Source organism: Nesoenas mayeri, assembly GCF_963082525.1.
Source record: "Nesoenas mayeri genome assembly, chromosome: 2".
NCBI lineage: Eukaryota > Metazoa > Chordata > Aves > Columbiformes > Columbidae > Nesoenas > Nesoenas mayeri.
In genome coordinates, this window is record NC_137543.1 from 55,071,660 (window position 1) to 55,360,017 (window position 288,358).

General features: G+C 40.6%; 5 protein-coding genes across 7 annotated transcripts in view; 3 read left to right on the plus strand and 2 right to left on the minus strand.

Moving 5' to 3' along the window:
- Positions 1-6,111, plus strand: part of RALBP1 (ralA binding protein 1) — a 33,724-nt gene extending 27,613 nt beyond the window's left edge. For both annotated transcript variants that reach the window (XM_080339634.1, XM_080339635.1), the window contains exons 4-10: position 1; positions 1,414-1,575; positions 2,053-2,184; positions 2,469-2,576; positions 3,343-3,464; positions 3,875-3,998; positions 4,279-6,111. The exon at position 1 is cut by the window's left edge and continues 349 nt beyond it. In XM_080339634.1, coding sequence (XP_080195760.1) covers position 1; positions 1,414-1,575; positions 2,053-2,184; positions 2,469-2,576; positions 3,343-3,464; positions 3,875-3,998; positions 4,279-4,542 — 913 coding nt within the window. In that variant the 3' untranslated portion in view covers positions 4,543-6,111. The remainder of the gene's footprint in view (positions 2-1,413; positions 1,576-2,052; positions 2,185-2,468; positions 2,577-3,342; positions 3,465-3,874; positions 3,999-4,278) is intronic.
- Positions 6,112-12,207: 6,096 nt separating this feature from the next.
- PPP4R1 (protein phosphatase 4 regulatory subunit 1) lies at positions 12,208-80,350 on the minus strand. Its single transcript, XM_080339338.1, has 20 exons — positions 80,226-80,350; positions 79,893-79,937; positions 64,336-64,471; positions 55,620-55,726; positions 44,302-44,444; positions 42,695-42,841; positions 41,193-41,300; positions 40,433-40,498; positions 38,014-38,172; positions 36,985-37,115; positions 34,968-35,485; positions 27,236-27,411; positions 22,951-23,046; positions 21,546-21,731; positions 19,502-19,663; positions 18,793-18,893; positions 16,348-16,468; positions 16,120-16,254; positions 14,969-15,110; positions 12,208-13,217 (listed from the first exon to the last, which is right to left on the minus strand). Exons 1-20 carry the CDS (start codon positions 80,230-80,232, stop codon positions 13,054-13,056), a joined length of 2,850 nt encoding a protein of 949 aa, XP_080195464.1. The 5' UTR covers positions 80,233-80,350; the 3' UTR covers positions 12,208-13,053.
- Positions 80,351-99,020: 18,670 nt separating this feature from the next.
- On the plus strand, positions 99,021-163,983 carry RAB31 (RAB31, member RAS oncogene family; the record flags this gene model as incomplete). 2 transcript variants are annotated; one of them, XM_080340243.1, is made up of 7 exons in its annotated part: positions 99,021-99,059; positions 127,702-127,781; positions 130,379-130,460; positions 142,904-142,975; positions 147,006-147,112; positions 151,801-151,910; positions 163,886-163,983. In XM_080340243.1, the coding sequence occupies 7 exons, from the start codon at positions 99,021-99,023 to the stop codon at positions 163,981-163,983; spliced, it is 588 nt and encodes a 195-aa protein (XP_080196369.1). The 2 variants fall into 2 exon arrangements, with proteins under 2 accessions (XP_080196369.1, XP_080196370.1); XM_080340244.1 differs by lacking the exon at positions 163,886-163,983 and adding an exon at positions 152,395-152,426.
- Positions 163,984-183,262: 19,279 nt separating this feature from the next.
- Positions 183,263-215,900, plus strand: VAPA (VAMP associated protein A). The gene is made up of 6 exons (XM_080340689.1): positions 183,263-183,637; positions 200,675-200,827; positions 206,419-206,522; positions 208,509-208,589; positions 211,364-211,540; positions 212,466-215,900. Exons 1-6 carry the CDS (start codon positions 183,562-183,564, stop codon positions 212,622-212,624), a joined length of 750 nt encoding a protein of 249 aa, XP_080196815.1. The 5' UTR covers positions 183,263-183,561; the 3' UTR covers positions 212,625-215,900.
- An 11,628-nt stretch (positions 215,901-227,528) lies between these two features.
- APCDD1 (APC down-regulated 1) lies at positions 227,529-256,989 on the minus strand (the record flags this gene model as incomplete). The annotated part of the gene is made up of 5 exons (XM_080340245.1): positions 227,529-228,112; positions 230,191-230,512; positions 245,782-246,313; positions 247,641-247,824; positions 256,932-256,989. The coding sequence occupies 5 exons, from the start codon at positions 256,987-256,989 to the stop codon at positions 227,661-227,663; spliced, it is 1,548 nt and encodes a 515-aa protein (XP_080196371.1). The 3' UTR covers positions 227,529-227,660.
- Positions 256,990-288,358: the final 31,369 nt, after the last annotated feature.

Genomic DNA, 288,358 nt, shown 5'->3' on the forward strand with positions numbered 1-288,358 from the left:
GGTACGTGTACCACACAGCAAGTGTTAGAGCAGAACTTCAGCCCAAGGCAGGCTTTGTAGGAATTCTTTTGCAGGTGGGAATCAGGTATTGTCTGATACAGTAAAGCTAAATTACAGCTTCTCTTTATACCTCAGGAACCTAAAATGCTGGGAAAGGGGGAACAAAAGACATTCTGAATGTGAGCTTGCATACTGCGGGTCTGATACTTGGGTTCTTATGAGAGTGATACAAAGATGGTCTCAGGATTTTATTTCTGTTGTGAACAGAAGTAATTTAATGTTGAATTTGCCCAATAATTCATGCAGATACACAATTTCTGTGAGCTTTATATTCAGTGACAATTTAGTGAAGAGTGTATTGTTGCTTGATTTTAACATCAAGCTGATGAACCCCATCCTGCAAATAGATCTTCCTGGTGCAGCAGTGGCTTCAGTACAGTGGCTTTGGTGGCTGCAGTCAAATGGCTGGGGAAAAACAACTGACTTAGTTTTCCAGTAAGATTTTGTGGTTTCTGGATTAATTCCTTAATAAACATCATGGAAGTATTTAAATACAGCTCAGAATTAGTCCTGTGCATAATGGGAACATGGTGTTACTTGGTGTGGGTCTTCTAGAAGGAAACGCACACTTTAGAAAAGCTTCGCTTTATAATTAAGAGTCTAGGTGGAGACTCAGTAGCAAAAGGGCTGCGTATTCCTGGCTCTTTTGCTGTGCCAGGCGCTTTCTAGCTAACAAAAGAAGCAACAACTACTGTAAAAGAATGCAAGCCCCATCATGTTTTGTCGTGAAGTAGATTTTAGCAATTAAAACGCAGGTAGTGACAAAACACTCATCTTTCAGAGTAAATTTTTGAATTTTAATGGAAGATATAATATCAAAATAAATACTTGTTCTGTTTTGTATTAAAACAAGGAGTACAGTAGCAGCTTCTTTCCAGCTACTTTTTCTACTATATTAAATCAGCTGAGAGTTACAGAAAATAGTTACAGGTTGGGGGAGGACAGAGAACGTACCAGCAAGCAGCCATAGGACTTAGGTAGGTGTTCCCTCTTACCTGTTGCTGTCACTAACAACCTTTACATGCATAAAGATGTAATACATTTCTGTATCTACCAGTGATTAAAACAATTGCAGTAGGTTAAGATGTGTAAAAATTCTGAGTTTAGCATAAAAATGCCTCAGAAACACAGGTAAGAGAGAGAGCGAAGTCATTCCATGAGGTCAGCACTAGGTCATCTAAAGTATCATTTTAAATTCAGATTTTAATCTGTTGGGGCAAACTAACAGGACTATGACTCACCAAAAGCCGTACTAAAAGCTGCGTGTTTCTGGAGAAAGATACTGTGCATTGCAGATAAAGGTGATGTGAATAAATCAGCTTAACCAATATTTTGTGTGGCCTTTTTTTGCAGATCAGCAACCGTGTCCTGTATGTGTTTTTCACACATGTTCAGGAGTTCTTTGGGAATGTGACCCTGAAGCAGGTGACAAAACCCCTTCGCTGGTCAAATATGGCAACAATGCCAGCGCTTCCAGAAACACAAGAAAGCATCAAAGAAGAAATCAGGCGGCAGGTTGGCATTTACTTTACTGTTTTCATGTTTATCTTTGCCCTGACTTCTGTACATTCAGTAGTAAATTCTCATAAGCTTGTAACATACTCTGTAATTCCATCACAATCGTCCTGTCAGTGGACACCACTGGACAGAGACTGGTGATATTCCTGCCCATTTCATGTGTGGAAAGTGTTTATGGTCTTGTGATGATTATAACTGTGCCTTCCATGGATTGCTTTGCTATGATCTTTGATATTTTTATCGTGGGAGAAAGGTTAGGAGAACGTGTTTAAAAGTGTGGATTATTTAGTATTGCTCTTCAGCTAGTTCTAGATCATGTGCTGAATGTAAGTTAACAAACACTTGATGTTGGTCGACACGTCAGGCATTGAAAACCAAAACAAGCCAGTTGCCACAAAACCAAAAAGATATTTCTTTTCAGTCTGCCCTGCTGTGATATGTTAAAGACACTAATTTCTTTGGCAATATTTCTAGGAGTTCCTGCTGAACTGTTTACACAGGGACTTGCAGGCAGGGATAAAAGACTTATCCAAAGAAGAGAGACTCTGGGAGGTGCAAAGAATTTTAACAGCTCTTAAGAGGAAACTAAGAGAAGCTAAGAGACAGGTGGGTAACTTTGCTATTTATTGGCCAAACACCTAAATCACAGATTCCTGATTTCTGGCAGTACAGAGGCACACAGATCAAACCATGTTTTGTTCTTTTTACTGCAGATTTTTTTTGTCTTAACTTTACACGTCTGACAAGCAATTGCATTTTCTAGTTAGCTGGCTCTCCCTAGGGACAGCAAGATCTTTGCACTCCTTCATAGTTGTTTACAAAAGAAAAAGTATGATTAAAAGCTTAAGTGTTTGATAGAATATGTCAAAGTTGTTCTCCTTCTCTGGCAGGAGTGTGAAACGAAGATTGCACAAGAAATTGCCAGCCTTTCCAAGGAGGATGTCTCCAAAGAAGAAATGAATGAGAATGAAGAAGTTATAAATATTCTGCTTGCACAGGTAGGTGGCAGGCTCTTACCTGGTTGTCTGCTGCTATTTTCTTGTTCCTTATCTTTCAGAAATATTGAACACACTTTTGTTCTTTCTAATGCAGTGGGAGGTTGAAGGCTTAAAGGGGTCTCTCAGTCCATTAAAATAAAGGACTTTGTTTTAATTTTAAATAAAGTAGGGAAGCAACACTGACTGCAGGCATGAACCCAAGGCTGAGTTAGACCCTTGCTAACAGCAGAAAGGAGACACCATTTAACAATAAAGGCTACTTCTTTTTTTTTAAATATACTCAGAAAGCATTTCCAAATCTAACCAGTTCTAATGCCATTAACTACTCTCCTGCCAATCAAAGGAAGTAAGGCAACTATTTTGGCTTTTTTGCCCTCCTTTGCTTTCCTCAGTAACTTTGATCTTCTCTCCACTGTACTTTGCTCCTTGAACATTCATCTTCAAAGACATATTTTATAATTCAGTTTTTCTAGTTATTTTACTGGTCAGCCAGAGCTTTTCCCTGCGATTTAAGGAAACAGGCAGCCAAATGTGCCAGAATTTGGTGCATCATCTGCATAACTATTCAGTACAGCAGTTGTCTTGAGGATTCAAGAACAGACATTGGTTTTGAACTTAGATTTGCTTTGAGGTCTTGATGAATCAAGGCAGGCTTGTTAACCACTTCTTCTGAAAGTATTTCAGAGAACAGTATCATCTGATACTGCTCATGTGTTCCTATAGAACGTAAAGTCAAGGCTTTCAGTGAACTCATTGATCATTGCAGGAGAACGAGATTTTAACAGAACAAGAAGAACTACTGGCCATGGAGCAGTTTCTGCGGAGACAGATTGCCTCAGAAAAGGAAGAAATAGATCGCCTCCGAGCAGAAATAGCTGAAATACAAAGGTAAAAGCGACACTGCTCACACCAGAGCCCCTGCCAGGCGAGCATTCTTTGCTTAGAAGTACATATATGCTCTTCTGAAACAATACTCTAAATTCACTTAAAAGCTCACCCTATGAACAGCACATTTGAAATCTGCCTTTTTTAATCGAAATCTTAGCAACTTTGGACCTCTTGGGATAAATTCTGAGTATAACAATGGAATTATCTAAAGGAAACAAGACCCTGTGCACTAAAAAAAACCCCCCTGGGAAATCACTGGTTTACTAAATTAAGCTTTGAAAATAAATTTTGGTTTTGTTTTTAAAACCACTGCAGATGATTCGGTGGCTGTAAGTTGACTCTTTTATACCGCTCTAGTTCTGGCAGACGTGAGGAAGCGTTTAAATCAGAGTTTGTCATTGGTCTTTCAGTCGCCAGCAGCACGGCCGAAGTGAAACCGAGGAATATTCTTCCGAGAGTGAAAGTGAGAGTGAAGATGAGGAGGAACTGCAGGTCATCCTGGAAGATTTGCAGAGGCAGAACGAGGAACTGGAGGTAAGATTTGCATCTTTGTATTAACTGGTGCTCTTCTCCTCAGTGCTTACTTGATTTAGTCTGTGCAGAGACTTTTGCACACGTGCAAACTGGTACTTTTGCATCCATTTCACGTAGGCGTAAAACCCACGTGCTCTGGTTTAAAATCACTGTAGTGTGCACGTCCACATTGCTGCCTGGGTTAACAGCAAAGCTTCACTGTGCAGGGCTAAGCGGCCGCCCTCACTACAGCAGTTCTTTGTCAGAAGCAGCCCTGACATTTGTTTTCCTTGCTTAAAAGATAAAGAACAACCACCTGAACCAAGCAATTCATGAGGAGCGAGAGGCCATCATCGAACTGCGGGTGCAGCTTCGGCTGCTGCAGCGAGCGAAATCGGAGCAGCAGGTGCAGGAAGAAGAGGAGCCAGAAAAACGCGGGGGTGTTCCTCAGCAGCAAAGAGACACTGTCCTGGAGACAAAAGCAGCCAAAGAGCAGCCAAAAGCAAGCAAGGAGCAGCAAGTCAAGCCATCGCCAAGTAAAGACAGGAAAGAAACTCCAATTTGATCAGGCTCCTTGGATATGCATAAAATCAACTGAACGGTGCGAATTACTGTAATTTGAGTCAAACTGCACAAATTATTGCTGGCTGTGTACATTCTGTAAAGAAACTTCTAAGCCCTGGAGACTTTTGTCTCTAACACTTGTGGCTTCTACTCATCAGACTCAGGTTTGTTTGCAGAGGCCAGAAGAGTTTTCCAGTTAGTATCAGATTATTTCAAGACTGGTTTTCTTCAGGTGATTTAAAATAATTCAGTAACAGTTTTATTTTAAACCAAAATCATTATTTACATTCATTGGAGCAGAATTGGAAGATCTCATTTTCAGTAAATAAACAAAAACTCACTCACATTTACTAATTATTTGCCTTGTGAATTCTCTTCATCCTCATTCACCATTATTTCTGCTTATTAACCTAGTCACTTCTTGCTTGTGCCTTTGATACCTTTCTGATGCAGAATATATACAAGGGAGCTTTAAATTTATTCTGGGTTGGCTGAAAAGTTGGGAGACTGCGGGGTATCGCGTTTACCTAACATGCCCTTAAGCTTCATTTTTGTTCTGAGATGTACTGAATAAATGTAAAAACTTGAGAGATGTTATTTATGTCCCTGTATGGTGGAAATGTTCATCAAGAGCTGTTCATGTCTTTTAGCAACACAGGTAACCCATTTGCTTGTTTATAAACCACCATCATCATACCTGTTTATGACAGGCTGTGTTCACACTGCTGCCGGATAAGCCACCAGCTTTTTCTTCAGCCATTTCAAATGTTTGGGTCCCTCAGAGAAAGCCACTGACAGCTGCTTTAGGCAGGGATGGGGATGGGTTAAGTCACTTAATATCAAGCTGCCTGACCAAGCAATACAGCATTTCCCTCTGCAGAAATGCAAGTCACTTGTGCTTTCCAAATAAGCCTGAAGAACAACGTCAATGGGAGGCACCTAATCTAACAAACAGCAATAGCCTCTTTTGTGGTGTTGTTCAAAAAGAAACAACCACCACCTGGGACTTGCATTTGGTTTGGCTGGTTTCCTGCTTCTACCCATCAAAAGCCTCCAGCCATGTGGCATTTAAGGGCCATTTAATGTTTCAGATGCTCACCCATGGGTTCAGACATAGGCAGCAAACTCCACAGTGTGCAGATAGGCTATCTTATTTTTTAATCTGGATATTTATTTTCAGCACCTGTTGGATGTGGTTATATTCTTTAATCTATTGCACTGTTGTGAATCATTGGCCATGATTTGATTTTTGTACAAATAATGCTTTGATATGTTATAGAAAAACAGCATAGTATTTTTTTAAAATTTGGGAAAAAAGTTTATAAACACAGAAAAATGTGGTCAGATGACAAATGTAAACTAAAGCATTCTCCCTTGCCTTCGTTACATACATTTTATATTTGCTGGCGGTATTTAAACTTTTTTGTTGTTGTTGTTTGATTCACACTAATTCCTATTGAATTGTCGTGGATTTTTCTAATGTTCTTCAGACAAATCTCTTAATATTGGTTAACTTTTATTTTGTTAGGATCGTATTTATCAAGCAAATAAATTCAACAGCCATTTGAAAGCAGTTTCTAATTTATCTACTTCATAATGTATACTATCTGTTTCTAATGCAAACAACAGTTATTCTTCTTGGGCAGCTACTCGCAGTTTGAGAAGTTTATATGAAAAACTAAGGCTTTCTAAATAGCTCTCCTCTGAAAGAACACTCTGTGCAATTGAGTGTCATAGAAACCCTCCATAACTCAGCTGAATCAAGTTTAGCTTGATCAAATTAAAGATTTTGAGACTTTTCTTTGTTACTACTAGAGATTTCAGCTGCAAAGGTATAAAAATCTTATTCACATCATTACTTCCAACACATGATCACTGTTCTTTCTCCTGCAACCTTAGAATGCAGTTGAAGTGTGGCACCACTGATGTCTGAAATGGAATTGTGATTGCTGCTCCTGCACTAGTCCAGTAACTGTAACCAGAAATTCAGTTTCAAAACACCTGAAAGATGTTCCGTTGAAATTTTCTTTTACATTCTTTCAAATGATACGTCCAATGGTAAACACAGTTATTGATAAGACTCCTGCAGTTTAAATTGTATCAGTCAACACTGGTCAAATTAGACCCACGCCAACTACGGCCCCTTGTCAGAGCACTGGGGGAGGTCAAGCCTCAGCCCCCTGCCCTGCCCTGCCCAGGGCACAGCTGCTGCTCCTCTTGCCCCCCTAACCTCTGCCAAGGGGTTTGGCTGTCCCCAAATCCCCTAGCAGCAGCACTACCCCAACGCTTGGGGTGCTCATGGTGACAAAGCCTCGCTAGCAAAGGCTGCGTGCAGCAGTTGCAAATAATTAGCTGAAAAAGCCAGAGCTAATCTCAAATAAAGTCACGAGTAATTACAAGACAATAATCTGAGCATGTTGTTCAGATCACTTCATAAGCTGCCTTATGCAACCCAAGTGCCCTACAGTGAAATCTGTGAGATGCAGCACTCACGTCATTGCCCACAATGGCACCAACAAGGCCTGCACAGCAGGCTGCCTTCCTGGAGTCCATACACATCCTGAATATCCAATTTATCTAAATTAAAGTGTCATTTAAATGGACTTACTTTTTCCAACAACCTGCAGCTTTTGTGCGCAGAGGGCAGCACCAGACCCTCCGACAGACTTTTGGACAAGACACCAGATTGACTTACCTTTACTGAAATGAAGAAACAGGCCTGCAATGTTCATTCTAGTGTGCTGGACTTTGTCACAAACGTTTTGTTGCTGTGGCTCATCTGGTTTCCTCTTGTAAATGTAAGTGTTTCCACTGCAGAGCATTACTCCAGAGAAAGGAGGGGGAATGGTGAGACAGGGGACAACTACATTCCTCACATGATCTTACAGTCCTTTTCAACACGAGCCTGGAACAGATTTTGTCACATCAGTCAGAAACCTAAAGGAGCAAGAAGCACCATATAAACAAGTCACCGGACTCCAGTGCCAACCTGAATCAGGACACAAAAGTGGTTTTCACCAGCAAGAGGCTACTTTCATCTAACTGGAAACATGACAGCTTGAGCATAACTTGCTCAAATACAACGGGACAATGAGCCAACTTCAGCCATCTGGCATACCAAGCAGGTTGGGTTTTTTTTTCTTCCCAATAAAGTCTTTTTACTCTGAAAAAAAGCAGCCTGAAGCAAACTGTTACTGCCTGAACAGGGTGCAGGTCTTTTATTTATTGCAAGATAAGGAAAGAAAAAATACAAAACAAAACAATGACCAGTACTCCTCTCAGATCACATCCCTGCTACAAGCCTGAAAACATCAGCTTGTGTCCCAACACCTTCGAAGATCCCAGGCAGCCTTCCAGGGCTCTGCGTTGCCCACACCAGGTTTCCAAGGCTGACGCAGCTTCATTCTTATGGAAGCAGAAGGTGTCTGTTCTGATTCTGACATGTTTCCTCCCCAGAGCAGTGAGGTACTTTGAAAGCTCTGTCATGGAGCACAATCCTACAGGGAACCACCAGGAGTTCCAGAAATTCATCATCCTTTATGATGAGGATAAAAGACCCCTGCACAGGAAGCTTCCACCTCCATTCACCGATTCCAATACTAGCACTGGAGGGATTAATTTTTACCTCTGTGTCCCGTCAGATTAATGAGCTAAATCTAATTTTTAAAGTATATGCACTGAGCCAATAATTTTCCAACTGACCATGTAAGGCTATTCTCTTTCAATTAAAAAAAAAAAAAAATAAAGCCCATCAACTTCAATCTCCACCAAAAAGAGGCTTGACCAGGCTTAATCTGTCAAGGTTTTAATTTTTCAGCATGCACCTCTGACTCATAGTGCTTCATCTGCAGAGGGGAAAATGCTTCATCCACACCAAATATGGCTTATGTTAAAACAGCACAACTTCTCTGATAGGAGAAGCCAGCAGCACCACGCACGGTACCAGAGAATGGGTGTCAGTCCTTCTGGCCCCAGGGAAACAAGGCACAGCCTCACTCTCAGAGCCATGGGCCAAGCCCCTGGCTGCTCCTCCATCCCGTCACAGATGTGGATACCCAAAGTGTCACCTGTCAGAACCGACCTGGGGTGCTCCATGCCCCCAGCCCAGTGCTGGCACTCGCACTTGGGCTGATACGGGTTTACAACTGGAGTTTCTTGTGCTGCTGACTATCTTAACAATGCAACAAGGAGGTCTGCCAGCATTCAAAGGATTATGTTGCAAAGCATATGATTTTAACCGGATAACCCCAACTCCCACGCACTGGAAAAATTCCCCCATCTGAACTGCAAAACACAAGAGTTCTCAGTACAGTGACGGCTCAGGGCAGTGAGAGCAGCCCTTGTTGCCCTTGGCCCTTGGCCGTACCTTCTGACTGCTGAGCCATAACAGTAGCTGACAGCCCTTCTGCAGCTTCTACTAGCAGTATCCAAAAGGGGGGCCTGTGGGGAGTAGAGGAGGGCAGGTATCAGGAAAAAGGCCTATCAGTATGTCCTAACTTTGCATATAAAGAAAAGTTTACCCACTTTAAGATTATCACTAAATCACTAAAAGATTAACCAGTTTCCCTGTTGTGTGAATGCCCACCTTTCCTCTGACAGGGCAGGCAAAAGGGGGAAAGCACCAACAAGCCTGGAACAACGAACTCAGGGGGCACAATCCATTGATAGAACATGAAAACCACCACAGCCAGACCTACACCTGCATGGGGTGGTCGTCTCTCCGCTTGCTGAGGTTGCCAAGCCCAGGCAAACATTTCTTTCAGTTGGGCTGAAGTGCGCCTGTTCTTCTGCAGTCCTAATGAATGCAGGATCCTGTCCACAGCGCCAAGAAGTTGTGCAACAGCCATCTGGGATGCTCAAAAAACCCAATTTCCAAGTGTCAGTTGTGTCTTGGTTAAAAACAAACCGCCCTCTAGAGGGTTCCACACATTTGCCAGTTTTACTGGCGTGAAATTGGCAACATAGCGTGGTGAGGAAATGGCCCTGCCAAATCCAGACACTCTCTGGGGAGGAACAACTGAAGACAGAGAACCTGCTGTGAAAAACATCAAGCAGGAGAAAGGCACACACTGCTATAACCAGGATGTGGGGAAAAAAGGGATGTTCCGGTGAAGAAACTCCAAGATGAGCGAGCCTAGAGATTAAATGGACAACAAGGAAAAGTGTTTGTGAAGGAATGATTTGGTATTCTACCAAGATGGTGGGGTAGAGCTATGATAGTGCTTTTTGGAAACCATGGACCAACGGATGACAATTCAGAGGGCACCTCACCTCCTCCTCAAGAAACCCTGACCAACAGAGAAATTAATTGAGATATTATACAAAGCTCAAATCTTTCTTCAGGGGAGACGCACATAGGGGAATTCACCAAGATCTTTGGAAGCACTCCCAGACACTGTCCCACAGAAAAAAACAGCTCATTTTTTCACCACTCAGAACCGAGATGCACATTTTGCCAAACCCCATGTCCTTAGGGACAAGCTGAAGCTTGAATTACTGACATTGCTAATGCTGCCAGCACCACAAAATTCCCTATCAGAGCTCAGCAACAGAAACCACATCCCTCAGGCTGCAGATCAAATGCTTTTGGGCAATGCTGAGAATAAAGCAAGTCTTTCCTTCCCTCCCTTTCATTTCTTGGGAATCACCAAATGAAGCAAAGAAGAGGCAGACAGATCCATGACATGTTGGGTGAGGAAAAAAAGAGAAAGACAGCTATTTGCCCTCTTCCCTGAGAATGACTTTTAGTTTGTTACGTATCAGGGGAATTCAGACACTCTGCAACAAAAACCCCTCAGCCTTCCTTAGGAAAAGTCCCAAATTATCTCTCAAATTCACAGGCCTGCACCAGTACTGAAGAAATACAGAACAGAGAGAAATAAAGCATCTGGAAAATGTGTCTCATTTTTCAACTTAAAGGTGTCTTACCCTTAAATAACTAGAAAATACTCAAAGGGATCAGATAAAATGCTTCATTTTACTGGACTAGTAGAACACCATCCCAGGGAGGTTGTGGAATCTCCTTCTCTGGAGACATTCAAGACCCTCCTGGACACATTTCTGTGCGATCTGCTCTGGGTGAACCTGCTTTGGCAGGTGGGTTGGACTAGATGATCTCCAGAGGTCCCTTCCAACCCCAACCATTCTGTGATTCTGTGAATACTACATTAGTACAATAACAGAATTAGGTTGGGATATGTTCATTTTGTACTCCAAACACTACAATTTCTTTTAAGTTCCAATACTCCTCCAGTGAATCTTCTAACTTAATTCACAGTTAGAATTTGACCTGAGACACACTCTGGTCTGAACAAAGAGCTGATCCCGTTCACCTTAAAAAAAAAATCACACACACGACCTAACACCAATTCAACTGTCATTACACTGAGGCAAAATAAAAAGACAGCGGGATTTATGTAGAAATCAACCAGACCTCAATGCGTATTTCTAGACTGGGAGAGGACAAGTTACTTTTAGTTTTCTCCGTATGGCAGTAGGGAGAGCTCAGAAATCCTCTTATCTCTGAACAGCTCGCTGTTTTCTGACAATCTGCTGTCATCTAGATGCACTGCTGTCACACTGCCTAGGCCTCTAGGGATTTTCCTGTGACTTCTGAACAATTAGAAGAGAACATGAGGAACAGAAAACTGATAAGAATATTGCCTATACTACAGGAACTTCTGACCTGGGCATATAGTTGCCTTTTCAAATTTTAAGCCAGTTCTGAAAAGAGATAAGCAAAGAAAAAAAACTAAGAAAAACCCCAACAAAAACCAAACAAAGAAAAATTCAAATAAATAAAAACCCACCCACACAACCAACCAAAACAATAAGAACAAAAACGAACAAAAAACCCACAAAAAACCAAAACAACACACACAAAAACAACAACACACAAAACAAACAAACCAACCAACCCAACAACAACACAGAAACCCAAGAAGCTTCAAGGCAGACAGATGACTGTATCTTAACCACCTCCATGGCCATGCTCAGGAACAGAAACTCAAGACTCTGGGGAATAAATAGCAACCTTTTCTTTTCTGGAGAAGAAACTACAAAAGAATCTGTTTTCCCAAGAAAACAGAGGGGGGAAAAAAAAAAAGAGACACCTGCCTGAGGCTGAACTGCCATGGTATCAGGCACCTGACTGATAAATGAAAATGTTGTGCTAAAACACATCAAAGATAAGATCCCATAGCCATTTCTACCTCCTCAGGAAAATAAGCTTCACACACATCAGGTTCAGCAGGCTGGAAGAAAGGTGATTTAAACAAGCTGCCCCTGGAAGACACAGAAGGAGATATGGTATCAGTCATCTTAAATGAGAGGAAACTAAAGCAGTCAACGAATTGAAGGTAGATTAAGGACAGTCTGAGCTCACAGTTTCTTGTACATCAGGACTGAGCTGGATATTCAGACTCTCTTCAAAGATGCCACTTCATGCTGGAGTGACAGGTTCCCAAGCACAAGAGGGATGCTTGAAAGAGAATCTAGCAAAACCTCAATTACATGGCCAAGTACACCTGTGCTCCCCCTGCAACAACCATCAAAGTGTAAAGAAGCAGAAAAACAAAGGCCACTTAAATTTCAAACTTATTCTTTTAATGTCTTAAAAAGGTCACAAGATTGCTTTCAATCTTATTAATAAATTTTATTTGGACAAGTAGAGAACAACTTGTATCACAACAGCTTTAAACAACATGATTAAAGACTGCAGCACTCCAAGGAGGCTCACAGATATGTACAGTATTATGAAGAAAAAAGTTGCACCTCAGAGCCGATCATGATCAAGTTAAAAATACCTGACTTAAAGTACATGTGCTAATAAATTTCCTTTAGGTCATGACCAGCATGAAAATAATTAGGACACAGGTACTCAGCAAAATTTTCTGCTAATGGGTACAGCAATATGCTGCATTTAAGGATTAAAATCAAATTCTAGTTTAGTGTTAGCACTGAGCCCTTAAGAGAAATCCAAATTTCTACTTTTCCCCATTTACAAACATCAAAGTTATTCCCACTTAAGGGTGTGCCCAGCTGCACACAAATCAAGTCCTTGAATGATAAAAACTTTTAGCGCTAATACTGGAGGTCTTATATCCCGGTATGAATTTGCCTTTCTGGCCATTTTATCTATCAGTTGCTACAGAAAATACTTGCTAAGTTAACTCCTCAGGAGAAACAATGCAGGTCTCTGGAAATCACATCCTTTCTACAATGAAAATGATCTGCCAATTCAAGTTTCATTTGTTCAGGAAGACAGAAGATTTAAGGCTTCGGTGGCAAAAATAATCCTCTGAGCAGTGTTTTTCTAAAGTCAAGCTGACACAAGTATGTTCACTTTTTCTTGACTTAAAATTCCTGGCATCAGTTTTAGATAACATCCACCTGTTAAGTCTGGCAAGAAATCTCTCCTTCCGAAGAGGTTGTCTTAGATCAACCATTTTAGAAGCATTTGAGGATAGTTCATTTATTTTTTTTTTTTAATTATAGCAACATTCGGAACTTTTTAATAAGTTGATGAAGCTGTACTCATGGCATCATCTGCAATTTTGGTACTGGCAGGGTGTATGCTTGCAAAATATTTGACATCACTGTCATCATCCATTTGAAGCGCCATAATTGTTTGCTCCACAGCTTCTTGATGAGAGTTGGCAGAATTTAGAAAATATTCTGTAAGAGAAAATGCACAAGACTTATAGGAGGAAAAGACAGTAGATACTTCAATGTAAACCCCAGCACACCATGATGAGGTTCAAAATCTCAGGAGACAGTGCACATGTATAGTCAAATTGGAATATCTGAGCAGGCACACAATAGACTTCTAAATAAAACTATACGTTCCTCTTCAAACAAACAAAACAAAAAATCCCAAGTCAAACCAAACCACAAAACCAGAAAAAACACAAAACCAAACAAACACCCACACCACAACACTCCATGTTTCAGAGGACTGTTGCTCTAACAGTGCTGTTAGAGTACAGGATTTCTATGGTCCTTCAGTATAAATGTAAGTGTGACAGAATCCATGACCAAAGAGGAAGAAAAAACCTGCAAGAGACTCAAGAGGAGTGTGCTTGTATTTGTGATGGAGGGAGGGTATCACAAATCCATGGCTATGTCACTCAATTTCACTGGCAGGCTTGCCAAAGAATTACCAAACAATAAAACTAAGATAATAGGAGTGCAAGAAGTACCAACATCTTGACAGTTTTCACAAACTACACAACACAAGTTGCATAAAAGCAGTGTTAACTACAAACAGCTCACAGGAAGGACAATTTAGATCTGAGGTTTAGAAACTTCTGAACTTTTTCAGATCTGCCTTTCACAATCTATCCACCACCCCTAATCATGCACATGTCTTTGAGACAGGGGCTACCTGTATTATAAGCTCATACAGTGGCAATGCAAAATGGAGATGTACCATCCAGGTGGGGAACACAAAAATAACAAAGATGACAACAAAAATACCAATACTATATGATAACAGGAAGAACAGTGACAGCCTTGGCACAGTTAACAGTAAATCACTGCACATCAGCTGATCCATCTTCGCTGTCTCCATATGCTCACTCAGAGTCTCCAGCATGCACAAGACAGCCAGCAATAGCCTGGTTCTCCCCATGTTGGCACCTTTTGCATTGTCCAGCATTTTGAACATCTTGCATTTTTCTTCATACTGTCTACACTAGAAACAGCGGTCCTCAAGCCAGTGTATAGTTTTGAAAAAGAAAGCAACCAGAACTCGATGAAGTATTGCAAGTGTGGACACTGCTGTTTTACAAAATGGCATAATATTTCTAATGCTGTTTTCCTTTACAGTGCTTTGGACTCTGAGCACTGCTGACTCTTCTGGCATCCGCCATGTATTGGGGATGCTTTCCTAAGCAAAGTCTCCAATTCAAAAGTCGCATGTCTAATTTACCTAAAGAGACTCCAGAGAAACTTTCTTCCCACTGTTACCATAAAATATAAAAAAAGAAACAGCAGCCACCTCTTCTCCTCCAGTGAGAAAACAGATGGTGGATTTGTACGGATGGATGTTTTGTTTTATCCTCATTATACAGAACATCAACAGATTTTTTTTAACCAAGAGGCACTGCTCAACAGCTTCACAGTTGCTAGTTATTCGTTCATGCTTTCTGTGCCCTGGTGACACCTCTACAAACTGGTTCATTCAAGGAAAATGGTATAGAATGAAGAGGCTGGCAGATGAGCAAGAACTCTAATTTCCCCAGCTTTATACAACAGTGGCTCTCATACCACAACGAGGTTCATGGATTTATCTCAGCCAAGGTAACATTCCACATCAAGGAGACTCTAAAAGCAAGATCTGATGTTGTTTCTTCTTTCCCAGCTAATCATAGGAAAGTAGAGGGACAAAGATACACAGCCCATTGCAACTCCTTCTGACCACTAACCTTTCTCTAAAAGAGTTTGCTTTAACGTTTTTGCAAGCAGGACTCGAACATTTGGAACCCTGTCAGATGCCAAGTGTAACAAGTGTGGCAACAGATGCACAGCAAACTGGTCCATGGGCAGGCAGTCATCTTCACTGATAGTCTGGCAAGAAGACAGAAGCAATTTCATTAGATTTCAGCACAGTGAGGATAAAATCCCAAAACATTATCAGAGCTGACATGTTTTATTACCTTAATAGTATGAATACACTAAGTAGTATCCACAAAATTTTAAAATGTGGTACAATACTTTCTAGCACAAAGCTGTACAAAATAAAGCAAGTTAGGGCTGAGGAAATTCAGGCTCAGCCAGAAGCCCACTTTATTTTGTATGAAGTCTGGCAACTTCCTTCATCTTTTTATTTAGTTGTTAATTTTTAAAATCACTCTATAATTTGAAAACAGGGAAGAAAAGTAAAATACCTTCCCAATCCTTTTTAAGACTGATTTAGTCTTTGTTTTAACTAGGCACTATATTAAGACAAGAATGGTCCATCTAAATAAACATCTGTTGTACTCAAACATGTTTCTCTAAATAAGCTCAAGTTCACACTTCTCCAAATGCTTTTAAACTGTCCCACTTGGGCAGGAATCATGTGGGCTCCCAATCTGCACCTCTGCTACAGCCTCCAAACTTGACCATTTCTTTGGGACCCCAGCCAGTTGCAACTCTTCTACTTATTTTGCTGAGAATACATTGGTTTTGACCAAGCTGCACTAGCTGGGTAAGGAGGTATAGGCAACTCCTAGCACTTGATTTCTAAAGGATAACCCAAAAAAGTGGTAGGCTGCTGCAGCATATTATAAAAATCTCACTTCATGCTGAGTAGCTAAGCAGCTTCCCAATTCACACATTATTTTGCTATGTTTCATATTTAACATCAGATTTGACAACCTGATGTTAATATACTAAGCTAAAGATGCATCCAAGCTCATCTATGGAGCAACATGAAAGAAAGCAGCTATGAAACCTATTTCCTTGGAAACAAGGTTCTCATATATTCATTAAAATAGTGTCAATAGATAACTGAAGAGTTCCAGCTGCTTATCCCTACCTTCATTCTTACCACCACCCCAACAAAACCAAAAAGATGAACAAAAAGGCATTTTACCTGGCAAATAAAGACAAAAGTTTGCCGACCAGACCATTTGCGGCATTTACAGAACTTTTCAACAAGTTCATTCATGAGGTTTACCACGAAGGTTGATGTTGAAGCCATGTACAGCTTTTTAACCATTTCACTAACCTTGAAGAAATAAGAAAAAAAATAATACAAAAATTACTTCTGATCACCAACCCTCAGAAATTGGAAATCTGCAATTTACTTAGATTGCTTTACCAGCTTGTAAGAAATCCAACGGACAGAAGACACTTTGTCTGCACAGAGGCTGAAAGCAATAGGTCGCAAGTAGTCATAAATGTCTCTGGCACTGTACAGATCTAGAAGCAAGATCAGTTGCCTACAAGACAGAAGAAGAACCAAATAGAGCACATCATAATAAGAAGAAAGGTAGCTTTAACTGTGAATACGATCATTTCTATGACACCACCTGCCAAATAAGCAAAATAGCCATAAAGTTCCTGAAAAGTGAAATCTTCTATTTTTCAATGACATCAGTTTGAGTACAAGTCACTTGCAAATTTTAAATTGCCACTTATGCACAATAACAGCAAAGTGCTGCATGAGCTGCATGAATGTAAAGCTAGGGGAGAGGCAAGGGAACCAAGGTTGCATTTACAAGGCATGAATCCTGATACCGGCTACGATGTACATACAGCACAGTGATCCAGATGTGGATGACACAGGAGTATGCACACGTATTTGAATACCAGCTGATTGAACATCTCCATACCAGGAGTAATAGGTAAGTGATTTGTAGTTACTCAATCAAAACAATACTTAAATGTAGCAAAAACATTATATCATGATCAGTTGTTAAACCAGATCTCTTAAAATGTAATTCAAAAGATGCACTGTAGTTAGTCATTACAACATGCTCATTTTATCATTCCAGCTAAAGAAGCCCTGGTCCCACAGTCTCTCCTCACAGGGCAGATGCTGCAGCCTTGATCATCCTGTGGCTCTCTGCTGAATTTGTTCAGGTTTATCAGCATCTTTCCTGTATTGGTACAGATGCATTACTCCAGATGAGATCTAATCAGTGCTGATTAGAGGGAGGTAATTGATTCCCTCGACACACTGACTTTGTTGACAGAGCCCAGGGTTCTGCTGCCAGGACACACTGCTGGCTCATGTTCAGCTTGCTGTATTCCATAATACCCTGGGCCTCTTCAGAAGAGCTGTTCTCACGGCAGGCAGTCCTCAGTCTGTCTCACCATCAGACACTTTTCCTTTTCAGGCACAGGACTTGGCATCTGTCTCCTGTTGATTTTCCTAAGGCTCCTGTTAGCCCCTTCCTCCAGCCTGTCTAGGCCCATCTGCATGGCAGCCCTTCCTTCAAGCACATCAACTGGTCTTCCCATTCTGGTGTCACCAGCAACCCTGATGAGAGTACCCTTTGTCACCCCCTCCAGATCACTGACAAAGACATTAAAGAGGAAAGGTCCCAGAACACACTCCTGCAGCAACTATAGCTACGCTCCAGATAGAGTATAACTTATTTCCCACAACCTCCTAAATCCAACCAACCCTTTAACTTCTACTCATTCAGCCTCCACCCATTCAGATCATTATGTCCTAACCTGGCTACAAGAATATTGTGAGACTTGGCATTAAGAGCCTTGCTAAGCAGAGGTAAATTACATGTACCACCCTCTCCTCATCCACAGATTCAGTTATTTAATCACAGAAGGCAGGTTCTTCAGACATGCTTTACTCTTGGAAATTCATGCTGGCTGTTTTCATGAAGGATTCCTCCTTCACATGCCCAGAAATGGTTTCCAAGAGGACCTGCTCCATGATTCCCAGAGGCTGATAAAATTTTAACTCCCCTGATACTATCTTCTATAAAGCCAAAAGTGCATTATCTGCCTTTCTCTAGTACCTGGTGACCTACATTCATCTTCACAGCCTTTCAAAGGTGATGACTAATGGCCTCTCTGTGACATGGGCCAGCTCTGTTAGCACCCTCAGTTGCAGCCTGTCTGATGGATATACAGGGGCTGAGTTCTCAAGTAATCCCCTAGTTAATCTTCAACCACCACTGAAACCTACTCTAAGCATGAAGGCCTAGGAAATCTTGTCAGTGAGTATCTCGTCAGTACCTCAGCTTTTCTTCACCAAATCATCCACCCTATTTAGCAATGGTCTCATATTATTATTCAGGTGTTCATGAATAAACAGGAAAAGTTATGGGACCATTGCTGCTTCCCATAGGAGCCCAATTACGAGTCTGCTCACATGAAGTACAAGGTCACTACTCTGCTATTTGCTTTCTTTACTCCCCTCAAGATCTTGATCTCCTCCCTATAATGGTTCCAAATTCAACCAACTCAGCAGACACAGCAACTTCAAGACAAATTGCTAGAACACTTCTATTGGCTTCGATAGCAAGCAGATGTATCTTCTCTTTTGGCAGCTTCTTTTCCATGGAAGGGTAATGTTTTCAACATATAGTGATGAAAAAGTCATTCGAGTTCCAACTTGAACACTTAAAAATGATGAAGAACTACTGGGAATTTTCAAGTAAGGGGAACAAGTGGAAAAGGATAAGGACTATTCACTAATTAAAAATTAAATTAAGAATGTCACTGTAAGACATTTATGATGTAACATTTTTAAATATCCACAACAATAAAAACAAGCACCCAGAAAACTACGTACTCAGCCAGCTCTGCACGGAAACGCCAGTTTCTGCTGTTATCAGTCACTAGGAATTCCTGGAGCTGATAAAGATACTCTCGTCTTTTGTCAAGATGAAGAAGCTGTAACAGTAAAATATACATAAAGAAATAGAGGCTACCATCAGCAGGTAGAATAAGAACTTTAAAATACAACCAGTGAAAGACTTTCATTAAAAATAACAATCTTTAGCAGTACTGTTGCTTTTGTAGGCTAAACCCTATCATGCTTAAGTCTACAGAATCACATGGGGCACTACTGAAAGCAAAATCTGACCTAGTCTCTGCTTTTACCGTAGGAAACAAGATAGGCAAACAGGAAAGACCGTATTGATACACAAGCTTTTACAATTTGTGTCTTTCAGCTCCAAAAATGAGGCAGTTACAGAAAAACTCGTAAAGAAATTTGAGAAGTTGTGTAAAGAGGTTAGAGACATCAAAATCATAATACCATCCACTGGTACTTGTTTATTGAATGAACATGCACAAACCAGGCTCTTCAGAGAAAATAAAGTATCAGCAACAGAGATGTCCTGTGAAATACACTGCAGTATTCAGACAGACATCTGGGTTCTGTCCACATTCATATGGATTACCACAAAGAGTGGGATTTGCCATCAGTGTTATGTTAAAAACAAAGAAACGAAGCAAAACACATGATGTCACTTGACCAAAGTTGAACACAGACATACCTTCAGAAAATCATGCAAGTGTTTAAGCACACCTATCCTGACTTCATCTAGATCTTTTAAAAAGCCATTGAAGACAGGAACTAAGTCTCCAGCTGTAAGCTGGTCTCCAAGGATGACAGCAAGTTCATGTATAGAAAACGCTAGTGTCCGCCGAACCTTCCACTGTAAAATAAATGGATTTTATTGATGTATCATCTGAAGTATTCTATTTTAACTTGAGGGTCAGTATCCAAGCTGGACTCTCAGCAAGCTACAGTGCTTACAAAAACATTCAACATTGTCTCATGTAACAATTGAGGATGAAATTGGAAATTTAAAAGAAAGAAAAGAAAAAGGGAAAAGGAAAGAGGGCAAATTATGAGGTTTCATTTATTTCACCTGAACACGAAGGAACTAGGCAAATATAAATAATGAAAATATTTTCATTTTCCAGGTGTTGGGAAGGAATATAGTATTCCTGACGTGAGTACTCTTCCACACATTACTCTTTGCTTTAAATTCTTTTGGGTAAATTAATTCCATACTACTACTGTCTCACCCATTTAATTTATAAACCAGAACAAGATACATATCCTACAATATTTGAGCTGGAATATTTTAGCTTCCATTATTACTAGGTCCTATTAACTTCCATTGTTAGGTCTCGTCCTCTTGACATCTCAAGGGTGGGTGTCAAGAGGATGGGATCAGACTCCTTTCAGTGGTGCCCAATGATAGGATGAGGGGCAATGGGCACAGACTGAAGCACAGGAGGTTCCATCTGAATATGAGGAGAAACTTCTTTACTTTGAGGGTGCCAGAGCACTGGAACAGGCTGCCCACAGAGGCTGTGGAGTCTCCTTCTCTGGAGACATTCAAAACCTGCCTGGACACATTCCTGTGTGATCTGCTCTGGGTGAACCTGCTTCAGCAGGTGGGTTGGACTAGATGATCTCCAGGGGTCCCTTCAAACTTCAACCATTCTGTGCATCTGTGATTGCAAGTAAATTTTCACCCAAACTGAGTGTCCAGCAGTCCAATGACCAGTAGAGCTTTTACTCACCCTAAAGCAAGGGGGCATTGTTTCATTGGAGTAATTATTTCAAGTGAGTATTTTCAAAACATATATTCTTTAACCAGCACTTTGCAACCAACAGGAGTACTGTTCTTTTGCTCTGATCTGGCAATTCAGTCTTTATTCATATTAGAGTGGTGATAAACTCCGGACAGTTTTTGAACACAGGGGTAATTTGTTTTTACTTGCGTTTTAAATTTATTAGCGGATTGTTTTTAATGGCTGCAAAAGAGTTTGGAAAATATGAGCAATAGCCATGTATAAAATTACTCACTATATATCACTGAGAACTGCTGCTATGACATAGCAAGCAGCAAGTTCAAGAGAGGTGAAGTAGTCTTAGAATGTTTAAAAAAACAAAAAGAGCATCTCCAAAAAAGGAAAAAAGGGAGGACTGAGAAACAACTGTAAAACAGCAGTAAATGCACAAAGCCACCTCCTTATCACCTGACAACAAGGAAAATGCTGCTATTTCCAGTATTTGTTTTTAAAACAGCAATGCTGCGTGGTAATAATGGATGTTATTCCCTTATGACTAACTGGATGCAGCATCTAAAGGCCATCAAAAAGCCTGGGCATGAGGCTGACTCACTGAGCTCCAGACATGCCTGCAGGGGCATGTGTCTGCTCATGCACAGCAGCACAGCCCGAATTCTCATACCCATGAGAATCCTGAGCACTGCCATAAGATCTCAAGTGAGCAGAGGAAATCGGAGACCTCTCCTCACATTCCCACCAGGGATCCACCTCCCACTCAACCTGCCCATTTCCTTACTACCTGAGCACCACACATACCCACCCCTCCTCCAAGACAACACTTACACTTTAATTCCTCATATAAATAATCAGTATCCGCAACAGAAAGCTCCGCATAAAAAGCGGAGCAACCCAACACCCAGCGAACAAGAGAAATCATCACACAAGTTCAGATTACTCATTGTCATGTCATAAAAGTTCAGATAGTTCACTGTCAGAGCTTCTTGAACTTACCTGCATGTCAGATGCCAGCGTCTCATAGGTGTCTTTCAAACAGTGCCAATTCTGTCTGCCCAACGTAAGCGCCACACCTGGCAGGCTGTAGGCACAGTGTTTGGCAATCTCGGTATCAACCGTTTGTGCGCGAGATGGATCAGTCATTGATAAATACTGATCCAACAAGGCTTGAGGTACAACATCCTATAGTAAGAAAAGGGTAGAATGTTTACACCATTTTCAATACTAAAATTCAAGGGCACGTTGTCAGAAGAACATTTTACCCCCACAACTATAGATTATTATTTAATTATGATCTCTTAAAAAGAATGCAAACGTTTTGTATTTCGTAAGTACCAAAGAAATTATAACATACTGGGGGCTATTTGAAAATGTACAGACCAACCTAACAGATGAGTAGGTGGACCATTGTCTACTTAGACCAGGAAATTAAGAGACTACATTCTACCTTTCTACAAACATTCAGGCTCACAGCCTGTGCAAATTGGCCATTTTAACTCAGCCATAAAAACAGGTAGAACAGCAAATGACAAGACTTGCTCAAAAGTCATTTTCCTCTTCCTCAAAATCTTGGTGAGGTGGGGCTAAGAAAATGAAGTTAAAATGCTTTGGGGACAGAGCATACTCAATATTGCTACCAAACTCCCTAAATAGTCAGCAGGGAGGAAAAGGCTTCTCCAGAGATAGAGAGATCCTTCTCTCCATTGAGATATTAAGGCATCTGAAGTTAAACTTTGCAAAAACGTCTTTGTGTTGACTTGAACACTGCCTTTGCTTCAGCTGTTGTCAGTTTACCCCAGGCACTGACTCAACCCAAGTGGGTGCACAAGAGGATTTCCCCAACACATCTGCCAAATAGCTTAGCTCACATAAACAACAAGAGGGTTTGAGGTTCCCACTCAAGGAACCACACTGGTGCAGGGTGGCACGCTTAATACTGAACTATGTAACAAACATTTAATTCCTTTCGGGAAAAAATAATAGAGAGACAGTTCAAGCTAAATGAAACACTTTCACAACTTTTCTGCAAAAAGACTGGAGTGGTTCCACTCACAACATTTAACAAAAAGTCTTGTTTCCTCAGTAATTTAAATTCCATTACAGGATAGTTTCCATAGAAAATAAAACCAAACAAAACCAGAGCCTGGAAGTCTATGACAACTATCACCTCATGTCAAAAAAATACTGTCATCTCTTATACATAACTAAAACAGAAGCAACTGCTGAATTAAGCCATTATCTCTGGAAATAAGGAATATTTAAAAATTACTTATTTAAAAGGTTTGCCATATTTAATAGAAACTACATTATTGAATGAAATGCATAAAAGAAAACCCCATATACATAAAAGAACTTCACTTATCTCATACATGTAGAAAAAACAGAAGTCACTGTATTTTACCTGTACTTTGGATTTTCTTTCTTCTTCGGGGCTGAAACTACTGTTGGTGCTTAAATCTGAATCATTATGAATATAGTGAAGTGTAGAATCCATATTCTGTGAAAAAAAGGGGAAAAAAAAATCACACAAAATACACTCAAGGATTAAATACAAGACAAATGTCAACACCAAGAAGTGCTGTCCTCAGCTCAGCGTCTTTTTCTTAGATTAAAGGAATACAAATTTTAATATCAAATGCAATTTTGCTACAGCTCGAAGGTCTGTAAGATAAATCTTTCTGCTTTCAATTTCAAACACAGGCTCCTCATATTCTGCTCCATTTTGATTCTTAGGGAGTGAAAAATCACAGGAGATGAGTACCTTTGAGACTGCATTACGGAAAACCTAACTAACATATGGGTCACATTGCTTCTCCCCTGAAGGCAAAATGAGAAAACACCTGTAGTGGATATTGTTGGATTTGCTGCTCTGGATTTGTTCTAGAAAAAGGTCAAAATAAAGCCACCCTCCCACTTAAGAGTAGAAACTGTAAGACTTATGCTGTTGCTCCTTTCCTATAGGTGATTATTCTGTAATCTTCTCTACAGATGAGCTTCACCTTATAATACAGAGTCCTAGTAGACCACAGCTGCTGACATTAGTCATCACTCCTCTCAGCAGTTCTATTAAAATAATTTCTAGCAGTGATTGAAGCATCCTGGCTACATATCTGGGCCTTGAAGATAAGGACTGAGACTATGTTTCAGAATTCTAGGGAGCAGCAGAGGTTTGATATGCTATGATAAACTCTGCTGCTGAGGGGTGTACTGTCACTTCCTATACCAGTGCAGTTCCCTAAATACAATGCAATGCACTTTGCATAATCAGACATGAATTCCAAGATGTATAATACATGAGGAATATTTGAAAAGCAGATCGGGCTGCTGTCTGGTAGAACAGGACAAAGACATTTTTGCTAGATATGAGCCAAGGTATCTATTCACAGATGCCACAGGGTGCGCTCTCAGGGTCAACACAAGCACTGAGAACATGCATACTCTACCAGTTGTTCAGATCAGTTTGACAATAAGAATTTCCAAGCAAGCTATAAACTTCTTCAAAAAAAGCCTCGAGGATACCACCTGTCTTCCTTGGTTTGACTTTAGACAGTTCCTTTTTTCCTCTTCCATGATTCGCTTTCATCTAAGCATTGGGTTGTGATTTTAGTCATTGACGTATAATTACAGGTGATAAAGAACAGGCAGAGCTGTGAGGCAATTGTGTATCACTTGCACAGCAGCTCAAGTCACCTCTTAGGCTTATCAAGCAGCAGCAAGAAGGTGTCAAAGAGCCAGGGAAAGAAGAGATTTACAAGTGATTCCGTAACTGTGTCCAGCAGCATACAACTCCAACTATAAAACCTCCAGAGGCTCTGAAAACCATCTATGCAGGGTTTTAGTTTGCCAGTCAATCTTCACTTTTTTTTTTTCTCCCCCCAGAAAAAAAGATCATTTTCAGCATTGCCAGAAAGTCACTGGCTTTGGCCTCTTTCAAATCAAGAAATTATGAGGCAGCCAGTACAACCTAGCCACAGTGTTTCCCATGAGTTGTCTGGGTGCACAGGACCATAGGCTAGTCATCCATTCTGCGACAATAAAAATGAAAGACCCCATCTCACAGTCTGTTACCCCACCTCTAAAAAGCTAAGTTAAATATATATATATATGTGTATATATATATATATATATATATATGCACACACATACACTGAAGGGTGTCACAGATGGGAAAATTTTTACCCAGCCACTTTTAACATTGAATATCGAATATACATTCCAGAAAGGAAAAGCTTCAGTACAGAAGAACTGCAGTATCAGTTGGTATTTAAGTCAACACAGTATCTCTATTCTTGCAGAGGAAGTTCCATCTGTACTTTTCCCATGTAACATGCACACACTGAATTGAGCATTGCAGAGAGCCAGAACATAAAAATTCAGCAAGGTTTAGCCTGAAAGCTTCTTGCATACCAAGGGGTGAACCACCACTTCCTAGATGCAAAATCTTTGCCATGGCCTTACAAACCTCTTACATGAGGTTTCCTTCAGCTGCAGAATAACAAGAGCTCCATGGTGGTTCTCCACAGACCCCGTGGCTTGCACACAAAGCCCATAGCACCAGGACAAGTGGTGCTCACGTTCCCTGACAGGGCAGCTGGCCCAAACACAGAGAGAAGAGGCAAGTCTCAGGGTTCCCCTCTTTTCCTGCCATCCTTGCTCTTCTTAAAAACAGTTACTTGTGCCAGAAAGGCATGGACTGGTATTAGTCCAGTTTCCTTTCTTTTCCTTCCCTTCTTCCTCTACCTCCAACCAAAAAAAGAAAAAAAGAAGACTCCCACACCCATCCGCTGGAAGTACAACTTGGGAGGCTCACATTTATTTATCGAACCTTATAAAGAACATACAACTTAGAGAAAATAAAATTGTTGGCTCTTGAGGAAAAATGAACAGCTACCCTCATCCTCAACAAACAAGATTCATTGATGTCCAAAAATCTTATCTGTTCATTCTGTTACAACATCCATTTTCATTTCAATAGTCTCTCTTCAACATGTAGCATTAACTCCTACAGAACCCAATACAACTGTAGAAGGACAAGCAAAGCGTGACTTTGCTTCGTGATATGTGTGCAGAACTGTGAAGGCTGTTTTCAAATATAAAATGCTGTAGCTTGATTTTTCTGAAGTGCCCAGTACCCTCTGTTGACACATTGCTATGCTGAGACTTAAAAAAAAAAAACCAAACCAAAACAAAAACAACACTGCAAGAAAAACACCTGTGAAAATCAGAGCTCTCTTCACTGCTAGGGGCAAGAGTCCACTTGCTCAACAGATCACAGCATGATTCCCAAAGTCTAGGTGACCTGTATAATATCCTTTCACTTGTAAAATGAGGGCTTGATTCAGTGCCAGTAACGAACAAGCAACTGACAGATTAAGAATGTCCTGTTAAAGAGTAAAACTGAAACATGCAAACCCAATAAATATCAGCAATGTGACAAGTTCTTAAGGTACTGTCAGTAGCATACACTGTAAAGAAATCAAATGCAGGACAAGTCCTTTTGAACAAACACCACCTTCATCATCCCCAAAAACTGGAAGGACGGAGGATATATTTACACTGACATTTTACAGGTTAGCATTAGAAATACATTACTATAACAGATCCTGTGATAAAAAAAACATATCAAGCCTGACATCAGGAACAGGAGGCAGGTTGTTTTTTTGAAATAAACAAACCAAGCAACCCCATTTGTAGTGTTAAATTATGATTGTGTATAAACAGCAGTATCCAACTAATTGTCACATTCCTCCACTCTCCAAATGTTTTCAGGCTACATGGTAGTCCAACAGCTTAGGTGAAAAGTTAAATTAAACATCATCTAAAAGCACCGCCCTAATTAAATAAGGTTGAAAGTGTTTGCACTGGACTGATGTCTACTCCTAGACTTTCCAAAGACATTTATCAAAATTTCATCTGAAAATCCCATTTAGGCTATATGATTCAACAAATCGCTTGCTGTGGTTTTATGGAGCATATTTTGGAACCATTGCTTTCTACATAGCTACAGCTTTTCACACCAGCAGAACTCGTGGCACTATATGCAGTGAACACAATGGGTTTGGTCTAATACACAATACAGAATAGAAAATAGTATGAAATGCCACAGACTTCAGTTAGGCAGGAGGCAGCAGTGGGATGCTGAAGAAGTGCAAAAAACTTTAAAATGTTACTGATTGCTAGAACCCACTTTCTCTTTCAGCAGTCCACACAATAACCTAGGTTGCAGGTCCTGAACTAGTCTTATGCAGGCCAGTAAACTACTATAAAACACTCTGATAGGGAGGACAAGGGAACAAAGTACCTCCTTCAGATTGGAGGGCAGGTACTGGAGAAGGGGATTCATGTATTATCAGTAGGGCTCTGTTTTAAGGAAGGCAATTTCACAGTAATAAACTGGAGTAGCATTAAACCATCCTAAAATGTTATAGTTAACACAGAGATTTTAATGGAAACAATTTCAATAATTCACTTGGACAAACATAGAACTGGCAAAACCAGGCAACCAACACAATTCATTTTATTTTAGTAGCTAGTGCTTCAACACCAGCCAACAAAACTGAATGCCACACCAGCCAAAAGTAGGAAGCATTTGGCTGCAATTACAGCACAAATACAAAATACAGCTCTATTACTGGAGTCCTGGAAACTCTAATAGGAAAAAATAGAGTACAAAACTTGCTTCTTACCTCAACAGTGTCACCAATTAAAGGCACAATATCACCCAGTATAGGTTTAAAATTTTGTTGGTCACTGATGGTTAGTTCAGTCTGTGAGTCTGTTCCCTTGCCGACACTGGCCATTGTCTCTTCTTGAGGATCCAAACTGGATGCTCTGAGTGCAGCAGACAACACTTCCACTTGTGCTGCAGCATGTAAAAGAGAAATACATGAGAGAGCGAACTGCAATAAACTTTTAGCAAGTCCACAAATCAACTCATTGACTGAAGGGATGACAGTAGAACTACAGGAGAGGTACAAATTTGAGATTATTGACTTTTAGTAAACCCCAAACTGGAGACAATTAGTGTAAAATCCGAAACAGATTAACACTCCACTCTTTTCCTAGGGTGCTCAGTCACACTGAAGTTCAGTGACATCTGTCTTCAGAGGAAGAAAAAAAAAAAAAACAAACAACAAAAACAAACAACAAAAAAACAAACAACCAAACACCCACAACACACAAACAAAAAACCTCACAAACAACTAAAAAACCCAAACAAAACACCACCAGAGTAAGATACTCCTATTAGGGCAGGATCAGTTCTTTAAGGATCTTGGTATATATTAATGGTGCAAATAGTCTTTGAGTCTTTGGGGCAGAACAGCACATGAATACTAACTTATTGACTGGATCTTTTGTGGGAGATGGGAATAAGAGAAAGAAGGGAAAGGTAACTCACATGAAAGTTAAGAACAGGTTTATTCCTACAGAAGAGATTCCAGTTTTGAGAGGCTGTGTCTCTCTTTACATATGGTCATTAAATTATTATATTTTAAAGAAACTCTAACGCAAGAACTATATACGAAGATGCTAGAGCCCAGTAACCCTTTTCTGGACAGGATACTTTAGTCTCCTTGCATCCTCCAAACAAATAATGAAAGTTGCACTGTTTGATGTCCTATTACTCATCAAAAGAAAGCATTAGGACTTCACACTCTGCCATCCACTCTTTTGAAAAATATCCCGCAGTTGTGAGACTGCTCTGCTTACCGCTAATTTAAAAAAGCTTTGTTGAGCAATGTTCCTTGGATACGGCCTGACATAAGCAGATCAGGTATCAGACGCAATCTTAACTAAAACTGACACAGAATTCAGTGCAGACTGATTTACCCTCCTCTTCTCTCCTCTGCTTCTTTCCAAGGTAGGAAGGAATAATCTCCCAGCTCATTAAATTTACCCAGACATCCACAAGCTCTGTTCCTCATAGACTCTGGCTTTTCCCAAGGTTTCTTAAATGCTCATTGTGAAATTAAATGACAAACCACATGCTTGCTTTTAATCTCATGTTGCCCTACTAAGTTACAGAATATAAATTTCTCCCTCTAGCTTTTTTGATAGGGTTATTAACAAGAATTAAACAAAGAAAGTTGGGCTCATTTGTGGACAGAAGAAACATATCAAATACATCTCTTACAAGAAGGAAAACTACAATTCAGCACAATCTTAGCTACCAGGAATTGGAAAACACTCTACAGGTTCACTGGTTTCTAGGTGTAGTCCAATGAGCAAGAGAAAAAAATAATTTTTTAGAATATGCAACATTAGCTCCATGACTCTGTCAAATTTCTGATAGAATAACCAAAATATATTCTTACTGTATTACTGCAGTTCACCTCAACAGGAAAATCTGCAACAAGGTAGAAACTTAAAAACTAAAAACAAAACATCACGCTAATACTATAAAATACATTATATTAGAAAATATACTTTCAATATATATCTATAAAACATACTATAACATATAATTTATATCTAAATATATAAAAAATAGGAATTTTACTATTTGTAAGATTAAAAAAACTTGCTATGACTTCACTCTTCAAGTGTTAGTTCACTGACAATAAATAAAGCTCTATTTTAAAGGCCCATGAGAATAAACAAGATTAAGGTTTGTAAATTCCCCCAAAACTTAAAACTTATAGAAATCACCCCAGACTTATGCAAAATAGGCACTCATTCAGAGCACCTGCTAGGGAAAGAAATGCCTGTCTTATTACCAGTTTATTCTCATTTAGATAAATCAGACAAGAAAATGAAAAATAATTATATTCTGCTGCATATCAAGGACACATTTTTTCATAAAGACTTTTTTCATGAAGGACAACTTCATGAGAAATTTAAACTCCTCTCATTTTCACTTAGAAGTCGAGAAAGCATACCCTGACTAGGTAACACATACTGCTTAAACACTGAAAATGTATTTAATGAAAAATCCACAGAGCGTTCCACAGATTACTTCTAGTAACAAGAGTGAAGGTATTTACACCAGTAATTGGGAATTTTCCCAGGCATATTCCCCGCCCATGCCCCACTGTCAGTCTGCATGCCTGGACCACCCTTGCTTAGGGGCTTAAGAGGATAGAGACCACACATATCCCGATTTCCTTTGCCTGCCCTAGAGGAGATATGACACAAACATGCATCTCCTCAGCTTCTTGTCAATTCTATAATCCCAAGACATGAGGCTGAAGGACAGGAGAGGCCAAACTCCCAAGGATTTTATTGACTGGCATGTGCCTTCCTCCTTCTTTGAGTGCTTCTCCAGAGGTCCTGTCACCAAGAGTGACTCCAGTGCTGTCATTCACTGAAGGGTGAATGACCTGAAATCCATAAACACCTTAAGGTCCTAGCCAAAAAAATAAAGACCCAAGCACAGTCACTATGGAAGGTTCCAGAACGGTGGGTCACTTAGTAAAGGAGGAAGAAGAAAAAAAGAGTGCATGTGTGAGTATGCATGTATATATGCAGAGCTCTAGGTGGCTGCCTTAAGATAATGAAACTTAAGACAATATCCTACTGAGTTGTCTTCACCATCCTGGGTTCAGGTAGGGTATATACCCTCATAGTCCTGTCACACACAGTCCAAGATTGGTGCTGACACCCTCCTGACTGAGGTAGCTGCTGCTCTTCTGCAACTCCCACAAAAATCTTTCCTACAGCCATAACACATGCAATGTTTTCCAGAAAACCATCAAAAGCACAAGCAAAGGATAAGATCCCCACCCCCCCATGCATGACAGAAAAATGTCTCAGAGCTCTAGGGAAGAAAGGCTCTGGGAGAAAGACTAGAAGGGAATGTGCTGGCTAACTAGCTTTCACAACTACTTTTAGTAAAAATTGTAGTGCAAAGGTCAGTTTTGTGCATAACACAGAACTCATGTATTGCACTGGTATGATAAAGTCGGTGTTCACTGGATCTTAAACCATCTGCTAATTAACTCTTTCTTCCTTTGACTTTTGCTTCAGGTGAGAAGTATTTTTCAGCAGGGAATTATTTATTCCTGGCTATTGTACTCCAAAAAAACCTGGTACCACCTTTGAATTCAAACCCACATTTTACCTGGCCTTATTAAATTTCCTTGTCCTCAGGAATTTCTGTCCTTTCAATATGCTTTATTGTTGTTTTCTGTTTCTCCTAATGTTTCACTAGAAGACATTGATATTTTAAAGTTACACGCTCCCTTCTTTTTTCTGAAGGATCTGCCTTCCTGACCCTCATTTCTTACTCTGAGGGAAAAGCTATGGGCCATTAATGGGTATAGAGATGGAAGTAGGTAAAACATAAAAACAAGTAGTTTCTTCTCCACTTCCTCCTCACCTATTGTTACATTAACAACATATATTTTAAACTTCGACTGCCCGCAGCACTAGCAGCCTAACTTATAAACACAATTTTTACCTGGAAATGGCATCAACTGACCCCACAGCTGGGCTGGTTTATCCATATTATATTTCCATTTGGTATAGCAGCCTGTAACCAGCATAAGCCAGAGTTAGCCCCAATAACCAGCAAGTCAGGCTTTTTCTCTTCCTCCAAGTAATATCAAGAAAAGCTGACATTACATGATTTAGCATTTTCTATGCAGAACATAAGGAGATAAATAAAGCTGAAGAAAGTGTCCCTAGAAAGAAAAATAAAGTAGTAAAAACATCTGGGAAAATAAAAGCCACCTCTGAAGTAAGTGAAGACAGCAGCAGCCTCAGGGAGCTGGAAAAAGGTGACCTGAATAAAGGCCCTGTGATAATTTTCAAGGAACTGGTATACTTCAGAGAAATGTGCAGGTTTCCATCTCACAGTTTGAGACCCTCAGGATGTCTGGCCAGGGGATTAGAAAGGTCTTATTAACAGGGATTACACACCATTGCTTAACTCTGCGTGGCTTGCGTAGCTCTGCTAGGCAGTAGAGTTTTTCTGTGAGCAGACAGTCTTTATTTTGGTTGCTGACTGCTCAACTACCTACTACTCAAATTAATCACTTTGGTAACAAGCTAATTCTTGAAAGAAAGCCTCAAGGTAAAGATTTTTGGGAGACTCAGTTAAAGAAGTTCACCCCCTTCTGAAAATGAGATTACAAGAAAAAAAATGTTCTATGATGGTTGCTGGTCAATGTTAAAAAATTGTATTTGCTAGAGACCTCATCAGTCTCCACGCCTTGGAGCAAGGATTTGAAGTTTGCAATGCAAACTGCTCTGATGATAGGGAGGTGCACTACTGAAACACAGAAAACATAGTCAAGTTACAAACCTAAAACCCCTACAAACAAACACAGCCACCCAAAAACCCCACACAACCACAAACAGCTTGTGCTGTGTATGTAAACAGTTACCCACCAGTGCTTGGCAGCTAAGACATCTGGAAGATTGGGATATACACTAAACACACTGCACTCTGGGCTGCTCAAGCTGGATGTGTATACAGTGGAAAGGAAAAAAAAAAAAAAAAAAAAGCTATACTCCTCTGGCTCAGAAAGAATCATTGCTGGTTGAACTTCAGTACCAAATCTCCACACCTGCTTCAGCTGCCAGGGACTGGCTTATTGTACCATGAAGGACATCACCTTATTACCATCACCAGTTGTTATGCAGAGTCAAATAATAAAAATGCCGTTGGATCTTAAGAACTTTCAAAAACCGAGTGCCAGTGATCCTGGCCAATACGGTTCCATACAATAGGTATTAATTTTCTTCTTTTTTTTAAGTTTATAAAATATTCTCCAAAATAAAACATGTTAAGAACAGGATGCTGAAGTTGCACAGTAATGCTCTGAGATGCTAGGTACAGCCAGAGCTAAGGTCATCCAAACAAATTAACCTTACTGACACATGTGCAACATCATACACTACAGTCTCATTCCCAAATTACGCTTTTGCTAACTCATCCGCACTTCATCTCATGACATCTCTAGGATGCTTGTTCTATTTGCTACAGAAACCAGAAGACATGTACCAAGGGGAGCTCTCCAGTATGGCAGGCCTGTGCTTACCCACCACAGAGAACACAGTATCTTCCGCTTCCATCCCTTGGCTGGGAATGCAGTGAAAAAGACAGGAGCACAGCATGGAAGCAGCAATCCAGGGCTTGGGTGACAGCAAACCAGTGAAGAAAATAAATGCAAGAAAAAGGTCACAGGGATTTAAAAAGAAAAAAAGAGAGGAAAAAAAGTAATTCTAGCTTGCTCAGTCTTTGCTGTCAAGAACCAGCTCGTTCACAGTACAAGACTCATAAAAATGTAATGGCTAATTTTGTGGGGATGGTGGGGCAGGGAAAGACCCTGAGGACCACTTGGGACCAGGGCTGTTTGGTAAACACTTGTAAGCCATGTATAACTAGAGACGAAATTATCTGTGAAATTAAGGAGTTACATAAAATTTCTATTAAAATAACCAGACAACCTTTGGACTGAATACTTATACCATCAGTTTGTAACAACAGTTTTAGATGATAAAGATGGACAGATTATTCCTGGTATTGCCATGAGCAAAGAGGAAATCGGGGCTCTGATCTTCTGGATTACTCCCAAAGGGAGCCTACCTCCCTCTTGTCACAATTTATGGAGTGTAAGGTCCAAAGCATAGGCATTAAATCAGCTACTCAGAGACTAAAGTCCTACAACTTTTATGTGTGCTTTAGTGTTTGAGACAAGCATGCAAAATGTATACTGTTCTATCAATTTTTGTCTCAATTTCCTTATGCTGCAATGCACTTAGTGTAAAGTTAAAATAACAACATTATCAAATCAAAACAGGCATGTTGTTAAATTCCAGTATCTGAAGTATTTAGACCAAATAATGAGAGTACAGGCAAGAGGAAAAAAATAGTACGAGGTTTAGAAGGTGTTTCACAGGGCTTAACTACACAGTCTTCATCAAGTCCGAGGTACTGAACAAAATACAAAGGTGACTGAGTAATTAAAACCACCCACCCCAAATTAGAATAAATGGTATTGGTAACCCTAATTCAAAATTTTCCTGACTTGTGGGCACTGGGAACCTATGTTGTGGACAACCTACTGAGAGTTTTCTCTTACTGAAATGCACAAGTGCTAGTCAACAGCTGCACAGAAAACCTCTTGACATCCAATCAAATGAGTTTGAAAAAAATCCTGCTCTGAAACAAGACATGAACAAGATACGTAACAGAAACAACCCTGTATCCCAGGACAATTCTGATGTACAAATACATGCCTACACAAATCTTCATTAAAAGTGCTAAAGATATGTTCTGTAACTTGACAGAACAAGGTTTTATAAAACAAAACTAAACAGCTGGACGAGTTTTAACAGTGTGCTTCAGAGATGGGTTATGCAAAGACTGAGACCATTAGCAAGGATGAAATTTTTTTCTTATCTCTCCTTAGAGAGAGAGTGCCCAAAGCACTCTTAAAGCAACAAGTCTCAGCTGCTGACTTTACAACAGATTAAATAGAAGCAGCTCAAAACGGATTTAAGAAAAGTTATTAGTATGTCATCCTACTAACAACAAAAAGAAGCTGAAAGCAGTATCAGTTTATTCTAAAGTGGTTTTTCCACTCCCAACTTGACACTCTTTCCCCCTCCTACTTTTTCTGGTATAAAGGCATGATTTCCCCTAGGGATTCTCCAGCTCCAGAATAACATGGCTTCTTACTTAGTGGTACCTCTAGACTTTCTGACTGAAACGCTCAAGCTTGATGTGCCTTGGAATTTATTCAGTACACAAATACCAAAAGAAACATATCTCCAATAGGTGTGAAATGGCCAAGTCATTTTAGCCCAGAAGGTATTTCTGAGGTGCTGTTCCATCAGCTGGTCACACTCAGGAAACCCTTCTCCACCCTTCAAGAGCCTTTAAAACGGAAGATGTGCATTCACATCAAGAATTCAGTTTGGATCGATTCTCAGTTTGACCTAACAAACTTGGCACACTTCCGTCACCAAAGCGAGACAGCAATAATAAAGACCTTGCACAAAAATGGAGAAGACTAAGTCATTAAAAATCAAATGGATAATGCATAAAATAAAAAACTATTATCACACTTTGACATATAAAAACAAAATAAAAAAAAATCTTAATCTGCCTTCTTGTTTTGCATGTATGCTAATTACAAATTAATTTCCTGATCAACAGCTTATGCTATTGAACTATCTATTTGGTTGTACTGTCAAAACAGGCAGTTGGAAGTTTATAGTGCTAACTGTATGCATATTCAGTTTATGGAAGGAATCATATTACCTTTAAATATCTTCACACAAATGCAAGTTCCCTTCTAGTTCATAATCAATTTTCACAATTAAATCAGAATAGTTACAATCTCTTTGAGGACCAAGATAAAGTAGTATTTCCAACTTTTAAAACAACAGAAAGGTTAAAGCCCAAATTGCTAAAGCAACATATGCATATCCCTAAACACTTAAAATGCTTCAGTATCTTTACTATACCTTTAACATCTGGATCGTCTATATGGGGTTCCAAATTTTCTATCATTTCTTCCAATTCTTTCCTTCTTGCCATAGGAATGTTTGGGGATACTGGCATAGTGAGTTCCTGAACTTCTCTATCAAGTATTATCTCAGAAGTCTGCTGAAGTTCGAAGTCAATATCTATTTCAGGAAGTGGAGTCCTCCAGAAATTGAAAGAGTTGTACAATTCCTGCTCTGGAAGAGAGGTTTCCTGGGAATTCAGCCCAGGCTCCTGCAGACCTGCTGTACAGCAATGAGAACTTTGCTCATTCTCATCAGCCATTTCTCCACAAGATTCTGAAGACAAAGTGCAATGGAAGGATGACTCAGTCTGGAAATCACTTTCCCTCTGGGAGTTATTTGACACTGTATTTTGATCTTCCATGGCATTTTCAAGTTTTGTTGCAAAATCATCATTATCAACATGTGAAGACAGATCCTCTGTCCTGTTGTGCTCATCCTCTGTTGTGACATCTTCTGCAGTCCTGACTTTTTGACTGTTGAGTGCCAAAGCAAACAAACATTTAAAAAACAAAACATACTTTTGCAAACAGATCCTCTTGAAAATTCACACACATCCTATCATCTTGCTATTTATCAAATAAGATTTACTTACAGCATAGCAAAATAAATCATATAATCATAGAATGGTTGAGGTTGGAATGGGACCTCTGGAGGTTGTCTCCTCCAACCTCCCTGCTCCAGTAAGGATCCCCAGGACTGTGTCCAGACAGCTCTTGAATATTCCAGAGGATGGATAATCCAGTCTCCCTGAACAACCTGTGCCAGTGCTTGGTCATCCTCACAGTAAAAAAAAGGATTTCCTGATGTTCAGAGGGAATCTCCTCTGTTTCAGGTCATGCCCATTGCCTCTGGCCCTGTCACTGGGCACCACTGAAAAGAGCCTGGCTCTGTCCTCCTTGCACGCTCCCCTTGGGTATTTGTATACATTGATAAATTCCCCCCTGAGCACTCTCTTCTCCAGGATTAACAGTCGCAGGTCCCCCAGCCTCTTCATCATATTTGTGGCCCTTCATTGGACTCTCTCCAGTATGTCAATGCCTTTCATATAATGGAAAGCCCAGAACTGGACCCAACACTCCAGCTGTGGCCTCACCAGTGCTGAGCAGAGGGGAAGGATCACCTCCCTCAACCTGCTGCGAAAGCTCCTCCTAATGCAGCCCAGGATAGCACTGGCCTTCTTTGCTGCAAGGGCAGCTGGTTCATGCGCAACCTGGTGTTCATCATGACCCTTTGAGCCTTTTCTGCAAAGCTGTCCTCCATCCAGCCAGACTCCAGCCTGTACTGGTGCCCGGGGTTGTACTTCCTCAGGTGCAGGAATCTGCACTTCTCCTCACTGAACTTCAAGAAGTTCCTGCCAGCCCATTTCTCCAGCTTAATGATGTCCCTCTGGATTGCAGTATGACTCTCTGGCACATCAGCCACTCTTCCCACTTTTGTGTCATTAGCAAACTTGCTGTGGTTACACCCTGCTCCACCATCCAGATCTTTAATGAAGAGATTAAACAGGATTGGACCCAATATTGACCCCTGAGATACATGATAAGCTACTAGCCTCCAACTATGTGTTACTGATAAGGACCCCTCTGGTCCTGGTCATTCAGCCACCTGTCAATCTACCTCACTGTCTCCTTGTTCAGCCCATACCTCACCAGCTTCTCTATGAGGATCTTATGGGAGACCATGTCAAAGGCCTTACTGAAATCTAGGAAGACTATATCTACTGCTCTCCCTTGTCTATCAACTCAATCATTTCATCACAGAAGACATATTCCAAAGTATCCTAAGTTAATCAATAGTCATGTATTTTTAGTAAATAACTGAAAATTCTGGTAGTCTAAGTAAAATGAGAAGTTCCAGATCTTTCAATTTATGAAGATTAATATTCAATTTATACATGAAAGCTAATTTTCTTAACGTGCAGTTCATACAGAATTAAGGAAAAAATAATTTGTAGATTTAGCAAATTCTTTACCTGTTTTCCTGTGCAGAACCACAATCTTCTGGGTTTTTACCATCTTCTTCTTTAAAGTACTGGCCACTGCTGGATGGATTAGCAAAAGTTGATATAAAAGGCCCCAGTGACTGAAAAGCAGCTTGGCGGACCTAGTAGAAAGGGTCCAAGGTGAAAAAAAATTATCTATAAAGTTTGCCGTCCTACAAAATACAGCTGGTACTAGGAACTGGAAGGGTCATAAGCCTACTGAGGAAAGAAACAGCATAGGCTCTTGTTTAGAAAGAATCATCCAGCTGTATCCATAAAGCACTAAGTAAAAAAGTTAAGAAAAAGCTGGGTAAAAACAGTTAAACTTGCATGACATTCCAGAATCCAAGAGCTCATGTTCCTATGCAAAAGATCTACTTTTGGCTCTTGGAAGTAGTCTGCTCGATAACAAACTTCACAAGGTTTGGAAAGTAGATCTTCAAGACCAAAAAAAACCAAACCACCAAACCAACCAAACAAAACCAACACACCCCCCTACAAAAAACAAAACAAAACAAACACAAGCCAAACACACACAAAAAAAAAAGGACCAAAAAACCCAACCCCAAACCAACCAAACAAAAAAACCCCACACCAAACCAACCAAACAAAAAAACCCCACACCACAGCAAACAAAAACCAAACCACAAACACCACCACTCCATTCCACTGGCCCACTCCCCCCAATAAAAGCAGGTGGTGGTAGGGAATATGAAGAAATACAAATAAAACACATCTAATTTTCTAGCTTTGTTACTGATTTTCAGCAATGTTAAGTCATAGGCAGTTCTGTAGCTAAGAAAAGTTATCCCAATGACACAGCTGTTCTTACATGCTGCTGCGAAAATACAAGGGACCCTTTACACCCATTGACAAACTAAGCAGTCTAAGAAGAATTTTGCTTGAGGTACATCAAACAAGTTCTATTATCCACACCTATGGAGAGAGGTTCTATATGGAGTATTGCAATAAAATCCTTGAAATATTACAGCTATTCAAGAAATAAAAAGCAATTCTTACCCATCGTGAAGGATCACTAATCAAATTAATAAAAAGAGTTGATAATTTTGTCCTCCGAACTTCCTGTGATGTTGCACAAGAAACTGCCATGAAGCATTCAGCACAAGCTTTCCTAACTCCCCACACATTATCAGAGCAGAGCTGGAAAAACCTCGGCAGCTGTTAGGAACATAGTGAGTAAGTTTGCAAGTCTTAACAGATAGTATTTGTTCCAAATAAAGTTCTTTCCTCACATACATTTCCCCCATTTGGTTCTCTGCCCTCATACTCAGATGCATTAGTTTAACATTTGCAAGACAAATGCTACTTATGGATACAGATAAGGAAAAATCACCTAGCTGAAGAACAGCAAGAAAGTACTAACTCTCTCAACTGATTTATATCAAAACAAGAGCTCCAAAAAACCCATCTCCAAAAATATCCTCAAGCCCAGAAAAACTATCATAAGACAAAACCCTCATCACTACACCATTTTTGCCAAGCAGATAATATTGAAAGGAACAAAAATATAAAGAATACTGGTGCATTATGATTTTAACTATCAGAGATCACTTCAGATTTTTGTAACATTCTCACTGATATGCAAAGAAAAGAGCATCTTCAGAAAGAAAGAAAACCTTTCTTTTCCATCTAAACTTCTCATTGTGAGACTAACTAGCCTCTGTCACCACCTGCCCTATGAAGCAGGACCTGAACTGCACACAGGAACAGGGAAACAAGAGAAACACTGCATTTGGTGCAAGAGAAAACAGGTTTGAACAGAGCAGTGGTTTTATTAATAAAACCAAAGCACTTGGAAGTTGCTCAAGTGATTAGGGTTTTTGGAAAGAGTAATAGTAAGGATGAAATGGTAGACAGAGTGTAGGAGAGGCAGTAAGACATGCAAGTCATCACATGGCTGCCTTCACTTGCAACAGACAGACCAGTAAGATGTAAGCAAAACAATGGCTGTTGCTACAGCTCTGATCTCAGTTATTGATGTTGAGCTATTCCTACGGTCTGCAGCAAAGTCTTCTGGACTTAGCTCCTTATTTTTAAAAGTATTTATGTTACAAAATGAAGTTTTATCTAAAGTCATACAGTTTTTTGCCTGTTTGGGGGTTTTTGTTTGCTTGTTTGTTTTAATAATCAAAAAAGCACAAAAAATGGAAAATGGTATTTTTTTGTTATGGAAACAAGATCCCAAATCGCCCACCCACATGTTACTGCTTTAACATAAAATAAATAACACTTCTTTGTTTCATAGTCTAATTGCTCCTTCTACAAAGTTTTAATCCAAATTCATTACATGTATCACTAAGAGGGAACTTGTGTGAGAGAAATAATTTTACATCACAAATCAAGAAACATATGGGATATAAATCTGCACAGTGACACTTCATTATCAAATGGCTTGAACCACACAATACCTAGGGAAAAAGGCAGCAAATGCTTTAGGAATGTAAGAAATGCCCTGAGGGTCACACTGGGTATACCTGTCCCAGTACCGTATCTGCAAAAGGCTGTGGAGCCTCTTATTGAAATCACGCCTGCATTTACACTCTTCTCCTTTTTAAGCTCTTTGCTAATTCATGGCACTGATTCATCAACCTCCTCTGGCCCTCAACAAGCTCACTCTCCACATTGCCAAAAGGCGAAAGCTTGAAGAAGGATCCCTAGCCCTGTTGTGTCTCCAAGACCAACAACATCCACCAGCCCTTTGGTCCTGCCAAGGGGAATGGAGGGCACTGTTAAGGATACTCTGCTCAATTCTCCATCCACTTCCCTGCTTTTCCATTTTGAATTTGCATCTCTTCCCTTTATTACATTTGTTATTGCCCAGATTCATTTATTTTCTCTGCCTTTCCTGCTCTTTCACTCCTTCCTAGGAAGGCTGTGGGGCTTTGTTCGAGTAAGGAAAACGGACTTTAAAAGATCAAATCATTGAATGGCAGCTTAAGTGGTGCTGTTTAAAGAGATAACACAAACCTTGCCACTTCTAGCAGTCTATACTGTCCATGTTCTTCCTGTATCTGCAGTCTCTCATTGCATTTATGGACATTGATTCTATGATGCACTCCTGCCCACCTCTTGCCTAATGTATTTTGGCTATACTCTCTGCCTCCATGGTCTGAGGCATTTTCTTCTGTTTGGTTGAACCCTTCTCCCAGATTTAGAATTGAGTATCCCTTAGATCCAGATCGTGTGACTTGGTAAGTAAGAGTTCTGTATTCACAGTAACTGTCTTCAAGATTTTGTAAACATCAATCATAACCTCACACCAGCAAAACTGAAGAGTCACAGCTTTTTCAGTCTCTCCTTCCCAAGGGAAAGTAATCATACACAGTTGCCTAATCATTTTAACTACCTTTCTCTGCACCTTGTATAACTCCACTACTGACTTGTATTAAAAAGAAAAATCCTTTAAGAAGTGGATTACCAGCATTTCTTCAGTGGCTTGCTGTCCAACCACACTGCAGATGTCTCCAAAATTGGCTGCACATACCTACCAGACACAAAGCAAGAAATAACCACTAAGATCATTGCTTTAATACAGCAAATAAAATCAAAGGAAAAATGTAAACAGCTTTTTAAACCATAAAAACAGCTTTCAGTGCAAACTCAATATCAGCCACTTCCACATTCCATCAGTTCCCATGGTTTAAAAAAAAAAGTTTTCTTTATTTCAAACTTAATCAGCATTTTTTAATCACAAAGGAACCACTCCAGAACTTAAGTGAAAGGGAAGGAGGATAAAATGCATTCAAAGTGCTGTCAAATGAAAGAATACAAGAAAGGTGAAACCAAAACACAGCCACAGCACCTAAATACCATGATGGAGTACTGGTTTATTTCATCTTAAGGTGCATCTCTAATTCCATCTACACACAGTGATATGAGCTCAGGTGGCTGATGTTGTATCAGTTACAGTTGGTTCACATTTTTGTGGCTACCTGCACAATCATAAGGACAAGCAGATTCTTTCTTTGTTTCTGATAATAAAGGTAGGAACTCTGGAAGAAAACTCGGTGTCAAATATAAACTCTGCGGAAATGCGAGCTACAAAAGAAACTCCACAGCTTTCACTTACACACATCCCAAACGAAATCTAGCAGGAAACAATAATTTAGATAAGTCAAGTTCCAAGTTGATGACATTCCTCTCACAGATAATCCAGATCAGACGTTGATAATTCGTACCTTACGAACATGAAACATTCTGCAGTCACAGCACATCTCACAAAACCTGGGAAGAACAAGTCTTTCCGTGATGTCTTTTCCCACCATGGAGGCCATTTTGCACATTATCTAACGGCAAGACAGACACTAATCAGGGACGCTTGCACAACACACAATTCCCTGTCAGTTACACACAGACACTTTACACTTTTCATTCTGATGCACGATTTTATTGAAAACTGTGAAATTAATTGAAAAAAGCATTTTTTTTTCTTTTTTACCTTCCTCCAATCATGATGTTACACAGCTGTAGAGAACATTGGTCTTTCACCAAACTAAATAAAATTCCTAACTAACAGAGATAATTGAACTCTAAGGAAATCACTCTCGTATCTTACCAAAAAAGACTTATGAAAATTTTTTTAAAAAGAGATTCTTTCACTATTCCAATACTTAATGAATATATTTACAGTTAACAGAAAATTGACAATTAATATGCTTAAGTGACCTCTACAACTTCTGTATGATTTAAAATTTAATCACAACACTCTCTATTGCACATATGCAACTCCATGACATAAAATTACTAGAAGAGCTTATCATACCAAAGAAAGCAACAGTTTTCTCTCTAACTGCTCCTTCATTCAAATTTTTACAACTCTTAAAGAAAAAAAGTAATCTAAAGTAATTTTTTGTTTAACTTCCCTTATCATGTCGGTAGAGTTACTTAAATTCATTTTCTTATAATAACAATTATTATTTTTCTAACCCCTAGGGGCTCAGTGACCTACAGTAACCTTTCTCATATTTAAAATCTTCAAAACAATGAAGATGGACAGAACAATTCTGCTTTAAATTTTATTTTCTACAGTATTTGTAAGCTTCTTCAAGTACATCCTAGAAATTTTGTATCAAACACAATAATGTCCAGCCTGCTTACTGTTAAGGAGTCCAGCCACATTATGAAAGTAAAATATTAATGAGGTCTCTATCAACCAAAAAGAAGAAAAAAAAATCTGCCTGTGTCTAATTAAAAAAAAAAATCCCACACTTACCAACCATGAGTTAATCAACTGAAATGCTTACGATTTCATCCAATAAAACAAACCAAAAATGAATAAAGAGAATAGCAAAGACCACCAGAATTCAAGAGTTAGAGATTTTCCACTGATGGAAATTTTACACATATGCAATTTAAACTTCCATAAAACAAACCAACCTGAAAATATTAAAAAGCCAACAGTAGCAGATGCTTTAGGAGTCAATAAAATTAATCACACATGCTGTCTTGGGACAGCTTGTCCACTTGGGTTTTTCTTTACAGCATATATAAGCTACCGAATCTAAATCTAACCTTGATTCGAGTGTAACACAGAATAGAAAAAGTTACAGATTAGCTATGGATAGCAATACAGATTTTTCTCTTTAATACCACATGGATGTGTATCTTGGAAACACACTACCATTGCATCAAGCATTCAAGCAAGCTTTGCACTGTATGATTTGGTATTGCTGTTACTTACAGCCACTGCTTCCGTCTTCACATCATCATTGCTGTCTGGAGCTGTCAGATCTATCAGAACAGGGCATACTTTGGTCTCCACATCGTATCTCTCTATAAGTTCTTGCTCCAACAGAACTAACAATGCTGCCTGGCTTGTTTTTCTTACCTATTAGAAAAAGACAAAAAATTGAACTAAGAAACTTGAAGACAGTTTTATCTTTGTTTGTTTACATACATGTTCTGTGTTTTGGAAGCTGTACCTCTATACTGCCACACACCTATACCAATTGCACTAGGCAAGAGGACGTGTACTCCAAAACCACTTTTGCAAATGCTTCATGTTTGAACCAAACTATGTTTGAACCAAACTATGTTTGAACTCAAGAACCTGCATATTGCAAACTAAGGCAATGCTATTACAAAAGTGTCCTTCTACATACTTCCCAAAACACAGTACAGCAATGTCAAAAAAGTAGTCACGGCAAAGCCCATGCAAGAAAAGCAGAACGACTAATTGGGAGCAAAGTTCTAAATAAAAAGAATTTTATTAAACAAATTCTCTTTTTCTGAGATGAACAATTTTGGCTAACAATGAATAACAGCATTTGTTTTGAATGTATTTTAAATTCTGAAAGACTGTACAAAAACAAAATAACCATTAATAACTGACTTCACACATGGCTAAGCCCTGCTTCTCAAAAATTAAGTTCTTCAGAAAATATTACACAAAACAAGAGACTATATATTGCAATGTAGTAATTTTGAAAACATCACTGAGATCGTTGTTTCAGAGCAAACCAGCCACATGAGTTATCAAGTATCAACAGGGCTTAAGATAATGAACAGAATCACTGATCTGCTAGCAAGAAAATACCAAGCAGAAGCATGGTTGTTGTATTAGAAATGAATTTGCAAACCAACTCAAGAAAAACAGGTTTGGGTACCTATTTTTAATTATGGAAAATCTGGAAAGTGCAAGGCAAAAAAAAGTTACAAACTCAGAGATCTAAAATACTTAAAATACTGTATCACCTAGGATTAGTCTAGTCTGAAAGGACATGGAGAAGCCTAGAGAAAGCTTTAGACAAGCTAACTCATACATGTAGAGAAACAAATCATACAAATCCAACCAAAATTTTAATTGGATCAATATATAAATAAATGGTTATGAAGGTTAACAATGATGTTAAAAAAAAAAAAATATCACACCATACTACTGTTCCTTTATGTCAGAATTTAAGTTATGTAAGCTTATCGAAGCTTTGATTTTGCCCGTAAGAATACAATAACAGATAAAAGGCCCCAAATCAGAACAGATCATGTTAGATTAGGGGTGCCAAACTCATTTTCACCAGGGGCCACATCAGCCTTGCGGCTGCCTTCAAAGGGTCAAATATAATTTTAGGATTGTATAAATGTAGGAGTAGTTACATTTACATTAGATGAAAAAAATGAAAGTTGGAAATTTTCTTGAATTAAAGTTCAGAGTGCCATGCATTTCATGTCATTCAAAACTTTTCTACCCCAAAATAATACACACTTGTATGATGCTAAATTATTTAAATTGAAAAACCTCACACCAAGTATATTCAAAAAGCTAATAAACTATTTGTAAAAGACACTTACCTGGTTATTCTGGTCTGCGAGGTATCGTACCACAATAGGCAGTAAGTATTTGGAAAAAGCATACGGGATTGAAGGTCTGTTTTCTTGACAGAACATAGCAATATGAGGCACCTGTTCCATCAGTTCTGCCCGCACTGTTGGCTCTGTTAGGGTCAAAATAAAACCAAACAAGGCACAATAAATGTTTAAAAGCATACTGCCAGAATAAGCTTTTTACAGTCCTGTACATAGAAACTGTGTTCCCAAATGTTCAGGGCAGCATGTTTACATGAAGCTTCATTTTGATAAGCATCATCTTTTTGCAAAACCATGTCCAAGTACACTCTGTACTGCTTATCTTTTAAAATGACAGATTTCACATTCTTGGTAAAAAAAAAAAACAGGTACAGGTATAAGGAGAGCGAGCCATCAAACATTATGAGTATCAGAATCTGTCTGAGCTCCCTACAAGCATCACCTACTTTCAAGAAACCTAAGCAGAAGTCAACCCAACACTTGTACCAGTTTGAGAAGAACCAAACTGAGGGGTGCTTCCAGCCACAGCCTCTCATGCAGGAAAGATCCTGCTGAGCAGGACAAGCAGCCACAACCACCAACGATTTTTTTCATTCTTTGCTTTTTAAGGTTACTGATATTTTTGTCAGATGGAAAAAGATCCTGCATCTTTCCAGTTGCTTATGTTAAGCCTTTCAGGTATGTTTTTCATCAAAGTTGGTGACTATTTAAAAAAAAAAAATTAATTAACCTTTTAAAATTCAGAAAACAGAGCATGTTTTGAGATGGAGAAAGCCATCATCACTGCAAACAGACTGTAAACAGCCCCTCTCTCAAGAGTAACTCTTTTCAAAAGGCTTCAGTTGGGAAACAGAGCAGACTGATGGATGAACCATCAGGCTAGGCAAGGAGGGATAGAGGGCTGAGAGGTGAGTGATAAGGAGATAAGACTAGCAACTAAAGGGAAGGGAGTCTGGAACTTGCTGGACAAGAAACTGGAACCAGGGCCTAATGCCAGGGCTAGAGGGACTCACTCCCACCTTTCCCACAAGGCTGCTATTTCAAGACATGCCCAAGACATGATCTAAGGGTACAAGAGGCTTGTGTCACAACACTTATCACCAGGATCTCATTCTCACTTCTCTAGGACTCCTGCCTCATTTCTTGCAGCAGACAGAAGATGACTTGGGAGGAGGGACATGCAGAGGAGAGGGGGAGTGAGGAAGATAAATTTGTCTGAGGCTGCATGTTCAGCATTAGCGTATCCCAAATTGTTTCCAAATTTGCTTCAGGCAGTTCCCACCCTCCCAAACCCAAAACTTGTGGATTCCATCATGCCGATACAACTGTTCGTGCAGCCAGACAACAAACTATATCAAAGAAATAATCTGGCTGATGCAGCTTTTGGCCCACCACAGCAGCATGATTAAACAGCAAGAACTGGCACTTGGATTGGTTTCTCTGTGCAATCACACATTTCCCTCAAGGAGCAGAACCATCTGATGATGGAAGTGAGCAAGTGATTGTAAGAGAGCATACTGGGACTGCTTACTGTGATATTACCATCAAAACAGAGTGAAAGAAACAAAATGCTGAGAAACTCAATTCATCCCTTTCCCTAGCATGAAGCTGTGCAAAATCCTCAAGCCAGAACCTTCAGTGTAACTGTATGCTACTCATCTGATTGCAGTCCAAACTCTTGTCTTCACTGCTGAAGAAATACCACTGCTACAATCAAAGACAACAAGAGCTCTGCATTAAGCATTTTAAGAGCTATGTATAAAGCTTTGGACACTAGGCCCTCAAAATGTGCAGACTGTTTTGGCTTTGACACCTCTACAGTTTGCCCACCCACTTGTGAACTAACAGCAACAGTCCCTTTCCCCAAATTGTCTAGGTTTGCTGTGAAACTGAATTCACAGATTTCTTCACAAAGTACTCCAGCAAGAGAGCAATGACTACCAAAACATAAGATCCTTTTTTCTTCAGAACAGGGTTCATCTATTATGCAGCACTTAAGAGAGTGACCACACCGCCTCAAACTATTGAAGAGCTGCTCACATAAAGCAAACCCCATTCTTCCTGAGCTACTGTTCTGGCAAGTTCTGGCTTTGTGGGGAACACAGATGAGATGATGCAATTAAAGATCTGAAAAATTCATGTCTAGGAATGAATTAGACCTGTAAAGTCACCTTAGTTCTCACATTCCCTAACTTTTAAGTACGTGGCTCTGCAATCTTATTAAGGTCAATTAAAACCAACAAACAATCCAGCACTGTCTACGTAACTGTCTGTGTAAGGCAACACCATAATTCACTAGCAAAAAAGGCATTTGTGCTGCTCTGGGGAATTACTGTCGCTATGCAAGAATCTGAACCTTAACCTTACCAATTTAGATAAGAGCTCAGTTCTTCCACATGCTGAAGCATATGTTCCAGTGTGTACTGAATAGAGCCTAATCTTACAGTTTGATGGGGTTACAGTAGAGGGGTTTTTTTTCTGTATTACGTTTCCTAAAGACCCAAGCAACACTAAAAATTTCCACTAGAAATACTGCATTTTCTCATTCCTTTCATCCATTCCTCAGCTTTGTCTTGAGCTTAGATGGGTGGCAGCTCCAAATACAGATTCCAACAGATTTCAATACACGACACTGTCTGCCATTTCAATTTAAACTTTTCTATGGTTTAGTCATCACCACAGTGAATGGAGCATGGCAGTATCAGTTAAAATTATTATACAAGGCTTCTGAAAGTGTAAGCTCATCCAGCTGGGGAATACATCTGCATTATATATTTTTTGCACTGTACAATACAGTCAGGACCAGGCTCTCACACAGCATAAACAAAATCTAGGTGGAGAATTTTACTTCACATCAAGACTGAAAGTTTCTATTTTAGGCACTCTGGAAAAATCACTGTGTACAATTAGGTTCTCAATAACATTTGCTTGGAACGGTACTTTTCCATTTGAAGAGGAATTATTTTTAAATGCTGCTCTTTTCAAATGATCTCCTGAAGGTAGAAGTCTGTGCCTTAAAGTAGCAAACTACTAGAAAAACAAAAACAAAAACCAAAAAACCTGCAACTTGTCAAAACAAAAAAAATTAAAAGAAATATTAATATAAAAAATTAGATCTTGGAAGCAAACTCATTTTTTCTCATTCATTAGCACTCTATTCTATCAGGTCTTGTATATTCTCTATATACAGAATTAAACTTAACAGAGTTTTAGAAATCAAGCAAAACTAAAAGAATTATAGAAGAAAGTAAAAATACACTTCCATTTCTTCTGTTTGTAAATAACTTTGAAAAGAAGTTGCCAGAATAAAATGACAGTTGTATTTCTCTTGATTTCCAGACCACATGAAACCAGCAATATATTACACAGAATCGCAGAATAGTTGGGGTTGGAAGTGATCTCTGGAGATCATCTAATCCAACCCACCTGCTGAAGCAGGTTCACCCAGAGCAGATCACACAGGAATGTGTCCAGGCAGGTTTTGAATGTCTCCAGAGATGGAGACTCCACAGCCTCTGTGGGCAGCCTGTTCCAGTGCTCTGGCACCCTCAAAGTAAAGAAGTTTCTCCTCATATTCAGATGGAACCTCCTGTGCTTCAGTCTGTTCCTGTTGCCCCTCATCCTATCGTTGGGCACCACTGAAAGGAGTCTGGTCTCATCCTCTTGACATCCACCCTTGAGATATTTATAAACATTGATGAGATCCCCTCTCAGCCTTCTCTTCTCCAGGCTGAACAGACCCAGCTCTCTCAGTCTCTCTTCATAAGAAAGATGCTTTATGCCCCTAATCATTTCATAGCCCACCGCTGGACTCTTCCAGTAATTCCTTGTCCTTCTTAAACTGGGGAGCCCAGAACTGGACACAATATTCCAGATGTGGCCTCACTAGGGCAGAGTAGAGGAGGAGGAGAACCTCCCTCAACCTGCTGGTCACACTCTTCTTAATGCACCCCAGCATACCGTTGGCCTTCTTGGCCACAAGGGCACATTGTTGACTCATGGTCAACCTGTTGTCAACCAGAACTTCCAAGTTCTTCTCTGCAGTGCTGCTTCCAGCAGGTCTGCCCCTAACCTGTACTGGTACCTGGGGTTATTCCTCTCCAGGTTCAGGACTCTACACTTGCCCTTGTTGAACTTCATTAGGTTCTTCTCTGCCCACTCCTCCAGCCCATCCAGGTCTCGCTGAACGGCAGCACAGCCTTCAGCTGTGTCGGCCCTTACTCCCAGTTTGGTATCATCAGCAAACTTGCTGAGGGTGCACTCAGTCTCTTCATCCAGGTCACTGATGAACAGGTTGAACAGGACTGGACCTAACACTGACTCCTGGGGAATCCCACTAACTACAGCCCTCCAGCCAGACTCTGCACCATTGACCACAGCCCTCTGACCTCTGCCCTCCAGCCAGTTCATGACCCATCTCACCACGCATTCATCCAGCCCGCACTTCTTGAGCTTGCTTATGAGGAAGTTGTGAGAGACGGTGTCAAAAGCCTTGCTGAAGTCAAGGCAGACAACGTCCACTGCTCTTCCCCCACCTACCCAGCCAGTCATACCATCATAGAAGGCTATCAGGTCGGTCAAACATGATTTTCCTTCGGTGAACCTATGCTGACTACTCCTGATAACCTTATTTTCCTCCACATGCTTGGAGATGACATCCAGAATAAGTTGTTCCATCACCTTTCCAGGGATGGAGGTACGGTTGACTGGCCTGTAGTTTCCTGGGTTGTCCTTCTTGCCCTTTTTGAAGACTGGGGTGACATTGGCTTTCTTCTAGTCCTCAGGCACCTCTCCTGTTCTCCAAGACCTTTTAAAGATGATTGAGAGCAATTTAGCAATAACATCTGCCAACTCTCTCAGCACTTGTGGGTGCATCACATCAGGGCCCAGGGATTTGTGGATGTCCAGTTTGTCTAAAAAAGCTCTAACATGGTTCTCCTCAAACAAGGGAAAGTCTACCTTTCACCAGACTTTCCCTCCTGTCTCTAGGGTCTGGAATACTCAGGGGCCGGTCTTAGCAGTAAAGAGGGAAGCAAAGAAGGCATTCATTAACTCTGCCTCCTCTGTATCATCCGTCACCAGGGGACCCTCCTCACTCAGCAGCAGACCTACATTTTCCCTAACGTTCCTTTTGCTCGTGATGTACTTGAGGAAGTCCCTTCTTGTTGTCCTTGACATCCCTGGCCGGATTTGCTTCCAAGTGAGGCTTGACTGTCTTCACCGCATCCCTGCATACTCTAACGGTCTCTTTGTATTCCTTCCAGATGGTCTTTCTCTTTTTCCACATTACATAAACATCCTTCTTCCACCTGAGTTTTGACTGGAGTTCCTTACTCATGCATGCTGGTCTCCTACTCCCTTTACTTGATTTCTTCCTCATAGAGATGCAACCTTATTCCAATCAACATCTCCACAACCTGGGCAGACTTTGATCTGCACACAACAACCTACACCATAGAAGTAGTTAATTGTTCCTTCCTCATCCACGGAAAACAAACAAACAAACCAACCATTTAAATTTCCCCTAGAATTTGACACCACCTCTCATGTAAGCGAAGTACCAATATGCTCAGCTTGCTACTCCTAGCATATACACTTAGCTTTCCTAGATAAATGTGTACTGTTTATTTTATCCCTGCTGAGGCCTCAGTTCACTCTGTATTCCACCTCAGCTATGAGGAGGTAAAGCACCACAGTTAGTTGTATACTGGAAATTAAAAGGAGATTGTTGCAGAGCTGCACAGTATAATATCAACTAATTGCTCGAGAACAGTTATTTTTAAATGAAATAACTATTCCAGCGCCAGCTCACAACTAGATTTATATCAAATAGCTTATTCTGCAAAAACGCACAATATTTAGAAGAAATGCTGCAAAGCATTCATTATCCCAAAATGACCATTCTGAAACAGAAGCAGCAGTCAATTGCCCCTACATTTGTGAGGAGCTGTAAGGCTTTTGTGTTATAGAAGTGTCTATGAAGAACTACAGGTAATGCTAACACTGCTTTGACTGACAATTTTGATGAATGTTTTAAGTGCACCTGAATATTAATAATATTAATATTTGTTCTTATTAAAGGTTGTAAGAAGTAAAGGTGTAAGTGCATAGCTTTCCATTTACACTTTCATTCTTTATTTAAAAAAAAAAAAAAAAAAAGTGAAAGCAACTTTGTGCCCTTTCCCCTGTACAGATCTCCATTTCTGTACTCAGCCTGAAATAAGGTCCACAGCATACTAAGATACCAATCTGCATGGCAATAGTACTGGATTTGTGCACATGTCAATTCTCAAACTGAGCATCATTTGAATGATCAAAGACTAAGTTTAAATAAACTTTGAGTCAAACTGAAAACTTTATCTATCCTCTTCTCTCCCAAATACAACTTTCTCGTTTTTCCTTCTAGTGTCATCCATATTTTCACTTTGGTTTCTCTCATTTTGTATTTTACCCATCTCTTCAACTTTCCTACCTTTTCTTCTAAGACAAAAGAAAATCTAGATAAGTGAAAATACACTGTAACCAGAGACCACCCCCTTAGGCTTAGGAGTCCATCAGAAAGCCTGATGTATCTGATGTGTGTATGGCTTCAGTAGTCAGGTTCTTTTCTCTTACTAACCAGAAATGGAGTCAATTACTGACTGGCAGAGCAAGGACTGAAATACAGACTAATGAGAGAGGGCAGTCCCTATTTGTCTCTCCATGCATCTGCTTGGATGACTGAAGAGGATCACATCAAGCAAAGGAAAACATTCTTAGTGTAGCAGGAGGTGGGAGAAGACGTATGAAATATCCTGAAACAGAAGATGCGGGAGGGAAGAAAACATCGGTGGAGCTATTGACAGCTGGGAAAGGCAAATATTAGCATTCCCATTAATATTGCTTACATATGAAGAGTTTGTTAAATTAAATGCTATCATATGTGCTATTCAACAGGTATTGTTGGCACCTCCTACTATACCAACAGCCGTAATTGAAATGGTCTTACTAACATAAGTTAAGCACACTATTAAGTAATTAAGGTTGTGAGGCTGTCCACATTAAGCCTGATTATACAGCTTCAAAACTTAATGACCTATTAGTCTAATGACTGTTTTTTAAAATCTGTTTGTTTTGCAAAGTGTGTTCACCACTGATTCTATGCAGTAAAGAGACTGCTTTTCATTGAGGAGAAAAAAAAATTCTAGTTGGTTATATTCAAGCAAATAAGCACCAGTCATCCAGGAAGTCAATTCCTTTTTCCTCCATCTTCTCTTTAGAAAGATACCTGTATGTATTTATTTCATAGTACACTAAAATACCACAGACAATTTAGAAATGAAGATATAGACTCTGTCTCTAAAAGAATCCTCAGAAAATAAGATTTTAAATTTCTGGTACCGCTTGCAAGCACACTGAGCAAAATGCCAATAATGCAATAATTCTGGCTAAGGCTAACTTTCAAAGCCAGTTCGTTATACTTGTGCACACAGTGATGTATCATATAAGCCATTCACAAGCTGGTACCAAAGAAACTTTGACTGATACCAATTTACTCAAGTGAAGAAGACAGACATAAGGCTCTTGTTAAAGCTCACATAAGTCTGTGGCTAGTCTACATTTGAGAATGAAGAAGGCCCAGCTGTTTTAATACAAAGATAAGCATTTTATCTCTAACAAGGGTTTATGGGGGATAAAATAACATTTGCCAAGCACTGGGCTTCTGTGCCAAGCTGCTTCTTGGATTCTACAGGTTCAAAGACACCATAAAAACATCTAAGTGGGAATCCATATCTAACATTCCTAAAGAAACAGAGAAATTACAAAGTGATTAAACAGCAGATTCAAAAGCAATACAAGGTAGCCACTTCCTACCATATCTGTAACTATTCTAGGGAACTCACTACCAAAGACAGTAGGGAAGTCCAGAGTTTAGAAGGACTAAAAAAACACCCAAACTACATAGCAAAAATCACAGACTTAGCAGTAACACCCCAATATAGCAATGAAGACAAACACTGAAGAAAATAAGCCTTCCAAACAACTGAGATTTGGAGAAAAAGTTACTTCGGCACGTAAGGGGGTTGGAAGCAGCAGATTATTCCCCAACAGCCACTGATGGATTTACTCCACTGGAACAGCTATTCTGTGCTGCCTTTTACATACAGGGCATGATACCAAACACAGAAATGGTGCTGTCATCATAGCCCCAGTTTAAGAAAAACAAATAAACAAATAAACAAAAAAAACCTACAAAAAACAAACAAACAAACCCCAAAAACCCACAAACAAACAACAACAACACCACAACACACAACAAACAAAACTCACCACCACACCACAATACACAAACACACCAAACAACACCTAGGCATGTTTCTTTTTCAAGCAAAGACCATGACTGAAAAACATCAGCCCAACTACAGGACTTCTGAAGTTGCAAGGTATTAACAGGACAGAGGACTGCTTCGGCAGCTTTATGGCATTGGGTTCTTCCAGCTCATTGCTGTACCTATATTTTAGATAACAGCAGCAGTAGCACAAAGCAAGCGTGGATATTGTGTACCCCGAGGTAAACTCTTCAATTCAAACCAAATTATACCAACTACTGCCAAAAAAGTAAACTACCTCGCTTTCTGTAACTTGATTTGACAAGAAAAGACAAATACCTCCAAATGTTAAAAAACAGTCATAAGACTAATAAGTATCACCATCTAGAAATGAGAAGTCCTGTACATAGTTTAATTTGACTTCCCAACAGTGTGGTTTTGGTCTTATTTATTTATGCATTTAAACACAAAGGCTTGACTCCAGGATGGCTCTAACCATACAGATGTCTGGCTCTAACCAAGCAAGGCAAAACACACAGACACTTTTACTATGTTTTCTTATTTCAAATTGAGTTCATTTTTTTTTGTTTTACAGAATCAGTTGAAAAAAATGTAAACAGAAAAAAGCATCAAATAAGACAAAAATGAAAAAAACTCTAGTAATAGTAACCTAAAAAAAAAAAAAGGCACCACAACATTGTGCTGCAGATTGAATAATGGTCAAGCATATATATTAAGAAAACACAAAGCAGATCTAGATCCATAATTATTTTTCAGATGGTTTAAGACACAAGGATATTCTAATTATCTGTCTTATAGAGACAGGCCAATTCCAGTACTGCAACTGCTCAAGGCATGAAACTCACAGCTAAGTTTGCAGCACTTTAATTTGTGGGGCAGCTGCAGAATCCAGTGCTACTAGTTTGGCAGATCTGAGACAACTTCTACAACACAGGAAAAGCCTGAAATGCTGCTTTTACTGACGCTGAGAAAATATCAACCTTGACTAAAATCATACTCCACCGTTGTCAAAGGAAACAAATTGATTTGAGCTCAACTGTCAGCTTTCATTTCTAACTAAACAAACTTCAATTTGACACGCTTAGTTGGTCACCAATGAAAAGCCTGAGGCTACAAAGTTGCTGCACAAGGCCATTTTTCCCTGGACACATTTGTCCTATTTTCCAAACTTGAAGCTTCAGAAAGTTTCTGATGCTCAAAACGGTTAAAATGATCACACAAATAAGCACTGTATATACAGACTTCAGAAGAGCTTTGCTAAGAAAGCACTCTAGAAACAGTCATACACCACTGTTCTCAACTAAAAAAACATTTAATCTTAGATTTTCCTATCTTAAAACCTTTCCTCTTAACAAATCCTTGAAAAGGTGCTCGATACAATTATGTAATGCTTACAACAGGCTACTTTTCCTGACTAAACAAGGACATTCCCTCAGAAAAATAAAACTGTACATTTTAAATGAAGACAATAATGACAGAACAACAGAAATAAGCAGAATTATCTTTTTATCATTAGAAAGCATTATGTTCTGGAAGAAGGGAGAAAAACTATCAGACACATAACAGAAGAAACATTTTCTTCTCATATAAGATTTAATACAAGTTTCTCTACATAGCACTCCTACAATGACAAACAAATGAACTTCAGATTTTCTCTGATGTTTTGCCACTAAAGTCTTCCTTCTTTCTTCTAGTGCTTCAACTAGAAAAATTTAATGAAATATAACAAGAGAAATAGTAGAGTCTTACATCTGGGCAGGAACAATCCCCGGTTCCAGTGTAAGCTGGGGAATGACCTATTAGAGAGCAGCATAGGGAAAAGGGACCTGGGGGTCCTGGTGGACAACAGAATGACCATGAGCCAGAACTGTGCCCTTGTGGCCAGGAAGGGCTGTATTCGAAGGGAGGTGGCTAGTAGGTCCAGAAAGGTTCTCCTCTCCCTCTACTCTGCACTGGCGAGACCACATCTGGAATATTGTGTCCAGTTCTGGGCCCCTCAGTTCCAGAAGGACAGGGAACTGCTGGAGAGGGTCCAGCGCAGGGCAACAAAGATGATTAAGGGAGTGGAGCATATCCCTTATGAGGAAAGGCTGAGAGAGCTGGGTCTCTTTAGCTTGGAGGAAACTGACGGGTGACCTTATTAATGTTTACAAATGTATAAAGGGTGAGTGTCACAAGGACGGAGCCAGGCTCTTCTCGGTGACAACCAACGGTAGGAAAAGGGGTAATGGGTTCAAACCAGAACACAAGAGTTTCCACTTAAATTTGAGAAGAAACTTCTTCTCAGTAAGGGTAACAGAACACTGGAACAGGCTGCCCAGGGAGGTTGTGGAGTCTCCTTCTCTGGAGACATTAAATCCCACCTGGACACCACCTTTCTGTGTAGCCTCATCTAGGTGTTCCTGCTCCAGCAGGGAGAATGGACTACATGATCTTTTGAGGTCCCTTGCATATCTGTAGAGGTCCCTCTATATCTAAAGAGCCTTCCTACTCATTACTTATATGAGCATCTTGCTTGCCAATTCCTGCTGCCTCTCTTCACAACTGGTTGCCCAGAAGGGCCCAAGGGAACAATTTCAGTATTTAAATTCTATAAGAACTAATGGGAGTTTTGCACAGATGTCTTGAGAGATTCTTCTCAAGAAATTAATCTTTTCCTACAAATGTAAAATAATCATGTAGATCCGCTGAGTAGCCAAAGTACCTAATAAAAGTTATTAAAAAATGTACTGATGGAAAGTGGTAATCCCACATTTTGAAGGGGCTTAATTCTGTTGAGGAAAACAGTAAGGAAAAGAGTTATCATTAGGGAGATGATTTAGTGAAATGAAATTTTACAGTATTTTACTGCATTTGCAGAAACCTAGTTTGAATATTGAACACAGGAAAGAACACACTGGTCCTGTGCTGAATACAGGTTCAGCAATTCTGACTTTCCCTCATTATCCCAGTAAAATGTTTAATGCTACCTACCTGAATCATCAGCTAATCTGCTGATTCTCTCCAACACAGCAATACAATCTCTCTCATCATCACTGACTTCCTTCAAAGTGTCCAGCAAACTTCGAGCCACCATTTGCCTAGTTTATGAGAAAGATTAAAAATTAGCATTACTTACATCCAGAAATACAGCCAAATCAAGAAGTTGTGCAATCATACAAGTTCCTTACAACAAACAGTACAATTTTACATAGATTCACTTTTAACTTGGTAAATTCAGTCAGCCCTGCTTTGGGAATTCTGAATCATAAAGAACTGTTAACTTTAAATGTAACATTAAAAGTATCCCTTTGGTTTACAAGGATAAGAGAAGCCAGCAACAAAGATAAAAACATAGTAATCATCTGCCAACTGGGCAAACAGGAGCTGAATGTTAGGAAGTCAATGTCAGCCTTTCATCTTTACCTCTGAATTTCCTGACTTGTTCCATACAAAGCAAGACAACATCACTATTATCAGAACAGTTTTAAACAGAATTATGAGCTTATTTCAAAAATGAAAGCAAGCTGAAGATTTCCCATCTGATGGTGATGTCTAGAAGCTAAACCTCATTCAAATGCTATATGGAATAACGGGTATATATTGTGAAAACAGCATGTACTAGCCAATGTGTGCCTGGGACATCAATCAGAAATATGAAACAAGTCAGAATCAACTTGGTTACTACTTCTAATGCACAAGAAATTCTTCTAATGTTTAACTTGCCAGTGACAGGATATAGTCAAATTTAGGTTTTTGTCCTCCAGGGTTCTGTTGCAGCCCACATTACGAGGTCATGCCCATCAGTTACCTAGAAAGACCAGTATAGCTGACAATGTGTGGCAATCAACCTTTCTCCTCATCAATAGCCTGAAATGGCATAAGTCTTTTTTTTTTTTTTTTTTTTTTTTTAACCCTTTTGGACAATGTGAACATCAGTTCAGAGAGCTAGCAGGATTATCCCAACAGCAGAATGGGCAAAGGAACAGTGTCCAACATGCTGCTAGCTCTTGTACTGCCCCAGAGCAATTAATCTAAATGCTGAAGCAGCAAGGGTTAAGTGCCAGGTATTTCCAGACTGATAGAAACACCGTGAGGATGTAGCCTGGATACAAGTACTGCTGGCAACCAGCAGTGCTGTAGACAAGAACAGAAGCACAATTAAGCTTGATCATGTTCACCATAAAGGGTGAATGTGAGCCACGGCCATAAACTAGTAAGAAACAGATGGTTACATTCCTAGTGTACAAGGGAAGCCTGAGAACAGTTCCATGCAACCGAAGAAATGCAGTAGCTTTTCATAAATTCCCAAAGCTAAGCAGACATTTAAATTACTGATTTTCAGTTTGAGGAAATGGAAGTGTTTCACAGTGGTCATTTACAAAACTATCATAAACTGAACTGTTTTGACATACATACAAACAAATTCCTCTAAAAAACAAACTGCAAAATAACTGTTTGCCTTTAACAAATTTCCTCCTCCTCACTCTTTTCAACTTGGTAAAAGTGCAACTTGTTTCAGCAGAGATCTCAATATGCAGTTGGAAGTTCAGCTATCAAAACCCTAACGGAGATAAACAGACTATGTGACACACTAACCCAGAAGCAAAGTTGACTTGGTCCTTTAAAATGCTGGATACCTCTGAATATCTTATAAAGCAGCCTGCTCGGATGCATCTCCTACCTATTAAGTGTAATCTTGGAAAGCGAGAGGCAAGTCACCTGACCCACAGAGATGGTCTCAGCAAGTAAGGAACCACAATAAACAGCACTACATCCCATCTGGCTCCTTGCGACTACAGAACCACCCTACCTGCCGTGCTGGGAGTTTTGAGAAGACTTTCATCTCCTCATTGAGCTTTGTTAGCAGTATTCTGAACAGCAGTGGCTGGATCCCACAGTAAGTCTTTGATAGTTCCTGTGAGTTGGACAGATGGCTATGCAGAAGCAGCCACCCTGTCAGTTGAAGGCCACAAACCTTCTGCTCAAGAGGAAGACAGAAAACCACAAATCCTAATCTGAAGCAGATACGACTTATTTATCAAATCCACTCAAAGCTAAGAAAGGACATTCACTTGGGCTAAAGGTAGAAGATGACCCCCACCTGCATCCAGGTGTTATTTCCCTCTTTGGTTTGTAACGGAATCAATGGATCTACACCTACATTTAGCAGACTCTGGTAAAAAGCACTACAACAAAGGCAATAGGGCAAGCTAAGCTCAGTGCAGAAAACCTAACCAGGTAGGCAGCCAGAATGAAAGGGTGATCTCTTAACTTCATCCATCTGGTGTTCTGGGAGATTATGTCCAGTCATGTCCCCTAAACATTAAGGGCTCTGATCTGGTTCTGCCACTATCCCTCCAAGAATCTGCTGAAATTCTTCTCGTGCCTCCAAGGCACAAACATAGGACAAAGAGCTAAACCTACCTCGCATTTGCCACAGGCAGCGAGCTGGCATGTAGGCAACAAACATGGAATTACTTGAACCCTGCAAGCTCACACTTTACCATGCTCTGCTTACTGCCCTGTCTAGCAGTGTGATCTTCCTTCTCATACAAACATTGGCAGTGGAGCTACAGAAAGCCTATAACAGAAGACTGCAATGAACTTTACCAATGCATAGTAGCATAAGGCAAGCAGTAGCTTGCCCAGCAACTTGCCAGGTAAGTGCCAGGTGAGCATTTGTGAAACAGTAACAGAGCTCTGAAAGATGACCTGTCTGGTCTAGACACAAACAAAACAACAAAAATAGGCAGACAGGCTTCATGCTTAAGAGGCAAGGAGATAACTCTTGTGACAGGGAAAAAGAAGAGGAACAGGTTTTCTCTAAGGATGACGTCCACATAAACCACATTCTAACAGGGAATCAGACTCCTTTGAGTACATGTGATAGAAATTACTCCACCAACATTAATGATGACAATATATTTAAATGGCATACATTCTGTTACTATACATTACTCCTGGTTATCAGGGCATGATGTGTGATTAGGATTAATGGTTTCTTGCCATTTCCCTCCTGCCACTGGCTTGGGTTTGTGCAGTGCTTGCCTCTAACGAGATACCAAGCTCCACTAACATCTACCTTTACATATTCTCAGTGCCAGCAGAGTTGTCTGCATTGCAACAACTACCAGATCACATCTTCTTGCCCATTCAGTCAGATCTCATACCTGATTCCACCAGGTCCAAAGTGACTTTTGCTAGCTTCTCTGGCAAGTGAAGCTTCAAATCAGTAACGCTACAGTTGTGAACTTTTAAAGAAAATTATTTATTCAGCATACATTTCTTTGGTATAGGACTGCCACCTACGGAGCAATGTACCCGTTTATCCATTAAACAGCTTAGAGGCCCAAGAAAGCACAGAAGTCAACGGCTGGAATGTAGCATGCAGTACAAATGGTTCAGCTATTACGTGCAGAAGTGGAGGATAATTATCGAAGTTCAAGTTTTCGTGACCATGCACGGGGAGAGTTCATCCAATAGTAGAAAAACTGATACAATATCTTGTAGGTACACTTCACTGCAATTAGCAGAGGGATAAAATGGGGATAGATTACAAACAGCCTGCTTTCTGTCCACATGCATGCGGGACAAATATTTTGAAGACTCTGCATGCAAAAACATAATTAGAATTTATGACTATATACTCCAAGAAGAGCTATAAATATCCTAGTTTGGCTCATTCAAACTCCTTTTATACACTCCTTTGACCTTATTTAGAATCAATACTAGGAGTTCTAAGTGGTGTAATTACTGTGTACCAACCACCACCATTAGCCCTTTAATAAAATTCTACTATATAATTTCAATGAGTTCATCTGCACAAAGAGTGCATTTGGCTAGTAAGCATATATTAAAAGAAAAAGAGAAAGAAAATGAAAGAAGATAATTTTTTCTTTACCCATTTTTGTAGAACTTTTAAATCAAGATTTGACAACATCCTGTGTAACCTCATCTAAGTGTTTCTGCCCTGGCAGGGGGCTTGGACTAGATGATCTTTTGAGGTCCCTTCCAATCCCTAACATTCTGCGATTCTGTGATATTTCATGTTTAAGTGAATATTGGTAGTAGTATCTTAGCTTGGCACTGTTTTCCCCAAACAATCTTAGAAGATATTCAGAATAAACTCCCACATTTGAAATCAACATCTTTGTAGCCTTCTTAATAAGAAAGGCTAAATATGCAGAGATACATTCAGTTATTGTTAATTAAGACTTCTCTTAGTTCTTTGGGAAAATTCTGTCCTTTGATAGTTCAACTTACATCATTTTAATATACACTTAGAAGATAAACTTTCTCAATCTATACTGCTAAATATATTTGTTATACACGTGTCTGCAAATTTGTGCACAAAAAATTGTTCTCAGGTTTGTTTCATTTTTACTAAGTTTTAGTCTTTGACATACAGTGGGCTTAAAAAGACTGAAACATGAAAACAGAAGGAAAGAGAGAGAGATTAGGAAAAGCAACCTGGTTTATCCTAAAATGATAAGAACTGTCCTAGTCAAAATGCATGCCACTTTAGTTTCACCCGCATAACTTTAGTGTGAGTTTGGCATTTCCTTATTGTCAGTACACAACAAATACCCCCAAAAGAGAAAGTTTACACCGGGCTACATTGCACAGATAGAAGGAAAGTGAGTGGGGAGATAAAAACTGCAGGTGTGGATAACAAAATTCTCAATTAACTTGTTGGTTATAATCTGATCATACCTAAATGAAAATAAGGCAAGGTAATGTCTTCTACTTCTGGAAGGTCTTGATAAAGATTCCCAACATCCCACCAAACATGCAGTCTGGGAGAGGTTTTCGATACACGTTACAGCACGGAGGGCTGAAAACAGCACTCCACTGTTTTAGTGGGGGGTACTTTCTGAATACAGGTCCTAGTCTTTACATACACAGTAAAATGAGTCTTGACTCCACAAAAGGGAGTGGAAAACTGGAAAGGCCTATGGTATAGCCCTGATACATCTAAAAATGTATTGTTACCCTTAATTCGTTGGAAAGGAATTGATTTCCTATTTCCTGAACCAGAGTATGTATTCTAAAAACTTCTAGACAATTTTCCAGAATCACAGACACGTAAAACCAATGTTTATATTGCAACTGTTGGAGTCAGGAATCAGATAACCATATTAAAATCATTAATTGCCACACACGGTACAACCTCCTTTCTGATGCTTATCTCTTTTTCATCAGGAGTCTAGAAAGCAAGACTGCCTGCTACCAACCACATCAGAAACCACGTCTATGCCATGAAGTTAGGGGAGCATATGATTTTGCCAAAAAAAACAAGTTACCCAGAATGTTTTAGGCCAAATCTTCACCTATACTGTATATAACAAAAGTGCTACTGATAAACTGTAGGTGAGTACACACACCTCTGCTTAATCCTTCTTTGAGATCTAATAAATTCTCAGTTACTGTTGAGTGCTGCTCTAAGAGTATTCTGAAGTTAAACTATTTCAGAGAAAACTATTCTAAAGAAAGGACATCAGGTATTCCCCTAAATGAAATGCAAAAAAGTACTTCAGAACACAAAGCAGTGTAGCAAGAATACAGCTTAAAAATATGTACAGCTATATGTAGATATAGTCTTGATAGCCAAGACTGATCATACTGATGCCAATATTTACTTTTCTTTGAAAAGAAAGGGCAACGGCAATTCCTCAAAAAGTAGGCTGATCAGAAGAAAGTGTCTGCTGTTCAGGAGCGACCTCACTATTTGAACAGATCTATTGGTAAGTGTTGTATACTTCTAAACCTTCTTAATGAGGAATGGAAGCAAGTTAATGAAGTTTAGGAAAATCCACAAAGGATTTTTAAAATGAGACAAAAGCTATGCTCCAATCTGCACCAACAACTGTTTTTTAAAGCAAATAGTAAAAGGGAATCCTCATCCATGCAAGAATTCACACACACCAGTGCTACCAGACACACGGTCTCTGTGTGTTTCAAGGTGACGGTCTTGCCTTTCTGCTTGGCACCTACTCTTGTTGCAATATGACATCGGATTACGAAGGCATATGCTAGAGATGCTTCTCAAATCTTGCCTGGAGGCTGCCTCTTCATTAAAAAAAACAACACATAATCAGAGTCCCACTTGCCCTGGTTTCAGATACAAGAAGGGTCATTTATTGTAATATCTGTCAGGTTCCCCTCCATTCTCATAGACTAAAACAACATCCGTGGTGCTGATCAGCAACAGTGAGGACGTAGACCGTAACATGCCAAATATTGTGACACAGCAACCCCTTCCACCATTTGGGAAGCTGTTACGGGATTCCCTGCCTCACAGGTTTTTTTTACAGCTCATCCTGTCAAAAATCATACGTATTTAAATGAAGAAGCAATTCCTACATGCAAGTTCCAAATCCTACCTGCTAAAATTCCTTAGGATGCAGACATAGATGCATTTGCATGTCAGAGCAAGTGGCTTTGAGCTTCAGATACCAGCTGAGAAATCATGAGTGCTCAAGGAATCCACTCAAAGGAGACTATGCTTTTGTAGTAATTGTTAAAAATTACTTCACTTTAATCATTCAGTATAACCACACACTGCAAATATGACACATATGTAGATGACTAACCAGACAGAAAATTATAATAAAAATAAATGCAAAGAGAAATAATATTTAAAATGAAATTTAAAGATTTTTTTCCTAAAAACCATACTAAAAGCAAATTCATCCACTCAGAGAAAAAAAAAATCTTACCCTACTTTACCCAGGCTCAGTGATTATGTTACAAGGATTTGGGCACCTATAATTTGAAGCTTCCACACAAATGCAGGTTCAAGGTCACATAAATAACTGAAATACTCCACTGTAATATAGTATTAAACTACACTTAAGTAACTGTATGAGATTATACCACTCTAAGATACATGAATTAAATTAAGTAGCTTGCTCTTATCTTTTCCCAATGAAATGCTCAGGTTCATCTGTCTAGAAAAAACCTTTCCAATTATTCTTGAGACTGAGTAATGCTGAATCATCATAAACTGCCTGCAATAGTTACTCACTATCAGCGTGATATAACTGCTACTCACAGTTATACCACTAATGAGTAGCATATGCTATTCCCTATATTTTCTTTAGGTAGCATAACACAGTAGGCCTACAAAAAGAGCAAGGATTAAATGTGTTTATACCAGAAGGAAAAAAAAAAGACATATCCCCATGACCAACACTCTCACACAAGCAAACACAACAAACCCAAGGGAAAACTATCGTTACTCCATCTATCTTGCCCTGCAGAAAAGTACAGAATGCATAAAGCTGGAAAGTGTCATCGAAAAGATTTCAAGTTTATGCATGCCCTACACCTCATGCAATATATACTGAGAGACTCAGAGAGAGGTTTTTTCTTGAATAGGCAAATAAAATATTAGAACTACTATTCTTGTTTAAAATACAAATCATACAACTTGAGTTTCTGAGTTTGTTCTCCTCCCTACTGGCTTTTATTACATAATTGTCAACTACAGCCCTGAAGACTCTTTTCCCTGCCATGAAAAGTCAGACACACAAAAACTGTTTCACAGTTGGAAAATTGCTGATTTCATCTCCAATTTTAAAATACCACAAACTCTGGCCTTCAAGAAAACAGAATGAAAACCTTACAAATGGGGGATGATGTTCATACATGTTGTATGGAATTTTAAGTATACTTCACATGACTAAAGTTAAGCACAGGGCTAAATCCTTACAGAACTCAGGCCACAAAAAACAAAATAGAGGCTAACTTATAGCGTGGTTGATCGCAGACTTCTGCATACTGCTAAATTAAGAATTCAACATAAAAGCAAACATGCTTTATTAAAGACTTACTTGGAGCCCTAACTAAACTATGTTAAAATAAAATGCCAGAAAGCCTCAACCTTCACATATTTTACACATTTCTGTGACCTTGTACCTCTTTACAGTTACAATTAAAATAAATGCTCTTTTTTAATCTCTCCATTCCATTGCACAGTGGCTGTTTGAAGCAAATGGCGGGGGGGGGAGACTAGGAGGACGGGGGCAGCGTTTCTGCTTGATGTATACTACAGTACCTGTGCTTTTAAATGGAACAACTAGCTCAATGGCACAATGGCATTACAGAAATAAAAAGGGGAAATTGCAGATCATGGTATTAACTAGGCAAGATAAAACTTTTTTTTTAGCACTTTTTCATTTTCAATAACCAGAATCAGCTATACCCAAACTGCAAACGAAGTATGAGGATGATCCGGCAACTCTTCTGGGGTTTCTCTGCCAATCTACAGTGTTGTTCATTATACTCTCCTGACCCTTCATGAAGTATTTTTTTCAAGTCACTTTCCACACAGAGTTATGGATACAGTTTGCTATTATCTTCTAGTCCTGTGTCAACAGGAAAGTTAGCATTCACCAAAACAAACAAACAAAAAAAAAACCAAAAGGATGTGGTCCAATTAATGAAAAAGTCCTGAACTATGGTTGCTTAAATGGTAAGGAAATGGGTTTTTGCTATCATTAATATTTTGCTATCATTAATATTTTGCTCTCTATATGTAGAAAGAATACCAGCAAACAGGAGGAGGAGTGGAAAGCAAATAATTTTCTAAAGTCGTTAAAATGTTTTAAATTATTTGTATTTCATGCAAATTAACTTCAGTCAGATTTTAATCAGATGAATAGTTTACATACCATAAGCCAGACAGGACATTTAAAAAACATACCTGTTAAATATGTTTTCACTTGCAGCGTACTTGTCCAGTCTTCCCAAAGGCGTCAACATTTCATCTTGTGAGACAAAGTCCAGGGCTGAAGGTATAATAATCACATCAGACTCTGAGCTGTAGTCATCCACACCAACTATCAGAGACATCAGAAATATTCCTTATAATCACAGTACTTTAACACTAAAATGATGTCTGCTGTTGGTCTGAAATGCAAAAGGCTAGGCAAGGTCGCATTGACAATATATTTACTAACTGCACTACATCATTCCTCCTTACTTTCCCCAACCCCCACAAATCCTTTTCTATACAAGAGTGATTATGTATAAATTGTATTAAAGGGATTTTGAGTAATTTTCTCTAAATTCCCAAACATGATGTTTCAGTGAACACTCAAGGTTCATGATATTTTTAGCTAACAAACAGTATTTTTTTTACCTTGTATTTTCATTAAGCAAATTACTTTTAGCTAATTCTAAAATCAGCTTTTTGAAGATGCACTGGCTAAAAACATAGCAGTAGTTAGCCCAGAGATAAAAAGTTAATACAACATAATCTAACAGAACAAAAACAACGCTTTTTTTTTTTTTTTTTTAAAAATCTTCATTAAGCATGTTTAAAAATTCAGATGTGTGCTGCTGTATCCAACTACCAACTAAAATAGGCATAATTCACATATTGCAGTTACTAACCGGCACATCAACAGGGAATTTCATATAAACAGACACCTTTATCAATACGGAAACACAATGAAATGGAAAAGGGGTCATCCCTGCTCTGCAGAGCTACTTGACAAATTAGAATTTGTGCTACCATCTTCTCTGGTTTCTACATGCCCTCTAAAGTGCTCAAAAACTCAGTCCCATAAACACCTTAGCAACCATTTCTTTGCTATTAACTCAAATGCATTCACTTATTTGCAAGACCTATCACAGGTCACCCGCTTTATGCCTGAGAACACAACACTACAGTACACTACAACTATTCTTCAGTCTAGCCAAGATTTTCTGAAAAGCCTTTTTGAAAACTGGCAAATAGAGATGGACAGAAAACAAAGACAGACAGATCTTGAAGTTCAACGATTATTTTTTTATATAATACATGAACTCTATAGAGGAAAGAAAAAAATGGTGGTCCTGTTATCTTCCATACAGTTATACTATGTTACGTAAATTGATTATCATTATATCATTATCTTCAATATTCAGAATACACAAGCAGCTACCATTTTCTGAATGTCTTAACATATTTCAAATGTCAAAAGATTTAACACCAAACTCTCTTTAATAATAATATTTTTAGACCTAAACTGAGTTAATAACATCCATTTACCAACAAACTAATTCTCCCATTTTCTAGGTAGAGAATTAATGGGCATTGTTTAACTGACCATAACTAAATCCCATCCCTGGAGGAAGGTCCAATTTCTGCAGTTGCTGATAGGACACGAAAACCTTGCCAGAAATCAAATGAAGTAGTGATGGGAAAATAGCAATGACATAATAAGGATGTCAGAGATAGGAGAAAGGAAGAAAGTGTGCTAGGAACTGTGAGGCAAAGTAAATGGAAGATCAGTTTGGGGAGAGGAACTAGTATTCTCGGACACACCTAAGGTGGAAGAAACAAACTGCAAGGGGGGGAACGGAAAGCTCAAAAAAAGGTCAGCTGCAGAAACCTATTGCAGCATAAAGGGAAAGCACTCAGCAATACCAGGTTTACAAAACTGTTTGAACCTGTTTGGTTTGGGTTTGTGGGTTTGGTGTTGTTTGTTTGGGGTTTTTTGCACCCCTTCCTTCCCCCGCAATGAATCAGCTTTATTTTCACAGGAAACGTAGGGAAAAGTCAAAATGCACTCTTAATGCCAGTTAGGATTTCACACCAGGTTAAGTTAACAAAAAACAGGTTACATGATTGACAGGTTCATAGGTCTTTAATTCAACCCATTGATCCAACTAAAGCAGAGGCTTCCCTATGTTTATAGTTATGCCATGCATCTTTCTCACACAGACTAGTCTTTCCAGAATAGAATAATTCAGTTGAAGGGACCTACAGTGATCATTTAGTCCAACTGCCTGACCAATTCAGGGCTGACAAAGTTAAAGCATGTTATTAAGGGCATTGTTCAAATGCCTCTTAAGCACTGACAGGGTTGGGGCATTGACCACCTCTCTAGGAAGCCTGTTCAGTGTTTGACCACCCTCTCAGTAAAAAAAAATGCTGCCTAATGTCCAGTGTAAACCTTCCCTGGTGCAGATTTGAACCATTCCCACATGTCTTATCACTGGATACCAAGGAGAAGAACTCAGCAACTCCCTCACCGTGTCCCCTCCTCAGGAAGCTGTAGACAGCAATGAGGTCACCCCCAGCCTCCTTTTCTGCAAACTAGACAAGCCTAAAGTCCTCAGCTGCTCCTCACAGAACATTTTATTGTATGTGAGCTCCTATTTTCAGAGGGCTGACTCAAGATATACTTAGAAGCAACATTCTGTAGCATCCACACATGAAATAAGTTACACAGATACTTCTCATTCCAGTAAATGAATTCCATTGTTTTTTAAAATGTCATAATAATTGTCTCCTTCACTAGGGAGCTAAACCACTGCATTCAGGTGGATTTCTAAACTACAGAACTGAAATCAATACAGTTATGCTGCGACATAACCAACCGGGGAGAAAAAAAAACACCCCTCTAATATTCAGTGAAACTAATTCTATGACAGGGTCCTATCTTCCTATTTTAAAAATCTGTTGATCACACTATAAATTTGAAAGCATAAATTGGAGAAACTATGTCAAAATACAAACATAATTATTGTCACCAATGTAATTATTTTTATTTAGCTATCAAAAGCATAAATAAAAACAAATAATAAATGCTAACCACTCGTTTTACTTACTTAGTTTCTCTCCTCTCAACCTCATGTTCCATGTTTTCCTCTTTGCCCTCTACACTAATTCTCCCTTAATTCTCCTACAGTGAGTGGTCCAATGTAGATGCCATCTTAGATAGTGCAAAACATGGCAACAGCTCACTGTATATGTCCTAACACATAGACATGCACCTACGTTGACTAGATCTCTGATGCATTTGATTTATTGAACTGAATGTTCTCATAATCAGTGAAGTGAAATCAGTTAAGTCAACCAACCTGCTAAAACCACTCTACATCAGATGTAAATAGCAATGATAAAAATATGAGCACCTGCTTACAATTTATGTTTGATGTCTCCTTCTAGCTTAAACAAAAGTGAGGTGCATGGATTTGACTCTGCTGTGTTTGTGCATTATAAAATTAAGTTTAGCAGTACCTTGGGCTTGATGTGACTCTGCTAGTGATGCTGAGCAATATTTATTATTTAAATAATTCCAGTATCCCAGCTTGTAGTCACAGAAATCATTCAAATGGCAGCACCCTGATGAACACAAGACTAATACCAACAGGGAAGACAGTGATGATAAAAATAAATAAATCAGTACCTGAACAATTAATGGTTCTTTTAAACTACCATTACAGTTATCTAACATATTAATTTTCACTTTCAACATCAAGACACCAATTCAAGTGAAAAGAGTCATCAGCCCAGTAGAATTCCCGTTTGAACAAAGCCCCTCAAGTGGATGTTTCCCCCAAATGATTCACCAACAATCAAACCATTCCTCATCTAAAATTCATAAAGAGTATACTTTGCATTATTCAATAGACCAAGTCATTTTGATATTACCTACACTTGGAAAGTTATTTCAAAGAAAGCTATCAAAAAGACTTAACTGAATATTGTCTCATCAGCCCTTATCTGCTTTCCATCCAACTTCGAGCACTTGCCCAAATATCACAGGACCGTTGGTAAATTTTACAAATAAAATCTTTAAAAAACAAAAACAAACAAACAAAACCCAAACAAACAAACACACACATCACAAAAAAACCCTACCTTGAATACAAGTGTGCTGGGTTTGGTTGGGATAGAGTTAGAATTCTTCGTAGTAACTTAGAGCTATTTTGTACACCTCCAGCCTACTGGCGGGCAGGGCAGCACGAGGAGTAGAAAAGGCTTTGAGGATGTGTGAGTGCTGTTCAGCAGTAACTAAAACATCCCTATGTTATCAACACTAGTTCAGCACAAATCCAAACCATAGCACCATACAAGCTACTGTGAAGGAATTTAACTCTATCCCAGCCAAAGCCAGTATAACAAGGCTAGTTCAAATGCAGAACATCCAGATTCATTTCCACTTGAGAGAATGTAAACCAGGCAACAGGGACACATGTGACTTTCTTCTCCAGCTGCAGAAAAACTACAGGTCACTTGTCTTGTTTTCTCCAGTTTTTCAAACCAGTACAAGTACATCTGGACCAAATGCTCAGAAAGCATCTAAGCTACAAGACATCACTGTTCAGAGCCTAAGTACCTTTTAATCTGATCTTAAGCATTCACACCAACATGCAAAAGCAGCCAAGCTACAAAATTAGGAATTTCTATGAAAACGCCCTATCACAGCAGTTTAAAGTCACTAGTGGTGATGGAGGGAGGAACAATAATTGGACGACAGTGAGACAGCAATCACAGTGTTTCGATTTTCTGCCCACATAAGCACCAAAGCAGAACAAAAGGAATAAATGCATTAATTTGTCCAGACTAAGTAGTTTGCAAACTTCTCTTCAAAACTCTACACTACTACCACTAAACACAAGGCAGCATCACATAACAAGATAAGCACTGGATTTTGTTTCAATATCTGTCACTAACCTGTTGTTCGACACAAGCCAAGTAACTCCTCCTCTCTGTACCTTCCTTTTCCTGTCCAATTATTTGTTTGACTGATTTTTGTAGAAGTTGTTCAGGCTTGTCATCTACCTTGCATCTGGTCCCTACTGTATCAAGAATATATTAACACCCTCCAGTTTAAGTTCTCCTGTTTCCCTTACATTTTCCTGTGTTTTATGGCAAGGATACAACAATTACTTGCCATAATTATTAACTCACATGGACCATACAGCAAGCTTGCTGAGACAGACTATGTCTAGAGGAGTTTAGTTAACCGTTGACAACCTTGGTTGACCATAAAACAAAACAGAAGTCCATTTACAATTCAGTCCCCTATAAAATCATAGTCTATAGGACAATTTTCAAGTAAGCTGATTTTTCTACTACATCTCTCATCTTCATAGTAACTGTTACAAATGTCTTGATCATATTGTGTCTTTTTACAGACCGGTACACAAGATTCATGTTTGAAAAAATAATCACCATTTTTCTTGTATTTAATAATGCATTAACTCTTTGCTATAGACTGTTCAGTAGCAAGGTCTACCTGTACTCTTTTTGTTCCATATCTGTTCTGAGCTCCATGGAATAAATATATCCCCCCTCATTTTGGCAAAGAAATTCAGCAACAAGAGGACGGTATTCCAAAATTGAGCGATTTTCATTTCTATAAGTGTTTGTTGCTCAGCTTTGAAAGATTCAAGATTTCCAACTAATTACAGTTCCCTCATTTTATCTTCTGCATTCCCAAAGAGTTCTCAAGATCTATTGAGAAGTCTCTATGGCAGTTGCTACAGATGTATCTAGTAAAATAGCCTGTATTACAGTTGAATAAAAATTAGTCTATTTGCTGTGGTCTAAATCAATTGTTACCATAAGCATGTTCAGGTTGATACAGTACTTTATGCAGAAAGGATTTAGTTCTGTTGTGCTGTTCGAGCAAGTAATTTTTCTGTTTAATTGTAAAGCAAAAATAGTAGTCCCACAAGCCCAAACATTTGATAACATAATCACAAAACAATAGTGGCAAGTTTTGTTCTAAGTCACCATCCTTTATGCTATGAAAGAATAAATTCATCTTACATTCGGATTTCTGCAGAACACAGGTAGTGTTCTCAGCCCTTCAATACTGCAAATACATTCCTTTCCATCTCATTTTCTCTAAGTATCATTTTGCATCTTGATGTTCTGCAAAGAGAAATCCACCTCAGCATAAGCATGGAAGCAACACATCTATATCTTACCCTTCCGTAGTGGACTATATTCCAGCTCCAGTTCTGCAGTGACATCACAGACCAAAGCATCAGTCATGCTATTTCAGCTTCACTTGCTACCACAAATTTACTGCACTGCTGCAGTAACATTAACCAAGAGCTATTGCAATGACAGTTGCACAAATATTACAAAATACATTTGTAATGCTGAGTTTCACCACCTTGCCTGTCAGATTCAAGTAGCACTCACTGGTGATGACAGATCCCACTATCAGAAAGTAGGAGCTGATTTTTTCAAGAAACACTTAACATATATTATCTCTGCTCTCCTGCTGTAGCCTCAGACTAAAAATGTAAATGAGATGCCACAAGTTTGCCCTGATATTGCAAATGTTTTCAGAGAAAAATACAAGTTAGTGTGATTTTACTCAAAGTTACAAAACAGGTGAAAAGTATAAAAGCAATCAGTAAGTGATTATCTTAGGTTGCAGTCCACCCACCATATCAGCAGAAATAAGAACCACACTTCCCCTTCTCTGTCTCTCCCCAAAATTTACCCTTCAAACATGGAGCACTATCCACCTTGAGCCTCTTATGAACATGGTACAGTCACCACACCTGCATGCATAGACTTTGTTGTCTGTACTCCAAGTCTGGTGGGATTGGGAGTCGGGGAGAAGGAGGAGAGAGGCAGGAACAAGGAAGAAGATAAGTAGGGGGAAATGCAGAGCAGTTCTGATGCAAAGATGCTGTGTTAAAAGCAAGGCTTACCACATTAGCCCCTATGTAGCACTTTCACAGCAGAGCTTGCTAGCAGCTTGAAGCACAGACAGAGCAAACCATTTAAAATAAAGCTTCAGTACAGGCTTGGTGGGGGGGGACATTTAGCAGCTGAAAGAAAGATGCAGGAATCAAAATCAGCAGCTGTTTACACACAGAACTTACAGAAGTATGGTACAGCAAATTTAAAAGACTCACTAGACCAAACATAACAGACTAAGAGAATATTTTCATTTAGCAAAGGCCTTCAAAAGGACACAATTCATCAAGCATCACAGAGGAAACAAGAGGTGATACAAAATTCTTTAACCAACAAATACACACGCGGCTACAGACAAGTTTGTCCCTTCAAGGCGTACAAAAGCAGCACTGAAAATCCTGATTTGCTCTGAAATGAAGGAACAGCTATATCTCATGTTGCTCACTAGTCATTTATTTGCACAACAGCAGAATGTAACATCTACCACTTAGCAGTTTGTCCTTCAACAAAAGCTGGTCCAGAGGAAACTGAAACAAAGAGAAGGACATTCAAGCTACCAGTTAAAACAATTGACAGCTTATATTTTGTCTGCCCATTTCCTGTTGAGAGCATAATGCACCCATCACGATGATACTCAAGTCCCCTGCTACTTAAGTCCCTATCATTTACCCATTCAAACAACCCTATACAATTAAGAATCATGGAATGAGGCTGGAGTGAAGCAAAGGTCTGACAATGTGACCAGGAAGTTCCTCTAAGGTTCTTTTTTTTCTCCTCTACAAGCTTCTTACAGTCAAAGAAAGGCATCCCTGCTCTCTGCAGAGCATTGCTGCTTGTGAGGTTTTTGATTGCCTCCATGACTAACTGAGAACTTTGAAGTACTCTGAAGGGAATTCCACTTCCATCTTCAATCAGGATGTTCTTCTTGGTCCTATCATGACAAGGACATAAGCATTCACTGTGCCTGGGGCCACGATCGAGTTCTGCCTCTAACTGGGTATATGATAAACACAAAAACATTGAGTTTAAACTACATACACATTAGCCGTGAACTAACTGGAAGGAAGAGCATTATTAAGCAAGCAGTTGAGGCCCAAATGCTCCAAGGGATTGTGCTAGCTTTGTGATGCTGATGTGACACCTGGAGTTACAACATATCGGCTACTAACCCAACTGCTCCACTTCAATCAAGTCTTGCTCCACTGGCTCAGTCACAGTAACTGAAATACACTTACTTAGGCTAAAAGCCACAAAAAATATAAATTCTGTAACTAGTATATCTATAATCTAAAAAACATGTCTTTTCAACATAACACATGGAACTTCCTAACTGTATTACTTATCTTCTCTCCACTTAAACCGCAGACAACGCTCCTGAGACATCGTTTGGCAGCATTTGAAACTCATAGTGGGATATGCCTTTGTATTTCCTAAGCATTCAGAGGTGGAAGTTCTTTTTACACACTCTTCTTCCTTCTGCAGCTCTCCACACTTTTCCTGTCTACGCTCAGTACAAAGTATAAAACTGGTCTATGGGAGAAGATTGAGCAGTACAGAATGTAGTGGATTCACTCTTAGAAAAAGTGAGAACAGCCATGGACGTTAATTTCAATGTTGTTTAAAACTGAGTTTCCTCTAATAAAACATACATACAAGCAAATTTGCACAAGCAAATATCCCTACAGACTAATCAAGTTATTCCTCCTGCAAGCTAGAGAGGAAGGAAAAGGTGGCCTCTCTTCCATTCAAGTATTTTGGAACTGTTCAGACACTATGGCAACAAGACAAAAAAATATCTAAGCAAACGTTTAATCAGAGAAAAACACTTCAACAGTCTACATTAAGCGCTCATCTAGAATGTCACTTTTATACAGTCATATTTAGCTTTTACAGAAACTGTATCTCAGAATAATGCATATTCATCGTACTATTTGCCTTTTATTTTTCTTTACCTTAAAAACAGTAAAAACAAAACAAAAAAAATCAGTACTCTCAATTCTCAGTGCAATTGTTCTGCTGTTGTGAATTAACAACCTCCACAGACGTATTTTGACACTTTGTTCAACCTACACTGGACAGGAATTTAACACCTTGTTGCCAGAAAGAACTGCAGCATCTCACCCAAACCAAGAAAAAGCCACATTAATTTTTCTTATGCTATACCTTCTAAAGCAGATAGAGAAGCCCTCATGTTTGGGTTCCTTCAGGGGCAGCTATCCCTGCCTCTCTCTTCCAAAATCAGAATTGTTACTCCAGCTCTCAAAGCAGAAGCTATCCTTTCATCCACTTCTGCTACTGTTACAAGTCACCTCCCGCAGCTACTATTCTTAAAATGAAAACTTCCTGCCCGCACAGAGGGAAAGTCTTAGTAGCAAAAGACACATACAGGAAAGAGGTATTTTATCTTCACCTGGGGTCTGCCACCTCCACAATAGGTCAGCAGTCAGAAACAACTGCCGAACATCAAAGTTTCACTCTATCTTAAGATTTTAAAAATTTCCTTGTCTTTCATGACTCACTCACTCCTTCCTGGTTTTCGTTTTCTTTTTCACTCCAAGTGGGAAAGGTATAAGGATTATACCTGAAAGCACTAGGAGATAAATCAGGAGACAAAGACAAAATTCAATAAAAATAAAATTTAAAAAAAAAAAAAAAAGAAAAAAAGAAAAAAAAAGAAACAGGAGCTGGCAAACTTAACTGAGGATTCCTGCCAGAGACAGGTACATAAAAAGTGGCTGTCGAAAATCGCATTTCCACATCAGAGGTGATGCTACTGGCCTTGGAAAGCTGAAAGCCTAGAAAATTACCTCTTCTTCAATCCTCTGCTAGATGCAATGGAGAAAATATGTGCAGCTGCATGAGAAACGTTCATTAGCCTATATCAAATCAAGTACAACCCTTTCCTCACATCATCATCACCTCTCTAGGATCCTAAGTTGCTGAGGAAAAAGAGACTAACCATTACCCACCTGAGACCACTAACACCAGAATTCTATAGGGACACAGCCATCCAACCTAAATCTCCAAGTTTCTATGAAGGTAAATCACCACATTAAAAGACAAACAAATTAACTGAAGAGCCAGGAGAATTAAAACCTGATCTCCAGGGGAAACAGACTTGACAAGTATGCTTCATTAGCATTAAAAATTGGTTATTAGATTCCCAACAGAACAGAACCTCAGCCACACCAGAGATATTAAATAGAAAGTCTGCCATTAATTTCTGTTATTTTTTGCAACACCAACATTAAACACTGCAGACTACTGAAATGTCAACTCAGTAACTCAAACTATCTCAGCACTCTTTCACCAGAGCTAAGTCTCTGACGGGACCAAAAGGTCAGTACTGCAACACAGTATTTGAACATTATGTTGGAAATTTAGCTATAGTTAAAGCTGAAATTAAGTCTAAGAAGTGACTTGACTTGCAGTCCATACATAAAAACTAACAGCAAAATAAAATTTGCCAATTCTTTTTCTCTGGTAAAGGAATAGAAGAACCACAGTACAAAAGCTTCTGATATTACTATGTAAAGCTGTGGGAAAGCTAAGATGAATTTCAATATACTGAATGCATGTTAACCCAGCATAATTAACTGCAAAAGAATAAGAACTACAACACAGCATCAAGCTATGATTGTGATTTGACACCACAGGAAAATACAGACAGATGTTATTAAGAGAAAACAAACAAACAAACAAAACACACACACAAAAAAAAAGGACCCAAAACCAAACCAAACAAACCAACCAACCCACAACTTTAGGTTTTAAGTATTATGAAAAAAAGTAAAAAGAAAAATTAAATTACAATTAGCTTCTACTTGAGAAGAGATTTTTGTGCTACCCGAAGTATAACAGAATAATTGAATTCAAAGTATTCAACCAACACAAGCTCATTGGTAATGTCAGATGATTTACTCATCACCTGAAACAAGAACATAAAGATAAACCAGTTTTTGACACCTGCAGATGCAGAGAGTATTTCTTCAGCTTAGGTGAATAACTGGTTCACTCACAGTGAAGAAGCCTGCTGGGAGAGAGGCTAGAAAGACCTGTCCTCCCCTTCTGATCAATGAAAAATAACTCAATACTAAAGCCAGAGGTAAATTAGATTACAGCTACTGCATATTTTTTTTTACCTTTAAAAATGTTTAATCCAGTAGTAAAATCAACTAGTAACACTAGATTTGCTAACTGTAAAAACCATTTATTGTTAAATTTTAAATGTATCTTACCATTAAACTCTTATGCTACAGAAAACAAGTTTACACACAAGTGTATATTTGTATGTATCTATCAAAAAATCATTTAACAGTTCTAAACTACGCTTAGTTATTAAAATAGCATTTTCAGGATTTCTAGTTCAAACATCAGAACACTAAGTGTACAGAAAAAGGTAATCATTCACCATTTTTCAACATGATAGAAGATAAAGCTTTAGAATCTGAATGTTAAGCTACATAACCACTGAAGCATGTATGTAGCACTTGCAACTATCAGAAGTCCAAAAGTTATAAGTAAATGCAGCTACCAGCTATCAATAATAAACATTAAAACAAATGCCAAACAGTATTAAAAGCAATTATTAGATCAAAATTTCTCTCCTGATTTAGATCACAATTAAAATCCTGAGTTAAATAAAGATATCCTCTTTCACAGTCTGAATTCTAACTACACATGGCTCTATTTTTCAGAATACACATCCTGCACACATCAATGGACAGAATGAAAGAAGTCTCCATCACGGTACATTTGATTGCATCTATCTGCACTGATCAGTTCAATCTTCAGATTTCAGATTTCCCAGGGGGGAAAAGGGGATGGAACACAAAACACCTAGCAAGAGTTGTAAAAATATTTTATTTATCATCAGAAATATACAATTCTACAACCTCCCATATTCGCTTTTCAACCATTTTTAAAAATTATTTTCTTTTCTATTCTATACTTAGCTTATACAGTTACATTATTTTATTTTGGGTTTTGAATGCACAAAACAAAGATTTGAACAAAAGCCAAATTTTCAATTACTTTTTTCATATACTGTGCAAGATTTAAACACAAGAACAAGGAATCAAACAGTCCAGGTAGTGTTATGGGTAACTGTCCAGCTACCTTAATTTTGCCACCTTATAGTAGGCAGATAGGATGGGGAGTCTTCTGCAGGCTTTCGCTTTGAATTTTCACCCTATTGACTTGACAGTGGCGTGGGGGTATTTTTTGCCTTAATGGATCTCATGCAAGGATTCTTGTTAGGGTCACCTTCACAGAAATTAAATGCAATGATATATTACTCAGTTTGTGGGTTAGAGTCAATGACAAAGTTGCCCTTCACAGTAAGAACTTACATTTAGGAATTTCTTTTATAACCTTCTGTATGTTCAGCCAGTTTCCACTTCAAACTACCAAACAAGGAAAAGCCACTGGCTGAATATGGGAAAACGAGAAATTCTGTAGTTATTATCACTGCCTTTGACATCAGGAGCTACCTCTACAGAGGCAAAATATTACCTAAAATTAAAGTACAGAAATACCAATGTCGAGCTATGTAACTACTTAAAGCAATCGTCTGTGTAATGTACCATCAGATGAAAAGTATACATTCACCTGGGAGGGGAAAAAAAAAAAAATCAGAGCTTTTCAGTGGTAACCAAGCAACCAAGAGCAGGAAATAATATGATGCTTTCAAAATAGAAATGCAAACCAAAGCTGAAATTAATTATTTAAAAGTCAATCCAGCTGGTTTATCAACCACTCTCTAAAAGCCTTTCTTATAAAAGCTCCTGTTTAATCTCTGACCTCTTAAACAAATAAACAAAAGGCAATTTTAAAATAGATGCCTTCTGGAACATATATTCGGAAGGTCTCCCAGTACTCCAAAAGCAGATATACTACTCTCTTTTGAAACCTAGGAGCATTTCATTTAACCTAAATATTTGTCAAGTTCTCTTTGAGAAAAGGTAAACTTTCTTTTACAGGCAACTATTAAAACAGTATTCCAAAGACTTAATTATTTGCTGCTTTATATTTCAGTTTAATTACCATCCAATGAGTTGGCACAACAAATGAGGAGAGGAACAAATCATACAGTTGTACCAATTTGTTGATTAAACTCCAGCTTTCCAGTAAAATATTTAATTCCAGAGACCTTAAAAACAACAATCATAAAACAGCTAGTTTTAACTCTGCACACCTAAAAAGACACACAGATGCTTAGTTCACTGCTTTCAGCAGCAACAGTGCATTGTTTTTTGCTCAACTCCAGGACTTCCTCCTATTGCTTTGGAACATGACCAATAAAAGGTATCTATTAGTGACCTTAATGATTCTTTTAATTTCTTTTGTACATTAATTGTATTAGATACTGGTTAATCACATTGTAAATTATCATTATAAAACCAAAAGCATTGATTTTGTGATTCTGAACCAAACTTTGACTCACTGATGAGCTACAAAGGAATGCCTAATCTAGTAAAATGTCCTAAGCCATATGTTTAATCAGAGATGGAGCTTCAGATGTCCAATCCAGATGTGTCCACGTGCACCTGCTTGTAATCACTCCTAGTTTCTCCAGCACACCTCATAGATATTTTGCTATTGTTTGATACCAAATCAATTAAAAGCCCAAAGGTTTATCGAAAACTACATAGTTCACTTTTCAAAACAGCCAATCAATTGATCTCATCTCAGTCTTTTCCTACAGTTCAGGTTATTTTACATTTACCAAATTTCTCCTCCAAAATTACACCAAGAGGACTACAGGTATGCCCACACATATTTTTCCTTGTTTGTCCTTGACTATAGCTTAGTACATTTAATAGCAAGACCACAGCTGGCAGAATCACACATGCATAAAAGCTGCCAGCACTTCCAGTCTTCTCACAATTGCTTTCTACTGCCTCAGGAATATACACCTCTAAACCAGTGTCCAACTCCACTGCTCAGAAGAGTTGCAGATATTTGAAATACCTACAATAGAGAAGTACCATAAGGTGGGATTTAGGTTTGGCACAGACAGGCAAAAATTGCAGCTTTTTGTCTTTTTTTGAAATTGCCCATTTCATATGTGCAACCATTAAACATTATCCCAAACAATGCATCGGTTGGGAACTCTTTCATAAATTGCATAAACCCTATCTTCTGTGGATACAAAACATGGCTACTTCAAAGAAACATCACTGCACAAGAAGCAGTGCTTTTGACTAGATACGTACAGTCTCTCTAGTCTGTGTTATTTTTCCTCAGCTCAAACCTACCTCACAAGAACAAAACCACATAAAATTTAGAACCATAAAAAACATCATGTGACAGAACTATGTCCAGACAGTACACATTGATTCATACAGATTCCTGTGTTTTTTTTTTCTTTTAAAATAATATGCATAAGCATTGAGCTATTCACTTTTATCTACTTCCATCAAAACCTCAGTAATTTTTAATGAGGCTTCAATTTTTAGATTTCTATGGCTCCTGCCTTCAGGATGCTCTCATCTGCACTGAGTCATATCTCCACACATTTATTATTTTCTCATTTTTAAAGACAAGACCATAACATTCAAACCACCACCAGGAACCCACGGGTTCAGAATCATCTCTCCCGTGACTATTCCTAATTGCTTACTTCAGCTTCTGTTTCACAGTCAAGACAAATCATAACCTAAGTGGAAATTTAAGGACTTTTTTTAAGTGTGTCACTCTAAGAAAGTCCTCCTGTAATCACATAAAGTTTTCAAACAGCTATGCTATCAATCTGAATGTGAAGCCATCAGAACTGAAAAGAAAAAAAAGCCTCACAGAAAGGCTGTCTCTTTGTGCAAGGCAATGCACAATGAAAGCCTTCTAAACATCAGATGACAAAACTAAAAAAGATGTAGCAGATAAATTCTAAAAAGTTAAAGTAACTCTCCTCTAAAACTCTAAGCCATGAAATGAAAGGTTTTTCTCCTGCAATCCAGTCCCAGTGAGTGGACCGCTGTGCAGACCGCACATCAGACAAAATACCTTCAGACAGCGACAAGGTTCCACACGCCCACGGCAGACTGCGAGGCAGACGCCTGCATTACCAGCCGCCTCCATTTTCACTTTCCGCCCCAAAATTTTATCCCCCTCTTGCTTCCAAGAAGCTCCCTCGGTACTGACATAACCAACAGACACCTTCTCACCTGAGTTATGTTTTACAGCCTACCCAGCCAGACTTCATACCCCTGAGTTAGTAATTTTGCATCAGAGCCACATTCTGTGCAATTTGCACCCTGACATTAACTCTTTTCCACACATCTCTCCGGGAGGGTCAGGAAGAGGGGGCCTGGGGAGGGGGGGAGGAGGGAGAGGAACATACATATATATATATATATATATATGTACATAGAGAAAGAGAGAGAGATGGATATGAAAAGAACGAGCAACCGACACGCCGCAGGCTCCGACCCGGCAGGTCTCTCGTCCCCGGAGGCGTCGCGCCGTGGCCAGGCCATGAGGGGCCGGCTCCCCTCGGCGGCCCGCAGGCTGCCACACCTCCTGGCGGGACGGCCTCCCGCCCTCCCCCGGCGGCCGTTAACGGAACCCCCGCGCGCCCTTCCCGCCGGCCAACGCACCCCGCTGCGCGCTGCTGCTGCCGCCGCCGCCGCTCCCCCGCGGGAAAGCCCGGCGGAGCCCAGCCTGCCCCACGCGCGCCCGGCTGCGTGTCATGTACACGGGGAAGCGCGGAGCATGGCCTCCTCCTCCCGCCTCCCACAATGCACCGTGGGCGCTCCCCTCTGAAGCCACTTCCTCGACCGAGAGCCGCCCCACGCCGCCCCCCCGGCCCCACTCACATCCGTCGATCTCCTCCTGCAGGTCCTCCTGGAGCAGCGACAGATCTGCGGGAGACACGCACCATGTGTCAGCGCCGCCCGGCCCGCTGTCCCCACGCCACCCCGGCCACGCGTGACCCGGCGGGGCCGCCCCCCGCCGCGGACGTTTGCGGGCTCTGCAGGCTGCGCCCCGCTGCCTCCCCCGACCCCACCCCGCAGCCCCCCACACTCCGAGCCGGACAGCGGCGGGAAGCGCTTCCGAAGCCGGGGCGGGGGAGAGGAGGGGGGAGAGGAGGGCTGGCGCCCCACCGGGGAGGCGGCGTGTGCGGAAAGGGGGAGGGGGGCGCTACCTACCCGCCATCTTGCTGCAGCCCCCGCGGGGCGCCGGGCTACATTTAACCCTCGGCCGGGCAGACGAAGGGGCAGCGCTGCGGACGGCAGGAGGGGGCAGGCCCCGCGCGGTCCGGGCCTCGGGGCCGACGGCGTCTCCCCGCGTCCCCGGGAGAGTCACGGAGGGAGGGAAGGAGGAGCGGGCGGGCGGAGGAAGGCGGGAGGAGGGGTCTGGGCCGGACACGCTGCCCCCGCCTCCGCCCGGCGGAGCCGCGCTCGCTCGCAGGGGTGGCCGCGCCTCTCCGCCCATCGCTCTGACTCACGCCTGGAGCCACCCGGCCCGCTCTGCCCCGGCCCGGCCCTGCCCGCGGGCGGAGAGGCCAGCGACCGGCAGAGCACGACCCGGCCCGTTCACCTGGCCTCGCCGCTCCCCGCCCCGCGCCGCCATCTCGGGCTTGAGCTCCTCCTGCCGCCCGCCGAGGGGCGGGGAGGGCAGCGGGGCTGACTCAAGGCCCCGCGTTGAGCGTTGTGGGGTCACCCGAAGAGAGGGGTCCCCTGAGAGGTGGCCGTGCCACCCCCACGGGCACACTCCTCCCGTGGACTGCCGAATTTCAGCGGCTGGGAACCCGTGTCTTGGAAAGACGGGATGCTCTCAGTGCTGCGCGTTCTGACTTTTGTTTTAAAAACGCGCAGTTCAGTGGTACGTACACGTGAAGGTATCCATCGCTTCCTGCTTCTGGTGGCTGTACTTTATGGTCGGTGCTGGTGGTTGGCATTTTAACTGTTTTGATACATTTTCCACTGTAAATCGGAAGATTGAAAGTGTTGGATGAAACAAGTGCTCTAATTAATTGATACCCAGGGCACTTGATAAAGGAAAGGGCCATTACAGTATGTTTGGGATTGGAAGGGACCTCAAAAGATCATGTAGTCCAATCCCCCTGCCGGAGCAGGAACGCCTAGGTGAGGTTGCACAGGAACATGTCCAGGTGGGTCTTGAATGTCTCCAGAGAAGGAGACTCCACAACCCCCCTGGGCAGCCTGTTCCAGTGCTCTGTCACCCTTACTGAGAAGAAGTTTTTTCTCAAATTTAAGTGGAACCTCTTGTGTTCCAGCTTGATCCCATTACCCCTTGTCCTATCATTGTTTGCCAACGAGAAGAGCCTGGCTCCATCCTCATGGCACTCACTCTTTACATATTTGTCTTTACATATTTGTAAACATTAATAAGGTCACCCCTCAGTCTCCTCCAAACTAAAGAGACCCAGCTCCCTCAGCCTTTCCTCATAAGGGAGGTGCTCCACTCCCTTAATCATCTTTGTTGCCCTATGCTGGACCCTCTCCAGCAGTTCCCTGTCCTTCTTGAACTGAGGGGCCCAGAACTGGACACAATATTCCAGATGTGGTCTCAACAATATTCCAGATGGGGTCTCAATATTCTAGATGGGGTCTGGTACTGTTGCCACCTGGGAGCCTTATCTGAGCTTTCCACAGTCTTATTTTTATCTTGGCAATAATTAAGTTGTTAACACACCGAAAAGCAAAGTCAGTTATTTTTGCCTATTTTTTGTTTTGTTTTTTTCAAAAAAGGATACCATATCTGTAGCTCTGTTTTTAACTGAATGTTTGACATGTCTTGTAAGCCGCATGTGAACATCATACATCTGGAAGCTGGACAAGGATTAAATTTCTATAGTCAATGCCATAGTGGCTGAAAATGTGTGATCTTTTAAAATACGTACATACCTTTCCTCACAATCCTACAGAAAAAGCTCTGTTCTGTTTCATACCCATTCAATCTTTAGATGAGTCACCAGGGCCTAACGGATACTGATTATCCAACACCTGTTTTTATTCGGATATATAACCCCAAAATCTGAGTAAATCAAGTCAATTTGCCATGACTAAGTTATATGAACCATGTTATTCTCTGCCAGTGTAATCTAAGAGGAGCTTCAGATGAAATATTTGACATCACGGATAGCTGACAATGGTGGGTGTAATAGCAATAGACTAGAGCAGAAAAGTAAAGCATATTTGAAGATTAGGTTTTTATTATCTCTGTTACCACAGATTATTTCCAGGAAGTTTTCTCTCCACTCCACATCCTTCACCACAGTCAAAGTCTAGTTTTGCTTCCTCTGAATTCAACAGATGTGCTTCATTTTACTGAAAGAATCAAGGGGTTTGTTTCCTTTTTCTAACTCTTTACAAAGAGGCACTAATGCATGCTAACCATAGATTACTGTGGTCTGAGGGCATCAAAGTTGCCTTGACCATTATTGTTATCATCACAATGAGAAATGGAGCTTAACAAGATACATCTACGACAACTGGGTTTATAATTTGCAGTGCACCGGAAGTCCTGCTCTTAAACTGTATTAATAGTGTTAATTATTGTCAATTAATTATTGCCTCATATGTAATAGTCTATAGAGTATTTAGGACTTCTTTTTTTTCCTACATGCGTTGTTGTTTAAAGAGAGGAAGTACAATTTATGTAATAAAGTAAGTTAAAATGATGATTACAAGAGTCCACACTTACCCTAAATTCATATAAATGAATTTTGGATTTTCCTGTGTGCATGTGATCTTCTTAAGTGCTGGTTAGTTCTTTCTCTGTAGGCAGGACCATGGTATTTAAATAGCTCAGATAACAAGGATCAGTGTGATTTAGCCTTTGAAGACAAGTTTTAATTGTTAGGAATTGCATTTTTCTTTTGCTACATGTTACCCATAGAACATTAGACTGTATTCCTCAGGCACAGTTGGTCCCATTGCTATCAGTCATAAGGAAAGGTCTCTTCTTGTGTGAGTAGAAACTCTGTGGCAAAACCTTTGGCTTGTACGGTGACACACACGGAGGGGGGAAGAAAAAAAAAAGGGTGTTTTGACTTCATGCCAACGCATAATGCAAATACCTACTTACTGAGTAAGTAACCAGATATTTTCAAACTTTTCAGCCTCAGTACATCCCCAGGTACTCCTTAAGGGCCTGATCCAAATTTCAAGTTGATTGAAAGATTCCCTGCCGCTGGTCACAAGCAAGGCAGACAGAGAACCTGTAAGTGCTGGACAGATGCTGACTCTTTCAGACAGCATGATGGACTGCCATTCTAAAATAACACACCTAATTATGAAAGAAAATTTTCTTAACAGACTTGTTTTATTAGATGAGACATGTTAAGGAGTCAGCAATATAGCAGCTGCCAAAACATTCTAGCAGATTTGGTGCTGGAGTTCTAATAGCCAGTTTGAGAACCCTTACAGGCACCAGGAAGTAAAAAACTTAAACAGATAAACTCACGTTCACACACTCTATCTCATGGAAAAACACACTCTGAAGGGTGGAAGGCAAGGCTATGGATGGAAGGATGCAAGCTGAAGACTCCTTGGCAAGATCCTTTGCATGTGATAAAATACACCTGTATTGCTATCTACATGATATATCTCAAAAAAGTCCACAGCAATCAGCAAGACATTTTAGTATTTACATAAAGTACTGCATAAATCCTTTCAAACCTATACAAATGACCAAGTTAGACACAAGATACCCAACATCCATCTAGACATATTTGCAACATGTTATTTTGTGGCTTGATTGGTGACATTTCTTCAATCGAAACTGCTCCAGGTATAAGGACCTCAGGCTCAAAAACCCTACAGCCCCAAGAACTCACCTATGTTATCTTATTATATTATTATCTAGCATATTATTATTAATTTTTTCTCATTTGCTCTGAAGAAGCAAGTCTGATCAAACAACAATGCCAGCTTTCAATGTCTGTATAGGAACTATCTTTGCATTTCTCACAGGCTACCCTTCGTTTGTGGGAAGAGCTTCCCATAAATATCTGCGCAGCCATCTCTCTATCCTCCTTCAGATTCCTTAGCAAAACCCTCCTTTCCTGTAAAGCCTACCAAAAAATGCATCGGGGTTAGACTGCTGGTACACCAAGGCAGCTGCTTATCCTCTTGAGTAACACCCATAGTTTTCTTGTCCACTCCCAGGATTCTGTCTGCATGCATATGTTGTGCTGTATTGTTAAACTATACACTCTTTACAGGCCATTTTTTTGTTCTTTATAGGCTGCTTAACCAAAACTGGCCCATGACTAAATATACAGATTAAAATACATATACACACATAAGCACAGGGGTACCTATAATACATATGGATACACATGAAAACCTGATGGCTGAAGCCTTGGATATAGTCAATTTGAATTTGAAAATGCATCCCATATTGAAGCACTTCTGCTACAAAGAGGTGTTTGTCATGAAGCCTTTCTTTATTTCTTACACTTGCTTCTGTCCTTCTCTTCTCTTCTCTTCTCTTCTCTTCTCTTCTCTTCTCTTCTCTTCTCTTCTCTTCTCTTCTCTTCTCTTCTCTTCTCTTCTCTTTCCCTATTCCTGTTCTTCTTCTCACTCTCCAATAAAATGGGGGGTTTGATATATCCCTTGTGGACAGGAAAGTTCTTGTGCACCACAGTTTTAATTTTCCATGTTGCCTGGCTAAGAGCTTGAGCTCTTGGATGACCTGCAAAGCTTAACATCTGAGTCCAGGTGCTGCTGCCTCACAGAAGGATTATAAACACATTAGTATGCCAACCATGAATAAATTAACACCTAAATTTGCTGACAAAGAGCTTGGTTAATACAAAGCAAAGTTTGCTTTGTGGGCAAGTGAACATCTATGTCTGTGTCTGATCCTATAGGTGCTCAAGCTCACTGTGAAAGAGGACAAAGAACTAATGTATCAGGGGCGGTTTCATGGAGCTGGGTCTCAGTGTCAGAGTGCAGTGTACATGCAGGATTCCTTGTTCAGTAGCACTCACCAGGACACAAGTTTTCCTTTAAGAGAGCTGTGCTGCAGCTCTGCGATGCTCTGCTTCACAAATCACATGTCATGCACATGTATGCTATGGGAAGACAGAATCACCGATCAAACACAGCAGAGTTCAGGTTGGACCGACGTAGCTTAGCTCCGGATTTCCTGGTTCTCAGAGGTTTGCGTCTCACTGACATATGGGAAGGAAACAAGACTGGGCAATGATAAACTAAATCTTTTCCTCACTGAATTGCCTGTTATTTTTTTTTTCCCCTAACAGAGAAGGGGAAAAAAAGGCTATTTCATGAAATTACAGCAACCATGTATACGCACACTTGGAATACTATTGTAGTAGATACCAATATCCCCCAACTCTTCATCCTAGATCTCCAAATCATTTTGGAAGGAAATAAGTGTCATTATTCTCAATTTACAGGTAAAGAAACAGAGAACAAAAGAAGTAACATGATGTGCCTGATACTGCATATCATGCCTGAGATGGAAATAGTGAATAAAATAAAACACATACCAAAAAATCTTCTGTGCTACTTCTGGCTATCTGATGAGATTACATATATGACAGGTAGCAATCTAATGCGTGGTTGCTAATGTGCCAGCTCTGAGTTGTATGCCAGGCCAGACCCTGTCTCCTTGTTAGACTTGCCCATGAGTCAGCCAGGCTTTCCAGCCTTTCCTCAGCCCACACAGTATCCCTTCCCCATCCAACCAGTCCCTACCTGAACATACCTAACCTGATTTTCTGATTAATATATTTGCATTTATTCACTCCTTCATTTCCTGGACTACTGAGTTTAAATTTGCATCTCTGTAGGTCTGCTTAGATATTGGCACATGCAATCAGCTCACACTCTTCTTTCAAATGAGAGATGAGTTATTCAGTTCCAAGAACACATCTCGGAGGGACAAATGGGACTGAATTACCACTACTACCAAAGTTGCTTCTCCTTTCGGTGATTGTCCTCCAGCATCAGGTTCACACCATTCCAAGCAGTCCCTTCCAATGATCCTTTCTCTTCTTACTACACCACCAGCTCTCCCCACTCTCTTGCTCCTCTGTCCCGAAATCTTCTCAGCAAGTCGCTATGTACAGCACTTTAAATTCTGTTTTGATTGGCAGTTTTTGAACCTTCTTGCTGTTTTCTTATACTCACATTGCATCTCTTTAAAGTGAAATAGAAACAAAACCCAAGCCCTCGTAGAAGTGGAGTCTGGCAACCTATCCACAGACCTTTTCGTATTTGAACTGGGCTTAGGCCAAATTCAAGAGTGACACTGTTTCACGCCCCATGTGAATACTAGCTTGGCCACCCTATTCAGACAACAACAGTGCAATCCGTTTAGTCAGGGAGAATTAGGTATGTGCCTAAGCAGGCAGCTAAGCTCTTTTTTTGCTGATCTGAAGGGTAGTAGGTGCCAGTGGGATGCATGTCAGGAGAATGATTGCTTAAGGACATGGCTCGTTATCCTGGTGTGTGCGATTGCTAGGATCTGTCAATCCTAAAAAATGTGAGGGGTGGAGAAGTCAAGGGGTTACATCCTAAGAACTCTTTGTTTAGATAACCCTAGCTCTTGTAGGAAGCATGCTGAATTTCAGGGTCAGTTGCACACATGTATTTTAGACCTCTGGAGAAGCCAGTCTTTAGGTGTGTGTATTTGTACAGTCTTTTGAGGGCAGATGTGAACTCATTGTGCTTGTGCTGCAACTCAATTAGCAACTGTGTAATTACAGTTCATGAAGCACTGAGCCCAGACAGAGGTATGGACAGACAGTGAGCAGCACATTTGAAAACCAGTCAAATACATGCAAAATATAGCAGAGGTCCATTCCCTGAAGAAATGATTGAAATTGAAATTGTTGTTCCTCTGAAAGTGAAGGCTGAGAATTTTCTTATTTACAGTGTTAGAAAATTATCTACAGACTATGAGCAAGGATCATATAACACAGGAAACAGCCACCAAAAAGCTACCCAAAATAAGGAGGACAACTGAATGATGGTTCTTGACATGTGCCAATTTCTACACAGAAACTTTTAGCTATTGATCTGGGAGGGAATCCAAAGAACTAAATGCTTTATCTGAAATAAATGCACAGAGAAAAGAGGAGATACAAATAGACATAAAACCCCACATATAATCTCTGAGGAAGATGGTGATACAGTATGAGTTATGAAATCTGACAATATACAGGGTCAGATGGTTTGTAATAACAAGTATGAAAAGTTTAACAAGCTGTTTGGTCCAAAAATAGTTCATTTGTTTAATTAAAGTGCCTAAGATATTAAAGAGCAATTACAACCCTAAGGCACCTCCTGGCTAGGCTCATTGTCTCAATAATTTCTAAATCAACTTTACTCACTTGATACATAAATGACCATTTCCTTTATTTTTACCACCATATAGGGCTTGAACCACTGGGTGCCTGGTTGTGGTACAAATGTAAGCTCTAATATTTTTTAACTGTGGGAACAGTTAAAGGGTGTCGGGTATACTAAGAAGCTTTACATTACTGCATTTCAACTTCTTGGATTTGAGCACTGGCAACATTTCAGGTTCAAAGGTTTTTGTTTAAAATGAGATTTAATGTATGTAGACTGTAGTATTGCCAATAATATCTTGAACTGGGTGTGTTTTATTGGGTGATTCATAAAGAAAGTCAGACAAAGTATGCACAGTGGTATTGGAATGTGGGTGGGATCAAAGTAATGATTTAGTGGAATATACTTGTCAAGCACAGCATACAGGAAATCTTCTTTCAGAATAAAGATGAATTTAGCCCATGAGAACCTCAGTATATTTCCAAGTGTCACTTATTCCAGCAAACCCCAGTGAAAATATCGAAGTAAAATGAGAAAGCTGCAGCATTCACCCTCAGATATTCCACTGGCAATGAGACTACAGTCAAACTTGTTGGGACTAAAGGGCAGGAAAACTAATAAAATTAATAAAAATAACATTGATTTAAAGGGACACTGTCTGCACTTCCAATACAGAAGAAAATTCTACCTGTTCTCTAACAGGATGGCTGCAGCATTTTTATTCAAATACGATGTTGCTATTTTTTTAGCATCCATAAGCCTGCTCAGCTGTGTTTGTCGTGATTGTACACTTGCATGCAAACGCCTCACTCCCTCTGCACTCTTCCTGTTCACATTACTTTCTTTCCAGGCAGCATTCTGAAAACCACAGCACTGATTTTGTTGCTGAGACTAAGGAGCTACTCATCCTGAGAACAAGGAGCTCTAGCACTGGGAAACTGAATCCTATTTAGAGGCTTTCATACTGATATGAGTGGTAATGTTGTCCTGACTTCAATTATTAAAAAGCATGCTGTTCCATTTATAAAACATCTGTTGAAATATATTATGTTTAATTTCTCTTCGGCTCCTGATCAAGAATTATGTTTTTGTTTGTTTGTTTGTTTTTTACGGCCTACTAAATAGTAGGGACAGAGCAGTCCACTCTTATCCCTGCTCACTCAACTTTGATGCACAAAAGGAATTATCCTGCTAACAGGAGATAAAAGAAGGACTCTAACTCTGACTCTAGTGTTGGAAAGGATTCCATGTAGGAAATAGTGTAGACATAATGTTTTCAGATGGCTTTCTACCTTTGACTTTGAAAGGCAATCTGCTGTTTTCCAAGACCTGTGTATAGAGAATTAATATTCCACAGATGCTATTTAGTTCTCAAAATTTCCTATCCGTGGTGTTTTTTTAAGAGTATGAAAGCTATTAACCCATGGGTTAACACATCATCTTTAAGTAATATATTACATACTTTCACTCAAATGTACTTTAAGATTTAAATTAGATTAAATATACAGGTAAGATTTTAGTTTGTAATTTTCCTTAGTGAGAAAGAGATGAAAATATAAGGCTGTGCTTGGTGTGGTGTCCTTCACCTACTCATTAAAGTTAATCTGTACAGTTCTCAAAATTGTCAGGGAACAAAACCTCAGGACATTAGGAACTTGAGAATAAAGGAAAAAAGTTGTTTCTCTTGGAAAGCTCTAGTGTATATCCATTAATTATCTCATGATACCTTTTGGTAAGCAAACAGAAAAGCATGCAGTGTACAGCATGCCAGTGCAAGTTAGAGGAGAGGCAGTGAAAATTTGGCTTAACTTGAAAAAAACAAGCTGTTAGAGTGATTTTGTTTCTTTGATCCAGAGAGAGCTTTCATAAAGATAGGGCTGGGAGAAGCATGCTTTGTTTTAAGATAGGCTTTATGTGTTCTGTATCCTCAAAAATCACTGCATCCTTTTTTCTTCCACATGTATGTCCTTGAATGCCACCAACACAGCATATTGAGCATATATTGAGCCTGATTACTTGCCTATTTTACTTCTTCCCTTGAGCTAGATAAAAAAAAAAAACAACCAGCCCTCGGTTTGAGCTTATTTTTGGGTAACTAGTCCAAGAATAGATGTAGAATAGGTGTCCCCTCAAATGGGTGCTTATGTCTTTACTCCTGTGTTGGAATAAATAAGATGTTATGAACTTGCTATTGCTATGGGATAACACACACAGGCAGCTCTGCATTTGGATAAAGTCTTTGAACTCACAGGGTGTCATTTACCTCCCCTTCCCGCAGGATAAAGCCAGCTGGGGGTTCAGTCTCTCCCCATCCTCTGTGCAAATCGTTTGGGACCCAGCTCCCCAAATCCTCTGCTGTTTCCAGAGCTCTGGTTTCCTTGCTCTCCAGGTTGCTGTTTGCTCTGCAGCCACCAGTCAGCGCTACCACCCGCGTCACCCAGATGCCCAAGTGCTCCCATTCTCTGTGTAGCAGCCATAGGGGATATTTACACCGAGGTGCAGTTCATCCGTGCTTTTTTGGGAGGAGGATTACAATAGAGGCACACGCCCAGAAGTTCGGTGAAGGACTGTAGCTTAAATAAAGTCTGAATTGCTAACGGACTAAGCGCCTTCCTTTCTGGAAACTGCTTGAACATCTGGACCAGGCGGCTGGTGACCACATCTCCATGCCAGCCACCTGTCTTACTGAAAGGATTTGGCTTCAGCAGGACTATCTCAAACTCAAACTTCAACCAAGAATTGAAGAGTTCAACCACGATATTTTTTTTTAACATGTCTTAACACTAATGTGAGACTTTTTACTCTTTCTGGGTTTTGATGGAATGATATTTTGTCTCCATCAGAGTATCAGTTTTAATTATTTTCTCACATTCCTGGCATCATTAGAAAGATTATGACTGTGGTAGGTTCTCACTAAGGTTGTCCTGCACATAGATCTTCACTTTGCTGACTCTGTTACTGCAGATAACTAGTGCTAGTTCTCTTTAAACTATACCTTCGCAACTGACCTTTCCAATTAGTGCTCTAATATTTTTATTCTCATTAGTTCATAAAGCTTTTCTAACTGTGAGAGTGAGCGAGATGACTTTCTGATCTACCTGCTACTTTGTGAAGGTATGTTTGCATACCCTTAGAATGCAGGCTTAGTATAAAACTTTGCTTGGCATTTAACTGCCCTTAAAATAACATTTACAGCCTCCTAGTGTACTGTAGAACCTTTAGACATGATACACCCATCACCACTCAATCATTTTTAAAGAAACCATGAAGGATGATTGAAGGAGAGGGTAAAAAAATCTGGACTGATAAAATACACTGCATTGTGCATATTTCTGATTTCTGCTCTTCAAGATTGTCTCTTAGCTATTTGTTATGTCAGGGTAATCACCATCTGTTGGTGCACTTAAGACTCTGACAAGTTATTGCTTATTTGAAGAGACTACTATATTATTATTCCTCATTAGAAAAACAAACCTGTTGATAAAGTAGTGCATTCTCTTCCCCCTTGTAAAATATTTTATTACTAAATACTCAAAAACCTACAAAGCACACAGACTTCTAACTTATTTTCAGGTTTGAACAAACTCAGATTATGTGTCTTGGAGGCAAATTCTGAAGTCCATAAACAGGCAGTACTACCACAGATGTTCATGGAAATGGGAATAAATATTAAACAAGGACTTAACCTGAAAACAAAATTCTGACATCACAACAGTAATAATTATAATTTCTGTGGTCAAAACTTTGCAAAACTGCAGGTTTCTTTTAAGGGTTAATTTGTCCCCATAAAGGACATAGACCCAAAAGGTGATTTGGAGTTTACATCAAACATCCTCTGCATTTCAGGACTGTTTAGATGGGCAGTGAGAAATTCAACCCCAAATTCAGACTTAAATTCATTCAAATACACACAAAAATTATTTATAGCAGAAACAGAAAAAGAAAAAAAAGATAGGAGCTCTGCCTTTCATGATCTAGTAGGTATTTTGGATTGATGAGAATTTTTTGATCAGATTTTTCTCCCTCTCAGATTTCTTTCTCAGATTGTTTTCATATTTACTATTTGGACTGCAAAGAACCCTCTAATGTTAAGTCTAAACAAATTAATCGCCTTTAGTCTATAAGATAAGCCTCCTCAGTCACCACCTGGCTTACAAGTGAATTTCAATTTCTCCTTCTCAGATGCCTCATGTTTATATTGAACACCCAGTTCCATTGATGCAGACAAAAAGATAGAAGTGACACTACAAGCTTCTATAGAACCCCACTCAGCACCTGAACTAGTGTAAGGCCAGGATGGACAGATGCATTTTCATTTGAGCCTTGTTTGGAAGATCTCTGTTTGGGTCTTCTGTAACCAAAGGAAGCACCTATCAATGTGCACTCACTGCCTGAGGATTTAATGAGAAAAATCAATGTGAAGTTCAAACCTTCTGTGACTGGCAGTACACACACACTGGGCATGTTTTAGACAAACCTGATGCCCACTTGGCAGGACAAATTTCTGACAGTATAAAAGCCCTGTTATCTCTCCTTGGCAATAGGCACAATAGGAGACTGCTTGCTTGATTTTAAAACATTTGCCTTAATACAATACCCTTTTCATAGTTTGCAAGGCTAAGCTTAATTAAAAGGAGAATTGTGGATGGTGTTCTTTCATTTGGTAGTAAACACAGGCTCCTTCATCGCATACAAAGCTAATGGTGGTAAACTGGGCAAAGTTAACTACTAGATACTACTCTATTATGTATGAAGATAGTGTACTGTGGAATATACTGCCAGAAGGAAACAGCATTACTATTCAGTAAATCCAGTTGTAATTTATAACAAGCTCCAACTCACTGGGCTACTCCTGCAGTGAGCTGGAAAGCAAGAAGTTATCGCTGTCCTGCTACAAAGCCTCCCTGCATTTTGAAGTAGAGATCTCTCTCCATTTATCACTCCAATCACACAACATCTAGTTGGGTGAAGCTGATCTTTACTTTCCCTTTTCAGGCAGCAACTAACACGTATCAGCTATACCAGAAGCATGAAAGGAATGGAACAAACCAATCCTGGCACCACTGAAAGTAAACTTGAGACAGTTCATGTCACCTCCATGGACTCACTCATAACAATCATCATGCTGCCTTTGCAAAGTGCCCTCAAAATGGACAGCCCAAGGACAGGACTTGCAAAACATAAGGTTACAATAGCTATGGACACTGCCAAATTGCCACCTTGAATGCCCACAGTCAGTGAGCCCCCTGTTTTGAACTGCGCCTTGGTACATGAAATCACAACAACCTTTTGTTTAGGTTGCTGTTTACATTTGCGAGCATGTGCAATGCTCAGGCATATTTTTTATAGAAAATAACATAAGAAAGGATTCATCCAGCATCATGGGCTCACGTAAATATTTTTATAAGGTTCATGTGGAAAAGGAGATTGATAACAAGATATGGAGCTTTCATCAGGAATTGATTGTATGAATCCAACATGTATAAGTAATATACAGATTGAAGCAACTGGATGGCTTTTGCTGGACTAAATGAAATACATTGATGATTTCAATCTCAGCAGAAAGAGCTCTAACTGGATTAATTTGTGATACATCAGGCCTGATGTCCAGCCTGAACAGCTGGTTGTTGAGTGGCAAATTTACTTAGCAATACAGAGAAATCATTGATTGGATCACTGAATCCTGACTTGTCTTATTTCAGGTAATCCCAGAAATTTTTTATTACATACATCAATCTCTACCTTTAAGTTAGTTTCCTTTTCATTTGTTGCTCTGACAGCTGCTGTTAGAAAAAATTTCCAAAGCCTTACAAAACCCTAATCTTAATTTCCAGTTCAAATCCATCTAAGACAGATTTGTGTCTGTTTTTCAATTGAGCTGATATTCTGCTTTAGCTAGTTTTCATCCTTGGTGCTTAATTGCCTACAGTATTTGTAGCATCCTCGAGTTGTACCTTAGCTTCTGTTTTTCAGATATAATAAAAACACACCCACATTTTTAATTCTTTCCCCATTGAACAGTGTCAGTGGAAAAATGGAGTGCTGTCACCAACTTGGGGCTATAGCACATTGCTTGCAAAGAATGAGAAAACTTGCCTTAATTTACATTAGCATTCTTCTGCAATAGGAGATTGCCCTGGGAATTAACCAGAAACCAGTAAAGTAAATTTGACCCTCTTGACAAATATGTATTTATACTGCAAAAAATCTTTCTCAAGCACTTTAGGAACAGTGTATCTGTTTCAAGGTTTATCAAGCAGCATGCCGGTAAGCTTTATACAAACAACCTCCAGGTTTTTTTCAACAACAATAATGCTGCTTTTCACAGTACTTGGCAGTGAAGCTGCAAGTAGGATCTTGCAGAAGTTTACTCCTCTCTAAAGTTTTCCAGTGGATTTTCTCTTCAGGAGAGAATGACTGAACCATATAAATGCCACCAACAAGAGATGTTGAAACATGAAGCAACACTACAATAAAATGAAGTAACAGGCAGCTGCAGATTCTCCTGGCATTAATGCTGAAACCAGTGGGCTAAGAAGGGCATAACTCACTTTTGGCAAGTGAAATGAAGTAGAATAACTCTACTGAAGTTAAAAAATTGCAGTATTTTAAGACCTATGTGACTGAAATCAGAATCAAGCCCTCAATCTCCACCAGATCATTCCAGTACTTCTCCAGTTTCCATGTCTTGGGAGTCTCATGAGCCCTTCCCAGGGCAGCCCTTTTCTAACCTTTATGGTGATCAATTATAGAGTCAATCACAGAATGCTTTGGGTTGAAAGGGGCCTGAAAGATCATCCAGGCCAATCTCTCTGCCTTCCCCTAGACCAGGTTGCTCAAAGCCCCATGCAGCCTGGCCTTGAACACTCACAGGGATGGGGCATCGACACCTTCTCTGGATAACCTGTTTCAGTTCTCACCACCCTCACAGTAAATAATTTCTTCCTAATATCTAATCTAAACCTACCCTCTTTCAGTTCAAGACCATTACCCCTCATCCTATCACTATACTCTGTGATGAAGAGACCCTCCCCATCTTCCCTGTAGGTCCCCTTTAAGTACTGGAGGCCGCTGTAAGGTCTCCCAGGAGACTTCTAAGTAAACAAATGAAAAAAATTAGCATCTTCCAGACTTTTAGCCATTTCGTAACCACCGGATTTTGCATGGGATCTAGGGTCTGAGCTGGAAGCTGCTCCTCCTGCTCAAAGAACTGCTTGCTCAGCAGCAGCTGCTTTCCTTTTAAGAGATTTTGGCAGTTTTTTGGGCAGGCACTGGTGAAATTTCTGTGGTGGGAGTCATTACTGTACTGCACATTTGTGTCATCTGTGGGATGCAGAGGCACTTTTCCCCGGGCAGTGTGGAGTTAACTCGCCTCCTGCTCTGTGCCTTGGGAATAAGAGCTGGGATGGCAGCCCATAGTAGAAGGGCCTGGCTTGAATTTGCCAGTGAAGAGGAGGGATAACATTTTTGTGTGAGGAAGATGCTTGCCAAGAAATTGAGAAGGAAAGCAGCAGTGGGAGAAAGGAAGTAAGTCACCAGGTGCTTGGGACAGACAACAGCCATTTCGCATCAGGATCTCAGAGGGATCTTTCTCTGCATAGATCACTCATTGGAGAGAGAAAGCAGGAGGAGGAAGGCAGATGCCTTCATAAGCCTGGGAACATTGCCAGCACCACTCAAGCACCCAGTTTCCTACTAATACAAGCTAGATAAATATCATTGCATCACTTCTTAAGAGGAATCAACTGATGCTGTAGATAAACTTTTATATGTAGGACTAGTTTTCTACCAGCACAAGTCACAGAGGGGCAGAAACATGTGGGTAGGGGCAAAGAGGAGGGCAGCAGCAGCCCCAGCTACCATTGTCCCAGGCTGCTGGAGGACCACATGCTGGGACAGAGGGGTGTTAGGTACTCAGCCCCAGGCCTCACAGCAAGCCAGTGCTGCGAGCAGGAGAATAACCCACTCTTCTCAAATCCTAGTCTTGTGCCTCTAAGCAGGAGGCTGCCTTCCTTCCTCACTTTGATGGGTGTATTCCAATGAAATAGTGGTGTTACACTAAAAAAATGAGGGTGAGTGATGGGATAGTCCTGCTTTAGCTGTCTAAGAAAAATAAAAATAGCAAAGGATGAATCAATCCTACCCTCCCAAGGCAACTAGTACTACCTGGAATTTCCAGATTGAGACAGGCCTGAACAAACTTTCCAATTATCACACTCAGAACTACCTTAAGCCAGATCTTATCTTGCTGGCTTAAGCCCAGCTCTGAGGACCGAATTTTCTCACACTAAAGAGTAACTAATTTGAAATCAGTGCATTTGCATTGTTAAGCAACAGACTGCATTGTAAGAACAGACTGAAGGACAGTGTGGTTCCTCCAGTTTCTGCAAACAGGAGGAAATTATTTCTACAGACACAATGGCTTACTTGAAACGCTAAGGGAAGGCTGCTGAAAAACAAAGCCACTTGGCTTTTTATTTCCCAAAAGCAAAATACAGTTGGTTAGAAAGAAATGCGGCAAATCATTGCTTCAAAACTTATAATTATTCATTGAATAAGATGCTATAAAAAGAAAAAAAAGGAAAACCTTTAGGATACAAAGACTTGTTTTCCTTTGCTTTTAACCAGCCATTTGAAAACACTGCAACATGACCAATTCCTCAAAAATGTTTTCCTGACCACAGCGTCTTGCATGCAGACAAACACACGGATTATGCCAGTTCCTGGAAGAAAGAACGTCATTAGCTCTTTTTTTTAAATGGTGGCGCACATGTCTGTTTGTATTGTTATTTTTCTCTTTTCTTGTCTCCCTAATTTTGGGGGATATTTTTTCCTTTTGTTTGTTTGTTTCTGTACTCTTTGTTTAAATAAATATATATATATATTTTTCCTCTGGTTGTTCTTTATTTGTTTGTCTCTTCAGACACTTTGCCTGTGCAAGCAAAATTGTCCTTCCTTAACACTCTCTTTCCTGCTGGTTCAGCCTGAATGGCTTCCACTGAGTCACCTTCGTGCTACTGTTTTATACAAATTGCTTGCTGTATGTAGCTAATTAGTTATTCACTATCTTCAGAAGTAAGCTTTTGAGGTCTAGGCTTTAACCTTTTTTTTAGTGAGGGCTTCTGTTTCACCACTGTGTATTTGAGAGGTTGTTTTCTCAGATAAAGAGAAAGATGGGAATCTGACTTGCTTTCCTGGGTAGATTTCTCAGGCATGGTTTTGTATTACGGTGGTACTGAGTTAAGGCAGTAATTAGGCAGGTACTTACATGCCTTTGAAGTCAGTGGGATATATTACTGTCTCAAAAATGGACTGGCTTAAGCAAGTACTCTCCCAAACTGGAACTTTATTTATTGTACTCCAGTGCAAGCCTGCATTGAGAAGTTTTGGAAAGTTAAGGTACCTTGGTTAAAGCTACAGTTAATGTATGTATAGTAAAGTCCATTAAGCTGCTCTACGGATGCTCTCATTACATCATCGTAGCTCCATCTGAGCACATTTAAAGACAAGCCCTCAAGCTGTGCTTGTGACGCTGAACACCTTTGAACGCAGTGTGCCACTTATCAATCTCTTTCTGTAATCCGCAATCTATTGTAGATTATATTAGAATCTAATGTAATTCAAGTGTTTCTTGCTGAAATTGATTCAGGTGGTATAATGTTTCACATGTACAATAAGCAAAAATTCCCAAACTTCAAGGATTACAAAATCTCAACCAAAGAAAAGGGATAGATAACCAATGGGATAAATGAATGACACAGAAATGTTTAAAGATGTGACCAAAAAAAAAAAGAAAAAAAAGAAAGAAAAAAAAGAAGAAGAATTTATGGAAAGGTGATCCTGAACCATAACACTGTCTGTGAATCTCAGTCCCTCAAGAGTGGAAAAGTCTGAATCAAAGGTAGAGAAGCAACATTTAGTTCATATTTGAAAGAAAGGATGGAGTGAGATGGTGTAAAATCTTAAAAAGTCGTATCTCCTGCTGATTTGTAAAAGTAATTACTGGCTGAAATGTCGGGTGTGGTGCTATGAGTGCAAACTGTAATTGTTCTATGTTCGTGACTGCATTCCATTTGCTTATTGGAAGACTTTACTGTATAATGCATTCTTGTGGAAAGACAATGAGCAGATAGAATCCTGGCAATATTCTGTGTTGTTTGCCTGAAAACCTGCTGTGCTTTGTTACTATTTGCTAAATTCTCCTTAAAAAAAACCAACAACAACAAAACAAAACAACAAACAAAAGCTTCATTAAACCAGAAGCATCTCTCTGATGAGCATCTCCTTTGATGTCTCTCTTTTGATAGTCTCTTTCCTGACAGGCTGTTATACTCCACTAGAAATATTTTGTGTTTTCCTCCTTGGGGATAACAACTGCTTTGTTCCAAGCATTTCCTTGGCCTAGGATTTGGGAGCTCTGCATGAGTGCAAACATCCCCTTCCAGCCTATCAGTGCCAGTGTTGGATCCAACGTGGAACTAATTAGTGACACAGCAGTTTATCACCAGGAAGCTCCTAAGGACGTGGCAGTAATCTCACAATGACTAATAAAGATTTTCTTAATTTCCCTTTAGCAATTCTATCTGATAAATCAGTGAAAAAAATGAAAATAAAAGAGTAAGTAGAACAGAGGCTATGACTAAAAATACTCAACAGGCAATGTTTTTCTGCTTTTCTGGAGTTATAGCATGCACCTTTTCTCCATAAATCTTAGGACTCTGGCTACTGAAAGCAGAGTGGTTATGAACCTACCTCATTGATTTTGGTAGATGGTTCCTAACTTCAGCTGCAATGTAGTATTTAGCATAACTTTTGGATGTGTGGGGTGCAGCCCTACTATCAACCTGACTACTTTAATCAAACACAGGTATTTATTACCAGGGTTGTGTAAAAGCAGAGTTTCTCTTTTAAATGTTTTCTGCATGTAGTAAGTAAAAGAAACTGGGTACAAACTGGAACATAGGAGGTGCCACTTAAACATGAGAAGAAACTTCTTCACGGTGAGGGTGACAGACACTGGAACAGGCTGCCCGGGGAGGTTGTGGAGTCTCCTTCTCTGGAGACATTCAAAACCCGCCTGGACGCATTCCTGTGTTACCTCATCTACCTGTTCCTGCTCTGGCAGGGGGATTGAACTAGAAGAACTTTTGAGGTCCCTTCCAATCCCTAACATTGTGTGATTCTGTGAAAAAAAAAAATAAATGAAAGGTAGATGGATGCAGATCGTTCGCGACTGAAGCAGTGCAAATCCTGTAGCTAGACCAGCACATGGTGTGTAGGACTAAGCATATGTGCAACCCCATGCAGGATGCAGCCTCTTACCGATTATTTTTCCCACAACAGCAAACATTTACACAATATCTCCCCCGCTCACAAGCCCACTCCGGAGCGCAGCGTTTGCAGCGCCGAGCAGATTCCCCCCTCCAGCCAAGGAACGACCCCGCCTGCCCCAGCTCCCTTGCAGACCAGACCCGCGTCGCTCGGGAGCCGGGGGGCTGCGGGAGGGGGAGGCACCGCGGCGGCGAGGCGGGGCCGGGCGCATGTGACCGGCGGCGGCGGCGGGGGCGGCCCCGGGGGGGCTGTGCCGCGGCGGGCAGGGCGGAGCGGAGCGGCGGCGCGCCGGGGCATGCGGAGCGGCCGGGCCCCGGGCAGATGATGGCGATACGCGAGCTGAAAGTGTGTCTGCTTGGAGTGAGTAGAGGGGAGCAAGGGGAGTCACTTCCCTCTTTTCTTTCCCACCCCGCTGGTGGGGGCTGAGGGAGGTGGGGTGCTCGGTAAAAAGGGGAACACTTCCAGCATCTCCCTCCTTCCTCCCGAGGGCGCCGCGTCTCCCCGTCCCGGGTCGGGGGGGATCGGCCGCGGTAAATTCCTCCACGCCGAGACTTGGCAGCCGCGCACCGGACCCCGGCGGGCGGGGGAAAGCTTTAGTGGTTTTTGTTGTTGTTTTTGCCTTGTTTTCGAACTTTTAAAAAGTGAGAGGGTGTAAAGGGGTGGGAGTGAGGGTCCCTATTTGGGGGGGCTCCACCGCTGGAGAGCCGGCGCTTCCCGGCCGCGGGGGCGGTGGTGACCCGGCGGCGGGTCTCCCTGCGGGACCGAAGCCCCGAAAGGCGTCCGGGAGCGTTTTGCAGCCCCCCCATCCCCGTCGCAGGCTGGAAGGTCTTGTCACTCGCAGCCTTGGCTTCACCGAGCCCCTCTAACAATGGTGGGAAGCGAAACAGAGGGACGGGGCAGCTCGCTGAGACCTTATTTCGGGTGGCTCTTCCTCCCGGGCGCCTCGGCCCCCTGCCACCTATGTGCCGTGTCGGTGATCTGTTTAATTACTTGCCTGGGTTTACTCAAATCTTTGGCTCGGCTCCTTACAGGAATGTCCTTTCTGCCACTTTTTTTTTTTTTTCTTCTTTTGGTTTTTGGCGAACCCGTGTGTGCATTTCCCATCTGGAGCAGCAATGTGCTTAGCTTTGCAGTTCGGCTGTGCCTGCCCCCTCTGTGCCCTGCGCGCAGGGAGCTTCGCAGCAAAATGTGCTTGCAGGGTTGTTACAAATACTTCTGGGAGAACAGAGCCACCTCTTCTGACAGTTACTGAGAGAGCATCACTACTGAATTGTTGTGGGGTTGTTTTGTTTTGTTTTTAGAATCAAACATCTCAAAGTATCAGATTGCTTTTAGGTCCATGTGTCCATAAACATTCAGGAAAGCTGTATGAAGGAAGATGTTTCAGAGTGACTTCTCTTTTATGCAGTACAAGTGAGTTGAACATTAAACAAACAAACACCAACAACACAAACTCCAAACAAACAAATACAAACATTTCAGGTCTCTCTGATTTGTGTTGACACTTACCCCAGCAGGAGTGGGTACCTTGCAGTGGAGTAAATGCCAGGACACTGAACAGTGGAAGCCAGGTATTTGTCAGTGACCATTCTTCCTTTCTCAGTTAGAATTCCTGTCTTGAACTTTTTAAATGGCATAGAGGCAAAATAAATTTGGTTTATACAAACGTGAGGAGTTTGTGGTAAAATATGTGGATATGTCTTTATTTTTTCTTCCCTAGTGGAAAATCCTGTAATTTTTTAGACATGAGTCTCTTGTGGCATGACATTCCTCTTGCCCATTATTTATTGCTGTTTTGTAACATTAAAATGTGCTGGAGGTTTTGCAAGACAATTGTTTACTTCTTTTAAGACAGGAAAAAATAAAACCTGTAAAGCAGCTCTGTGTTACTAAGAATATGCAATTACTCTGTAGATTCACTAAAATGATAGGATGACAGCGGGAACACTTTGGAATATGTAAGTGTCTATAGTTATAGTCACTTAGTAGTTAGTGAGTCTTCCTTCCTGAGTTTTAATAGGCTGTAATACTAGAAAACCATCTACTTCTGATTGTAGACATCTTGTTTACCATGGAGGCTGATGCCCTGTTTTCCTAAAAGTGAGGAGACTGCTTTGTATGACACACCCCCTTGGGAAGCTCAGACAGACTTCCAGAACAGACAGACTGTACTTGTCCATGTGAGCAAGTGCAAACATAAATCTTAAAAACACAAACCCATATTTTCAGGTCTACCAAAAGGAATCTTAACAGTTGTCTTATCAGTAGGTCCTGGACCTGGTAGGTTGATCTGTACTGTATCTAGTAGATCCTCTGACAGTCCTAAGTCAAGTCTGGCATGTCCAGGTCCCAGGCTGAGTTCCTGTCGTTAGAAATAGGGATTAAATTGGTTTGTAAACCTGTGTCCCTCCCCACTTCTGAACAAAGCCCTAGACTGCACCTCTAAATTTGACAGGAGGATCACTGATGGTCTGCGGTCCTCAGCTGTGCAAAGGACCTGGTCTTGAGCTGTTTCTGCCAGCTCAAAATTCCCCAGTGAGGAAGAGAATTGCAGTTGGTGCAACGTTGGCAAAACCAGCTTCTCCACAAGCCGCAGAGCACCATTTGTCTATAGAGGGTATAGATGGGAGGGTAAGGAGAGAGGGGAATAGAGAAACCAGAGCCGTGCTCCATGCTGCCAGGCCCTGTAAGCTTGCACAGTACTCCAGGGTCAACCTTTGGCCAGGAGCCATCATGGTAGAGATAGGCAGTAAGTTATCGGCTCTTGGATAGACCCTCACCTTGCCCAGGTCTTGCTGTAGCACAGGAGGGAATCTGGCCTTAAATTTCCAACAAAAATCTATCATAACTAGGATTTAGGTATCTACATTTTGCTTCCTGCTCGTCCAGAGTGGCCTGAGGTTTTTTGAAATTCTATGTTTGTGATCGGGGAGATTTGGAGGAGCCTGGAGTTGTGCACTAGAAGGGGATGGTTGTGAGGTTTATCGGCATTGGAGGAGACGCTACCAAGGCAACAACAGAGAGGAAATTTGAGGCAGCTGAAGCCTAGGTGTGAGTCAGTTTGGAAGGCAGGCTTTGTTGATCATGGAGCTTTGTTATTTATGAATTTAGGAAGGCAGCGCTCTTTGAGGAGGGATGGTTCCAGCTGGTGGGCTGGAGGGAACTGGATGCGTGCCTAATTGTTCAGTGCCTCACAGCCTTAGGTGTAAGAGCTATGGCGGTACAATTTCAGTGGCTCTCTTGAGTATGTTGCCATGCAAGTGGCCTAAAGCCCGTTCCTTAACTACTTCACCCAGTAAATTATTGCTGCTGGGAAGTGAGGTATCTGCATGTGGAATGTGTTCATCATTCTAAGTGCCAACACTTGAGCATCTGCTCCAAGTCCTGTCTTGGCACCTCAAACTCTTACTGGTCTCTTGGTCCAGTCTGTTCTTTGTTCATAGCAGTTGACCCTGTGTTAGAGGGCACCAGCTTCTGGTACCAAGCAAGTCTTAGCTGCAGCTCAGTTTATGCGATGAAAGGAAATCACCGAATCACAGAATGTTAGGGATTGGAAGGGACCTCAAAAGATCATCTAGTCCAATCCCCCTGCTGGAGCAGGAACACTTAAATGAGGTTACACAGGAATGTGTCCGGGCAGGTTTTGAATGTCTCCAGAGAAGGAAACTCCACAACCTCTCTGGGCAGCCTGTTCCAGTGCTCTGGCACCCTCACTGAGAAGAAGTTTCTTCTCAAATTTAAGTGGAACCTTCTGTGTTCCAGTTTGAACCCATTACCCCTTGTCCTATCATTGGTTGTCACTGAGAAGAGCCTGGCTCCATCCTCGTGACACTCACCCTTTACATATTTATAAACATGAATGAGGTCACCCCTCAGTCTCCTCTTCTCCAAACTAAAGAGACCCAGCTCCTTCAGCCTTTCCTCATAAGGGAGATGCTCCACTCCCTTAATCATCTTGGTTGCCCTGCGCTGGACCCTCTCCAGCAGTTCCCTGTCCTTCTGGAACTGAGGGGCCCAGAACTGGACACAATATTCCAGGTGTGGTCTCACCACCAGGGCAGAGTAGAGGGGAAGGAGAACCTCTCTAATGCAGCTCCCATTTGATTTGCATGATGTTTCTGTCCTGAGTGGCCACCCTCTTGAGGGGGTAAAGGAAAGAGGGACAGAGAGGGGCTGGTGTGTTCCTGAGCTGTGTTTCAGTGCTGAAATGTGGCCAGGCGTGTGGCTGGGAAAAACTGTCAGGTTTCCTAATCTGGATGTGGCTGCTGGGTGCCATGCGCCTTGGCTCCTGACATTTTCTTTATGCAGGCTGGAGGAGTGATTTACAGCTCTCTGCCAAGTCCTGACATAATTGTGTGTGGCAACCGCAGAATAGATTGCCAGTTTTAAGACTAAGGCAAAGTTTCTTGTCTTTGTCACTTCCTGAGGAAACTTTGACAGCTCTCCAGAGAGGATTTGGGAGGTGGCTTGCTAACCACCATCTAAAGTGACCTCCATTACTATTTTCCTTTTGATTTTGTTTATTACATTTTTAGGTTGTGACTATTTGCTGTAGGACCAAAGGAGTTAGGAGTCAAAGAGACTCAGAGGGCATCCCTTGGCCTTAAAGCTCTGCTTATAACTTTCCTGACAGGTTTGTCTCACCTGTTCCTAAAAAACTCACAATGAAGGTTTATCTTGTCCCCAGGGTTATATCCCAGAGCTTAACTGCTCTTACTGTAGAAAGTTTTTTACCAAATGCAGTGACTGCATCTTCTTTGCCTGAGACTTCATTTCTTCATCGTCCAGTTTGTGCTTCCATTTTCTTACTCACAAGAAGTCACTTGCTGGCATGCATTCTGCTAGCATGTAGTCTGAAAATACTGTCTGAAGCTGGTGAGTCTAACTTTGTAAAAGGAGTGACATTTCCTCTGCGGAGGAGAAGCAAGTTTCCTCAGGAGTTTTTTTAAGTGTTCCTGCTCAGGCAGGGGGATTGGATTAGGTGAGGTCCCTTCCAATCCCTAACACTGTGATTCTGTCATTCTCTGGAATCGAATCCCAATTGCTAGGTGTGGGTAATGGTTTGTTACCTTTGACGATGTCATGCACCTCTCTGTGCAGTGTCGGTGTGTGCAGGATATGCAATTCAGCTCAAAATTGTTGGATATTTAAAGTAATTGTCAATATGCGAGTAGTTTTCTTAAGGAGCGAATCTCTCTGCTTTTCCTACCTTCATACCATGATAATGTGAAGATCTGGATTCTGTTGGATGGAGAACAAATTCCTGTAGCAGGGTGTATGTGTGCATGTGTCACACCTTTCTGTGCAAAACTTGAGTACCCACTCTTGTGTTTTAAGAAACCATTGTACTGAACACATCACTGAGAGTCTTGTAGTTTGTATTGGTGTTTATAAAATACAACACTTCTGTTTCTTTTTTGTCTCTAATATGCTTGTCATTATTAATGCTCTTAGGGCCTAGATGTTCCAACCCAAATAGGAGCACTGCTGTTGAAACAAAAAATGCATCCCTGGTTCAGTTGTACCAGTTAAGATACTTTCTTCTCACTAGATATGTGCAAGAGTGTCTGTATGTTAGGATGATCATTCAACTGAAGACAGTAAGAAGACACATGCAGAAGCTGTATGTGCATGAACAGCTGCAATGCTGTAGCCTAAAACAGAAAAAGAGGGACCAAAGTAGTGCAGACAGGTAGTTGCAAAAAGAAGATGATTTTACTCATGAAGTAAATGTATGCCTTCTAAAATTCTGTCCACAAAATATCTGAGAGAAGAACAGTGACTGACAAGCGATTTATTATTTTTTTTCCATGTTAATGGTTTATCATCATCTGCTTATTCATTCGTGTTTTGTTATGTAAACAAATAGCTCTATCATGAGAGAAATTTTTCAACCATGATTTTGCATGGATGTCTGTCTTGTGGAGCCATTAATATGAAATATCTATTGTCACAGCCTTTCCATCAAAGGAGCCCTTATCCATGTCTGTCTCCTAGCCACTTATTTCTTTGCATTGTAATGAAACATCAAATCACGTGTAAAACTGGACAGTGATTTTAAGTGCATGGGGAACTGAAAGGCAGACAGCCAGACACACGGTTAGCATGACTACATATGCCTCATTTCCTTGGGAAATGGTATTCTCTGTATTCTTCCTTGGTGAATACTCTGAAGTTGGCACTTACGTGTGCATATTTCCATACTCATTGGCCTGCTTTGCTGTTCAAAACGCAGTCTACCAGGATACCGAAAGAGACTGGGACTGTGGTCATTCTGTTTTTTTGGGGAAAAATATTGCATAAAAATCCAGTTACATAGCAAATGAGAAATACCTTTTCTCTTGTCAATTAGTAGGTATGTTTAGAAGCCTAATCTACCGTTTTCATATTAATTTGTAAAATGTTTAAATGGCTAAATCAGATTTTTGCAATGTAGACATTAGATATGTAGGTAAATAATTTATCTGAATTGAACAGAATTCAGGATTTTGTCTTGATCTTGGCCTTACTGCTTTCCTGACCTGCCTGCAGAATTTGTGTGTTTACTCATGTCTCAGGGGATACAGACTTTGGAGTCTCTACCAAACTGCTGCTGGTTTGGCTGGAGCGGGTTGAGTGCATCCACTACAACTCATATCTTCAAAAAATTTTGCGTGGGATATCTTAGAAACGTGAGTAAGCTGGGTTATGATCTGAACATCCTTCTAAGAAAAGAAAGCAGAGGCCACATTCTGCTTTCGTTTCCAGCAGCACAACCAAACTGGATTTTTGAGCAAGAGAAAGCAGGACTTGAAGCGGGTTTTACTTTTGGTAGCTGCAAAGCCTCTGAAGAGGAAGCTCATTATTACTCATCAGCTGGACAGCAAAAGAATAGCCTGTGGCTGGTGCCTGTTGCTGGGAGGACTGCGTGTGATCGACTCCAATCCACTGATAACCAGCTCTGAGCTCACTTCTGCTCCTTATAACTTGCTCGTTGAATGAGACCTTGCTGTGGCTATCATCCAAAAATCACGTGCAGGTTGTAGTTTTACTGTCTTTAAATTGTATTTAGTTATTTTGTTTATAGTATTACCAATTTTTTTTAAGGTTTCCTCAGGTCCTTGCTGCAGTCCCTCTTTTTGATTTCTTAGTATTGGCTGAAAAATTGCGAAACTTCTTGTTTTACAGTAATGCTGAGAAAAAAGTGGGTTCTTTCTTTCTGTGAAAATAAGCAAGTTGAATTGCTGATAAGCTCCATTTTTAAACACATATGAATGCAGTTTTAGCCATATTCAGTGAAGTAGTGCTGAGGCAGACTGTGGGAAGCAACCAGAAACTCTGCATGCAAGAAATGTGTAGGGAAAAGAGAAACCCTCTCATCAAACAATTCCTTTTAACTGGCTTAAGTCAAGCCATATTTAAAGGCCACTTTAAAATATGTTGTCTGAGACTCTGGTTGATGGTACAACTTGTTTCTAAGGTGATAATTTGCCTTCTTGATAGGACGTGTTGCAGTTAGAGAGCAGTTGAAGGAAGTGGCACAATAGGCATTAGCTAAGCTGGTCATGGGCAAAGGCCTCTGAGCCTGCAGGGCTTTTGCATGTGGTAGTGTTTATAAATTACAGCGCTGATAAACTTTGCTAGTGTTGGGTCTGAGCTGAATACATGGATGCTGTGGACTCTGGAAGTGTGCAGGCTGGATAGGCATATTCTTCCTAAAATTTCCCAAGCGAACTCCCTGTTGAGAGAAACATTTACGGGGGGGCTGGAGCCACAGCTCTGCTCCAGTTACCCTCAAACAGCCACCGTTTCTTTTGCCTCCCTTCTGCTTGTTCTTCCAAATGCCATTTGCCCAGTCTTCAGGGATGTTAGACCTTGCAGGGACTGTTGTTGACCATGTATTTTCTGGCTGCGTCCCCAAACACATGAGATCAGGACAGGTACCATTTTCTTCCTTTCCTGCCCCTTGTTTTTGAGGTGTGTGTTGAAAGGGAACACAGCTGGCTTTAGCAAATTTGCACCATTGACCCCTACCTTCCCTGCAGTTCAGGTGCTGCCTCAGCACTTGCTGAGTGCAAGTCAACTTGTTTCTCCTCAGCTTCAGTGGCTCATGAGCCCTCGCCGATGGAGGGCTGTAGTTTGAGTTGTGGTCTGACCGCCTTGCCGTCATCTACACGTCCTCGTGGAGATTTGAGGCTTCCTCTGCTTGTGTTATTCTCAAGCCTCTTCTAGGGCTAGCTGAATGCCCAAAACGTGGTACCCAGAGCTACTCTGCAAGAGGGTTGGGAAGGATGGTTGGGAAACAGGAAGGGTTTGCCCGGTCTGGTCTTCTGGGTCCTGACATCGAAGGGAACAAATGCATTTGCCATGGTTAAGTTAGGTAGCATACCTATCACTTTCTCAGGGTTGGTCTGGTTCTTCTACGGAGCTCATCTGTGAAGTTGGAAGCACCGTGGATCTCATTTTCAGTGTGATGATTGGTGTCTCCAGAGCTGGCAGTGTGCCTCTTCTGCCCCTCAGTTTCCTCACACTTGCTGTGGAGGCTGGTACACAGGGTGATACCAAAGATCTTCCTACTCTGGGTTATGGCTTCATTTGCTCCTCACGAGCTCTGCAGCCCCATGGGTGAGCCAGACCCACTGTCACGGAGGGCCATTGCGTAGCACACAGCCCCCTGGCATGGCCCAAGCTCCTGGTTTTGGGTCACTTTGGTGTCCCTGGGACTTTCTGCAGGGGTGGCATGAGGACACGGGTGGGAATAGCTTGTCTTTGGGCAGTGGCCCTGCCTGCTGGAGGAGAGGAAAAGGAGTGTTCACCACTACTGATCTTTCCTCAAGTTTTTTACTCTGATGAGCTTTCCCTTTGAAAGTCACTGCAAGCTAGTGTTGAGCCTGGCCTTTTCCATCTAGTTTACATGGCTTGGTATTTCTAACCTCTTATCGCACCAACTTTTACATTAGATTTAAGCTGATTTATTTTTTCCTTTCTACTTCCTTTGGATAATTGGCTGCATTATAAAATATTTTTTAAAAATAAAAATCCTACCTCAATTCAGTACTAATCACACCGATGGGTTAGATCATCCCTGCTTTTTGGAGAGGGCAGAGCCAGCCTTCGGTGCTCAGCTGCTTGTTGGGGCTTGTCATGCCCCCCACTACCTCACATTTGTAGCCTAGGGGCGGCTCATGTGAATATAACTCATCAGCCCCGTGCTAGAAGATGCATGAGAACTGCTATATGGCATGTGCTCCCCAAGTAAATGAGAATAAAAGATGGTTTTATTCTCACTGAGAGGTTTTCCTTCGCACTGCCTACCTTGTTGAGACAGGGTAATGGTGTAAGGGTCAAGGTGGAAGGAAAGTTTTTAAATTCCATCTCAGCTTAGCTTGTAATATGCCAAGAAAGGCAGACATTTCAACTTTTGAAACATCTTATACACCCTTCCCATAAACGCTCGCAGTTTTGAACACCACCGCAGGAACACAAATCCAAGCTTTAGAAAGCCGCCAGCGGAGGTGGATGGGAGGCCAGCTGGGAGCACAGCCTTGTGTAAGCAAATGCCAGTGGTTTGATTTACAGTCTCCAGCCTCATAGAGCTGCTCCTGAAAGCTGAACAACAGGCAGTGGAACAAATGCTTTATATTTTCGCCTGACTATTTTTAAACTTAAATACCAGTTAGTGTGCAGTTTTTATGTTTCTTGGAGGAGAGGGTAGAGCAGTTGCGGTTTTGCACTTTTTGTTTTGGACAGAATAAGTTCTTATTTGGACAACATGTGGAAGTACATGTGCGTGAAATCCAGCTACTAAATACTTTGTGTCCCCAAGTTATTGTTTCTTCCTTTGTCAGCAGAGCGACAGGATGCTGCAGACGTCATCGTGTGTCCCGGTTGGACCGGTCAGTCTCTGCCAGGCACAAATGCAGGGGACTATAAAAAACTGTCAGGGGCAATCTTTTAAAATGATGATGACCAGCCTCTTGCAGGAATTCACCTACAGTTAAGGACTCTCTGAGGCAGATTTTCACAGAATCACAGAATGTTAGAGATTGGAAGGGACCTCAAAAGATCATCTAGTCCAATCCCCCTACTGGAGCAGGAACACTTAGATGAGGCATTTTCCTTTGCTTTAAAGCCTGTGTACAGAATCAAAGTGAGTGAGGCTCCTGAAGTGGGTTTAATTTGGCAAATTTTTTTTTGGCCCATAATTTTGCAGCAAACAAAACTTGGTAAGTGTCAGTAGGATCTAATGGTTAATCAGCAAATCACAGAATCACAGAATGTGATTAGATCCCATGTTTCTGAGCGATGGGATGTGTCTGAAGCCATTTACATGTCCTCCTGTACTCACTGGTGACCCATGAGATACAGTGGGCATTGGAGGAGCTTTAACCTTCTGTCTTTTATGCTTGTAATCAGTAGCTGGTACCTCATCTCCAGGATTGCCATTGCCTGTGTTCTCCAGGTGTGCACATTTCTTGCTTGTGAGGCTGGTGCTGGGAACTGGGTGACGGAGGAGGAATCCTTAGGTGTTTGGTCTACATTTGGTGTGTGCCAACACAGAAAGCTGTAATAGGGAACACCAGGCTTCCCAGTAACTGACATGTGAAAAGCATCTCTGAGAGGACTCCCTTGAATGTGGTATGGAGTCATACCAAGGCCCAGCTGGCTCTTGGGACTTTAATTGATTTTTAACTACTTGATTTAAGGGGGATAAAATACATTATTGCTATGGCTAGTAGTTTAGAAGTTAAAAACGTATTACAACTGAAAAAATTGGAGGCATTTTCCATGCACAGTCACAATTTTAATCTCAAGCAGCTTCTGCCACCTATGGAAGCAAATATTTGTTTGCTTAAGACAGTCCTCGCTAATTTAAAAAACCCCACCTTTCACTGAGTGACGCAGACTGGTACCAGTCTGTAAGGACACACTTCCACTTCGTGGCTGGATAAATCTGGTTGTTCATTAATTACTGGAGGAATTTGGAAATGAGAAAGAACAGATTTCTTTTATTGGATAGGAAGCTCATTGTCTAATTTTTTTATTATTTTTTTTCCTTAGTGTGCTAAATATAAGTGGGTGTATTTTAAGAGTAATGAAATTAGCACTTGTAATATATCTTATTAAAACTGCTATGAACAGGAAGATTCCAACCACATTTAGGCCAGAAGTCCTTCATGGTGCACAATCCATGCTTAAATCTCTGCAATACTACTCAGACAATCTTTCTTTTAGGATATTCAGTCCTTGGGTTTGCTACAAGCAAGTTTTTTTCTAATGTTATCACTTAAGTCAGCATATTTCTTTTTTTTGGATGATATTTCTCTCGTTGAAAATTCAAGGAAAGTTGGACTTGGTTTTAGTTTGCTTGAGTGTCAATGAAGGAATTAAACACTGTCCCCCAGATTTAATATCTTCAACTTTCATGACTCCAGCAGCAGAGTGTAGTTTGTGTGAATAGTCTTCAAAGTAAATTGTTCTATCCTTTGATATATTTTCCCCCCCTCTTTGATATTTTTCTTTATTTTATTTTCATGCAGGGTGTGCTTGATAAGAATAAATGCATGCCTAGGAATTAGACAGTTGGAACATGTTTTACATGACAAAAATGGCAGTTGTATAAAACCAAGTTAACATAAATGCTGATTTAAGATTGTTGTTAAGATTATTATCGAAGCCCTAATTTTAGTAGTGTCCTTAAGCACTTGTTTAATTCTGAGCGTTTCTGAACCAGCTAATTGAAGCCCAAGCTTAAAGCTCAGTGTGTACTTCAATACCACGCTGAATGCAGTGTTGTGTGGAGGACAAAGATAAAACTTTTATGTAAGTTAACTATGTGAAATAATGCAGCTCTTGAGTGATTCCTGTCATTTAACATGCATTTAACTGCACTGCTAGTGCAGTGACAGAGAGAGGGAGAGAATGAATCTTTGACACCTGTAGAAATAAGTCCAAATAAAGTAAGTTTGTATAGTTGAAGTGATGACCATCAGTAGAAAAAGGGGTGTAAAAGTTGGTGTAGAGGATATTTGGAGGAACAAAGTGATAAAGAAAGAGTTTAATGGAGGAAGAGGAGGAAGTGGAGTACTGAAACTGAGAGACAGAGGGAAAGCATGAGAGGAGCTTTATAGGGGACCAGTGGGAGGGAGTGAGGAAAACAGGGTAAAGTTGGAGAAGGAGCAAGGAAAGAGAAGCTGAAAATAAGGAAACGAGAAACCACACAGAGCAAAACAGCTAACAGAGTAATACATATGAAAAATAATAAGGTGTGGTAAAAACCCCTGCCACCTCTCCTTGGTTTTAGCCTTCAGTTTCCTTCTTTTCTTCTTTTAAAGCTGTAACTTTGTCTTACTTAGCATGTTTCATTCATGTTTCAAAACATTTTTGTCCAGCTGAACTAGCAGAATTGTTGTTTACATTGCATTAAATTAAACTGTTGTCTTTTGACTGGTCAAGAACACACTGTCACAGATCTGGTAAATGAAAGGGAAGGTCTGATGGGATCTCATGGGTCACTTGAGGTGTTGTCCAAAATCCCTGTGCCTGTCATTCTTCTGTATCTGGGGTCTGCAGGAGCTTTGGACTCAGTCCCACACGGTCTCAATCGCTCAGGCTGTTACATGGAAAACATGTTTAGCATCCAGACAGCCTGTCCTGAGAAGGGCTCCTCAGTACCTTCTGTGTGGCTCAGTCTCTTCCTGCTTTGGAGGAAAAGACCAGATCTGTTTTTCTTCTAGCCTGGCTATTCATTCTTTAATGTACTAAACTTCATGGTTTAACAATCCAATTAAAATACTCCCAAGCATGTTTTCATTTGAGATTTGCATATGCTTTTGACCATTTCTGGTTTCTGATTTAAAAGTGAAGATGCGAAAAATTGGCTAGATGAATCAAAACTTTATCCTGTGAGTCAGTTGTAAGGTAGATACTTATTTCCTAGTTATTTTTGTGGTGGAGAGAGGAAGGTCCCTTAAACAATAACAGCCACAAAACTTGTTACTGCTCATTTTAAGCACTTTTCCCTGAAAAGCTGGATTTCATGGCACTAGTGGTACCAGCTTTAGGAGTTGCTGAGTTTTATTCCTGCTGAAATCAACGGGTGGTTAAAACATTCAAGAAGTCAACTGCTTAAGGGATATGGCCTTGCGCTGACAGTGTCTTGTATTTATGAGCCTGTGTAGTGCAGATAGTTTTACTCTCAGCAAGTTCACAGCAGCACACAGTGAATCCACAGATAGAAAATTCAGCCCTGGGTTTTATTCTGCTCTGCTTGCTGTTATCTCTTCTGTTTACTTGCTTGGATGACAGAGGGGAAGGCACCGGGTGTGTCCTTATTGATGCTGTTCCAAAGAAATAGTGATGTTTATTGTATGAGGGAGAGCTTTAGATCTAGACAATAGGTGAAATGAAGGTGAAATCACTGTCAACTTAAGATAATTGAACACAATAGATTGGTGAAAACTTTTCAAACACAGATTTAAGTTTACGCAAGCCTCTGATTGTCAGTTCCCGGTCCTGCAAATCTGTTCAGGAAATGAGAACCCCCAGCTTCAAGGATTTTAGACATCTCCTTGATGCCATTTAATGTCCACCTAGATGTACATTATCTACATGTTACGTGTTATCTACATTTAACTGTAGATAACAAATAGTGGTGAATTCCAGTAAATCTGAACTCGCCCCTCTTCCTCTGATGCCCCAGGAGAAGGCACACCTCGTGATGTGCCTGGAAGGCTAAAGAATGCAGGTTTCCAAAGGCTGCCAGTGGGCTAGCAAGTTGTAAGGGCAACCTGAATAAAGAAGGTGCTGTTAGCAGCTGTCTAATCTTTAGGCTGCTGCTAAAAGGAGACTGCTTTGGAGACTGCTGATTTTACATGTTGTTGTATCAGCTAAAAAAGAACTGATAAGCAGAGGCAGAGTTTTGGTGATAAAACCACAAAAGAAGACCTTATCCCCTGTCTCACCCACATGGTGTTTCCTGAACCCCTCAAGGTTGCTGGTGTCTTTGGCCAGCCAAGAGACAAGGAAGAGTTGTTTGCCTCTAATTGTTGGTAGGTGACATACCCTGAACTAGGGATCCTTTAGCAAAGGTCCAGGGCCATGAGGCTGCTTCCCATTTGTTAGGGGAAATATCTTTATATAGCTGCCCCCTGAAACTCTGTCTCCTTCCTCTCTGTTGCCCAGTGCTGCAAGAAAGGGTCAGGGTTTCTTTTCTCCTGGACTGAAGTTTTCAACTGGTGTTTCACTTGGCACTCATCATTTGTGTGGCTTTTTTCTCCCTCTTTGGTATGAAATGCAATAATAAGTTGCAGGTGAGGTGGTTAGAGATTGGGAGGGGAATGTCTGAACATTTAATTGATTTGCTTACTGAGCTTGGATGGGCAAATTTGAATGTAATTCAGCCCTCTTACAAATTTTCCAGGCAACTGCTGGACAGTTTTTGTGTTACCAAAATAGTAAACTGAACACCAAGAGCCATCTCCTCAAACACTGTACCTAGCTGATGTGCATATAGTTGATTGCATAAGAGCCACTGCCTTCTTTTAATAAAATAAAACATTTTTGTGCATCTAAACTGAAAACTGAGAAGTTTTCATCCAGCCTGGGATTTGTAGGCAATCTATAATATGAATTTATAAAGTCTGAACTGGATTCTCAACTCGAGACTGACTGGAAAAGTTTGAATATGTTCTATGTAAGGACAGGTATATAAAATTATTTTTTTCCTTCCTATTTGGTAAATGAGACTAACAAGTCTGTATTTTGAAATTATGGCTCCTAATGATAGGATTTGACAATGGAAGAGACAGGGTGTTGGAGTATGAACAGAACTTTGTGTCAAACAGCAATTCAGGTCAAAGGTTATCTCCTCCTCACACAATTATTTTGAAAGTTTCAGCTGCTACAAATATATGTGGGGAAGGTTCACTTAGAGAAGGAATTTGGTTTGGAAAGAATAACACAGAATTATTTATCCCATTTTTGCTGCCAAACTATGCTCAAAACCAACATTTGTCAGGATGCTGTTGCCTAACGTGTTTACTGAACTATGAAAGCCTCAGGTTATTTATATATTTAGTCTGAAAATTGAATTCAGCTACTCTGATCACTGCATTGCACAATGATGATGAATGATATTTAACCAGATTGTTATGCTGTTGTGCGTGCATATGGCCTATAGCGATAACAGCCCCTGCAATCAATACTCAATTATCATTGACAATGTGAGGTACAGTGACTTGTAAGTTACTTCATTACACTTATCCTTGACTTAATTTTTCAAGTTCAGAGTCAATTCTCAGGATTCCTAAGCAGATATCATTCACACAGATTTTTACTGTATTTTAAAAGGGAATTTATCTGTGTGAAGAGTGGTACATCAAGTGGATTTTGTGACTGTATGTATCTCTTGAGATAGTGGGTAGGAAAAGGATGGAAGAGTGCAGATATTAAAAAGTTCTCCCAAGTTTGTCCAGAAAATAAACTCTGACCATTTGATTTTCCAAAATCAGATACTACTGTCACAAAAATTTCATTGGCATTAAAGCAAGAATTGCAATTTTTCTTTGTTTTACTTCAGCCTTATTTAGCTTCTCCCTGTTGAGGTTTCACATGCTGCAAAGATTTGCCAAGTTTGTTCTTGGTTCCTCCTTTGTTGGGGGTGGGATGAGTGGTGACCACTGCCAACTGTGGCACCACAGTAGGAATTTTCATATGGTAAACCATGGTCCTCGTTTCTCCTCCTCATGCAGAAAATCAAGTGGTGAACATGGAAGTGATTGTTCTTAAGTGTCTGTGATGGTGCTCAAATGGGAAATCAGCAAGGCAGTAACAGGGAGAGGTCATTAAGATGAACAGGGGTGGTGGGAGAGCATACCATGGGGTGTGATATAATAGGCTTCCTTATCACTAAAAGGGCATCTGGCAGGGTAGGTTTACCTGCTGGTCTTTGTTATGCCTTGGTCAAGAGGATCCAAGAGGAATCAAGAATCAATAGAGGGCAATTAGAGGTATAGTTCTTCTTTGGATGGTAGTGACTTGATAAAGTCCCACAGCTATAGGTCTCTTAAAAGTAAACAAAAATATTCCCTGTGTCATGTACAGCATTTTTGATACTGTGAAGGTTTGGTGGTGTTTTTCTTAGTTCATTAATAGGGATACAGATGTGTGGGACATCCTTTGCAGCTGCCATTGCTGCGTTCACACCACTCATTGCCAGGCAGGGGATCTCAAGGTGGTGAGAGCAGTGGGAGATGCCCATGTTTACAAGGGAAGGTCCTCAGGTACTTCTTTCCATCTCTGTCTGTCCCACCTGTGTAGTTCTTGTAACTCCATCATGTAGCCCTCATTCTCTCCTCAGTTCCCAACTCACTTGAACAGTCAGTGCTTGTTTCTGCTTTTCTCCATTCCCTGTATGACCAAGTTGACTTGTTTTCTTCTCCCTTTGGCACAGGAGTCACCAGGTGGTGCTATTTCCCAATTCAGTGCCCTCCTTTGCATTGCAGCACAGTCGAGCCCTTGGAGAAGGTTTTTACAGGGTTTGGTTTTGTGATGGAGCTTGCTTTGATGGGCAGCTGTGTCAAGTAGTGAGGGGTTTTGCTTCCTGCCATATGTTCAGTCTTGAGTCAGGTTTTTTGAAGCAAGGTTGTTCCCTGTGACTTAATCAGCCAGCGCATGTTCAGCATTGAGGTCATTAAAAGGCTGGACCACTTCTGCGCAGCTTGTGACCACACAGTTGTACTCAAAAGCCACTTTACTATAAAGCACGAGTAAGTCTTGCTAAGGATGCCCTCAGACTTTGCACTGTTGGGTTTTTCCCCATCCAGTGGGAGGTTTTTTTGTAGGTTCCTTGGCATCTGCTGCTACTCTGAAGGAGATCTGTGTGTGTGTGTGACTGCTCCCTGAAAGGTGCTCCTCTTGTTTCTCCTTGTATTCTCCCATCTTATTAGCAGCTAGATTGATACCACCTTATTTGCAGGTGCTTTTTATAGAGCTCATGCTCTCACTTGAAACTGTAGAGGCAGTTCAAAACAATGAATCCAGCATCTTAAGTGAATAGCCAGTGCCCCCGAAAGTGACAATTTGCAATGAAGGAATACGAGTAAACACCAAGTTCCTCTCTTCCTTTCCACCAGGCTAAGCACTTCTTCCTCTGCAGCAATCCATGCCACATGCTGTCAAGGGCATAAGAAAATGATTTATTGAGATTCTGCTCTTTGATTTCAATTTAAAATCCTCCATTTCTCTTGGCAGTTCAGCTACTACTCTGAATTTGATAACTTGTCTTGAAAGGGGAAGGAAATGTGTAAGAAAAGACACAGAGAATTAGCTGGAAATTTGATGTGGAAAAGCAGTTTCTAAATAATATGAATAATGATTGAAGACTCTTATCTTTGCCATCCACACTCATGATAGTGTGGCAGTGTGGTTAAGCTTGCACTTTGTACGATAAGATGCAATGATTAAGCATATATATTTGCATCAGAGTATGAGTTTGGAGGTTTTTTTGGCCAAAGTAGATGAGGTTTAAAAACTGCTAAGTTGGGCATTCCAGGGCTAGATTGGCTGTTGTGCTAATTCGTTGTTATTATTTTTTAAATTATATTCTATTTGGTTGTTCTTGAGTCATGCGGAAGAGCAAGGAACTGAGGTAGCTGGAGTAATGACCCGCAGGCTATGTTTTCTTCATCAGTCACATTTCTGTTCTGCCTTATGGTTTTGTTTCTTTATTTTTACTGCATTGGAGTTATTTTAAAGGATAGCTTTGAAGGAAGCTGCTTTGTTCTCTCTTTCCCTCTGCAGCCTCTGCAGTCTCAGAAATAAAAATCGCCTTATATTCCCATACCAACTTTACACACACAACAGAGTTGGCAGGTTGTGGAAGAGCAGCACAGTCTGTAAACTCTGGGTGAGTAAATGTACAGCAGCCATGTGCGCTGCTTTGCAGTTTCTTCGGTAGAAGATAATTTAACTGACCGCTAATCCTGCCACTCATTGCTAGTGCAGTGTAAAACAAGGGTCTCTTCCTTACTGCTGGTTTAACAGCATGTCAGTTGCTGGACTACACACAAAGGAAAGATGCGCCCTTTCTGACTAAGTCATCTTTCCAGCACTGTCTTGCCTTCTTTCAAGGTGGTAATGTTCCTTCTCTCGAGTAGCCACAAAGGGAGAAACTTTTCCATGTTTGGAGAAAAATCTTCAGCTGAAGTTTTTGGGATGCCTACTAGCTGCCAGATGAGAGGGAGCCCTTTGAGTGAATGCTTTTGAAAACCAAGTGTTTGGGGCAGAAAGAAGAGGGAAGATACAACTAGTGCACTCACCTTGAAGTTCTTTAGGCTGCAGCTGTGACTCTCCATGCCTTCAAATCAGCATGAGGAGCTTGAGATTGGAGCCCTAGTTATGGTAGCAGGATAATGCCCAGTATCTTGGAAACACTCTAGGAGAGACTTCAGTTTCATATGATATTACATATACGACGATAGAAATGTCTCTGTGAAAGTGAATTTATTGTTACCACTAGCTACTCTACAGACATTAGCAGCCTGTCAGTCTCTCTCATCTCTGGCCAGGCACATCGCTTTGATAGGATGATGAAGTGCTTTTGACCGTGTATGCTTGCTTTTATACTTCATATTTGGTGAGGCCACAGTGTTGATTTGGGTCTCTGGGTATATCTCTGACGAAAGAAATATGGAGAGATTCTAGTTAATATTGCAGTCCAGGGTGCGAGAGGGCTGGAAATATTATTTTTTGTCTGTGAGAGTGGAAAGGATGCAGCAAAGTACTAAAGAAGGCGTATTTGAAAATTGGCCGTTAGGGTTTTTTATCTCTGAAAGTTTGCTGGGCTGCAATCTGGTGGAGAGTAATAGACCTGTCACAGTGAATAGGGAGAAACTTATTAACCCCGGAGAAGCCTACAAAATGCAGTGGGACTGCATTCTCTGGCCCTGAGTATGGCAGGTATCCCAGCAGCTATGCATGCCTGTGTCTAATTCCACAGGAGGATGTGAGCAGGGTGCGTGTGAAAGGAAATCATGTGCTGAATAATCACACTGGTAAGGGAGCCAAACCCTGGCAGCCAGCGTTTGGCTTTGGTGGCTGGTTGGGGAAAGGTGGATGGGGCTGCAGCTGCATCCAGCTCTGGGGTAAAACAGATGGGCAGTCGCTGTATGTGTTCTGATAACCTATGTGGGCAAAAGGAAAACAAATGGAGAGAAAGGATAAGAATATTTGGTGTGTGTTCAAACGCCAGCCAGCATTAAGCCCTGGCTAGCAGGTATTTTTCTATTTAAAAATAGCCATTAGGAATATACAAGTGGTATTGAAGATGCTTATAAATACCAAACAAATGAACTCAGCACCTGATTGTCTCTCAAGGTGCTTAAATGGTTCTTTGTTACAGTACTGTCTGAACACTTTACAACTATGGCTGATTTAGATCCTCATAATGCTGTTACAAGGTAAAATCAAGTTGTGGTTATTTTCATTTAACAGCTAGTGAGCTGAGAACGATAGAGCCAAGAATTCCTGTGCCAGACGCAGTCCTTGCAGCATTAGGATGAAGGATTGTATTCTGATATAACTGACCTGATTGTGCGTAGAAAAATGTCTCTGAGAACAAGTGGTGCGCTTCCTACGGGTAGAGGTAATTAGAATTAATCTAATTCTAATGCACACCAGAAGAAAAAGCCTTATTCTGTAGGCAGCTAATGCTCCACAACACCAGCGTTGGCCTGACAATGCACTAGCGATTAGAAGTGATTTGTAGGGTGTTTTACTGTGGGTGAATTGACACAGACCATCCTGACTTTGTGGGAGTAATATACTGACTGACTTAAAACATATTACCACATATTATGAGTTTAAAGAAGAGCATACAACAAACAAAAATGCAGAGAGGGATGTTGTTGTAAGGTTCACACATGGACAGATGACCAAAAGAACTGTGGTGGTTCCTTCTGAGGAACTGTGGAATAATCCTCCTCATAAAAACACAGTTGCATCAAGATCCCTGTGTTTGTGCTGGGATCTTGGGGAACTTGGTTCCAACATTCAGTGGGAACATTGCCATTCATTTGGCTGGTACCTTTCACTCAGGAAGGTGCTTAATGTCACACGGACAGTTCTGGAGGGCAGCTCTGGTTCCAGTTCTTCCTGTTCAAAAACTTGCTGTGCAACTGCATATCCCTTGGGCCTTTGTAGAAACACCTTGTACATCACTGGTGGCACAAAGCTGTGTCTGATGTCGTTTGGAGCTCTTGTTGTAGAAGGACATTGCCAGACTTGGTAATGAAGTAAAACACTTAAAGGTGGTGGTGATGGGGTAGGGAGGAAAACCACAACAGACCTCTTATTTGGTAGAGGGCCTGCCAGGGAGCTGAAAAATCATCCTGCTGTCTTGGGAAGCAGGCATGTTCCTGGGCCAGTTCTGTAGCTCTGAAAGAGGGATCCCAGCACATCAACAGGAATAGGATCTTCTCTGAGAACAGGGGGAAATAATCTATTTCTCATTATATGGGGCTGTAGCAAAAATTGGAATTTACAAAAATTATTTCTGTCCCGAATGAAGTGTGTATTCTTTTGACTGTCTGTGAGGCTTCAGAGCACTTAAGCTTGCATCTCCCTGGTTCGGGCTAAAGCCACAGGCAGTTTTGTGTTGGTGAAGCAGCTGAGAGCCAATGTGTCAGTCTGTGGGGCTGCTCTTGTATTTTCTTCTGTGCACTTGTGCGGTGGTGGGATTTGCTCACTGGATACATCTTGCAGATGGAAAAACTGAATACAGCAAGAAGGTATTTGCACTTCTTCCTGGACACTGCTCTGCAGTGCGTGGCTGCGTTTTTGCTGGGACAAGCTTGGTGCTTGGCAGATTCAGTTCAGTCCCAGGGGCGTCTCTGAACCCAGTTCTCCTGAAAGGTATTTCTCCTTACAGCAGCGTCTTCAGACAAGTAAGTGATACCCAAATACAGGGAAGGATGAAGGATGCATTTAAGGTTAGCGAAAGTTTGTTGGGTAGAGTGATTCTTGGATTAAAATACTGCCCTTGGAAACTGTGATCAGGAGTCTGTTGTGCATAACTCTTCCTTGTATGTTCATACAGTTGATAAAAATCCAAAGCCAGTTTCAGATGCTCTTCACGCCGCCTGCCACAGCCTTCCAGAGCAGCTGTAACTGGATTAGTAAGACATGGAAAGTATTGCAATGCTGCCTGTATCCGATCATCTGAGTAATGATTAAAATGTTAATGGCAGGCATAGAGAACTGAAGCAGACTGCAAATTGCAAAGCTTTATTTTGTTGTTCAGCTCATTGCTTTTTTACCTCCTTTTGGAATTTAAAAGACAGCCATAATCCTGTACTCGGCATTACCACATCACATGCCTTTGGGTTAAGAACTGACATCTCCCAAAGCATCAAAGATGCAGGTTGCATGTCTCAGTGCTGCGTGACAGACCTTGCCCGAGGAGTGACATTCCTCCAAGATACCAGACTTGACCAGAGCTGAGTATACATTTCTGCAAAAGCCCAGGTATACTTTATGGTACAGGCCTAGTGATTTCTTTGATGATGGCTAATAAAATGATAACTATCTAGCAGTGCTGCAATGTGCTTACGCTACTGTGAATTTTCAAATTCCATTGAAGTCTTGCTGAGGATAATGGGAATGGACCAGGGGGATTCAGCTGTAAATCAAAAACTAAAGCGTGGCCAATTCTGGCAGTGGAAAGAACAGCTATTTTAATGTGGAGAAGCTGAACTGCCAAGTCAAAACCAGCTGCACTTAACAGAGCTACTGGAATGAAAGGTCTTTCTGCATTTACATTTTTTGTAAGACTCATTGATTATTTTTTCCTTCCCTAAAGTTTGAACTGTGTCTTTCTCTCAGATTTGCTTGGCCAGTTGCAGAGATTTGGAGTGCCTTTTTTTTGGTATTCAGAATACCAAATGTATTGATGGTAAAGGACAGTTTTTTCCTCTTTGGCAGCTTCATACCAACTCAGATGTTTTCATCTGTATATCTTAATTACTTCAACAATTAAAGTTCTACACTGGGCAAGGCGAGGTCCTCTCCTTCCTATCTGCTGTAGCACTGGCAGGAATCAAATCAGTGTAACAAAGAGGAGAATTTAGCTAGGAAAGTCTTGAGCATAAACTGGCTCCTCTGTTATTTTTCAGTTAGTAGTGAACCAGCCAAGAAATTTGTCGGGTGGCATGAATATGTGACAGGGAGCCAGGAATTGTTGCTTCTCTCAATAATCAGGAACAGCCAGCTCCCTTTCTGAGCAGATCCTCTTCCAGAAGAGTGAGACGGCTTCTTGACTGCACCCTTGTTCTGTATGTTTGATCAAGAGGTTTGTGGGTTGTTGATTTTTTTTTTTTTCTTTTTTTCCTCCCTTCTCTCTGTATCTGAAAGATATCAAATGCAGGATTATCTCACTGGAAGGTGCACTGAAAAGGTCACTGGTGGGCCAGGTTTGACCATGGTTATTTCTGGTGCATGCACTTGTTGCACCTCTTGATGCTAACCTGCCATGAGAAAGCTTCATGATAGTTTGCTGGCCAGTTATAGTATTGCTTTCTGCCTGCAACCCAGGTTTTCATCAGTGTGAGCAGCTTTGTAATTCCAGCCTATATGCATGCTGAAGAAGCTATGCCATGGGAGGCTGCCTGGGTGTTATGGTAAATCAGCCCTGACTGCATTGGTTGCATACTTTTTCTTTTGATCAGGGATCCTCAGAGCAAGGACTGGGCTGTCAAAGGCTCGTGGTGCCTTTGCAATTAGGGTGGCTAACGGGTATGCTCTTGGGGACCCCCAGCACAAAGTGGCCCTGAGGGGCAGATGCATTCCCACTGTGAGAAATGCAGGGGAGTCCTCAGGGTTAGGTGGAAGCCATGTGAGCCATGAGGTCAGTTTCTTGCTTATGGGAAAGGATACAGAGTTGTCATATCCAAGTGTTTCTCATGTTATTGTTGAAATAGTATTGTCGTTACTGGCTTCTCGTCTTGGTACTAATACCTTCCAGGTTGTTAGGGTATAATTATTCTTCTTCCAATATGTGAGACAAATGCACGTGTCATGGTTTAACCCCAGCCTGAAACCAGGAACACAGTAGCTGCTCACTCATTCCCCAAGTGGAGTGGGGGAGAAAACCGAAAAAGAAGGGAGAAACTCATGGGTTGAGATAAGAACAGTTTCATAAGACAACAACAAAAATAATATACTACTAGTACTACTATGTATAAAATAAGCAATACTCAATGCAATTTCTCTCAAACTCGCATCATGCTGAACAGCCAGGCCTGGAAAGGAGAGTACCCGAGTCCCAAACAGCCAGGCGCAGCGATGGAGCAAAAAGGCAAAAGACAAACAGGCCAAAGGCCAACTGGAAAATGGCAGAATAGTAAAAGGCAGAATTCCGAATAGAGTGGAACGGAACTGGACTGGAATGGAACTAACCAAACTAACGGAACTAATGAGCCAGAAAAGCTTACTCCAATTATATATGGAGCATGATGCTAACGGTAGGGAATATTTCACTGATCAACCTGGATGTCAGTGTAGGTGCTGTCCTGTTATGTTTCCTCCCAGCTGCTATCTTGCACCTCCAGCTGGATGGTTGAAAAAGTCCTTCATTTCCTTGGCAACAGCCAAGACATCAGTGGGTTCTTACATTCTTTTCATACTGACCCCAAATCACAGCCTAGCTACTGAAATAAATAAGTAAGCACTTCTCAGGCAAAGCATGGGAAACCTAGTGTGTTATCTCATTATTCTTATAGTAAATCCAGAACAAAATATTGTGGTAGCTACTAATAAGAAAAGTTTCTAACTGCAAGAAGAAAAATTAACTCTCAGTTAAGCCAGCACAGTATGTTAAACCTTCTGCCTGTAGATCATGTCTCAATGAATCTGTACCTTTGGAGGTACAGACATTTTTAATTTGTAAAAATTTGTACAAATTGAAATACCATGGATTGAATCTTGGCTTTGTCTAAGATGATGGGAAACCTTCCATCCTTCTGAAGGAGCCATATGTTGGATCCCTGTGTTATATAGATCAGTTCTCCTTTAGTTCTCAATGCAGATTTTTGTGTTACCCATCTCCAGGGTATCTCAGCACTCTTTTAAAGCTGAAATGGGAAGTTAGTCATGAGATCTGTGGTGGTTACAACCCAGATGTTCTTTTTTTTTTTTTTCTTACTTTACAAGTGGGAGGACAGAAGGCAGTTTCTTCAGTATGTTTTTCTTGATGTGCCATTTCCTTGTGTAAAATGCTGTCTATTATTCTTGTTTTATTTGTTTTTCAAAATCCAAGAGTCATGAAAAGATTTTTGCATGGTTTATCTAATTTTACATGTAATTAAAAAGCCTTCTGTGTAGTCAAGAAAATTCTGTGTAGTCAAGAAAAAAATAGCTGTTGCAGCAGTGTGCATAATTATAGGACTGTTCTTTAGTCATCAGTCACGATATGTTTGGACTTTTTGTGAATTCAACGATTATTGCATTTCAGATGTAAAATTAATTTACATGAGGAGTTTAGTTTGCGCAGTGCAATAGGACTTGACCCATCTGAGTTTATTAAAAGCTATTATAATATCAAGACTAAAGACTAATGTCCTAATCAGGGATGTGTTTACAGGGTAGTATAGTTCCCTTCGGTTTGGAAAAGTGCTTGGAGTACTGAGCTCTATGGTTGTGCAAAGGTATAAGATAGACATCCAGATTTAAATTGCAGAGCTGAATTTTCCTGCATTAGCTTTTTTTCTACCAGGATGCACAGATCTGGAACAGTGGACAGAGGTATGTACTAGCTGCCTATTTGTAAAGGGAGAATGGTTTCCTTTTTAAATATGTTGCTCATGTTTAACTGCCTTTTTTTTTTTTTTTCCCCAATCTTTCTCTATGCTGCTGCAAATCAGCCAGAAGAAATCAGCAGCTCAGTTGTTGTTTGCCTGCAAATGAGTTGCCAGCATCCTGTAATTTTGCTGGCTTGAAATCACCGTCTCATCTCCTTTAGAGTAATGTGAGCTGAGAAGAGGAAAATGGGGTGGTTCTCCATGAGCAGGAGTGTGGGTGGAAGCCCTGTTTTTTGCAGCATGGTGCTCTCCATTCTGGTGCTCTTAAAATCCTTGTGCCTAAATCTGTAGGTAAAGGACTTCAGAGGAGTGGAGAACATCTTTTCAGGGTTAAAGAGTTAAAATCAGGAACTGGTCATGCGCGCACTGGTTCCTTGTATTTATCAGAAACATCTGATTGCAGCTTCAGATTTCCATATCCATATTGCTGACCAGTGAGAGATTCTGAAATTGTAGGTACTTCTTGTGGTGAACTAATAGTGATCACTTACTGTAAATTACATTTATACTCCCCTCCTTCCTCCCCACCCCACTCCACCCTTATATCTGTGCAATGCAGTTTATAACTGATATTTAGGTAAGTGTGCTATGAGGCTTATGAAGAAGGAAGGAGAAAAGCAAAATGTGCAGTTGGTTCCATGAGTGACTCATCAAATGCACCACGAATATCTTGATTGAGAATAATTATTTTATATTTATTGCTTTCTTGCCACTCCTTCATTTCACGAAGTGGTATACTCTTAATCATGATGAGTCAACTAGTATGGTGCTGAAAGCCTTGCATTTCTGACAGATAAGGATTTTTCCAAGGAATTACAGGATCTGTTACTTAATGTGCAACATAACTCCTGAGGACATGTTCTCAGTTTCTGAAACTTGTGCAATCCACTCAGCTCAATACTGCTGTGCCCTTTTACATAAGTCAAAATCTTATTCTTTGGTGTATGGTTGTTGTTATATATACACTAACATGGAATGAAAAAAAAAAAGGGGGGGTATAAAAATCTGATGAAAAATAGAAGTTTGAGAACTGAAAAATGAAGTCATCTGCATGCGTGAGAGTAATCTGCATGTGTGAGTGTTACCCAGGCATGTGGCTTGACAAGTCTGTTATAATCCTTTGAAGAAAAAGAGACAAAACAAAGATGGTCATCCCCATCAGATGTTAGAAAAATGGGTTTATGTAGAGGACAAACATATAGCAAGGGACAAAGCAAATGGTAGCAGGAAAGCTTTGTACAGCCTTAGTAAGGAGGCTTAATTAAATGCATTGCTGAGAAGTGAATTCCTTTTCTACTTCTTTGAAGCGACCATGCTTTCATTGAATTCTGCGAGATACCTGAAAGATAGTTCCCTATTGTCAGCAAAAGATAAGGTCTGATTAGTGGTAAAAAACACCTATTATGTTTTCAAGTTGTTGTATAGTATTCATCCACCATGATTTGCTTTAGTTTCAGGCAGGTGTCTTATTTGACAGATGCAGGCATGGTAACATGAACTGAAAATTTTCTAAAGTGGTTTTAAATCCTGCATTGGAATGATAATCACTGCCTTAAGTAGGAAGCCTTTGCTTTTTTACTTCCTTCCCCTCTGTGCTCTAACTATATACTCTGGTAGCTGGCTGTTTGTGTCCTCCAGGCAATAAAACCAAATCTGGGAGTGCTTGTTTCACCTGAACTCCTTGGTGCAATAAATTGCCTGGCTCCTGGAAAGCACTGCCTGCAACAGTGGTCTTCCTAAAGACAGGTTCATTTGTGGTCCAAGTCCATTGATTTCACTGAAATTACACCAGCAGTATGTTTAGCCCTCTCTGTAGTCTAAGCAACCCCAGGAGCAAAGTGCAAGAATGCCTTTAAGCTTCTTGGTGTTCCTGGCATGTGCTTAAGTTTAGCCTTGCTTGTTGCGAGAGATGTGAGGGCGACAGAAACTTTTAAAGTTCATTTAAAGCTGGCATGAAATGTTAGTAACAGCCACAAACTGAAAGATTAAAAGGTAGGAGCTTTCAGGAAAATGAGCTAAGCTTTAGTCTATGCATATGGTGTCATGTCCCTGTCAGAGAACAGGGCTTCTCTTGCTCAGGAGCTGGAATTGTAGTTGCCCTTCTGAGTGACCTGTCGAGGGAGCTGAAAGAAGTATTATAGTTGAAACTAAAGTATGGTCAGGTCACGGGAGTCAATGTCGACTTTCAAACGTGGTGGCAGAAACTCTCTGTCCCTGCTGTCCCCACAAAAGGGAAATTGAATTCCTTGCACCCAATGGGTGGTGGTTCTAGTTTCTCCACATGTAAAATCCAGAATAAGAATTAGATCCTTCATTTCACAGAGAACTTTTTTTTTTAATTGTGTTCTGCCATCCCGGTCTTGTAATTATACAGAGGTGTCATCTGGAATTGATAATGAAGGCAAAATTTGGGAATAGCAACAGGATGTGTTGCTGCTATTCATCAAAAGCTACGGGGATGGTTTTAAACACTGCTTCTCTCTTTGATCTTTTTTTCCTATTGATTGAACACAGTAGATAAACAACCGTCTGTGTAGCATGAGCATCTATTATGGCTTTTAAGCTGACTAAGGACAGCTTTGAATTAAATATGAGAGTTTAAGTGATGGTGTTCTATTAAGTGCTGTCTATAAAGACTTCACTTCCAGTGGCGATAACAGTTTCATTTAAGCATGGTGAAAGGAAATCTAAATATGGGGATTCTTTTTCTTTCTTATTCAAAATGAAGAATAAATATTGAAAAATTGATTACAGGAAAGACTAAGGCTTTTTTTTTTTTTAATATGTAGTTATGTGTGTAGTGCTCTCAACAAACTATATTCTCTTGTCTTCACGATTTTCAAGAAATTTGTGTAAATTAGTCAAGTGTCTTAAAGTGTGGATACAAATGGAACTACCAGGTGCAATCTGGTGGTTTTGCTATCACTGCCAATGTAATTAATAGAAAACTTTCCACTGACTTTTTAATGAGTTAGATCGGACCCCGTTCTGTCATTGTTAATGTCTTGGAAAGGTCAGGATCGATTTCCTGGCATCCTTTTTGTCTCTAAGGAGGCTCTTTGCAATTCTGTGGGAGACATAGTGATATTGCTGTTCCTCTTCCCTGATAGTTGTCTGTATAATTTAAGTTCTTCTACCTGCCATCCAAGGCCTCGTGAAATAACAGAGACAAACCGAAAAATGCTGCATGTTGGGGAAGTTGTTCAAATATTAAATGCCTAAAATAGTATTTCTGCGTAATGTCAAGCTTTCCCCCACCTCTCCCAGGTTATTCTGAGTTTTATTCCGGTGCTGTATTGCTGTTATTTTTCCTTCCTGATTGGGGGGAGGGGGAAGACTATTCCTGCAAATGTAATATATTGCAGTGTAGAGAGCAAGTTGTGTTGCATTTAAAGTAATGCTGTTCCACTGCAGTCCAGTAACAACATGCACAGCGATAGCTGCACATCTCTGGGGATCCAAATCTTTGGATTCCTGCCTTTTCAAAACCACCTGCAGTCTCTGTGAAGTTTCCACCAAGCAGGCTTGTTTATCTCGCCATTAAAAGGTTAGTTCCTCTCAGTGCTGTCAGTGTACCAAAATGTTGGCTTTAGTTGTCTGTTTTGGAGCATGCTTGTGCTACCCTTGCAACAGGGTATGAACAAAATAGTTTCTCTGGTTTTGCTGGGTAATGCACCATGTGTTTGAAAGCACAGGATTTTTTTGTAAATGGTTGTGCTTGAAGAGCTGCAGTCCTTGCTACAAGAGTGTAAAATCCACCCCCAAAAGTACAAGGCTTGGAGAGAAGGGAGTGTTGTGAACAGGACCAGGCTGCTCAAGGAGGTTGTGGAGTCTCCTTCTCTGAAGACATTCAAAACCTGCCTGGACACATTCCTGTGTAACCTCATCTAGGTGTTCCTGCTCTGGCAGGGGGATTGGACTGGATGTTCTTTTGAGATCCCTTCCAATCCCTAACATTCTGTGATTCTGTGACCAGAGAACTGCATTCACAGTGCTCACCTTCGAACAGGATAATCCATGTGCTCGCCTTTCTTTTGAAACATTTAACCTGCCCCATGTGCTGCTGGAGAGGATTTAATTTCACACATAATTATTTGACTATTTTTTCAGGTGAAGTATTGCTATCTAGGGTCTCTTGAACTCACTGTTATGCTTTTCTTTATTTTCAGGATACTGGGGTTGGGAAATCGAGCATCGTTTGTCGATTTGTCCAGGACCACTTTGATCACAATATTAGTCCTACTATTGGGTAAGTACCACACATTATATCTTTTTTTTCTTCTGTATATTTTTTAACTTGCTGCTCCCTGCTGAGTTCCTTTCTCTGCCTTACTTTCAAGGCTCTGAATACTGTATATATAATTTTTTTTTCTCCAGTTTGTCAATTTCATTCAACTCTTTACTCGTCTTTAATGCCTTTCAGCTTATGTTACCTGTTTAGAGAGTCTGGACCTGCCCCAAGCCAGGTCTGCTCTGCTCTTGGTGTTCTGGGAATACAGAGGGACCTTAAACTTGCTATATTGCATCATACTCTCTTATGGAGAGGCTGACAGAGCTCTGCCATTCTCCTCCTGTGAATGGTGTCTCTTGAAATAGTCTCTTCCCTGGGGATCTCCAGAACTACACCGTATTGCCTTGTGTTGTGCATGGCCATGACCTCCAGTTCTCCTGTTGGTTTTTTTTTTTTTCTTCACCCATCTCATTCCAAGAGATTCTTAGATGTCTTACTTAGCTGATGTCCTTTTTGTCTTGTCATGAGCTTCCCACTTTGAGTTGTGTTTCGATCACAGGACCTTAGGATTAAAGTTGCTTTAGTTTCCCTGGGTCAGTGAAGTATCAGATCTGATCCTCAGAGCTTAAAGAACCAAAACCTTACAAGCCAAGAGGCATGATGACCAGGGCACCCCAGAGCTGAGTAATGGCAGGAAAACTGTGGGGACCCCTTAACGTACCCACATTGTGTGTCCTACCAGGTTGGGCTGGAACACGGACATTGTCTGTTCCCAGATGTGAACATGCTTTTGTCTAGGTTTAGGATGTGTCACATTATCCTGCCTTTCTCAAAATAAGGACAATGCAATTTAAACTAAGTATAAGTAATTCATATCTATTCTTTGTTAAAAGCTTCCAAGCTTCCATGTGTCAGACCATCAGAAGCCTATTAGTCTGTAGCCAATTTTAATTCCAAATTTTTTTCTTTTAACATCTTAGGGACAAATCTGCCAAGTCCAGCGTTACCTGGAAAATTTCCTTAAAGGAAAGGAATCTAATATGTAGTGTTCACAAAGGAGTAATGTGGGTAGGAAGGGCTCATCTGGCTTGTGTGTTAGAGCTGTTTTAAGTGGGTTGTGAAGGATGGTATCAATTGCTGTGTGTTGATCAGAGGGTTAGACAATTATCTTCCAAAGCTCTGCCTTTCGATGCATGAAGGAGTCTCAGCTGGAAGTTACATGTTGAAGTTCAAGGACAATTTTGGACTCCTGAAAGTAATGAATAGATAAAAATGGACAGAGAGGCAGGAAGGATGTAATGGATAACATTACGGACAGAAGGATGCTTGTTTTCAGTGAAGGAATTGATGGGAACTTGAGTGGTTTTTTTACTTCTAAATCATCAGCAGCCTTTTTCCCCCAAGTAGTTGTTGTTGTTGCTAAGTAAATGTCTTCTGCTCAAATGGGAAAAAATCCCTTTAATTTTCATAATTATGATAACAGGGGAAAATATTTTTCTATTTGAAGACTAAAATGTGAAAGCTGGCTTGCATACAGGTGACTCTACTTGTCTATATAGGTAATAATTTAATTTTTAGTTTCTTCCAAATTAATCAAATGTTTTAAATATAAAATCTTTGCATTCTGCAGTAGCTGCTGCAGCTCTGAAGTTCCTGTTTTTGGACCTGTTAAATGTTGCTGAATACTTTGAGGAGGAGAGCGACAACTGAAAGCACACACCCTGAAAACAAAAAATGCTGCTTTTTTATTTCCTTAATAGTTTTATAAGCAGTGCAGCATTGTTAAATTTGAGCAACTTGCAGATGGCTGTAGAGGAGGACTCTGATGTATCATTTTCAGGAAATGTTTTGATCAGTTATATGTCATTTGATGCTTTTGTAATGACAGGCATTGAATCAAATACATTGTTATGAGCCAGACGAAAAGTTACCACAACATAAATTGTTCAGCAGTGTCCAGATAGGATGGGGGGAAAAAAAATCTGCCAGAGTTTGGCAGTCTCTCCCTGCCAGTTTACGACTGAAATGATGTAACGTAAAAAAGCCTATAAATTTGTAATACCCTTTCCTAAAAGAAGAAAAATCACGCTGTGAAAACATAGACAAATTGCATATCCCACGAAAAATACAAGAATCCACAAAGATTTTTTCATTTTAGAGGGGGAAAAGCTTTTTTCAATTTGTTCACTACATGCATTCCAGCAGGTGACTTTTCTGTTCCCTGGTGAACTAGTCACTGATGTTTAATCAAAAAGTTGCACATGTGTTGCCTGGTATGATGGCAGCTGATGCCTTTTTGCTCAGGTCCATATCACCAAGAAGATGGAGCTAGCTAGCATCAGGAGCTACGTGTGAGTGGCAGGAGCATTTGTGTTCCTGGGGCCACACACAAATGCCCTCTGAACCTCAGAGGCTTTTCCCTTCTTTTAAAATACATATATAGGTATCAGATCTTTTATCTGAGAAAAGGGAGACTTTCACTTTCATAGGCATTGTATCAAGGTTTGGTAGCTTCCCCATATGCGGGCTAACCCAACAGAACTAGCTAAGGTGTGAGGGTTGCATATGCAGAGTGTTGGTTACATTATGAATTTCTGCCACTTCCTTCTTTTCAGAGCATCCTTCATGACTAAAACTGTGCCTTGTGGGAATGAGCTTCATAAATTTCTGATCTGGGACACAGCTGGTCAGGAACGGGTGAGTTTTACTTTGCAACATGTCGTTGTTATCCTGGTCTCTTTTAATGTGTTGGCATACTTTTTCTAAACCTTTCATTTTCAGAAGCCTTTGTAAGTATAAATCTACAGAACCTCAAGTATACAGGTTCCCATTTTATAGGTGGGGAAAATGAAGAGGCAGGCTGACCATACCACTTACCTAAACAAAAGAAAAATCCTGGTGTGACTTATCAGCCACTTTCCTCCAGACAGCTGAGACAGTGCCCAAGTGATCTCTAGCTCCCTCTGGTTTCATCAGATTGACATGTGGCAGCTTTTATTGATATTGGAAAGCACTTGTCTTCCAGCACCTGGGTTGGCAGGTGGTCTGAGCTTAGGTGGTGACTTCAAGGTTGTCCTGAGTAGGGACATTGAATGTAGGGGCATGAGTTGTGTCTACTGTTGTTATTGTGGAAATTAGCACAAGCAACTTGAATGCCTCAGGGTTTTCGTCTTGATTTTTCATGTATGTGAAGTGAATTGCTCAATTTAAGTATCTTTTCCTTTGGCTTTAAAAAAAACCCAACATATGTAACAGAGTTTATGGGCATTAGTTCATATTGACTGTGTGTGAGCATGGTTGGTCATTTCTTTCCTTTAATAGCTTCAATGGCAGTATAATGCAGTAACAGGCTGTACAAGTGTAGAGTTCTCTTAATATATGCCCACATTTACCTTAAGAAGTTTGAAAGAAATGGAAAAACCCATGCATATGTTTTAAAGTATCTTGAAACATTCTTGTGAAATTGGACTGTTCCTGTTCATAGAAAAATGTAGCTATGCTCATGTTAGGTTGGGGTAAAATTAGATGCTTATACAGGTTGTAATGTCAGTCCTGGTACATTCCACTGTATTCTCCATACCTTGTTTGTGAATTGTGAGCCATGAAGAGTTTTTATTCTTTAGTGCAGGAAGTGCTTGTGCTTATATTTACAACTTGTAGCATGATGTAAAGTGGCCTTGATGAAATCTGTTGACTTTTAGCAATTCAGTATGTTATTTACGATGGGAAAACAGATCTTGAAAAACATATTTGAAGTATTGCGTAATTCTTTCCCTTGAATCCTGTTTGTTTGATTTCTGCATGGTCGGGAAATGATAACTAATTATTGCAAGAGGTAGAAAAGGTTGAGTTTTCTTTCCCATGGTTTGAGTTTCCTTTCTTATTCTCTCTCTCTTCCCTCTGCTGCCCCTCTCTGCTTTTGTTTTATTTTGTTTTGCTTTTTTTTACTTTTGTTCTTTAGCTCACAAAACTCAGTTCTTCATGTTTAGATAGAAGTATTGATCTATTTTCCCACGTAATCTTAAGGCTTTTTTTTTAAAAGTAGGTAAATACTAATAAAGTCGTATTTACTGAACTAAATGATGCCCCATTTGAGGCAGGAAATCTGTGACTGAGCTCTGACTCTTGGGCACAAAATCCGTCCTTCCCATCTAGTCCCTTATGTTTCCTCTCAGTTTTTTTAGGGTTGTTATTTTTCAAACATATGCTTTCCTTTTTTTTTTTTTTTTTTTTTTTTTTATGTCCAACAATGAGGGGCAGTTCCCATCACAAATTGTTAAATGGCTCAGAATCTATTACAGGTAAGTTATGTTACAGGTTTTCGTGTGTAATCAGGAACTGTAACCCCTTTCTGTTTGCACAATGTATTCTCAGGCTTTTATTAGGACTCTTCGGAACTGGGGTGATACAGTAAATGAAGTTGATGGGTGTTGAGTGCTAGCTACTGAGGCAGGCAGGTTTCCTAAGGTGATGTCCAGAGTGTTCCCCATCTTTCTCTGCCCTGAAACATCCCAATTTTACAGATAATCACATCCTTCTCAATAGCTTATTCACTTTAATGTGTATGTGGGGTTTTGGTTACTTTACCTTGTGTTGCCCCTTCTGATCTGTTCAAGAAGAAATGTCTCCCCCTATTAATTTCTTTCTTGTTGCCCTCTGAACAACAGTGATGACCCAAAGCTTCCAGCCTACCCCAGCTTCTGGGCCTATTGCTCTTTTTTGTAGTGTACTAATAAATGTCTGCCAAGTGGTGTTTCTGCTTTGAGAGCTGTTGTCCTTCCCTAGGTTTTTGCAATTTCTGTTGAGGCTTTATGTTTCCCTGACAAAGTCTGGAAGTTTTGTCCATACCCCTGTTGTCTATACTGCTGATAAAGATGTTAAGGCCTTGGTGCTCTTTCAACATTGCCTTCCTTTGGCTCTGTTCTTCAAACACAAGGCCAAACATAGGACTTGAGTGTGTGTGTTCTGGATTCGGGGCGCTCTGTGCTTCCCCAGCTGTGCCAGCTGTTGCCATGTGTGCTGATGTGCAGCCCACCCTGTGCTGCTGCTGCTCCCCATTGCTTCACATCAGAAGAGCCTGAGGTGAGATTTAGCTGAAGCCTTACATATGCCCTGAAAATTAAGTTCAAACCTAAAACCATGGTAGAGCAGGCAGGAGGAACAGCAGCTGCACTTCTGTGTTCCTCATTCATGAGTTTCTCCATTTTCGTGAGTTTTCTCCTCTTTTTTTCTTGAGTTTCTCTTGGCACCAGAGTGGGAAACTGCCAGCTTGGAGAGTGTGAAGAAACCACTCTTAAATATCTTAGTCGCAAGCCCTTATTGAAGCAATACCCTGTGAGCACCAGCTACCTCCTGGCTGCCTTCAGTCAGCTGTGAGGAACTGGAAATTCCTGTGGCTGCTTCTGACAGGGAGCTGCGTCCTGGGTGCTCACTCAGCCCCCTCTTGAGGCGTTAAATCAACTTTCAGGTAGCCACTTATAACATTGCAAGCCTTTGGAAATGCTGGTTAGTGTTGGGTTTAAAAGCTGGTAGGAAACACCTAAGTTAATTGAAGAACCTTAATACCCAGGTCAGCCAGCATGGAGAACAGATAACTTCTGATTCATATGGATAATGGATATAATATTTTATTTATTTCATGTCAGGAAACTTGCAATTGTAGGCAGAATAGAGGTGGAATCAGAATTGCCATTTTGAGGGAAAGACAAGCAAACATCACTTCTGCAGAATGACAGCAATGCAGCAGAAAATGGAGATCAAAGGCATTTTCATTGTAGTCTTAGTGGGAGCGAATGCTCTGCGTTCTTCATGAAGGAGACCCTGGGGAGGGGTACCTGTGTCTCCAGCAGCTCTCGCTGTGGAAAATTCACATTGTACTTCATTACAAAAGGACAATGCTTCTTAATCCTTTAATCTTGTTTTTCCTTTTACCTTTTTTTGAGGTAGGGGAAACCTTAAACTGGCAGCACACTTAATAAAATCCCCCTACTTTTCTGTGCCTAAGTACTGTTCTCTGTAGACTCGGTGTCATTGTGTTTGTGTGCTATCAGACAAGCTGTTCCTCAGAGTCGCTTTCCCTCCACCCCACTGTTTTCCCAATGTCACTTTTTTCCCTTGTCTCAGTTTTCCCCCCATCAGATTTAAATTGTTGCTGTGGGCTTCTGGATTTAAATGCAGACAATTATGTTATTGTTAACAAAGATTCCCTCCCCTAAGAAGAGTCTCTTCACAAGTTAGTTAATGATGTTTTTATTAGCATATAGTTTGGTTCATGGTGCCCTAAGTAGCTTCTAATTACAATGCTTTCTCTGAATACCTTGGGTGGCTGCCAGCTTTCCATTTTGCCAGCTGAGAAATACTGTAGCAAATAGTTAGGGAGCCTGAGGGCTGTGTTTCTAGGGCAGGAAAATTTATCTCTGTCCTTTTTAAATTTACTGTGTTGAACTCCAGGATTTTTAACTTTGTTTAATAGAAGGAGCTTCAATTTTTTGAGCCAAATTTAAACCTTGATGGGCATTACCTTGAGTTGTGGGTGGTTTTTTTTGTTTGTTTGTTTAAACTGCTCCATTTCCAGGAGAACGCTGACCGATATCGACAGCACTTTATAGCCCTCTCTTTTCTGAGTCACAGTAGTCGTCCTGGTGATTCAGAGACAGTGTCATAAGGTAGGGGTGAAAATGCTCCTTGAGAGGAGAACTTGCCCTTGCTGCAGTCTCGCCTGGGTCGTTTCCACTAAGCTGAGCCACCTTATCACTGAGCTTATGGATGCTTCCACCGAAACCAGACTATCCTGGTAGGAGTTAACACCTACTGTCAATGACTTAAATTACTTCTGCAGTCAAGATGTGGCCTGGATCTTGCTCTACAGGTGGTTTTGTGCATATGATGTAAGGACTTCCCTACAGTGAGGTACTGCTTGCAGGCTGTAAAGGACAGCGGTGATTTGGTAGTGTGTGCATTTGTGAGACTGCAAGTGGCATGGAGCTAGCAGTGAATATGTTATTTTTACTGTTTTTAGAATGAAGTTAAACCGTGATAAATCATTTAAGAGATGCATGTGAATGTGTTTTTTTCTTAAGCATCAACAAACTTGTGTGTGTAGCTTGACGGTGAGCTGTGGTTTAGGTGTAGTGTCATTTGCATCCTTTGTTTAATGATTGTGAACTTCAGAAGGTCTAAGCACAGGTCACGTCTGTGATGTTGCAAAAGTTTGTTTTCTACCTGTTTAAAATACCTTCAAAAGATTATCCTGAAATGTTGGAATTTTTCCCTCTTCACTTGAATTCTTACACGTTTGAGAAAAATGCTCTTTCTTAGATTCATGTATCTTCTTCAGCTTAACTAGCAAAAATACCTGTGGGCCAGAGACAGACAGATCTTTCCTGATTTATTCAGCATGTGAATCCTGTGAACTGGGATCTCAGCCTTCAATCATGGAGGGAAAACTACTCAAGGTTATAAAATGCTAAATGGTATCTGGTAGTGGCTTTCATGCGTAACATTTTTCCATTTGCTCATTGCCAGCTGAGAATGTCAGGAATTTTGTATCCCTCCTTGTGCTACTTCTTGTGTGAGAAGCTTATGTTTCAGGATAATCTGTTTGACGCTTCTGGTTTTTGCCTTTGCTTCTCTCCACAACTCAGATTTTCTGTTAGTTGGCAGACGCTGCCTTGAAGGTGAGAGAAATGGGATGTTTAAATGCCCAGACTTGGGCAAGTAGAGGAGTAGGTACTATTCATAGAATCATAAAATCATACAATAATTTGGCTTGGAAGGGACCTTCAAAGGTCCTGTAGTCCAACCTCCTTGCAGTGAACAGGGGTATCTTCAATTAGATCAGGTTGCTCAGAGTCTTATGCACTAAAGCCTTGAACGTCTCCAGAGATGGGGGAATCTACCACCTGTCTGGGCAACCTGTGCCAGTATTTTACCAGCCTCATTGTAAAAAATTCCTTTCTCATGTCTAACCCAAATCTCCCCTCATTCATCGTGCATGGACTGCTTCAGCGAGCTCATCCAATGCAGATGCAGTGGTGGCAACCTCTGACTTTTCCCATGTAGGTGCTTACCTGACCCATCACAGTATCACAGTATGTTTGGGATTGGAAGGGACCTCAAAAGATCATCTAGTCCAATCCCCCTGCTGGAGCAGGAACGCCTAGGTGAGGTTGCACAGCAACATGTCCAGGTGGCAGTTAAGGTGGCTCTCCTAAAGAGGCTGGTAGTAATGTGTTTCTCACACTGGTCTGCAATGCTCTTCACCACAAGAACCCCTCAGCACTTGGGGTTGTAGCAACAGAGGTCAAAGCGTGAGGAGGAATGTGCTTCAGGTGGGTTTGGGGACAGGACTGAAGTGGTTTGTGGGGTTGATGTGGCAGTAAGGGCTGAGGGCAGGAGAAACAGGGCACCCAAAATCACCTGCAGAGGGACTGGGAGTATGCTACTGAGTGAGGGGACAGAGGGACGTGAAGGTCCTAGTCTAGAAACGTGTGTGTGTGTGTGTGTGTGTGTGTATGACAGGAAGGGGAAGGAGGTTGCAGAGCTCTGTCACTGCTCGCACACATAAGCAGCTAGCAGAGAGCCAGAAGCTGTGGCTGTCCTTACCGTTAATGGCACCCAGATAAAGAAAGGGTAAGGATCTCTGCCCTTGAGAGGAGCCAAGTGGTTTGGTCTGGGCCGCTCAGGTGCAATGTACGTAGTCAGAGAAGAGCTTCTCAAGAATGGGAATGAAATCTAGTCAAATGATTGCGGCTGCCAGGAAGCAGATCTTGCACTGCTATGCACCTGCAGGTTCTTGAAAAGGCACCGTATGGAAAAATCTTAGCTGAATGCAGCCCTTGATGTGAGGAGGTGCATAACGCTGAGCATTGGTCTGGTTCTGCTTGCTCTGTGCATCCTTACCCTTCCCAGCCATGCTTATAGGCAGCATTATAATCCTTTTGCAGCAAGAACAAATTATGCTCTTTACAGTCTAGAATAGTAAAAGCAACCCAGTAGAGGGGCTGTGGGGATTTTTTTGGTCTTTTTTATTTTTTGTTTTGTTTTTGGTTTTTTCCTCTTGGCTGTGCAGTTTGGAAGAGACAGCCCTGCTGTGGCAGTAGGCCAGTGCTGGGGTGTAGCACTACAGGATGCTGCAAAGAGCTGCAGGCATGAATTAGTGTTCCCTGGTGTGCCTGGCAGATTGAACGAATCCAGACTGTCTTCAGCAGCATTTAACAGCCTCTATATAAATAGGCAGGAATTGTAGGTTTTTATTTCCGTATTTATTTGGCCTCTGCTTTGCTTTCTAAACCAGTATTACATCAGACGTGGTTAAGAGACTTTCACTGCCACAGCTTGGGTGTGATTTATGTTGTGTTCCCGTGAATTTGTGTTTCTCTTCTGAACATTGTGATATGGCTACTGTGGGTTTTTTTCTTCCCCATTCTGTACTGTTAGCACAGAGGAAATGTGAAAAGCATTACCTATGACCAAATATAGCCCTCCATGAAACAGAAAGCAAAATGTTGGAGAGATTTTGAATTGGTGGTAAATTCCTTAATGGCTGGTTGGTTCCATTTTTCTGCCGCTTGCAAGGGCAAAGCTCCTGTTGACTTAAGTGAGTTGGCCAGATCAGGGGTTGCAGAATCCCAAAATGCTCTTGGAATCAAAGAGAACAATTCTGGTTATGCTGAGCTTGCATTTGCACCACTTAGGACTGAATTTTTCCTCTATGCTTCAGGGCTGTGCAGCTGCAAAGGATGGGCAGCTTTCATTTGGATCCTGAGAGAAAAAGAGGACCTGCTTTCAGAGGAAATTTCATAAGCCACATGTGGCCTCACTTCTTCCTTTGTGGCAGAGATGAACCACAAGTGTGAAGTGGACATGTTGATAGAGGAGCAGGAGTACGAAGGTGCTCTGCACCTGGTTAGCATTGCACCAGTACTTTTGTGACTCTGTAGCTATATAGAACATGGTGTGGCCCACTCTGAGGAAGAGAGCCTTAAAAGTCTTCATGAAGCTACACAAGTCATTAATTTTGTGGGGGTTTTTTTGCATATCTTTGGTAAAATAAGTTTCCTATTTATATTTTGAATGACCCCATTGGCCTGGCTGTTGCTGTTGAATTGGAAAATGTGCCCCTACAACTTAACTATTACATTGTATGGGTTAATGGCCTTAGCCTCACAAGTTATTATCAATGCCAGAAAAGCAGAACAGGTTCATGAGTGGTGAAAGTGAGTCAGTATCTGCAAATAGGCGAACTTTTTGTGGATGCTGAATGGGAGGCACAGGACTGAAAGCAGGTTGTAGCACAGAGGGTATCTGTCTCCCAAATAACAAGCAACAGGATGAGAGGAGATGGCCTCAGGTTGCACCGGAGAAGGTTCAGATTGGATATTAGGAAAAATTTCTTCACCTAAAGGTTTGTAAAGCACTGGAACAGGCTGCCCAGGGAAGCAGTTGAGTCACCATCCCTGGAGTTGTTTAAAAGACATGTAAATGTGGCACTTAGAGACATGGTTTAGAGGTGGACTTGGCAGTACTAAGTAATGGTTGGACTTGATGATCTTAAAGGTATTTTTCAACTAAAATGATTCTATGACTTCTAATTTTCCACAGTAAGTGAGCTGTTAATGACAATTTACTTGTGATACAAAGATGCAAGGTTTTCCCAGTGACTAGAAGGACATGGTGGAAGATGGTAGAATAAAAGAAGGAAATGGTGGGGATGAAAATCAGTAGTATAAATAGCAAGTCCTTGTACCTTTAGACTCCCAACAAAAGTGTATGCTGTAAAGTTTTAAGTGATTTTTTTTTTTTTTTTTAAACTGAGAAGGAAAGCCAACTGTGAATGTATTTACTGGTTAAAGGATGATCATGTGTGTATGATGCAGCTGTGAGAAATGTGTTAGATGTTAGGGGAAGTGCAGTTAATACTGTTTCATGTCTAGAGTGCTGCATACAAACCTGGTCGCCTGCAGTCAGGAAAGATGAACTGAAGCTGGATAGGGTGCAGGGAAAGGCAATTAGACCCTGCCTTCTCCTTGCTACCTTATCTTCAATCTGAAAGAGCCTGGTTTACCAGACTGGCAAAGTTAAGACTGAAAGACTGCTCTGTATTCATATTTCAGCTCAAAGCAGGCATTGATGCTTGAATTTTAGTAGCTCAGGGTGCAATTAAGTTACAAATAATTCAGTCATTAGGAATTCAGAATTGTATTAACTATCAAATTAATGTGATCCCTATAGGAGTTGCATGGAAAAAAACGGGTGATTTTAGGCTGGACCTTGATAAGCTTTTGAAATGGGTTAGTCGTGTGGTTACTCGTGATGCTTGGAGCTGACAGATGGTTGCTTGGGGTCTTTATATCCCTGTTTGCCCAAGGTGATGTGAGGTGCTGCTGGCTGCAGGTGGAGGTGACATCTGCCAGAGCTCCGTGCTTGGTTTTGGGTTACGGAGGGACCGGCATCCTTGGCAAGGTGGGCTTGTGACCTGGGTGTCCCTGTGGCAGAGCCCCGGGGGTGGCCGCCTGAGGGCTTTGGGTGGCCCTTCTGGAGAAGCAGAGCTGTCCTCATGCCCAATCTCAAGCTGCTCCTGTTTCTGCTGATTTTCTTGGGAATTACTAGGTACAGAAATACTGAGCTATAAAATTGAGGTTATAGACGTGGTAATTTATAATGCAGAAGGTAGTCCTGTGAGATTTAATTTTGTGAGCTGCTTTTTTGTGTGTCGCTTGTTTTGGGCGTCTGTCCCACATTTGGTCCTTGGCAGATGAAAAATGTGCACATTAGTATTTTGTATCCCTTTAATTAATTTTGCATGACTCTCTTTTTCCAGGTAATTAGGCCAGGAAAAGGTTCAAGAGGAGTTTGCTTTTGGGCACTGATTTAGAAGAAGAAAAAAGGCATCAACTAAACATAATTATTTGCATAATATTTTTACTAGTATGTTTGTGATATTGGAAAATCCATGCTCATAAGCCACCTTTTTAAAGAGTCTGTTATTAGATCATGGAACTTACTCAGAGTTATAGTTTTTCAACCCCTCTTGATACATTCATTGTTGCAAAGAGTCTTTTTCTGTTTTCTTGTGGACAATAGTGATTTCTTTTGACTGGGACATAGTGTATCATCATGTTTGTTTATTAGACTGTACAGAAGAATGACAAAGGAGCTTTAATTTTGGTTTTATTTGATATTCTGTACTGCAGTGACTGACAGTAGTTGTTAAAAGTGTACTTTCAATTGTTCCTAAACAATTTCGAAGTACTTCTTTTTCCTCATAGACCATAGGAAATTGCATTAAGATGCATTGTAATATCACTTTGGTAATTTTGTCCAATGTAAAATATGAAATCTTGAGTGTCAGGTTTATCCAAACAGGAATATAAACTTAGATGGCAGATGAAATCTATCACTTGACATTTAAAAAAAAAAAATCCTGAAGCTACATACCCAAATATGTTTGAAGTATTTTCTCCCTTTAAACTGCCTTATAGCTGAAATATTACTATAGAATCATGAAATAAGAAGTAACTGTTTTTTCAGCTGAGGAAGTAAATATTAATAGATTTTCAGCAGAGTAGGGAGGTCATACTTGCTTGTTAACAACTACTACTAAACCTGAGTGCCTTTCAGAGGCTGTTTTCTTTCCAAGCCTAGCTTGCTGTGATCTTGCCCTCCCTCTTACCAAGCTTGTGAGGAATCAGAATATTTAAGTAGATTATTTTGTCTTAAATAGCAGAGGAACTGCATTCCTCCTGCGTGCTGCGCCTCTGGTCACCACTTTTTATGTTTCTTGACACAAGGAGCAGGTCATACATAGTTTGATGTAGTTTGGTGTTTCTGTTACTAAAAAGCAACATGCTGTTGAAGTGATTAATTAATATCCCCAAATGTTTCAAATGAAGTTTTCTTTGTTTCTGCATTTTACCTGCACTGATTTAAAAGGATTATTGCTTTCGTTGTAGGAAAAAGAGTCAAACTGACAGTGGCAGTAGACTGTACCAGCAGAGATGTGCATGGGGTCATTCTGCAGGCGCAAACCTATTTGAATATCAAATCAACCAATGTGAATCTGGCTTCTAGTGGTCTCGTCCTTCCTCCTTTTATTCCAGCCATGCTTCCCCACCCCTTCGTTTTGGCCAAGCTTGGTGCATATCTGATGCACAAGCTGGTTTAGGAATCCCGCTAAAAATCAATCCTACCCAAAAAATGGTAGTTAGCATCCTGGTTCCATTTAAATATACTTGTCTGGGATCCGGTGAAAGAGATCTGCTTTTCTGTTTACCTTTTTTTTTTTAAAAAAAAATTATTATTTTTACTTTTACTTTCTGACCCTAACACGGGCAATATTCTTCAGTGAAACAGCTATTATGGCAAGTGTTCTTGTCACCTGGTCAAAAGAAAAGGGAGAGAAATTCCCAAGATGTCATAGAGCATTTCAGTGTGCTTTCTGGGCCAGTGTTGGAGGAATTTGAAGCATGTGAGTTGACCTGCATGGTTCCTATGAAGTGTGATTACTGTTATCTGAGAGCTCTTTGTAAATTCATGAATGCCTCATAATCTAGATGAAAACCAAATCAGCGTGTGTGATGGGTATGTAGTTTTTTTTCTGGGAGTTTACAAACTGGGAGGGATGTGCATACACCATGAAAGGTCAGATCTACCCTCCACAGATAAGGTCCCTGATTTCTAGGGTACTTTAACAACAACACACTGTAAATTTCTGTCATCATATGGTACCCTAGAAATTCTGGAAAGCATTTATTGTATTAAACATGCAAGTAATAAAGCCACACACTAAAAGCCTGGAAGACACGCGTCTACCCAACTCCCTCAGGATCCTGGCTGATCCTTTTTCTTCAGACCTTACTTCTCAAATGATTCCTCTTTCTTTTCTCATCCTCCTTCCTGCTGTTTTCTCCTATTAATGAGCTTTCCCACCTGCCTTGCTCCCTTGACCATCTGTCGCTGCTGCTGTGCATCCTTACTGTTCTAAGAAAAAGCACCAGTCTTGAGCTGGAGTGTGTGATCTGTGATAAACAGCTTACAAAACAGCAAATGAACCAATATTACAAATAACTCACTTTATACATCACATATGAATCAGCACAACATATGGAGGCTGCTGGGTCTAAATACTCAGTCTTTAAGTACGGTTCTGAGAAAAACTGCATCATCCAGTAAATCTGCAGAAGTTTGTGATGCAACACATGGATCTGTGCATGTTCACTGGGCAGTGAGATTCATACCCTGCCCTCATAATGTATTTTATTTAGAAGTAGACCTCAGTTATTTGCTTCATCTTTATATGAAGCTTTTACAGATGACTTTACAAATAAAAAATTGTAAAATGACTGAGTGCCACAAGACTAAATGTATTTTCTGAGAAAGATTATTTTTTGTTTGCTTAAGACTAAGTTTAGTTGAATCAGCAGAAAGGCTTTTTGACTTCCTTTCTCTGTGTAATTATAAACGGAATTCTAAATCAGCTCCTTAGTCATGGTAAATTATGAAAATTATGCTGTTCATTAACAAGCTCTTGTTATAATAAACATTTTTTTGTTTTGTTTTTTTCGTAAAGGATGTTTCCCTTGAAACAAAAAGCTGAAGAGTACCTTAACGTGCAAGAACCCATGTTTCTAAAAATATCTGTCATAGTATAGGATAACTAAACATGACATGTGTTCAGAGTTTTCTGACAAGTTAAGTGCATACAAGTGATTTGCATTGTTTTATAAAAATTGAACCAAAGCTGAATCCGGTCTGTTATGTCTACAAGGCAAAACATTACTGTTTGCCGAGGGAAGGGATGTATGTGCAGTCAGGTTAGGTAGGCCTCCAAGTACAGGTGATCTTCACGTCAAAACTTGTCCTCAGAGTCCATGCCCTGTAATGGAAAAGACACATTGAACCAGTGAGTGCTGATGGAGTAAATCCAGCAGGATGAAGCACGGCAGGAGATATGGGAGCTCTGCTTCCTTGGGATTTAAGGGAAATTAGAGATGGGCAGCTACCAAGTGTGTCTGTTCTCTATGAAATGAAAGAAAGGCAGTAGTCTTGCCATGGCAAGTCTTTGTGACCTGACAAAGTATGATAATTCTGAATTATTAATTATTTCCTTTTTTTGGGGGGGGGGGGTTATGTTTTAACAGTTTCATTCCTTGGCTCCCATGTACTACAGAGGTTCAGCAGCAGCTGTGATAGTTTATGATATCACCAAGCAGGTAAGACCTTCTGTATGCTTTTCACCTGTGTTAACTCCTCTGCTTGGGCCAGAGTAAAATTCACAGCTGCAGAAGTATTTATGTGTTAATTCCTCTTCACATCAGTGGTGTTCATATGCTTCAATAGTTCGGGTATATTTGCATGGAGGTGTTCCAGCTGCCTTAAAAACCTACATGTGAAGTCCATCTTCTGTGTTGTTGTCCCGATAAAATGTTGGAGACTGCATTTTTTAGAAGTTCCTTTGGCTTTCCTCTCGCTAAGTAGTCAGGATGATATCATCCTGCAATGGGCCTTCCCATCCCTGCCTGTGTTCTCTGTATGTATTGAGTTTTTAGTACACAAAGGAGTTAGCTGCTTCATCAAATGAACAGAAATTAGGTTGTTTGTATATTACTGATTTAAAAATTAATTATTTTAACTAAGCATATAATCTCATGCTTGTATTGTAGGGCTCAAGTCTTAACTTTGAAACCAGAAGTGAAAGAATAAGTCTTTGACTTCTGTCTCAACATTATTCATTTGGAATGAAAATTGTGTTTTCAGATCCTAAACAGCTCTTGCTGGTTTATCAGGCAGAGGAGGTTCTAGCTGAATGCTTTTTCCACTGCTTTTGAAAGAAACCCCTGCTGATAAAGCTGAGTTAGAGGTGGTGTTCATGGGTGGATGGTCATGACAATTCACTTGCATTTTATTCCTTTTCTGCCAATTGAATTATTTACTCTGAGGTTGAGAGGGCTGAAGTGATTCTCCAGTGCATTAGTGTAATGATCTGTGGCTGATGATGGTGGCCACTGTTGCACAAAGGGGTACTGTTCTCCTTTGCTAATTTGCCAAGAAAAGATGAGGAAGAGTGAATCCTGCTGGATTGATACTTACTTTTAATTTAAATGTCTTACAGTTACTCTTGTAATGCATTGTAAGAATCAAATTTTGTTTCACCAGCCTTTTTCCAAGTTTACATGGAACAGCCCATAGAATAAAGAGGGCAAAATAAGAGAGGAAGATCAATGTGTATTTCTCTTTCTGATACTTAATATTCCGTGTTCACCGTTAAAGTAGAATGGATAATTTTTCCCCATTGACAGATAGCACTCTCCCTTCATTGATACTGATAAAGCCATTGCTGATTTAGACACAACTCTCGCCCATTTCTGAAGGGGAAAAATGATTTATGATATATTTGGGAGCTCACTTTGAGTTTTAATAGTATTTTAAACCATACATTGTAATTATAATTACAACCTCTAGGAACAAAAGTGATTTTAATGCTATCAGTTCATTAGCATAAAGAAACAGAAAATTTGCTATTAAAAAGTAGGTAGCGTCAGTAAGTTTGAAAGAGCAGCGAATGTTGTCAACCTTGACTTCAGCAAGACTTTTGACACCGTCTCTCACAACCTCCTCATAGGCAAGCTCAAGAAGTGCGGGCTGGATGAATGCGTGGTGAGATGGGTCATGAACTGGCTGGAGGGCAGAGGTCAGAGGGCTGTGGTCAATGGTGCAGAGTCTGGCTGGAGGGCTGTAGTTAGTGGGGTTCCCCAGGAGTCAGTGTTAGGTCCAGTCCTGTTCAACCTGTTCATCAGTGACCTAGATGAAGAGACTGAGTGCACCCTCAGCAAGTTTGCTGATGATACCAAACTGGGAGTAAGGGCCGACACAGCTGAAGGCTGTGCTGCTGTTCAGCAAGACCTGGATGGGCTGGAGGAGTGGGCAGAGAAGAACCTAATGAAGTTCAACAAGGGCAAGTGTAGGGTCCTGCACCTGGAGAGGAATGACCCCAGGTACCAGTACAGGTTAAGGGCAGACCTGCTGGAAGCAGCACTGCAGAGGACTCGGAAGTTCTGGTTGACAACAGGTTGGCCAAGAAGGCCAACGGTATGCTGGGGTGCATTAAGAACAGTGTGACCAGCAGGTTGAGGGAGGTTCTTCTCAAACTCTACTTCGCCCTGATGAGGCCACCTCTGAAGTACTGCGTCCAGTTCTAGGCTCCCCACAGAATGTTAGGGATCAGTCTCCGGAGAAGGAGACTCCACAATCCCCCTGGGCAGCCTGTTCCAGTGTTCTGTCCCCCCCACTGAGAAGAAGTTTCTTCTCAAATTTAAATGGAACCTCCTGTGTTCCAGTTTATACCCATTTCCCCGTCTTATCATTTGTTGTCACTGAGAAGAGCCTGGCTCCATCCTCATGTCACTGACCCTTTCTGTATTTATAAACATAAATAAGGTCACCCCTCAGTTTCCTCCAAGCTAAAGAGACCCAGCTCCCTCAGTCTTTCTTCATAAGGGAGATGCTCCACTCCCTTACTCATCTTTGTGGCTCTGTGCTGTACTCTCTCCAGCAGTTCCCTGTCCTTCTGGAACTGAGGGGCCCAGAACTGGACACAGTATTCCAGATGTGGTCTCACCAGGGCAGAGTAGAGGGGGAGGAGAACCTCTCTCGACTTACTAACCACCCCCCTTCTAATACACCCAGGATGCCATTGGCCTTCCTGGCCACAAGGGCACAGTGCTGGCTCATGGTCATCCTGCTGTCCACCAGGACCCCCAGGTCCCTTTCCCCTACACTGCTCTCCAACAGTTCATTCCCCAACTTATACTGGAACCTGGGGTTGTTCCTGCCCAGATGCAAGACTCTACACTTTTCCTTGTTATATTTCATTAAATTTTTCCCTGCCTAACTCTCCAGTTTGTCCAGGTCTCGCTGGATGGCAGCACAGCCTTCTGGTGTGTCAGCCACTCCTCCCAGCTTGGTGTCATCAGCAAACTTGCTGATAGTACACTCTATTCCCTCATCCAAGTCATTGATGAATACATTGAATAATACTGGTCCCAGTACTGACCCTTGAGTCACTCTACTATATACAGACCTCCAACTAGACTCTACCCCATTGATCACGAATCTCTGGCTCCTTTCCTTCAGCCAGTTCACAGTCCACCTCACTACCCAATCATCCAGAGCTCACTTCCTCAGTTTAGCAGCAAGGATGCTGTGGGAGACTGTGTCAAATGCTTTACTAAAATCAAGTTTAAGGACAAGGAATTACTGGAGGGAGTGCAGTGGTGGGCTACAAAGATGATAAGGGGCCTAGAGCACCTTTCTTATTAAGAGAGACTGAGAGAGCTGGAGAAGAGAAGGCTGAGAGGAGATCTCAGCGATGTTTATAAATATCTCAAGGGTGGATGTCAAGAGAATGGGACCAGACTCCTTTCAGTGGTGCCCAAGGATAGGATGAGGGGCAACAGGCACAGACTGAAGCACAGGAGGTTCTGTCTGAATATGAGGAGAAACTACTTTACCTTGGGGGTGCCAGAGCCCTGGAACAGGCTGCCCACAGAGGCTGTGGAGTCTCCTGCTCTGGAGACATTCAAGACCCACCTGGACACATTCCTGTGCGATCTGCTCTGGATGAACCTGCTTCAGCAGGTGGGTTGGACTAGATGATCTCCAGTGGTCCCTTCCAACCCCAACCATTCTGTGATTCTGTGAATTTTGTACTTCGATGGAAAAAGCCAAGTGAATTGTCACCTGTTTCTTTGGTTTCATAATGATTTAAATTGAGGTTTACCAGGTCACAGATTCAGAAATGCTGGCATGAGGGGGCCACTGAAACATCTCTTGGATGTTACTGAAAAATATGAATCGTGATTAAGATAGCAATCCACCAGGCAGAAGATGAAGTTAGACAAATTAAGCTCACTTCAAAAGTTAAGGAAATTAGCTACTAAGCAAATTTAAAAGAGCTCTGGTAGATTCTTAATCGCTGGAAATGTTAGGAAAAACATTTAGTGCTACTTTGGGGAGTGGCCAAGGGGGAAGTGTCCAAGTTTAAGCAAGAATTAATTTGAGGAAGTCTTATGACATAAGGTTTGAAAAGCAGATTACATAAAACAGCCATCTTCTGGTCTTGTGATTTATAAAATTATTATTGCATTAATACTGTCGGAGCTATGTTCCTCTAACTTCAGAAAAATAAACAAATACATCAACAGAGATGAGGCTGTTATCTTATTTGTTATTTCTCCAACTTAGGATTCATTTCATACTTTGAAGAAATGGGTGAAAGAACTAAAAGAACATGGTCCTGAAAACATTGTAATGGCCATCGCTGGAAACAAATGTGATCTTTCTGATATCAGGTAATACATCCATTTTTGTTGTTGCTTTGATTGCAATAACTATATTGTTTTATTCCGTCAGGTAAGCAATTTGTTGTTCTAGTAGTATATCATTTTGGTCAGCTGTATTGAGTCTTCCCCAATGTACAACCACACCAGCAGCAGCACAACTTGAATTATGTGCTTTTTTTTTTAAAGCTCTTTTACTGCCCTTCCTATATACGTGTACAATCTACACCCTTTAGCTGCTGAATTGTTGGGAATGGAAAAGTATTCTTTCTTTTTTTTTTTCTTTCCTTCTATTCATGTTAAAAGGTGCAGAATGTATTAAGTGATGAGTAAAACCAGCAGTGTAGAGCTAGAAGGGTGGGCCTGAGGTAGAAAAATGTTATTCACAGAGCAGCTTTGAGAACTTACTGCACTTTGCAACAACCGAAACCGTCCCATAATACCGAATGTAGAAAGTGTATTTTTGTTGTTTTTAGGAGCATAACTTTGAGTAAAACCTGTGTCACCTTTGTGAAGCAAAGAACCTTCTGAGTAAAAGAGGGAAAGGTTGAATCTGCCCTCCCACAGAATAGCCAAGATGATGCTGTTTGGCTTGAGAATGAAGTTAGAGTCACTCTTCTGCTCGTTAGCTCTAGTTTGGATTCACATTTATCCTTTCTGGAAGCACATTTTGCTGTACAGTAGTGTTCCTTTGTGTCAGTCCACGACTCTCTGTTATTTCTTCCTTCAACTGTACTTCAACTCAATGGCCGTATTTGGTGCTTTCCTCTTAGAACCTCACAGGCTCTCATGGATGCTGTTGTGTTATAATCATTGTTTAGCCCAGGTTCACCAGAGCCCTGAAGCACTTGTGTAACTTAAGTAAGTGATGCAGTGCTTCCTAAACCAAATTGCGTTGGGTTTGGTCTGGGGTTATTTTGTTCCTCGCCTGCCCCGTCAGCCATGAACTGACACAAGACTATGGGTCGCTTCTTTCTATAAGACCTGAACAAGCCCTGGTGCTAGAGAAGACTCCTAGTTTCTTTTGGGCTAAGAACTGATAGTACACAGCACAGATAGTATATTTTGGGCATCTTCTATCAACATGGTAAAGCCAAGTCCTATAATACAAAACTAAAGGTTTCCAAATGTGAAATAAAAAAAAAAAGGAAAGGACAATTATAAATAATGAACCCCCAAACCAATTATCACAAACTGGAGTTTTCAGTTGCTCTGAGAGTCACTTTAAATTTAAACTTAAGTGTTCCCAGCAATACAATTGCCTGATTAAATTAAGGGTAATAAGTTTGGAGATTGTGCCAAATTACCCTAATAGCACATGAATCCGTAACCAGCCCTCCCCCTGCTTTTGGTAGCATTTGCTCTGGCAGCAAGCTTTTAAATGCTCTTCCACCAGAGGCAGGTTAAGTTGGAGACATAAAGGAAAACCTGGACCACAGAAGCGTTGGGAGAATATTGGGGATTCTCACAGACTGACTGTGATCTTCTTACCACATTCTTCTCAAATGCTACCTGTTGTTTGCTGATTGCTCATCATCTATTTCTTGCTCCTGTTCAGCCAGTGCAGCTCTTCCATGTACAAAATGTTCTGGCATTTGCATGGTGCTCATTGTCCTCAGTGAGCTAATGTCTCTCTTTTTTTTCTTTTTCATAATTATGAACAGTGTTGAGGATTTTTCTATGCTGTTATTTTTTATGCATGCCTTTTCTCTTTCTAAAGTCATCCAGTGATGTCCAGTTAAAGAGATTTTGGTGGACAAATAGAGAGCAGACTATATTGTACGTGATATGTTTTCACAGTTCTTCCAGCAATCTGATTGTTTATGCAATGCGTGTAACTGTGTATTCTCTGGCTGCTTTATATTTCAGGTTGACTTCACTAAAAACTATTTTAGGTGAAATGTGTCACAAATTTATCAGATTGTTTCCAGTGAATAGAAAATGCATATACCTTTGGGCACAGAGGGTTTTAAAATAAGGTGATGTGAGCACAAAGGAGCAAGCTGCTGTCTGTATGCATTTTTGGCATCTTTGTCTAGTTTTGTAGAACTTCTGGCAGATGTTTTGCCGAGTATTAGAGAGGCAGCTGCTTTTAAGACCAACATGAATAGAAGCAAAAGAGGACAAGCTGACCAGATGCAAGGTGATTTGATTCTACCATCTCTTTGACTGTAGGAGATAATGTAAGGACAAATGCATGGAAGCAATAGGAACTGATTATATTCCTCTGGGAGAAGACTGATGCTATTTGTTATAATCATTGGCCATGTTACCCTCCTCATTTAGCATCTTAAATTTGAATTTGAGTGGCAAACATGGATTTGGGACACTCAGGGGACATGATACCTTTCTCACTGTTTATGGGCTGTGAGCAGCTTTTGGCACTCTGTTTGTGTAAATTTCTTCTCCACTTTGAAGGTATTTCTACAGATAGACAGGCAAATTTGTTTAGTATAAATCCTTATTTTTGTTATAGCACAATCAACCCTAGTACTGTTGAGTGTTTGGCATACTTTTAAGTAGCAGTAGTAGGCTTTTAATATCTGTACTGTCCTTCTGACAGGCAAGTCATTAAAAAGTAGTTTCAAAGACAGGAGCTGAGACTTAAGTGTTAAAATATTAAGTGTCCAAGATATTTTTTTGAGCATTACAGAATCGTAACAGGAACTAAGAAGTGTTTACTTCCCTAAAAATGTGGTACACCTTATTAACAAGTTGTGTTCACTGGAAATTGCCAGATCCTTGGTTAAGAGAATTCAGCAGAATTTCATGCTCAGATCTTTCCTCTATGCATCTAGAATATTTCTTTATTCAGTAGTTATTCAGAAAATGTCAACAGAATCAATAGAATGACTTGGAAAGGGTGAAATGAAGTAATTGACGTCTTTCAGAATAGTTATTCCTCTAACTTTCCCTGCAGCCCTGGAATAAGACTTTCTCAGCACTCCACTGATGGCTCTTGCCTTTTCCACTCTTCACTCCATCTTGCATGTATTCACCTCTCAGCTTAGAGATCAAGCTTTTGTGCTGTTCCTTTTTGATAAGGTGGCATCTTTGCAATATTGACATCCAGATTATGATAGCTCCACTTGATGTATAGAGCCTTCTTGATGTCAGCAGCACTGGATGGCATGTTTTTTATTTCCCACATACTGCAGACATTTATAGGCTTCCTTTAGAAATGTCATCAGAGAAAGCTAAGAATTTTCATGATGCTTCCTTGGAATATTGTCACTTGCTGCTATTTTACCTTTTCCTTGATTCCCAAAGTTTGCTTTCTCGTCTAAATCACAGCAAGTCAAAAGATTTCATTACATAACCCTATGCTCTCAAATATCTTCATTTACTGTTGTTTGAATATTATGTTATATAGTTAAGTTCCTTTTTCCTTATTTCCAGGGCCATCCACAGATGTTGGTACCTTTTGTAATAAAGGCCAAGGTGCCATTTGAGAAATAGTAAGGGGAATGCTCCTTCCCTGTGTCTTCCACAATAAAAAGACATGTAATGCAAAGAAGCAAGTAATGGAGACAAGCTCTGAATCCAGATGCTGGAACTGCAGGCTAATTTCTTTAAAAAAACATTTGTAATAAGTGATGCAATTATTCTGCCTCTCGGCATGTTTCTTATGAGCAGCAGATCTGATTTATTTAAAATATATACCTCCATAAACTAATTGTGAAATTGCATTGCTGTGCTCCCACCTGGGTACCTTCTGTTAAAGTCCAAGGTGCTCATACTAGGAGGAAATTGTATGAGGAGTCTCTGTATTGATTCGTCAGAGCTGGGGGTTGAAGGAGTTGGTACCAATTCTGCAAGTGCAACAGACAGCTGTAAAACCACACAAAACACACCAGCTGTTGTATTGAACAACTAGCAGAAAAACAGTGCTCTCAGCCTGATGTTTCAACATGAGGATCCCCTGGTCCCCTGTTAGGGTGTCTAGTCTCCGATTCTGAGCTGTTGCCCAAAAATCAGGAATAGTGCTGGTTACAGGCAGATTCAGCTTTGCCACCTGTCTCAGGCAGATACAAGGTCAGCGTGGGGTTTGCTTTGTGTCTGAAGCAGAGGTCTTTTGCATTCTGTAAACCAGCTTTTGGCGTATGAATTACTGGCTACAAAATTAGGATGTTCTACCAGTGATTTTAAGATGGTGTCACTTAGGTGCCATGGCACGGAATGGTGGTCTTCCCTCAGTGACTCCGGCTCTCCCAGATTGCTCTTGCCAATGTGCTTGGAGTCAGTGGCTTTCATATTTCTTTCAGAACCTCTCGCAAACACTTAGATGATGGTCTTATTGTTTTCTTCCACAACAGCCATACTGTATCTTGTTTGAACGCTTGATATGAATGGTGCTGAATGCTGCCTGGATCAGCAGAGGTTTATGTCTTTCCTCCAGTGTTTTAATGCTTTTCATATTGGTGTCAAGTTTGTAAAACAAACAAGGTTGTCATCTAAATTGTCTTTTTTCAAGGCATAGGTTCAGTGGCAAGGCCAAGAAATCTGCAGATCGATCATTGGTGATATTTTGAATATGATGATCTAAATGCCATAAGAAGAAGAAAGATAGTACTACTTTTGCAGGGAAGAAGAGCATACTAATGCTTTTCTGATTAGACTGTCTGACGTTTTTGTTTGTTTGTATTTTTTTTCCCAAAACATTAAATTATTTTTGGGTTTTTTTGGGTTTTTTTTTGTAGGGAGGTTCCTCTGAAGGATGCCAAAGAATATGCAGAATCTATAGGTGCAATTGTTGTTGAAACCAGTGCAAAGAATGCTGTTAACATCGAAGAACTTTTTCAAGGAATAAGTAAGTAAAGGCTCCCTTTGTTTATTTATTTATTTATTTGTGGTTGTTTGGAGGTCTTCTGAAAATAGCTGTCTGTTTCGCGTCGAAAAACTTCTTTTCCAAGGACATAAGAAATCCACTGCGCCAATAGTATGGCTGCTGTTTATGCAGATGTAAATTAAGAATGACTTTGAATACACCAGAGCAAAACATCATAGATATGGGGTAAGCCTGTTTCTTCTAAACTGTGTATAGATCCTGACCTGGGTCACATCTTCTGTTTCAGCCCAAGCCTGCTGTAGAGGCGATACTGTTGATCTTATCATGTTGATAAAGACTTAAACGTTGAGAAATGTGCCTGGAGGGCTACGATAAGGAGAAAATAGTCATTGCAGTGGAATCTGTTTTAAAAAAAAAGTATTTTCTCTCAGGGTCTTTTAAACAAGATGAGACTGACATTTCTCAGGAGGAGAAGAAAAAATGCCTTGTTCAGTTTGCCTTCTAGGGGTTCCTGTTTTGGTCTCTGACTGCAAGTGAGAAGGACCTTGTGGGCTGGAAGGGACCTCAGGAGACCTTCAGTCCAACTTCTTGCTCAAAGCAGACATGACAGTGAATTCAGACTGGGTTGCTTGGGCAGTTGTCTGGCTGGGCCTGAGAGCAGAGGTTCCACAACCTCTCTGGGCAGCTGAGTCCGGGGTTTAAATAGTTCTCACAGTGGGATCCTCCTGGTCTATCAAGTCAGAACCTCTCCTGATTCATTTCATAGCCACCATCGCTCATTGTCGTGGATGCACCTCAGTAAAGACCCTGTCTCTGTCTTCTTAGCAGCCCTCCCCATGGGTACTGACAGACTGCTTGGTGATCCCCCAAAGTCATCTCATCTACAGGCTGAACAGGCCCTGTTTCCTCACCCTCTCCTCACAGGGCAAGTGCTCCAGACCCCTGACTGTCTCGGTGGCCCCTCTCTGAATTTGCACCAGTTTGTCATCCTTTTTCTTGTGTTGTGGAGCCCAGAGCTGGATGCATTACTGAGCTTGTGTTAGACCGTATCAAGATGGGGATAACTACTTCACTGGATCTGCTGGCCTGGCTCTTGTTGGAGTGACTTAGAATGCTGTTGGCGATCTTTGCTGCCAGGGTGCGTTGCTGGCTCGTGCTCAGCTTGCTGCCCTTGTGTCCTTTTGGCAGAGCTGCTTTCCAGGCAGCCAGTTCCCAGCCTGTCTCTTAGCCAGGGGCTCTTCCTTCCCACAAGCCGGGCTTTCTGAACCACATGAGGCTCCTGTAGGCTCATTCCTCCCTCCAGCCTAAGGTCCTCTGAACAGCAGGTCTGCCCTCAAGGGTATTGAATGTGCCTCTGAGTTGGGTATCATCTGGGGGGGTCAAGTGGATGCATATTTTTTCCTCCTTCAGGCCAAGTTACTAAGCAAGGTACTACACTCATAACTGGCCTACAGGTAGATATGTACTATTGTACATATAGTACAATGTACCATTGGTACTATGTACTATGTGCTATTAACCACTGTCCTTTAAGTCTGATGATCTAGCCTAGCCAGTTTTTCACAAATCTAACAGTCTGTCTACCTAAACCATAATATCCCAACTTGGATATACCAGGATGCTGTAGGAGAAAGTGTCAGAAACCTTGCTAAAGTCACGGTAGACAACATCCAAAACTCATTTTCGATCACAGATCCAGTCATACTGTCATTTAGGGCAACCAGGTTGGTTGGACGTGCTGACTGGTCCTAGTCACCTGCTTCACATTCATGTGTTTAGAAGCAGCTCCTGAAAGGATTTGCTCCGTGGTTTTCCCAGGCATCTAACCAGCCTGTAGATCCATGGCTACTTATTACCCTTTTGAAGACAGATATAACGTTTACCTTTCTTCAGTCATAGGGGACCTCCCTCATTCTCCATAACCTTTCAAAAACATTAGGGATGATAAAGAGCAGTCTTTCAGCAACATGGACCTGCTCCCTCTCCATCCTCAGGCTTGTATCTGTTGAGATATCTTCAAAGCTCCATGACTTGATCCTTTTCCACTCCTGGTGGTTCCTCCTCTCCTTGAATCCTGTTTTGGGGTGCAGAGGCCTAGGAGACAGCACATCCAGAAACTCAAGTTTGTTTCCCTGAACTCTTTATTTTATTTCACATACTCATAATCAGCTTTTATTATCTACGACATTTTGCCTGAAATGGGGCCTGTTCAAGTTTTTGGTTCACCAGCACGAGATATATCTGAAATGGTTAATGAGAACCAGTATTCCTAGAATATGCTACCTTTCTTTTACCTCTTTTAAAAAAGAAGTGTGTAACATGGCTGTCTAGAGGAACCGGTTCTTCCTTGTGATACTTTGCTAGATTGCCTGTATCTGATGGTTGTGAATGTTCTCACAGAGGAACTCATCCTTGCCACGTAATTACATAATTAGTTTCTGTCTTTGATAGGCAGTGCTGCAGCTGGCAGCTTACATTGTCCCTAATAATGGATATAATAGATGAGGAAAATCAGCTAAATTAAGTTTAGTATGAACTAGATACCCAGGCAAGTGCACTTAATTCCACAGGCAATTATTTCTATATATAGAAATACTTGGTCTCGGTGGATGTAGTCGTGACCTTATCAAGTACTCGTCGGAGAGAAAGGAGAGAGTTGGTAGTGTATGTTTATAGAAGTATAGTGGAAACCAAGTGAAAAATGCTTAATTAGTAGGAGAATTAATTAGTATGATTGTGACGGGGGAGGGGGTATGGATAACTTTCTGATGTTTTGCACCACTTCAATCTTCGTGCAATTTCCCGAGAACAGTCTGTTTATGTCCAAGTTGCATGGCAGCATTTCTGCCTTTTCAGTGTATGAAGTCCGTCTGTGGCCGTGTCTCCTACCCTGTTGACTGACTTTATTTGTGTGGTGCCCTAGAAGTCATGCAGCAGCTTTAGTTTTGCTTTCACGCTGCCTGAGAGTTCGTGCCCTTCTCTTTGTGCTGCTCTAGAAGGGCTTGGTACAGCTCCACAGCCCCTGAGCAGGGAGACAGCAATTTCTGTTTACCTTGGATCTTGAAGGCAGACTATATGTATTGCATATTTTACAGCCTGGATTTGGAAGGATATTCCAACATGCATGGAGAATTTCTTCATGAAAAACCCTCTCAAAATTGATGCCCCAAACAGAAGGGGTAGACTACATTTTGATTTGGCTGAAAAATTCACCTCCTGCTTGATCATGCTTTTCTTTTCCCAGGGGTATTTTAACATAATCGTTTTTCTTTCCTAAGGTGTTGAACAACTGTCTGTTTTCCAGGGAAAATATTGTGAACGGAGTGAAACAGTATAATGGGAAAATATTACTCAACATAATGATATAAAGAAGGCAGAAAATAAAAGGGGATCTGGGATGTTTTGCTGACAACCAGATAAATCTTGGAAAAATTATAGACAGAGCACTTCATTTCTAAGGTTATTATATTACACTATTGTAAAAAGATTTTTAATAAGTCTCTCTGGGTCTTTGAGGATTTGACTGCTTTGAGGGATGCCTCGGTAACGCAGCCTCAACACAAATCCATTGTCCTTATTTCTTCTTAAGAAAATGCAAGATGTGGAAGACTGGAAAGAGTAAAACTTTTTGATTTTTTTTTTTTTTGGAGATGGGGCAAATCTGGCAAGAGAGGGACTCTGCAGTTGGTGTACTTAGGCAAATAAGACCGAGGAGACAGCTGGAGCACAAGAGTCAGCAAAGTCGGTGGTTTTGGCGCTGGAGAGTTTTCCCTGAGCTGCGTGATGGGATGCAGCTCCTGGCTGTCTGTTGTGCCCTGTGATTTCAGGCAGCAAGCCATTCTACTACACTTACCCTGGTTACATTTAGCAGCACCTGACTGAAGGCTTGCTGTGATTGTGAAACATCACATCTGTAAACAAGAAAACAGTATTTTTAGTAGAGTTGTATATTCCCTATGTGGGCTACATTTTTCAAAATGTCTTTCTTGAAAGGTTTTTGACATAAAAAGGGCTCAAGATGATAGTGGTTTTTTATGTGTTCTAGTAGTTCTTTTTTTAATAGCTGAGTATAGGATCAAATGTTAATTTTTTATTCCCAGCCTTAGAAGAATCATAGACACAGCATTTCCTTCTCACTGATTTATACTTCACCAGCAGCAAAAATGCCAGGAATGTATTATATGATAGCAGTATAATACAGTATCAAGTTGTGCCTGTACAGAGGTTGTACCAGTTCTGTATTACCCCTTCCTGGTTGTGGGGCTTTAATGCACTGTCTGCAGCTTGTGCCTGGGAAGGCAGCTTACCCATTAAAACCACTTGGTTTTCAATGACTAAACAAGCTGCCCCAAGTGTACTGTCATCTAATAGCAATCACACCCTTGCAATTTTCAGACACCCGTTCATTTAACGACTCAAATAAGCCTTAGTTACCTTATTCAAATCTAGTGCATGCCAGCTGTTTCTCTTCAGCCTGGGTGTATTGCCTGTTACCTTAGCGTGAAGGTGCCCCAGATAGGAAAGAGAAGATTACATAAAAGCCATCTTCTGTAAATGATACAGATGAGACTGTACCTCCCAGGTTAATACCAGTCTGCATCAGTAAGTCCAAAGGTAAACAGACATTGGGACGGGTAAGCCTCTGAGGAATACCTAGACAAGGGAAATATGAAATTAACTTGTGCTTAAACAAAAAAATAAATCATAGTACCATAGAATGGTTTGGTTTGGAAGGGACCTTAAAGCTCAGCTAGTCCAGCCCCCCTGCAATGAGCAGGGGCATCTTCAACTAGATCAGGTTGCTCAGAGCCCCATCCAGCCTGGCCTGGAATGTCTCCAGGGATGGGGCATCTACCACCTCTCTGGGCAACCTGGGCCAGTGTTTCACCACCCTCACTGTAAAAAATTTCTTCCTCATATCTGGCCTGAATCTCCCCTCCTTTACTTTAAAACCATTGCCCCTTGTCCTGTTGCAACAGGCCCTGCTAAAAAGTCTGTCCCCATCTTTCTTATTAGCCACTTTTAAGTACTGAAAGGCTGCAATAAGGTCTCCCCGGAGCCTTCTCTTCTCCAGGCTCAGCAACCCCAACTCTCTCAGCTTGTCCTCACAGCAGAAGTGTTGCAGCCCTCTGGTTATCTTGGTGGCCTCCTCTGGCTCCTCTCCACCAGGCCCATGTCTTTCTTGTACTGAGGGCTCCAGAGCTGGATGCAGGACTCCAGGTGGGGTCTCACCAGAGCGGAGTAGAGGGGCACAATCACCTTCCTTGACCTGCTGGCCACACTGATTTTGATGCAGCTGAGGATACGGTTGGTATTTTTTGAAGGGTGACAGATGTTGAGGACTGTTGTGCTACCAAAGAGGGAATGATTGAAGCATTTCAGCATCTTCTGTTGAGGATGAGAGGGAAGTGAGTGAGGAAATAATCAGAATTGCTCTACAGAAAATGTGTAAAGAGTTGTTAGCATGCTCAATCTTACTCATGCTAGTCCTATGAAAAGGAGACAGGCTTATGTTTAAAAAATGCAGCTGAGGATGTTCTTCTTAGATGAAGCTTCCTAATTAGAACAGAGAGTTTCTGTCTCAGGGTACAACCTTTCATTTGGTAAATGCTCAGTTATAAATGCACGAAGCTATTGATTTTCTGATGCCTTGCTAGCAGTTCATGTATTGAATATTTAATGTAACCCAAATACTTGTTTCCTAGAAATACTGGGAGATTAAAAAAAGAAGACCAATCTCTAGAGTTTACAGTTTAACCTGTTGTATAGTGGAGAAACTAGAGAGGAATGTGTGAAACGTCTGTCTGTGGAAGGGGGAGGGATCCTTTCCAGCAGACATTTGATGTTTGCACTGACTCAGATGAACTTGGGTGGATGGAATTGCAGATGTCCAATTTTGAAGCTTTGTGAATGATGAATGGTGGTTTTCATCCTGTTATCTGCTGATTTGCAGGCATCTGTGAACTACTTTGGGGAGGTCTATGAAAGATGTTTTAAGAAGAGCAAGTACATTTATGTTACAAAGCAATTCACATATGCCATTTTTAAGGCAGCTCAAGCCCACAACTGAATTTTTGTAGGGGGTGTTCACCTGTGAACAGCCTGTGAAACGATGGAGAAACATTGCCCTAACTTATGTTTGAAATTATGTTATTTACAGTTCATGGTCCTTGTATTCCAGGATTAGTGGTCCTCTTGCTTTTAAATGTTCATGAATGAAGCAAAGCTTTCTTTGGACTACTCCTGAAGTTAAAGTTGTGAGGTCTTGGGTTTCTCTCCAACTGCAGGAGAGCTCTTCAGCATAAACTAGTAAATATACCAAAACAGCCTGAAGTTAATTACAGCAGAACCTCAAATCAAGGTTGGATCTCTTAGTAATTAAAGTCATTAGGTATTATGTTGTTTACTTTGATGCATGTAAGATTTTTTTTTCCTGAAAATTTTAATTAAATGAGCAAAATTTACTTCTATTGCTGCTTCTCCTAGCAAGAACTTCAGTGTCAGCATTCTATGCTTTTGCTTTAAAAAAAAAAAGGGAAAAAAAACCCAACACGTTTATTTTCTTGAATGGAAGTGCTGTTAGGTATGCTGTTAGAAGTATTAGAATAATTGCAACTTAACTATGTTTAGTTATGCAATATCCTTTAGTGTAAACATGTGCTACCTTGCATGAAAACTTACAACATGAAGTAAACAGCAGTCAGCTCTGTCCATTGGGGAAATCCTGCTTCGCTGCGATTGTGGGTGAGAAAAAGAAATGCAGACTGAGCAGTGGGGCAAGCTTTATAAACCATGTGAGAGACATAACTTCTAAAATGCTAGTCAAACTGCTTTCAAATGTTGAAAGGATTTGGGGAGATAAGAAGCGTGACTGTCACAGGTCCTGCAGATGCAGAGGAGTCTGATATGCAAATGCTGAAACTGTGGGGTAGGATGGCTGTGCCTTATTAACGAGATTTATAGAGGGTGATGCTTTGCAGGGGCTCGCCGTGCTGGGATACAGCTAGCAATTTTAGGAGGAGGCTCTGGCCATGGTATGTCTGTTGTACTGCTGCTTGAAGAAGTCTGCCTTTCCCCAAGTGAGCCGTGGATTTCACATCATGCACTAACGAAAAATCTCTCCTTCCTCCACCCCCCCAAAAAAGTGAAGTTGTATGTGATTTTCAGGAAGAGAATAGATGGGATAAATGTGCAGAAAGCCACCATGTAGCACTGTGAGGTCTTGCCTCTTCTCCGGAGACGAATTGTTGTAGTTGTGTTAGATAGCAGAACTGCGCTTCTTTTGGACTTGGACTTCATCGTCTGGATGTGCCAGCTCAGGTTGATCACATCCCATCCGTTTCCACACTAAACAAGTGTCTGTTCAATGCACTATTGTGTTTGTTCCTTTGTCAGCATAGTAAAGAGTTGTGGGGTTTTTTTCCTATGCTCAGTTTTAAGGCTTTCTCCAACCTTTCAGGCAGTTGTGTCCAGGTCAACGATGAAACTAGTTTCATGTTAAAAAAAAACCAAACAAAAACAAACCAAAACCAAAAAACCCCAACTCCAACCCTGATTTTTCTGAGCTAATGGAAGTTTGTAGCTGGAGCATTGCATTCAAAAAGGAACAAAGAGAGCAGATTTTATTACTGTGGTGATGCATCGTGCTTCCAGCTGCAGCAGAGCAGTCCCCATCTGCCTGCCTTGGAGTTCTGCTTGTATTTTTCTTTCTGCCTTCCCATTTTGTTTACCTCTTGTCCCACCCTCCTGTTTCCCAGTCTCTTTGCCACTGGCACTCTCAGAACCTCAGCTCCCAGAGTGCTAATTAATCTCTTCGCATTAACAAGTTTCAGATTCAATAGCAGGAGTTGGAATGCTACCAGGCATTGGAGAAGAGTCTGACCTTCCTCCTGGGCTGCCTCAGCCCAACTCCAACATGCCAGAAAGGAGGAGATGCAATTTATTTAGTGCTTCCCACCTGTTAACCTGGATGGTTCACTTCAGAGCCATGACAATTTCTGTAACCCTACATTTGAGCAGTCTCTTGTGACACTTATTATTTTACACGCCATGGTGTGGTGTGTTTACTGGAATGAGATTGTGGAGGACACCAAGACCTCTGTGTGAATGTGTAGAGGTGCATGTTTACAAACAGTTTTGTTGCACAAAATCTGTGAAATATGGCCTAAACATGAGTGAAATGAAGCTAAAGTATATAATCAGATATTTAATTGATAGAGTTGCAAGAGAAAAATTTTAAATTGTAGTCAGCAGACTTCATTCCATAGAAATATCAGCAATGGGAACCATATAGAACTTTTATACTGTCTCAGTAATAGTATATCCCTAAGTTACTCATTTCACCAGTTCAGCTGCAGAGTTCTTAGATAAATGTGTGCACATCTACTTTTCCTGTGTGACTGACTGTTTCATCTGGAATCCTAAGATGTGCGGTTGGTGGTCTTTGGCAAGCTGCTTAGTTGTGTCCTGCTCTGCAAAATGGAGAAAAGACTCTATTTGTGGTCTAGTTTGTCATCTTTTAAGTTAGGCAACAGAAGATTTCAGTCTTTCATGGACCTTTTTAGCTGACTTTATCTTACTAGAGCGGTCATTGGTTTGAAGAGGAATTGTCTTAATCTATTTATTTCTTCAGCACGAGAATTGCTGGACTGGATATGAGGGCACTACTGCTCCTTTTTGACATCAACTGCATGAAATAAATAGCATAAATTAACAATGCTGTAGGTTATCTAATATAGAAGTATTTTTATTGCTCTGAAACAAAGACTATGTATGTCAGTGAGAATTGCTTTTAAAATGAGGATGTACTTTCTACAATTAATTCAATTTATGACCTCTGTTGATCTTGACTCAGTGACAGCTTGATTGAGTGGGTATCTGCAATATTGATGCCATATTTATCAAGAGATGAATGAGAAGATGAGGGGATCATAGTGCTTTTAGACAGCAATAGTGATTGAATTGGTTTAGAAGAAGGTTCAGGCTACACACGAGGAAGAAATTTTTTACACTGAGGGTGGTGAAACACTGGCCCAGGTTGCCCAGAGAGGTGGTAGATGCCCCATCCCTGGAGACATTCAAGGCCAGGCTGGATGGGGCTCTGAGCAACCTGATCTAGTTGAAGATGTCCCTGCTCATTGCAGGACTAGATAGCTGATCTTTGAAGGTCCCTTCCAATCCACAGGATTCTATGATTTTATGATTCTGTGATAAGTGTAGATACAGGTTCAGCATTTCCCTGCTCATCCTTAGTGTTCTGTTGCTTCTTAAACCTTTCTCTGAGAGACCAGCTGTCAAGGAGGCCCAGGGAGAGTCAATTAGGCAGACAGATTTCTGACTATTTTTATCTACTTCCCCTGACCCTTGGTGAAAAAAATCACTGTATCATTTGCTGTGGAGCTGGTGCTCAGGTGTTAAACTGAATTTTATGCTTCAAGAGAGTTACTCCTGTCAGCTGTGCATCAGATGGTAAGAGCTGCTTGGGCAGGGATAAGTCTTTTTGCTAAAACTAAACTGATTAAACTTGATGGTTTAATAAATCTGCTAATTAGAGAAATAATAAGTTAGAGAAAATTCATTTATTACAAAAATCTCAAACTTGAACAACTTTTAGACTGCTCAAAGCTTTATTTCCTTGTATTGAATTCAAGGAGGGGTATGCAAACAGCAGAAAACATGGCTAGTTAATGAAAAACAGTACTGAAGTTAAAAGGCCAGAGTAACTAATCAAGACATACTGTATCTAGAGATTTTTTTCTCTTTATTTTCATAGTTGTTATCTGTGGGTTTTATTGTTTTGAGAAATGAAATAAATCAAGGTGATTCTTAACAACATATAGTGTGTCCTCATCTGAACTGGATAAAGTGCTTGCTGACCTTGAAGCCTGCAATGGTTTTGCCCCAAAGATAAGCTTGCTTACTTCTTTGCATACACATCAAGACTACTGTAGAAAACACTTGAAACTCATAAGAAACGCAGATTGCAAAACAAGTAGAGGTAACATAGTTGTTTAATGTGGACTTCTAAAATCAAAGTTAAGCTAGTTTGCATGTTAAAGCTCTCCTCTTCCAAACTTGCTATTACAAGAACCAAATGTTTAGAGAGTATTTGCTTAGTGGAAACCATGTCTGTGGAGTCCAATTTTTTTAGCTATGTTAGGCTCTGAGTCAGATTGACAGGATTTTATTTTAGCTGGGACTGAGTTCAAAGCACTTTGGAAATAGTAGGTACCTAATGTAGAAATTCTCTCCAGGTCTCTGTAACAACATTACATTCTTGGAAAGCCTCTCGCAGATAGTACATTCTTCATATTGTCTAGAGTTTTAAGAATTAGTGGATTCTCTTTGTCTCCAAACAAAGCCAACAGAACTAATGCATGTAACAACTGTGTCTGTAACCACTTGTTCTGCTTTTTATTTTACTTTGGAAGGGCATATACAAACATGAAGTCCAAATATAATGTAAGCAGGCTGTGAAGGTGATATTTTAGTGACCCAAGTAGAGTGCAGCATTGTAATGTCAGTGCTTACACATGCTTCAGCCCTCAAGATACCTGTTTCTCACTCTGGACCAACTGCAGTATCTTTACCTTAGTAATGCAAGGAATTTTTTCCTCTCTGATTCAGTTGTACAAACACCCAGGATTATCTGCTTCAGAAGTCACACTTCTGTTGTGTAACATACCTGTTCAGAACTGACTGACTTAAGAGGGGTGAAATTTTGATGTGCTTGACCAAAGGTAATTTAGGGACAAGTTGTACAGATTAAATTTTCCTGTTTGATTTCACTGAGATTGGATTTTACCTGAATGCTTTTAACACACCCTCCCACAACCACCACCCCCCAAGTAATTCATAGGTTGTAGGACTCTGGCTTCAACATAGGTACATAATTCATAGAACATTTGGCAAGAGAGAGCTGTGAATAAATGCAGCAAAGGACGGGGAATCTAAACTGTAAAATCTACCTGGATTATGATGAGCTGCTCTCTGAAAGTGTCATATAAGAAACAAATGTTAAGTATTTTAACTCTTGTTGTTTAACATAGGTAATAGTACTACCAGGAGTCATTAATAGAAAGTAGATACACCTTCAGAAGAAGTTTCCAGCAAATCCACAGGGTAGTGAGAAAGTACTTTACCATGGCTTTTAGCTCTCCAAGATCCTGATGGAGAGATGACTCAATGGGTTTAACAGGAAAGCCAGGCCCACACCAGAGGCAGAGAATAGATCCTGGGAGGATCTTGGGTTTCCATTTATAATTCTCATTATTAAGCACATTGTATGTTGTCCATGAGTAGGAAGGCAGTTAGACAAAAAATGCCCTCAAAGGGCATGCCGGGTAGGGAGTTGGAGCGGTGCCTTCTGCCTCTGGGAGAGATCTCTTGCTTTCATGTGATGGCTGCAAATACTTAAAATAATCAGCACATAAGATGATTAAAAAGTCAGGAGTGTTTGGTGGGGGTGTGGTAAGTAATCAAAGCTGTCAACTGGAAAGACAGGGGCACCGCTCAAAGGACAGAGGGATTCAATGAACAGATTATTTTTTTTTGGTCAAGTATAGGCAGCATGTGTTTAGTGCTTCATAAAACTCAAGTGTACAAGGACTAAATGTCATGCAGATTTAGGACAGGCAAGATCTTGTTAAATTAGCACCATTCACCTTTAAGTGGAATTAGGAGAAAGCTGAGAATTTTCTCTTTTTTTAGATGTAAGGTACTCAGTGAGATAACTGTTGCTTTAAATACATGGATAACAATTTCAGTGTACTTTGTGCATTCTTGGTAGCCATATTTAAAATATTTTTTTAAATGTGAAAATTTTCTTTCATAAGCAGGATGCAAGGAAAAAGATTCAAGGCACACAGGAGACGGTTGTTTTCTGGTTAAGTTTCACAGATGTAATCCTTCTGCAAGCTGTATCATCCTAACTTGCATCTGCTTGTGCTGTTACTGCATCAGGAAAATTGAATTCATTGTCTCTTCATGTGTTTCAGGTCGGCAAATCCCACCCTTAGATCCTCATGAAAACGGTAACAATGGAGCAATCAAACTTGGAAAGCAGACTTCACAGACGGGTAGGCGGTGCTGCTGACCCAACTTGATCTTTTTAGATATACTTGAAAAACAGCACCATTTGCTTTTCGATGGAGAAAGGACTTTGTGATCTCAGTGACGTGGCTCCTTATCTTGAAAGCAGTAATTTCAATACTTCCCATGAGCAATAACGCAAGGATCAGAAGCAGAAAGCTTGACTTCAAAGGGATTTTGCAAGACTGAGTTGGAAAATCCTCTCTAATATCCTGTCAAATTTACAGCGTCAAAGTACTCTGATTCTCTGTTTAAGCCAATGACTGGTTTTTTTAATAAAAAGATCTTTTTATATATAGATTTTAGATTTGCTGCAGAAACTTCTTACATTGCAAAGTGGACTTGGCATATTTTTAGAGTTTTCTCAGTAATAATAGGATGAAAAAAAACCAACATAAAACCTGAATTTTGGCTTACAGTTTCTCTGCCATCTTTTTAGCTGGACTCTACTTCTGTATTTTTCTAAATCTGTAGCTTCATCTCACACTTTCAGTAAACATCAGCAAGAAATGGACTGAATTGGCTGAATAGAAAAAAACCGTAAGGATCCAAAGGATGAGTGAGTGCAATTTTTAAAGGCTAGAAGTCAAAATCTGTGTCAGGAGGTGCTGTGTATGTGAAAGAAGGAGTTGTCATGAAGGACCCCATGCAGTTCCCAGCGTGCTTCGGAAAGAAGTGAAGATGCAGCTGCTGTGCTTTGCCTGGATCGCTTCGTTAATTACTGAAATTGTAAAAAGAGCATAAATGCCAGCTTAATATCCACTACTTACCAAGTTTCCTCCAAATCTGTGCCCCAGGCTATAGTTCTTTCTGCTCAAAGATGCCACTTCCCTGGTTTGTAAATGAGAGTGCCACACTGCCCCACTCCTTTGTGGTCTCACTGCAGCGCTCCGAGAAGCCTTCAAGTTGGAAGAATGATGTTTCTGTACAAAAACAGCTTAAGAGAGCACAATATAATTTGGGGTTAAGGGCTGGAACCTAATAAAACAAACCAGAATGTTTCTTTACAAATGCAGTTCTATGAATTTGTGGAGTAGCCTCTTCATCCACCTGGGGATGAGGTATGGAAGACACACTGCGTGATACCTTTGAAGCTTGATGCACTGGAAAATACAGTGTAGATAAAAAATATGCAATAGGTGGTTATAAACTAAAAATAATGTAAAACTGTGTGTGTTCTCCACTTCCATCTTTTATGAATGTGCACGACTGGGGTGATAAAATCTGAATTTTTATTGGAATTCAATTGGGATTCAATTTCATTGGAAATCGGATCTAGGGTAAGAATGCAGGCTTCAAAACCAAAGCCCAGCCTGCATTCCACAACATGAATTTATTCTCTTATGAGGAAAATTAAGCCCACTGCACATTTGTTGGGGGACTTAGGAAGAGCAAACAAAAGGGAAAAACAACTTTCTACGATAAATCACGAACAGGCAGGCTAGAGCTAGTTTACTGTGTTTATGCGTTAAAACCAGACCTTATTGCTTGATTGTGAGATCGCTTTGATAAAATAGCGCTAATTCTTAGGGCTTGAAACAGAGACGGATGAAATCAACAGGAACCTTTCTTTGTCTTCAGAAGGCTTGAAGTAGTTATAGGTGGGAAATGTCCCACTGGATTTTATCTAAGAATCTAAGCTGCATTGTTTTTTCATATATAATCAATTTCTCAGATATTTTAGACTCCTTTAAAAGCACGCATACTTGAAAATAGGCCCTTGGATAATACACAGACTCAAACAGCTACTATCAGAAAGGGTATTTTGGGTAAACTTTCAGTTGTCACCTGTGCTGATGTATGATCCCCGTCACTGCTTCATTGCAGCAACTGTGTTACAGCTAATCTGGGGTTATTTAAGTGAAAATTCAGCAATCATCACTGTTAATAGTTGGGGAAGGAGATGGGCTCCTTCAGGGAACATTTCACCCTATCATAGTACAAGTGGGTCTGCCAGGGGTGCCTGGCTCCTTCACTTGGCTGTGGAGGGAAATGTTAACCTGGCCTTCAGCACTGAAGAAATACAGAACTTAGCAACATCACAGATCCATATAATTTACAGGATCTATGACTCAATGCTGCAAGAGGTCTGGTTCTTCCTAAATGAAACCCGGTAAAAGGTTAGACCAGTTAGCAAGAAAACAAGGCGAGATCAAAACAACTTTTTTAAAGGTGTAATAAATTTTAGTTCAACATATAGTAGCTATGCAGAACTGATTTTTAGGCTTTCATAAATCTTGGTGGTATATTTTTTTCAATGTGGCATCTCAAAACTCATCACACGCTACTAGAGGTGTCTGAAAGCTTTGTAAGGCAATTCTGCAAGTACCTTGTATACTCTAATTTCTGCTAGAACTGGCAACTGATGCTGATCTGGATGGAGTAGATATTGTCTTGAGCAACCAGCTCTCAGAGTTGGCATTGAGCTGTATGTGAATCAGAACAGGTTTATGAGTTATATGTTAAAGTAGTTTAAAATTGGAAGCTGTTACAATGGATCTCTGGCAGATTTTAAGATTCAAATGCGGGCAAAGTAGGCTCAAAGATACTTGTGCATTTGGTGGTCCAAATTTAAATCATCTTATTCTGCTTTTTAGTCAAGAAAAAGCTTTAAATGAATAAGGATTCTGACTAAGTTCTTGAGATTTGGGTTACGGTGAGCTGCAGCAGGGATCGCTGAGTCACAGGTGAAAAATAACAGGCCGCTGTGCTGTGCAGAGCAGCTCACATTTTCTTTGAAGACGGGGTTCACCTTTGCTGGTGATGTTCCCTCTCTGCTGTCCGTCAAACTTAAAGCGCAGCTTTAATCTGCCTCTTCAAATGGAGGAACAGTTTGTTTTTAAAATTATTATCTTCAAATGTAAAATTCACTATTTCTGCTTCCTGTTGTTGCTTGGAAAGCACCACCATCGTTTATAAACAGCCAGAAGAACGACATACCAATAAAACCAAACTTGGAGTCAAAAGTTTCAGCAACAACCAGAATTCCTCTTAGTAGTTAACGATGGTTGGTGAAAAGCTGAATGACTGTACAGGAGCACCTGACTCTGTAGCTGATCTGCTCTAATAATAACGCTGCAGTGCTAGGTTGGTGCAGCTGGTGCTGGATTCATCTGAGATTGGTTTTCTCAAGGGAGCCGTCAGCAGGACTGACACACGGGCTGCAGTGCCGAGGGTGTTTGGTGGAGCTGGTTTGCACCGTAACTCAAGACTGTGACTGCCTGGTTGGGGGTGACTTGCTTTTCTGGCTTGTCATGAACTAGTTTTAAAAACAAGATGATGAAGGAACTAGTTTTCATATATGCTCTGCATATGTGTGTGTATATAAGTACAGGTTTATGTTTATGCTGACACATAGTGTTTTTTCACTATGTCTGGTTCTGATATTCTGCACATTGTATTCTGTAAGTACATTTTTTTTTTGTTAATGGTCATTTCACCTTTATGGACTTAAAGTTACGGATCAAAGGTAGCGAGAAGATGGACATACAAATAGGTACAATTGTTGACTTGCCATTCTTACGCATGAAAATGGCATATGATAGAAAAAGCTTGTTTGCAGACTGAGAAATTGAAAAAAGGCCATTATTCAAGAATTGGGACTCAGAGGTAATAAAGTTACACTCAAGAAAAAAATTTGTTGGTGGTACAGAAGGTACATCTAAAGTGCTACAATGTAACAGGGGTTTGTATCAATACCTAGAAGAGTTACCTGTCATCCCTTGTCTTCACTAATCCTTCATGGCACGCAGTCATAAGCGTGACCAGATAGATTATACATGCGAGTACTCTGACTGTAATCAGACCGTTTCAGTACAGTGATGATATATTTTACTATCCTATCCTTAATTATTTAAACCAGAGTCCGTAATAAATTGTACATTTAAAATCACCTGCTAAGTACTCTGTTTTGTTTATATAAGGGCTTTGACTGGGCTGGACCCACTCGCTTCATGTATGGGATGCTGCAATCTGTTCATACTTTTACCTTCTGTTTTACGTATTAATTGTATCATACCTAATAATATTTTTTTGCCCTAAAATGTAGTTTTTGTGTTTTATTGAACCTACCATGATTAACGCTAATAAATGTTTTAAATACCTCTGATTTGGGGATGTCTCTGATTTCAATAAAGCAGAACAAAGTAGGTCATATTGTTCACATCATTTGGTCTTGAGAAAGGGCTGTCTGCAGTCTGTGGATTGCTTACCTGGGATTTAAATGTTGCTTGGCCCATGTGTGGCTGCCTTTAGCAGAAACCGAATGCATTCCTAGTGGATCCTGCATTGTGGGTGAATTTTCAAAAAAACAGAAAAGGATTATCTGAAAATCCCTTCGCTAAGTTACTTGATTTATCCATTAGAAGAGTGGCCAGGATCAGCCTGGAAATTCAGAATAGTAGCTGTCAGTAGAAAGTGAGCTTACAGTTACCACTTGCTTTGAATAGCAACCATGACTACTATGGCTCGTAAGGCACTTTCTCTTTTGTATGTTTTGGGGGTTTTTTTGGTGGTACATTTAAGTTTTTTTTCTTACTTTATGTCTCTTGAACTTGTCTTTAGGAGTTAAGAATTAACACTCCCTTACGAAGCATGCAGTATTTCATGCCTATTAGTTGTATTGTTTCAAGAGGTCTTTAAACTCACCAGAAGTTTTTTCCACTGTCTGGTTCATGTTTTCAGAGTTGTTACCACAACTATGAAGACTAGGAATAAAGGATTGGTTTTTTTTTTTTAAGGAAAAACAGGTTTTGGAGTAAGGCTTTTCTAACTACCATGATAAATTCAATGCACAGCACTGCCCAAGAAGCACAGTAACTCAACAGCACAGAACACCAAAGTATTTCAAAGGGGGTTACACAGGTTGTGAGATTAGTTACTGCTTCAAGAGACCTCTCAGGATCTGCTCCCTGCTTTACAGCATTCATAATCATGTTGAAGAAATTATGTATCTTATCTCCAGCTATGTGTAAATAAAAATGAACTCAAGTACATAACTGTAAACTGTAAAATGTGATGTACTTAATTCAAGGAAAGCCTAAGTGAGACCCACTTAACTATTACCAGTGTGTTGGAAAATCAGAAGTGAGCGCTATTTTTCCTTTCAGTGTGGAAAGAGAGCTGTGCCACTCGATGGATCAATCCTGGCATTGTCAATGAGGTGTTTTACATGGCTTAGAAGCATGTTCTTGTAGTGAGTGCTTCAGGTTAGTTTAGAGTTGAATTTAGCAAAGAGGGGGAAGCTTTACAATTAGCCTGAAAATAAACCTCTTCTGCTTTCCTTTTGAAGACTGAAGCTTGTGTCTCGTGGTACTTAAAAGTATTTGACATTTCAGCCTTCAAAATCTTCACGACAGTGGCTTCAGTCTTTCTGCAAAGAGCATCGCAGGACACCCTGCTGTGATCTGAGCACTATTCTGAAATCAGGACAGCGAGGCTGATGAAGTAGTCTGTGTGTCTACTTCATACCTCCACCCCCTCACCCAATCTGTAAAAGTGTTTAGGCTACTACCAGGTTTGTGAAATGCCTCCTTTCCTTGAAAGAACACAGTAAGCTGCATGATTTTTTTTTTCCTCCTCCTCAACGTTGTTTCACCCAAGGCTACAGGGGAATTTTTTTAAAAGTGTTAAAACAGCTATGGGAGGATAGAGCAGCTAAAAGTATTTGTACAAGTGCCTCTGTTAATTGGTGCCAGTTAGTCCCTAAGGACTCAGTATCAACGATACGATGCATTCGTGTGTGCTGGGATTCTTGACCATTAAGAAGATCTGCTTTTGATGACATCCATATTTTAACAGCTGGACCAGCACTAATTACATTGCTTGATACAAGTGCTCTCTCACTGTCCAAAAGTAACACCCTTCAGTAGAAACTGTGAAATCAATGGTTGGCAGCATTTAGCAGGTTAAGATGAGAAGGAATAAGTAATAGCATAGTGTAACATAATGCAGCCTTTTTCATGTCTGAAAAATCAATTTCAGATGGATCTCTTCAGTCTTGATTAAGCTCTTATTGCAAAATATCTGCAAAATTCTTACACTTCTGGTACTACCAAGTGGGTCTTGATGCAGATATGTTTGCATTATCACTTACCACTGCTGTGTATTTTGTAGGAATAGGAGGGCAGGCTCATGCTACCAGCATTAATAACCACTGTGTTTTCAATACATATGGTGTAGAAGTATTACTGGAATTGTTTTGTAACATAGCTGTTGTGCAAACTTGAGGATAGTACACTGGCAGAACTTGAAGTGTAAGAGACCTGTACTAACTTGCATTTAGTGTCACACCAATGAACAAGTTTTTAATAAGATGTCATTAATCAATGCAGGAAAGTATACCACTGTGGTGGAAAAGACTTGTGAGGCTTGTGGTTAGATAGTAAACATTTACCAGCTTGAGAAGGATTTATTTTTTTCTCACTACTAAATCACTCCAGCCAGAAATCATTTTTATCCCTAAGACACTTCTTTGAAAAGCACTGACCTTGCTTTCTCAAAACCTTCCTGACAACTCAAGCTTTATCTTTCTCATCATCTGTCAAAAGTTGAGACACGCCTTATTTATGATGAAACACTCAACCTTTCCGATTGCCACACTCTGATAGTTTCAGAAAACAAAAATGCATTTCCCCTGAAGTCCATTTAATTCACATTTATTTTACCCAGCCGGTGCCATTCCTGCTCCCTCCACAACAGTAAAATACATGTTTAAAGAAGAAGATAAACAACTGAATCCCTGTTTCCATACAGCACATAGAGTACTCTGGGGAAGCGATCTGTTGCGGACAAAGAGAGAGACAAACCCAGGGCTTCTGATTACCTATTGAAAAGTACCAATCAATAAGGAAGTTGGCTTACATATCTAAGAGATGCCCTTGAGTAAAAGGAACATCATGCTCCTTCCTCTTTTTCAATATAATATGATGTAGGAGGCAAGGAATACCATTGCTGTTACTGACTAAATAAATTAATAAATGAATAAGAGGATAGTAACAGTTTCTCTTTGCTTGTTTAATGGGGTTGAAATGTAGGTTAAGCACCTTATGAAAGAAAACCCTGCTTCTTGTCATCTTCAAAGAATCCGTCTGCTTTGCTGATAAATACATGTCAGGAGTTTTCACAGAGCTTTTGCAAGAAAGTGCAATGGATGCAACCTGGAGTACACAGGACATTTCAAAATCCCTTTCCAATATTCTGCAAAAAATCAAATCATCAGCAAACCTAGAATCACTACCAAACATTTAAGTTCATGTCTGTGTTTATCACTTACCATGTGAGACAATTTTGCACCGTAGATATTTACCAAAAAAAGCATAAAATGTGTATTAGGAATCTAATAAGAGTCCTCAGAAAGAAGAACATTCAAAATAAAGACTTAAAATTTTCTGTGCTATTTCTCGAGACAGTCAGGAACCCAAATGAGAATGAAATGTCTTTCCTGGCACCATTCCCTTTAGAGATACTATTTGTCCTCTGAGTTTTACCATACTCTGTAGGTCATTCCTGGTTCTCAGGAAAAATTTGCTTTCAAGGTGGCAACCTGAACCGCCTGCTGGCACCAAACCAGCTCTCCTCTGGAATGGTTCTCCCCATGGTCACAGTAAGGAGGGACAGAAGTCTCATTAGCAGCTGGCATTTCTAAGAGACGTGACTCAGCTTCCTGGTAGTTTTGAGTACAAAGGAGACTTTTGAGATATGCTGGAAATATGAACTTGTAATGACCTAGGAAAGTGTTTTCTACAGAGAAACTTGTTTCCTTGTGACAGAGATACCAGAAAAGGAAATATTATTAAAAAAAAAAAAATCACCACAGTCTTTTTAAAATTTTTTAAAATAGTTTTAGGAGGTGAAATTGCTGGAGAGGAAATAGGTTTCTTGAAATGGCAACAAAGCCAGAATGTCATGTTGATTACAAAATTCTGAAGTGGGAAAATAATGTTCAGAACTGAAAAGAAGGTGCAGACAACATGCTCATGTCCTACCCTGAAAAATACTCTTTGTGGTGGGTCACAGCCCCATCAATGTGACAGAAAAGGAACAAAAGTGATGTCTGAAACAGAAAATTGGGATTAGAGGTGAAAAGGATATCACATTATAAATTGTCAAATGGTGCATATACATGGTACAGCTGTCTTTACACCATCATTACATGAGAGCCGTAGCTAATAAATGAGCATAAACAAATACAAGATTAAGAGTGCATCAGGTGGCTAGACTCCACCTATGAAAAATTATACCATATCTTTACCTGTGGGTATGCCTGGATTTACATAGTACAAAGTACACTGAATAAAAGATGATACCTGTTCGTGCGGTCCTTGACACACCGGTTACTGAGTTGGAGCCCTGGACAAAGGGCTTTGGCTAACGCATTCCACTGCACTTACGCAGCCACCCTGCCTACCTAGTTTAGCTTTTCATGAACCTTGATTCTGGATGAATGATGTTTTGGAATGAGTGGTTCTGCACAAAAAAGGCAAAGTGTTCCAGAGAAGGATATGAAAGAAAGGATGGGGTGGTGATAAATGTATGCAAGTAGATTTGCATTGACCAATTCAACCACAGCATGTAGTAGGTACTTAAGTACTTGCTGCTGGGAGTATAAAGGCTTTACAATAACACAACATCCATCACTGAAAGATAAAATGGAGGGATTTTTATTTTATTTTACTCAGGAGGAAACTAATGACTTAGAAAATCCACAAGACGTGAGTCATCGAGTCATCAATGTCAGCAGGCATGTCTTTCAGACACCTTGCCTCATCTCACTGCGAATCACACACCAGTGAAAGATGCATACCATGGCATAAAAATTGCTCCCTTCCTTATATGATACACACAGTTTAAAAAATTACAGGGCCTGAAGCAACTCCCAGATTAGAAAGAGAGCCTCCGTCTGAGAAGCCTGTTTCACATCACATCAGTGACAGGGAGGTGAGGATGTCTGGGAGCTATGGGTTTCAAAGATCTAGGAAAGTGGTTACTTAGCTGTCTGGCAACATGACTCGACTCATGTCTCTGGTAGTGCAGGAGAGCCTGAAGTTATTGAGGCTGTCTTCAGACAGGCTTGCTTTCGAAGAAAGACAGCTTGCTTTTTTTTTTTTTGTGAAATGGTGCCAGAATTCCTATGACAGGTCCCCATTCCCCCAGATATTTGAGGGAAGATGTGATCCCTGCCATTTTCAACCAGCATTGGAAATTTTCCTTCCATTTAGTGAGAGCTCAAAGCCATAACAAAATCCTGGATGTTAGATAATTCCAATGTATATTTTAAGCTAGGCAGCCAGAGGCAGGAAATTAGAGTTCAGGAACTTGTGATTTTCTTTTGGTGTCTTCAGATCATGCTGGATATAGAATCATAGAATCATTTCAGTTGGAAGAGACCCTCAGGATCATTGAGTCCAACCATAACCTAACCTAACTCTGGCACTAAACCGTGTGTAAGCAAGCCATGTTTCAAGCTAGGGGGCCTATCTGATTTTATATACAATCATGTCATAAAAGGTGTGTGATGAGGTGATGGAAAAATACTCTATCAATTTTTGCAGTCATCTGCAATTTTAAATAGAATTACTACTATAATGTCACAGTTGTAATTTACCTGGATCTTTTGTACTTGAAGCTGGTCTATGGAGAGTGAGATTTTGACTGAGTATAAATTGTTACCCTTCTGTCAACAGGGTAAATGCTTCCAATTCATGTATCCACTCTCTCTTCAACTGCCATCCTTCTAGGAAGCCACTGACTAAGAGCAATTTTGAGTCAGGGCTTTGAGGCCTTGAGGCCTGAGGTTGCTTTGGCATATGTTGAATTACCACATTGTCAGGCCTCCATGGCAACTTTATCACTTCCATCGGAACAGCCTGTTCTATTGCCTCATACAAGAGTAGGCTTCCTGGGTGGTTTTGTGCATATTTAAGTTTTCCTGTGAGACAACTGCAAATGTATTTCCTTATGATGTCATCTGGTATCTGATGATGGCACAATGAAGGAAAGTGTTGTGTTTTATTAGCTACTCAACCCACATGAAGGCAACGAAGATGGTGAAAACTGAAAATGTGCAGAAGTGTTTAATCTCGAGTAAACTCTACTGTCTAGTTTCTAGGAAAGTAGTCAGATAATTGATAGATGGTGTTCTGGTCATCTCATCAAGCAAATTATTTCTGCTTGTGTTTAATAATGATTCCATCCATGTTATCCAGCCTGAAGCAATCAGAACTCGGGTCAGTCCTAATGTGGCCAGAAGCCTTCCCATCCTGTCTAGTCTTTTATAATGAGTTGTTACTGAAATGTGTTCAAACTGAGTCACTGGCCCAACTGAGTAGTTCAGAAATCTCTATCCAGTTCATTCTCTAAGAGACAAACATAAGATTAAAACGTCATTTAACTTTTCAGTAACTATAAATAATTGCGAAGAAATATCACGTGTGATGTCACTGGAATACACAAGCTTTCCCAAATGCATGACATTTTTAAAGCAAGACCCTAATTCTCAGATTTAAAATGTGACTTAGTAAAAACATAATGATGCTGTTCCTTGGTTTGCTGTCCTTCAAAGCTATCCAGATTAAGCCTCCTAGGATTTGCTAAAGATTACATGCCATACTTTGAATCTCAACTTAGAATGTGAAAATTGCCTAAAAAGTGATCTTTTCAGCTTAGCCATCCCTGAGATTGAACAAACAGTATTTTAACTTGGTTAGAAGTTCTGTTACTGATGCATAAACCAAAATCCAGCTCAGCTATTTCTGAACAGCTAACAAGAGCAAAAGCCAATTATTTGTTTTTTGCCTTTGATGTGAGTGAAAATGAATTCACCTTGGTTCTAGTTGCTGGATAAGAAAGCACAATTTTACCAAGCTACTTCAAAAAGCTGGATTTCTTCTGTTATAATAATGAAGTGATATGAAGTACTTTCACTTTCACTGTATGTGTGAGAGAACGTTCATCAATGAAAGCAAAACACATTTAAATCTTCAGGGTTGAATGCTCCCAAGAGTATGACAAAAATTGATGGAGAAGCTCTTGGAGTCATTCATATTCATTCTGAACAAACACTGGTGCACAGGGGAAATTTCAGATGACTGATAAGAAGTGAACAAGGCATATTGTAAAGAATAAATGTGATGAGTTTGGATAATTACAAGCATTACATAGACCCTGGGCAAAGTATTACTAAAGACAAACAGAACAAACAGAAATTAATTCATAGGTAGTAACTTACGTAATGTTTATCAATGTATTTTTTATGGAAAATAGGTGCATTCAAGCAATGAGATGTGACTCGTATTGATTTAATATACATGGATTATTTTAAGTCATTTGGTGTAGCACTGCATGACAATCTGGTAAAAAAAGCCTCAGTACTATACAAAATCAGTTTTACCTGTATCAAGTGCTTTGTGAACCAATTAGCAGCTAGATCAGCATATTTCTACTCTCTTCCAATTGGTTGTTTAACAGCTTCAAAGGTGCTCATGCAGTTCAATGTCTTTATCAGTGATCTGGAAGAAAACACATCTCTTTGCTGATAACTTTGCAATTGACATCAAAATTGCTGGGAAGGCAAAAATGAAGGTAATAAAGTGACATACGGGTGTTTAACATGGTGCTTCAGATCTTAAGACAGTATTTAAAAATAGGAGGAGCCTCAATGTGGAAGAGATACTGTCCCCTGTCTGTGTATGGTGGGACCCTCTGAAGTCCCTGGTTCTGGCCTGGGGAGGGAGAGTGGTGGATGAATAGAAGCTACTCTCTGATCCACTATAGATTCCCGTTTTCTTAATTTCTATTATTTGCCTTACTTGGGGAGGGAAAAAAATGCCAGGAATAGCCAGGCACAGGAAGAAACCCCCACCACATTCAAGGTTTGTAGTGGCTGACTCTGGTATTCTATCAAATTCCTACTAATGTCTATTAAATTGGTTTTTCTCATACTAGGGACAAAGGAAGAAAAAATACACTCGCCTCATTTGAAGGTGAAAGGAGAAGAAGCTTGCTGGCCTGTCTGTCTGCTAGCCAGCCAGAAGAGAGGGGCAGGAGCAAAGTGGATTAGGAGAGAAGGAAGGGGAAAAAGCACGCAAACAAACAAAACCAACGGCAAAATAGGACAGAAGTAGTTTTGAGGTGATGGAGCGGGAGCAAAAGGGTCTCAATGCACTATGGCGTGTTTCCCTCTGAAAAACAGAAGTGAAGTGAGGCAACTTGTGGAATTAAAATAGTGATTGCACTGTTAAAGTCTATATTAAAAGGCGTGTTCACACAATTTTTACAAGCTTTTAACTTTATGAATTTAACGGTAAAGCATCTGTTTATGTATTTATCTGCAACAGGTAGGTAGGCACGGGACCAAAGCAGTGGGTGATTTGGGACAGTCTCCTAACCTTCCTTTGGTGCTGGGGGAGGAAAATGGTGAATATTGACAGTTGTAGGTGGAGAGCAGAGCGCATGGTTGCAGTGCCCACAGTGTAGGTAGGACCTGCTGAAGGGTAGAAGGGTTGTTCACAGGGAAGGGGAGCAATAGGGAATTGTGCACAACGCAACAGATCACTGGCCGACGGGCGCACATGGGTTGGGAGTGCAAAGGTCCCACATGGGGTAATCCAGGGCAGAGCATCTTTTGCTACATGAGGCTTTCCGCGGGCCTTTTCACCCTTTGCAACTTCAGAAACGCTGTTGGGTGTTCCAGCTTTGCCTCTGCAAAGTGCTCGTACCTGTTTTAAGGTGACCCACCAAAGTACCAGAAAAAAGTCTGAAAGGCATGTCCCTGTTTTTGCACAGTGTATCAATTGCATATTGCAATCTAACAGGTTCACATGTGTATCATTTGTACAATTAAGCTATAAATAATTCAGTATTTGGTAGTCGAAGATTCCATCAATAATATTATGCAGATTTTTTTCTTTTTTCTTTCCTGAATGCAAAGTAAATAAATATTTCATAAACAATCTCTCAGGCAGAGTGTTCAAGCTTGTGTGCAGAAGCAGAACACCTCTGCAACAAACAAAATGGAGCAGGGAGATGATTCTAGAAACCTTCGGTCTTTACTCTTAGAGGTAATGAACTAATCAGAGCAAAGAGATTTCATGTGTGTATTAGCTCCATATTAGTAACCTGAGCCTCCTGCATCTGTTAGAGGAGCATTTTGTGCACGTGCTTGTTTCCTGACACAAGACAAGGGTAACAGAGAATTTTCCAGGAGATGCACACAACCCACCAGAGCAGAGTGTCTGGGGGTGCCCATGGGAGCTGTGATTTTTGCGAATCTGCAAACTCTTAATTTTCTGCATGTTAGTGTTCCTCTGGATCACATAAACCTGTGCAATTGCAGAGAAAGAGCTGTAGCTGGCATAAGTGGTTGTGATTTAATTCATCATTCAGAGTGGAGGAAGATCCTCATATTATTTAGTAACAGACTACAGGGGAATGGATCTTTCCTCATCAGTCACTACGCAACTGATTGAATCCACTGACGGTTTGAATTTCTTTTGCTCTGTCCATTTTCAGACTCTTAGTTAATTTGATCTTTCAGCAGAGACAAACATTTCATTCTAATGTTCATGATACGTATTTATTTTTAGAGTGTTGTTAACGTAGTTTTTGCTGTCCCTTTCTGTCTGGCCCTGCTTAATTGATGAAAAAAATAGCTGTCTAAAATGTTATTGAGAAAAGTTGCTAATTTTTCCCCAGAGATCTCCTCCTTGTGTTTGTCTTCAGTCAATTCTACTCAATTTTGTAAGAAAAATCTAGCACTGCTTCTTCAGCGTGTGTTTACTTTCTCTTGTAACCATTGCAAACTAATGTATCCTGGGAAAAGGAGTTGGATTCTTCTCATTCGCAAATACCATTAACAGAATTATGGACCAAATTCCATACACAGCTCCAAATTACACACTCAATTAGGGCCTGATCCAACGCTTATTAAAGTCACTGGAAAAAATCTCTCTGAGTTTAATGGACTTTAGCTCAGCCCGTGGGGAATGGACATTTCCACTGCGGATGATCAGTTTAATCTTCGAGCATGCTGGAATTTACACAATGATAGACTCATAGGGCTGGAAAGGACTGCAGAGGTCACATCTCAAGGCAGGATGAGCTAAATTTATATCTCCCAACAGATGTCTAACCTGTTCTTAAAGGGCAGTGACTGGGACTCCATGGATTGCGCTTCCAGGCAATCTTTTTCGTTAATTATCCTTACTCTTAAAAGTTCTTCATATCTGCTCTAAATCAGTTCCTGCTCCGGTCTATGCCCATTACTTCCTTCCCTGTCCAAATTAAGCGAGAACAGACTATTTTCTTTCTCTTTGCTATAGTTTTTAATGTATTTGAAGACTATTACCGAACACATGAACCAATCGTGTCTTCCTTAGGCTAAACAACCTCAGTTCTTCAATCTGTTCCATGTTTCAGTCTACTTGTTTCCTGGACCCCCTTCTATTATCCCACATCTTTCCTGAAGGTTCATGCCAAAACTGGACATGGCACTTCAGTGTATGTCTCGATCAGCGCTTAGTGGAGGCAAAGCACTTCATGTGTCATGCATCATCTCTGTACAGTGCTTGTTTTTCACACATCCATGGGACATTATTTACTTTTATTTACCTTGTGACCCATTAGAACTGAACCAAAGCATAATGTGCAAATATAATTTGAGGGCTTCCTGGGACTGCTCAGGAGATGCTGAGGGCAGAATTAGCATTGCAGAGTTGCTATGTGTATTAAGAGAACAAATTAAGGTGAAATTTGAATACCAGTTGCTGGGTAAGTTCTCCAAACCAACATTGAGAAAGATCACTATGTTGTTTTTAAGAATATCAGATTGGAAAAGTGATGCAATGACCACAGGGCACCATCATGTTGCTTCTGCAGAATTACTTCTCAGATTGAGACTAGTTTTTAAGATAGTTTTTCTCTTCCGGAGCTGAGTTTCAACTACATACTTATGTTTGTATACGCACCTATGCGTATTTCGTTTTTGGCTACTAAGTGTCTGTGCATTTTTAGAAATGCAACACCAGCAAACGACAACCAACACACACACACATCACATCTTGTGTATTGAATTTTCTCATTACATCCCTCATGAATGTATAATACATGAATTGTAAGAACCAATTCCTGAAAACAGTATTCAAAATTCCATTTCCTTAATAACTTTTTTCTTTATCAAAGTACTAATGGCTTTTAGCACATTTGAAATTGGCTCAGGAATCATTCAGTCCTTTAAATGCCACCTTAAATCACAAAGACAAGATACATTTTTTGTCTTGTTCCTCCGTAAGTTAATGATCTAGGGAACTTTCGTGTTCCGCAGAACAGAATTGGGTCCAAAATATGGAAAGTACATCAAATTCTAAGCTATAGCTATTTATGAGAATGTCATTATGTGTTATTGGCTTCTCTCTACCTGAATATTCAACATGCATTCTATGTTTTTATAATAATGTCACTAGGTAAAGAAATACACTCTAGTTGAACAAACTTTAAGATGTACTGTTCCACTCTGTGGCAACATTTGAATAATGCTAAAAATCATCAATAATAGTGTGAACTGCAATTTTACCTTTGATGTACAATACAAGTGGGCATAAAATTATACTTGGAACTCATTATCAGTCAAGTAAATGATGACTAGAGCCTGCTGTAGTTTTGTAGTTCAGAAAAGAAACTGCAGGCCAGGTATTTCCTTAAAGAGAAATTAAAACATACTCTTACCTTTATAACCTTTATAACCTTTATTACCTTTATTACCTTTATTGCATTTTGCAATATTCACTGACTTAGCAGTGCAGGATGCATGAGATACTTCACTGAGTGAGATCTAGAATTTTCCCGTTAACACAAGTAACGTGACACTTGGTTGCTTTTCCTGGCAGCATTAATAATGCCAAGAAATCACAAGAAAAGTTGTGATATTGTTTTATTGCAAGACATTTTCAAGTTCCGAACTGGTGGGACTGAATAAACTACTTGTGTATTAAACAACGGAAAACACTGTTACAAAACTGAATCTACTCTGCTACTTCTCAGGTATAGAGAGAGCTTATTTAATATTTAATATTTAATAGCAAACAGTTTTGAAAAACATCAAACCATCTCCAAACTGAGATATTCACAGTGTGAAAAAAATTAAGATCTGCAAACACACAGCACAAGTGTTGACCTCAGATTAAGCAAATGTTATCCTTTGGCAAGCAGTGATGAATATACTAAAGACGCTTCTGGAACGGCATCACGATCTCATCAAAATCAGTGACAGGAGCTCTATTAACTGCAATAGATCCAAGATTTCATTCCTGAACTATGCAATGAAGTGTTAAAATGAAATGGAGCAGATGTTGGGGAAGGTTGCCAGATATTGCTGATCAACAGCACAGGTGTTGTTTAATATAAAAAATTACATCCGTCTGGATGAAATAAAAGCATTAGATCAGAAATGATACTAAACACAACAAAACAGATTAATGCATTATTAAGGTTCTCAATGTGTTCAGTCATCAGCAACAACTACACTAACAACACATGTTCATACACAATTACTATTAATCCACCCACTCAATATTTATGTATTTTTTAATGTAATACTAACTTTGCCATTGCTATAACACAAAACGAGTAGATTGAAGCTGGACAGGAAAGCACTGAGCTGGGCTGCCCCGGGAGGCTATGAAATCTCTGTCCTCAGAGGTTTTAATGACCCCACAGGACAAAGCCCTGAGTGACCTGGCCTGAATTCAGCTTTGACCCTACTTTGAGCTGGAAACTGAACTACAGCTCCATTGGAGTCCCCTCCAGCCTCAGCGATGCTGTGAGGCTCCCTCTGTGAGCCACAGCGTACTTGAGGCTGTGCCCTGTGTTCATTCACTGCCTCTCCATATGCCGGTGATAAGGATTAACCCAGTCCTCCCCCAACCCGCACATATCCCCTGACGTCAGGTGTATCTATCACGCAGGCATGTCTAATGAGTTTGCACGGAAAGCCATGCATAGAAAAATGCTGTAATACTAAGGAGAGATCTTAAGTTCTGGTTCTCCTCAGATTTTCCCATGTGAGAGATATACAAAAGAATTAGAAAACAGAGGTATTTCTGTCTTCTAAATCTGCATAGAGGAAGCTTAGTTTGAATTTGTACTCTTGTTATTTTTTAACCCCACTAAAAGGAGAAAACACAGAACCTTTTGTGGCATTTAAAATTTTGCAACAGTTCCCCATGTCTTGATTATTTGCAAGCTGAGACCCAGAAGTTCTTCTGGTACATAATGACCAGGTAATTCTGGAGCTGAATTACCATTTCTGAGAAGCGTACACTGTGGCTTAGTCTCTGGTGGATTCCTGAACAGAAACAGAGAATGACTAAAATAAACTGAATGTCTATGTTAATAAAAGAAGAAAAAAAATACCAGGACAGAAAAAAAGCCCTCTGTCTTCCAGTTTATCTTCCACATCCCAAAGGTACAAACGTATAAACAAAGCAGAACAGCGGTTTTGCTAACAAAGCCCAGCAGAACACCAGACAATAACTTCAAATATTGCACTGTAAATAAAGAATGTAATTTAAGGTGCTGTTTTATGTGCATCATAAAATAAGTCTGTAGCAGGAAAACTGCAGCCAGAGATGCAGAGCTCTAGCGACATTTTTACATATATGCCACATATATTGCAACCTATTGAAGCCAATTCCAATCAGGTAAAACTGCTCTGAAGTACTTTTGTACAGCACTTCTCACTTATTTCTTCTTCAGTCAGTGAGAGTATTAAAAGTCACACGGGTATTTGCTGTTGGCAAAAGAGGCAAGGAGAAAAGTTCTAACATAGGCAGGTGTGACAGTTGCAGCCCTGGAGGACAGACAGGCAGCTGAAATACAGGGTGAAGGCTCTGCTGGAGTCAAGACAGAGCCTTAATCAGAGGGTCTCACCTACAGAATGGCATCAAACCCCTTCCTTTGTGGTTGGGGCTCATGCAGAGGTATTCGCCAAAGAAATTATGTGAATCACAAGTCTTATGATGGTGAGCTGATTTTGAAGGTAAAGCATTTAAGTAATTTCAATTTATTTACTATCAGGATATATTTTTCAAGTGGGTTATTATGATCCTATACTTGTTCTTAGCATACCTACACCAGAATGCAAGAAAGGAAAATCAGATGTATTAATCCTTCTGACTTTAATTCCAACACCTGCACTCCAACCTTCTATGAATATAAACTTAATTAAATACCTTAAGACATATTCTTCAGTTGTAGATTTAAGACACAGGAATCATGAAGGTTCAGGTGGATACGGCTATTTGTTTTTTCTTGCTTGTCGCTGGTATATTCAAATATCCCAAGATGCACCATCTGCTTGAAAGTGTAGTATTAATGGTAAGGCCCACCATGAGACACTGTGTCTGACAAAAAGTGCAAGTGAGAAGGATGGCAAATACTCCGTGTTCCTGTGTACTAATGGCTCTTATTTCTTATTCAGGTTTTGCAAGAGCTCAGTCTCTGTCAATACTGACTCCCTATTAATACTCCTAAGCCTTCACCTAAGAACAACTTTTCTACTCAAAGAGAATTTTTGGCTGTTTTTCAGGCCTGTTTGAGAGCAGGGCCCACCCACCTTGGTGCTCAGGTGCTACCTAGCAGAGCTGCCTTTAGGCTGGGCCGCAGCACTCCTGATGCGAATACCTCAGCAGCTAGGAGCTGGCTCCAGCGCCTCAAGCCTCACCTGTGAGGAGCCCAGGCACAAACCGGGGCCCTCAGCAGCCATAGAGAGTTTGGGAGTGTTTACCCAGTTTGTCCTTCCGTGCCCCTTTCTCAACTCCTTCTATGAGGCACCCAGGCTCGCCCTCTCTTCTCCAGCCTCAGGGGAAGGGTCGGCTAAACCATTCCTGTGCCGAGAGGACCGCCCTTTCCCACAGCCTCACGGAGAGAGAACCCACCCCGGCTGCCTGCGCCCCCTCAGTGTCCCGCCAAGACTACAACTCCCAGCACACCCCGCGCCCGACCGCTGCGCAGCACGCCGGGAGCGGTAGTTCCCCAGCGGCGTTGCAACGGCCCAAAGCGCCGAGCCAGTGGCTCCCTCACTCTCCCGCTGATCCTCGGCGCACGCCTGCTGCCTGAGCTCTGTGTGTGTGTTTCAGGGGTGCCCCTTCTTCCCGCTCCCCTCCGGCGGCTCCAGCGGGGGGTGCCTGCGAGGGCCGGGCCGCTGGGCCTCGCTCCAGCCGGCGGCGCGGGAGGCGGGCAGCCGCTGGGCGCGAGCTGTGCGCCGGCGCATGCGCGCAGGGAGGGACGACGCCGCCGCCTCTGCCACCCCCGTGCCCGCGGTGGGGGTGGCGTTGCCGGCCGGGCCTCGAGCCAGTGGCGCGGGGAGGGCGGCGAACGGGGGTACTCGAGACGGCAGCGCGCGCCCTCGGCCCGCGCGCCCCGCCGGCAGCACCCGCAGCCGCGCGCGGAGCCGCTGCGCGCCCGCCCGCCCACCGCGAGGGAGCGGCGCCGCCGCCGCCCGGCCTCCCCCTCCCGCTCCCGCCCCTCCTCCTCCTCTCGCTCCTCCTCCCTCCCCCTACTCCTCCTCCCGCCGGAGCGAGCGAGCGAGATGGCGGCCGCCGGGGCTCTGGCGAAGCACGAGCAGATCCTGGTGCTCGATCCGCCCACCGACCTCAAATTCAAAGGTGAGGGGGAGCCGGGCGCGGGGGAGAGGTGGGGGGGGGGCAGCGGGACGGCCCAGCCCAGCCCGGCGGCGTGTTCCGCTTCGCCTCGGCGCTGGGCTGCCTCCAGGCGCCGCGGTTCCCCTCCTCCCCCGGGCCGCGGTGCGGGGCCCTGCCCGCCCGGGTCCGTCGAGGAGTGGGGGGGCGCCGCCGAGCCGGTGTACGGGCTCGGCCGCCGCCATCTTGGGATCCCGTGGGGACTCGAGAGCGTGTCCGCGGCCCTGGCAGTGCCGCGGTCCGGCCCACGGCTGGTGCCCGTCCGCCGCCCGCTCTGCCGGGCGCGGCGCTCGGCGGCCGGCCGCCCCGCTCCGGCCCTCGCCGGGACGCCAGTCCGCCCCCTCCCCCCTCCCCGTGTCCCCTTGTGTGCCGGCGCAGCCGCTACCGTGTTACCGCTCCCCTCGGGAGGCCCGGCCCTGGAGCAGCGGGGCCCAGGGAAAGAACGGGAGCCGTCCCGACGGGAGAGGGTCGCTCTCCTGTCATTTTTGTGGCCGCTGGTCCCTCTCTGTGTGGTCTTCTTCTGCCAGCAGCGGGTAGGAGAGGCCCCGAAGTGGGCGATTGAAGCCTTGCCGCCGTGCGGGGAGGGAAGACCCGCTTTCAGAACTCTGCCCTCGGGTCTGGCCTTTTCCGCCGCCCTGCAGCGCCGGCCGTGGGCACTTGTCAGAGCCCGGTCCCATCCGCTGTCCCCGCGGGGGCCGGTGCGGTTTTGCACCATCACCCTGTGCGAGTCAGCGATGTGCAGGCGCTTGCACCCTTTCTCGATGCACCCTGGCCTGGCGAATGACTCGCCAGCCTTTCCCTCAAGTTTTTCTGTTTCAGGCAGGTTCTAGGGACGTAAACAGGCAGCTCGCTCCTCTCTTGGGAATGACGGAAAGGAATGTGTGCGTTTTGGAAGTTTCCGCTTTATTGGGTGTTGCATGCTGACTGCGTGACTGTGACTGGCATGACATGCTTCTGTCAAAATAGGTCCCAGTTAGTGCTGTTATCTTGTGGTGTGTTTTCTCTCTTAATAAATTAGTCGTGAAAAGGCAGGGTCTTCCAAAGATGAGTGATGCTTGAAAGGTAGGAGCATAAAGAAAAGCATGATAGAATAAGTAGTTTTTAGTAGTATCCTGTGATTATAATTCATACACATAAGGAGCATTCAGCAAAATCTCAGAACATTTCAGATTTAGAACCAACAATGTTAGATTTTTTTTTTTGCTGTTAATATTATCTGAAGTTACATTTTAAATTTTGTGACTAGTGTCAGCACATGTTCTTGCCTAATCCTATAAATGTTTCTATCTTATTTTCCATTTTCAGTAGAGCAATTTTTCATTGCTGTAGAGGGACACAGTGGAATTTATGGTGTTGTAAAAGTCTTTAAATGGGCAAGTAAAATTAATGTTTATATTAGAGAAGAACACTTTATTCCCCCAAAATACCTTTGGTTGGTCTGGCTTTTAGAAATAATGCTTGTTTGTCAAAGAGATTTTTAACAAACTATACTTATTTTATTGATCCATCAAATCAATTAAAACCCCAAATCTGTCTGATCACACAAATTATTGATAGCTTCAATTTTTCAATTTTTAAATAGCACATTCATAGACAGAGTCAAAACCGTAGTGGGAATTTATTTTTTTCCCTTCTGTTTTGTGTTTTTAAAATACTGCCAGATCTGGCTGCACTCAGATTTCAATACACTGCATTCTAATTGCAAGAACAGGTTGGTGGAAAATGCCTTTTTTTTTTTTTAAGAAAAAGGCTACTGTGTCTAATTCAAGGCTTTCAAATGTTGAGCTGTCTTCAAGCTGGAAGTAAGGCATATTTATGTGATACAAACCAAAATGTTGATACAGGGAATATGGAATAAATAGTAGATTAGAAATTCTGTCCAGATGAAGCCATTGTCAATCAGTGATCTTTATTGTGCTGTGTATTTATGTACTTAGAGCATGAAATGTGTGTTCTTTAGGCATAAACTTTGGTTTCAGGCTAATGCCTATATTAGGAAAATTTATGTAGAGCAGACTAAGCAAAAACAAAATCTGAAGCATAATGAGACTGCAGTCTTAATACTCCATGAAAGTATACTCCATACTATAGAAAGAGCTATCTGTTGAGAGAGCATTAAGTGCATTCCCAAGAACTATTTTCTAACTGCTTATTATTCTGAGGTGTTTAAAAAGGTTTGTGGACCACAGACAGTAATTCACCTCTAAAGTGCTGCCTTGAAGAGTACAATCTTGGCAGAAGGGAATTCAGAGTGTAATGTTTTAAAAAGTAATTTGTTAGTAAGAGAATGTGTGACTCAGAATAAGTGTAACTTAGTGTAGGAAAATTATACAACTTTGTTTAAAAAAATATTATTTTCAGTGTAGCTGGTCATGCAAAGTTATTTTATTAGGACATTTATCCATTATTACTATTTACCTGATACTGTAGATGTGTATGTAATAGAGATACAGGTTAAGTCTAAACAAACAGTTTTGTTGGTTTTCTTGCCTCAGGAACTTGTAATGAACTTGCTGACCTTTAGGGTAAGAGTGAAATGTGTTAATATGCTCCTACGCAAACAATGATTTAAGTTAAAAAGTATATAGGACTTATCTTAAGGAGTTGTTGGTAAAGTGTTAAATTCATCATCAAATTCATCATTGCCTGATGAAAATTCTCCTTGGTTGTGGTGTGGTTTGTTTTATGTTGTGGGTTTTTTTTTTTTTTTTTTGCTTTTTTTCCCCCGATCTGTTTTAGTCAATCAGCAAAACTAAGCTCTATAATACATTTATTCTGAATTTTATTCCACACAATTTAGGGGGAGGTCTAAAGAGCATGTCCCATGATGGTTAACACATTACGTATTTCTCTTAGTGACTGACACATTAGAATCCTGTCTTTATAGCACTTTGTATTCCTATAAATTTTGGTCATTAATAGCATTTTGGAATCATGGTTAAATTCCCTCTGCTTCCATGATAACTAGGTTTCTTTGGGTTGTGGAGTCATCAGGAATCCCTAAGGAAGATCACCAAACAAATAAGTACATTTCAGAGTGTTGTACAAATGTAAGGCAGCTGATATACACTATATAATACAACTTTCAGAGAACTCAATGTGGAATATTGAGAATTTGCCTCATGGTTCTTGTATCCATATTACTCCTGTAGGTTAGCTTGCTTTTGTATTTTAATCTAATGTATTTTGTTTAGCTTCTCAAATCTGAAGTAGTTTGGAATTGTTTAGGACTGGGTACAAAGAACTGAAACATGAGACACTTAAAAGCGACTAATTTGGAAGGTGGAACATCTGCTGCTGCTTATTGGGGTATTTTCATGTGACTTGTACATGTAATAATTATTTGTACGTCTAGTTTAGTGAAGATTATAGTATTCTGGAATTGGTTCCTTGTGATTTTTTTTTTTTTTTTTTAACAGTTGTGTAGTTAAATAGCAGCACTTGAATTTTTCAGTTCAAAGATTTCTCATATTGTTATGGGAACTAGGTCTTCCTTAAGTCAAAGAAGCCAGTCTTGCAGTTTTAAGTAACATGTGTTTAAGCTGGTCTTGGATGATGGTTCTTTTTAAAAAAACTTTGCCAAATCTTTAAATCAGCCTGAAGACATGCTTCTGCAACACATAATTGAAAATCAACACCAGTTGATTTGATGAGCCTTGGAAGATTAGTAGACAGTGCTCAGAATTTCAATTTCATGTGAATCAGAGGTGTCTGACTAGCAATGGTCAAATGTTATAAAAATGTCTGTATATTCCAAATTGATGTGCTTTATTGAAGTTCTTGCTTAAAAGTGTGTGAAATCCAGTTATCTTACCTTTGTTAAAGTCTCAAAATAATGAGACACACTTTTCCTTTTTTATTACCTCAAGGCTAGAAATAAGTCAGCAAGTAAGCAGACTAAAATAAACTTTTCAGCATGTCTGTATACAATAAATTTTCCCTTTGATGAGGGGTCAATATAAGAGTTGATGTGTAATTTCTGTTTATTAATCCAATTAATAATTTAGGATTGTTAGTGTATGAAATCTGCTATCAGCTGGTATATGTTCAAATGACTCTTTCCAGATGAGGCAGAGAGCACTTCACTCAAGTGTTACAGCTCATTCTGAAATGCAGATTTCAATGCATTTTAAATAATACAAAAATATTACTGTAAATTATTTCGTGACCATTACACTGCTGTTGGTAACATTGAAAGCCACAGGCTATGTGTTGCTGCAAATGGAGAAGGTGGAATTTAAAGGTAAAAATAGCTCAACGTTAAATCCATCCCCTGCCTTCAAGGTCTGTTGCCAGAATTGGCCCATGTTATTTTTTAGTCCAGGCAGAGTTTGATGTCCTCAAATGTGATCTTGATGCCTTACTTGTATGTGTCTTGATTATGTCACATTTTACACCTGTTTTCACTCTGTTCAAAGCACCAGCAAATATATTATGTCCTAGCTTTCTACGATGAGTTAAAAAAAAAGGTGATTGGGATGTCAGTTTACTGGTATCTTCATTCAGGAATGTTTTTGAAACTAAACAGTGGGAGTGCAGAGGGGAAAAAATGGTTGTAAGTGATTACTAACACAGTTGTGGCTTTTTGATACTTTGAAATGATTCCACTGAAGTTAATATTTTTACTGGCTGAGTATTGGTAATGACAAAGATTGAACATCCCGTAGAATGACTCAGTACTCACCAAGTAGTCTTTGACATATTTTTTTAAAATCCATTCCTGGAATTGTTTACTCTTCCTATGTATCTGTACTTCTATCCATTGTTTCCTGGCTCAGATGTAATATTTGTTAGTGACAGTGATTTTGTTTGTTTGTTGATAGGTATTAATGAAAATAGAAATATAAAATTATTGCTGGGAATGTGTTGAGGAAGAGAAAGGGAGATTTTTTTTTTTTTTTACCAGGTGTTTCTTATGAGGTGACATTATGTAAAAATGTATCTCTACCACAGTGCTAGACTGCATTTAAAACTGACTAATAAAAAGGAGTTGTACTGATGTTGTATTGTTTTGTGAAGTCAGACATATTGTAGGTGTTAGATTATATTTTGGCAGATCTTGGTTGCCCCTTGTTTTAAGATTCAACAATGGAAGTAGATTTTTTCCTGTGATGATAGAGGTATACAGCAGTGAAGATTTGGAAGTTTTGTCCTTTACTAGCAATTTGTAGAACTGTTTTACTTAATATTGCATCTTCACTAAACAGGGAAACACTATCCAAAGCTCACTGTCTTATACTTCTGGTGTAGTCACTGGTATAAAAGCTTCACCTTTACATTGTAATTAGTCTAAAATGCCTACTCATGCTGCTTGTTGATAGCCTAAGCAAGCGTTCTCATCACTGCGATACATTGTTATTAATACTGTAAAAAATACTGTATTATACATGAACACTGTACCATTATTCAAGGCCAAGTTGAAAAGTAGAAACTTACCATGAACAAGAGTAGCTGTTTTATGCATCAGTTAATAGATCTGAGTATTTAGTGCACTGACTGTCCATTGTGGTATTATAAATTGTTCCTGTTTTGGCTTGACTGTGGTTTGTAAATGTTTTACTTTCTGACCAACTTTGTCTTTGGGAGATGTTTGTTAACCAGATGTTTGTGACCATCAGTCATTAAGGGATTATTACACACTCAGCTTACAAGCCATAAAGTCATCTTGGAAAAGTCTGCTGGAGAAAACTTGCTGTGTGTAAAGTGGAAAAAAAAAATCACTGACTAATTAGATGAGTATTACATTTTCCAGTGTGAAAGTTGTTTAATTACAAGGCTTTTATTGTCAGATGAGCCAGATAACTGTGTATAAACTAATTTACTAAAAAAACCCCAAACAAACAAACCCTCAGCAAAATGACTCTACAATTTCTGATGTGGTATTGTTGAAAATAAAAATTCAGAAATGCAAGTTAGAATTTTGGTAACTTTATGTTCCTAAAGGTAGTAAGACTTTATCCAGTGCATAGTGATCCTGGCCTCTTTAGTTTCTCTTGCTCTTTTTTTTTTTTTTTTTTTTTTTGTTGTATGTATTGTATACAGTTTTTTCATTGTATTGTGAATTGTTGCGCAATGTAGATGTCATATTTCATTTTATGGTTTGAAAGTACTTAGAAATATGTGATTATGTAAATTAAAATAAATATTTTCATTTTATTTCTATATATGAACAAGGTCTTGAGAATTAAGACAATTTGCTAAATATTATCTTCGTATAGGACATCAGGTGTTTGGTTTTTAATAGCATGGATAAGGAAGAAAAGAAAAATAATTGCCTGAATTTTAAAAAGGTAGTCACCTTAGAGTTTTCCACTCTTGTGTTTCTCAAAATGTGGTCTCACTTGGGGTAATTCTTAATTTGACACTTCAATGCTTGAACAGGTCTGACCTCGATAATAAGCAAAGCCTTAAAGGAAAAAAATAATTAAAGACATGGAGATAAATGGAATGTGGAATAAAATGCAGCATGAGTGTTCCAGGTAGAATGTGCCATTCGGATCTGAGACCTGCTTCTCTATCTGTACATTTCATTTCTTCTGTGTGCATTCCCCATATAAAATCTGATCTTGCCACTGGATTTACTGGATGTCATTACAGTATTTCACAGAATCATAGGATGGTTTGGGTTGGAAGGGACCTTAAAGATCATCTAATCCAACTCCCCTGCCATTGGCAGGGACACCTTCCACTAGACCAGGTGTCTCAAAGCCCCATCGAGCATGGCCTTGAGCACTCACAGGGAGGGTTCATCCACAACTTCTCTGGGCAGCCTGTCACAGTGTCTTACCGCCTTCATCATGGAAGTCCAGATCGTTGACATCCATAGCTCTTCCCTTGTCCACTGATGCAGTCACTCTGTTTTAGAAGGCCACTAGATTACTTGGACATAATTTGCCCTTGGTGGACCCATGTTAACTGTCCCTGATCACCTCCTTGTCTTCCACACATTTTGACATATATTCCAGGAGGGTCTATTCTATGACCTGAATATTGACTATTTGATACAAAGGTATATGCTAAAATAATAGATTACAGGTGAAAGAGCTTAGTGGAAAAGCAAAAGGTGGAGAAGGGACAAACTATAAAATAAAATGCAGCACAGCTGTTGGGATATTTGAAGTTTAATCATAGAATACCATGTTGGAAGGGATCTCATGGGCCATCTGGTCCAAACTTTCTTGACAAAAGCACATTTCTAAAGGATGGATCTGTGTCGTGTTTGAACTTGGTTTAGTATCTTCATTAATGACCTTGATATTGGTGGGACTGTGCTGGTAGAGCTCATTAGTAATGCGAAGTTAGGAGATGTGTTGAATGCAAAAAAAAAAAAAAAGTACATTTGATATGTGCTAATAATAAAACTGCTGTTGTCTCATTTTATTTGAAAGTGATGAAGAAGGAGTAAAACTGGCTAGCACTTAATCACAGATTTATTGCAAGCATGATGAGTCGTGAAACGGGGAAAATACGAGACTGTAGTTTTGTAGTGAGGGAAGTGTTAATGTCAAGGTTTATGGCATTGATGAAGCTTTATCTGAACGCATCCCTGGCAACACCTAGTCAGGGAAAATGAACCCAAATGGGAATGGTGCAAAGAAAAAATGATTAACATAAGTGAAGTAGAATAGTTTGGCTTCTTTATCTTAGCAAAATGAAGATTGAAAGGGGATCTGATTGCTATCTATAAATATGTCAGAAGAGGTAAGCACTAGGGAAAAGCTATATAGGCTAAAGGGTAGGATTGGTGCAAAAATGAATTGGCATCAAGTGGCTGTGAATGTATTTAGATCATAAGAAACTAGTTGGATTTCAACTCTGAACCATGTCAGTCTGAAACAACTTTCTCAAAGTGATGTGGGCAAGAGAGTTTTAAATTCATCAGATACCATCTTACAAAATGGTTTGTTTCACATGGACTTTGAAGGCTTCTCCTAGGTCATGAGGTTACAGTTTTCCTAAAAGTTTGGTAGGACAGTGGTGGTACCTTATTATGTAGTTTAACTAGAAGCTGGTATTTTATGTTACTTTGTAAGACATTAGAATGCCTTGGCTGAGATGAGTGTTTAATATTTTTTCCTTTGTAAGAAGAGATGTTAATAAATTAAAAAAATCATATGCATAGAAGTAACCAGTCCATGTATAAAGTAAACTTAGTGATTATAATTCATAGGAGTATGATGTTGATTTAACATATTTAGCATGTTAACACTATCATGTTAATATGGCCACTGAGTCTAGTAGACCCAATTAAGATAAAAACTGTTTTGTTTTTGATTTGGATGTCTACTAGGCATCTACTAGACATTGTCCATGTCACAGCTCAAGGTGACACTTCAGCTGCTTCTATAGAAGTGAACTGACTGGTCCTGGAAAGCATTAGCTTGCATCAGTACTTTGATGTGAAGATAGTGAGGGAATTGAGTTTGGGACCGTATCTGTGGCTGGATGCAATTTTTATTTAAAGTGGATGTTTCTTTTCCTGAATGACTGTAGGATATGTTGTACTTGGCTTTTGGAAGTTTGGGAGTTGGAGACCTATAGTCTGTGCTTCTGGAGATTGAAGGGTTACCCTGAAACTGAAGCAAGTTGTTCATGTGTTTGGGAGGTAGTCCAGTATTAGCTAGACCTGTCTGTAGGAAGTTTTAATATCTGATACATAAACATGTTTAGACCAGGCTCTATGTTATGTGCTGAGATTGGACAACACATAACAGTCAAACACCTGAAACTGGGTTTTTTAAAAATAACTTTCTGGGCTTTTGTCCACACTGGGCAAAATGTGAAATGGGTTTATTTCTAAAGTTACTTTGTTACACCCTTGAGATACCACTTGTAAGGAAACTCCTGAAAGCCACAGGAGCTCTGGTGTTCTGTTTAGTGTTGGAGTCTGCCCTCTGATACCCAGTTCTTGGAGCACATCAGGAAAAGTGCTAGGTAGCAGCTTTTGGTGAGGTCTGTGGAAAGACCGATTTTCTATGTGCTACTACAGCTGCCATCTGAGACAATTACAAGTATTCTGATTACTGCTATAGAGTTTGAAGAGTATCTTATATGTTGCAATTCAGATCAGAAAGGTGTATCCAATAGTAAATTTCGTATTTGAGGGTGCATTTTAAGCTGTTGAATATTTTAAGCATCATCACTGAAACCTTTTGTGAGCTATAGCAGTTTAAAATATGAAGCAAGTTTAAAAGAAAAAATGTTCCTTCTTTATTTAGTTCTGTTGTTCAAATCTGCTAGTATTCTTTGAAATCCAAGAGCTTCTCTAATTATCAAATTCATTAATTATCCTGCCTCATGCAAGTAGAGAGAATAGTTGCTCTAGCAGAAGGGATTTGTAACATAGCCCTTAATGAACTAAAATTTAATATTGAATTTGTATTGGAAGATTGCTTGTCTGTATTACTCAGTTGTTTCAGGACTTTTGGCATAATTTGCTGATTTAAATGTTCATGTTTAGAAGTGTTACCAATATTTCTTACCGATATTTTTACTGATCTTGTTATTTCAATGGTGAGAGCGCTTTGGAATGAATAACACTTTATCATTAGATTCTTAAGACTCTATCCTAGTACAGTTGTGAGCTACCAATAGACATATATGACTGAATGGACTCAGCCAGATTTTAAAGCTTAAGCTAAATGCAGGCATTAATGTCTTTAAGTGAAATATTCAGTGTTGTACCATTTGTTGTAAAATTGTAAAGTTGTACCAACAACTTTAGTGTTGAGACTAAAGAAACCTTTGTCCATATTCAACATTAAATGCAGGAAAATCTCCTTTTAGTCTGTATTTTATCTAATATATAAAGTAGATAATGTTCTCTTTACCAGAATTCGTGGTAGTGATCTGTGGCTATACTTTACCCTTGATATGGATGCTTATTGCATTTTACTGTGTTCTTTTGGCCACTAACATGTCAGTAATGAGCTGGGGTGAATATGAAATTTTAATCCAGAAAGAAAATGTAAGATTTTTTTTTTTTCTGCTTTAAAGTGCCACTGTATTGCATTCTTGTCTTTTCTCTGTGAGAATGACAAGCAAAGTATATCAGTTCCCATTTCTCTCACACCAGCCCCCAGTAAAGCATGCATGCTAGCATCTGCACAAGCACTTCTAGTAAGCTATGTAGCCACAATAGGCTCTGTGTGCCCCTTGAACAGAGGAAGATGAACTCTTAGGATTAAAAAATGGGCATTATCTCAGCATTTTTAAGAAGGAAAATCTTTGACAGATACATCAGCAGCACAGTGGATGCCGACAACCTGTCATTGTGGGGAGCTCAGATAAAATCTGATGCTATCCGTGATAAACAGTGCTAGCCTAGAATCAGCCTTCAGGAGCTGAGGACATTGAGGTGTGAAGCTTTCTTATAAAGCCTTTTTTGCATTTTGACATTTACATGCAGGTTGATGACAAAACTAATAACTATTTCTCAAGTGCCAAGACAGAATAAGAAGTGAAAGATTATTATTGCTCTAATATATGGATATCTACATGAGAGCCATGGTTATTTGTAAGTATTATTAATCTTGCACCTTCATCCGCTGATTATTCCTGATCATTCAGACCTATAGTGTTGAAGTGTTAATCCATGAAAGCTAAGCTGTTATGCTTCATAGACCATGAATAATTTTAACATAGGCGATTTGTTAGAGTCAGAATTCTTTCTCCATTTGAAGAAGGTATTTGAATGGTCATGGTTTTGGTATTTCAAGAGGAAAAAATTATGTTCATTGGCAATGCATGTTATGGATTCTCTTCAGATTGTTTTCACAGAGGTCTGAATATTAATTTCTTAAAACTTATTTATGGAAATCAAAAACATTCATATCCTTTGTGTCAGCTGCTGTACTTATGCCGTGTTTAGAAAGTGCTATAAAATACCTTTTAGAGCAGTAAGTGTTTTGTTGCACTTTTGATGCACTTTGATACATTTTAAGATGTTTTCTTATCGGACAGTCAAGGTAGTTTTGACTTGCTGCAGAACACTGTCTTTCATTTTTAGACATTCGTCCTTTATTACCTTTGATGGAAGATGATAAGGTCAGGGAATACTTAAGTAAACTGGACATATAGAAGTCCATGGGCCATGATGGAATTTACCCACAAGTGCTGAGGGAACTGGCAGGTGGAGAACAGGCTGACAGGAACCTTGTGAAGTTCAACAAGGAAAACTGCAAAGTCCTGTACCTGAGGAGGAACAACCCCAGGCACCAGTACAAGCTGGGGTCTGAACAACTGGAGAGCAACTTTGCAGAAAACACCCTGGACGTCCTGGTGGTTTCCAGGTTGATCATGAATCAGCAATGTGCGCTTGCAGCATAGGTGGCCAGTGCTATCCTGGGCTGCATTAGGAGGAGTGCTGACAGCAGGTCGAGGGAGTTGATACTTCCCCTCTGCTCAGTAGTCGTGAGGCCACAGGTGAAGCACTGGGTCCAGTTCTGGGCTCCCCACTACAAGAGAGGCAGGAACATACTGGAGCGAGTCTGATGAAGGGCCACAAATATGATGGACTGGAACATCTCTCCTGTGAGGAAAGACTGAGAGAACTGGGACTGTTCAGCCTGGAGAAGGCTCAGGGGGATCTTACCACTATCTGTAAATACCCAAAGGGAAGGTGCAAGGAGGACAGAGCCAGGCTTTTTTCAGTGGTGCCTAGTGACAGTGCCGGAGGCAATCGGCACAACCTGAAGCACAAGAGTTGTGCCCTCTGAGCATCAGAAAGCACATTTTTTACTATGAGGATTTCTGAGCACAGGTTGCCAATGAAGGTTATGGAGTCTCTATCCTTGGAGATATTCAGAAGCCATTGAGACATGGTCCTGGGCAGCTTCCTCTGGGTGGCCCTGCTTGAGCAGGTGGTTTGGCCCAGATGACCTCCAGAAGTCCCTTCAAACCTCAACTGTTCTGTGATTGCTATGTCAAATAATGGGAAAGAAAAACAATTAAATTTTGTCCCAAGTACAGAATTCTTTCTTGCATCATATGAATGTAGATGATATGGGGCTACATTAATTTATTTTTGTTTATTCTGTTGTTACTTCTAATTCTGGCAGAATGGATGGAGATCTTACTCTGTTCCTGTCAGGTCTATCATACAAGTCAGTTAACTTGTTCTCAGAATTTGTCTCCCGACTTTTAACTCCTTTCTCATTCATTAGAGCTCAAATTGTCAAATAGAGCAAATGATTTTTCTTTGCCTGCCCAACCTGACTTTATTGTGTGTTGAAAGAAAACTACCCTGCCTAAGTTTGTTTTGGTAAAGATGTCTTGAAGTGTTCTGTATGTTTCAAGTGCTTGGAATTTCAAAGGTGATGAAGCAGTTGTGAAAAAACAGCATCCCACTGAAAGCATATAATCCAGATTTTTTTTAAGTTAATGCTGTAATTCGCACATTTTAAGGAGTTTGGATTCCTTTGGCCAGTCTGTGTACTTTTTTGATGTGTACTTGTATTGTTTTTAGATGTGGCTGGATATATGACTTTACTGTGCCAGTTTACAGCTTAAATAAACTTTATTTCTGTGCATGAAATAGAGTGTTTTCTGGCAGAGTCAGCTTACGTATTATTAGCCTTTATAAAAGCTACAGTTCAATGTCTTAAATTGAAGAGGACAATATACTAAACACTTAAGCTGTTTCATGTAAAATGCCATTGAATTTGTTTAATAATGTATGCTCATTTTTGTACAACTCTACAAGTTATCTGCTTTCTAATTATGAAAGATTTTATGTAATTTAATACAACAATAATTTCTTATCCAATTTTAGGTAGAGGTGATATTCTATGACAGGCTCTGTGTGTACATTGTGACAGCCTTACTAATTTTGAATGGAACTTCTTGATAACCAAACCTGCCCTTCTCAGAAGTTTTTTATGTTCTCTCTGTCCTACCAAAGACTAGAGATAGTGACAGTGATCTTTTGCCCTTTCCATGTAGACCATGGGCTGAGGAGCTCTTTGTGTAAGCTCTTCATTCGTGCTCTAGAAAGCCATATTAATGTCATCATTTTTTCCCTTATGTTTGACCATTCTGGGCAGGAGTAGGATGAATTTTGGAGCTGCAGAACAGAAGGAGACCTGAATTTGAAGAGAAAATGACACCATTGGTCCAAAAGATCTCTGTCCATGTCTTACCTGCCTAGTAATAAGTACATAGTGTTTTGATTTTACTGCAGTGTGACTGGCAAGCTTGTGGAAAGCCGGGAAACTTGGCAGGGTGTTTCAGCAGTGGAAACCGACTCTGTAGAATCTCTGTCATTTCTTCCTGCCCACTGGTTTCTCTGGTCTGAGATACGTCGTTGCCAGAGGTAACCCTAGCATTAATGTTGTGGTGGCTTCACTGTAAAATTGCCAAAATAGAAATTCAGTACATGGTGGTTTTTGAGATCTCTAGTATTTCTGAATGTGATTAGGCAGGTGTCTGTCATTCCTTTCTAAGGCACTCATAAGTCAAAAAGACAGGAAAAATCTCGGCATGGATTGTCACCACTCTGTTCAAAACAGTTGGAATAACCTGGCACTCTTACAATTTTTATTCTAGGAAGATGCTGTAATTGGTATCTTGAATTTACCCTGCTAAGTGGGTTGCTGAACTCCCTGTCCTATTTAAAGTAGTTCTGACTCCTAGAGGTTGTTAGATTAAAATGCCAGGTTTATCAAGCAATGATCTCTTGTTGTTAGACATCACTGTAGTATCAGTATAGCTTGAGGATTTTATTAGTTACATTACCACAGCTTCTGAAAACCCTAGCTGCAGATCCAGAAGTCCATTGCCTTAAGTTGTACAAATATAAGACAAAAGAGAGTTTAAGCAGTTTGCAATGGAAGTATTTGGCGAACAACAGTAGATGAGTACCCGTGATGTGTTTTGTGTAGTGAATACAGTTAGACATGAGCCTGTCTGAAGTTTAAGTGCTCAGATAAAAAACAGCGTTGGCCTGGGTGTTACACAAGCAGCAAGCAGGATGTTCTTTTTGTGAGTATAATGCTGTCCTAGTGTAGCTGTATGTTTTCCAAGGTGAAGTTGGCATGTATTTATCTATATTGGCACCCACACAGAATGTATGTATGCATCTTTGCCTATCCTTTTCCTTGGTTAGATGTGGTCTATGCAGTATGGCCTAACACATTTCTTCTTCCTGGTTCTCCTTCTAATCTACTTCTCTTGTTTTTCTCAAGGAACTGTAATGATTTAGACTTTTGCACTCAGGCTGTTAAGGCCAGCTTGTGCTTTATTTCCCCATTCTCCCAAGGGTGGCTGTAATTATGTTTGTGTGAATGGGTACTTCAGGATTCTCTTCTACTGTTGCATAGTTTATTTTTTGAAGGTTATAGCATGCTAGTTTAGATCATGCAGCTCCTCTGAATGGTAGTAGGTATTTTTTTCTGATCTGCTATCCTGGTGTCTGCTCCTGCCTGTCCATGCTCAGATCAGTGCTGTCGATATGCCACTAAACTATGAAGACAGCTGGGTTTTGCAGGAACAGTGAGATTTAGTCATATTTTCCTTTTGTGCACCAGTTTATTACCAGCTATTTATTAAATCTGATGATTGCAAATCTCGAGAGGCTTTTTACAGGTTGGTAGGTTGGTTATTTTTTGTGTTTTTTTTTTTTTTGTGTTTAAAGCTTTTAGAAAGCAGATGAAAGGTAAAGCTGTCAGAAGTGTGCTCTAGGCCTTGGGAAGGATTTCAGTCCACTCTGAAAGAAATATATTAAAAAATGTCCCTGAGCTAAAGGCTCTTTGTTGTGAAGTATCCAGGAAGTGCAAAGGAGGTCACTGCTTTCATGTACCTGGGGAACAATAGCAGATTTTTTTTTTTTTTAAATTATCTGGGTTGTTAGAACTGACAGTAAATAGCAGAATAATTTGAAGAGTATTTTGAATCCTATCTCATTATTGCACACTTTGAGAAGGCAGGCATGAGGGAACCTTTCATGTCTCAAAAGAAACAACTTTTTAAAAAATTTAAAAACCAGTTTATAAATTCACTGCTGCTTTGTTTTGAGATAAGCATTTTATGAATGGTATAGCTACTTTTCTTGATGACTGTGCCTTTCACAATGAGTGTCTGAACTGAGCCTTTTCCCTTTGAGCAGAATTTCCTTAATAATACTAGTTGAGAAGACTGAAAAGCAGAGCTCCTCAGGTTGTATACAGTTGTAATTAAAACAAAACAAAACACAACCCACACTTTTGAAAACGAGATTCAAGGTGCTGTATGCCGCTGGGCACTGCAAAGGCGATGCCTAGGTGTCTATTAGAAAAGCTCCCAGAGTAACTTCCTACAAAATGTTATTGTAGCTCAAAAGATAAATGTTTGTTCTTTTCTGAGTCTATCACCAGTCTTAGATTTAGAGGAGTATTCAGCTTCCTGATTTTAGTTCAGCTTGTGATATGGGTGATGTGAGTTATTTTTGGACCACACTCCATAAGTAAATGCAACTGGATCCTGCAGGAGCCATCAAGAAGCAAGCAGCATGAAATTTTGAAGTAGTTTCGTAAATCTTCATCATGGAGGCTGTGTCACATTTGCTTGGATTAAGAAGGTGACTATTTCGTCCAGTATATAAAGTCAGATTATAAATGAAGTTACAAGTTCCTAGCTCGCGTGTCCTCATCTGCATCTTGGTATTGTGGTTCTCAGTAATGCCTGATTTAGTCCTTTACTGATTTGTATTTTGGTGTTTTGTGTTTTGACTCTGTTCAGCACTCTCAAAATCAAGGATTTGGATTGGGAGTGAATTAGAGAAATAAAGACATCAGACAGATAGCAAGCCCTCTAATGTAGTAATGTGTTTGACAGTGGCCAGTACCATTTCCTTCAGACCAGTTCAGATACCTCTGTGGAATAAGGTGTGCAGAAAAGAACTGACTTTGTTTCATGCAGTTAGTGGTTTTGTTGTACCTTACCACCTGTTCATATCATGTGTATTTTTCATCCTATTTAGTCTAAATTTTGCTTTCTTTGTGTTTTTTTTTTCTTTAATGGAAAAGTAGCTGTCATGTTTTCAATACTGATGCAAATTATTTTGTAGTAATTTGATGTGTAACTTTTAAAGAAGGTTCTTAAAAGTTAATGTAAGCGTGAAATATTATTGAATAAATTTCATATTCATATGAAATTCCATTTTATAAGTTATATTATTTTATTGTCTGTGCAGTCTTGGTTTCAAATGGCACAAGCATAAGGGAGATTAACATAGCTCAGAACACTGTGAATGTTACTTTTTGTGCTGTTACTGTATGGCATCACATGGGGGTGATCTCTGTTGGAAAATGTGCATTTGCAGTGTGATGTTGAAATTAAGCCTCTTGTTTGATCCAGTCTTGGAGGCAGTTCCTATCCTGATGGTTTAACATAAGCACAGTTTACAGAATACATTGCATTGAATAGGTAAATCTGGCAACTACGACTTCTTTTCTGTGGACCAGTTAGAGTATATGCATAAACAGAGTATCATCTCTTTTACCTGTTTTTGAGTTTAAAAGATGAGGTTCAAGTCTATTTCTGTCAAGTCTATAGGAGCCCAGAAGCACACCAGAAGTTGAATTCTCAAGAGCAGTTAGTATGTTTCAGTATCACAGTGTTTTCTTTCTTTAAGCATTTGAAGGAGTTCCAAAGTACATGTTGCTTCTATTCCTAAATAAATATCCAGCAAAATTTACTTCTGCATAAAACCATTACCTTCTGGGTATTTAAAATGTTAAGAAAGATTTGGTAAAATGTGCATATGTATATATTAACTTTTTGTGCCAGCAGCTTAAGTCTGTCATACAATTTAAGAATTATTTGTTTGTTGCTGTAATGTGTATTAGTATAACTAAGGTGACAGAGTGTGCTTTGCATGTAACAGTGTGTGTGCTCAACAGGGCCATGATTTAACTGGCTCTTAGAAGTTTGTTGTCATCAAGTTACATTTTAAGAGTAATTTGTACTGTATAAACAGATTTATTTTTCAGCGATACATGCATATTAAAAATCCCTCATTTTTTTCAGGTCCCTTTACAGATGTAGTAACTACAAATCTTAAACTACGAAATCCATCAGATAGAAAAGTATGCTTCAAAGTGAAGACCACAGCGCCTCGTCGATACTGTGTGAGGCCGAACAGTGGAATTATTGACCCAGGATCATCTGTTATCGTTTCAGGTAAAAACAAATATATGCAGTTGGAGGTTAGTTGTTTTTAGGCCTTTCACGAAGTTCTCTAGTGACTGATCTTAGAGGCTGTTTGAATTGTGTCAGCTTTTTAAAAAGATTTTATTAAAATAAAACTGTTCCCCTTCATTAATGCAGTATCAAGTTGATGTTGAGCTGCAAAGATATATGAAAAATCCTCTATACAAAAATACTTGTCATTCGTAACAGTTACCTGCAGCTCTTCATGGAAGGAGAAGAAGAAAGCTGGAAATGGGCAGTGACAGTAACAGTACTTTTTCTTCAAACTACTATATTCATTCTTATGTCTTGAAGTAGGGCATTGCTTGGCTGCTCCAATGTGTTTAAAGTTTAACATTCGACAGCTTATTGCATTAATAAAAAAAGTTATTTACAATTGTAGACTAGTTGTTTTGACCATGGTGTTGGTTCCTGAACTCCACTGTTTCATAACTCTTCCATTTATCAGAATAGTATAGGTTGTGGCAATCATTAAATTGCTTTTCAAAACTATATTTTCTGTTACTTTAGGTAGGTGGAGCAGTTTGTAGCCCTTAAATTTGAAAAATTTAATACATGTCACTATAGACACACTCCTTATTCTAGTTTTATTTTTTGGGTGAGGGGATTAAGAAAAGAATCCTTACTTTTCAGCAGTGTGAGCCCTGAACTGAGATGATGTTGTTTGTTTGTTTTTCGGTTGGTGTTTTGTTTGGTTGGTGTTTTTTTTTTCTTCCATGAAACTCCATGTAGGTTTGACTTACATACTTCATTCTAGCAGTTTGGAGAATTTTGATAGCTGGATGTATAGTGATCTAATCCTGTACTGGACTGTACAGTGTCAAAAAGACCAGGTGTTAGTAATTGTGGGAGCAGACATTCTCAGGAAGACAGGAAAAGACTAGGTATCAGTCTTCTGATTTAGTGAATAGTTTTCGTAGGTCATTTTCCTGATGATTTTGAGGTAGAAGTCTCCTGAATAAAGGGGATTCTCAAACCAGTGACAAAAAAAGATGAGAAACTCTATTTCTCTGGACTTAGGGTATTTCTCACCTTGGAGAGAGGGGAATCCCCTTTTTGTAGACTGTGCTCTTATAGGTTGTAGAGGTCACAAGCAATACAGGTGTGAACTCCTGCATCTCTGAAGTCTAGTAAGCTGATTTTTGTAGAAACCTTGGAGAGCTGTTGCAAAGCAAAACAGAAACATGAAGCAATCCTTGAAGAGGATTCATATCCTCAATTCACATGCATATCTTTATACTCTTTGGGAAGTTTAAAAGAAGCTGGAGAGCTAGCTTCAGGTGATACGTTCAAATCTTGCAAAGAATAACTCGGGGAAAACTTTGTATTTATGATTGATTGAAACCTTAGAGTAACTTTCCTTGTAGGAAAGAGACCGGTTTTCTGATCCAATATGATCTGTAGAACTTCAGTATTGCCTACTCTGTGTGGTCCAGCATCTTATGAGTGAAAGAGCATTTTACTGAGAATTGATTCAAGTAGTTGAAAGTCTACTTTATTTCCATGTTCAACTTGCAGCCATTTTGTCTTAACTGTGTATTAGATCTGGTATCGAGGATCTTTCCTGTGAGTAGTCATACATCATGATCAAGATGTTGATCACAGGGAATTGAATAGATGGAAGTATTCCATTTGTCTATTGTAAAGTGTGTTTCTGTAGTTACAAATCATCATTTTAATGCTTTGAATATTTCCATTTGGAAATGAGGCAATACTGGAGCTGTAAACAATATTTCAGCTTCAAGTTCACCAATAAAGGGAAACAGTATTGTACTGCTTGACTCTTCAGTTTGTGTAGCAGGGAATCTTTGATGTCCCTTTTTCTGTGTTACTGGATTCTCCTGCAGTTATTTGGCCACTGTAGCCCCAAGATGCTTTCATGCGCAGTTATTTAGTTACAGTGACTCCGCAGTGCTTTTCAGAATTAAATTATCTTCCCCAAAGTGTCAGCTTCATCTTTTTGTTTCTAAGCGTATAATTTCTTTTGCGTCACTTGGTAAGGCAAGTGCGCAGATAATTTTTCTAGTGACCCACTTTGTTATCTCATCAATCTCTCAACTGAATATTTTCAGTGCTGACTCATCTTTCATTTAATTAAAAATAGATTTCTCTCACATTGTTGTGCAGAGAGAAATCACCATAGGATACCGTGATCTGAAACTCTATGTTCAAAGCTAAATGTTGAGATAGTGTTAGCTGTCTTCAGCCTCTATAATGCATTGTGCTGATTTGGCATCAGCCCAGTTTTTAAATTCATTGGTGGAGATGTGATTTAACAGTCATTTTAAGGAAGTCTGTGGCCATTTTTATCATTCAGTTGTGAATCACTAGGTAACCTTTTCAGCCATGTTTATACATTTTTTTTCCCAAAATACTAATTTGGTAAGACTCATTTTTCTTTACCTTGGTGCCTCAAGTTAACTATTTATTACTGTATCAGGTATCACGTGTTATTAACTTGTTAGTTACTTGTTGATGTTTCTTTTCAGAATATAGGGTGCTACTCTTCCTCCTTCACAGCTTGCTACTGTTACTTGTTACTGTTCTCCCTTCTGGTTTTCAGACCCCTTTAAGATTTATTTTGTGGAGAGAAAGCCCTTCTGTGTAGAAAACCTAGGCCTATTAACAAGAGGGTTGCTTTCGTAGCTATTTGTTGCAGTTCCCCTGGAAGTGATCTCTAGACTACTCAGGGATTCCAAGTGAATGTTGAAAACTGTGGCTTTGTTTATTCATGAGATTTTCCATGATTACTTAAAACCGTGAAGAGCTTGAAGAGCTCTTTGAACTTGTGGACTGCCTTTTCCTGCTGCTTCTTGATACAGTCACATTTTCAGCTGTTACTGAGTGGCTGAAGAACATAAAGTTATTTAACTAGTTACCCAAGGATTTTGCCAGCATATGAAGAAGTTCTTTGATGATGGAAAGCTTGCTTTGCTATCTTTCAAGTTACTCCATCTGTTCCCTTGGATTTAGAAAACTGAAGTACTGCATGCTGTTCAGTAGTCGGTTGATGGAACAATTCTTAGCGATAAATTGCTATAGCATCTATACCTGGAAGAATCATTTAGTTTGATCAGTTACGTTTTGGACCACAGTGAGACCAATGATTAAGGAAACCTGACTTTTAAACCTTTCTAAATGGGATTTTTTGAAAGCGTGTCAGGTACTGCAATTCCTTTATATGCTTTATTTGTGAGATATATCTGATTGAGATTATTCACTATGCTGTATGTAATATTTAAGGGAAAAAAATAATGAATGAGAACCATCCTGTAGCAAACACCTGCAACTTGTAACTGGTATTTAAGGCCTGAATGTAATTAAATTTAGAAGTAACTGTTTTTCATAGATAGTAGTGAATTTGGAAAGGCCAAGTTAGTAATTACTATACTGTACTTAGTATTTTATAAATTAATGCACTTCAGTCCTACCATGAAGAATTTACTCTGTGTGAAGGGAAGCATGTTGAACTATATATCCAATGAAGATTCAGAATTGTGGCAAATATAATTGAATTGTTGAAAATTGCAACGGTATCGGAGTCTACAGACTGAATTGATTTAGAATATATGAGAAGGCTGTGCAGAGCATACAATGTGGTGTTCTAGCTAAGTCAGTATTTCTGCTATAGCTTTTTCGCTCTAAAATATGTAAATATACAGATACCTGTTAAAAGGACTACATAAGTGTTTTTTTTTTTAAAATATCTATCTGAAACTACTTCAGCTTCTCTCTTACTTTTGTATATTGATAGACTGAATTGGAATTCCCATTCTGTGGAAGACAACCATATGTACACTTAAAACAATTTATCTCTACAGTTCACTCTGAGTCTTTATCTTTTGGTAGGCCAAGTTGCCAGCGTACCCACATACACATATTTAAATATAATTTGTGTGGTCCTGTACTGCTGTCTGGAGTAAGGCAACTAATTGTCTCTGAAAGGAGACAAGGGAGTAATGTGGTAGTTTGTTTCAGCATCCATACCAGACAGACAGTATGGTTGGAGGTAGGCTCTGTTGGTTGTGTGTCCATCTCTTTGCATAAGTAGTTCCCCAACACTACTATAACAACTATTGTTTATTCAGGTGCTTCTGCAAACCCTTATATTATACCTCTGGATATGCAACTATATCCTATGAAAGTTCTAGTCTCCTGATCTGTGTTATAGATGTCATGTTATTTCAGTCCCTTTGAACTAAAGAAACCACACACAAAATAGTGATGCCAGGGTGACCTGGACAACTACTATGTGGTGTAAAAACATACAGTCTGCTCCTGGATGGCCTTGTACAATTTGGATACTGTGCTTCTGTAATTAAGGCTTTCATTTAAAAGTATTTCAGTGATGTAGAAATAATGGAGGCTGTAAATACTGTCAGTGAGATACTTTTTTTTACTGAGCTTGTACACACTTCAAAAGAATAACTTCAGAAACATGAGTGTCCATTCTTGACCAACAGAATTTTCAATTTTGGAAAGCTGGAAGTACAGTAAAATGGCTGTCATTCAGAAAATCGGAACCTCTTGCATACTCTGCCTTTGGTACTTGTAGCACACACTATGTTGTGTCAAAAATGGTTTCATCCAGAAAGTTTTTTTTTTTTTTTTTAAAATCTGCATTAGAGTATGCTGAAACCTGAAAATGCAGAGAGAAAATACATAAGATAAAATGCAAGGAGCAGGTATTATGAGTTTTATTTTAATATCTCGCTTAAAGCTGCTTTTTACAGGGAATTAGATTTTGTATCCCATCTCTCTGTCTTCACTGGTAAAATGCGGTAGAGGCCCCAAACTTTCCATAGTATTAAAGTGTGTACCTGGATTTTGGAGTACTTTTGGACAAATGTTAACTCTTAGACTGGATTTATGGTTAAGAATGTTAAAACCTGAATAAAATGTGTTACGTAGATATTACATAACTAATCACTGTAACTCGTTTGTTTGTTTTAAGAGCTCAATTTGAAAATCTTTTAAAGATGGATTAATATTATTAAAGCCCTGGGCAACATTACCTCCTATAATAACTGTAGTTTGAATGAAGTATTTTAGTAGTTTTGCACTCAGATTAGATTAATATACCTTTAGAAATAAGTTGAACGTGCCCCACTGCTTGGATAGATGAAGGTACTATGGCCTACCTAATGTAGTTGTTTGGTTGTTATTTTTTGTTTTTTGTTTTTAACCTGAGTAACTATTATGTGTGTTGCAGTTCTTTTAATCTTTGCATTAACTTAATCATAAAGTGTGTTTATTCTAAAGGAAAGTCCTGTGGTGTATACTTGTTTTGTTTTGTCTGTCTTACAGGAGCTGTTTGTTCTTACTTGTATATGAAATGTCTTTTAGCTATAGTAATTACAGAAATAATAATATCAGCTAGCCAGATCTTTCCTCTCAGTACCTGTTGCCATAGTGTGTATCTGCTCTGTTTTCAACACTACCTTTGCATTTTAACATTCAGTGTCTGTTCAGTGAGAAACAAATCTAAAGTGCATAGCACCTTTGTTACAGTGATTAGCTGAAGAATCACAGATTTATGCTTTATTTTTTCTTTTGAACAGTAATGCTTCAGCCTTTTGACTATGACCCAAATGAGAAGAGTAAACACAAGTTTATGGTACAAACAACCTATGCACCACCAAATATTTCAGATATGGAGGCAGTGGTAAGTAAAAATGGGGTAAAATTACTCTTCTGTATTTTCTTTCCTTAAAAATTGAGGTTTAAGTGTAAATGAATCCTGGTTTGGAATTTGGTTTTTGAGAAGAATTTGATTTTTTCTCTGAACAAGTATGACTTCCATAAGTGATTCTGGGTTTTTAAACAAAATACAAGCTCAAGTCTTAGAACTTGCCTAGTGAACTGGTTGAATGGAGATAGTGAGTCTAAGGTAAGGTCAGTTCAGTGTTAAAATATGGGCATGTTTGATCTTATATGCAGCTAATCTGTAGGGGATAAACAGGTAGTGTATAACAACAAGCCTGAAGCTGTTTGAAATGGGTACATTTGGTCTAAAAAGTGTTTAAGTGAAATGTTGAATGGGATTATAATGAATGAAAACATTTGGAAGATAATTATATGTCTCTCTACAAGACCAAGTAGCTAAACATAGCACAGATGATGGATTTATTTTGTTTTAATGGAACATGTGGTAGATTCAGTTCTTGGGGAGGATTGGTCTGATGAAAGATCCAGAAAGAAGAGATTTAGGTTTGTGCTTGTTAGTTCTGAAGTAAGGATACCCGTTTCTGACTTTACAAGCTGGCAGCAGTGGCAAGGAAGCCTTTGGCTGTCAGAACACGCCCTTTAGGATGTACATGGGCTCCCATAAGCGTGTATATTAAGGTGGAGGGGAATGATACACAGGCTTTTGTCTCTAGAGACTGTTTCAAGGAATGTCCAAGTTTAAACAGGTATATTCAATCTTCACTCAAGACAAAGGAGGAGAGGGGGGAACAAAGGATAAAGATGAGGTTTTATGAATCACTGAAATCCACTAGACCTCTGCAGGTTGAGATTCTGTCCACTTATATGAAGGCAAAGACTACTGTGGCATTGCTCTTTGCTGGCAACAGTTAGATTTTGTTGTGCTTTTGAAACATGTAGCTAGAAAGTTAACATCTCCCTTCCTTGTTGGTCTGGTTTACTTTTTATTAATATGCTCTGATAGCTTTTGATTATGCATGGGTAGTGAAGCATAACTATTTGGTAACGTTATAAAAATACATTTTAAATAACTGCTTTCTCAGTGTGTTCAATATAGAATACTTAGAAACGGATCTTGCAGAAAATTGGTAATTGTAGTTATAAATTATTGTAAAACTAATGCCACTGAAAAAAGAACAAAAAAAAAAAAAGGAAGGATTATTCTAGTCTGTAAGACCTGCAATTCTAAGGTAACTTCAGAGGATCTATTGTTGGAAGAATTGCCAAAGACTTCAGATGAGTCTCTGAGCCTAGAGATTTAAGGCAAACACATGAAGTGTATGCTTTGAAAGTTGATTGTCAGTTGAGCGGAGAGACTCCAGTTTATTTCACAATTATTGAAATATATTGATAGCCATTAGATTAATTTACTTATTTATTTTAAATAAACGGCTTTGAAAAAATCTCTAGGCCCGAATTGTAATATATGATGCAGTAAAAGAAGGTACTGGTTAAAAATCTAAAATATGAAGAACTGAAGAAATTTACTCTGGAACTAAATATACAGTCACTAACAGGTGTCTTTCAATCTTTTGTTTAAAATGGCTGCCTCCAAGACAGGACATAAGAAGTGCATTTACCGAGGAGTGATAGAGCAAGAACTTTGTTCTTAAACAGACTCAGAATATTCTTTTTCCTGATTGTGTGTTAAAGGAACTGCTGTATTGTTCCCTCCCTATCCCCTTACAAACCTCTGGATCCATCCTTGCATTCAGTTTACTCATTTCCATTTCCAGACTTTAATTTTACCATTTCTAGCTTTCATTACTTCGCACTAGTCAAAGTGAACAAAAAAACTTTGTTTAGAAGTAAGTCTGAAAGTTGCAGCTAAGGTGAGGACAGTATTCAGCTATATAGGAGGCAAGTACTGAGAGCAAGCTTATGAACTGTTCATGTATTTTCATGTGTCTGGCATGTTATGTAACTGTATTAATTGTTGTTTTAGTGGAAAGAAGCAAAACCTGATGAGTTAATGGACTCCAAATTGAGATGTGTGTTTGAAATGCCCAATGAAAATGATAAACTGGTAAGTAAGAAAAGAGTAAGAAACTATCCTACACTGACATGTAGGATCTCATAGATTTTTTTTTTTTTTTTTTTAAATCTATTTGATGTGTTGATTAAATGGATTGTAGGAATTTGTACTAAATCAAACAGACATAGAATCATAGAACAGCCCAGGTTGAAAGGGACCTTCAAATACCATCTGGTCCAGCCTTTTGTCAGAAAGGGAGCACTCTGTCCAGTCACATCTTAGAAACCTCCAGCAACGGAGACTAGTACCAAAAATTATTATCCTTCCGTTATTTTTATTATTGATTTGCTTTAGCATTTTATTGCTGTCAGATTAAAAAAAAGAGAATCTTCAATACTGCATACAGTGACAAGTGAATAACTTCTTATGTTTTTTAAAGTATTAAATGCTTTTCAGTTTTAAAAATTTTGTTTCTAATTCAGCTGAGTTAGAAAAGGAAGTACTGATTAGAAATGAATTCATACTTTGGGAGACCTAAATGTATTTTTAAGGTAATGGTAAAGACAAATAAACAACAAAAACAAAACAATCCCATTACCTCTTTAGGGCCTTTGCCTTCAGTATAATGTTGTGTAGGTTTGTGGTGGGTTTTTTGTGGGTTGGTTTTTGTTTGTTTGTTTTTTGTTTTGTTTGGTTTTGGTTTTTTGGGGGTTTGGTGTGGCGTTTTTTTGAGGTTTTTAGGTGGTGTGGGTTTTTTTTTGTGAAGGATAATTTATGAGATGCAGCTTTTCATTCACATGTAAGGTGGCTAAGTGTGTGTTAAATGCTAAAACTGTAAAGGTTTTATTATCAAGGCATTTATTTGGCTTCGTTCTGTGTTTGTTTTACCTTCTTGTTAAATTACCTCTTAGATATTAGAAAAATTATACTTGTTTTAAATTTTATAAGATGTATAATGCAGTGAGAGAAATGTAGTGGATTATACTAAAGTACCTCCTTTTGTACTTTCTTTGACATCTTCCTAGTATTGACTGTACATAATATTTATATTTTTCTGAGTAGCAGCCTAGGGTGGCAAAACCCTGCTTTAGCAGTTGATTTAGTCAATGCCTTAAACCTGGCAGTGAGAAATCTGCCAAATCCTGAGGGTAAGCCTCACCTGCTACCTCAAGATATTAGGTAGCACCAGGATACAAATATTTTGGTCCAGTGAGCAACAACTTCTTTCATATGCCTACCAGCCATAGCTGGAAGATTGACATGAAGAAACCAGTCAGTGAGGTCAACAGCAGAAGGAGGCTTCCTCCAGAGAGATAAGTCTCCAGTGAAATTCCAGTGCTACTAAAAGAATTCAGTTCAGCTAGCAAACCAGTTAAAAAAGACCCAAACAGATCCCCATCTGCTTACTCATGATATATATATGTTGATCTTTTTAAATCCAGTTAGGACTACCTGTGTGGAGTAGCAAGATCTGTCTCTTAGGCTGTCGATGGCTGCATTGCAAAAAATATAAAATACAAGTAGATGCTGTAGATTAAATAACTGCTACTTGCATAAGAATTAAAGAAATTCTTGCATCTTTTTTTAGTTGCTTTGTTTTTACATAGATGTATTTACCTTTTAATAGATTTTCTGTTAAATGTAGTACTTACCTTGGACTACTTTGGTTATGAAAGATGCATTATGGTGGTGGTCTAAATGACATGGTTTGTTCAGCCTGAAGAAGAGACTGAGGGGAGACCTCATGTGGTTACAGCTTCCTGACAAAGGGAGAAGGAGGGGCATGTGCCAGTCTCTTCTCTCTGGTGACCAGTGACAGAACCCAAGGGAATGTCAGGAAGATGTGCCAGGGCAGGTTTAGGTTGGACATTAGGAAAAGGTTTTTCACCCAGAGGGTGGTGGAGCACTGGAACAGGCTCCCCAGGGAGGTGTCACAGCCCAAGCCTGACAGTGTTCAAGAGACTGGGCAACGCCCTCAGACACACGGTGTGAACTGTGGGGTTGTCATATGAAGGGATGGGAGATGGACTCGCTGTTCCATGTGGGTCCCTTCTGACTCAGGACATTCTGTGATTCTATGACATAGCTGTGTAGCTAAGCAAGTAGGAATACAGAAGTCTGAATCTTCATATTGAGCTGTTTCTGAGTGTATATCAATATGAATGCTGTGTTTTTACAAATGGTAACCTGGGCTATACAGTTGAATCAATTGTATTATAAATGTCTACTGAAGATCATTATATATTTTGATCAGAGCTGTGGAAACTGGATTTTTAATTTTATTTTTGGCTTTGATACAGCTTTTTATGTGACTTTTCATTTGTATTCAAAATTTATAATGCTGTGAGACTGAAATTCCTTGTTTGTGCGATCACTTATTTTCCTTTAGTAAGAGGTGCTGTAAGTGCAAAATGTTTTTACCATACATACTTCATATTGGTTGGTGACACAACCTGTTTACTTTTTACTTTGTTTTATTTCTTACCATTGTAGGATTAATTTTTTCCTTTTATTTTTTACCCTCAAGCTCAAATGCTGTTTATGGTATTTTATGCCATCTTTTGGATGCCTGCTGGATCAGTGTTAAGCAGCTAAAGTATTAATTTTCATCTCAGTAGCATGTAGTACCAAATGTAAACAGTGCAATCTTCTCTTTTTAATATTTGAGCTAATCAGAATTGAACTGATAATGGACGTCTTTGTTCAGATTACTGTAAATATAAGCTTCATTGAACTAGATTAGTAGCTGGATTGTTTCAGTTTTAAGCTGTGGATAATTTTTCTCTAGGTAAGTAAAATTCTCAAGTCATTCTTAATATTTGTAGAATGATATCGATGCAAGCAAACCTGCCCCAGTACTGAATACATCTAAGCAGGATGGACCGATACCAAAACCACATAGTGTTTCACTTAATGATACTGAAACAAGGAAGCTAGTGGAGGAGTGCAAAAGACTTCAAGCAGAGGTTATGAAGCTGACGGATGAAAATCGGCACCTGAGAGTAAGTTCTGCTTCCATGTTTATATAGAAGTGGCTTCACTCTTCTTGATTGAAAGGTCTTGTTTGTAATTAGGCCAATAGATATGTATTCCAGAAAGTAGGTACAACTCTTAACATGCTGGAATTGATTTCTGATATGATTTTATGGTCCTGTGTATACTGTATATTTTAAACTCCTTAGTGATTGAGACATTGTGATTGTCTTGGATGAAGCTACATAATTTTCATCTTAACTGAAATGGTGTAATTTAAGGTGGTCTTAATTATTTTAAGTCTCAATTGGAGATATGGAATTAGTAGCTTTTAATAGAAGTGCATTATTATTCACACTTAAGAATGAGTAAATGAGATCCAAAGCAATAACATTCTGTATCACAAAATATTAGTGAACAAAAAAATTTACCTTTTATGTAAAGGTGTCATTTCAGCAACCTATAACTAGTCAATATGTGCCTTTATGTGATTTTCTGTATGTTTGCTTTTGGGTATCTGACAGTTTCATTGACCATGGTAGCCCTATAAAGAACCATGGAATAATGATGTTTCCACACCTGTAATTCTGGTGACATTGGAACATCCGGAGAAACACTATACAAAGGAGATGTTTTCCCTTAACAATAAGGAATTACTGGTATTTAATTCTGACACATTTTAAGTAAAGGCTGGATTCTTTGTTGTGCCCAGCAAGAATTTCAGAATCTTTCTTAAGCAGAGCATGGAGAGAGACTAGTGGATTACTTGTCCTTATTTGAAATGTTATGGTTTGCTGTGTTCATATTTTGGATTTTGTTGTTGTGTAATGTTAATTTTTTTTTTTTTTTAACTTTGAGTGTTCACCAGTAAATGTGGCCTTTGAGTTCAGTTTTTACAATTGTAAAGAAGATGTGTCCGTAATCTTTTTCCATCTATGTTTTTCCACTCCTCAGGATGAAGGCTTGAGGCTCAGGAAGGTAGCGCACTCGGATAAATCTGGATCACCCACAGCTTTGGCCCTCAGAGATAATGGCTCTAATTCTCTTCCTTCACTTCTTGTTGTAATTGCAGCCATTTTCATTGGATTCTTTCTAGGGAAGTTCATCTTGTAGAAAGAATGAGTAAGAGAAGCATGCAAAATGCAGCTTCCTTTTTTTTTTTTTCCTTGCCAGAAAAAAATTTGTTTACCTACCACTTCATTGGTAGTATGGCCTAAGTGGCCATTTTTGTGTACAGCGTCATAACAGGCTTTGCCTTTAATGATCTCGCACGGTTAGAAAACACAACCTAAAAAGACAAACTGTTCGGCTACTGGACAAAATTGTACATTAAGTCATCAATAGCAGGTGTCAGTTGCACAGTCAGTCCTTTATGAAAATTCATAAATAAAGAATTGTTCTTTCTTTCTGTGGTTTTAATAAGAGTTGAAAAATTGTTCAGAGTCTTGTAAATGTTATTTTAATAATCCTTTAAAATTTTATCTGTTGCTGTTACCTCTTGAAAAATGATTTTATTAGATTGCTAATCCCACTCATTCAGGAATATGACAAGAGGTGTACTGGGGGAAATGGTGCCTCTTACTGTGTAAATTTTCTCCTTACCTTACTTTGCTAATATCATGGCAGAATTTCTTTCTTATCCCTTGTGAGGCATTGTTGAGAGTTCTTCATCCTTACGATCCTGTCCCATAATATTTAACATTACAAAAGAAATAAAATTGTTAACAGATTTTTCTGCTGGGTAGCTTGTTTGTGTGTGTTGTGCTTTTAGAAGGGATTCCTAACAAGTTCATTGCTCATGGTAATTTGCTACTTGTAACAAATGGCTATTTTGAAGTTTATTTGCGTAAGTCTCTGGCTTAGACTGTTGTGATTGAGGCTTGGGGAAAAAAAAAAAAGGTTTCCATTCCATTTGTTTAAAAAAGTTAACTGTTTTCTGGCAGCTTTCAGCAACAGAGAGGATGATTATCCAACTTGTTTTGGGTCAGAATAATTTGGATATCCGGCAGGTACAAATACGAGACATGAATGTGTTCAGTATACTAACAATTTGCTTGGATTGTGCAGGAGAGTGATAATCAGCCTTCTGTTCCATCTTTGGATCTTCTGGGTGTCTTCCAGGAGTCAACATTATTCTTTGATTTCATAAGGGTACTTAATTCACATATACTAACTTGGTTTATAATTCTGTTTTAGCAGATATTAAAAAATGCAATTTGAATGATTCAGACACCCATAACGAATTCCATGGTGCAGAAGAGTTGGTATTTGCTGAGTGAGCCTCAGTTGCTCACCTTTTGAAAACGAAAATAATTTTTTATGCAACTCTTGGGAGATCTACCTGTGTTAACCATGTACAGCTAGGTTTTAAAGAATGCATTTTTGAGGGTCTGAAATGCTTCCCTGCACTTAATCTTATGTCTTGCCTCATCTCTGAATATGTCATAAAAACAAACAGTAGTATTGGAACAAAATATTATCTGTACTTCTGACTAAGCATAATCCAATACAAGGAATTACTTGTAAACTGAAAAATTGCAGAAGAGGTATACTCCTGTAAGCAAAATTGTGTATGCTCTTGGACAGCTTGACTTGATGTGGTGCAGCTAAGTGTGTTAGACCTTGGTATATGCACACCTTATGTAGCTGAGAAAAATGTTCTAGAGAAGATGTACGTTATCTTGGTTGCCTTTGATTTCTAGTGTGTTTTTTTTTAAAGAAAACTATAATTGCATCATGTTCTATCATTGCTCTCTGTGATAAACTTTTTTATAAAGTCTTGCATATGTGCAAGGAAGATTATGAAGAAAATGCAAATACTGCTTATCTTTTCACTTAAGCATGCAAGCACAGATGTTTCCAATTACTTGTTCCAGTGTCTTCATTTGAGTCTCCTTCCATCCCAGTGACTGGAAAAACTATGTTAAGGTCTTGATTAGTTTGGTCCCGCTGGTTCAGAATGGTGTAGTTCTCCTAATTTTTTTTCTCTAAAAGAACATTGCCACGTCAAAGTTTCATAGCCTGTTCCAAACTGATTATGTGGAAAATAACAAAAGCAATACTCTGCAGGATGTCGTTTGCTTCAGACAGAGCAGTCACTCCTGCATTGAAGGGTAAAAAATAAATAAAAATAATCCCCTGGAAGAGCTTAAGGTGCTTACAGCATAGTGTATGGAGGTTTTCAAGAGTAACTAGCACTTTCAGGACTTGAGAGCAGAAAAAGGAGTCATTGCTCAATGCAGCTGACTCAGGTTTTGATGTCTGGCCACAGAAATATGGTAAAAATAACAACGAAATCAGATCGAAATAACTTGTTTCATAAATAACAACCAGGTGGTGGTAAAACTTGGTAATGTTTTAAGTAAAGTCTTTGAAGTGAAAGTGTGCAGCAATCTCGTCACGAGTATACTTACTAATGGTATAAAGAAACTGTCTTGGTTTCCAGTAATCCCTTCATAGCTGTATATAAAATGTAATGCTAAAACTCTTTTGCTCTCAGGAGTCACTTTGGATGAGATCAACTGTATTTGGTGAATTCTGTAATATGGATTAAATTGTTTGTCTTTGTTCCTGAAATGGTTAGAACTTCTTGCTTTGTCTACCTGCTTACTTGTGTATGTAAGCGCAGGGTAATACAGTCTCTCCACTGCTCCTGGTGATACGATCAGATGACGAAGCCCATAAAGTCTTATGAGGCTAAATGTGTAACTTCAGTTATATATGCATTGCAGTTGCTCTTCTGATTTCTTGAAAAGGCAAGATGGAAAATGTATACATTATCAAAGTAGTATTTTAATTTTTTTATGAATATAGCACTTTAAAAAAGGGTAGTATGATGGTTCAGGGGAAAAAAAAAAGCCTAGTTAAATAGAAGATGTAGATTCTGTAGTAATTCTGGGCACCAAATTTAACCCACTTAAAAGATATGTATGTATGAAATTCATTTAAGAAAAAGTTATTTGTATCATGCACAAGTTTTTTGTGCACTTCTACTCATTCTCTAAAAGCTGTTGACAAACACTATTGCCAAGGCTTGCATGTTTCTGCTGCTATAATTGAAGCCGATTTGCATATAAGAAGCAACCAAACACTAGTTTGAAAATTCATTGTCTTCTTGGGAAGAAGGAGGGTGGAGGTGGAAGATGACATTTTGCCAAAGGGGATAAGACAAAGTCAATAAGCAAAACTTATCTTTCAGGCCTTCTTTAAAGATATTAAAAATTGAAGTGTTAATAAACCATTAAAAATGTAGTAGTGTCCTTTTTATTTTGGAGCTTTTCCCTGACTGTGTATGGTCTGTAGGGTACTGATAGTGGATAGGTGTATCTAGTCCACTTTGCAGGTGGTGTGGCTTCCCTGCTTCTATGTACTGCTAGTAAATAGCGTGAAACTGCCTTGGATGAAGAATCGGTGCTGAAGTGAAGAGCAGGTGCCTGAATCCAGGCAACACTGAAGATGCTGATGGTTTCTCAGATTTATAGTAGTTGTCATGACACAGTTTCCTGTTTGGAGTCCCTAGGTATTTATGCTGGAACTAACTTTCTGGGGCAAACACTTACTTCGGTCTTTGGCAAAAGACAGAATACAGAACAACCCTAATAAACATTTACTATAACATTGGAATGCCCTGTTCTTCATGTTTATTGGTGGGATAAAATTCTGTAGCTTGTCTTTTTAGCCATGTTGCTTTGAAAGTAACAGTTCACTGCTTTGCTTTCTGCACTGATTCCTGTTGAGCACCTTTGTGGTGTAGTTCTTGGGAGACACGTCCTCACTGCTGCCAGGGAGACTCTGTTTTTGCTGATCTTGAGCTGCTGTGGCAGCTTTGGTCTGGTGGCACGTTTCAGTGTTGGACAAGAGGGGGAGCTAAATGCAGGAGTCAGTTTTCACACGGGTTTGAGCACCTGCAGGAAGAACTGAAACTAGTGGCCATGAAATAAGACCCCTTCCTTTATTTCCTGTCTGAATTTGTTTTCTAGGTGTGCTCAAATAATGCAGCTAAGAATATTAAAGTTGATATATTGTGGTTTTCTTTTTGAATGCAAGTTGTGTGTGTTTAAGAAAGACTTCTATTCTGACTGGGCTGTGTAAGCAGAGGTAGTGGTGGTGGTGTCACCTTGTTTGCCCTCTAGGTGGCAAATAGCTATGTAGAAATGAGGTCTTCTGCAAAAGCAAAACAATTGATTCTTTTGTCTGGTTTTCTCATTGCTGCTAGATGGTAAGGTCAGTGCTGTTCCTTTTTTCCTGGGACAGGGTTTATGTGTTTGTGAACTGGATCTAGGAACTGATTTGGATGAAATACAATTTGTAGGGGATGAAAGATGTGTTTTTTAACTAAATTGTGGCATAAGCATCTCCCATCATGTTACAGTGCCACTTTTTGTAAAGCTTGGTACCAGTTTATGTAATGTTGATAACACTGCCAGCAGGGTATTGAATCCCTCTTTATGTGGTAGCTACTTCTGTTTCTGGCAGCGGTGGACTGATGTTCTTCCCTCCCTCTTTGGGAGAAAAGATTTAAAGGGTGTTACGGTATCTAGGCAGTGAGGTATAAGACAGCTGTTATTATAGCTAAGCAGTCTGAGCTCAGACACTTGAAATAAAAATTAATTGAAAGGTGACTGAAATAGTTATTATTACCTTGTAAACTTCTGTATAAGAAAAAAGCATTGAGGTGGCTTGTGTGTGGGTTTGGTTTTTTTGTTTTTTGAAGTGTGCTTATCATCCAAGTTCTGCAAAAAAATGTAGTCTGAAAATAATTATTTCAGGATGTTCTTGCAAGTTTTATCTTTTTACTCATGCTGGTGCAGGTTCTTGTGCATAGGTGAATTCAGAGAGGTCACAGGTGATCAATGTGTAGGCTGTTCTTAGAGTGGATAGTAATTAAATAGCAATCTTTTTGAGTGTCTCAAAAAATGGCTCATGCTGGCTTTGGAGGTCAGGAAACAGACACCTGTCTCACATCTCATGTAGGAACTGAGGAGCAGTTGGTGTCAAGTGAAGAAAAAGTATGGTTAGGAAGAGACGGTCGTGGCACTTCTGGACATGGTTTAAGTGGTGGACTTGGCAGTGTTAGGTTAATGGTTGGACTCAGTGATCTTAAGGGTCTTTTCCAGCCAACCTAAATGGTTCTATGAGAAGAGTGAGATGCACTGCTCCAGAAGTGGCTTTGTTGATGGCCATGTCTTCCCAGGATAGCTGGGCTGTTAAAAAAGGTCTGTACGTGCTGCCTTCTCCCCAGACATATGCTGGAAACTGCTGTAGCCTTCTCCAGGAACCGGGCTTTCTTTCCAACCTCGGGCTGTAAAGCCTCAGACTTGGTGACCAGTCTTGTAAACAGGAGAATGCCAGGGGAAGGGTTTTCATTGTATTCGTGCCCATTATTGTCTAACATTGAATTTCCAATGCAATCTTCATGGCGCTGCTTTCAGACTTCATTTTCTTGTGTAATACCTTGAAATACTTCAGCCCTTGGGCCTCTCATTTCATGTCCCAGCTTCGAGAAAATCAGAACAGATTGCTTTCCTGATTAGGTGAAATTATCTCTTCCTCCTGCCTCTGCAGGAACCAGATTACAATGACAAAGGAAGGTCAACGGATTTGTAGAAAAACTTAACTTCTTATAGAGACAAAGTTTATCTGATTGCAGCATCTTTGTCCTGCTTCTCCCTGTGTGAATCTGAAATCTAATTCAAGCCAAGTCTGATAGAGAGGTTGATGTTTCACAGATACCAGCTACTTCCAGTTACAGGAAAATTAGAGCTGAGGTGAAAGACACATAAGTTGGTGCTCCCATTCAGGGCAAGCCTGCACAACAGTAAGCTGGGAAGACAGCTGTCCCACTGCTGCTGCTGTTTGACCAGTTAGTGGCGGGCTGCTTGCCAAGCTCTCAGCACAGGTGTAGATCAAACACCCGGGCAGTGCTTGTCAGCAATGTGGGTGAGTGACGGGTGTGTTAGAAGGGAGCAGGTTAGGATGCGTGGTGGGGAAAACTCGAGCTGCTCATGGAGGGTCTGTGGTCTGGGACAGGAAGGAGGTGATGCGAGAAAAGGTGGAATGGTGGGGTGAGAAATGTTGGAAGTCGAAAGAAAGTGGTGGGGAGAAATTTAATGAAATATAACAAGGGAAAGTGTAGGGTCTTGCATCTGGGCAGGAACAACCCCAAGTTCCAGTATAAGCTGGGGAATGACCTATTAGAGAGCAGCATAGGGGAAAGGGACCTGGAGGTCCTGGTGGACAGCAAGATGACCATGAGCCAGCACTGTGCCCTTGTGGCCAGGAAGGCCAGTGACATCCTGAGGTGTATTAGAAGGGGGGTGGTTAGTAGGACCAGAGAGGTTCTTCTCCCCCTCTACTCTGCCCTGGTGAGACCACACCTGGAAGGAATATTGTGTCCAGTTCTGGGCCCTCAGTTCAAGAAGGACAGGGAACTGCTGGAGAGAGTCCAGCACAGGGCAACAAAGATGATTAAGGGAGTGGAGCATCTCCCTTATGAGGAAAGGCTGAGGGAGTTGGGTCTCTTTAGCTTGGAGAAGAAGAGACTGAGGGGTGACCATATGAATGTTGAAAATTATGTAAAGGGTGAATGTCATGAGGATGGAGCCAGGCTCTTCTCGGTGACAACCAATGATAAGACAAGGGTAATGGGTACGAACTGGAACACAGGAGGTTAAATATGAGAAGAAACTTCTTCTCAGTGAGGGTGACAGCACTGGAACAGGCTGCCCAGGGGGGTTGTGGAGTCTCTTCCTCGGGAGACATTCAAAACCCACCTGGACACATTCCTGTGTAACCTCATTTAAGTGTTCCTGCTCTGGCAGGGGGATTGGACTAGATGACCTTTCGAGGTCCCTTCCAATCCCTAACATTCTGTGATTCTGTGATAACCCTGCATGTTTGCATCCTCACTTCTCCAACCTGCTTTGGTCAGATACTTTGGAAATAGTAATGGTTTAATGATTGCAAATGAGTGGGAGAAGGAGTCTGATCTTCAGAGGAGCTGTAACTGACCTCGAAGCTTCTCTTAGACCAGGCACTGAAAAAAACAAGCTAATTGTGATTTTATGAGTCCAATTCTAGAGCTGTGTAGAAGTTGTGTTTGTGGAACTAGAGGCATACAAGTGAAGCAGCTAATCAAAAGCAAATATTTTCAGGAACATAACCAGCAGCATATGGACAGGGGCCTTCTGATCTCCTTGGCTACTGCTCTGTGAGTGCTTTGGGAAAGAGCAGCACATGACCCAAGTCCTCCGGTGCTCTGTGCGTGCAGCAGGGCTCGTTAGGTGAGCCACACAAACATTATTTCCCCTGTGGGCAGGCATAATAATAGGGTTAGGCACAACTGTTGTGTGTGTCTGTGTACATATTTATGTCTGATCTGTGAACAAAAATCTGGGGTGCCTGAATGCAAAGTGGTGGTTATAGTAAACTGGGTTACTATAGGACTACACATTGTAGCATCTTATCCAAAAGCCCCTCCTAAATGCACTCTGAGCCTCTGCAAGTATTAGAGACCTTCAAGGAGAGACAGGAGGCTTAAGCAGGAGGATGCTGACACAAGGTGAATTTCCAACATTCAGAAGCATTTGCTGCTGCTTTCATGAAGTACAAAGATCTGAGCTGTCAATGCAAAAGCATTTTTAGATTATAAGAAATTAAGCTGGTTTTTTAGTAGGAAAATCCTTCCCAGTCTCAAGCCCGATGGCCAGTAAGTCCCCTATGCTCCTTCCCTTGTAGCTGTACATTGATAGTTCTCATTGTAGTTGGAATTGTAGAAGCTAAAGCACTTGCTCTTATAGCAGGGTGAGGCAATAATAGTCTCAGACTTAGAATTAGACTGTCTGTCAAAATGTGATATTTTTTAGCATATATAGTGTATTTGAGAGTTTATGTAGCTCTTAGAACGGTTTTAGTGAATGTGTGATACTAATTAAAAGATTTTGGTAATTCTGTAAGTAAAGTACTTACATATAAGCTTTCTATGTAATTATGCTTTCCAGTTGCCATTTATATATACAGGTTTGGACAGATAGGAGTGTGAAAGCAATGCAAATTTTACAGTTTTTCCTTCTAGTGGTACTTTAAACCAAAACCTGCAGAAATGCTTGGTACGGCTCAGACTATGCAGTCACTTGCCCAGTATGCCTTATGTAGTGTGAGGAAGAGATTCCCTTAGTGCCTATTGCATAGGTTCAAAAAGTCTTGCCATGTTTGTATGGCATGCAGAAGGGGCTGCAGGGACAAAGCTTCATTTTGGTGCTGCTTAACTCTCGAAAGCCTGACTTCAGATTTCTTCTAAGCGGAGTTCCTGTGATTTCTTTTATCACTACAACTCCTGTGAATGGTGTGCTCCCCTGGTAAGGAGAAAGCATCATGTGGAATGAAATTGTAGTGTTAGCCTGATCCTCAGGGAGGACTTTAAAATATCTCTAAAAAGCTGCATGTGTATTTTTATTTTCTGTGTAAAACCATGGACTCAACAGAGAAACTGGTTCATAGAATCATAGAACGTTAGGGATTGGAAGGGACCTCAAAAGATCATCTAATCCAGTCTCCCTGATGCAGTTTAAGGGCCAGTACATGTTTCCTGTTAATTTGCCCAGTTAACCGGGCTCTGATGACCCTTTAAGTGATGGTGGTGTCACCCTCTTTGCCTTGCTGGCACTGCTCTGTTCCGTAGTTGCTACTGTGCTCTCTCCTAAACGGTCTGAGTTAATTGCTATATTCAGACCAAGGGACAACGCGCTGATTCTCCACTTCAACCGCGCTGCTGCTCATTGTTCGCGGTAAATGGGACTGCGAACCTCCCGCCTTGTCTGGTTTCGGTCTCCCCGCTGCCTCTACCCGCTGTTTTTTTGGAGGAAAGCTGGCGGTAGGAAGAAGGCTGAGGAAAGCCGCCAGATGGCAATGTCTCCCCGGCCCTCAGCGCTCCCGGCTCCGGCAGCCACTCCCGGCCCGCCCCCGGGCTTTGCCTGCCTCTTGGTTATAACCATGAAGCTATTCATTGTGTTTGCTGGAAGATATGGTTGTTTCCAGCAATGCCTTATCGGGTAGTTAGTAAAGCTGCTGTCTGTCTATCATTTTAATAATCTTTGGGTGTTCTTCCAGCTACTGTTTGGTGCTAAGAAGTGACCCGGTAGTTGGACACTTATTTAAAGAAATTCATAATGCATGTGTCTGTCTAGTAAGCATCTCTCCTCTGGATGAAGATATGTAGTAGGTCAGATCCCGGACTTTTTCCATGGGTGGAATTGCAGAATTCAGCAGAGTTAATCTAAGAAATATAATTCCTAGCAACTCCAAGAACAAACTTTTTACCCAAACTTTTTCTGTTTCTGTATTTGAAGAATGCACTATCCTGCATAGTTTGCTTGCCCATTTTCCAATAGACTGTCATGGAAACGACAGCGAACAGGGTCCAATGTGGTTCCCATGGGAAAAGAATGTTGGGAATTGTGTCTACCTGCTTTAGAGCAGTGATCACGGGCAGTTCCCTTGACTGGGAGACACGTAGGAATTAATTACTGTTCTTGAGGCTTGGCAGTGCCACAGCTAGAATCCATGTGATGGACTGGTCCTATACCCTGGAGCAGACTTGTGATGAAGAAAGGGTCGGAAGAAGGTGCTTAGTAAATAATTGTTCAGGCCAACAGCGCTGTTTCCTCAGCTCTTGAGGGTCCCTGTGGTTTCATGCCTCGCAGCCATGTTTGTTTCTGCCTGATTCACCAGTGGAGTGGAAATTTTGTTTCTTCATTTCCTTATTGTTATTTATTGCTGTCAGCAAATAGTAATTTAAAGACATCAACAGTGATTGCACCAAAGACGAGGAGACTGGAAGGAAGAAAATTATTGACAAATGCTTTCTAGTAAGAGGAAAAAATATGGAAAATAAATGAAAAAATTCAGAATGAGTAGTGCTGGTTTTTATTACCTAGCCTTCCCTGTTGTGTCAGGAGTGAGTATATTTTGCCATGTATAATATATTTATGCCTGAATTCATCCGTACCCACTACTTGATGTGGAAAGAGTGCCACTTCTTCACAGGCTGTGGCTACTGCATTTGGACTGCCTTGTAATTTAGGGCATTCTTCCTGAAAATCAAGCTCATCTTTCACGGGCCTCCTGAGTTGCTTCTGAAACCTGAGAAATCATTTGACTCCCAAGCTTTTGATGGTGATGGTGGAAGTCTCATTGGCTTCATTTCACATCTTCTTTCTTTGTGCAAGTGAGGCTGGAGTGAAACTGCACAGCACTGAAGAAAGATACTCTTGTTATCCTGTGATTTTCTTTCCATTCTCAGTAAATTTGAGGTTTTTCTTCCTGTTTAAGAAAAGAGTCTTTTCTAATCCCAGCCCCCCTGGTTGTAGCCCTTACATCAAGAGAGATGGAATAGCATGGCAGTGATGCTGTTTTGTTTGCTTACATCTCATTTATGAAAAATATTTTGTTTCTTTTAAACCACTGTCTTTATCCTGACAAAGATGCTCTGACCATATGCTCTTTGCAAGCCAATGCTGTTGTTACTTGCTGGGCATTTCTAGACCCTATTTTAGTCAGAGAACCTAAAGATGTGCTGTGCAACCCAAATCTTCCCACTTGTATTCATCAGAGCTGTTTCTAGTGACATGTTCTCAAGCAAAAGTGTTTTCTTCTCTATAGTGTAAGAAATGAGCTTTTCTGTGCACAAGTTACTGAACAGAGGGATTTTTGGTTATTGCTTTCTGAGACACCTGTAATTTTTTACAGGTAGAAAGTGAACAGAAAATTAACGTGTAGGAGGCAAAGAGATACTTAATTTTTCAGTTAGTCTCTTTTATTTCAATCAATAGTTTAACAAGTGCTTAAACTTCCCCGGCAGTTTAATCTTGAACGTAGTTGAGAAGAAAAATATCTTCTATAACTTTACAAAAATAAAAAGATTTCTTTTAAATCCAGCACTTTAAGCAAGGACACTCCAATTCAAGCAAGACAGACAATATATCTTCAAATATGGACTTCTGTTCATAAAAATGACATTCTACCCCAGGGCAGCAGGCACAATATGTAAACGGTATAGAGACAGAGTAACAACACTTGTTTTGGTTTTTCTGATCCCTTTTGTCCTTTTTCTGAAATAGAACCTGTTAAAACAATTTGCCCAATAACTTCTTTGGGTTACCATTTGTTCTGTCAGGTGGCTCCTTGAGTAGGATATTACTGAGGGCAAAACTTTCACCTGTCCTGGCAACACTGGCAGTTATTGAAGATACCAACATGAATTGTTTAAAACCTCTGCATTTTGGTATGGCACGTGTCACTCAGTTTGTAGGTCTTCCACTGCTAAATCACTTGCAGCTTAACTTCTTTAGCAGCCAGGGCTGCCAGCACGTGAGGTCAGGTTGGAGAAATAGAATGAATGGAATATATTGTGTCACAAATGTATATGGTGCTGTGCAGCAGTTAATTTAGCGCATGATGAAACTGAAAGATCAAGGAAGCTTAGCTCCTAGTTCTGTGCCTGTAGCTTAGGAGAAGCCTTGCAGAGAACATGGCTTGGCAAATAAACTGTACTCTGCAGACTTATATTCTTTCTCCACTTGGCTTCTGTTGGCTAATAGAAAAATAGAGAAAAATATATAGGCACAAAGAGGGAAGCCGGTGCAGCACGCACTAAGAAAGCAGATCTTAAAATCATGTTTCTGATCAACACTACAAATAAACTAGAGGAACCCCAAATCAGATTTCTGGTCGTGCATTATGAAGGCTTTTTTAAAGTGCTTCCTTTTTAACTATCTCTAGGTGACAGAAGAAAAAAAAATGCAGTTCTTGTACAATTTGCACATTGTGTCATGTTTGCATTTGGTGTAATTGTAAGCCTTGGAAAACCTAGAGTTTTTAAAGTCCGCGATTCAAATCACAGTTGAGGCATGAACGTTCTTTTCAGAGGCAAGAACTAGACAGGTCTTTCTCTTGAAACTGTTGTAATATTTGTGACGTTAAGTAATTGACAGAGAAGCCACAAAGCACTAATAAACTGTAGATCATTGCCCTGTTGAGTGTTGAACGTCATGCTGTGGGGCAGCTCCTTCACTCTCGGCTTCAATCCTGCATCATGAGCATGTGCAGATTTTAGCTGGGACTGAGCTGTGTGTGGCACTTGCATAGGCTAGGAACAGGGTCTGACAATTTCTAGCTATTGAGATTTTTACCAGAGATGAGACCAACTAATGTGGAAATGGTTGGTGGCGGTGGAAGAAGCTTGTCTCATGATCTGAGGAACATCATGCCATACCCATCCTCATAAATAAAGACTAACGTGAATTCAGTCATGCCACTGTGTCGCAAACAGAACAAAGCTAGTATTTGAGTATTTATACTTGTTTAACTATCTTGTAATTTATAGTATTTATACTTATTCAACACTCTTATAATAGCTCTGTAACTCATTTGGAGATATGCTGGTGTCAGTCTACTGGATACAAAACTCAAGCCTAGTTAGAGAAAACCAAACTCCATCCTGGTTCCTAGCGTGTCTTTCAGAGGCATTGTGTCTTGTTCTTGACTCTTTAGTTAAATTGTGCTCCTGATGCCTCCCTACCAGTAACTGATCCAGACCTGACTCTTCAAGTATGTTTGACTGTGTGGAGCAGAGAAAATGTCAAGAAATGCTGATCAGATTGGCATAGGGCTTGATTAATCTTGGAGAGTTGGCTTTCAGCTCCTTCCAGCAGGCTGGAATAAGATCTGATATCAGATGGATGGATGAACACTTTTCCTGGTGACTCCTGAGCCATCCTGAGCTCTGTTCCTGACTCTTAGTGAGTTTTCTGTGACTTTTCATCTACCTGAGGAAAAAACATGAAAGATGTGATCTGACCTGGCAGTGAGAGCCTCTGATTGTTCCCCCCATTTCCTCCTGCTGTTTCAAAATGAGATGAACTAGTTTTGTTCCCATTGTGAGGAAATTTGCATCCAAGAATGATGCCAGCTTCGAAAAACTGTCAAGAAGGCATTGATTTTGAGGAGGTAGGCAGACTGAGCGTAGCCATTTGCTACTCAAAGGGCTTTTTCCTGCTGATTTTGCTAGTGAGGTCCATGCTGTCACTGTTTTCTAAGAATGCTTTTGCTATAGCAGACAGTAGGAAGACTCACCTGTGTAAAGCTGAAAGACCTCATTCATGACATACTTTTCCTATGATGCTGAAAATAACGCACTAAGGGCTTGTTTCCCCCATAGTACTGGACTGAGCATCTAGAAGCTGCTGATACTATGAGACACTATGACCTTACTCCTTAAGTTTCTTATGCAGGTTTTTGCCCTCTCTGTGAGCCAAAACATGGTATATATACCTGTAAAAGCCACAGCCCAAATGCCACAAAGTTAAGCAGTGCCCTCAACTCGCTCTTCATGAAAGCAGGGGAGCATAGTTCATCCATGAATTTGTAACTCCTTGCTGGCCTTAAATATCTTCCCTACTGCCTCTCCAGCGTTTGCTCTGATTCACATCAGTGTGCACACAAAGATGTATTTGCCATGGAGGAAAACCTGAGGGCTTCCTGGGCAGGCTCTTGTTGAAGAATGCTCAGAGGGCTGTGCCGATCCACCTTCCCAGCAGTGTCTCCCCAAACCAACACTGATTTAAACTCTGTGAAACCATGGTATATGTTGGGACAGTCCAGCATGGAGAAAAGGGAGAACATGGCTGCATTTGTGCAGCTCTTGCTCCTTCCTCTGGTAAGACTGGGCCAGTTGCCCTCCATCAGATGGATGCGGGTACATTTCCAGCTGCTTTCTGGCTCTTCTAGGGACCAGGGTGTGCTTGCTGCTGAAAATCTTTACTTGTTCCCACATGAGGTCACATTGCTAAAAATACACTGCTAAATAGGATTGCAGAACATGTTAGAGCCCACTTAGAATCATAGAACAGTTTGGCTGTTGGAAGGGACCTTCAAAGGTCATCTAGTCCAACCCCCTGCAATGAGCTGGGACATCTTCAACTAGATCAGGTTGCTCAAAGCCCTGTCCAGCCTGGCCTGGAATGTCTCCAGGGATGGGGCATCTACCACCTCTCTGGGCAACTTGGACCAGTGGTTTACCACCCTCACTGTAAAAAATTTCTTCCTCGTGTGTAGTCTCAATCTCCCGCATTTAGTTTAAAACCATTATGCCTCGTCCTGTCGTAACATGGCCTTCTAAAAATCTGTCCCCACCTTTCTTATAGACTCCTTTTAGGTACTTTTTTAATTGTCCACCTGGCTGACAGAAAATCCAAGGCACAAATGCTGCATGCAGAGTATGTAAGGCCTCAGGAATATGAAAACGGAAAAAGTCCCTGCAGCCTTGTGTTGGAAACTTACCTGTGCTGTGTGCATCTGACAGAAAAATGCTGCTTCTGTCTGGTTTTAAGGGGGCTTGGCTGTAACTACACGCTAGGTACAAAGGGAGACCTTGAAGCAGTTACATAGCTAAGGAAATTGAATGAGAAAATATTAAGTCACTGGTTATTTTTACAACTTAATGATTGTAAAAAGAGCTTAAATTACTCGGAGTATTTTTTTTAATGAGAGGTATGAACCATTTAGCATTGTCTGAACACATGGCTGTTGATTTGATGTTCCTTTTTTGCGTTACGAGCTGTGAGATAAGGACAAGATAAATCTTTTTGGGTTTCCTCCTTATATACATATCTACAGCAGAGCTGTGAAGTCAGAGGCGGAAGCTGCTCTCGCAGTACTGGCGCGACACCGAGCCCTTCCCCAGAGCTAAATTCTGATGAGAACCCCAGCACTGGGGAGAAGAGTACCACAATGGTAAGATGGAGAGACGACTGAAGCAGGATCTTAATGTTCACCTCAGCAATTATAAAAAACCATAATAAAAGGAGACCCCCTCCCTCCACCCCAGAAGTCTGCAGTCCTAAAGTGCAATTACTTTTGTGCAGTCATGTCAGGCCAGGGATCAGACTGGATGAAGTTCAAAGCACAAACATCAAACGAGTGCTGTTCTGGATTCAAGGAGGAGGGGGGAAGTAAGGAAAAGAACAACAGTTCTCAGGCATTCAAGTGCATCAAGAAAATAAATGTCCCTTTCTTTTGGAAGAAAAACAACCCCCAGTCTGGTGGAATCCTGGCTTTGTAGTCATGAAAAATAAGTTGGGTTTTTTTTCACTTCTAGCTGAGAATGTCCCAATATGACACAGTACAAATAAACAACAGCAAAGCAAGAGCTGGGGCCTTGGGATATTTTTCCGGTGCCCTGCTGCTGTACAGCCTTATTTTATTCTCCTCTGGTGACTCCTCAGCCCTGGGTACTGATGAAGCGCACTGAATTAAAGGCATCTGGTAGGAAGTGGCTCTCTTCTCTGGTCGGTCGGGGCTGGACCCGTCGCTCGGTCTCTGGCCGTTGTACAGCAAGTACCTGCCCCGGGCGTCCTGCTCCATTTTGAAGATTTCATACTCGGTGTGAGGTAGGCGGATGCCGAGCGCAATGCAGCCGTTTGTGTGAGTGACATCTTGCTGAACCCCGACTTGCCAGGACCCCTGAGCTCCACACTCGTTCCCGTTGAAGACGTTGAGCAGAGAGGCCGTGGATATATCCATGGGAGTGACCTTCATGTGATTCACTGCAAGAGGGGAAGAGAGGAGCTGTCAGCAGAGGGACAAAAGCGAAGGCAACATGTGGATTGGGGTGTACCTGTCAGATCAGAATTGTCCCTGCTTGTTCGTTCTTAAATCAATTTCTTTATATTGCAGCAAATTTATTTGCAATATTTTATGCCTTTGACGTAATTCATTCTATCACAGAACACATGCGTGCACAAACTTGGTTGAAGAAAACCTGATGGCCACATATCTCAGTCAGAGATTAACCAGAGCTTTTCATAAATTCCAGGTGATCATTTACAGATAAAGCCTGGTTGGTTGGTTGGTTGGTTATATGAGATAGGTAAAAGAGGAAACAATAAAACTGTACTCATGTTTTATTACCATCCATATTAATCCATAAGTAGGGCTGTTTAGAATGTATTCTTCCTAATTTTTAACATATGTTACCCTGCAAAGCTAATAAAATAATTATTTCCAATTGGAAATTTTGGAAAGTACCGCAGCTTCGTTATCTTCCTATATTTCCTGTTGTTTTTGCACGAATTATAAAGTATTGCTTAGCTACAGAGGGATGCTCTTTCGCATATCTAAACAGTGGCTACAGCTTACAGTATCAAATGTAGAAGTGCTGCATCTTCTGCAATTCCAAGTTGCCTGTATTTCTAAGGAGCTTCAGGCACATAAAGTTTCATTTTTCAGACAAGTTTAAAACAGTAGGAAAAGCTATATTGGATGAGCCTATGGAAACTGAATAGAGGTTATTCCTGGTGTGCATTTTACACTGTATATCACGAAATGGTGTCTGAATGGATAATGTTGACCAAAACAGAAGAAAATAACCAGGCCTCATGCCTCCTAACACACCAAAATCCCAAATTCTCTTGCAGGTCGTTAACAGCTTGAATGTGTCTTTTTTATAGTGTGTGTCTTTTTATAAAAATATATCTTTTTATAGTAAGATTTGTTGGAAGTTTCATTCTGAGGTTTTATAAACAGGTATGTGACTCAGTGGATCTATGTTCCACATTATTTGTCCTAACTGGTGTAAAAGCTCATCTATAGGTGAGTGAACCTAGAAGTTTTACTAAAACTGAATTATTGATCTCATAGTGAGGTAGGCCAGAAATTCAAGCAAAACTTGGGTTCAACCCCAGTAGCTTAGCTGGCACATGTTGCATGCAGCTGTGAAGAGCAAAAGCTCTGATAGGCGAGGATCTCTCCTGCCTTCTATGAAAATCACAGATTGCTGAATTATTTCTTATAGTTAGCTGCCTTCCTAAATTAGAGCCATGCAAGACGCTGTATGTTTCTCACATGGTAACTGAAATAAGAAGGAGAAGAGCCCACAGAGTGCTTGGGGCTTCCAGAGGCTCTGCCGGGGCTGCTGCCGTGGTAGGACAGTGTGTTTTGGAGATGTTTGCTTCTATGAGTGGTTAAAGCCACTGATCTCTCTCTAAGCAGGGTGCTATGGGGCTATTTGCACAGCAGGGCTGCTCAGCCGCAGGGACCTGGCTGGCGTCACCACTGAGTGCTGCTTCCCAAAGTACTCAAGGGGTTTTGGTTGGATATATCCAGTCGTCACTGTGGTGGGATTAATCAGACCTGCCTTTAGAGACATCCTTACTTGCTCTAGGGCCCCTTGGAAGCTAATGAAAAGATACATGCTTGTTGCTGCTGCTGCTGTATATGTCTTAAGCAGAAAATGATTTATACCACTTATGACCTGAAATGCCCTCTGAAGGTGCATTTTTCTCCCTACTGAAGGAGCCCTATAACGCAGATCTATTCTCAGATGCTTTGCTTAGATGCTTGAAGTCTGGCCACCAGACTCAAAGACTTAGTGATGTGAAATCTTATTTTATTGTGCTGCACTTAAAGATCTCTGCCTCAAATGAGTATCGCTTCAGTGGTGTGAAATACCATGAAGCAGTGTAGTTTGGCTGGGCATTCACAGAGTGTCTGTGGGCTTCCCAGGAGATGACTAACTCCTGAAAATGACAAAATGAAACCATCAGCGACCAAATTTATGAGCAAACTCTGCTCTGGTCCATAACTACGTGGCCACCTTCACTGCCAGTGTAGCAAGCCACTCTACCTTTGAACACAAACTCTGTGCCGCCCATCACTTTGGATGAGTGCACCCCTCGGCTGTAGCGCCCCTTGGCGTAGATGGTGAAGGTGGGGTGCTTGCAGATGGGGTCGGAGTAGTGGTAGTAGTGACCCTCCCAGGTGTTGTTGTTGTCGTGGAAGATGAAGTGCCGAGTGAGGAAGAGGACCTCTGGTCGCACCTCGCAGCGCTGGCTCACCCACTCTCCGTGTAGCCCAATAGTCAGATCTGCCTTTGGGGGTAAGATGGGAGGATGGTGCTCGTCTGACCGGTAGATGATTCTGCATGCAATGCATGTGCGGTCGTGGTTCTGAAATGAAGCAGAGAGAAACTCTCGTTAGGCATTACCTGTCATAGAGGGAACTGAATCAGGCCATACGTTTCATGTTGAAGTGACATCGGCTCAACATTTTAAAGAATATGTTGTTATTTCTTATCTTTTTAATGTCCTCCTGCAGATTCTCACCCTTCAAAGCACCTGAAACATGGCACCACTTGGTTTTGTATGTATAAGACTGCACAGCAGGAGTGGAGTTATGAGATTAATTCCCTCATCTGCATTTATCTGCAATGAATGTTTTAGTTGAGCTTTTTATTGGATCTAGAAAAGGCTGACTTCATGCTTATGAGAATCTGGCAGATGGTAATTTACTAGGGTAGGGATCTGGCAGCTGGGTGCTGTAGATGGACACAGGTGTTCTAAGTACATTTTCCAGTTGGGTAGTAGCCTGGGAGAATAGTAACCAGCTATTTTAAACTTTTTCAGCTTTTATGAGCCCTAACACAAGCTCGTGAAGGGTACAACGTAGCTGGCTGCCACTGGACGTGGTGAAAGCTTGATGTCCCTCTCCAGCAAGAAGGGGGTCCGTGGTGCTTGCTCACCGCTGTGGGCCAAGCACCAGCCCCCAACAGCCGGATACCCCCAGCCCCATCTGTGAGTGCCAGGGGTGTCTTACGAGGGCTGTGCAGGTTCCAAGCCCATGGCAGGAGGGGAGGGAATTTCATGCTGAGGCTTCCACCTCCTGACACCAGAAAACGAAACTACGAAGACCCATGTCTTGTTCCTAAGGCTGTTTCTGCCTCTGCAAGGTTTTCTCTTGTTGGCAAATGAGTTTGGCTTAGCTATTCTCTTTTCAAGCTCTATTTTTCTTTTTTTTTCTTTTTTTTTTTCAATGGCAAGAGAGACAGCAGCATTAGCATTTGTCTCTGCTGTGCTTAACCTTGAAGTAAATTTTATGAACTGATAAAGGATTATGAAACTCATTTTTTAGCTCACTTCATTGATGACAAATAATTAGATCATGGAGAATAAATGCTGTTCCATAAGATAAAAGCAGTGTTTTCTATTATCCTGCTGTCTGTTTTGAGTTGGTGATGTGCTGTTTGTCTATTTTTCAGGATCTCTAGTTGGCTGGTGATGTTCAAAGGGGCTGTGAGGAGGCTTATGCTCAGAGTGAAAGGCAAAGACCACACAGACAGCTGGTACCTTCATCTTCCAAGGACACTTGATCCTCCTGGAGGCAGGGGGATGCATTGGGGGGAGGTTACTGACATCCACCTTGTTCAAGCTGCGAGGTATTTTCCTGCGGTGCAATTCAGAGTGCACCGCGTCAAGAGCTGAAGCTCCCCATGCAGCCACTGGGGAGAGAGATTTACACAAATACTTTTTCTTTGTGCCTCTTTCCAGCTCTTTTTTCTCAGTAGCTACCTTTGTAATATAAATGCTCATGTTCATAGTTCGTACTTTAAAGTCCACGTGAGCTGCTATGAAGTCAGCGTTTCTCCACTCACTGCCCTCAGCTCATGACACGTGGGCAACATTTACACAACCTTTACACCTTCACACAACTGGTACCCCGAGTTTGTCTGATAATACGACTGCAGGTAGCTTCAGAGAACCAACATACAGCTCACAAAATATGTATATCCCTTTTACACATATTAAACAGGGTTTATATTTGCCCGCAGCATAGATAAACAGGAGAAGTCAGTGAAATGAATGAAAAGTCCGCTGTTCTACATCCCCAGGATGTAGAATAATGGTCTATGTGCAAAATAAGTCTAAATGATGTAGCTCAGGTTGATCCGAACCAGTGCTGGTCAACAGCCCTGCTTTGAGGAGGAGGTTGGACTTGGTGACCTCCAGGGCAGTCTTTCCACCCCAAAACATGTGGTCTTCTGGGAGCCACTTGCCAGCATGCTATTAAAGTGGATGCAGTTCTCTCCCACTGTGGGACTTGTTAATTAATTTTAAGATACATTTTTCTGCTAAATTCTCCAAGCAGGTGCAAGGGCCATTAGTATCTTAGTGAAAATACAAAGAACGTTTAATTGAGTAGTTTAACCGCAACTGGTAACATTAGCACAGATTTGTGCCATAGTAACTGATGGCAGAGGCTGGCGCAAAACATCTGGTTCTCCTGAACACTGAAAGCTCAGATAACGCATAAGGACTGTGAAACTGGGCCTTTTTCTGAGATGGCAAGTTTCAGTTTGGATTTACTGATGGTCAAGAGAGGAACCAAGATCCAGTTTGGTTTCCTGTTTTGCTGGAAATTTCTTGTGTGACCTAACATAATTTCATAGAAACACAGACAATTACAGCTCTCCTGTTTGGGATGGGACTGGCAGGAGGCTAAATAAAGACACTGAGTTGTCAGAAAGCAGACAGAAATTTCAGGGGCCTCAATATGATTAGAAATAAAATAATAATTATTATTATTTAAAAATGTGTGTAGCTCTACTCCTGGAACAAACCTTCAAATACAATCTGACAGGAGTCTAGTGTCTACCTTCCTCTTGCCTACCATAAAATCTCACTAGGTTTCGTCTGGAAGCTTGTTTGGGACTTACGAGACCAGGCTGTTGATTCCTTTATCTCTCTTCAGAGCACATCAGTCTTTTTCTTCAGAAAGCGGTCTGGTTTTCTGGGCAGTTTGCGGCTGAGGATTACTGGGGGTCAGATGACTTATAAGCAACTAGGAAATTAGCTGATGCTGGGCTAACATGCTGTGACATGTCTCAGGAGGCAGCAGAGCCTCCCAATTTCCCCTTGAGCTCCAGCCATGAACAGGGATGCCAGAAGCAGAGATCTGCCCTGTCCTGAGCAGCACTGCTGGTGCTGCAGGAAAACTGTCAGATGAGGTTTGCAGCTCCCAGTATCAATACAGGCTGGGGGAGGAATGGATTGAGAGCAGCCCTGCAGAGAAAGACTTGGGGGTACTCGTGGAAGGAAGATTGGACATGAGCTGGCAATGTGCACTTGCAGCCCACAAGGCAAATGGTATCTTGGGCAGCATCAAAAGCAGCATGGCCAGCAGGTCGAGAGAGGTAATTTTGCCTCTACTCCACTCTGGTGAGACCTCACCTGGAGTACTACATCCAACTCTGGAGTCCTCAGTACAGGAAAGACATGGACCCATTGGAGACAGTCCAGAGGAGGCCACAAAAATAATCAGAGGGCTGGAACGGCTCTGCTGTGAGGACAGGCTGAGAGAGTTGGGGTTGTTCAGCCTGGAAAAGGCTCCAGGGAGACCTTATTGCGGCCTTTCAGTACTTGAAAGGGGCCTATAAGAAAGATGGGGACAGATTTTTTAGCAAGGCCTGTTACAATACAACAAGAGGTAATGGTTTTAAACTAAAGGAGAGGAGATTCAGGCTAGGGATGAGGAAGAAATTTCTTACAGTGAGGGTGGTGAAACACTGGTCCAGGTTGCCCAGAGAGGTGGTAGATGCCCCATCCCTGGAGATATTCAAGGCCAGGCTGGACAGGGCTCTAAGTAACCTGATCTAGTTGAAGATGTCCCTGTTCATTGCATGGGGGTTGGACTAGCTGACCTTTGAAGGTCCCTTATTCTCTTTGAAGACCTCTAATTCTATGAGTCTGTGATTCCATTCACTGCAAACCAAAGCACCCAAAGAAACACACATTTAACAGAAATAACACCTTTACTTCTTGGAGACCAACGTCCAAAAGATGCCACTGCTGCCTTGCACAGACTCCTGCGGTGATCCAAGCTGAAGTGTTGCTCCGTGGAAGATACTCATGTCTATCAAGCACTCATTTCTCCAGCATGGTTGTCCCACCATGGGCAGACTGGCATCATGAACAATGTAGAGGCTAATAAACTGCGCTGATGACAGTAACTTGATTGCTATGATTGCCCCACTTGCATAAAGTGAAGCAAGAAAGCGAGGAAAAGACACTTATAAACCTGAAAGTACCTTATAAAATCTGAATTGGTCAATAATAGGATATATTTTCTGCTGCTGTCTCTTTTCTGTTGAATTTGAAGGCTCTTATCTCCCAGAGGAGACCCTGGCAGAGCAGCACGGGCCAGCCAGGGTGGTTTGGTTTATATTCACATTGCCCTCTCAGAAGCCTGTTCTCCACAATCAGTTGGTAAGCCACGACAATTTAACCTGGGAAACACTGGTTTCTGTTGCCCTTGTTAAAAATCTGAAGAAAAACAAACAGAAAACCAGCCTGTTGTCTTCTCGGTCACCCTTGGCTGTTTGTGGGATTCCTCTGTTGTTTCTCAGGTCTAGTGGATGGACAAGAATGAGATCTGTAATCAATCCTATTTGCAGCAACATTGTTTTTTTACTTTTTTTTTTTTTTTTTTCTAGCCAGGAAGGACTATCAAACATCAATGCTCTTTTTGCTGTTCTTCTAGTAGTGATTTTAGGTTTCATCTCTGCTCTACAACATTAAAAAAACAAGGGTATTGTGAGTCAAGGCTCTGATGCTGGGCAGGGAGTATTATCATAGTTTGGTGTCTTCTCCACTCTCTTCTGGGAGTGTTGAAGGTGCAGACTGCTCACACCTGCAGCTGCTTAGTCCCTTGGCAGTGACCAGTGGCAGACGGGGTAGAAGAAGGTCCACAGAGCTCCATAGTGGAAAAAAAAATACCTAACTATGAGCAGTCCCTTCCTCCAGATTAGAGGTGGGTTCATGTCTTGAGGAACAAGGAGTTACTTCCAAAATTTGAAACTTGTACAGTGTGATTACACTGTGAGGGGAGTGACTCCTTGGGCAACCACAATGAAAGTCCAAGTTAACTCGCAGAAATCAAAGTGAAGTTTAGCAGTATGAACACTCGTCTGTGGATCATCTGGCTCTTGGACCTTTGCAGTCCTGAACTGCTGTAAGTCTGTGCAGCCCATCTAATTCCGAGGGATTTGCACCAGCTCTGAAGGTCTGGCCAGTTGTGCTGCTAAGAAATGTCCAACTGGCCTGTCTTCTAGTTACTGACAATGTGTCGGGATGAAAGGGCTAAGGTGAATAGGCACTTTTTGCAATGAATAGGGAGTGGGACAGGGGGAGGCTGGGGCAGTGAGGAGGGATACAGGAGTATCCTTTTAACAGGCTGGCTCAAGCACCTCATATGGATGTACCCTGAATGCATCGCTTCCATGAGACCAGTGCTTGAATCCAACCCTACATAAATCTTGGTTTTGGTTTTGTTTTTATTTTTTTTTTCCTGTGATACTGTCTTCACAGAGCTATGAACTTCTTAGTAGAAGAATATACCACATGTAAACTCCCTCAGTATGATTTTTGTCCAAGCAATGGATGAAAGAAAGATCTAGCTTTGTTATGAGGCAATTGGACTTAATTATGGAGTAATTTATGTTTAACAATTGACTGTCTTTTTCACTGTTGCTTTTTCAGGTCAGCTGCTCTTAGCTCTTAATTACACTAGCTGAGGCTTTGCAAATCACTCCCTTTCCATGTGTCTCAGTGAAAGATTATTTTCTAAAAACAGACATTGAAAGAAAACAGGGAACAGAGGCATAGAACATTCAAGTCCAAACATGATTAAGTACTCTCTAATAAAAAGCTCATTTGGGCAGGACATAAACTAAAAAGCAACAGAATGAGCAGGGGACAGGAAGAACATCTGTTCTACGTTTTGATTATCTTAGGTGTACAATGCAATACTTTTAATAGCGTGGTTTTGCTAAAAGGATTGGCCCCTGAAATGGCTGCTGCCCAATGGCTGGAAGATCCCTTCCCATGAAGGGTGCCTCCTTGTAGCTCCGCAACGATGAATCCATGGTGCCGCAACTCCTCACCCTTTAAAGCCAGGTTCTGAATTAATCCATGAGGCCATGTGAGCTGAAATAAGCCTGAATCTCTGTCTGGAAACTCAGTCCTTCTACTTGGGGAGAAAACAGTTTGTGATCTGAAAATTTGCACCAACATTTTTCCTTATCCCTCCCTCCTGCTGCCTCAGCTGAAGTGGTAATGGGGCCAGAGAGCTCTCCAAGCCAAGCAGGGAGGTTTCTAATAAGAAAAGCAAACAAGGATGAGGTTCCTTGATCTTTTTCCCAATTGCTGTGGATAGTCAGAAACATAAACCCTCTTGGCATAGTTCAATTTTCTCATAAGTTCCATGGGTTTCTATGGCTGCCTAGGACTAATTTGCCTCTAATCAATTCATAGTGTTTTTTATGGCCTAGGACAAAAAACTATCACGCAACTGGCATGCTCTCTGAGCAATGGTGAAATGCGCTTTTAATAACACCTAGAAAGATCTTTTTGCAATCTGTTCTAGTTTTCTTTGTACACCTTTGTATTCTGATGCTTTTGTTACAGAGTAAGACATCTATGGACCAAAGACTTTTCAAAATGTACAGGAAGTCTACCCTTGCCTTACAGTTCAAGCAGAAGCTGAAATCAATGCTTAACATCAGAGAGAAGACCTGCAGGATATACTGCAAGTTGTATTTAGGGACAAAACAAACAAGCACTAATAATAAAGAGGAGGCTGAAATTATAGTTATTTTCAACTAAACACCTTGTTCACATTTTTTGCTCTCTTGTGTATTTGTTTATTCTTTATATCCTGAAAATGAGTCTGTATTCCAATCCAAAAATTTTAAACCACTGTTTGTCTGAAACAGCTCAAATTGTAACTCAACTCTTCTCTCGTAGAACCACAATAGGTGACTATTCTGATATCTGGCTATTTACATAATGGAAAATTAACATTATCTCAACTATAACCTACTGGTTTTCAAGGTAAGATTAATTGCTCAGACTACTTAGAGTCTGAGAGATGCAATGCATTCATAGCAGAACAGACCAAAAAATTAATGTGATATTTTTCATTAGATTCTTATTTTAAAAAGGACATAGGAAAATACCTCATTGAATGTACATAGTCTGGAGAAAGAGAGATAAAAGCAAAATTTTGCTTTCTGATATTCAGTTTTTTCTCTGAAAAGCAAATGTTTCTCTTAAAGAATGAGAAAAGCATTTTCAGGGGATTTTTTTTGTATTTTTAATGGAGAGTTTTGACCATTTTCTGACAGACTCTCTCTGTCATCTTTTATAGTTGCAAATAGTTGGTATTTTACCAGACAAGAGACACATTAAGAAGACAAAAGCACAGAATGTAGTGATGTGCGTCAAGCTCCTAAACCATCCAAAAATAGGGCAACTCCTGCTACAGGAGGCCAGGTGTTGGGGCAGATGTGGGACTGCTGCTGTTCAGAGCTCACCCAGGCTAAGGAAAAGCAGTGAACAATTTGGAGAAGTGGTGAACCTGATTAATTTCCTCAGTAGCAGTTTGTTTTACCCCTGCAAAGTCTTTAAACTTGCATGAAATTACACAGCAGTTTGCCAAAGTAATTTGGGAAATCATATCTCCTTCTCTTTTTATCTGGAGCCACTCCACGGTGGACACATCCTACCCATACTGTAGCTTGGTTAAGAGATGCAGGTATCAGCTCTGCCTCAGCAAGACAGAAAAGCACATGCTCTTCACAATCATCTTGGCCACCTTTGGAATCTTCCTCGCTCTCCTCCTCCCCCACAGCAATGCCAGTGTCAAACCAAAACCCAACCCAAACCCCTTGGCAGAGCAGAGGCTTCTTTCTCTAATGCCTCCCTCAGCGCTCAGATGTTTCAACTTTCACCTTTTATTCGAACACATATATTCCATGTGGCTACTCTAAGCACATCCTTCCCTCCATGGCCCCCACACCATTGCTGACTGGGCCTGGTCTCTCCCCAGGGGCTGCTGCCACCCCCACCCTGCTCAGTTACAATAATACTATGCTGAAGTCACTTATTTCCAGTTTCTGTAGCAATATTCTTCCTTATCAAGCCATGTACTGACATTAATAATATTTCTACAATGGTCTGCTGTTGTCTGAGCCCCCAGGTCTGTGCTGGTGGCTGTAGCGTGGGGAGCTTGTTTGGAAGAGCAAAGTTCTCAGCTGGTGGTTCTCAGCCACCTTTGGCCAGTCTCTGTTTGCACTTGTTACTGCTGTGTGGCAAGAAGCAGGTCTTGTTCATGGTTGGAAAAGGAGGACAGGCTGCATCTATTTGGTATTGCGAGATGCAAGAGTTAGCAAAAGCCCCAGTGCCCACCCCTGCTCCCTTCTGCACCCTCCCATTGGTGGGGAAGACACTCCTAACCAAGCGGTGGAGCCCACATGAGGCAGCCCAGGCTCTGGCTGTTCACAAGGCTGGGTTGCTCTTGCATTGGAGGCTTCCCTTTTAGGGTGGATCCTGTGGCTAGCCTGTCTGACATTGGCTATGCAATGTCACCAGATGGACCACATAGCAGTGGCTGCATCTGGCACGTTGGCCCCTGCATATCCTCATTGCAGGGGGATGTGTGGTGAGGGACCAGGTGCTGGGTTTCCTCAAGCACAGGCTCAGGTGTGAACTGCACATGCAGTATGGACTTAACCAGTGGTTTAGGATTTTGTAGGGTCCAACAGTCAAAATACCTGGGGTAGGGAACCCTTGCCATGTGAATGCATGTATTGCCATGAGGGAAAGCAATGAAGAAGAGGGGGAAGAAAAGACACACTCAGCAATGATCTCTTGCATCTTACTGTGTGTCATGGGCAGGGCTAGATGGGACCAGAATGAGGGATGCCTGGACAGGATGCTTTAAATCTCACCACTCAAGAAAACCAGGTGCCTGACTTTAGTGTAAGTAACTGAGTGCTCCTAGGACGAGTGCAAATGGAAACCCTTGGGAGAAAGTCAGTTCAAGGAAATGCTTCCAACTAAAGTTGGATGGCTTGGCCTCACCTTGCCAAGGAGCGAGTCCACAGAAACAACACTTTTATGAACTCTTCAGTTTAGTATCAAGCTCTGTTCCTCCACCACTCTAGATAACTGCAGATCAAGACAACACTTTAACAAATGGCTACAATCTCTCTTCACCACAAAAGCAATAACTTGCAGGCTTTCCATGACCTCATATGAAGCTGAGTTGGCTAATGTGTATTAGGCTGGCTCTGGGGAGTTGACAAGCACAGTTGACACAGTTATAATTCAGCCTGCCAAAGGGGATGAAGAATAACAAAGATTTAAAACTTTAATTAAAAATCTTGAAGCAAGTGAAATGCTGGAGAGAGTGGTAACTCCCTTGCAATGTTGTCAGTTTGGGATTGCTTTTGGTGGGTAACAGACAAGCTGTATCCGGGAAGAAGGGTGGAGATATGTTCAGATTTATCTGCATATGCATGCCATATATTTTAAGATATCGAGGAACAATTTTTGTTAACCACTCTCATGAAGGAGAAGATAATGAAGGAATCTGAAGGCACTACCATTACAGAACTGTTCGATCTACGATGCTGATTCTCTTGCACAACCCTGCATAAAACTGAAATAAACACAACCAACATGAAATTCAAAAGTCTTCTGCTTGCTCTTTTCTGATATAAACTACTTTAGCCTGGGCAAAGGACAAGAACAAAGAGAAAACCAGCCTTTTTCTCAGATGAATGTGCTTGCACGTCATCTATCCTGTTAAAATTATACTGATTTATGGTGACATGAATATTTTGGGAAGTATCACAACAAAAAAATTCCTGGAAAATCCAAAGGGACAGCTTAAATGTCCATCTTCAAGAACAGAATATTCCAAAATAAAGCTGCCTTATGTGTTTATTATGCCTTTAAATAGCAATCGATGTAGCCCTCTGAACCATGTAGCAATATTACCAGCAAGTTCTCCCTCCCCTCTTACAAAAGGTGAAGCAATTGTGGTTAGGTGCCAAAAAGAAGGAAGGTGTCAGTAGTTTAGACACATATCTGAAGCTGATCTGAAGGACCATGTTTCATTTTGCTAGGCTGAATAGATAATCATGATCTCTGGTACTGTATTTGTGTTGAGGCAGGCTTTTCCTGCAGTGGCAGAGCAGACAGCAACAGTTAAATCAGCAAAGATGTATAGGGTCTTAAAAGCAACATTTAGCTTTTGAAGGTTCACACAGAGAGTGAAAAGCAACGTTTTGCTTCAGCCCTTGCCTACACTGATGCTGGTATAGGCAGTAAGTGGCACCTCCAAAGGAGCAAACACTCTTCTGCATGGCCATCGCCAAGGGCACTGCTGAGCATGGCAAGGACCAGGTTCAGCTAGAAGCTGTTTGCTTCTCTTATCTCTGCAGGGCATCACATGCACTGTTATTGTTCGTAAACCTAGAATTAACTTATTTGAATGTTCTTCTGGCTGTTCTTTTGTTGCGCTACCCTCATAATTTCCCTAACCAAGAGTATTTTGCAAGTAATAATGAACAAAAGAAATCCTTCAAGTGTTTGCTCAATCTGGAAGTGTAGTGGCACTACTCTGGGAAACAAAGGAGTTTTGTCCTCCAAAATGACACTTTTTGGTTGAGATAATGTTTTGCGTATTTCTCTGAGGCACTTCACATGTTTAACAGCTATTTATTAACTTATGCTCTCTCATTTGCCTAGGAGCTCCTCAAGAACATAGCATTCCCCTACAGACTAAGTCACTGAGTTTCAAAGAGATGAAGACACAAATTTTCAAAGCCACAAAAAAAATTGCGCACTTTGTTCTTTCACTGCCTGGCTAAAGCAGAGCCGAAGCACCAGTCTCCATAAGTTGAATCTGTATTAGCTGCAAATGCCTGGTGCTGCTGAAAGTCAGCTCCCAGCAGCAAATAAACCTGTAATAGATAATTGATCTCTTGGAATTGCATTTTCAAGAGAAAATGTCTTACTGCAAGTATGTGGCCAGCCAATGTTCAAACATGACAAAGGCAGAAGAAAGGTTATCCTAGCATATTTTAGGCTTCTTGTGATGTTCTTGACCATTCCAGCCTTGTTTCTAAATAAAGATCTAACTAGAATGACTGGTCGTCACAGCTCTGCTCTGATCTTTCCCGTTACTCTGTCAGATGATAAAGAAGCACAAGGAGTTCTTTGTTTACAAAGCAATATTGCTGAGGCAATTACATGTGAAGTGTCCCAATACTGCTGTCGTACATATTTCCTGTAGTTTTAGGGCAGATATCTCTGAAAACATCTTCTGTCCTTCCACATAGCAAACAAATACTTCATCCAAGCCTTGCTTCACTCTACAAGTCCCTGTATGCATTTGTAAATAAGTTATGTTTTTATGCTGCTTAGCATTATCCTCATCAGGAACATTGTGTCTGATAGGCATGATGATGGCCAAGCAGTTCCACCATCCTGGTCCTTCCAACCATGTCCTTTCTCATGCTGGTTAAAGAAGCTGCATGTGCAATAGCTTGAATCCCTTGACAAACTCACAACATCAAGAGGCATCAAAGATGTTTGGCCTGGTTCCTCAGCAAGTCTTAATTGATATCTTGAGCAAGGCTAGAGGACTGCCAAGATAAATCTATACAGTGACCTAGTCATCAGCTGCACTCAAGAACTTTCACATATTTTACTGGAGGAATTTGTTTAAGGTATGCTCTTATCTAAGAGAATTCATAAAACCTTAAGAGATGACATATATATTTTTAAAAGCTCCCTGATTTTATATGAACACTTGAGATATGGTAATCTGTGAATTTATTCAGATTTGTAGCTCAGCATAAAGCTGTCTGGTTTTTGGACAGCCCTTTTGATTTACCAACCTGTGGTGAAATTGCTACAGGAATCTGGAGAAGGTCCAATTCTATTTGTTTAAAGTCCTGATCATGTGGCTTTGGCATTCCTAGCATATCCAGCAATCATTTGCTTTTAATTACCATTCATTTCAACCACATAAGTAATGAATGTGGCTACCACATTCAACTTACAGGCTGTGTAAACTCTCGAGCTGGGTGGAACTTTCTTCTATATAGAGGCTTAACTATAAATTTAACTCAAAATGTGAATCCTCTTAACTTATTTTAGGCAGGCCTTTATAAGTTTAAAATAAAAATAAATAAAAAGGAAATGAAAAAAGCCCTAAATGAAAGATTCCACACAATACACCTGATTCACTTCAGAAGCAATTTCCTGGCCTCCCCAACCTCTTGGTATGACTGTAGAAACCTTAAGAGAACAAGTTGATTTAATGTTTCTATTTATTCATGGTGTCCAGTTTCCAGAGGAGTCTGTGCCTTGTAGTTTTAAACTCAATTTAGCATTTAAACTCAGTTTCAGCTGGGTCCCAGTGGAGCAACAATTAGAAAAGGAAAAGAGTTCAAAGAAGAAGGGTTATAACCTTTCAGCAGTATGTTTGCCTGGACTTTAAAGACCAAAAAAAAAAAAAAAGCACCTCTCATACTGTTCTTCCTACATTTGGCAAACACTAGGTCAGACGGCTGTGTTGTGAACCTGTTAGCATAGAGAATTTCACGGTATAAACCGACTCCCAGAAGTCTTTAATGGCAGCTGAGGCAAAGGTTCATTTTTTAGTGGTACTGTTATTTGTATCATGCTGAAAGCCTGGTTTCAGCAGGCCAAACTTCTCTTGAGAAAAAAGAAATCTCACATTGAATTTGAGCAAGAGGAACCTACCAAAAAAAATCACAAAGACAAGCTGTGCTGTTATGCACTTCAATATTGCATTAAACCTACGCATCTTTTGGTGTTGAAGGTTCCAGCTGAGACTGGTGTCCCAGCAATCCACATGCTGTAAATACACATTGTGGGAGCCAACCAGGTCTTGCAAGCAATGGCTGGAGGAGAAGCTGAGGCATTGTAACTCTCTATAAGTCATAACTGGCCAAACTGGGAGTTGAGCAGTGGGCTGCAAGTCAGGACTTGGGACCCCCATTTATAAAAAGCACAGTAGTTCCATCATGGAAAGCTGGAATTCTTATGACTTTTTATGCTCTTATGCTCTTATGAATGGGCTTCCAGTGTCATAAATTCAGCCTCTGCCAACACCTGGGTACCAAAACTCTTATTTGGAAGCACTGTACAGGGGACAGACTTTTTAGCAGGACCTGTTATGACAGGACAAGGGGTAATGGTTTTAAACTAAAGGAAGGAGCTTCAGGCTTGACACGAGGAAGAAATTTTTTACAGTGAGGGTGATGAAACACTGTCCCAGGTTGCCCAGACAGGTGGTAGATGCCCCATCCCTGGAGACATTCAAGGCCAGGCTGGATGGGGCTCTGAGCAACCTGATCTAGTTGAAAATGTCCCTGCTTATTGCAGGGGGGGTGGGCTTTTAAAGGATCTTTGAAGGTTTCCGACCCAAACTATTCTATGATTCCACTTCATGAATACCAACAGATAACTAGTTGGGTTGTTTGTTTTTTCCTTCCCCTAGTTTTTGTAAATATATGATGTGGAAGCCTCCCCTGAGAGCCAGACTGCAGGCTGTCCCCAATTGGAGCACACAGGTACCCCTGGGTAGGACCTGCCCATCCAGACACATGGGAGTGCAGGATAATGGTGTGCAGGGTGACCCAGGTAGAAAGGCTGAGGCTGGTCCGACCTTTCACATAGAGATGTCACCCACTCAGGTTAGAATGGATCAGATCATGTCTGAAATCACGGACTTTGTGAATGTAAATGAGAGTTTTCAGTGCTCTCACAGTTTAGTTAGCTAACCTGGTTCAAGAAAGAGATCTCTTATGCAAAGATTTGATCCCTTATATTTGAGCATTATGTTTTAAAGGCATTGTATTTTAGAGGGAAAAAGTCATGCTACAGCAGCAGAAGAGACAGGAAGGAAAATTATTAACAGTGTGTCCCAAAATTACAGCTCACCTGGGCAAAAATCTTACTTTTATAAAGCTGGTTGACAATACATCTGATTGTTGTGACTATAATGAAATTACTACAAGGTAAAAGTGTAAGCATTTACTATGTTATTTATCAGCCCTTAACAACAGAACTAGATTTGACCAGAAAAAATAATCAGCTAGGGTGAATTAAACCAAGATTTTATCTCTGTTTCACGTGGTCAGAAAAAGAGGTACCATATTTTCTAGAACAGATACAACAGATAGCAAGTGTCAGATCATTTGTACCCACAGGTACCTGCAAGTAACAGGTTTAGGAAAGAACCATCGACTCCAAAATAAGCAAAGAGAAAGCCAATGTGCATGTTTGGATTAATTAAAGTAAAAGTTTGAAGAGGAACATGCTGTGGTTCACCTGTTGTTGCTGAAACTCTCCATTTTGGGAAGACATGTTTAAAAAGAAAACACAGATTTGTCCCTCGTCACTTGAAGAGAGCATAAGAATGACAGAAATGACAGCAGCTTTCATACAGAGATATATTTGACTGTGAATTAAAATTATACCTAGGCTAGACTATTAAAATCGTTAAAGGTAGATCATGTAAGGTCCTGAACGACTGAAATTTGATGTTCACAGCAGGCAGATATAAACCAGGGTGGACAGTTTTGAATGGAAGGGAAAGCCAAAGCTTTCTCATCAAAATCTTCCCTTCCCCTGTTGTGTTTTCTGCTATTGCTGATAAGCTATAGCTGATTTTTGAATTGTTTGCAATGAGATGATTAAAAATGGTGATAACCCATTAGCTGGATGTGATGCTGTGGCAACGGCACCCGGCAATGTGGTTCCAATCGCTGCCTGCCTTTGAAATGTCACCAGGAAAGATCTATAGACATCCCTCCTGCAGGCCATCAATGTCTATTTTTCCTGTTTGATTTTTATTTAACTTACTATGAGTTGATCAGTTCCCAACAAAGCTGACAGCACTTTGAGGCCCCTTTGAAAACTGAATTATCAAATGGAATTAGAGCCCCATGCAAAATTCACCTGTTTTTCATTTCATTAATGTGCGTGCCTGCGTCTGGACCTGTGACCTGCACAACCCATCAAGGTTTTTTTCCTTCATGCTGCCCTTTTATGTGTCTACCTTCCAATTTCCTCTTTTTCTCTTCAGGTTATGGATCACCCAACTTCCATATGCTGATACAATTTGATTTCCTCTCTCCCTGGGACTCCTGCAGCTACAGAAGCATCTGCTGATGCCTGTTTCTCTTGCTCTTTCTCAGTCCTGTATCAAACTTTCTTCTCAACTGCTAGCCTACGCTGTGGTCCCAGCCAACAACTCCCACCATTGTGTACAAGTCTTTAATTCCATCTTCAGAGTGGCCTTCGTTGACCTCAGTTCATCAGACTACTATTTGTGCATTTGATGGAGTCTCATAAACCACAGTAGAGTTACTATTCTCTTGATATATACTGTGTGATATTTTTTAATTGTCTGCATCACCTGTAAGGCTGCAATCCACCTCTTATTTTAGAAGCACATCTACATTTTAGGTTACACTAGTGCACTGACTCAGAAGAGCTGAATAATGTGGGCTTTGTCACTAGTATCTTAAAAAGAGGGCATATCTACAGATACATACCTTGGCATTTTGAAGAGGAGGTTGGTAGCTAGAGGGCCGATAGTACCTCCTCTGAGTAGCATCAGTATGAATGTCTCCAAGAAATAGCTCCTCCACAAGGTGGTCCAAATTGTGGTGCAGATACTGCTTCTCCACGCGGATCAGCTGGAGTTCATGCATGGCAAAATTCAGAGCTTTGGTGCATTCACAGCCATTCTCTTCTCTCAGCAAATCATAGCTCACATCCTGCTCCCAGGGACTATCTTCTGGTATAAATCCAGGGCATGTATGGTTCACCAGCTCACTTAATTTTTTGGCTATTGCTTCATTGTGGCATATGATCTGTATGCTGCGCAGCTGATAATCAGCTTCGGTACCCCCTCGGATGATCCAGGATGCTTGGCGGAGACGTATTTTGCCACGTATAACTAATGTGTAGATAGGGTTTGTGCAGCGATTGCCGCCATAATAAAACTGATAGGCCTTAAATGTATTATTGTGGTAGAACCTGTAAGATCTTGTGATGAACTCGGGGCCTGCTCTAACTTCGCAGCTGTGGGAAGACAGAAAGTGATGGAAACAAAATTTTAGCAAGGTGAGACATTAGGTACACTACAGGTAACAAGGCTGAGCAAACCTCCTTGGCTCCACAGAGACACTTGGGTGCTAATGTCCCTCTAGCATGAGTGGGAGTAAACAGGAACTAGGCACCTGTGGCCTGCCAATTAACCAACAATTTCCTCTGCTGTTACGCTGTTAGTAATATATTGCTTCATGTTGATCATATCTGACTAAGGGCTTAACTTTTGTAGGTTTAAATTCTTCTAGTTATGTTTCTTTTCCTTTTTGTCTAGGGACCACTATGTGGCTCCATTTTTCTTTGTAAAAAGTAGCATCTTATTAAACATCTATTTTTATCTTTTGCATGGCAGATTTAGGAAAAGGACTGATAACATCAGAAAGTGAGATGCTGAATATCCACTGAACAGTACAAGCTTCTATGCTGCTGTGCAAGTTTCTCAGCAGATCTCTACCAACGCTGGTCTGCAGAGGATGTGCAGGATCGTGTCCTCAGCTTTTCCACTCAGACTTTCAGCAGGGGTGGCAGTTAATTCAAACTTCTGACTGTTAATGCAAAAACTTATATTTGGCTTGAATTTGGGCCATGCAACTTTCAGGGTTTGTTTTTTTCTTTTTTTGAAGGTGTAAATAGCAGTTAAATTCCACTTCCCGTAGAAAGTCTTTTTGTGCCTTCAAACTTGTCCCCCTTGCCACATCTACAGTGCTTAATACAAATACACTCCTTTCTGTTAAAAAAGCCCAGTCTTTCCTACTACAATTCACTTCAAATAAGCATGTGAATGTTGCCTGCTGAGACAGGAAGCAAAATAGCTCTCTGAATTATGAATTATCATGTACAGAGAGTCATAGAACTGGTGAAATACATCTTCTTAATTTCTTGTGCTAATAAAATCTGTGCTAGACACATGCTCTGAAAGCAAGGACCCATTCAATGGATCTAATGCGTGTAGTCAAAGATAGCAGAATGTTATATTTGAGTAAGCATCCCTTTTGGCAATTTGTTGAGATCCTTCCTATAGAAAGAGAGATTTAAAGATATTTCACAGCATGCTGTTTAAAATCCAGACTATAAATTGATTAATCAAGACAGCTTTATAGTCTGCTATTCTAGTGTACATAATGCTGTTTCTTTTCCTTTTATGCATAAACATATAGAAAGCATCTGGAACTTAGAGCATCACCATATTAAAGAAAATGTTTTCCCTGCTGCTTAAAGTGGGAATATTCATCCTTCCTTCTCTGCTTCCTTTCCCTCTTCTGCAGATATCACTCAAGCATCTTGCTTTATCTTTTCTTACCCAGTAGAGACCCAGTGTCCCTCAATATTGGGAGGCATCTGCACAGTGATCCGGGCTCCATTGTGAAGGTGTTTCAGCATGTGGTGACACTGCGACTCCTTGAAAGCCCTCCATGCACTCTTCTCCAAGGACCGAGGGTGGGACCTGCTGTCTGGATGAAGAAGAGCAGAACCTTCTCCCAGCCCTGTGGAAGAAAAGTGTAAGTTATCATGAGACCCTAGTGAGAAAGGCTTCAATGCGATAAAGGAGGCTGAGAACATCCCGTTGAATGACACTTGTTTGCAATGTTATGTGTCTAGGAATGTGCTGTTTACATTTCTTGTCTCCCCTGAAAAATTAAATAAATATGGCAAGCTCTTCCTCTCTGCCAGCTCACTAATAATCCACTAAATAGGTTTGCTTTATGAAATACAAGGGAGAAAATGGTTTGAACCAAAGTGTTGCACTTCCACACCCAGGAGATGTGGCTCTGAACCTGAATTTTATAGACACCTCTTTGATCTCTAGTCGAGACAATCAAAACCTGGACCTTGAAACTTGAAGTTGCATTCAGATCCAGATGTAAACTGTGCGGTTTCATCCCACCTCTAATTTGAACGCTTCTATAATAAACTTGCAAATGAAGACTACTCTTTAAAGCCTAGGGAAAACAGATACTAAAAGCAAAGCCTCTGCACACAGGAAGCCTCTGTGATGACTGAGGTGGTCAATTAAAGGCAGATTCTGCTATTTTTATTTTAAAGGGGAAAAGGAATTTCAAAAGCTAATTTTATCTCCAGCACACAGTAATTTTGGTTTCTAGTAATGTATGCATACAAAACCCACCAGCACTCTCTCTACACAATATTAATTGAACAAAATTAATATGTAGCTTCAGAAGGAATGCGTCTTTGCTCTTTTAGGCACAGCCTGCTCTCAGATATGTTGGAAAACATGGATCAAAAGAAAAACACACATCTAGAGGTTAAGAGGTGAAAAACATGAACCCTACATCATGGGTTGGGAACTGTATTGCTTTGCCAGATGGAATTTAAGAACCGGTGGGCTAGAAAACAAATATGGGGTGAGGTGGAGAGGCTGCGTGTTAAGTCAGGATGGCTGTTTCAGGAGAGGGATGTCTTGCTACCACGCGCTCCCAGGGGCAGAGTCTGGAATTCCCCCTTCTCTTTTCTGGTGCCCAGGCCACCTGATGCAGGATCCTACACTTTATTCCCCAGGCCCCACCTAATACTTAGGCATGTGCTTGAGTAGCGTGTAGCACTGCTACAGAAATTACAAGAAAATCAGTGGGTTTATTTTTTTTAGGTCAACACTGTCTCAAACCTTTCCTATTTCCTATTGCAAAAAAGAAAACCGTGTCAGTGATGCATTATGTTGGCTACGCCTTAGACCTTCCGAAAGAAACTTGGGTAACACCTGGGAAAATGGCATTGCTAAAATGATAAATACATGTCAACCCTTTTAAAATAGCAATTCCTAAACTAAACATAGGCAAGGACCTGTCCAGTAGGCAGAGTAAGGAATGATCAGAAAGAATACAATAAATACCTGAATGTAAATGGTACTCACCACTGAATGATCTTAAGATTTAATGAGATCAGTGATTACAACCTCATAAAGCCTTTACTGGAAAAGCTGGTAGCTTTGTTGCAGGTTACAAACAATTCTTCAATGTGAATGAGAATTTACGGCCTTAATTTCTAAAGGGTAATAAATACTAGAGATGCTTTGATATTTGAGCGTGCTCTCTGAGATGCCCTTAAAGGAGGCAGATTTTCAGGGGCCAATACGTCTCCCTTTCTGGAAGTCACAGCCTCTCAGGTATTTCTACATTGCTGAGCTGAGTCGCTTACTTTAGTGTCAAATATCTCCCCATTCTTCAGCCAGAAATGGCATGGCTGCTTCACAAATGGTAGAACCAAAGCACAGTGATGCTCTGCTTGAACTGACTACATCTTTCGAGGGACAGGATTTAGTAGACAGGGTCAGTGCTTCATGTATGCAGTGGTACAGCCTCCTGGGCTGAAGCCTGGAATAGTATTTGATACTCTAAAAACCCTGGGTTTATCTGAAACCTTGTGGTTATGGGACAGATATCACAGGCCTTCACACCACTATGAGAACAAGTTCAGCCAGATACAGGTGAACTTATCACTCTATGTATTTTTATCCATACGAATTTCAGCTAGTGACTGAGAGCTTGCCTCCTAACACCCCTTTCCATCTCTAAGTCTCCACATACTCAGAAAGCCCACGTTACTTCAGCGCCTCATTCTGAAATGGAGCGAGCGCTCCTGTCTATGCGTTTAGAGCATCTTTCAGGTCAGAAGTGACACCTCCTGCCGGACACCAAATAGAGGCTGCAGCCATCAGTACTAATTCTTTCAACAGAAACGTAGTTGTCAGGATGTCTCCTGAAGACAAATTATCTCACACTGAAAAAGTCTTTGAAAATCTGCTTTTCCCCTTAAAGTTGTCAAGCATTTGAAATCTGCCTTTGAGAGGAGGTTTTGAAATGGTTCAAGTGACTTTTTCCAAGGCATATTTATTATACCACTTACTTTTAAGGAGTTGTGTTTTGCCTAGCTCATGTCATATGATTCAAGAATACAGATGCACTTAAAAAATGAATGATTTATTCATTTAAACATACTTGGGCATTTAATTTCTCCAAGCAAAAATTCTTCTGTGGGAGGATACCGTCTTGCATGTGTACATATCAAAGGAGAAAATGCAGCAACCACATTATACATTCCCAATTATTCCCTGGAGGATATTATGAAAAGAAGGGGGTTTTGAAAAGGAGTCAGATTTGTGTTATTATACAGTGTCTTTTCTTTGATATAGCTCAAAAGCAATGGGGTCCCAGTTCCTCCTGTCACATATATGTAGTTTTGTCTGCAACTTGCAAATGATAAACTGTAACCAGTGGACCGAAGGGAGATTTGCATCGATACCTCCAGAGATCTGTACCTGTGAAGAGGGTATTTGTTTGGGACTCTATCCATCCAACTGTGACAAATGAGGGCAGGAACAAGTTTAGGTAATCAAGACAGGCATGAGAACATAACAAACGCTTCAGAGACAGAGGAAGGGATGTAGAAAACACACACATGCTAGGCAACATCACATAAATATGATGTGAATATCAGAATATGAATTATGGTATAAAATTAAAAGACAGTGATGGGACCTCTACCTATGTTCACATTGCTGGGGCAAGGAAATACTTAATTTAGCACAGGCTTCTTCCTTACCAAGTAATCATTTCAACGCTTTTATATTTACTGGCATATGTCTGTACATATGAGTACCATACAAAGGAGCCGTAACTTCCCCTTGTACCATCTGCAGATCAAATACCAAGACCGGTGATAACGCTTCCCACGCAGGGCAGCAAAACCCCCGCACCCTCTTCCTGTGCTTCTCCTGGCAGCAGGTGCTCAGCAGCAGCACCATGTCCCCCTGCTCCACCCTTGGCGGCATGCAGTGAGGTGTTCTGCAAAACTGAGGTCCCACCGGGATGGTATCGCTCATTTTTTTAAAGATCCATTGGGCCATGTTAAATAGGACAAGGCTGGAAGGCTCAAGGTTAAAAATGTGCTTTCACGAAACTGGGAAAAGCATTTCACGGCTCTTTTAAAAGCTCATTTTGGAGCCTAGACGCAGTTGCAACATAGTTGGAGCCACTACTTTCATTCAGAGTGATCCAAGTCTGCTATTCTCTACAGCAGAGACAGATGGTTGGTTTCAGTAACTCCATGACATGTCACATAAGTATTTCAAACTTGAATGAGAGTACTTCAGACACTCTGACTGACTTTTAATTTTTTTGTGTTATGAAGGAATCTTACTAACTTGTTACAAATAAATAAATAAGGTCCACCATGTTATTACTCCAAAGTGTGTCAGACTTCAAACAAAAAAAAAGATTTTGGCATGAGACTAATAGCACTAATTCTGTGAAGCCTCTGGCTGGTTTTCACTTTAGCTACACGACAACCAGAAGTCATAAGATTGTATCACCCGCTCCATGGTGGCTATTTACGCAAAGGAGCAAGCTCAAAAGGAAAATTCCAGAGCCCATCAGAAATGCCATCTAGAGAAACAAAGCAGAACAAATGCATTTTCTGATGAGCTGATAGCCAGCGCCTCTTTCATAATCAAGCCCTAGCGGTATAGATCACACCTTTAGCATCAAGCTGGTTGAAAATAGTATAAGAGGTGCTACAGCTAGCTGGGGATCCCTGCTCGGGCCCTCATGGGTCACACTTCACAGCAACAGATGCAACATCCATCTGAGTGGGAAAGTGGAGGTATGCACAGCTGCCGCCCCAGTTAGGTGTGGACAGGAGCATGAACTACGCCAGACACAGGACCTCAGGCTCTCAGATTCACTTACAAACCTGTATCTGATGTGGGAACAACCATCCAAGATAAAAATAATTGCTAAGGGAAGATAGGTTACTTTGAAGTTCTTCAAAGAATTCTGCACATAGCTGCAAGTAAAATACAAATCTTGAAAGGGCAATCTGTTGGCAGCCCGTTACCCAGATGTGTTTCAAAACTGGCTATGACAAAGCTCTCCACCAACATTTCTGCAAAAACCTGCAAGCTTCTAAAATAAATGTTTTTGTTTTCTGAAAAATAGTATGCAAATAACCTAAAATTGCAACACAGATAATGGTAAGTAGAGTTGTCCTTGAACACAAGTTCTTATAATTTAATTAGTGCCTAAACACCCAGGCCAAATTCTGTTCTCAGTGATGCCAGATTTCTAAAGTATAATGTAAATAATCTTAAATCTTAAACAGCTTAGATGTAATCAGTTTAATGAACACCTTTACTAGAATCCAAACCATGGCTTCCAATGTGTCCAAGTGTAGTGCTTCAAACCAAAACTCAAAGCTACCGGGTGTTCAGCACATTCACGCTTTGCTAAACGAGAGAATAAATGTTACCTGAAAGTAGGATTCAAACCTGGATTTAGATTGGTATTGCTCAGCAGGAACCACTTCATTTTTTCTTTCATTTATAGCAATGTAAATTCATAAAAGCACAATTTTATTATGAATTAAAACAACCTCAAGTGATAGTACAACTTCAAAATATGAAGTGGCTTCAGCTCTGATGGAAACAGTTTAATATTTGTGCTTTATTTCTGCAGCAAGCTCTTTACAAGTTAGAACTTGTTCGAAACTTGAAAAACCTTACGACAGATAAAGAATAATTGGCAGGATTAAGTTTATAGCTCTCCTTATCTGGGCAGTTGCCCTGCACAATTAAATAAAGAGACATTTGGATTACGCTCTTTCTTGATGTGGGATCGTGTTAGATAACACCCATGACAGGCTTTTAGCTACAGCACAAACTTACGTAATTGCCATGGAGAATATAATGTCCCGTTACCAAGTCGTAGTCTGTGTTTACCAGTGTTTTCCCTGCACTTGGAACTTCAAAGAGTCCTCGCAGGACTGGGACCTATATTAGCTACTACAAAGAAAAGGGTTGGGAAAGGAAAGCTGGGTTTTATGGCCACGGAAGCAGACAGGACAACGATTTCCTTTCACATGTATCTGCTCCCTTCCTTGTGCACACAGAGTTTCCAGATACAGCTTTCAAAGAGATGCAAAATGAATGTTTCAGAGTATGGAAGGTCCTAAAGAGAGATCCAAAGTATGTTTAGATGGGACAATCAAACAAAAACTCCTCCAAGGCTGACAGGCCCAGCATTGAGGTCCTCTGTTGTCCTACATCTTGGTCCTTACTCAATGCCCCATCTTGGAAGAAGTCAGAGAACCAAACACCAAGCAGTTACACAACAATAAACTCCGATAATACGAAGTTTGGCTCTTAATTGGGATGAGTGCTGCTACCAGTGCAAGGTGAAACACCACTGCCTGCAGAATGGGCTTCTTTATGAAGCCCTGAAGGGTTAAAGCCCACCTCTCCTCAGGTCAGCAGGAACTCTGCATTCCAATATTGACAATAGTTTGGTCTTGCCCTCTTTGAAGGAAACATTTGCTCTGTGTCAGAGACATCTGCCCTGCAGCCTGCAGACCCCTGCCCTGTCCTCCACCCACGCCTCATCACCAGCATTTATTCAAGTGGAACTCTCCCCAACGCCAATGAGATTTGTGTCTGAGTAAAGACAATGCTAAACAAGCTTGCTACATATAATCCTGTCCTCTGTCAGCCATGCTTAAAGCACCATGTCGGTAACAAAATACTAGCCTTGCCTGGAATAGCTGAAGGGATTTGCCTTCAGCATGGTTTAGGCTAGTTTTGGGCTTCATCGCCTGGCAGCCCATCTCCTATGGACACCCTGCAGAGTGCAAAAATTTCCCTTACTGTTCATTACACCTACATTGTATCGCTGTTAGCCCACAGTCAAGCTACCATGATGAATGAAATTGAATTTACACTGTGAATAAAACTGAGTCCATCTTCTAACTCAAGCTCTACAAGTCTTACATGAAGCAGTGTGTCTTCCCCTCTTTCCCTCTTTGTTGTCTTTCAGATTTCCAAATGTAGTATTTTTACTGAGGGAATAGATCACATACATCTTTAGCATAGAATACAGTATTTGTCCATTTTATGGATACAGGTATTTATATCTCCTGATACATTTACTTATTATTTTCCTGAACAGATTTTGAAATGGAGTGCTTCTATGTAACTAATTTAACCAATATTGCTGGAGAACTTTAAAAAGCATAAATAGTTTTCCTCTGAAAAGCCTAGCAGTCCTGTCTGCATCATCTTTATTGGTACTATTTCCATGATGTTATCAACAAATAGTTTTACTTAAAGTTTTTAATACATTATTCTAACAGTAACATAATCAGAAATATACTAAAGTTTCTTCTTAGCATCTGTATTTGTAAAAAAAGTTTACATTTACGAAAGAAATTAGCCCAATTTGTTTTCAATCCACTTGAATGTAGCTCTTATTAATTGGGTTTTCTGGAGCTGAATGGTCTTAGCATTTGACATCTGAAACTTCTGTGGCTTTTTGTCTAAGCAAAGAAAACAGTGATAATGGACAACTTCCAGCTGCAAACTTTGTTTTGTTTTGTTTTCTCCTGACATTGTACAGGTTTTATTTTGATTAACAAAGACAAGTTTTTTCCAAATTTTAATTCGGTGATGTTAAAGTAGGCATTCTTACTATAATGAAAGCAGAAGCTTTAGCCTTACAGAACATGTTAAGTTGTGTTACAAAGCTTTAAGCCCTAAAAAACCTCAACCACTCACCCACGCTCACTTGCTTTTAACCCTTAAATCGCCATGTGTAATAGAAATGCAAAAGAAAACAGGAAAACATTAAGTGCTGTAAAGAGGCTTAGCACTGCGATCCCCTGAGATTGCAGGTTATCCTGCAATCTGCAATTTGGGCTAGTTGCTGACTGAAGGATGTTCCTATTGACTATATGACACAGAGGGAAAAACTGTAGGACAAGTTAAAGCTAACAGGATAAATACATTTAAATGGGCTACATTTCAGTGCATTATATGGCACTGATGTCATTCCAAGTTTGTAAGAGGGCAGTAGTTTCCCCATACTTGAAGCTCAGATCCAAACTGTGCACTGTTACGTTACTGAGGTGTTTTATCTCTATATACAAGATGCTGAGTTCTATCTTTCTACAAGAATGTAGGTTTATGTTATTTGATTAAATATAACTGCAGATGGGAGAAATAGATTATTTTCATCCTTCATCCTCTTCTGGCAGCTGCTGTTTTGATCTGATCACTGGCCCTGATTTGTTTCCTGCTCCAGCCAGGGTTCTGCTCTGCTCTGTAATTCCAAGCAGATGAGCCGGGGAGTCCAACCCTGTAATTATGCTTCCTCTCTTTGCCCTCTAACTTCAAACCTCCCATTTTGACTTTTACATCCCAGATCACAGAGTTTTAAAGAACACCTCTGGCGTCCTGGCAGGTCTGGCTCGACTAAACACAATTCTATGCTTTCTGGATTTCATAGCTGAGCTGTGAGAAGGGTATAAAACCCCCTCCTTGGGAAGAGAGTCTCCTGCTCCCTCTTTCTCAAAACAGAACACAAAATCAGAAGCTCATGCTCTTTATTATTTATTGAATGCCATCTGTGTGCCTAGCACTTGTACAAACACAGCAAGAAACAATCCCTGCTCCACAAAACCAACCCCAGGAACAGCTTTGAAATCCTTATCCCAGCTCACAGATCTCACACTGAACCCACGTAGGTCACTTGCATCGTAACAGTTAAAAAAAATTCCTGTTTTTACGAGTAAGCTTGGGGTCCTAAGAAATGTAACTGAAGAAGGCTGGATGCTACAAAGTACTTCAGAATTAGGAACACTCTTCAAAATGATGCTGTAACCAAGTCACTCTTTCAGAACCAATATTGCGCCCAGATTTTTCAAGTCTGGCTGCCAAATGTTAGAAATACCTAAGCAGCTCATTAAATAGCCTCCTTTTCAGAAGTTGCTCAAGAAGAGCAGTGGCTTTCTGGAAAGATGGGTTATCTGTTTAAGTGCCTAAATATGAATTTACAAGCTGACCTTGTATGTTTAAGTATAATATGCTGGCTTTTCTCACTAAAATTTTGCTTGCTGCGCAGTTTTAGAGAAATGTCAGTCCAGGGCTAAGCTGAGAGAGCATCAGAGCAGGGCTGTGCATCATGACACCCAGAGTTTCTGCTCTGTGCAGCAAAACTTTTTGTTGGGTACATGACCCAGTGCTGGCAGACTCTGCTGCCTAAGGCTTCCCAGCAAATACCTCCACATCAAAAAAACCTCTTCTTTGCCTGCAGGTGAGATGTGGATCCCGCAGGACATCTCAGACAAGCTCCCCAGAACTTGGTTGAGCCAGCCCTTTGCCCAGAGGTGTGTAAAGCATCTTTGTGTGAGGTGCCCAGAGCAGCTGCTCCATCCAAGCAGTTACAGGCATGCAACGATAACATCTCCAACACGAACTTGGAAGCTGGGTGCTTTCTGCATGATTTTACCTATGCCGGCTGGCTGCCGCACCCACACATTTTACAAAGAGGTGCCGCTAACAAGGGGGTTAAGGCAGACCAAAAACGGTCTCTGCTCGCTTCGGCATTCGTGCGGACCTTTCCTCGGCGAGACGCTCGATCCGAGCAGCCGGGACCCAACATGCACACCCACGATAGCGCACCCACCCGCGACCCCCTCCCTCCACAAGCGAGGTCATGGGGCCCGCTCGCAACCTCGCCGGCTTTTCGGGCACACCGCGAGTCGTCACCCCGCGGGCAGCCGACCCGCTCCCGCCCCGTCCCGCACTCACCGTGCAGCAGCAGGGCTGGGAACAGGTATCTCATCAGGCTGCCGTACGGGGCGGACATCTCCCCTCCTCGCAGCGCTCCTTCCCTGCGTCTTCGCTCCCACCGTCACCTCCCGCCGCGCCGCCCGCGCCTCAGCGCCGCCGCGGGCAGCCCACGGCCCGGCGCTGGGGGGCAGGCGGCTGGCGGGGCCGGGGTCCGTCGGACACCCTCCGGGGCCGGGACCTGCCGCCGCTCCTCAGGGCTCCCGCCCCCCACACAACTGCTGCCGTCGTTGCCCAGGCAGAGCTCGGACTCCGGCTCCGCCGCCGCTCAGTGCTCGAAGATGCCCGCTCCGTCGCCGCTGCCTCTCCGACCGTCTCCGCGGAGCGCAGCGGCGACTCCGCTTCATATTTCCCCTTCCAGCAGGAGGAGGAGGAGGGGCTGGGAGGTGGGGACTCCTCCTGGGGCGGGGAGGGGGTTGGCCCCGCCACTGGGCTGGCGGTCCCGTCGGAGAGCGCTCCCACGGCCGGGGAAGGGGCGCTCGGGACCCGCAGGGCGCGGGTGGCGGGGACGGGAGGCAGCGAGAAGCGGGCTCGTGAGATCGGACGGCGGGTGGGATGCGCCCGTGGGAGGCTAGAGCACGCGTGGGAGAGCGTGCGGGGGCGGTCGGTCCTTCTTCACTGCGGGGAAAGCGGCCCGAGCAGGGAAGGGAGGTGCCGGTAGAGCTGCGACTCCAGGTGCCTGAATCGCGCCTCCCAAGGGGTGCTGAGCGATTGTTTGCTGCTGCACCCGTAAGCTAGAGAGAAAGTTGTGGTGTGCCTTTGCCTCGAAAAGAAACCTTCATGTGGCTGCAGCTTTCCACATAAATCGCACATTCTAAAATCTAAAAATAGATGTCAAAGTTGTCTTCTTTGATGTCGCACTCTCTTGCATGCTTTACTCCATGTCTGTTGTTGGTTAGTTTTGCTTTTTAGTCTAGTCTTAGGTCCTGGTCATGCAAAGACACATAAGCTTGATGTTGTACATGTGACTCATATGCCTGAGTTTGAACCTGAGAGTTTTGTTTCTAATGTCCTCTGGACAGGCATGTCCTGTTTTCTTTGTGTTTGGACTCGTGGACTTGTGTACAGGCCTCGTGGCAAAGACTGTGTAACGAATTTGAGGAAATTGTGAGAAAATCAATATAACTGAGTTTTGGGCAGCTTAACTGAGCCAAAGAGTTGACATGCTGCATACTTCAAAAGAAATTCAAACAATGATGTCTTATTCCAACCCCCTTGAGAGGGAAAAATAAATTTAATCTTCCTCACTTATATAGGGAGGAAACTGAGAGAGAAACAAGTGATGAGTCAGAATTAGAGCTCCAGTGCCTTGGATTCTCAGGGTTATGTTTGCGCCTCTACATGGGCGTTTTTCAAACAAGAAAGGATGGCTTCCAGTGCACTTGGTGGTGGTCTGTACAAGCCTGGAGTCGTCAGATATCCTCTCAGTGACCTGGAGAGAGATGCACAGAGAAAAGCATCATCCTTTCAGAAACAGGTGTCCATGAACATGAGCAAGTCACACTGGGTAAGGATGTAAAAATACCCTTACCCAAAGCTGCTTGCTCATCTTCAGCCCATTCCTGTAGTCGCTATGGAGGTGTGTGTGAAGGGAGGTGATTCTTGCCGTGGACATAGTACATTTGGAAAAATTGTTTGGGAAGCCTTGTGTATCCACTTGGCTGCTTTCAGGACTAATTCAGGTCAAAACTCTGATTTTGCCACTTGTATCAATCCTACAGACACCCAAGTAGTTTTCCTTTACCTTCAGGTTCTATAAGTGAGGCAGATCCAGTGAGCAAGAAAAACTACAATGTTCGCTTAAATACAGTACAAGCATCTGTGTTTCTGAGCCTTGAGGACACATGATGTACTTCAGATCTGTGTGTGACAGTTGCATCTCCTAAGAGAAGTTCCTGCCAGGGTGATCAGTGAGAAAATACTGGGTGTGCAAATGGGAGATATAAGTAGAAGTGAAGGGCAAGATATGCGGGAAAGCGAATTGCTCTGTTGTTGGCCATGAGTGCCAAATTATTACGAAGGGATCCTGCTGGCTGAAAGAATCCAGCTCGAAGATTCTCACATTTGGCAGGTGTATAGATAATAGGGCATGTAGGAAGACTCTGAATGTAAGTAACTTGCTATTTACCTGAATGTAAAGGGTAGACCAGCATCAGCATAAGCAATACTGAAGGAACAGCAGTTTCAAAGTATATTTGTATAAAAGCAGCAACATCTGAAAGGAGAGACCTTTTCTATAGACACAATCTGCTTTACCATACCAAGATTAAGCAATATAATTATCTGCAAAAAGATGAGATGAGGATCACCTGCAAGAAGTCATTTATCCCAAAAGTCAATTATCCCAAAAGCTCACAGTTTCTCCCCTGGGAAGTGACAGCTCCCCCTCACCCCCTGGCAGCATCATTAGCAGCTTTTCATAAGAGGAAAAGGGAATTACTTTACTGCTTCATTGGCCAACTTGGTAAATGAGGCTTTGCTTGTGATTTACTATCAGTGCAGCTTCAAATGTGGTAGTGAAATAAAATGAAATCAATACCCAATGGGTTCAGACACAGGAGAACTTTCCAAAAACAACACAAACTATATGTTATCTTTTACTTGTCTTTTTTATTTTGTGTTATTTTAAGGATATGTTTTTTTTTCAGACTGACGCACAATATTTTTTTAAAAATATGCCCAATCCTACTTGTTTCATTACCGTGCCCCTATTCAGAGTATGCTGTAATGGGAAGCAGTGACAAATAACAGCTCTTTGCACTTTGATCTAAGCAGCATGTCACATCAGTGCTCATTAAAAATTATATTAACCAACCCAGCCATGACTTTCTGAACCTGGGCTCCCAGGGCAGGGTATATACCTAATATAGATGTAATGTAAAATCATTTATCAAGGCATCCCTTGGCCATAGTCTCAAAAACATCACAGAGGTCAAAGCATTTCAAAAAAGTAAGTAGTCAGCAGAAGTTTGCCCAGAAAGGAGCCTTTTTGAAAAAAAAAACCAACCAAAAGTGATGGGAAATGTACTTTGTGTCTGGGGCCCTCTGCAAAAAGTAGTAAAATAGGAAGAAAACTAACTTGTTGGACTTGTTGCGTGACACTTCAAAGATCTAGGCATATCAGCACAGTACTTGTCTAGCTAAAGTGCTGGCTGGTTGGCTGGCTGCCAATGCCAATCTGGTGGTGAAAGATATTTAAAAAAGAGAGAAGATAGGAAAGAATGGAGACAGCGAGCATGTGGGACACTTTATGCTATGGAGAAGAATGGGATGGGGCAGCACTCTTTGACTTGGTAATGCTTTGGCAGTGACACGACTATGATGTGCTAATGGCTATATCAAGTTTTTAAAAAGACAATATGTTCTCTTGAATAAGTCAAAGAAGTGTGATGTAAAGATGTATTGGAAAGGAGTGGAGTAACTAATTCGTAAAGAATCAAATTTCTGTCAGATTTCTGTTCATGAATTCTCCATGACAAATTCATCAAAATAAGTGAAGATTTGGAGGGAAGTTGCCCTACATGTCCGGCTTGAGTTAGAATCCACAAGATGAGCCTGGAGCCTGTCTGATACATAGAAATATTCATTATGTGACTTCCTATATTGGTTTCAGCTGTTTGAGGGAGAAGTTAAACTATTTCACGACGTCAAACAAATGGCAATCAGTTTGTTTCTCCTTTCAATTTGGACTGAAAACACTACATTTTATGGGCTAGGGTGGGATTTATCAGTTACTGCATCTATCGTTCTTATATTTTTAGAATAAGGTGTTAAAGCGCTTTAAAAAAAAAAAAATATATATATATATATTTAAAGTAACTAAAGAGCCTTTGGCAATACTTTCTAGACATTTAGCTCCCAAATTGTGCAGAATATTTGAACTTCCTCTACCAAGGACTTGATCTTCAATGAAGTCACTGAAGCTAGTGGAATTTTATGATTATTTCAAGGGATACTGAATCTGGGTTTAGTTTTCTCAAGCAGGTACCTGTAGCAATGCTTACCTGCAAACTAGGGCTCTGAGATGGTGCAGGTCACCACAGAGATGTATCCTTTATTGCTCTTCCTTGTTTAGGGAGATAACTAGCCTGAGAGGTGTATTTTGGAAATGAATTCATTTTTGTCATCTGAGACACAAGTCCCATGTAGAAGGTCTGCTACCTTGTAACAGACATGCAAAATATAGACAAAACACAGTAAAAATGAAGGTCTTGTGGCCATTGTCAAGATAGGCTATTTTGCCTCTGTTTTTTCCAGATAGTCTCAGAGACACGCATGCACACACATACACACACACACAGAGCCCATCTGCTAGAACAGACTTGCTGGTTTCACAAAAATGTAGTTGTCTGAAGTAGGTTTTCTAGTTTTCCTAGAGCAGTTTGAAAAGTAGGTGGGAATAAAGGAATAAAATGTCATGAAGAGTAGACTCTGCAGAGCTCAGACCATCCCAGACAAAGAAATGACAGAAAGATGTAAAGAACTGAAACCAAGCAAATGGCTTTCCACAAAATCAGCTCTCTCCCTCTCGTTTCTCCACTTGCTTCCAGCATTTAAAATTTACTCATGATTTGATTGCTCAGAGCCACAGAGGAACTTCTCTGTGTAGAATTACTTTACTAGGAGCACGGACAACTTCATGGTGGTGTTGCTGCAAGCAGAGCTTTAGGACCAGCTCCCAGGGAGCTCGACGGGGATCTTGCCATGAACTACAGCAAGGGCTGGATCAGGCCCTGGATGAGGCTGTTGGGAAGACCAGCTGGAACAATGAGTGCTTGCTGTACACTGACAACGTTCATCGGGAACCACAGCAAACAGGGGACAAGGGTGTTTCTTTGTCCAGCGTACACATGAGCAGCCATTCCAACCCTCTCTAGTGCTGCTCATTTCATTTGTTCATGGCACTCAAATGCCATGAAAATGAGTGTGGCAACAACACCTTCATAAATGTTGTTTATGCCTTCTATTGTTTGCACAGTGGTTTTCTGATGTTGTGACTTAAAAAAATTAGTAAAAAAACCCTACACAGCCAAACCAGCAAATTAAAAATCTGTTGCGGTCGGGCAAAAATGCCCTCCATATATCTTCTTGCTCTGCAGTGCTTTGCAACTAGACGGACTAATGATGGTTTCCATCACAGAAGACAAAAGAAAAATTCTGGAAAAATTTAAACGCATGTGCGGTGTCATTCATTGCTGCTTACATTTTCTCAGAGTGAAATTAAACTTTGATTTTGATTAATTTCTCAGAGAAAATGGAAGTTCTGGCAATTTTTTATAAACTATCCAAAGAAGCAGATTTTATTTCCAAACTGAAAAATGGACAAATGTGACTTGCCAAGCTCGTGCAAGAGTCTCAAGTAGCAGCTAATGCATCTGAGAGGTACTTTCTTAGTTTATATTCTTCTCGTAGTCCCTTTGGGGCTGATGTCTCTCCAGGTTAATAACATCATTGGGGAAATGAGATTTTCATGCCTTGCCCTTGGTCTTCCTTCCACTTGGCAAACTTCTGCAGCAGGGGAAACACATAGTGGAGAGGTAAAGAGTGGGAAATGGAACCTGTTTCAGGCTGCCCTGTTAAAGAAGAAGGTGTCCCTCAGCAAGGAGAGGAAGAAGCTCTCCTGCCCTTCTGCCTGTAGCTGACCTGCTCTTTGAGGGAGCCAGTGGGAAGTTTTCCTTCACAGTTTTGTTCAGTGTTTGTATTTGGTGATGGGTTAGGCGCCTTAGATACACAAATGGCCAAACACGATTTGAAAGTATGACCCTCTCTCACAGTGCCTTTGGGCTTTTCTAGTAGCCCTTTGGCTGGTTGGTATCTAGTCTCATTCTTCTACTAATGTTGTTTATTTCTCAGTTTTATATACAGATGCCACTTTCAATCTTGATCTGGAATCACAGGTATCATGGTCTTGGAGGTCTGCAAATATCTCAAACGTACCCATGTGTAGGTATTTTAATTTTATTCATTACAAAACTGACTCATTCAAAACATTCACTGAATTTTAGACTCAGGGTCTAAAAACCATTTGTATGTTCAAGCACAAGAGTATTTTCTCAAAACTTCTTCCCAACGGGGGCTAACCACCATCTTTCAGCAAAAGCATACTGCTTCCATGCACTTTCAAACAACGACGTAATCAAGGTGTCATCATGGCCACTGAGGGCACAGCTGGCTGCCAAAACGCCCATAGAAACATAGGTTTTGCCAAGTAGATTGAAAATAAGAAGGAGGGAAAAAGTAAGTGATGAGAAGTCTTGGAGAGTTACCACTTCTAGTCTTGGAAGACAGGGTGGAATAGAGGTCAGGGACAAGGCTTTGCTCTGGCTTGTTGTGCAAGGCCAGTGCACATCACTTCATTTCTCAGGCCCTTGGTTTCCCCAGCAGTAGAAAAAAGAGTACAAATCTGTAGATAACTTCATGGAGTAAAAGCAATGCATAGTATGAGCTGTAACTTAGAACTGGAGTTCGCCCACAGCTAGAATGGCATTAATATGTCTTTAAATATGATATATCACAGAATCACAGAATTGTTGAGGTTGGAAGAGAACTTCAGAGGTCATTTGGTCCAATGTTCTTGCAGGGCCACCTAGAGCTACAATTCCCAGGACCATGTCTATGTGGCTTTTGAATATCTCCAAGATGAGAGATTCCACAACAGATAGAGGGCAAGCCGTAATGATATCAACTACAGTAGATTTGGAATTCCTTTCATAATTTCCACCTATTTATGTAAAATGTATGTTATATACATATATATACATATTTTTGTATGGGTGGTGCAGCTACGTATACAATACATTTATATGCACAAAATGTCTTTTTTATGTATGCATAAAATCTTTGAAACATCTGGATAGTGCATTATGCAAGCACATGATCTTCAAGTCCATACGCAGCCAGCCAGCCTGCTGACTGCCTGAATTAACTGCAATCTTCCCAGACAATTGTGTCTGCAGCTGCAAGGTGTTCTCTAGGCTACATAAAAGCTGCCAGGTTCTGTAGGAAAACTGCTTATCTGCTGAGAAAATATTACCAGCAGCTTCCTGGAGAGAAGCTCCATGTTTCTTGGAGCAGTGGCTAAATTACAGTTGTAGGTAATAAGAGAAAGAGAGGGAAGGGAAGGGAAGGGAAGGGAAGGGAAGGGAAGGGAAGGGAAGGGAAGGGAAAAGAAAGGGAGAGCGGAGCGGAGCGGAGCGGAGCGAAGAGAAGAGAAGAGAAGAGAAGAGAAGAGAAGAGAAAAGAGAAGAGAAGAGAAAAGAGAAGAGAAAAGAGAAGAGAAAAGAGAAGAGAAAAGAGAAGAGAAGAGAAGTCTGATGCTTTTTAGGCCCTAGAAAATAGCTAGTAAGTAACTGCCCAAAGTAACAGAGAGCTGCTCTGTCCCCTTTTGCATCTTTGTCTCTTATAGACAATCATGCTGAGATTTTGCACAGTCTCTATATCTGGAGGATACCTTATATCTCCCCTCCTGCCTTTGTTTTTTTTGGTCTGGACAAAGTTACAATTAAATTGTGTCTAAGAGCACACAGAGGTACCTTTTCTTCCTGCCGTGGGAGGAGTTCACAGCAGTGCAGAAGCCCTTTATCCCTGTCCTCTCCACCTACTGTGGCCTCGGGATCTCCGGCAGCCCCTTCCCCAGCCCCCTCTCTCAGCCCCTTCCCTTGGCACTGCTGTCTGGCCCTGTATCAGGAAGGAACATGTGCCTGCGAAGGATTATGGAAAACACCTGGCAAAAGGGACATACAAGGTGTGCTGACCCTCATACTGCTCTTCCTCTCTTGGACACATGCACAAATAAACACCCCTTATGCAGGTGACCCATGGAACTGTTTTTCCCACCGGAATAATTGCAGCTACTCCAATTACAACCATGTGTGTGTGTGACTTGCTCCTGGCAGATAATTCAGTGATCTTAAAGCTATCGAGTTACTAAAAATATCCCCATTCAGCCCACTCTTTAATTACTGAACTATTCCCCATCACATTACAGAAAGAAAGGGTATATTTGGTAGTAACTGTCTGATGTGAAGGAGTCTACACACAGAGTTCTCTGCTCATCATGCAAAGATGGTGAAGTCCCTGAGATATATTTTACTGGAGTCTTTTGCAGAGTTTGCCTTCATTGTGAATCAAGGGGCAGAAGCTGCTGCTGCTTTCACTTTCGTTTCTACTCTTCCAGATCTGGAGATTTGGAGGATGCTAATGTGGTCAGAGCAAAAAGTTGGTTGGTGACTCTGCATAGACAAGCGTGGGGAGCAGAATTTGCTCTGAGCATCATTTCGTGTGAAATGGGAGCAAGCTGCTTACATTGAAGGGAGCTGTTTGGAAGGAAAAGGAAGAGGTAGAGTTCATGCAAATTCCTTATGTCATACCAGATACACTCTGTAGATTTTCGCTTTCCATGGGGGCCACAGAGAGTCTCTAGCAGGGGATAGGAGATAACATTTTACTCACAGGGTGTAAAACAGAGTGCCTTTCTGCCTACTGCCCTGTTTTTATCATTATATATTATGAATATAGACAGTAACATATCTACTGTTTTCTGACAATGCTACCACATCAGAGTCCACATTCCTGTGGGATAAAAACCTCTGAGGAATACAGGCAAGAGGAGTAGGGGTGGCTGGGTGTAAAGGGCCCCCTGCAACACACTCCACTGGTCACAGACTTTCTCCTCCCTCGAACATCAAGACTGGGAAATCAAGAACTCAAGAGAATTGCAATTTAACTGCTCATATGCTTTCATGGTCACCCATTACCAAATTTGTTGCTAATCTCATTCCTGTCTGATATGAATCTGTAGCTATTTATGAGATCCTCATACTTACTTTTACTTGCTTATACTTGGTTTTGGGCACCTTAAGAGTATAGAAGTTTGCTCTGAAGAGCTATGTATTCCTTATTCACTGGTGAAATGTCCTAGATGTAAGCACTGGGAATGCTTTGTGGCTTGATAGGCAGGATAACTTGTATCCCAGGAACAGAGATGCACAGCAGTCCTGCTTTTTACTAACCCTGATGATGATGATGGTGATGAAAATATTTGTATCTTTACTTGCTTTTTCAATTTTCAAGTACATCTTTGTCACTAAGCATGTTGTTCCAGGTTTTGTCCAGGTTTATACAGTTTAGTAGTTTCCTGTTGCAGTCAATGGGAGTTTCAGCTTTGGTTTCAACAGAAGTGGGATAGGTTGCAGGGCCAGTGACAAATCCTTTATAGTTCAGTTTGAAAGCAAGTGCAAACAGCTAGAAGAAATATCTTAATAAGGATAATTTGCATGTTGAAACTTACATTGCGTAAATGTGCCATTAATATCATTAATATCTTCCTGGAGATAAGATGCAATGAACTTCTTTGAAGATGAATTGCTCAAGTCACCCCTGGCACGACTTCAGTGGATTCTCACCCACTTCTGACAGTGATTTATTTTGTCTGGAGCACTTTCCTCTGGGAGTCCAAGATGTGTATCTTTTCAAAGCCACACAATCTAACATCAGAGAACTGAGAAGCAGGACTCTCAAGTTCCAGTACTAGCTCAGCCATGAACTAGCATTATGGTGGTTATCTCATTTCGTTTCTGTATGCCTTGGCTTACACATAAATCTCACAGGCATACTTATTTCTTGCAAAACTTTTCAGAATTTCACTTTGAAATGTGCACTCATGAAAAATTTAAATTACCACAAATTAAATGCTTCTAAAATAATTTGCAAGTAAAGAACGCAATTCGTTCCCACTAAAAGGAAAGAAGATGTTCCCTGAGGCTGTCGTAGACATTTTTCATCATGCCTAATATGATGGAACAGCAAACAAGTGTTATTGGGGTGTTTGTTTGCAACAGAAAAAGGCCCTATCCTCAACATTCTCTGTTGTTGTATTAGTGTTTGTTTGTGTATTCAAAAGTTAAAAGTGTTCACTTCTATTGCAGGAGAAATGGCAATGGTTCAGGCTGGAACATGATTTGTGATGGGTTGCATTTAAAACTTGTCACATTTGACATGGAATGAAAAATTGTCTGGCCAAGTGTTAGTTTAAGAAGAAGATATCAACGTTTTTGTCCTTTAAATTAACTGAACAATTGCGTTTCTTTAACCTACTGTTATGCCTCCTTGATGATGGCTAGGAGCTGGTTTGGGTCTGAAATGGCTTTAAGTGTTCATTTTCAAAGTCCTAGGTTTTAATGCATGTTTTGCATCTTGCCTTTAATGAGGTACAAATAATAAGAGTGGAAATGGAGGCATATTTCCACAGTCTAAGTTTCAAGGATATTTGCCTGTATTGCAGCAATGCAACACAGATTTTAGGAGTGTATAGAGCCCTTACTGGTTCTCTGCTTTCATACCTCCACGCTTTTTTCATACCTTGACTTTGTGTTATGACGCCTCAGGGTCCTTTTTCTCTCCATGGTGCTTTTTAGGGACATAGTTTAGGGATGAACTTGGCAGTGCTAGGTTAATGGTTGGACTCGATGATCTTAAATGTTTTTTCCAACTAAAAACAATTCTATGATTCTATGACAATAGCAAGGGACTTGTGATCTAGCCTGGCCTCTTGCTTAACAAAAGGCTTTCAATTAATAGTGCAGTCACTTGTGGAAGTTGAAGAAACCATGATTTATCTAAACAGTCTCAGACACATGGACAGAACAGAGAATTCAAAACACTCATAGGCAAAAAATGTTTTATTATAACGATATAGGGAAGTAACACCCTCAGAGATAAGGTGACAGTTAGTGCTTTGAGACATGTGCTAACAATAAAAAAATCATAAGTTCTTTGTAAAGAAATATTTATCTGCTGATGAAGGACACTTGGTAAGTAGTTGCAGCAAAATGGTGTACAGTTTATCATGTGAACTACATTATATTCTCCTGTTGCTATTTCTCTTATGCATATGAATATTAGTGTTAAAATGTTTAGGTTATATCTTAAGTAAGTGTCTGTTCATATATGTGTTTGTGTATGTATATATATGTGTATATACACACACACACACATACATATATATGTCTATGCCAAATCCTTTTATGTCTAAGCTGTAGATTGTGTCAAAAGACTAAACAGCATCATTTTGTAAAACTAAAATGAAACATCTGTTTGGAAAGGTCCTGGCATTGTAAGAAAATTTTGCAGGCAGTTTCTGCATTCAATGAGCATTAACCTACATAAGTTTTTATAACTATTTCAGCTCAAATAATCTCATCACCTACATTCAGAGAGTAAAGCTGAGGGATCTGTTGAACTTAAGTAAATGCTTCTCCTGAATTAAAGTTGTTAAGCTTACATAATGTTCTCTACAGTAATCTGTTTTTTTCACTGACTGGTAGTATTATCAACTATCTTAGGTGACCCCTACTTTAAGGTGAAATATATTTTTCAAAGACTTCAGCAAGAAATTATTGTTTTTTCACTACTGCAGTGAAAGGCAAGGGAAAAGTTTACCTTACTTGTCTGAAACTGCTCTCTGTGAAGAGGCCTGGGTCTAAAACAGGGGACCTGGGGATCAGAGTCCTTTGTACTAGGGAACCATGCATCTTTAAAAACATCTATTAAACATACAGAAATGATTACTCCATCTGAGGCATCCAAAACTAGTAAGCATTTAAAACATAATCTAAATTATTTATCCCAGGTCTTATGGTCTCGTCTTGGTACCCAGCTTTCTGAGATGCATGACACTTTTTTTCTACAAGACATTGTTGCTTCTTAGATGGAAATGATTCCAGATTCTGTTCAGTTCTGTTTCCTAGTGAGCAGAGGATATATTTACCTGTTCAGGGCAATCCTTTTATGATTTACCATGGAAAAACACGTTGTAATCACCACACTTTCTTACTACTGTTGATACAGGTTGGCTGCTTGATGTATTGATCAGCAGTAACTGAGTAGCGGAGTGGGTGGAGGTCTGCTTCTCTGGAAATCAGATCACCTCATGTTACACCATAATTTCTCAGTCCTTTCTGAATTCCTCACAGATAGGATAGATCAGATTTGAGCACTTGTTCTGAGAGGAGGGAGAGGACAGGGAAAATTGTTATCTTTTCATAAACATACCAAAATCTGCGTCAGAGCAAAGAAATGCGGGCTCTGAAAAATAAAGGTTTTTCACTCTATCTGCCTGAGTAGAAATAATAGCAGGAGAATAGCAAATTGCCATGGTGAAAATATTCACATTTTTCAGCTATATTTTTCCTTTAGTAAAATGCAAAAATTGGGAAGCACGATGGATTAAGTTCTGTGGGTATTTTAGCATGGAACTCGTCAGGGAGCAGGTTGGGTGGCAATGTGGCATGCCTTTTGCCTTTTGCAAATAGGCAACATCAGGCTGAGGGACTGTCACAGCCATTCTCACACTGTGCGAGTCATTTCACACACTGTTCACTACTCCCTGCCTTTGGGCCACTGAAAAATGGTCATTTCTGAGCAGCTCCAAGATGCTAGTGAAGCTTTTAGGAGTCAGGCTGTTCAGTCTTCCAGATGAGGCATTGCATGCAATACTTGTGGATCAGGTCCTGGACCTTTTAGATGTGCAGATATAGAGGAAACAAAAATGAATAGAAGCCTTTAGAAGAGTAGATACTCAACTGTATACCATGCCTACATGTGCAGATGGGAGTCCTTTAGCATCATTATGCATCCAAGTAATTGCACTAGGCTTCCAATGCCTGCCCTTCTGTCCCTATGCTCATGTTCCCTCAACCATGCAGACTAAACAAAGTGCAGAATTGCTGTTTTTTAATTTCAGGCCTCCTTCTTTCCCATATGCTTTGTGTTTTGCTTAGGCAACTGGCTAAGACTTTAGAGACTGTTTCTTAGTATCCATGTGGATGTAATTTAACTATCTTTTATTCCAGTCATGCTTTTATTTGAAATTTTAAGAGATGGTGGTACAATACTAAAAAGAAACAAAGAAAAAGCCCACATGGTTCCTGTCAGAAAAGACACGTTATTCTATGAAATGCTGGACCACTGTGCAAAATAAATCAGGCTATTAAAGAATAAGAATTAAAAAGGAGAACCGATACATAATAACAATTATCAGTGTCCTGCAAATACTAATGTACTGGCTAGACAACACAGATAGAGTTTAGACTCCATTCTTGGATGTGCTTGTGCTCTTCAATAATCTTATATATACAGGGATCCATCTATCCCTGTGTCAGGTGGACATGGCTCTGTGTGAACAGGCCTGCTATATGGTATGAACTGATGCATCCATTTCACTCTTAGAGCCATAGGTAAGTGACAGTAAAGCACTGAATTAAATTAAATCAGATTAAAACGTTCTCATAATAACCTTGAAGAGTAGGTAAGCACTATCGTGTACATACAGGCAAAGATGAGACATGCTGTATATTTTCATGCCTATACTCAGTAGGTCAGGCAGCAAAATTAATTTTGACTGAGGCCTGTCTTCTGTCTTTGTTAAGTGTATTGGATCCAACAGTGTAATATACAGGCTCTTAATGTGGAATGAAGCAAGATCCCATATTCACATAGTTTATTTCTGACGAAATCTCATGTATTTGTAAACATTGCTATTTCCTTTCTGGAAGCTCCTAATATTGTGCATAATTTAATCAATTTCTAGCATAACCATTTCTGACACAGCACATACTTGGGCATGCAGAACACGTACACGGAGCATTTAGAGAAGCCAATTTCGGCTGCGCTCTCACAGAAGGGTGGATTTGGCTTTACTTACAGGGATTTTTGAGCTGTGAGGAGGCCAGCATGCTACGTGATGGTGGAAAGGGCAGAGCTGTGCCTGTCCATGGAGGTGGGCAGTTCCCGCAGGGCACCCTCCTGGGGAGTCCTGCCTGGGGTTGTGTGTCCACTGCATGACTGCTGGCATCCTGGAGTCCGGACCAACCTTTGTGGTAGGAGTCAGGAATCATAGAATGTTTTGGGTTGGAAGGGACCTTAAAAGGCCATCTAGTCCAACCCCTCTGCAGTGAGCAAAGGGCATCTTCAACTAGATCAGGTTGCTCAGAGGCCCGTCCAGCCTGGCCTTGAATGTTTCCAGTGATGGGGCATCTACCACCTCTCTGGGCAACCTGGGCCATGAAGTTCAGCCCTTACTTCCCAGAGATTGGGTATGTAATTTAGCAAGCAAGTGCTGAAATACCTGAACTGTATTTTCTGCTTTTGGATGCTTGTTCCCATCTGGGAGAGCAGCTGCATCTTCTGGCCACCACGAGCTGCTGTCTGCCATGAAAATAACCACTACTCAGCCCAGTCACTTAGCATGAGCAGATCTTGTCTGTGACAGCACCAGGAGCATTAGGAAGGCCTGGCCAAGGTTTCGGTTTTATCCCAGGGGACACATCCCTTGGAAACAGGTATGAGGGATGCAGAGCATCATGTAACCAGGACCATGGGGAGGTCCAGGTGATACAGATGTACAGCTGAGGCCAACATTGTAATATGACTGTTTCTGCTGTAGGATATTGTAGGTATGGTGGGCGAAGTGTGACAGGTGTAGGTTCAGTACTTCACCTATTTACATGGAAAAAAATTACATCATTTAAGTTGCATTTTAAGCAATTTTTGACATCTTTGTTCCCTCATCAGTTTTCCAGAGTTGAGTATAGAAAGATAAAAATATTGATTATATTTTTTCTCTCTTTTTATGACCTTTTTCTTGTCCATGCAAAGAAAAACTTAAAGAAAATGGAGAGAGAATCAGGAGTTTTCTTGTGCTTTTAAAAGAAGCAAACGTCAAAGTTTTTTAAAAAAGAATAAAAAATAATCAGTTTGGATTGTTGAAAAAAGCACAAACATCAAAACTCTATGTTTACAAAAATCACATTTTCTGATAGAAGAAAACCATCTTTAATTGAAAAAATGCCTGCCATCCCGCTGACTGAATTACACAATGGTTTGGTGACAGTTCCAGAAATGAAACCCAGAAAATTCAGTTCCCTATGTCAAACAGGCCACATTGCCCCATTATTTTCCAAGCAGAGGCCATTTTCAGTGCAGGGTGTCTCACTAGTGTAGAAAGCCTATTTTGAGAGTTTTCAGAAAAGCTGAAGTTTGGGATGAGTCCAGAATAAGTGTTACTGACCCTTTTTAGACTGTGTATTTATTAAGCAAACCAGAGGATTTTCAGCTTGACCCTGTCAAATTTAGCAACTAAGATTATTGTTGGATGTTCTGTTGCGCTGCATTGGTGTTTATGCTTTCAATGTATATAAACAAACTAAAAAGTACTTTTCCTTGAACAAATGGAGGAATGTTTGCATGTAAGTAAATAAGAGCAAAAGTTCACAGGCCCTGAATTTTTAATTACAGTTAGGCAAGTTTGAAAATATCATTATTCGTCTTGACAATCAAATATATTTTCCCATTTCCTCCGTAACATCTGAGGTTTTCTCAGTAAGTAGACATATTTATTTAATTAATTACTTTACCCTGAAGAACAAGATAATCCAATGTAGCTCTTGAAATATCATACAGCTATTTACACAGGACATCAGAAAAGCAGGGTTTTTGTTTGTTTGTTTGTTTGTTTGTTTGTTTTTGATTGAAATATTTCTCTTCAGCTTTAAAGTTGCAGGTAAGGTTCAGCCTGATCTGTTATTTGGTGATTGTGCTCTGAAATGTCATGACAATGGAGTGCCCAAGGCATAGAGAATCAGGTATTCTTTGGATTATTTGATCCATTTTTTACACACTTTCTGTACACTGCAGTATAAATACCAAAGACTGTCATCAATCATGCAGTTCCCATTGACTGTGATACAGGTAGAATTCCTTATCAATGGCTGGGACACTCCTCAGATGACTCCAGAGAAGATTTATCTCCAGAGAGGTTGTCTTCTGTGTTAAAGATGAAGGACAGAAACAGTGGAAGGAGGATGTTGGCCTCACAAGAAGAGGGTTGGCAGGTAAGTTGGGTATGAGAGGTAGAGATGCCAGCAAAAAATCTGTCACTGGAAGTAGTTTTCAAGCATCAGAGATAGAAAATGGGAATGTAGGAATGGCAATGCTGGTCAGACCAGGCACCCATCTAACCTAGGATCCTCCCTCTAATGTTGGCAAGACATGGATATCTAGGTAAAAGAAGAAGAACAGGGCTCAGTGCTTAGTACTTGCCTGGTATGCACTCCTGCCAGCCAGTGACTCAGGGTTCAAAGAGATGGAAGCTGCATCTGTAAAATGCGGCAGTACCCTCTGAACCTTTGCTTTGTGCATTTGCCTGGTTGTTTTTTGAAACCACTGGTATCCACGACATCCTGAGGCAAAGTACTCCAGAGCTTAAAAACACATTGTGTGAACAACCGCCGCCTTTCTCATGTTCTCCATCGACCACCTTCTCTCATCACATTATGCCTCCAGTTGCTGCCTGGAGGGGACAGTGCTCCCATTGTGCCCAGCTTGCTCTCCCCTGTGACACACATCTGTGATTTATGGACCTCTGTCATATCCCCACTCTGTCATTTCATTTCCAGCCTATTCTGTTTAGTGATTCCTGGTTGGGAAGCTGTTCCACACCTTTGATCATCCTTGTGACCTTTCCCTGAACCTTCCCCAGTTCAAATATATCCTTTCTGAGGCTGGAGGAGCAAAACTGCGTAGGGCATTCAAGGTGCAGGCACATGAGAAATACACGCAGTGGTGTAATAATAACAACTTGGTTTGTTTTTTTTCTTTAAAAGCCCCACTCTTTGATTTTCCTTACTGATGGCATTCTGATACCAAACCTGTGTTTATGTGAAAATATCCACACAGAGGATTGTACTCTAGAGGGGTAATCGGCTTAGAGGCCATCATTTTAGACTGGACCAGCCTAGCTGAACAGTACTAATACAAAAAAGTAGTTTCAAGTAGTATCTTGTTTCAAGAAAAACAGGATAGGATGAGTTAAAGAAAATCCAGAATGAAAATAAACATTATTAGGGCAATTCATCCAAATCTTCTTTTCATAATTTTGTTTGAGAAAGTTTTGTGAGAAAGTTTTATTTGTATTTCTTTATTTTTTTAAAAGAAATATTATATTGGTTTAGAGATGATTCAGGAAGTTTCAGGCCATGAACCTTACATTCACACCTTGCAAAAGACTTCGAACTAAGGAAATAAAATGAATCTGCAAGGTCATAATGTGTCTTTGCAGTAGGAGATTGTGTTGGGTGAATTCTTGGATCTCTTTGAGTATGTCAAAGAAATAGTCAGTGGATAAAGAAAAATGAGATGGTAAAATTTATTTAGACTTTGAAAGACCTTTGACAACAGCTATTAAAAATTAAACAGTCACTGGCTAAAAGTCAGAGTTCTTATTACTGACATATCAGGAAGGAATCAATTCCCATCAGCGATAAGTTCCATTATTGCAAAATCCTAAGAGCAGAGCCTGACAAATTTCAATATGAAGGCCAATGTTTAGTATATGCAGTAATCACTTGGAAATGATGGTGAGTGCAGAGGCAGTAAGTCAGCAGATGGCCCTGATATAATTTGGGTTAGTAGAGGTGAAAGAAGTAGGTAGGAAGATAAAGACTGATAAAAATTTGGTAAATCTTAAAAAAGCTAGATAAATGAACTACTTGTAGGAAATGAAGTTCAGTATTGCTAATGCAATTTATAAATCAAGTAGTAGCTATAGAAACAATAGATAAGTGCAGTGCAAATGAACAGAAATACTCTGCAAACTCTAGACAGGTCTATGTTACAGGAATTCAAGAAAAAAAGTGAAAAATCTGCTCAACCTGCAACTACCAAGCTGCTACAAGTAGTATATGCAGTAGGAAAAGTCCTACCCACACAAGAAACAGAAACTACTCAGTCAAATCACTTCCTTTTGATTTAACAAGCCCCTGAACCACAGCAGTTTTAAAGACAAAACATTCATAAAGAACATAATTTTGAAGATGCTACTTCCTTTTGCAAAATTATAGTCTTGGTAACTGCTAGAAAAGTGTTCTGACTGGCCAAAACCCCCACTTTAACTAAATTAGGTTAATTATCATTATAAGTTGTTTGAAGATTACAAAGATAACTATCTTTTGGTGTACTGATACTACCAGTGAGCTTGAAAAAGTTCTCACATCGCAGGTTTAGTTTACTTAAGACTCGTGGAATTGTTTCTGTTTTGTGACTGACCTGTCTAGTCATATAATCCTACTTGTAAAGTTAGGGGATAAAGCACATTTAAAATTTGTTTTTTTTTTCCTCAGTATGCAACCTTGTGTATTTCTGCTTTCTACAAACATTTGAGCTAGTAAAACTCCATATCATAAATATGCATAAAAAGCAAACATAAAAGAGAAGAAAACAGATGGGAAACATTTGTTTAGAAAGTTGATCAAATATTTGCAGACTTTTATTTATTTTATTCTTTTTTTCCCCCCAAGTATTTACTCTCATATGCAGGCATGGAGGTAGCTTTACTTCTTTATGCAGGCAATACTTTTCACCTAGAGAATCCCAACCCCTTTTACAAACAATGAACTGATACATAAACTTAAACTCAGGGTAACAATATTGCTGTCATCTGGACTGCGCTTGCCCAATTCGAAGCAACCTCCCTTAATTTTGATAGTGTGCCAACATTGCATCAAAGGGGCAAAATAAATGGTAGAGATGGAATTCGATCAGCAGACTTAAATCAACACTTTCAGAACATCCTGGGTCTTTTTGTGACAGCAAATGGCAAGAAGCAGGATTTCAGCCAGACCCTCTGAGTGATTCCTTGGCTCAGGGAGGGGATGGGGAGAAGGTTCCTCAGAAGTCCTGCAGTAACGTGCAGACACCTTCCAGCTGTTTTTAATGTGGGAGGAAGGGTGTAAGGCATCAGAGAGCAGGCACTGTGGATTGTGTGCGGGGCACTGAGTGAACTGTTGTCTTTCTCTTCTCTTTTTATTTCTTCTGCTCAGGTAGGTTTGCCACAGCTTGAATCAAATAGATTCCATTTGTCAGTTTTCAGGGTTGATGCAGTATCTGGCCTTATATCTTGATTGACTTTTCGCTCTGTGCTTTTTTGCTCTGCAGCTGCTGACAATTCTTTACCATAAGTTGTCACAGATGTAGACTTTGACTCACATGCTTGCAAAGTGAATCAGTGGTAACATCTGTTCCCCCAGAGGGATGGGTGCACCAGCCTCAAACCACCCACAGCGGCAATGCCTATGGAAGCTGGTATTTCCTGGCTTGAGTTCTGGCAAGCATGATCATTAAAGGGAAAAAAGATCAATCCATGCTTCTGTGCTTTTGAGCAGAGGTGCAAAGATATGCCCCGTATTCAAGAAGACAGGCTCAGAGAGATGGAGTCATGTGGCATCAATACTAACATGAATCTGAAAGTTCCACTTCAGTCTAAGGTTTCCTATATGGTTATCATAGTCAGAGATGGCATTTTTTATGTGTGGCAGATGGTCCCACACCCTGTGAGGAATTATTTGCTATTAAAACAAAAAACACTTTGTAGGATACATTTTTCTCTCTTTAGTGGATGTGCATGCCTGTAACTGAAGCTGACCTGTACGGATGTTCCAAGCAGAACTGAATGTGGATCCTTGTGGAGTTCTAACAATCTGCAGTGGATGAAACTAAACAGTGGGATTTGGGACAGTTCAGAAGAGGAGATACCAAGAAGAGGAGACCATGTGTGAGGCTGATTAAGCATCGGTTTCCATCCCAAATCTTGACCCAAGTCTATGGTTCTTCTGTGATTAGCTGTGTATTCTTCTTTAAAGACTGCCCCTGAGAAAGATAATATGATTGAGAGCTCTCCAACTTCCATGGTAAGATGGAGGAAAGCCAGAGATGAATGGACACAGAGTCAAGAGCAGAGGAACTGATTTATGATGAAGGATTAAAAACGAAGGGAGGTTTACCAGGGTGGCTTAATTTCCCTTGCATCTATTAGTGACACAAGGAACATTGCAAACTGTGGGTGAAGTGACTGTGAAAGAGTTGTGAAAGGTGTGGTTTCACATCCTCTTTGTGGCCACACTCAACCCTGCAGCATCCTACGCGAAGGTCCTGGTGGTCAGTGGAAACGTTCCCATGATCCTGAGGAATCATGAGCCAGCAGTGCAGGCTGGTCTGGGAAAGACTGTGTGGGCATTTTGGCCTACATGTGTTTTGAGGGTTTAAACATGTTATTTCTATAGTTTTAGGACATGGGCATGTAATGTCAGGACCGTTATTCTCCAAGACAAAAACTTGAGTGGAAATATCTTCATCTCTGGTGTAAGGAAAGACGGTATACTGGCAGGCAGCCTGAGATGTCTGTGGTTTGCTGGCAGCAGCTGTACTGGGAGTATCACAAGGGAGTTATCTCTTTACCAGATCCTTAGGACATGGGTTTACAAACAAGAGGTCATGGTACTTAAGAGGTGGCTTGATGGGAACTTGATTGCAGGAGTAGGGCTTGCAATCAGAAGTGGGGTCATGAGCCTGGAAGTGCACTGGGAAGTGAAGTCATGAGTGGAAACATTTGAGAATCTGCCCAAAGAGCTGTGTTTAGTGCACAGTTGCCCTTGGCCTCTCCTACATGCTCCCATTGCCATGTCCTTAATGCTTCTACATAGAATTAAAAAACCCCTTCCTGATCCATGAGAATACTCACTTGAATTCTTTGATACAGTTTAAAACACTTGCCAGCAGGCTAATAACAATCTCCTTTGTCAAAGTGAGGAAAAACCTGGGAACTTTGTGATCAAAGTCTCTTTCTCATTTTCAGGAAACACTGAACCCCAGGGGAGATACTTCGAGTCAAATAATAGAATTTGCCTCAGCAAAGCTGTAATACACATACACACAACAACCAGTGGAGCTTAGAATCACCAAGTCTTGTAGCACCAGACCAGCTTCTCTGTAAGAATGATCATGCATAAGAAATTAGTCTTAATAGCTATTTGTAATTTAAAAAGGCTATTTGTTTATATGTGTCATTCTCACGAATCCAGAAGAAGGCTAGTTTTTCTCAGTTTAAAGAAAGAGAAAGTCAAATAATCTCTCACGTTTTCCTTTAGAACTGTGGTAACAGAGAAACTAATGTAAAACATGTAAAAAAGGTTGTGAGGTGTTTAATTAAGATTAAAGCATTAGAACGGGAGATGATACATTGTTTTGTGCAAGCAATATAATGATTTTATATGATGGTCTTTTTACTGCACAGTATTTATGGCCAGATGGTTTACATTTTATTAGGAACATTTTTCTGAATGTACAATACGATCCTTATCTTTACATATTAGCAGTGTCCCCTTATAAGGAGGCCTTAGAGAGGGTCTCATGGTCTTCAGGAGAGGCAAATGAGGTGCAGGATTTCCTTAGAACTCCATTAGATCTATGAACAAAGTTCCTCTTCGTATCTCTGAAAGTTTAAATGCCAACTCTTAAGCAAGAAACAGTAGAACTATCTCAGAGTTTGGCAGTTTTGAATAATTATTTTAACTGAAAGTGTTGGGTTGTGTTCCCATTCCGACACTGAAATGTCTTGCAGGCACAGAGAAGAGGAATTATTTGTGGAATGCAGCATCAGCCAAGTCTGAACACACACGCTGGAAGGAATTGGCATAGGCTCACCTGGTTTTGCGTACAGGGGAGTGTTGAAGTGTAGGAGTTTGGACTGGTTTTTCTTTTTAATTCTTTTCATTACTGTTAAAGAACAGAAAATTCAAATTGCTCATTACCTGCTTGCTTTTCCCATTTCTCTAAGTCAGAATAACTGTACCTGTCTGTGGGATTTGCCTTGCTGCAGAGAGCATTAGACAATTTCCTCTCTCCTCTCCTCTCCTCTCCTCTCCTCTCCTCTCCTCTCCTCTCCTCTCCTCTCCTCTCCTCTCCTCTCCTCTCCTCTCCTCTCTCTCCTCTCCTCTCCTCTCCTCTCCTCTCCTCTCCTCTCCTCTCCTCTCCTCTCCTCTCCTCTCCTCTCCTCTCCTCTCCTCTCCTCTCCTCTCCTCTCCTCTCCTCTCCTCTCCTCTCCTCTCCTCTCCTCTCCTCTCCTTTCCTCTCCTCTCCTCTCCTCTCCTCTCCTTTCTTTTTCCTTCTCCATTTTCCCTTTCCCTTTTTTCACCTGTCTTACAATAATCATATTGTCTTCTACTCAGACGTGCTTAGCACACCTTTTCTTGTTGCAGCAGTTAGTTTTCACATAGCCTGGAGTGCTTACGGCAGCTGAGCAAGTGAGATCTAGCAATTGCATATGTCATTAGGGCTATGTGAAGAATTTATTTTTTTGTTCCGGTGACTGAGTTAAAAAAAAAAAAAAAATCAAGATTTTTGTTTGGATTAAAATGAATCTAGACTTGTTTCCATTTTTTTTTTCTCCTCAAGGAAGGAAGAATGAAAACTCCCAAAATGACATTTTATATTGAATGAAGCATTCTATTCACCCCAAAATGAAACATTTCATTTTCCAAGCATTTGCAAGAAAAGCAAAGGAAATGAAGAGATAGATTCACAAAACTGGAAAATGCAAAAGAGGAGTCAGAGGCTTTTAACCTATTGCCAGAGAACTCTTCTGTTTTGTCACTTTTCAACTTCGTATAAATATTTATTGGAACACAGAAATGAGCCCAGAGGAGTGTTCCAACTTGCAGACTACCTACGCCTTCTCCTGTATATATTTCTCTTGAAGATTTGAAAAAAGATTTTAAAAAAAGTAGACCAGAAGGCAGCACCTTCACTGCAGTCTCTGTTCTGGTAAAGACAAAGGGTGAGTTTGCGCACGTCGTCTTTGCACGGCGTAGCCTTTAACCACTTCTGACACACACAGCTCACTTTTCCTGCGCTACAAAGCCTCTGAATCAAAAAGCAGTGAATTTTAAGTAAGATCTCTGTAGTAAACATCCAAAACATCAGGTCTTAGTCAGGCTTCCTCAGTTGCTTCTGTTGAAGCTTTTCTACCCTGTATGAGATTTTTAGAAACTGAGACAACTAAAGCAAATGAAAGTGACTCCCTACCCACATGGGTATGATGCTCAGCGGAAAGGTGAGAAACCTGCACTTTAGTTGTTTCTTAAGTTCTTTAATTACTAGTGAAGCTAGTTAATGGGGCAGAATGAGAAGACACCCTGTGCTGAGTACAAAAATTGTTGATATTATGGGTGAACTTCTGGGAGGTGAGGGCTATTGGTTACACCTCGTCTGACAGAGGAAGGAAACCAGTGTTTTCTCACATCCACCTGAATACTCCAACTGCTATAATACTAGTTAAAAGAATACCACAACTAATGCTTTCCCGAGTCTGGCTTTTTTAAACTTTTCTTCAAGCCAAAATGATTCAGTGAATCATTTGACCAGTCTGCCCTTTGCTACATGTATTACATGGCAGATATTCCACCAAATAAAAAATGTACTTGAACATGTGTGAATTTACACTATGAGTCCAGAGTAAACAGTAGGCTGAATGAAGACTTTAAGATGGAATTCACCTTTTCTTTCAGAAAGCTCTGGAAATCAAGACTGTACCTGGCATTTCTGTCAACACAAGTAAAGGTATAGTGGAGTGGTCTATAGACAGCGAAGGACTTTGAATTATAGATTTTATAGGGTAGATACCTTATCCTCTAGCTGTAGTTTTGTACTTGGTCTAAGCCCTTCACTAACAAGCTATGTTGAATTTACTTTCGGAGTCTGAGTGTCTATGGAGAGAATATTAATAAGGGGAAACAGCCACTTCAAACTACTTTACCAATGAAGATGAACTGAGAGAGGCCTCATTTAGGACTGAATGGCTTTTCCAGAGTTCTGCCTTTCTGTGACGGCATTTTCATGTACATGGAAGCTTCCCATGTTTTCTGGATATAGAAAAGGAAGGAGGCTGAGCCCAAGCCAGTTGCTCTGCATGGAAGGAAGTTACTCATCCTTTACACTGTGGATGCTTGCAGGCTCTTTCCAATTAAGTTTTAAGAGTTCATTCTTGACAAGAACTCACATTGCATTTTTGTAGAAAATGTTATTGGCAACCTCAACTTATGCTAAGAAAGTCTGATGTAAATTGAGCAAGCTGCGTTAACAGTCAAGTACTAGTGTTCATAGCTTGAGGGTAAGCAAAGAGAGAGAGTGAGAAATGAGTTTTTTCATTCATTTTTTTTGTTAGATCTAGGAGATGAACAATATTTTTGGAAAAGTGAAAAGGTTTCATTTTGTACATAAAATTCAGAAAATTTAGACAAAAATGGAGAGAAGTGAGCCCTGACCCAAGTATTCCATACAAGATCTCCACTGTATTTTCAGTTTGGTAGCTAAATTGAGGTCGGTGGAATAGACTCTTGTTACAGTGGTGACCCTAAGTGATTTTTTCCCCCCATTTTGCAAGGACTCAAAATCAGGACTGTTTTGTGGCATTAAAAAAAAAAAAAAAAAATCAGTATATTTCAGAACAGGTAAAGAAGAAAATGGTTTTCTCCACACTTTACCACTGAGGCTGAGTAAGTAGATACACAGAATTTACTTTGTTTTTGATATAACTGCATATGTTTACAAAACATTAATATTCATTCTAAAAGCCACATACCCATACGTAATTATTCTTTAAAAACAAAAATAATTTAAGATTGATCAAAACCTTTCATTTGACTCAAAGTTAAATATTGAATTTCCTTTGCAGTATTTTAAATTATTTTTTAAAACTCTTTAAATTAATTGGGCAATTTTAAAGAAAAAATACCAGTTTGAAACAAGAAAGGGTAGGAATACTGAAAATATCAAATGAAACACTTTGCCCTGTTGTTCATTTTTCTAAGTTCTCACTGCCAAAACTGTTCGTTAGCTCTATCCTATCTTTCCCCTGCCTACTTGCAAGAAGTGTTTTTCAGCAAGTGAAATACTCACTGAGCATAAATAACCTTATCTACCCTAGAGTCCTTGTGCTGTACTCCTTTCTCTAGTTCACGTATCTTGTATTTGCTATTATTTGCATGTTCAAATAACTGTCCTGATATTTGCTTACTCATCGTGTTGTACACAGAAATGTACAAGACATACTCTTCAAATGTTTAAACAGAAAAATCTAAGATGTACAATGACTGCTGCAGAATCTGAACAGCTGTCCTAATAAATTTCCAGAAGTGCAGAGAGCAATGTTAACCACTGATAATCTCATGCTCTCCTGCTCGCAGGGACCTGCCTCTGATGGGTCTGGCTTTTCTGCCTCATCAGGGATGACCATGCTGCTTCTGCTGAACTTCAAGTTTACGTCTGTGTGCTTGCAGAGGAAATTGGATTACTTTTTGCACATTTGTATGTTTGCTTCTGTTTTCTGCTGTCAAAAGCATTTTTTACCTGAGAAAGAAGGAGTTAATAAAAATAGGCTTTCTGCTCTTGAAATGTCAGCCACAGCTTCTCATCACCCCATGAAAAGCCCTCTTGTTTCCTTGCTCAGCTCCTCCTGAACTTCAAACAGTCCTATAATCCCTTTGACCTTAGAAGGTCAAAGATATATAAAAAGTATCATTCATTGTGTAAAAGCACATTAATCATTCTTACCTAGCCCTTTATTCTCTTTTGAGGGCCCTGTGATATTTTAATTCAAGAACTGTCTTGTAGCATTAGCATATATAATTTTAATTCTCTTCTTAAGCAGGTTAAAGAGGAGAAATCCTTCCTGTCCTTGCTTTTGCTGACTGAGTACAGGAATCTAATTTATTTTCATAATTCATTTAATTGCATAATTTGAAATATTATTATTAACTCAAATGACACATATACATGTCCAATTGTACTATAAATATTGTTCAATAAAATGCTTTAATGAGTGGAGGTAGATTTTTAAGAATGCTACTCTCCATTTCTATGAATTTGGCAGGACTTGAAAGTCCTAGGGCTAAATTCTGATGTCAGTGCAAAGCTGGAGTTTAATTTAGGTCAATGAAAAAAATCTCTGGACTTTTACCTCAAGACAGAATTAATCTCCCTTGAAGAGCTGTATCCTGTAGTGGAGGGGGAAAGGGAATAGACAAAATGAAAACCCTGCCAGAAATGAAGCAACTTGCAGCCAAACTTAATTAACTGTGTGGAGCCTGTCAAAGGTCAGGGCAAGATCACCGCAGGAAATGCAAGTGCAAGACTGAAACAACATTGGCAGCGGGAGAGCGAGGGCAAAGGCAGAAATGAGCCTTTCAGGCAGGCATAGAATCAGATAGTCATAGAATGACTTATGTTGGAAAGGACCTTTAAGATCATTGAGTCCAACCTTTACCTAGCACTGCCAAGTCCACCACTAAACCATGTACCTAATCACCACATCTACTTGTCTTTTAAACACCTTTATGGATGGTGACTCAATCACTTCCCTGGGCAGCCTGTTCCAATGCCTGACAACCCCTTCCGTGAAGAAGTTTTCCTTAATATCCAATCTAAACTTCCCTTGGCACAATTTGAGGCCATTTGCTCTTGTCCTATCACTTGCTACTCGGGAGAAGACACCAACCCCTTCCATGCTACAACTTCCTTTCAGGTAGTTGTAGACAGCAATAAGGTCTCCCCTCAGCCTCCTTTTCTCCAGGCTAAACAGCCCCAGTTCTCTCAGCCGTTCCTCATCAGACTTGTGCTCCAAACCCCTCACCAGCTTTGTTGCCCTTCTCTGAACTCTCTCCAGCACCTTGATGTGTTTCTTGTAGTGAGGGGCTCAAAACTGAACACAGGATTCGAGTTGCTCATCAGTGCTGAGAACATGGAGACGATCGCTTCTTGAGTCCTGCTGGCCACACTAGTTCTGATACAAGCTAGAAGCCCCAAGCAACACTGGTGTCACTGGAAACTCAAATCTCAGCCTCAGTTCACTTGGAAACAGCATCAGAGTCCATGTCAGAGCAGCCTGGAGCAAGTTCAGGGACCAAACAGTGCCCTGTCTAATTTGCCTGTAAAACAGGGTCAGTGGGAGCTAAAGCACTTGGCTGAGAGCTGTATAGCTTGGCAGAGGCAGGCAGAGGCTTTGTGCTGGAGAGCCAAGCCAGCCTGCCTGTGAGGTTTCGCGTGCCTGCGAGGGAAGAGCTCCCGTCTCCTTAGGTCTGTCCTGTGGCAAGCAACTCAATGTGTATTGATGCCAGTGGCCAGTAACTATGCTTTCTTTTTTTCAACAGGCGCTCAGTGCGCTGCTGCATCACGCCCTAAACTCAGAGCAGGATGTTGAAAGAGCTGTGCCAAGGATCTCAGTAAGAACCAGGCAGAGCTGAAGTTGTTTTGAGCCTGTCTCATGCTTTTTCAACTGCTCACACTTGATGCTTTTGGAAGAGTAATATTTTTATTTTATTTTATTTTATTTTATTTTATTTTATTTTATTTTATTTTACTTTATGTAGGATTTTTTGCCAGGGGATTGGCAGCAGAGTTTTAAACTCTAATTAAAAAGTTTCTAGATTCATGAGCCATGTTGAGACTAGTAGGTTTGATTGCATATTTGGTCACAAGATGTCTGCAATGAGATCCTTGGAAAGGGAATGTGCAGAAGCCTTTCTGAATGGGGTGGTTTGAAGAAAAATCACAGGCTGCAGAACTGTTTCAAAGTGTCACCACTGGGGAAAAAAACCCCAAGGTGATTTATTCTACCTTTTGCATTGATTTTTTATTTTCTGTATAAAAAGCCTAAAAGAATGTAAGGCTGCAATGCTGTGACCCACGGCTGTCTCTACAGGTATTTTTATCTTCTTTCTTCCAAAGCTACAGCTGCTAGTGGCCTGAAAGACTTCAGTCATCTCTCTGCCTCCCAGGGATGTGATCCATTTTAACTTCCCGCTTTCTGCACTAAACCTGGCTTTTATCTACCCCCCAGTTATGCACTATTTTGGCCACTGAACCAACTGACTGTATGGGAAGGGCTTTTCCTAGTCCTTTTCTCATATACAAGGACTCAGAACTCCATCACAGGAGCTGTGTATTTACTGTTCTTGGCCAACAGCTATTCTTTTGTCCAAGGTGAGAGTGGCTTGGTGTTCTAATCCTGCTAAAGGCACCATCTGAGCTGGCCCAGCCATTACAAATACCCACCTGGCTCAGACATCTGGTATTTGGCATGAATTTCTCTAATTTACCTCCCAGAATTTGAGAGAGGTGAGGTGGGTCAATAGTTCAAGTCTGATTTGTGATGCCAGTCTGGCTTGGGAAACCATTGAAATCAAATGTTCCCTTAAGGTAGAGAGGACAGAACTCTCCTCCAGAGACTTGTTGAGAAAAGTATGTAGTTGCCTGCAAGTTTATTGAGGTGGGGGGAGGATGGGGGAGACGGGGAAGCATAAAAATTAACCTAGGAACTGTCAGACCAGGTGCTTTACCCAGCGTTATGGGTTTCAGGGTATTGTCAAATTCTGATGTTGTTAATGGACGTCCCAGGCTTCCTGCTGGGACAGAGAGAATAGGGGCATTTATATTTTAGCAAAGAGCATTTCCAGATACATGTGTGAAGGAAAGAATTGACATTGCAAGGGCTTGCATGAAAGTTAAAGAATCTCTTGTTTATATCTTCAGGAACAATGCACAGTTTATTCTGGGTACTTTGATGTACAGGAAGGGTCCTGTCTAAGCCCTCTTGCTTCAATGGAAGCTCTGACACACTGCCTGCCTTTTCCTTGCTCAAATCTTTCCCAAATCCAAGAAATGTGAAGACAGCCTGAGATGTGTGTCACATACTGAGCTCCTACCTGTTTCTGGTGAATATCAGGAGTTCAATGGAAGGACTGAAGCATCTCCTCCTCCAACTCCTTTGCTTTCTTTTCACTCTCCTTTTATAGCTGGAGCAAAGCTCATAAACATGGCTATGAGAAAGACTTTTCATGTGTCACAAAGAAGCTGGCTGGAGGAAGTTGACAGTTCATTGGTATCCAGGAAGAGGTCAATTTCCTTCTTTATAAACATCTTGGAGTAAGGCTATAGAAGTAATAAAATATTAAAGCTCTACCTTTTTAGTTTCTTGTGCAGTGTGTCAGGAGAGAAGACAAAGAATCATCAGTATGGAAGTGCATACAGATTGGATTATTTCCCCAGAAAGGAAAGAAAAAAGTCAGTCTGTGAATATCTTTTACAATTAAGGAGGAAAAACACACAACTTCTTACTCTTAGACTCACAAACATCCACCCAGACCTGCTTTCTTTACTGGAGAGGCCAGTAACTTTCTGGAACACACTGTTTCATAGATATTAAGAGGAGATTAAAGCAAGGATCTAGTACAGGCTCTAGAACTCATTAAAAGTTGCTGTAACTTTGAGAAGCTATATATTTTTGCAGCCTGGCAAAAAAATTGTACATAGTGTCTGCCTTGTTCTTACTGGGTTTCCTGATATTAGTCAGAATAATTTTACACCCATTTTTGACTACCCTGTGTATGGGAAACTTTTTCTGAATAGCCAGGACTTCACCAAAAGGAGCTAAAACTAATATTGCTTAAGTAGCTTTGAGCTGATTCTGAGTTTGGTGGTATGGAAGAGACAATGCTTTTCCACCAGTTCCATCCCAGTCTACAGTGCTGCCTCATTTAAGCTGTTTGGGTGTGTTGTAGCACCCAGACTTCCAAAGAGCTTGGGCATGCAGACAGGAAGCATCCCACCTTCTCCTCTTGATGCCACCAGAAAAAGCCAGCAGATCCAGCCAGGGTGTGGACAGGGGAGCTGCATTTGTCAGTGGGGTTGGGCTTGTCTTGCTCAAGAAGGAGTAGTTCAGGTGGAGAACAGGCGTCTTCAGGAGAGGCAGACAAAAGGAAGGGCAATGCCCTTATTGCTGCTTGATGTTCAGCCACTCTGTGGTATTGCCAAATGTTCAGCTGTGTGACAGGAACCATATACTGTGCAAGATGGGACCAATAACCCCGTAAGAGTCCTCTCTTGGTCAACACATTCGTTGGACTATGAAGGTCAGGATGCTAGTGGGAAAGAGAGGTAAAGTAACACAGGAGAGTATCACAGAAATATGATGAGACTGGAAGGATAACATGAGACATGGACATCTAAATGATTTGCACTGCCTTGGACTGATGCTGTCCTTTGCCAGAATGGGAAATGCCTTTTGTAACAAAAGACAGAAAAAGACATATTTCACTTGGAGTGTGCAAGGTGGGTCCAGGATACCTACTGATATTTCAGGTCCTCTACTGGACTGAAATTCTTAAGTACAGGAATGTAAAAAGAAATTCAAACAATTTCAGCTCCCAAAATCTCCCCAAAAGGGGGAAAATTTTTGATGTGGAAAAGATGGAGTGGCTTAGGAATGAATGTAGGCTGGATATTGTTAGTCATCACAGATGACTCAGGACCTACTCTGTCATATTCCTCTGCCTGGGAGGTAAAATGCACACAGCAGGATAGGGGTAGTCAGACTCATTGAGAAGAGTCAAACTGGAGTCAGGTTTGGAGATGGGATGGAGATACTGCAGTCAATTAGAATCTGGAAAATAGGCTACACTTAGCCAGAAGGTCTGGTCAAGAAGTTCCTCAGAGGCTTCACTACAAGATTGAGGACTATAGACTGCAAAGCAGATTGTGGGATAGCAGGTGAGATAAGATTTAAGCAATGTAAGACAAGCATGTCAGGATTAGGAGGAAGAAAATTAGCAAAGGTCAAATCAGAAGCCTGTGAAGAAGGGTCAAGAGCTATGTCAGGAATTACAAGTGAGGTTCAAAGGCCAAAGACAGAGCAGACAAGAAGCACTGATGCTGAAAACATACATATTCCCCATGGCAGAGTCTTCCTGTACTGGATTAACTAGGACCACAAACTCTAATTTTGTACTGGGTCTCAAATTCTTACAGGGATCAAAATTAGAGGATGCACTTGTCTTTCTTTGAAGAAAGGAGATTTATTTATCACAGACAGAATCCTCTGAGATTCTTGTTTTTGTAGACTCTATGAAGATAACTAGGTTTAAAAAGAAAAACATCTGAGGCACATAATGGTAGTTCTTTCTCTTTGCCTGAGGTAAATATTCAAAATAATTTCCAGTGTCCAAACCCTTTTGTGTAGACCTTCCCATTTACCCAATGATTGTGGTCTGACTGCAGGGACTGCTGAATGACTTCTGTGGTCTACATGCCGTAGCCTGTATTCACAAGAGCCCCTCTTGTCACCAAGTATCAGGATGCTTTGGAGTATGTCACACCTTGTGGCACCCACAAGGGCTCCTTACCCATTGCTGTTGCTTATTCTCGTTAGTCTGCTCTTTCATCTGGGTGAAAAACTAGAAAGGAGAGAATGGAGGTTAAAGTCATTGCCATTTTTCTTGTCCTCAATGGGCTAGAGACCCATATTATCGACTGCAATAAAATGGTGCTGGAAAGGAATTGAATATTTTGGAGCAGATTACTTGAATGAGCTTCAAAATCTTGTGTGTTCCAGCTGAAAGACCAACATCATTTTGGTTTGAAAATGCTGACACTGCTTTGGAGGGCTGCTGCTGTTATGACTTCATTAGCATGGCACAGATTCTTGTCTCCCCCGCCCTGGTTTTATG

Coding starts and splice junctions, on each gene's coding strand:
- PPP4R1 (XM_080339338.1), bottom strand. Junction 40,499..41,192: donor GAATGTTTCATGTTCGTAAG/GTACGAATTATC, acceptor TGTGTCTGGTAG/GTATGTGCAGCCAATTTTGG. Junction 35,486..36,984: donor GGTTCTGCACAGGAAAACAG/GTAAAGAATTTG, acceptor GGCACTCAACAG/TCAAAAAGTCAGGACTGCAG.
- VAPA (XM_080340689.1), top strand. CDS start 183,562: ATGGCGGCCGCCGGGGCTCTGGCGAAGCACGAGCAGATCCTGGTGCTC. Junction 206,523..208,508: donor TTTCAGATATGGAGGCAGTG/GTAAGTAAAAAT, acceptor TTGTTGTTTTAG/TGGAAAGAAGCAAAACCTGA. Junction 208,590..211,363: donor CCAATGAAAATGATAAACTG/GTAAGTAAGAAA, acceptor TAATATTTGTAG/AATGATATCGATGCAAGCAA.